The sequence below is a fragment of the Rhineura floridana genome, chromosome 16, assembly GCF_030035675.1.
Source record: "Rhineura floridana isolate rRhiFlo1 chromosome 16, rRhiFlo1.hap2, whole genome shotgun sequence".
NCBI lineage: Eukaryota > Metazoa > Chordata > Lepidosauria > Squamata > Rhineuridae > Rhineura > Rhineura floridana.
Window position 1 is genome coordinate 15,127,471 of NC_084495.1, and position 288,358 is coordinate 15,415,828.

The 288,358-nt window shown below is 42.3% G+C and overlaps 6 protein-coding genes across 26 annotated transcripts in view; 4 read left to right on the top strand and 2 right to left on the bottom strand.

The window, feature by feature from the left end:
- TENM1 (teneurin transmembrane protein 1) overlaps positions 1-5,484 on the top strand; it is an 897,331-nt gene extending 891,847 nt beyond the window's left edge. For 6 of the 7 annotated variants that reach the window (XM_061598133.1, XM_061598132.1, XM_061598131.1 and 3 more), the window contains 2 exons: positions 620-762; positions 940-2,481. In XM_061598133.1, the coding sequence (XP_061454117.1) occupies positions 620-762; positions 940-1,698 (902 nt within the window). In that variant the 3' untranslated portion in view covers positions 1,699-2,481. Of the gene's footprint in view, positions 1-619; positions 763-939; positions 2,482-5,408 lie in introns of those variants that run through there. The other variant, XM_061598137.1, reaches the window with a different exon arrangement.
- A 35,190-nt stretch (positions 5,485-40,674) lies between these two features.
- On the top strand, positions 40,675-65,579 carry LOC133371272 (ras-related protein Rab-6B-like). Of its 3 annotated transcripts, none has more exons than XM_061598498.1 (8): positions 40,675-40,947; positions 44,506-44,564; positions 46,571-46,624; positions 49,007-49,112; positions 56,198-56,309; positions 58,805-58,898; positions 59,256-59,322; positions 61,257-65,579. In XM_061598498.1, exons 1-8 carry the CDS (start codon positions 40,866-40,868, stop codon positions 61,319-61,321), a joined length of 639 nt encoding a protein of 212 aa, XP_061454482.1. In that variant the 5' UTR covers positions 40,675-40,865; the 3' UTR covers positions 61,322-65,579. The 3 variants fall into 3 exon arrangements, with proteins under 3 accessions (XP_061454482.1, XP_061454479.1, XP_061454481.1); XM_061598495.1 differs by lacking the exon at positions 49,007-49,112 and adding an exon at positions 55,874-55,982 and having other exon boundaries at positions 40,677-40,947; XM_061598497.1 differs by lacking the exon at positions 49,007-49,112 and adding an exon at positions 55,877-55,982 and having other exon boundaries at positions 40,679-40,947.
- Positions 65,580-71,241: 5,662 nt separating this feature from the next.
- Positions 71,242-86,518, top strand: LOC133371434 (START domain-containing protein 10-like). Of its 2 annotated transcripts, none has more exons than XM_061598872.1 (6): positions 71,242-71,701; positions 76,807-76,954; positions 80,063-80,166; positions 80,721-80,838; positions 85,460-85,512; positions 86,201-86,518. In XM_061598872.1, the coding sequence occupies exons 1-6, from the start codon at positions 71,546-71,548 to the stop codon at positions 86,420-86,422; spliced, it is 801 nt and encodes a 266-aa protein (XP_061454856.1). In that variant the 5' UTR covers positions 71,242-71,545; the 3' UTR covers positions 86,423-86,518. The 2 variants fall into 2 exon arrangements, with proteins under 2 accessions (XP_061454856.1, XP_061454857.1); XM_061598873.1 differs by lacking the exon at positions 71,242-71,701 and adding an exon at positions 71,734-71,818.
- A 93-nt stretch (positions 86,519-86,611) lies between these two features.
- Positions 86,612-109,056, top strand: LOC133371433 (growth hormone secretagogue receptor type 1-like). 10 transcript variants are annotated; one of them, XM_061598865.1, is made up of 6 exons: positions 86,612-90,680; positions 96,895-96,986; positions 97,525-97,796; positions 98,492-99,496; positions 103,819-104,139; positions 107,390-109,056. In XM_061598865.1, exons 4-5 carry the CDS (start codon positions 98,740-98,742, stop codon positions 104,109-104,111), a joined length of 1,050 nt encoding a protein of 349 aa, XP_061454849.1. In that variant the 5' UTR covers positions 86,612-90,680; positions 96,895-96,986; positions 97,525-97,796; positions 98,492-98,739; the 3' UTR covers positions 104,112-104,139; positions 107,390-109,056. The 10 variants fall into 10 exon arrangements, with proteins under 10 accessions (XP_061454849.1, XP_061454854.1, XP_061454845.1 ...); XM_061598870.1 differs by lacking the exon at positions 97,525-97,796 and having other exon boundaries at positions 86,612-86,773; positions 87,289-90,680; positions 96,895-97,257; XM_061598861.1 differs by lacking the exon at positions 97,525-97,796 and having other exon boundaries at positions 96,895-97,257.
- FNDC3A (fibronectin type III domain containing 3A) lies at positions 106,306-196,602 on the bottom strand. The gene is made up of 26 exons (XM_061598860.1): positions 196,432-196,602; positions 167,961-168,098; positions 154,664-154,739; positions 150,793-150,869; positions 148,100-148,334; positions 146,442-146,720; positions 142,198-142,253; positions 139,705-139,856; positions 139,105-139,164; positions 137,523-137,661; positions 135,532-135,585; positions 132,838-132,959; positions 132,575-132,749; positions 131,700-131,786; positions 130,476-130,614; positions 129,428-129,496; positions 127,420-127,538; positions 126,640-126,745; positions 125,348-125,523; positions 120,876-120,989; positions 118,997-119,146; positions 116,164-116,444; positions 114,085-114,297; positions 113,000-113,166; positions 110,636-110,757; positions 106,306-109,050 (listed from the first exon to the last, which is right to left on the bottom strand). Exons 2-26 carry the CDS (start codon positions 168,069-168,071, stop codon positions 108,733-108,735), a joined length of 3,597 nt encoding a protein of 1,198 aa, XP_061454844.1. The 5' UTR covers positions 168,072-168,098; positions 196,432-196,602; the 3' UTR covers positions 106,306-108,732.
- Positions 196,603-230,951: 34,349 nt separating this feature from the next.
- CYSLTR1 (cysteinyl leukotriene receptor 1) lies at positions 230,952-250,863 on the bottom strand. 3 transcript variants are annotated; one of them, XM_061598877.1, is made up of 3 exons: positions 250,562-250,863; positions 237,885-237,997; positions 230,952-236,647 (listed from the first exon to the last, which is right to left on the bottom strand). In XM_061598877.1, exon 3 carries the CDS (start codon positions 236,610-236,612, stop codon positions 235,542-235,544), a length of 1,071 nt encoding a protein of 356 aa, XP_061454861.1. In that variant the 5' UTR covers positions 236,613-236,647; positions 237,885-237,997; positions 250,562-250,863; the 3' UTR covers positions 230,952-235,541. The 3 variants fall into 3 exon arrangements, 2 of the variants coding, with proteins under 2 accessions (XP_061454861.1, XP_061454860.1); XM_061598876.1 differs by lacking the exon at positions 237,885-237,997; XR_009759318.1 differs by lacking the exons at positions 230,952-236,647; positions 237,885-237,997 and adding an exon at positions 249,643-250,041.
- Positions 250,864-288,358: the final 37,495 nt, after the last annotated feature.

Sequence of the window (288,358 nt, forward strand, 5' to 3'; positions counted from 1 at the left end):
CTGCTACTATGGCCCTTCCCCTAAAAATAACCAAATGGGAAAGGATTAAGTACACTGTCTCTCCACAGCTGTTTTTCCATTCAAAATTACTACTTTTTTTTTTTTTTACAAAAAAGTGGCCACTGGATTACTTCATATATGGCCATATATTTGTATATGACCTCAACCTGAAGGATCATTCCTGACATTCCTCAGTTGTAGCAACTGCAACAAGTCTGAATATCCCATCCTTCCTCCTGTGCTACAGAACCTTTTGATTCTCATTAGACCAGCTGAGGAAGGCAGAAGCTGAAACATTTTGCTTTAAATCTCTGTTTTGTTAGTCCATGCCATCCAGTATATATTGTTATAAAAATAGCAGCAAACAAAAGAAAAGATTGCACACTGCAAGTAGATATATCACATGTAGTACATTTTGTTGCACAGGTGTGTGCAATGCATAGCTTCCTCCACAAAATGTATTATTTGTCCAAATCCTGTTAACTCAGAAGTTATTTGGGTGAGGTTTCTTAATCAAAAGGATTCTGGATATATTTCATGTTTTGAGGATCTCTAATTGTTATGCAGCGCTTCTGGCATTTAGCACGTTAACTGTATCCTCCTTTGAATTTATTTGTAGACATCGGAAGTTGGCTTGAGCTGTTTGGGTTTCAGCTTCACAATGTCCTTCCAGGATTCCCAAAGCCAGAGATGGATGCTTTGGAGACAACATATGAACTTGTACATCTTCAAACAAAGACCCAAGAGTGGGACCCTGGGAAGGTTAGCAAAAGAACTCTATGTTTTGTGTCCTCTAAAAAAGAATAGGATGCATATTTATATTTAACTTATTTAGAGTGATGCATGTACCAGGCTACAGTGTGCATTTCGTAGAAATGTATTGGGTGTTTCTATAAAAAACTATAAAAACCATCCCCTTATCCACTATTTCTGTTCCAGACTATACTTGGCATTCAGTGTGAACTACAAAAGCAACTCAGAAACTTCATTTCCTTGGATCAGCTTCCCATGACCCCCAAATACAGTGATGGGAGATGTGTAGAGAAAGAGAAGAAGCCCAAATTTGCTGCCGTTCCCTCAATTTTTGGGAAGGGCATCAAATTTGCCATCAAGAATGGCTTGGTAACAGCCGACGTGATTGGAGTGGCGAATGAAGACAGCCGGCGCATTGCCGCCATCCTCAACAACGCTCACTATTTGGAAGACCTGCATTTTACAATAGACGGGCGGGACACTCACTACTTCATCAAGCTTGGGTCTTTGGAAGAAGACCTTGCACTGATAGGCAACACTGGGGGACGGCGGATTTTGGAGAATGGTGTCAATGTCACGGTATCCCAAATGACTTCTGTCATCAACGGGAGGACTAGACGGTTTGCTGATATCCAGCTCCAGCATGGCTCCTTGTGCTTTAACATTCGGTACGGGACTACCGTGGAAGAAGAGAAAAATCATGTCTTGGAGATAGCCAGGCAGAGAGCAGTAGCTCAAGCCTGGACTAAAGAACAACGGCGACTCCAAGATGGCGAAGAAGGTATTCGGGCTTGGACAGAGGGGGAAAAGCAGCAGCTTTTAAGCACGGGGAAAGTACAGGGCTATGATGGATATTTCGTTTTATCTGTAGAGCAGTATCTAGAACTTTCTGACAGTGCCAACAATATTCACTTTATGAGACAGAGTGAAATAGGCAGGAGGTAACAAACAAACAGAAACTGATCTCTGCCTTTGCATCACCAAAGACTGCCTGTTTTTAAAAACATTAAAGTAAAGGTTTATTGTAGTGGTTTTTCTAGATCAGAACTCTGTGTATATACAAATAGAGGGGGGGGAAACATATCCAACTGCCTTTAAATGTGACAGAAGATGGTATTTTAATATAGTTTGTTTAAAACTCTTTGGGAGATGGCAATGATTTTTAGTTCTAGGGTGTCTGCCTTCAACATTTGGAAGCGGCATTCTCGGTGTTGAACTTCATTGGGAAATGGTTCACATGGGCAAAATATTGAGTGTGTTCTCTCTTTCCTTCTTCAGGACACAGTTTTATTGATTTTAATAACTTGCATACAATGTGTTTGTGGTCCTGCTGACACCCTTTGTTCCTTGATCTGACTCTCACAACCTATCCAATTTAAAGGGGCCTTTAGACATAACTCCAGGGGACAAGATACACATAAATACTTTGTGCCAGGAAGAAAGCAAACTAGCCCTCTAATCTTCACATATGATAGTTAAGGTGTTGTTCTACAATAACCTTGTTAATGAATTGCAAATGAATTACTTCTAGTCATTGCCTTATGGGACTAATAGTGCACTGTGTGGACAATTAAAAAGTGGCAAGTCAAGATTTTGGGAATCAAAGCAATGATAAAAAATGCATTCACACAAACACATTTCATTTTGCTTGCCAGCAGAGTATATTCAGTGGGAAAGCACAGAACTAACCAATGCTGAAGGGTGCTTCCATACTGTCACTATTTTGTGGGAGGGATTAAAGTGCATACTGGAACTCTAGGCTTGCGTAATTAATGTGGATTAAAAGGCTCTGTCACAACAAATCCACTTTAAAACAATTGTTTTTGATGGTTTGTAAAGTGATGGGGAAATGCATTGAAAAGTGTCAGAGCCAGGCCAGGGAGCACACATGCCATCAGCTCCTGACATAACCATCAATGGCCTGAGAGAACTGATGAGGCAGCCTCTTCATGCCCTTCCCTGGATCTCTGTGTGACCTGATGGAAGGGAGAAGTGAAGGAGCCCAGGCTTGTGCCATCAACGCCCAGTTTGCCTGACTACATTCTATACCGTTTATTTTAGGATTTTAAAATGGTAAACCACCTTGGGTGCCTTGGCAAAAAAGGTGTTATATAAAATCCAATAAATAATCTATGAATTAATTAATGAATGGTGGGAAGATCTATAAATACTCTGCAAGTAAATTAGGATGAAAGCTCATTGTTATACAACCTCCCTGCAAACGAATCAGAATGAATTATCAAGAAAGGCTGGATATAAGCTGTAAACACATTAGTCACCAGAACAAAGCATTTCCATTAACCACATCTGGAGGGAGAATGGGTTGATCTGCTGATCAGCTGCAAGATCTCTTTGAAGCAGAATTTTTTTTTAAAAAACACTTAAGCTGCTCCCACTAAGTTTTACAGTAAAAAGGGGCAAGATTTGACTAGCATTGTGTGCCCGTTTTCAGAAGACAAAGGTGGAGATGAGTTGCAAGCTCAAACCACCTCACCCCTTACATTGTCAACATTTCAGCTTGGTCATATGAATGGACTCAGATGGATGGATGTATTTTTGCAGCAAGGAAAAGAGGGTGCCTAACAGATGCTATTGGAGGTTGCTGATTCACAGGGTCACCATAAGTCATAATAGACCTGAAGGCATATAACAACAAAACCAAATGCAATGCTCATTCTTTAGAATTAATATTCTAATATTCATTGCTCATCTTTCCTGGAGCTGAAGGTAGCTTATATTAGCCATATGGGGCATATGGTAGGCATGGGCCTGATGGTGAACATCAAATAACAATGGCATTTTAGTTTTTCGTACTAGTTGCCAGTCAGTGGTATAGACTCTGGATATTCTCCATCTTTAGCCACTGGAGATGGAATCTGAAAGAAAGACAGGAGTGCCCCAGAGGAAAATTCACACTCTAAACCTTTTTATGGTCTAAAATACTACACACCATTGGATCCAATTAATGTGATCAGACTAAATAATCAGTACTGGACTTTTTCTTGAGCTCTGACTCAATGGTCACTTCCCATGAAATTGTGAAGAATTTGAATACCTCCACACACCAGACTAAAATGGACTTTCATATCCATAAACACGCACTTTTTGAGTCACAGAAATTATTTCTGGGCTTTATTTATATAGGGAGTGCATTCATGGGGATATATTTTAGCACTGATCTAAGATGTCAACACTTGTAATGTTGCTTATAGGTTTAAGCAACTCTAATTCAAAGGTTGTGAATTAATGTATCCTTTTTAAAAAATGCTTTAGAATACCCAGAAGGGGGGGAAATGTTTTGAATCTCTTCCTATAGTGAATTAGCTTCAAGTGTGCATTTCTAGTATGTAATAATTATGTTAGCTTGTGCCTTGAGTTCTTCACAGTTATATTTGTATTCTATTCAGGAAATGCACTTTATATTATTAACCATGGAGATGTTTTAAAGCTGCCTTGAATGTTATAGTTTTTATTATGCCAAAACCTCATAAAGTGAAATTGATTACAGTTTTTTTCCGTTTGGCATTTACCAATGAACAAACAATTGCCCAGGTGTGTTTTACAGGCATTTTTGATATAAAATATGGATTAAAAATACTAATTGTGCCAACAGATTCATGTCTGCTTCTGAAATTCAGAAAGAAAATATGTGAGATTAATCCTTGGTTACTACCAAGTCAAGGGTGTGATCCAACAAGCTCTGCTCCGGTGCACATCCTGTGCGTGGAAACGTGCGGAGTGATTGTGCAGAGCATCTAACTGGATTTCACCTTAAAGCAACATTTTTTAGGTGTATCCACACTGTAGCTTTTTTTGGAATCTTGAGAAGGACGTGGACATGTAGAGTCTAGACCAGGAGTGTGGAACCTCAGGCCCAGGGGCAAAATGTGGCCCTTCAGACCCCTCCCTATGGCCCTTGGTACTCTCTCTAAGCCACACCCCTTATTTCACCGCCTTTGAGAGTTTTTGCCTGGCTGAAATGTGTCCTTGAATTCTGATAATGCTTCTTCCTTCCCTGGATGGAGAATAGAGAGGGGTGTGGGAGGGTGTGTAAAAGCTAGCCTGCTGTACAACAATAAAAATGAGCAGAAAAATAAATATGTATTTGTGTCCCTGTCTCCACTCACCACATGTGGCCCCTGGAAGGTTGCCCTGAAGGGAATAAGGCCCTTGGGCTGAAAAAAGTTCCTCACACCCTGGTCTAGAGAATGCACAGTCTACAGAATCATTCTGGTTTATTGGCATTTTGCCATTCTTACAGCAGTGAGACTATGTAAAGAAAATGCCATTGCCAGAATAGATGTTCATTCCATTTTAAACAATGTTTAGCATTGACCGTCACCACTTAAAACCCTCGTGTGCTGGTTATGAGCAGACCTGCCAAAGAGAATCTCTAGTAAGCATGCAGGTGCTGGGCAGGTTCTCCTTTTGTGTTCATTTGACACATAAAGACAATTAGGGAATATACCGGGTGCAGCTGGGGCAATTCATAAAATGGTTCTAATTAACAAACCAGAAGGCCAGCAACGGGGCGGGGGAGAGGCAGCCATGATCAACAGAACAGCTATTAAATTATTCCAGGAGAAGTGGGTTGAAGATATATGTGCAATGAAAGGTTCAGAATGTGTCTTAATAACAGCTTTTGTTGCTTCAAGGGTGATCCTGATCTACATTCAACTATAAACCACATTCTGCAGTTATGGCATCCAACAAAACTTCAGTGAAGGCAGAACTACTGATCTTTTTAGGTATGCTTCGGTGCAGGCAGGGGGAATATCAGACTTTGTTCTCTTTCAAGCATTCAGTCTCTTGGCCAACGTCCCAACTCACCACCACTGCACAAAAGAGGGGAAAAATGATCACAAGGTACTTTTTTAATAAGCAGTTAAGTAAACAGTCTAGACTGGGTTGCACCAAGAGATTTTGTGTGGGTGCAGTGGTGGCAAAGCCTCTGACTACTGTTGGCTGAACTGATGTGATGCTGAAGAGAGTTCACAGGTTGAAATCTTCATATCACCCCAGTTTTGTCTCACACCATCTTTAGGAGTGAAGGAACTTTGGGAGGAAGGCAAAGGAGAGCAAGAAGAGACCTCAGTGGGAAAAGATCTTAGAAGTAAGGGAAAACAAAAGGCAGAGTGGCTGGAGAGACGAGGAGAAAATGTACTGAAAGAAGGAATGAGGCACAAAGCAGAAGCCTGGCGAAACAAAAACAGGGAGTTGGGGAAAGGGGCAGCAACTGTGGAAAAACTTCACAGGGCCTAATGGCAGGTTGCATGGGGAGGACAGGAAGGGGGGCAGAGAGTCAGGGGTGCTGAGCAGCAGGGAGCTGTCTGATGTCATAACGAAAGGAAGTGAGATAATAGTAGGCAGAGGCAACCTATATTGCAAAGCAGGAAGACCTGGAGAGACAGGCTGATTCCAAGCTGTTGCTCTTTTGTGGGTGGGATTCCGTTTCATGCCGGCAAATGCAGGTCGCACGGTTAAAGTAGATTTAGCACTCTAGAGCAACAAACCAGCTCCCCCCAAAATAATGTGACTTTTTGGTGGTAAGGAAAGTGATGGGAAAACGCATTGGAAACGTGGTGTGACGATTGCTTGATGGGACATCGTATAACATCCTTGCAAACCAATTGGCATAAATGCTCAACAGTGAACACTGTGTAACTTCCCTGCAAACTTTGGGCACACAAATCAGGATAGATTCTCAATAAACAGTTCATCCCAAAGCAACCTTTTGCATGCAAAGCAGAGGCTTGTAGTTGGAGACAAGGTCCACTCTCTTAACATATCTACCCAGAGGAAAATCCATCTGAGTTCCGTGGGACTTAATTGCAGGTTAGTGGACTGCAATCCGAGGCATGCTTATCTGGGTGTAAGCTCCAGGGAATACAGTGGGACTGCCTTCTGAGTAAATCAGGCTGTAAACATGCAAGTTGCCAGATCAAAGTGTTAGCCATACCCAGAGAGGGAATGGGTTGATCCGCTGATCAGTTGTGAAATCTCTTTGAAGCTGAGGGTTCTTTTAAAAAAAATGCACTCAAGCAGCTCTCACCAAATTTTGTAGGAAAAGGGTGTCAGTTTGACCAGGGTCGTGTGCTCCGGTTTTCATAAGAGAGGGGTGGAGGGGCACTGGCAGAACAGTGTGTGTGTTTCTACCCTTAATCTTGAGCTGGTGGCAGAAAGGAAGTTGAAAGTGAAGAGGATCTGGAGTTTTGGGATTCTGCAACAGAAAGGCTACTTCAGAACCAATTTAACCTGAGGGGGGGGGAATCTCATTTCCTAGAGGCTTTTTTATCCCTTGTGGCTTCTCTCTGCTGTTTTAAAATGCAGTTGTAATTGATACGTACCTCCTGTTTTAAGGGAAAGTGTCCTGCCTGAAGTTGAGGGATTCAGACTCTGCTGTGACTTTTTCTCTTTTTATTAAATTAATAGATAGAGCCAAAGCAGTTCACCTCATTAACCTAACTACCCTTTCTAGGAACTCAGCTCTGTTCTACCTCTAACCAAACATGACTTTGCAACTCGGTTCGCCTCCCCCCCCCGTCCACTTAAGTAGACTTGGATTGCACGTGCAAATGAAGACTTCGCCTCAGCTTAGTTTGCTGAACTTCCCACCTCAAGTGCCTCCAAGTGCAGGGCAAAGGTGGTTTGATCTCAGCTTCCCCCACTGACAGAGGGGGACAGCCAACTGTCCGTTCGGACATGGGAAGCTGGACAGCGCTCAGCTGGGAAATGTCTGATGTGCAAGATTGAATTTCTGCTGGCGGTGGTGGCGTGTCTGGTTGGAGAGTGTCAGTCACACCAGGTGGCACTTCCACAGGGGAGTCAGGAACTGAGGGGTCTGAGCTGTCAGAGATGGGTGCTGGGGTACCCTCTGAGTCCACCACGCTCTCTGCCCCCTCCCAGGGTTCCCAGTCCAAGTCCTCACCCTCTGTTTCACCCTTGTCTATCTGCCCCCTCCCTGCATGGCTCATGACATCATCCCCCCATGCCGATTCCCCACCCCATCCCGGGGGCTTGGACTTGTCTGGCTAATTTTCATGGAACTGTCTCACCAGCTCTGGTGCTTGGACATCTGTTGCCACCTCCCAGGATCTTTTCTCCAGACCGAGCCCCCTCCAGTTAATCAGATAGTGCAGCTCAACACTGGCGGGAGTTGAGGGTCTGCTCCACTTCATATCTTGACCATCAGCCACAACTGGTGGGGCAGAGCCTGAAGTGCTCAGCGGGGGTCTGTCAGCTTCTCTGGGGTGAGCAGCGATCAGGGAAATACTGGATGGATCATTAAGAATGCAGGGAAGTGGAAGTGGAAGGTGACCAGGTTGATTTGTGGTTCTACTTCAAAGGGTCCCAGCCCCAGCGCCTCTCACTTGTGGCAGGGCACCTGCATCAGCAAGTAGCAAGTGGAGAGCCACACTTTGTTGCCCACTTGTATTTCAGAGCCCAGCTGGCGATTCTGATCTGCGACTCTTTTGTAGTCGGCTTTAGCTCCAACGAATTGTTCTTGTAGCAACTGCTGCATGGCTTGCAGCTCTTGCACAAACTCCGCTCCCACTGGGACCACCAGATTAGAGCTGAGGGGTGATGAAGGTGCACGGGTGGTAGCCAAAATTGGCCAAGAATGGTGTCTGCTGAGTGGATGTGTGTACCGAATTGTTGTAAGTGAATTGAGCTAGGGGCAGCAAGGACACCCAGTTATCTTGCTGGTAGTTCACATAGCAGTGGAGGTACTGCTCCAAAGCTGCGTTCACTTTCTCCATTTGCCCATCTGTCTGGGGTTGGCGCGTGGATGACATCCTCAGCTCACTCTTTCACAGCTGCCACAGGGCGCGCCAGAACTGCACCGTGATCTGGGTCCCCAAATCCGAGACCAAACTGGTGGGGAGTCTGTGTAGCTGGAAAACGTGTTGAACAAACAACTGGGCCATCTCCCTCGTAGTTGGCAGTCTGGCACAGGGGATGAAATGAGCCATTTTACTGAAGGCATCCACAACTGCCAAAACCAACGGTTTCCCCTGAGAAGCAGGCAGGTCCATGATAAAGTCCACAGTCACCATTCACCATGGTCCTTTGGGCATGGGGAGTGGCTCAAGCAATCCAGCTGGCGCCCCAAGGCATCTTTAGCTCTCATACATCTGGGACAGGACTGTACATATCTTTCCATGTCATGCTTGACCCGTGGTCACCAGAAGTCCCGCGTGACCACCTGTAAAGTTTTAAACACCCCAAAATGCCCTGTGGTTGGGGAGTCATGGCATTAACCCGAATGAAGAAAATAAAAAGGAACACAAACTCTGGCAAAAGGAATGCAAGAAGACAATAAGGGATGCTAAAAAAGAATTTGAGGAGCACATTGCTAAGAACATAAAAACCAACAACAAAAAATTCTATAAATACATTCAAAGCAGGAGACCATCTAGGGAGGCGATTGGACCCTTGGATGATAAGGGAGTCAAAGGTGTACTAAAGAACGATAAGGAGATTGCAGAGAAGCTAAATGAATTCTTTGCATCTGTCTTCACAGTGGAAGATATAGGGCAGATCCCTGAACCTGAACTAACATTTGCAGGAAGGGATTTTGAGGAACTGAGACAAATAGTGGTAACGAGAGAGGAAGTTCTAGGCTTAATGGACAATATAAAAACTGACAAATCACCGGGCCTGGATGGCATCCACCCAAGAGTTCTCAAAGAACTCAAATGTGAAATTGCTGATCTGCTAACTAAAATATGTAACTTGTCCCTCGGGTCCTCCTCTGTGCCTGAGGACTGGAAAGTGGCAAATGTAACGCCAATATTCAAAAAGGGATCCAGAGGGGATCCCGCAAATTACAGGCCAGTTAGCTTAACTTCTGTCCCTGGAAAACTGGTAGAAAGTATTATTAAAGCTAGATTAACTAAGCATGTAGAAGAACAAGCCTTGCTGAAGCAGAGCCAGCATGGCTTCTGCAAGGGAAAGTCCAGTCTCAGTAACCTATTAGAATTCTTTGAGAGTGTCAACAAGCATATAGATAGAGGTGATCCAGTGGACATAGTGTACTTAGACTTTCAAAAAGCTTTTGACAAGGTACCTCACCAAAGACTTCTGAGGAAGCTTAGCAGTCATGGAATAAGAGGAGAGGTCCTCTTGTGGATAAGGAATTGGTTGAGAAGCAGAAAGCAGAGAGTAGGAATAAACGGACAGTTCTCCCAATGGAGGGCTGTAGAAAGTGGAGTCCCTCAAGGATCGGTATTGGGACCTGTAATTTTCAACTTGTTCATTAATGACCTAGAATTAGGAGTGAGCAGTGAAGTGGCCAAGTTTGCTGACGACACTAAATTGTTCAGGGTTGTTAAAACAAAAAGGGATTGCAAAGAGCTCCAAAAAGACCTCTCCAAACTGAGTGAATGGGCGGAAAAATGGCAAATGCAATTCAATATAAACAAGTGTAAAATTATGCATATTGGAGCAAAAAAACTGAATTTCACATATACGCTCATGGGGTCTGAACTGGTGGTGACTGACCAGGAGAGAGACCTCGGGGTTGTAGTGGACAGCACGATGAAAATGTCGACCCAGTGTGCGGCAGCTGTGAAAAAGGCAAATTCCGTGCTAGGGATAATTAGGAAAGGTATTGAAAATAAAACAGCCGATATCATAATGCCATTGTATAAATCTATGGTGCGGCCGCATTTGGAATACTGTGTACAGTTCTGGTCGCCTCATCTCAAAAAGGATATTATAGAGTTGGAAAAGGTTCAGAAGAGGGCAACCAGAATGATCAAGGGGATGGAGCGACTCCCTTACGAGGAAAGGTTGCAGCATTTGGGGCTTTTTAGTTTAGAGAAAAGGCGGGTCAGAGGAGACATGATAGAAGTGTATAAAATTATGCATGGCATTGAGAAAGTGGATACAGAAAAGTTCTCTCTCATAATACTAGAACTCGTGGACATTCAAAGAAGCTGAATGTTGGAAAATTCAGGACAGACAAAAGGAAGTACTTCTTTACTCAGCGCATAGTTAAACTATGGAATTTGCTCCCACAAGATGCAGTAATGGCCACCAGCTTGGATGGCTTTAAAAGAAGATTAGACAAATTCATGGAGGACAGGGCTATCAATGGCTACTAGCCATGATGGCTGTGCTCTGCCACCCTAGTCAGAGGCAGCATGCTTCTGAAAACCAGTTGCCGGAAGCCTCAGGAGGGGAGAGTGTTCTTGCACTCGGGTCCTGCTTGTGGGCTTCCCCCAGGCACCTGGTTGGCCACTGTGAGAACAGGATGCTGGACTAGATGGGCCACTGGCCTGATCCAGCAGGCTCTTCTTATGTTCTTATGTTCTTATTGATGGAGGACCTTGGCTCGAGCCTCTCCTGGAGGCACATAAAGGGCTTCATACTTTTAGAGCATCCCCCACCTCTGAGAGAAGCCTGGCACACAGTCTTGGGAGGGCTGCTCCAGTTCTTGCTCTTGAGCACGACGCAATTCCTCAAACCATGGATCTGGACAGGCAGCAGCCACCATTTTCTCCAGTGGTATAATGAAACAAACTGAGGATGGAAGATGGTCTTCTTTATACTCTGGCTTGTGGGATAAGGAGTCAGCCCAGCGTTTCTGCACCTGTGGAATGTAGTTGATACGGAAGTGGAACCTAGCAAAGAACTGGGCCCACTGCACTTGCCACTGGTTCAACTTGCGGGCAGTCTGGAGACTATCTACGTTCTGATGGTCGGTGCAGATCTCCACTTCATCCCAAGCTCCCTCCAGGAGGTGCCACCAGGTCTCAGACGCATCGCGGATGGCGAGTAACTCCTTCTCCCAGACCATGCCGTCTCTTTCTGCACTAGTCAGCTTTCAAGAGAAGTAAGCACAGGGTTGCAATGCCCCCCCTTTTGGTCTGGTTGTAATAACACTGCTCTGATGGCTATGTCTGATGCATAAGTCTCCACTACAAAAGGGCATTGGGGGTCTGCATGCTGGAGTATTGGCTCTGAAGAAAGCAGCACCTTTAGAGCCCCAAATGCCTGTTGAGCCACTTCGGTCCATCAGAAGGGGCCTAGGTCCTTTAGACAATCAACGAGCAGGGCTGTCAAGTTGGAGAAGGCTGAGATGATACGTCAACAATAGATGGTAAACCCCAAAAACCACTGCATGTCTTTCTTGGGGTTTTTTTTTGGGGGGGGGGTGCCAGGAGAACAAGCAGCACACCTTCCCTGGATCCGTTTCAACTCCTATGGGGGTGATACGGTAACCCAAAGTCCAAGGTGGTCAAACCAAAACCACACTTCTCTAGCTTGATGTACAGGCGATGCTCTCTCAGTCTCTGCAGTACCGCCCAGAAATGCAACTCATGCTGCTCTGGGGAGGCAGAGTAAATAAGGATATAATCTAAATAAATGCTCATAAAGCGGTCCAGGTAGTCTGGACAGATGTCATTCATGAAATTTTGGAAGACAGCTGGGGCATTCGATAGCCTGAACAGCATGGCCAGGTACGCAAAGCGGCCATACAGAGTCTTGAAGGCAGTTTCCCATTCATCCCGCTCTTTGATTCTGACAAGGTTGTCAGCTCTGCATAGGTCTAGCTTGGTATTGATCTTTGGCTGTACACAGATGATAAGAGGCAAGGGGTAGCTGTTGGGGATGGTGATTTTGTTAAGCTTCCTGTAGTCATGGCAAGGGTGCAGGTCCCTGCTTTTCTTCCTGAGCGAGGCCCCAGGAGGTGACTTGGACCCTCTCTGCAAGCTGGTGTCCAGGAACTCCCTCAGCACCTCCAGCTCTGGCTCTGACAAGAAATAAATGCTCCCCGAGGGGGTGCTATTGCAGTCATAAGGATTATGGAGGGCGGCAACTTGTCGGCTTCCTTTTTATCAAAAAGGATCCTGAAAGTCCACTTAAGTAGTTTTGGATGGTGCGCACAAACAAAGACTCTGCCTCAACTTAGTCTGTTGAACTTCCCACCTCAAGTGCCTCTGAGTGCAGGGTGAAGGTGGTTTGATCTCAGCTTCCCCCTCCGACAGATGGGGCTGCTAACTGTCAGTTCGGGCATGGGAAGCTGGGCAAAACTCGGCTGGGAAATGACTGACGTAAAACGTTGAATCTCTGGCGGCAGTGGTGGCGGTGTGCCAGTTGGAGAGTGTCAGACACTCTAGGTGGTGCTTCCACAGGGGTGTCAGGAACTGAGGGGGCTGAGCTGTCAAAGACGGGGGCTGGGGGCCCCTGTGAGTCCACCCTGCTGTCTGCCCCCTCCCTGGGTTCCCAGTCCAAGTCCTCATCCTCTGTTTCACCCTCCTCTTTCCGCCCCCTTCCTGCATGGCTCATGACAGAAAGGGCCTAGCTCAGTGGTAGGGCACCTGCTTTGCACAAAGAAGGTCCCAGGTTCGATCTAAAACCCTGGAGAGCCACTGCCAATCAGTGTGGATAATACTGAGCTAGATGGACCTATGGTCTGACGTGGTATGAGATACTTTATTATCTCTGTGTAAGCTGCTTTATGAGATTCGCCTGAAAAATGGTATATAAACTTAAAGAAAAGAAGTGAGGCACACACACACACACAGAGAAAAAGACAGAGGCAAGACCCCAAAGCAAGTGCCAGGGGAAAACTGGAAGACTGAGTCTTGGAGAAACTCCACAGAATGTTTAGAGGCATTTTCCTCAGAGGGAAGAGAGCGAGCAGTTAGGCTGGCACTGAAACTAAACATTAACTCTCAGGCAGTAGCAGAAGCCCTGTTAGCGAGAGAGGCTAACTGAATGAGGAAAGAGGCCCTTGAGCAGAGAAGCTCCTGGGACACGGAGCCCAGTGTGGAAAGTGTGGCAAAGCAGCAGTGGAATGAGGTCTAAACTAGACAAGATGGAGACAGCCATATGTATTTCACATGCAGGAGGTTAATATGAAGGGAAAATGTGGGAGAGGAGAGCTATGTCCTGTTCTTTGCCCCACCTTACCTCACCACAATCCATTTTTTCTTTGCAAAATCCCAATGCTCCTTAAACACAAATAGTTTAACAATACAATGCCATATATTAATATTAAGAGAAATGCATCAATAAATGTTTGATATTTACAGTTTAGTACATGTACATGTATTTCTACTTTTTATTAACTGTTTAAGAACTGCTAAGATTATGTAGGAGCATAGATATTAACTAATACAGATTTATAAAAAGGATTACGGAATAATCCTTACCGATTTCACTCTTCTCAACTTCACTCACTTCTACTTTATTAGCTGAGCTGAGAGAAAAATCTTTTTGAAGCAACAGAGAAGAGCAAGAGGGGTGTTCACATGTACATTCAACGCGTGCACAATCTTGTACACACAGAGTTGAGCTGTACACTCATGCAGTTTTTCACAGGTGCAATATTCAACAAGTGCACAGTCTGTGTACACAATAATCTGAACTATATAAATCAATAAGTCTACACTCTTTCACACAAACATTTCCACATGCATAAAAGCAGCTTGCACCTGTGGTCAGGGTAACACATGAACAAGCCTAAAACAGGGGACAGAGGGGTTGACGCCTCTCACCAGTATACTCCTTTTTTATATGTTTAGATAAAAAGATGGCCACTCCTTGCTTTATACTGGACTTTATAGTTGCTGTCCACTGGACAGGCACAAGAATAAGCTCTACTTTCAGTTGGAACTTGAAGGAATAGTAACAGCTGAGGAAAGAAGCAACCAATAATGGGATGGGGAATCACCCTATATCCATCCTGAGCCAGTTTCTTTTCCCCCTAAATCAGCTCTGTTTCATCCTGTTTGTGGGTGGATTTTTTTAGGGATAATAAAAAAAATCTACTGATTTTTTGAATCAAACAAAAACAAAGTACTTACAAGGTGGTCTGGGGCTGCCTCTTCCTTTTAACTTTTTAAACATTTTAAGCTGCTTAGAACAGATTTTAAAAGTTAAAAACTTTTTTAAATGCTTCCAGGAAGTGACTGCATGTCATAATGTGCAGTCCCTAACTGGGGAATTATATGGAGAAAACCATGGAAGCCCCATGTATCTATGGGGGCAGCCATCTTTTTTTTCCTTGCAGCATATGCTTAATCCACAGGTCAATGTTCTGAGCTGCATATGGGGATGAAATGGGAAAGTTCGCTCCAAAATGTAAAGCAAACAGGAATCCTCCCCGGACCTAGGGGTAGACCATAATGCTCATGCTGGGCCAGATCATTGGCTGGAAGCAGGGGATGGCAGAGAAATAAGAGTGCCGGAGAGTGAAGGATGGCAACAAGGAATCTGGGTAGATGAAGGAAGTGGGACTGTAGACGGGGGGGTTAGAGCTTTGAGGAAAACAGCTGTCAGTGGAGATCCGGAATTGGAAGTGGCAAGGACTGGAACAAGGAATCAGGTTCACAAATAATCATGGTTGCCACTTTTTTTTTCCTACCAGGACATCTATGCCCTTAAAAGCTTCATGAAGAAAAATACGCCTCTGTGATACAGTGGTTGGGGAGTGGGGGAGGAGGGAGAATGTGCTATTACATTCCAGTTTGTCATCTTCCGGATCTGGTCTATGCCTGCCTAAAGCAGAATAAAGATGGAATGAGGCAGTAGAGTCCTGAGGAGATAGAACAGATCAGTGTTCTTTAACCTGGCATCCGCACGTTTTTGGAGACTACAGCTCTTAGCATCCTTGACCACTGGCTAAACTAATCCAGTGAACTGGATTTAATACAACTGACGTGCTATCTTTAGTATATCAATGAGTGATTGAGAACCTGTAGCTCTCCAGATGTTGGATTCCAACTCCCACAAGTCACAGCCAGCAGGATGATGGAGTTGTGTAATTCAATCATTCTTCAGCCAATTAGAACACTGTGGGTGATCTACAAAGTTGTAAGCCTATGGAGAACTTTGGTAACACAGGCTGAAAATCATGCAGACTTGTATTCACCTCCTGTTGAAGTTTTTGCTAGAATGCATAGAATTCTCCCTATCATCTCATATTCAGACATGATTGAAACCTAGGATTGTTGCGCGTGTGAGGTTTTTGTTTTGTTTTTAAAGAAGCAGGATCTTACCACGCCTGCACTAAAAGTTAGTCACTATACTAAGGAATATTATAACGGAGTCCAAGAAATAACCAGAAGAGGAACGAAAGAGCGCGAGCCGACTTTTAGCCTAACGTGTTAGATTCTATGAGTTCTGTAGTCTCAAGCCTTACCCATTGCTCCTCCACGAATGCACATGCTAGCTTATAAAGACCTTAAAAGAAACTGGTTGTCCTCAAGTTCAATTTTGTTGTGGAATTTTCTTGGCCTTTGCCACTTTACATTATCTGTCCCAGAGAATGTGTTTGCCAGTTACAATCTTTTCTTAGATTTAGTGGTGAACTTTAGCCTCTTAATAAACATTAGTATATTCGTATGTCCTTGACAATATTTCACATGTACGATGATGAACCATAACAGAATGTTGAAACTTTCATAAACAAGATGTCTATAAACAAAAAGAGAAACCTAGCATACAGTGTTATGTCAATTACTAGTCTCTTATTTTAAAATTTTGATCGCTTTCTCATGAAATGTACTGATGTTTACAATGTATGCCAAGATTTTCCATTCCTATCTAACAACATTTTTAATCTTACTGAAATTGTAGTATAACGGACTGAACCTTGTGGCTAGGAAACAATAGATTTCTCTCTTTTTTATTTTATTTTATTTTGTATTTCTGCTCTGAACACTGGCTGGATTAACTGTACAGGTTTTATGTTCAATGGCTGCAGTGAAATGGTTTGTTGCATTTTGCTTCGGTTTTCAGACCGGAAGCATGTATTTTCTACAAGGCCACTACAACAACCCTGCTGTAAATAGTATAATGTGTTGACATTTGAAAGATAAAGTACTTTGAATATTTCATTTTTAAAAAATAAAAGTTGCAAGCAATTAACAAGAGTGGTTTTTGTTGTTCTTGGCTGGTGAATTTACAGCGCAAGCCTAGGCATATCTACTTAGAACATGGGTGGGGAACTTCTTTGGCTCCATGAGCCAGATCCTTATTGGGATTGCATTCACGGACCAAATTTGACAAGTGGGTGGAACTAATATATAAGGTCCTATATAGCTCAAGATGAGGTTACTTGAGAAACTGCCTTATCCCTTATATACCCAGTAGATCACTGCATTTGGTCTGCAAGAGAGGTTCTCTGCAAGTCCCAAAGTCTGCTCCATAGCAATTCAGAGCTGGGCTTTCAGCATGGCTGCCCTTTTTCAATGGAACACCATTCCTGTTGAGATACAGGCACCAACCATCTGCACTTTCTGAAAACAATTGAAGACATTTTTGTTCTGACAAGCCTTTCCAGCTGGATGAATAGGTCTATGCCATGGGTGTCTAATTTGTATTATTTAAAAAAATTATTTGCTGCTGTTTTTCGAGCTGTTTTATTGTATTCTGTACTTTGCCTTGAGACTTGTGCATGGAAGGCGATTAATAAATCATCACCATCAGCTAGTTGTGCAGGTTACATTGCAGGGGTGGGGGACCTTTTTCAGCCTGAGGGCTGCCTTCATTCTTGATTTAAAAACATTCCTGTTTCCCAGCCATTTGATGGCGCTGGTCATGGCACCGTGAAATTAATCTGTGAGGGAATGTGATTGCTTTTAAATGTTTTTAGATGTTCTAGATGTTTTAAATGGTTTTGATTTTTTTAAGTGTTAAATATGTTTTATTTTAACTTGTACTATTTTAACATGTTGATGTTTGCCACCCTGGCCTTTGAGACGAAGGGTAGGATAACAATTATACCCTGGGCATCCTTCTGGAGACTGTCACACACTCCCATGTACCTGCCTCTGTCCTCCATCCAGGCAAGCAAGCAAGCAACACTCTCAGAGTTTGACACATTTCAGCTAGGCAAAAACAGGGCAATGAAGGGTGTGGCCAGCAAGGGCTGTGGCCTGGGAAGAGTCCCAAGGGCCAGATGTGGAGGCCTGCCATTCCTCACCCCTGCCTTACAACAACCCTATAAGTTCGTATCCCCAATATTGCAGATAGAAGGGACTGCAGGTAAGCGTGCTGCCTCCACAGGGTTTAGAATTGTATATAGGGAGACTTCTTCTATTGTGCTAAACAAGGCATTTATTAGGTTAGAGTTATGGAACTCTAGGGGTTTGTCTCTATGCTCCCCTAGTCTTACAGTAACTTCCTGTCAGGTGACATCACCCCTCTCTTTAATTGGTTAGTTAGTTTTCCCTCCAAAACCTGCCTCAGTTTGTTTCAGTCATCAGTAGGGTTGCCAGGTCAGAAGCATCCCAAAACCTGAGATTTTAGGGGCTGGCCCGAGTGATGTCATGGGGGTGGGCCCGAGTGATATCACAGGGCGGGCCCAAGTGATGTCATTAAGCATGATACATTAAGCATCAACCACAGTTGCTTGGAGCATACAATTAAAAGAAATCTGATTGGAAATTAAGCTAGAAATCTTAGCTAAAAGATAGAGCCTGGGTAGGGAACATTTAATCTAGCCTACTTGCTTTTGGCAAGAAGGGTTTAAATGCCTTCAGGCCAGACCAGTCACCAGAAGGTCACTGTAGGAAGAAAGGAGCCCAGTGTTGTGGAGATGTTAGATGGGAGCATTTGGGAGTAAAGATGGATATCCCTGAAGGCTTCAATTCTAAACACACCTACTAAGGGACTAAGCCCCATAGAACTCAACAGGACTTGCTTCTGAGTAGATATAGTTTGGATTGTGCTGTTGGTAAAGCTTGAGTAGGGATCCTCTGCAAAAATATCCATATCCAAGCAGGGTTGGCAATCCCCTGCCTGGAATGCCCTGCCCTTATCTTTTAACGTGGCTGCTCCAAACTTCTTTACAGATTTGACCCTTCACTTCAGAAAGAGGTCTGAGAGATGAGTAAGAGTAAGAAGATTCTCTACCCTTTCTGTCTAGCCTGTGGGCTGCTATAAACTCACTTTGACATACAACCCAATTCCAGTGAGGAACAATTGACAGAGAGAAAACACACATTGTTTGGTCTACCTTTACAGGCAGCAGCTTGGGAACAACAACAATTGCAGCCACACTTTCAAATATGTGAATTCTCTTTTACCACTATTGGGCAAGAAACAAACTGCCATGCAACCAACAAGGTGCATCATCAATGGGTTTTAGGGGGTTGAGCTGAGCACATGCATCCATTGCTGTTGCATCTATGGATGCAAGGGAGCGAGGTTAAAGATAAATGAAAAGCAAACAGAAAAACAAAAGACAGTGATGCTTTCCTAATACCAACCACAACAAGATTCCTATGAGTAAGGCAGACAACTTAGCATCCCACAACCAGTCAGGATTCATAACCGAAAACGAAAACTAAAAAAATACTGGCATCCAGTCAGTTAATGCAGAATGCTGAGGCATGATTGCTGGCATGAGTGAGATCCTATCAGCACATAGTACCTCTGCTCTGAAATTTGCATTGGTTGCTGATTTGCTACCAGGCCAAGTTCAAGCTGTGCTTTCCATGTTATGAGTGCCACATAGTACTTGTCCTGCTTGTAAGAAATCAGTCCTGTAAAGTGGGAGCATTTTGGATACTCTATTCAAAGGGTTTTGTGGTAAGAGGTATTTAGAGGTGGTTTACCACTGCCTTCCTCTGACTTTGGACACATATCATACTTTGGACACATAATGAGAAGACATGATTCACTAGAAAAGACAATACAGAAAAACAGAAGGGAGTAGAAAAAGAGGAAGACCAAACAAGAGATGGATTGATTCCATAAAGGAAGCCACAGACCTGAACTTACAAATCTGAGCAGGGTGGTTCATGACTGATGCTATTGGAGGTCACCGATTCATAGGGTCGCCATAAGTCGAAATCAACTTGAAGGCACATAACAACAACAACAAAGTGGCAGCACCTACACATTGGAACGCCTTGCCTACTGACATTAGGCAGATGCTACTTTTCAGCACCTGCTAAAATCATTTTTGTTTAGGCAAGCCTATCCAGGCATGTAGAAGCTATTGTGTTTTTAAATCTGTTTTTAACTCATTCTTGGTTTTATTATTTTGAATGTTTTTAAATACATGTCTTTAACTGTTTTTGCCAAGAATCTTATTGCTTTAATTCGTTCTGTAAACTGCTTTGAGATTTTTTTACAATAAAGCAGTATGTAACTGTTGTAAATAAAATACATAAATTTTGGAGTCACTATGGCCCTTGAGTCTCTTCCCACTTTTAGGAACAAAGGAATCTGCCTTATACTGACTTAGGCCATTTGGTACCGCATAGCTCAGTACTGATGACATGGACTAGCATCAAGTATGTTTATTATTTACACAACCTGTAAAGATATTTATAGTGCAATCCTATGTTTGTTTACTCAGAAGCAAGTCCCAGTGTATTCAATGGGGCTTATTCAACCAGGGAAAACTGCAGCCTCAAGTGATAAGGAACTTGTTCTTTTAACAAGCCTTTTAAGTTGAGACTTTATCCCAGTCTGTGTCTGGGTTGGAATTGCTTTTTAATATGTTTTTAAACATTTTCTTTTTTTAAACAAAATGTTTTTAAAGCTTTTAAAAATGTTTTTAAAGATGTTTTGTTTTAATATATTTTAAAGTCTGTTTTTATGATATTTAAAGTGTTTTTAGTGCTTTTGTTTGCCGCCCTGGGTTCCTACTGAGAGGAAGGGTGGGATATAAATCAAATAATAAATAAATAAATAAACTTCATTCACCCAACCCAAAATTCAGAATCATTCCACTTTAAGCTGTTTTGCAACTGTTTATACTTGTTTTATGGTTATTGGTTTTTAAAGTGATTTATTTCTTATTGTGAGCTGCCTTGGTTTCCAATCACCAACCCTACCTCACAGGGTTGCTGGAAAGACTCCACACACACACACACACACACACACACACACACACACACACACACACACACACACACACACACATGTAAAAATGCACCCCATATAATAGTTTATTGTCAAACCAGTTGGTCATTGCAGAACATTTTTTTTAAAAATCAACATTAGTTTCCTACATAATAAAAATGTGATACCTAGGTGAACCCTGCCTAATTGCTTTAAAAATAGGATTGGAGGGGGAGGGAAAGATTTACAACACAAACACAATGTACTTATGTTTACTCAAAAGTCCCATTAATTTACAGCACAATCCTAACCATGTTTACTCAAAAGTAAGTCCTAATGAATTCAATGGGGTTTACTCCAGGTACATGGGATTAGCATTGCTTTACTCCCAGAAAAGAAATTATTGGATTAAATACTTTCATACTGCCAAGGTTTTCAAAGCACTGCCCTCTCTAACAGCCTAGGGTCTGACCCTTGCACACAAAAGAAAAAAAAACTTTAAGCCTAAAGATCTCAAAGCCACCATTTCCTGATGTTGCAGTTAAGTGTAGGCACTGCCTGGGTCAACAAATCACAACCCTGGCTTCACTTATTGGCTACAATCCTGAAAGGGTGGGGTTAGAGCCGGAGCTTGGAAAAGTTTTTTTTTGAACTACAACTCCCATCAGCCCAATCCAGTCGCCATGCTGGCTGGGGCTGATGGGAGTTGTAGTTTAAAAAAAGTAACTTTTCCAAGCTCTGGTGGAGCTAGGAGCTGCTATAACAGATCCGTTAAACAGATTTAACAGTCACAGGGGGGGGCAGCTGACGTTTTGGTGTATATCTTGGGGACCAGACCACCTAGAAACTTAATCCTCAAAAAGGCCATCAACAAACCACTTATATGGGGGCAATACATTGATGACATCTTTATGGTCTGGACAAATGGTAAAGAGAGTTTAGAACAATTCAAAAATTACATCAACTCTATCCATCCATCTATTAAGTTTACATTTAATAGTACAAATGACGATCCGCACATCCCTTTTCTTGATGTCCTTCTCACCATTGAAAACAACAAAATAGCCACTGATCTCTACAGCAAACCCACTGGTGCCCACTGTGACGCCCTTCCCTGGCTCTCCCTGTCAGGTTCCTACCTGCTCGTGGCTACTGCCTTTCACTAGGCACCACCAGGGACTCCACCAGTCCGGACTGTCCTTTTTTATGGTTTCTCTCTCCACTCTAGCACAGATCTCAATAGATCCCCCTGCTAGGCAGCACCACCAGTCACGTTCTACAACCAATGTTCCCAGAGACCTTGCCTGAGTCTCTCTATCCGGTTATATTTGTGACTGCGTGCCTATGCTGTTCCCAACCCCCTTGTATCACTGCAGATAACTCATAACTCAGGGCTGCTCTAGATACTTACGAATGTTATAATCTCCTCTTCACTGCTGCCACCATTTGTTACTGTTTCCCTTGGTCATTACCTTACCCTCCCTTCTGGTCCATGAAACCCCAGCCAAGGATCAGGCCTTCGGTAAACCAAATATAGCATTTATTAAATAACATTAATAACAAGATAAGTTTGATAATGATCTACAAGCTTATGGTTTCATCTATTACTGTGATATTTGACTTATTACTAATCCAAACTCCACCTCCCTCTTTCTCCACACTCTCCTGACATACACCAACTCACACCCACCTCCAAACTCCACCAAAACAACCCACTCACGTCCACCCAGATTCAACTGTCATCCTTCCATTTATACTCTCAGCCATCCTAACACTCAGCCAATCATCCAGCATTCTACTGCTCATTTACTCCCCCCTCCTCTTTCATTCCACTTACCATGTATCTTCGATACAAACAGCACTTACCATATATATATTAATACAGGAACATCACACCCACACCTATTTAAACTGGAAATCCTGCCATCCTAAGCATATAAAGAAAAACATTGTGTATAGCTTAGCTCTGAGAATCAAACTTATGGCAATCCCCTATCATCAAACAAAAAATGGAAACTTTAGTACTTTATACCTTGCCTTTCATTGACTGCAGCTCCTCAGTACACCAAGGAGCAAAGTGGGCTCCATGGCACTGGAGAGGGTCCTCAGGAGTTCCATCCAAGGCCCAAAGCACCTAACGTGGCCTAGCAACCTGCTCCGTCATCATGTCAGGCCAGAAAGAGGCACAGGGGAGGTGCAGCAGGGCTTAAATAGCAACCCCACTCCATGCCCTATGTGACAGGCATGCATGGCCATGCCACGCCCCAAAGGGGAGTGTGAGGATCCCAACCTGCTGACCACCACCTGTCAGGTCCCTCCAGTCAGGATCCTCATTTTTATTTGTTCTCTCACCTGCTCTAGCACAGATCTCACAAGATCCCACTGCCAGGCAGCACCACCAGCCACTCTGTTTCACAATATTGCCTTAGGACTTTGCCTTAGTCCACTTCTGGCTAATTGTTACTTTGTGTCTAGGTGCACTTGCAGGCCACAACCCCCCTGTATCTTTGTGCCTATAAAGCATACAGCCCTGGATTGCTCTGGATACCTGATGATGTTACGCTATCTCTTCACTGCTGCCACCATTGATACTGTTTCCCAACCTTGGTATATGCCCTGCCCACCCTTCTGGTCTGTGCAAGCCCCAGCCAAGGATCAGACTTTTGGTAAACCAAGAATAATATTTATTTATAAACACCAGGAAATAACAAGATTACTTATGGGATATTTAACAAGCGTATGGTTTCATATATTGTGTTCCTCTTTATGTTTCTAGTCATATATAATCTGCTTCAATACCAGCCAAATATAATCCAACCCACAACCAACTCCAAAACCCAAAGTCCACAACCAACCGACCACACCAACAGAACTGTCATCCTCTCATTTATACCTTCCGCCACTCAATCACTCAGCCAATCATTATACAGCATTCTCCAGCATTCTAACCCATGTACTCCCCCCAACTCAATCCACTTACCATATATACCTTAATACACCTGCACTTACCATATCTACAGCAATATCTATATACAGGGACATCACAGGGAGGGGCTTTGAAGCCATGCTAGGTCTTCCCCGGCATGACTGCAAAGGCCTACCATCGCCAGAGGCCTTGGGTCTGACGATGGCAGGAAATACATACCAAAGTCTCAAAACAGTGCAATTACACGATCTTGGAAAAGTTACTTTTTTGAACTACAGCTCCCATCAGCCTAATCCAGTGACCATGCTGTCTGGGGCTGATGGGAGCTGTAGTTTTAAAAAAGTAACTTTTCCAAGCTCTGTAAAAATTTCTTAAATTAATTAAGAACTGTTCCGAACTGTGGAACAGTTTTCCCGATGAGGTGCGCCTGGCGCCGACGCTACTATCTTTTCGGCGCCAGGTGAAAACCTTTTTATACTCCCAGGCATTTTAAAGTGTATTTTAACAGCATTTCTGTATTTTGGACGTTGTTTGGTTCTTTTGTTGTTTGTTTGTTTTGTTTCTTGATTTATTGTATTTATTGTATTTATATATTGTGCTGGTTTTTATCTTTTTGTACACCGCCCAGAGAGCCTCCGGGCTTAGGGCGGTATATAAATTAAATAAAATAAATAAATAAATAAATAAACATTAGCCAGGCATTTTTTTAACTTTTAAACTGCAGAAGATGAAGGTCAGAGTATGGGGCAAGGTCAGTACAGGAATACCCTGCATTAACGTACGTAATGGGTCCAGAAGAGCGAGTAAGTAAACCGAAAATGTACTTAAAGTGAAGCACTACCTTTTTTTACTTATTGATGCATATACTGCACTTCAATCATCATATACGGGCATAACTGATGTAAATAACACATTTATACCTAAAATAAACACAGTAGGCCTTATTTTAAGAAAAAGTTTGTAGTTGGAAACTGATCGGGTGGTGGCGTCATGCCGTTAAGTGTCCGTTCTTGCGAAGCGAGCGTACGTAAACGGAGGAATGGCGCTACTGTAAATATGTCCGTATTCGCGAGTGTCCGTACAGTGAAGGTCCGTATAGCGGGGTATTCCTGTAATATGATTACAGGTACTCTGTGAACATAATTTCAACAAATTATGAGATCACTAACAGAAAAAAGTCCAACAGGAGTCTGGATTCTTTTTCTTGTTTTACACTTTCAACTCTCAATTCTCTGTGATTCTAAGCCTCCATCTGCACTGTGCATTTAAAATCCTGTGATACTACTTTAAATAGTCATAGATCCCCCTACAGAATCCTGAGAACTGTAGTTTGTTCATGGAACCAATGACCTAGAGAGATAGTGGGCTCTCCGACACTGGAGGCATTCAAGAGGCAGCTGGACAGCCATCTGTTGGGAATGCTTTGATTTGGATTCCTGCATTGCGCAGGGGGTTGGACTTGATGGCCTTATAGGCCCCTTCCAACTCTACTATTCTATAAGGTTGCTGAGAATTGTTAGATCTCTATTCCTCTGACAGAGCTAAAATGTCAGAATTTTCTGGAATGAGGGATTGATAGTTATAGCACTCTGGAAATTGTAGTTCTGTGAGGGGCAAATTGCTTTTAATATGTCTTTTAATAATACGTTTTTAACCCTTTTTTTAAAAAAAAGATGTTTTTAACATTTTTTTAAAAAATGTTTTTAACGTTGTTTTGTTTCAATGTATTTTAAGGTCTTTTTTATGATGTTTTAAAGTGTTTTTAGTGTTTCTGTTTGCCGCCCTGGGCTCCTGCTGGAAGGAAGGGCAGGGTATAAATAAAATATTAAATAAATAAATAAATAAATAAATAAAAGGGTCTCCTAACAATTCTCAGCATTATTTCTTTACAGAGGTGTCTGTGTGTGCCCTGCCTCAGATGTCACATATGATGCCAGGTGTGGGGCAGTTGGGCATGGTCTGTGGGGAACTGCCTTACAGGCCAAATTGGAATTTGTGCCAGGTTTAATTGACCCTCCAAAAAGATCAAAGGTTGGTTCAATATGAGTTAGAGGATAGCTCAATAGAACATTCAGCAAGACAGGATTGGCTTGATCACTCCTTGTTTTATTTAGTTAGATTTTTACCCTGCTTTTAAAATTCAATATATTAAAAGCCATTTACACGATAGCAATAAACTACCTCCACTGTCAGATGCAGTATTCCTCTGATTGTCAGTTGGTAGGAACCACAAGTGAGGGCGAGAGTGCTGTTGCACTTAGGTCCTGGTCTGGGCTTCCCATATGCATCTAGTTGGCCACTGGTAGAACAGCATGCTGGACTGGATGTGCAGCTGACCTGATCCAGCAGGGATCTTCTTATGTTCTTATCTCCAATAAAATAAAGGACATATCACAACAAGCAGAAGAGAAGCAACATACATTTATTTATTTATTATTAGATTTATATCCCACCCTTCCTCTCAGACATAAAAACCTCCCCAAAACATCAGAAACATTAAGAGGATGCATTTGAGACAGCAGCAAAATGACAGATGAAATAAAAGTGGCCTAGAATACAAATAACAGCTAAACATTAACAAATGTATCTGAAAAATGCATAGCATTACCCTAACCTCAGTTTTAAGTCACATTGTTCCCCAAGGGAAAAGCTTTTGTTTGACAGCCAGATGTTCTCATAAAATGGGGAATCTGTGGCCCTTCAAATGTTCTTGGACTCCAACTCTGACTCCCAACAGCTCCAGCCAGCATGGCCAATGGTCAGGGATTATGATAACTGTAGTCCTGCAACATATGGAGAGCCACAGGTTCCTCATCCCTGTCATGGGATTTTTGGGATTATATCATCAACTACATGTTCCAAAGTTCAGTTTCTTGCAGTTAAATCACTGACCTATTGATTAGCTCTACTTATTGCTATTCGTAAAGGTGTATGTTCACTGAATGAGTGACCAATATACTATACTAAAAATGCATGAATTTAAGTGTGCTCAACCAATGCCGATAGTACAGCAAATGGATATATTTGAAAATGTATTATATCATTTCATCCACTAGATGTCATCCTCATGTAACAGTAGCAATGTTCTTTTAAGTGGCTACCTGAGTTTCATGGGTAATAATAAGAGTAGACCTACATAATGACAACATCAGAAGTGGTAAGAGGGAAGGGAAGGGGATAATTTACTTTCCCTTGATTCTACCTTCTCTTGCGCACACACACCCAAACTTTTCCCATTATGGAGATTCAGATACATTTAACTCCTGTAAATTTTGTGTCGTATGAATGCTATTAATGTAGGGAAAATTCAGAAGAAAAATCAGTATACATCTCAGGCAATGTTGTGTTGTGAGCCAATTGAAATAAAGCTGGGGTCATCATAGTATATGGAAAACCTGTAAAAATTAAAAAAGGTGACATCTGATTAAGTTTTTATCAGTATGATTTGGGGAAAGGTCTTGCGCTCAGTCACAATGCAGCAGATTGCCATGTCTGAAATTAGAATGTCCTCTGTGAATGTGGCTTATTTTTAATTTCAACAAATTATGAGACCACTGACAAAAAAGTCTAACAGGGGTCTGGATTTTTTACTCGTGTTTCAGACTTTGAACTCTGAATTCTCTCTGCGTGTTTTGTGTATCACCATGAAAACTTAGAGGGTTGTTAAGCAGGGGGTTCTGAGTTCAGGACTATATGTTTTGTAAGATTTTGTTTTGAAATGAAGCAGAAAAATGGCATGGAGGATATTTTCAATTTAACCTTAACCACTACACTACACTGGCTCTCTCAGGCAGGCAACATGGTGGCATGTGAAAAATCCATGCTAGCTATAGTATACAGCCACTCTTGCAGCTGTATAATTAAAGGGTCTGCAATGAACTGAGATATCGAATGTACATTATAAAGGGAGACAAATGTTAAGTTCCTCAATATGGAGTCCTGAATACTTTTGGGTCACGGAGGTGAAGACATTACACTGGAATCAGACTAAGTTCGTTGAACTTAAGCCTCACTGCTACCAATAGAACAAGTTAGTTATGTTGATGCTCATTACTTTGGACGGTAACTAAGTGCAACTAATTCCAGCCCACAGTATTTGTAGTAGTCACAGTAGTAAATATGTCACAGGAGTAATTATACTGTGCGTTACAAAACCTATGTACAAATGCCAAAACAATCCTTTATTCCATTTTGCAAGATGCAGGTAGTAGATGCAAGCATCAAAGCCAACCAGCATCATATTTTTCAGTGCTGATATACTTTGGGGGAGCTGCAGCCATGAAGGCAATTTGCATTTCATAATCAGTAAGATGTGATCATCAAACAAGGGGGGGAGGGGAAAGGAGAAACCCAGTCGTTAAGGTGAGCAATATTCAGAAAAAGCCTGTACTGAAATATATATACTGCACTGTCCATGGCTCCCTGAGATTTACCCTTTGAAATTGGCTACGACTTTTAATCCAAGGGTTGGCTGCTCATCCAGTGCCAAAGAGTTCCTCCCCCCTGAAAATATAGTGTGCGTTGGAAGCGAAGGCGCAGCAACGGTGAGGATTATAACTGCATACACTTTATGTGCTATTTGCATATGACTTTCACATATGTGACAGAAGTCAAATAGCTACTAATGGGTGCCCGTCTCTCTTTGGCTATGTGCTCAGCGTCAGGGGCGTAACTACCGGGGTGCGGAGGGTGCGGCCCGCACCCGGGTGTCACCATGAGGGGGGTGACACCCAGAGCCGCCCTGCCCCACGCTGTTGCCCGGCAAGGCTGCTCCAACTCCTTCTTGGAGGTGGGCGAGACCGTGAGCAGTGTCGGCGGGGCGAGGGAGGCGCGCCGGCGTTCCCAGGCCTTCTCCAGCTGGGTGCTCCTCTGGTGCGCGCCCTCCCAGGGGCATGGACAGGGTGGCTGGCCTTGAGTGCATGCGCAAGGGCGCGTGCCGGAGGTCCGCACCCCCCCCGCACTCCCGCTAGTGACGCCACTGCTCAGCGTGTGCAACTGAGAAGTTCAAAAGCCTGACTCTGTCATATATAATAAAATCTGTATCAGGGGTAGGAAACCTTTTTCAGCTCAAGGGCCGCATTCCCTTCCGGGCAACCTTCCGAGGGCCACATGCCGAGGGCCACATTCCAGTGACAGGTGAGGCTGACATAAGAGCAGATGAAGCAATGGATGTCAACGTGGACTTTGTAAGCTAGGTGAGTTTCTAGACATAGATTCACACACCCCTTCTCCATCCTCTATCCAGGCAAGCAAGAGGCACTATCAGAGTTCAAGGGCATATCCCAGCCAGGCAAAACCACTCAAGGAGGGGATGAGATAGGGTGAGTGAGGGGCATTGCTTTGAAAACTTGCTTTTTTTAAACTACAACTCCCATCAGCCCCAGCCAGCATGGCCACTGGATTGGGCTGATGGGAGTTGTGGTTCAAAAAAGTAACTTTTCCAAGCTCTGATTTTGCCTTTGGGCCTGAGGCTTCCCACGCTGATCTCTCTCTCTCTCTCTAGTGCAATCATTTGGTTCCTGAGGGCGCCTCAAGGGCCATAGGGTACTGCAGACTTCCCTCTTTGCTGATGGAGGAAGAGTCCATGAACGGAGGAGGAGACTCACTCCCGGAGACCTCACTCCCAGAGGACTGTACATCGTCAGTCAGGGGTGGAGTGGGATCCCAATTTGATTGGACCTTTGCATTTAGAAAAGGAAGCAACACCTGCCTGTCTGCAGGGAGCTTTTTATGGAAAGTGATATTTGGAGGTGATTTTGCCATGCACCATTTTGTCACTTAACATAGGCTAAAATTACAATTAGTGGAGGGGGGGTGTCACAAAAGTTTTTGAGCTTACAAAGGGGGTCCTGTACTCATGAAGGTTGGAAACACTGTTTTAAACCACAAGCCTGAGGGCAGGGCCTGTCTTATTCTTGATAATTAATTGAGATCTGCTTTGGGAACCATTTTTGGCTGAAAAGCAGAGTGAAAATACTTCAAAATAAACAGATAGGAAATAAAACAAAAATAACAGAAGATAAAACATAAGCATACTTTAAACCTTCAGCAAGCACAGAATGAAAACCTATTAAGAAGGGAGCAAACAAAAAATGTTTACTGTTTCCAGTTCACACTTAAAAATTGATGAGGCCTTTTTCTTTTTATGATCAAGAATTAGGTGCAGTTATAATCTAGATAAATGTTATTTGATTATTAATAATCCAATAACAACTGATTCATAATAAAAGTCTCATTTTTTTTGCTACTGAATGCAAAAATAAAAGAAATCCTTCTGTGTGCACACATTTTATTATCATTTTTGTTTACCATATCTAATTCATCTGAAATGGATAACAGGGAAACCAGAATGAAAATCTGTTATGATTTTTTCATTTTATTGTATTGGATTTAATTTGGGATGTTATTTGTTTTAGTTTGTACTATTTAATCTGTCAGCCGCTATGAGATTTCTTTGAAAATAATGTGGCATAAAAGTTTTTAAAAATCAAAAAATATAATTAAAATGTATAACTAAACAAGGAATTGTATTCTATAATTAAGTAGATTATTGTTGCATTCAATCATTAGTCTAAATATTGTTTAATTAAACATGATGATAAAGGAAACATATTAAAATACTGTCTCATTAACTGTATAGTAGTAAATTTGGCAAGTGTTACAACCTGAAAGCAGTGCTGAGAACTGAGTACTGCTCATCATTGAGACTATTGTTGAGTCACGATTGTTGTCACTGCCATTGTGACCTCTTGTACCATGTCCCCCATTATTGTCTTGAAGCTGAGCCTTATCTATCCTTATAAATCAAATGTTAAAAGTAGTTTCTTGCTCATTACTTCATAGTTATCCACTGAAAGCAACTCAGTTTTATTTGTGAACATAGGGTTGTGCCCCATTTACAAATCTGTCCATTTTGGTTAGGCATATCGGAAGCTGTCTTATACCGAATCAGACTGTTGGTTCACCTAGCTCAGTATTGTCCAAGCTGACAGGCAGTGACTTTCTAAGATTTTAGGCAGGAGTCTCTCACAGACCTACCTACCTGAGCTACCTGAGCTATGGCCCTTTCCCAAATTTCTCATTTTTTGCTCAGTTTCCACATTAATTTGCATTTTTGTAAAAGAAAGCCTCATGAAAATTTGTCAGCATTTTAGTGTGAATTTCTCCTAATAAACACATTTTTGTTTTATTAAATGTCTATCCAACCCTTCCTCCCATAACTTTGTTGCAAGCAATTATAATCACTAATATAGGCATTTTTATGCACACTTCCCCATAATATAATGCATTTCTTTACATATTTTTGGATTGGGGAACTGCATCACAAAGTTCAGAGAAGTGCACATTTTGAAGGCTAGCTGTGTTTCAGTTCACATATTAGTTCAAGCACTGTGAATTAGGTAGTTTCTCATTCAAATGCAAGCATAATCAAATTTCTCCCCCATCCCTCTAAGGCAGCCTTTCCCAACCGGTGTGCCTCCAGATGTTGTTGGACCACAACTCCCATCAGCCTAGTGGCTGAGGCTGATGGGAGTTGTGGTCCAACAACATCTGGAGGCACACCGGTTGGGAAAGGCTGGTCTAAGGGGAGACCTATTGAAATTAACCTAAATAAGTCATGTCCAATCATTTCAGTTGTTGTACTCTGAGAAGAACCAACATTGGACACATCCCATTGTGTAAAGATTCCTTCTAACACTCTGTTCAAGTGAGACATATAATTACATTATATGACATATAATTTATTCTGCAGCTGTTCCATACATTTCAATGGGCTTTGATTTGGATTAAGTCTAGAATCCTATGCACAGAGACCAAAGAAGTAAGACAAGACAGCCAAGAAAGACAAGACAAGCAATATGTGTGTAAACTCTGAGAACTGAATAACTTTATTGTTTGGGGCTGTTCTGAAGTGTACTGTGTATGGCTCCCACTCATTAACTGCTCCTGAGCTACAAGCTAAGAAGCTCAATAGCTGAGGAGGAAGGCAGTGCAGAGAAGGCAAAAAACCTGTTCAGGTCAACAGGGAAAAATTCCTTCTCGGCTCCAATTCAGGCAACCAGCAACGCCTGCACGGCCAGGTTAAGTGGTGAGTGGGGCATTTCTTCAGGTAGCCCTGGAAAAGACCAAACAGAAAAGGATCTCACCTTTCTCAGGTCTACGTGAGGCCTCATTGAAATAGCCAATCTGTGTCTGGGTTCAGACACAACTTGAGCTAAATACTTCACATCAATGGGCCTATTGTCGCATCCCAGCACTTGTCACAACAGAGGATGACAGCAGTGAAAAGGAGGTAGAGTGCTGATGAATGTCCATTGTTGGGGTCCTTTGTCTCCATTCTATCCTTTGCCAGGCCATTTTCTAGCACACAGACCTAAAGAGAGAGAGAGATCCATTATATTGAATGAGTAAACAAGAGAGATGGATACTTGATCTCGGCTAACTATGACACAATAGCTTACCTTGTCAGTTAGTCCTTTCTTATTCTTGGCTGCATCTTGTGACATATATTCAAACCATTTATCACATATAACCCTCCTTCCTCTTCCTCTGCTTCCATGTGTTCTCTTCTACACATCATGGGCCTGAAAAGAACAGGGGATCGACTTCCCAGTAGGATCCCTACGCCTGTGCAGCCTCTGAGACGAGCTTCGTCTTGGATGAAACTTATCCAGTTTAAATTCAGTCAGAAGGCTCTTTTCTGACTGGGAATAATTTCTTCCAGTTAAAGAAGAAACGTGAGATTTCCCACATAGCTTTGTTTTGATTGTTGGAGTCTGGAATTCGTCAGAATTGTCTGTCTTCCAGCAGCTCAGACAGAGCGAGGATTTTTATGCTAGCTCAGCTGGATAAGTGACCCGTTTTTTTTATACGGATTAACAGGCAAACATCCTCCTGTCTACATTCATCATTTTCTTATCTATACAGCTAAAGAGATTTGTCAAAGTAACAGCAATTGAGATAACCTAGGTGAGGTAAGACTTTCCTTTTTTTATTCACGGAACTAAGGGGGAAGAAAATATAAATAGCCTATCTTTTTTTTTTATTGCAAAAAGCTGACATGGAAAATAGCATTTAAAGATTACAACGGGCGAGAGATTTCTGATTGGAAGAGATAAGAAATCTTTTTGATGTATGGCTGGGACTACTTTTCCTGATCTACTTTTTTTTTTGACGAATCTGCTCATTCTCTTTGCTACTAGCTATTTCGATGCTGTGAACTAAAGCCGTTCTTACACTTCCGGGCAGATAAGAGATAAGGGCTGTCTGGCGTGTGACGTTAGTTTGTTGGAAAGATTAACTCCTTTGTAACTGGTTAAAGAAATAAGCTGCTCTTTGTTTGGGACATTGAAAATTGAAAGAGTTTTGTTCCTTTGGCTTTAAGAATGACAATTAAGAAGATCATGGATGTACAAGAAGGGACTTTATCTCTAGACATGTTTCAGAAAATAATGAATGGGATTAACTCAATAAAACAAGAACTGAGAAATAATAGACAAGCGTGGAGAATTGAATTTAACGAAATGAGACAGGAGCTGAAAGAAACTCAGGATTCTATGAGAAAGGAGAATAAAGATAGATCTGGAAAACAAAAAAAGGATGAAAGAGAAATTAAAGGCAAGGTTCAAACTATGGAGATTGGCTTAATTATGGACATGAAAAAAGATTTGGATTTCCTGGCTGTGATGGATCCTGGAGACAAATATTACAGTTTGGAATTCAGCGCTGTCCCTGAAGGAATTGAAGAGATTGGAGATAAAGATATTATCGGTTCAAAAAAATTCTTGGACTGGAAGGATTTGATGGAACTTGAAATGGAGAAAGTTAACAGAATTAATCCCTGTTTTGTGTCAATGGAAAAACCTTCAAGAGATGTACTAGTGTATCATGTGGAAAAGAGGAACAGAGATGCGGCTTTGCAACAATACTTCAGTGATACGTTTGGATTTGATGGCAAGAAAATATCTGCGACGGAGGAAATTCCTATCAGACTTTTATTATATGACTATGACAGCAAGTTTTTTGGGTGCGTAAAGATGGAAGATGGAAGATGGACCCAATATGGATAATGACAGAAGAGCGATTTAAAATTACTGGACTTAGTAGATTTGATGAGTTGGATTAATTGGCATGTTTATTTAGAAAAAAAAATTGATTGACATATATCTCAAGGATTGGAAACTTCTCTTTGACTTTTTGTGGAAGATTAAAATGATATGATGTTAATGAGATTTGAAACCAACTAAGATAACCGTTGGAGGAAGGTGATTTTATAATCTATTAAGAGATAGGTTTGTTATATATTATAGATTTATAGCTGAACTATGACAAATCGGAAGTCAATATTCTTTCTTTTTTATACATATATATATATATTTCTTTTTGTATTGTACTAGTTATTGATTTGTGTTGTTTTCTTTTTGTATTGTTTTGGTTTTGAAAATTGGAATAAAAATTAATTGAAAAAAAAGAAAAGAAAAGAATAGGGGATCATGGGCCTGAAAAGAACAGGAATCTTCAGATGGGTAGGCAAAAGGAACTATGGGAATATAACACTAGGTGCCACTCACCAGCTGTTCCTCTATTGGCTGCTTGGATCCCTTCTGTCTTGTCAGTCTAAGGTCCTCTTCAACATATGTCTGTTCAATGGACCTGCAAAGAGCAGAGTTGTCAGATAAGTAGCCAAAAGCGTCTGTGAAACGATGACATCTCCAACTGTTCCAACAACAGGGAAAATGTCTTACCTCATCAGTTTCCTGCCTTGTGTGTGGATCTTCTGCACCTTGGGACATATTTAGGGTCCACACTGAGGTCTAAGGCCAAATAGGACATTCATTATCACACTGGGGTCCAAGAGCCAGGGTCCTCTTTCTCTGTTATCATTCTAGGGTCTTCTTCAACATGGGCCTGGCCTTCCAATGGGAAGAGATCACAGCTGCCAAATAGGTAGACAAGAGGGACAGTGAATCTATGGCATCCTATAATGTCTCACCTCTTCAGTGAGATTCCTGTGGTTCTTGTGCACCTTGTGACATATTTTGAATGATGATATGTGTCACAAGGTGCAGAACATAATCTGATATGATCAAGATTGCAGCCCTAAAAGCCAAGATCCTTCTTCCCCATTCCTCTTCTCAACCTAAGATCTTCACTGGTCTTTCAGCAGGGAATGGACCTACAAAAGACAGAGAATCTAGCTGTCAAGATCATCAGTCCACTGTCCCTCTTGTCTACCTATTTGACAGCTCCAGTTCTGCACCTTGTGACATGTCTTCAGTCATCAAGATCATCAATCCACTGTCCCTCTTGTCTACGTGGTCATACTCGGCCTCATCTACACAACACAGAGTGTGGACCTGAAAAGAGCAGAAATCCCCTATGTCAAATGGGCAGGCACTGTCCCAAAGGCAACAAACAAAGGAGACTGGGATACCAAATCAAGTGCTACTCACCAAGTGGCTTCTTGTCTTCTGTGGCAGCAGTCCTCAGAATGAAAGCATCCAAGAGATACTTATCTGGGAGTCAGGGCTGGCTCCAGGCATGACGGGGCCCTTGGGCACCGATGTGCCCTGGCCCAGGGCTGGCTCCAGACATGACGGGGCCCTTGGGCACCGATGTGCCCTGGCCCAGGGCCGGCTTCAGGCATGACGGGGCCCTTGGGCACCGATGTGCCGTGACCCATGGCCGGCTCCAGGCATGACGGGGCCCTTGGGCACCGATGTGCCCTGGCCCAAGGCCGGCTCCAGGCATGACGGGGCCCTTGGGCACCAATGTGCCCTGGGCCCCTCCGCTCCCCTTCCGTGATCTGTGGAAACAGCCACGGGAGGAATCGCAGGACAGGAGCTTCTGAGCTCAGGGGGATGGGAGTTTGCTCTCAGAGAAAGTGGTTATTCTCTGAGTGCCCACTGGAAACCCAACTGGGTTGAGAAACTGTCTGCCTTTTTATAAGCAGTTGCATTGAGACCTGAGAGGACATGTACCATTATGACGGTGGGGAGGTAGATGAGGTCATGCTTACTTTCATTATGTTGGAAGAAGGGGGTTGCAAGACCCCCTGGGAAATATCTGGATATGCACGACTGAAACTTTTTTGTGACCATATTTGGTTTTGAAAAAGGAGAGCTAGAGGGAAAACCCGCTTGGGAAGAGTAAGGAGACACAAAGACTTGTTGCACGCGTGCATGTGTGCTTGAAATCAGCAATTCCTGCTGATTTCCCGAGGAAGCTTGCATAGGACGGCACCTATGTCAAATGGGTAGAAAAGACAAGTTGTGGGTACATAGGAATGTGGGTGAGCTTGTTTGCAGAATTAAATTATTGTAGAAGAAGTAGATCTGCAAGGTGCTGTGGTAAATATCTGGATATGCAGGACAGAAGCCTTTCTGTGGTTGGAAGAATGAGAGATGGAAAACCTGGACCAGGATCAAGAGGAGCAGGGAAAACATAAGAGGAGCCCTACTGGAAGAGGCCAAAAACCTGCCTGGTCTACTATTCTAGGGATGGGGGGGAAACTTGATTCCATTCACATTTATAGCTGCATCTATCAAGTTGATCAAATTCACACTTTCTGAAACAAAGCCAGCCTTCAAAATACACACTTTATCTAAATTTTGTAATGCTGTCCTCCAACCAATGTCTGTTAGAGGAAAATGTGTATAAAAATGCATATATTAGTGAAAATAAGGTACAAAAATGCACTGTATTAGGAGAAGTTGCTTGAAAAAGTGTACATTTGTCAAAACTGCAGACAAAAATATTTGTTAGGAAAAATTCACACTAAAATGTTGAAGAATCTTCATGAGGATTTTAAAAAAAATCACAAATTGCTGCAGAAACATGGAGAACCGTGTGCAAGATTGAAAAAATGAGAAACGGAGAGAACCAAAACTTGGCACATCCTTCCATCCCTAGTTCTCACAGCAGTGAACCAATAAATATGGAAAGCCGTCAAGCAGTGCATGAGCACAAAGTCAGCAGCTCTGTCCCACATATTCACAAACAATTGCCACTGTTTTCAACGAGATTTACTCCCAGGTAAGCATGAATCGGTTGGAAAGAAAGATGTTGGAAACAGAAAGTGGAAGGCTTCAGACCAATAAGATGTTTTAGAAATTATATTTATGGAACACACATACAGTTAATACTATATAAAAAGAATCTAGGAGAAACCACAGTGGAACTCTCTGCCCTGGGACATCTGCCTGGCCCCATCTCTAATGGAGTTCCAGTGCCAAGGCCTAGCTGGTGTTTTAATCTCCCTTAGCTAGGGATGGGGGAGAAAAGTGGTTCAGTTCACCTTTAAAGGCTATTCTGTCCAATTTGCACTTTCCAAAATAATATGAGAATGGAAACACAGCTATCCTTCAAAATGTGTACTTGTCCAAATTTTGTGATGCCGTTCTCCATCCAATGTCTACAAATCTCCATATATTAGAGGAAAATGTTTATAAAAATGAATAAATTCATGAAAATAAGATACAAAATATATTCTATTAGTAGAAGTTGCTTGAAAAACTGTGTACATTAGTCAAAACTCAGGACAAAAATGTAGGAGAATTTCTTCCTCTAAAATGCTCAAGAATTTTCATGAGGATTTTTAAAATATTAGCTGCGGAACTGAATTTAAGAGTGGAAAAATGAGTAATGGAGAGAAATGAAACTGACAGATCTTCCCATCCCTGCTACCTCCCATTAGAAATCAGGCAAGAGCCGTCCCTGCTAAATTCCAGATGCCAGGCGTTTGCCACCCATGGCTCCTTTGGGAGGAAAGGCAGGTTATCATTTTAATAAATGCTGCTGGGAGGAAGGGCGGGATATAAATCAAATAATAAATAAATAAATTTATAAATAAAACATGATTTATTTCACACCATGAATCCTGTTCTGATGTATTCTTTTTATTTTAAATTCTGTGTTTTGTATTTTTCTTCTTCTGTGAAGCCGTTTTGACACGCGGTAAAAAGCAGGACATATGTTTCTTAAATAAATAAATAAATAAGCCCGGCACAGAGTTGGAGTCAGATGAGCCAGGCATTTCATCATCCCAAGGAGCCTGGCCAATATCAACTGAGGGCATGATGTTCTGCTTATCAAGTGTCTGCCTCATCTGAAGAGATCGTTATGCTTCTAACATGTATACCAGAGGGAGACAAGGTTCTTTGGAAGTGCTTGAACCTTGTCACAAAGATCTGCCCTCTGAGATAACTGTTGGCTTGAAGGACATCCGATCATCAGAGGCATTTCTCAACTGACAACCTTCAAATAAGATCTCATTACCAGGATGAGACATGGTCCTTCGAAAGGAGAAACGTTTTTCAGATGTATGTTCCCCTGTCAACGTAATCTAGCAATGGAATTGCCTCCCATCAGGGTTAACATAACAATGGCCCATCTAGCTCAGCATCCTGTTCTCACAGAAGCCAACCAGATACCTGTGGGAAGCCCACAAGCAAGAGCTGAGCACAAGAGCACTCTCCCCTCCTGCGGTTTCCAGCAGCCGCTATTCAGAAGCATACTGACTCTGATTGTAGGCAGAGCATGGCCATCATAGCTAGTTGCCCATTGATAGCCTTATCTTCCATTTGTCTAATCATCTTTTAAAGCCATCCAGGTTGGTGGCTATCACTGCCTCTCATGGGAGTAAATTCCGTAGTTTAACTATGCTCTGTATGAAGAAGTACTTTCATCTGTCCTGAATCTTCCAACATTCAGCTTCATTGGATGTCCACGTGCTAGTGTGATGAGAGAAGTAGAAAAACTTTTCTCTACCCACTTTCTCCATGCCATGAATAATTTTGTACACCTCTATCATGACACCTCTTACTCGCCTTTTCTCTAAACTAAAAAGCACCAAATGCTGCAACTTTTCCTCATAGGGGAGTAGCTCCAGCCCCTTGATAATTTTGGTTGCCCTTTTCTGAACCCTTTCCAGCTGTACAGTATCTTTTTTGAGATGAGGCAACCATATGCCAAATATTCCAAATGCGGTTGCACCAGAGATGTGTATAATGGCACTATATCAGCACTTTTATTTTTAATACCTTTCCTAATGACCCCTTTGACCAAATAACATATTCATTTATTTAGAATTAACATTTATAACAGATGTTATTTATAAGGAAGGGGGGGGACCCAGAAAGATAGGCAGTTTTCAAGCATAGGAAAAAGGAAGCTACCTTATACCGAGTCAATCCATCTGTCCACCTAGCTCAGTATTACACTGACTGGCAGCCACTTTCCAGGGTTTCAGGCAAAGGACATTCTCAGCCCTACCTGGAGATGCTGCTGGGGACTGAACCTGGGACCTTCTGCATGCAAAGCAGATGTTCCGTCACAGCCCCAACTGAACACTCAAATGAGCATTCTGGCCAGTGTCTCTTTTACATTGCAAATCCCATTAAAGCGCAATTACAGCAAGAGCTTCTTTGTTCCTGAAGTGTGAAAACACCCTTTGACTTTCTGGAAACCCAGAGACCTTTGGGAACCACACCATGCTCAGCTAGATGTCTCTTTGTACACATGTTGCTATATTATTGGAGAGCTTCAGCAGGTCAGTCAGCCTTGGCAAGGTCAGGGGCAAGTGATATGTGCTGATGCAGATTGAAGTTTCCCTCGAGTAGGCAGGATGGGCAGCGTGAGGGACAGGGAAGTGCTGAATGCCGGATGAAGGTCTAGGCAAGATACCTCCAGCTTTTCACCCCCTTGAAAATAGGGGACCTTGCCTGGTTTGGAATAGCTCTGTTTTTCTTCCGAGGATCCCTGCTGCCACCCTATCCCCTCTGTGGTGCCAGCTGCCGTTTTGTAGGCTGCTCCTGTGTGGTATGCCCTGTACTCATTCAAAAGCATAGGGCAATTCAATGGCAGTCCTACTTGTAGTACACCCATTTGAAGTTAATAGACACAATTAACTTAGGTTTATTAATTTCAATAGGTCTGCTCTGAGTAGGATTTAGTTGCCTACAACCCATAGTGGTTCTCAAAGATTTAACATCCAGAGATGTAGTGGAGCTGACTAAAACATCTGAGCCAGGCATTTCTCAGTAGGAATGCCAGCAGGATTTTCTGGGCCCTGGACACTGTAGGTGGATCAGGCACTTGCCTCACTCAAAAAATAGGATGCAAATTTGCCTGCTCTTGTGCTGGTGAGGTGGGAGGGGCTGCACACAAGTAATAAGGTGACTGACACAATGTCAACAGGTGAAGCTTTTCCCACATTGTATTTCATTGTTGTAGTTATGTGCCTTCAAGTCTATTTCGACTTACGGTGACCCTATGAATCAGTGACCTCCAATAGCATCTGTTATAAACCACCCTCTTCAGATGTGGATGTCTTTTCAGAGGATTGCTAGCCAAGCTTTACCAACAGCACAATCCAAACTATAACTACTCAGAAGTAAGTCCTGTTGAGTTCTACGGGGCTTAGTTCCTTAGTATGTGTGTTTAGAATTGCAGCCTTCAGGGGCATCCATCTTTACTCCTGAGTGCTCCCATCTAACATCTCCACAACACTAGGCTCCTTTCTTCCTACAATGGCCTTCTGGTGACTGGCCTGGCCTGAGGGCACTTAAACCTTCTTTGCAGAATGCAAGTAGGCTAGATTAAATGTTCCCTACCCAGGCTCCATCTTTTGGCTAAGATTTCTATCTTAATTTCTAATCAGAGAAATGGGTTTTTTTAATTGTATGCTCCAAGCAACTGTGGTTGATGCTTAATGTATCATGCTTAATAACATCACTCGGGCCGACCCTGTAACTTAATTTGCGCCCTCCCCTGTGACATCACTAGGGCCCGCTCCTAAACTCTCAGGTTTTTGGATGCTTCTGACCTGGCAACCCTACTTTCCAGAGAGACACACTCTGCACTTTAGTCCATGGTTAACATTGCTGGTGAGAGAAACAGGAAGGGGGAATGACATAGATTTGATTTTTCCAGGCAAAAATGTCAAGCGGAACCAGAAACCAGTATTAAATGTATGCCCATATCCGCTTTCAGTTTTTTAACTGAAACCGCAAATAAGGGTAAGCCATGGGTGGTGTGTCGGCTCTACCTTTTTTCTATCTCCATGGTGACCGCCAGGCTGTCAACGCCGTATCTCCCCCCATGACGTTGACGATGATCACGTGACGCTTCCACTGTTTCCCCCCCCTCCTGCAGCATAGGATGAGCTCATCCTCCCCGCCTCAATTCACGAAGGGGGCGCGTGCGCCTGCAGAGCGGAAGTGACATAATCAGCTGTGAGGTGACTGGAAATCCGCTGTTGCTGTGTCCTCTTTCTGGTCGGCCCAGCCCGGCTATTTGGCCACCTTTCCCTCCCTTATCCCCGACTGGCTCCTCTTCTTTCCTTCCTTCCTTTCCTCCCTGCTTGCCTGCCATGTCGGCCCCTGGAGGAGCTGGTGGCGAGTTCGGCAACCCGCTGCGCAAGTTCAAGTTGGTTTTCCTCGGAGAGCAGAGCGGTGAGCGCAGGGCCGAGTTCGAGGCTGAGGCTGGGGCGGGCTGCAGGTGAGGGTATGGAGGGTGGGAGGTCGTTGGAACAACAGGAAGCGACATGGGAGCAGGATTACTCCCCTCCCTTCAGATGAGGAAGTATGGGTGGGGTGGTAGTTTTATGCTGTCAAATGTATATGGTGCCTCACAGAATTATAGAAGCAAAATCAGGTAAGGTATCTCCCCCACGCAAGTCAACAACTGTGTAAAATCTCATGCCCACAAATGGGTTTTCAAGTACCCTGCCTTTACTAGGTGGGCAGCAGATGAGGCTCTGTATGTGTGATGTCATTATGGGGAGTTTTGTGATTTTGTGAGAAACCCTTTAAACAAGACCTCCATGCTTTTCTCTCATCCCACCTTGAAATACAAAAGCTCAGATGAGGAAAAGAGCTATAAAAGAGTGGTATTATTATTCTGTCATCAAATGTTTTGCAGAGTTACATAAGCAAAAACTGCTAGGATCCCTTCCTATATAAACTGCTGCATAAGATTGCAAATGCACACATATCCCTTGAAATAGCAAATCTTTGGGTGGAGGAAATGGAGACGGCTGGAAGTGTTAACAGTATTAATTAATTACATGGACATCTGTATACCTCTCGTTTGGACTACTGTAATGCGCTCTACGTGGGGTTACCCTTGAAAACGGTCCGGAAATTACAACTGATACAAAATGCGGCGGCTCGACTACTTACGAATAGTCGCTGCCGAGATCACATCACACCAGTGTTGTTCGACCTACACTGGCTTCCAGTTGTTTTCCGAGCCCAATTCAAGGTGTTGGTATTGACCTTTAAATCCCTATACGGTTTCGGCCCAGTTTATCTCACGGAGCGCCTTCAACGCCACCAATTATGCCGCCCGACAAGATCGGCCACACAGGGCCTTCTCTCAATCCTGCCAACAAAAACAGCCAGATTGGCGGGTACAAGAGAGAGGGCATTCTCAGTGGTGGCCCCCACTCTTTGGAACTCCCTCCCACAAGATCTCCGGCATGCCTCTTCCCTAAATGTATTTCGGAAAGCCTTAAAGACCTGACTTTTTGAGCAGGCCTTCGGGGTATCCGGGGAGGGTTAATCGATATAATTGTAATGCCTCCTACCCAGTTTTAATATTGTTGTTGTAGATCTATTGTTTTTATTGTATTACTGTATTTTATTAATTGTATTTTAATAATTTTGTAAGTCGCCTAGAGTGGCCATTGGCCAGATAGGCGACGAAGAAATTAAATTTATTATTATTATTATTATACACAGTGCCGTTAGAGTTACATAAACAGATTGGGGCAAGGGATATTTTCTTGTTATAAACTCCCCTGCTATGGGCTCTTCACCCACCCAAGATTTTGATGAGGTATTGGAAGGATGAGAAAAGTGGTCCCACAAATCTAAGGGGATGATCACTCCCCACCCCTTGCCCAGATGAAAGTATCATGAGATGGTGTGCATAAATCTGATTCCACTCAAACTCCCACTGCACTGAATATATTCTTATGAAAGTGCTATGGCGCAAGAGGGTCAGGGAATCACTGTTTCAGAAATCATGAATAGCTTCTCCAACTCTTGACTAATTATACAGGGTATTATTCACTCATCCCCCAAACGTACAGGCAGGGCTGGAAACTGACCAAGCTGCTCTTTTCCATGGGTTCCTAGGAATTTTAATGGTTGCACTTGGGGAAGTTTTAACGTTTGTTAAACCTTGACCACAGTGAAAGATTGATGTGAAAGGTTGATGCCAGATGTAGGAGTATGGTGCTATTGTCTTCTGAGTGAATAAGAATAGAACAAAGCAAAAGAAACCCAAATGAAGTTGTTTCAAGGAATTGCAGTTATTCTTCCACACCCTGTAGATGCCAGTCTTACATCTTTTTACCTGATATTTTTCATCCTGGGATTGCTGTCTATGTTTTCATCTGCTTGGTAGAATTCTTTAATTCCCAATCCTTTTATATGTTAGTAGCTTGCTTCTTGTGGCTGATCTTTTAAAAACTATTATTATTATTAAATAGATGTATCATGGTTTGGCTTTGTGTCAACGTACTTCTCTCTGATAACATTTATTGTGTGAAATGGCTGTGGCAGGTCAGTTGCCTTGTATAGTGCTTTGTTGGCACATGAACGCACCGACAACTTATGGAGTAGAACTTACCAAGTGGTGAGCTCATTACCTCCTGCCATCTCAACTGATCACAGATTCCAGAGGAGAGCTTTTAGGAAGCTTAATGCCAAATGTAGGAATTATAAAGTCAAGTTCAAAGCATTTTTTATAAGAGCACGATTGGAATTGTTTCACATAAATTTCTCTCCAGTATTGAAACATGATAAGGGAGCTAATAGACAAAGTCAAATGTGAAATAAATATAGAACTGCCTAGAAACTGAGCAACACTGTCTTATGATTTGCCTGGGCATGCTAAAATTATGAGAGTATAGGCCAGTTCTGTACACTAATGGAATTAGTAATGATTCTGAAACGTGGTCAGTGGCATATACTTTCACTTTTTATATTTGCTAAATTGTTAGCGTTTGTGGCTGTTTTTATTTTATTTTGTAAGTGGTAGAAAAATGAAAATTTTAGAAAGATGTTGCTTTTATCACAACAAGCATAGTTTTCTGCTTGCCCTGGTTAAAAGTAAGTTCAGATATTGTATAGTCTCTTTATAAGGTTTTTGGGGACAAATGACATTTAAGCCCATTTACATGGAATTGAGTTTGGTGTGTAGGTTTCATATTACGTGTGTGTGTGAGAGAGAGAGTGGGGGGCTACAGGTGTATGCTAAGACTTGTAGTGCTATTAAATGAATGCTTTGGATGGGACATATGGACCTTGTTTTTGCACTATAACAAAATAATGTCACCCTAAGATTTCAGCAGTTTAGGATGAGATGGGCATTGACATTCTAGAATTATTTATTTATTTACAGCATTTCTATTTTGCCTTTTAGCAAAGGGTTTCTCGGAGTGGCTTAAAAATCAGTTTTAAAGTGGCCCTGTGGCACACAAGGAAAAAGGGATGTTTGAGAAGGAGGAGGGAAAAGAAAGCACAACTCCTTAAAGTTACAGCCACCCTTGGTAAAAAGCAGTCCTTCCCTGGAAGCATGCTTTCCCACCCTGATCAGATCCAGCAGCTGAGCAGGTGATGATGTCCAGGGCAGGAGGACAGGGCAGCTCCTGCCATGCAGGAGCAGCTGTCAGACACTCACATGTATTTGATTCCCATTGTGTTGGATAAGCATGGAACACATGCTTATTGTGTGTTGATTTCTGTATTTATACCACAGTGTCCAGTCTACACAAGGGCTCTTTATGTAAATAAAATAAAACATTCTACATAACAGCTTCTAAAAGCAGCAGCAGATCCAAAATCTCATGGTGCTTTTTCTAGATTAGCTGGACTTCTAAAAGGAAGAAATCATAAGATGGTAAGCAGTTCTGGAGAACTTGAGAGAGTGTGCAGATATTTTGGGTACCTTTTCCATCATTCCATGTACAAAGTGTGTTTTTTCTTCTCCCTCTTCTGTAGTTGGAAAGACATCTCTGATCACCAGATTTATGTATGACAGTTTTGACAACACTTATCAGGTAAGTGGGAGCAGAGTGAATCCTCTTAGATAAGAACATTTAAAATTCAATCTTTTGATGGGGAAATTAAACTAGAAACAAAGTAGAGAAATTCTAGTGATCTAGGATCTGTATATCAGTTGGACACATCCATACTCCAGTAGAGAAAATGAAATTTTATTTTTTAGGCCCCAGTAACATTTGCAGTTTGTGCAGTTTTATTAAATTGTATTTGCAGCTAACATTGCAGTTAAAACAAATAAAAAGCATATTTAAACAATCCAGGACAATAGTTTCTACAATCAGTGATATTTTGGTGCACATAACTTTCACTTGCTGTCTGAAGTGCAAATTCAGGGACAGCTGTTGTTGATATATGTCTAGGTATCTTGTAATAAGAAGCTTACCAAAAGATTTTATAGGTCTCCTGTAAACTTCATTTAACTTACAGGACAGCATTTAGTGACACCAGTCCTGAATCAGTTACATTTGGTTGCCTCTTTGTTTCCAGGTTCAATGTAAAGTGCTGTTGTGACCTTTAGAACCCTAAATGGTTTGTTTGCGACCAGGTTATCTGAAGGTCCACCCGCACCCGTGTGAACCTGCATAGCCCACCTACTAGATTACTTTCCCAGATTCATTTTTATTTTTATTAGCAAATTTAGCAAACAAAATAAATAAAAGAAAATAAATAAAACTAAAATAAAAAGATTATTAAAATAATAAAATAAAGAAAAAGAAACATTAATAATATAATAACCAGCATCAGTTCGCTTTACAGATACAATAACCATCAGTGCATCCATCTTAAGTTAAACATATACTGTGCATACTATAAGTCTTCCAGATGTTCAAATAGGTATCCACACAAAATTGATATCTTTATAAAATGCATTTCAATGTAGACAGGGCAGTGACCTTCTCAGACCATTGTGTGGTAGATGGGAGTGTTTAATTCTTCAAGGCTCGAAATCTCTTAGCGACCATAAGGGCTTGCAGAATCCACTTTTGTGGTCCTGCCATTAATTCCCATACTACAGGAATAAAATTTAAAAGTATATGAGCATCTGCAAATGTCAAGGATTTTGCCAATACAAAATTGATATGGACAACAACTTCAGTCCAAAAAGAATGTGTCTCAGGCCCACATCATATGCCTCAACAAGGCATTTTCAGCATTGTACCTCCAGCATCTATCTGTATGGGACGATGCCTTCCTATATAAATGTTGTGGAGTCTAATATACCTGAAATAGGTTAGGTTTTTCTGGAACAATCTCACTTTCAAATCTAAGGACATTCCATATAGAAATGCTATTTTCCATATTTAAGCTATATTACACATTTTAATCTGTATTCCAGATTAAATATCCTATTCCACATTCCTCTAAATTCCTGAACTTCTGCTTAACAAAGATCTTTTAATCATTTATAAGCAACAATTATGGGTTTAGCTTTCTATAAAGATTCAGCAATTCCCTCCAACAATATAGGAGATGCCGAAGCACTCAATGCAATGGTCCATAAATAGAGACCAACAAATGTTGTAATTGAGGAAATTGCCATTCAGCACTTGCTGGTAATTCATATTTAAATTGTAAGATAGTAAATGACAGAAGTTATCCATCTGACCAATCTACTGTTCTAATGTCTACATCCCACAGTCAGCCCATTTCTTTCACAAAAAGGCTGCCTCTTCATCTTCAACTCTGGATTAGTTATCATTTAAATCAATGGGTGTTGACCTAACTAACTTGTTCTATGGATTTCAGTAGGACTTAAGTTCAACTAATTTAGTCTGATTCCAATGCAGAGTTTTACCTGTGGCCCAAACAGTCTGCAGGCCTCCACATTGGAGAACCTGACATTGGCTTACCTTTACAGTGTTCATTAGATTTAATCCCTCAGGCCTGTCTTTGCAGACCCTTTATTATGATTAAAAAACTTGAAAATATTTGGACTTTCAATAACTTTTAATTAGATGTCTGTTGCAGTTCAACGTTACCAAGACTTTTCTTATTTTTCCAGGCAACTATTGGAATTGATTTTCTCTCGAAGACAATGTATTTAGAAGACCGCACGGTGAGTGGGGTCATCTGTGTGGGTAATCTAGGAAACGAGTATGATCACTGCACAGGCCCATGTTATGTTTGACTGATTTCGCCTTTCAAGAGTGGCCTTAAATCTTACGGCAGCCCCTTCCAATCATAGTCTGTGGCAAAGAGGAGTGAGCAGGCTCTGGATTTGCAACAGATTGGGCCATGAAGGAGAAGGATTGATCTGCCCTGAGTAAGGCCATTTTGTAGGCCCAACTTGCATTCTCCCCCCAAAAAACTCTGTCTCTGAATCACAAAGTTAGAATCACGCTTTTGGAAAAGAAAAAGGAGTGGTGGATCAAAGAGGAGGTCCTTTGGCATCCACATTATAGGATGGATTATTCACAAAATTGCAAAGCAGGATGAGCCTTGCCAGAGCAGCATGTGGTGCTTTTGCCCTTCAGTCTCATGGAAATGACTTTCATTGTGTCTGTGGAATTTTAATTGTTGGCTGCAGCATCCTTGGTTCTGATGGTTGGAGGGAAGCCAGTCTGGCAGCTAGAAGCTCTTCTGGCATAATTATTTCTCTAGCAATGTAAAAATGTAGAGACTCCCTTGTAGTCCTTATCTCATTCTCGCAACAGCCCTATGGAGGAAAGTTAGGCTTTGGGAGAGAGTGACTGTGCCCACGGCTGCACAAGGCCCAAACAAGGATTTGAACCTGGATTTCTTACATCTTAGCCTTAATATCCATGGCACCATATTGCCCTTCATTTTATGAATTAAACTCAAACAATTGAGTTATCTGATCTCAGTCTAAACTGGCTGTGCCTGTATTACTACTCCGCATCTGGAGATTTAATTAACTAACTAACTAAATCTATATACCGTTTGATTGTAACAAAACGTCTCATTGGTTTACAAAAAATGTTAACATTATCAAAAAAACCAGTTAAAAACAAGTAATTAAAAATATTTGAAAGGCAATTAAAATCAGCAGTAAACTAAAGAAAGATTAAAACACATCAACATCTATTTGTCTGGATCGGCTTGCCGAAACAGCAATGTTTTAGGCAGGCGTTGAAAAGAGTACAGTGAAGGTTCCTGATGACAAAAAGTATGGGGACTGTCTGGCACACTAAATGAACACTAAAAAGAATAATTTTTTACCAGTCTGGAACAAGAATTATGTGGCACCTGTAACAGTTCCACAGATCGAAGCAATTGCAATGAGCCAGGAATCATCTTAGGTCATTTTCAGACTTAGTGATAGAATGGTTATTTATTTATTTATTTTATTTGTATCCCGCCCTTCCTTCCAGCAGGAGCCCAGGGTGGCAAACAAGGCACTAAAAACACTTTAAAACATCATAAAAACAAATCTTAAAATACATTAAGACAAAACAGCGTTAAAAATTTTTTTAAAAAAAAGGTTAAAAACATTATTAAAAACATTTTAAGCAAATCTGACAGAGACAGACTGGGATAGCTCTCAACTTAAAAGGCTTGTTGAAAAAGAAAAGTCTTCAAAAGGTGCCGAAAAGATAGCAGAGATGGCACCTGCCTAATATTCAAAGGGAGGGAGTTCCACAGGGTAGGTGCCGCCACACTAAAGGTCCGTTTGATGGTGGTATTTATCTATTAGGGTATGGCTATATGTAGGAATGTACCCTATAGTACATGATAATTCTTTGTCTCAGACTGGAATCTTGACCAGCCAGGCTGTGCCCCTTGCTCACAATTCCATTTAACACTTATTGCCGTTTTGAATTGATCAGCAACATTAATTTTAACCTGCTGCTTTCTGTGAGACTCAACCTTGGGTAAAAGGCTCTTTAACCCCTTTCTTCCTAGTGTGAGCAGCAGCAGAGGCTTTGGCAGAGCACCTCCCCCATATTAGGCAACTTACTTGATGCACAGGCAAACGATACCTATGGAGTAGTTGGGTGGGCATGTGGAGAACTCTGTTGAAGCTTCTACTGCAGTGTGTGTGTGTGTGAGTGTGTGAATAAGCCTTTGTATTTTGGCTGAAGTGCTTCATAAGAGGACACACAATTAGCTGAGCGCCAATCAAAATTCCATTGGGGCTGGATTGGGCCTACAGTTCTTGTACTTGCTTATATGCTTTTGCTTCCACTGAGGGTAGAAACTGGTTTAAAAGCTGGCTGATTTAACACATTCAGAGGGATCCATTCAGAGGTGGAGATCACAAGGTACCTTTTGGCAAGCTCTTCTTTTTATTTTGCACTGAATTTTTGTTTCATTTTACTGTTTCCCCCTTTCCACTTTGTTACTTGCATTTTTTTTTTGCCTTGAGAGTTTGCATTCTTTTTAATTTCACCTAAGTTTTTGTTTGCATTTTGTTTTCTACATTCCTGCTCTTTCTTCCCTCCGCCCCACCCTTCCTCCATATTTTCTGTTTTCCCAGATCAGGCTGCAGCTGTGGGACACAGCCGGCCAGGAGAGATTCCGCAGCCTCATTCCCAGCTACATCCGGGACTCTGCTGCGGCTGTCATTGTCTTTGATCTTACAAGTAGGTACTGTGGCTTAGGCTTTGCAAAGGTCTTACTCTCAATGAAGAAGACAACTTTATTTCTGCCCTTCTCTGTAAGGAAACAGTTAGGATTAAACCCATCCCAAAGCCTGCAAGGGCTGTCTGGTAGAATGTGTTGCTACCAGCCATGGGGCATCACTTATTTAAATAGTTGATTGTTTTTACATACATAATTTTTTATTTAAAAAAATTATTGCTAAACACACATGATACCTTAACAAGAGAACAAAGCAAATTTGAAATAAAATTGCTTATGACAGGAGAAAGCAGTTACCCATAATCAATTAACCCACAAAGGAATGAGAAGGCAGTGAAGGAAACAAAATCAAATATTTAATCGACCCCATCCATGAGAAACTTACTGTATAATTTCAGTTCCCCAAAAACACAGTTTTGAAGAACAATTTTCAAAGTGGGTGGAGCAGATATGTCTACTGTGATACTTATTACCAAGTCATTCATTAATACATTGTAAACCCATAGTTCATATTTAGTATTAAACCATATCTTTTACTACAATAAATAAATTTCTGCCACTTTACCAAAAAGTTATAGTATCTCTTGCCTTCTTCTCAATCCCTTAAAAAATTGTCACCTTAACCATAGCTGCGAGATCCCATAGTTTATCCATCCATTCTTTAACTTTAAGTGTTGTATGTAAATAATCTTCAGTATTTAGCATACAGGATTCTAGCCACAAGAAGCATATTAGCAACAAGTTCCTTATGTTGCAGCCTGACCGACTGTTGCATATAATGTAATAAAAAGAATACTGGGTGAAATGGGACTTCTGGACCCTAAAATATTTGCAACTTGATTTTTTTATTTTCCTCCAAAACATTTTGGACACTTCACATTTCCACCACATGTGGAAGAAGTCACCTCTCTCTTTCTAGCATTTCCAACATATAGATTGATAATTTTTACCAATTTTGCATATCATTGCTGAGGTACCACACTGTCTACTTGAATAGTATATACAGAGGCTGCAAAATGTGATGCCCGCTGCAAATTCCTGTTACAAAAAACAATAAAACTGTACCAGTTTTAACAAAACAGATCAAGTGTTCATCTACTTAACAAGGCAAAAATCCCATAATTAATTGTCATTTAATACGTTTCTGATATCTAGCCCATACAGTTTTTGTTGCCATTATCACATATGCCAAAACCCAGTCTTCTCCAATCTGGTGCTCTTCAAATGATGTTGGACTCAATCAGCCCCAGACAGCATGGCCAGTGGTCAAAAATGATGAGAGCTGTAGTCCAACAATATTGGGAGGGCTTCAAGGTGGGGAAGGTTGCCATAACATTCTTTATAATGAATTCCTATGTTAAATTTCATGTCCCACGATGCCCGGATGAAATACCAGCATCCTGTTCTCACAAAGCCCACAAGCAGGACTTGAGCGCAACATCACTGTTCTCCTTTCCAGTTTCCAGCAAGTGGGATTTGGAACACTTGGAAAGGGCTATTACCTTCATATTACAACTGGAATATGAAGGCAACACATCTTCCCAGCTGTTCATACCACTCTCCCCCAGAAGTTGGCATTCAGAGGTATACTGCTTCTGAACTTGGAACTTTCATTTAATGGCTAATAACCATTGAGAGACACGTCCTCCATCCTCTGATCCCATTTTAAAATTGTCATTGACCTTGGCCAGCAGTGAATTGCTGTGTACTTCTATCTATTTGACACGGTTGCATGAAAGCAACCACTCATTACCTTTTGACTGGCCCAATCTGTACGAGAGAGAGAATCGCTTGTACTTGTGGTCTCTTAATCCTTGCTGCTGACAATCCCTGCAGGAGTTTTTGAGTGGTTTTTTTTTTGCATTTTCCCTGCTTGGTTTTTGTTATCATTTTAATTTAACATCTGTACACTGCATTCATCAGACAATGATTCCAGAGCGTTTCACAATAGTAGAACAATTAAAAATACAACTAATGCTATACAACAGAGAGATGAAAAATAGCAGACAAAAGATTTACATTGATTGTGGGGTGTGTGTTTTTTAGAAACATTGGCTTTACCTTAAATAGCTAGACAGCTAGTGCATATGAGGTGGGCGTGTGTAAGTAAGTAAGTAAAAATTTATTTTTGAGTCGCCTATCTGGCTGAATTAACAGCCACTCTAGGTGACGTACAACATACAGTAAAATACAATAAAATCAATAAAAATCACCATTCATCTAAAACTCCACTCTTCTGATTAATGACCACCTTAAAAACTAACCCATCCCAGAGACCCCATAGGCCTGCCTGAACAGCCAGGTCTTCAAGGCCCAGCGGAAACCTATCAGGGAGGGGGCATGGCGAAAGTTGAAAGGAAGGGAATTCCAGAGGGTGGGGGCCACAATCGGAAATGCCCTCTCTCTGGTCCGCACCAGTCTCGCTGTTTTAACTGGTGGGACCGAGAGAAGGTCTTGTGTGGCTGATCTCGTCAGGCAGCATAATTGGGTGATGCTGGAGGCGCTCCTTCAGATCAACTGGGCCGAAACCATATAGGGCTTTAAAGGTCAACACCAACACCTTGAATTGGGCCCGGTAAACAACTGGTAGCCAGTGTAGGTCTATTAACACTGGCGTAACATGATCACGGCGACGGCTGTTCTTAATCAACCGTGCCGCCGCGTTCTGTATCAATTGTAATTTCCGGACCATTTTCAAGGGTAACCCCACGTAGAGCGCATTACAATAGTCTAAGCGAGAGGAGACCAGAGCATGTATTACCCGTGGGAGCAGATGGGCAGGAAGGTAGGGCCGCAGCTTCCGTATCAGATGTAATTGATACCAAGCTGCCCGCTCACTGCTGAAACCTGAGCCTCCATGGACAGCTGGGAGACAAGAATGACCCCGAGGCTGCGGACCTGGTCTTTCAGGGGCAATCTTACCCCATTGAACACCAGGTCTATATCTCCCAATCTTCCCTTGTCTCCCACGAGCAACACCTCGGTCTTGTCGGGGTTTAGCTTCAGCCTATTCCTTCCCATCCATTCACTCACGGATTCCAGGCACTTGGACATGGTATCCACAGCCAACTCTGGTGGGGACTTAAAGGAGAGATAGAGCTGAGTGTCATCCGCATATTGGTGGCACTGCAGCCCAAATCTCCTGATGATGGCCCCCAGCGGCTTTACATAGATGTTGAATAGCATGGGGGAGAGGATAGAACCCTGTGGTACTCCACAAGTGAGAGGCCAAGGGTCTGAAACCTCGTCCCCCAATGCCACCCGTTGGTGCCTATCGGAGAGATAGGAATGGAGCCATCGCAAAACAGTGCCCCCTATTCCTAATCCCTCCAGGCGATCTAAAAGGATACCGCGGTCAACGGTATCAAAAGCCTCTGAGAGATCCAGGAGGACGAGGAGGGTGTATTCACCCCTATCCAATGCACTCCTCATATCATCCACCAGGGCGACCAAGGCTGTTTCGGTTCCATGTCCAGTCCTGAAGCCCGATTGGAATGGATCTAGATAATCTGCTTCATCCAAGTGTGTCTGTAACTGTTTGGCCACCACTGTAAATAGGTCTTGATTTTTAAGAGAGATTATTATATCAACAAAAGTCCTTTGGAGGAAAACCTTGAGATTCAGGAGGGCAAGCATTGGAACAGCGCTCCCCTTTGAGACCGTACCCCCAATGCAGGGTGGAGAGGAAGGGGGAGTACCTTTGCATGGAGGTTTGTATGGAAAGGATTTAGCAATGCAAAACATTTCAATGTTCCTCCAAATCTCTCTGCACATGTGCATAGAGGTGGTAGTGCCCAGCCAATTGCCCCTATGGGCCTGGTGGCCTATCATTGAAGAGGAAGTCAGCTTCATATTGCCATTCCCTGTGTGGTCTGTCAAAATGGGGCAGGAGAGAAATGTGTGACACTTTTGCATTTTCAGTTCAACCCTAACCTGTGACAGCATACAGAGCTACAATTTCTGCCTGCCTCTGGTTCCTGTAGTGTCTTGCATGGGCAATGATGGGGAAGGCAAATAAAAGTGGGTATCCTTTATAATAATTGCTAATGGATGGAGGAGGTCAGGAAGATGAACCTTCACTGGATGAAAGCCTTTTTTTTCTTTAATGTTCATATCAGTTTCCAAAAAGGAAGATCTTGGAGGATTCTCTTTCATTGCAGAAGAGAACGCAATAATAGGGATGTCTCCCTATTTTTTTCTCCTTAGCACTGACTTTAAATTGAAGCTATAGAACCTGAAATCTGGTTCACTTAAAAACATGGGTGTGTTGAAAATGTCGTTTTTCTTCATCTAGGGCTCGTCAGGCAATGGTGCCACACCAACAAGGGTGGCTGGTGCCCATTAGGACAGGTAGGGTGGAAGAGTCGGAGGTCAGCAGTATGAGGTGACAGTGCCAATAATAGACAGAGACAGAGCCAACTGTAGTTTTGTCCGCATCCTCTTCTCTGCTGAGTTTTAGAAGGGCAACACAGACTATGGAGGAAGACCCTGACAGGACTAGATTTAAGTAAGAAGGTAGCAGGTGAGAGTTGGCTGACAGCAGACAGAGGTTGGCAGGGCAGTTCCCCATGCACCGTAGTAGACCGGTCTCCATTGCACAGCAAGAGTTGAGATTCTTGGTTTGGCTCGTGATGCTTCCATGATATAGACATTGATCATGCCAGCAGAATATCTTCTAGTGCAGGTGGTTATCAACAGCTATGACAGTATATGTTGGGGCCACAGGTGTGGCTCTCTGATTCAGTGGCCCTGTGGATTGCGGACGCTTTCCCTCTCCAATACAGCTGCATTGTGATGTATATGAATGAAGGAGAAGAGGAGATATGGAAAGCTGTGGAAGGTGACTCGCCCTGCCACAACCTGTGGGTTGTATTCAGTTAAGCTCTACTCAGAATAGACCCATTGAAATTAATGGACCTAAGTTGGTCATGCCTCTTCAGTGGGTCTACTCTGAATAGGACTAGCACTGAATACCATCCTTTGTCCCTCAATCCAGGATAGAAGGCAAAGGAGGCCCGTTAATATTTCACCTATATCCTTTCTTTCTTTCTTTCTTTCTTTCTTTCTTTCTTTCTTTCTTTCTTTCTTTCTTTCTTTCTTTCTTTCTTTCTTTCTTTCTTTCTTTCTTTCTTTCTTTCTTTCTTTCTTTCTTTCTTTCTTTCTTTCTTTCTTTCTTTCTTTCTTTCTTTCTTTCTTTCTTTCTTTCTTTCTTTCTTTCTTTCTTTCTTTCTTTCTTTCTTTCTTTCTTTCTTTCTTTCTTTCTTTCTTTCTTTCTTTCTTTCTTTCTTTCTTTCTTTCTTTCTTTCTTTCTTTCTTTCTTTCTTTCTTTCTTTCTTTCTTTCTTTCTTTCTTTCTTTCTTTCTTTCTTTCTTTCTTTCTTTCTTTCTTTCTTTCTTTCTTTCTTTCTTTCTTTCTTTCTTTCTTTCTTTCTTTCTTTCTTTCTTTCTTTCTTTCTTTCTTGTTCGTCCCTGCTCTTGTTTCATCTATCCTGTATTGCTGTGGCCACTTTAGTCTGGTGTAAACATTGCAGTGATTTGATTCATGAAGTTATTGTGCATGTTTGGGAAGTCACTTTATTCAGTGGTTGTATACTTAACGTGTTGAAATGCCTCAGTTAGTTTGGGGAAAGTGGGATCATCAATAAAAATGTAGATATACATCTAATGGCTCTTCCTTGTCCCAGTAACAACCTTTCTCCTTTAATCCTTTTCATGTAATCCATCTGAATGTAGTGGCAGTACCAGAACTTTCATTTGTACACTCATCTGGCTGCTTTTTCTTTCCTTGGCCTTCCTGTAGACAAGGCTACAGCTTTCTAACCAGCGAAGAACAATGCTAAAGATAGTGGTGGAAGGGGTAATCTTATTTGTGGTATCTCTTTGAATAAAATGAGCCTCTTGGGGCCAAGTGGAAACTCTCCTTGCCATAATAAACTAATTCAAGTTCCTGTTCTCCTTAGCTCCAAAGGGAGGGGGCTGGTATATGTTGTTTTAATAAAGGGTTTTTTTTAATTAAATGTGTGTCCTGACCTTCCTCTAGGAAACTTAAAAACTTGCCTGTCTTGAAAATACAACTGTTTTCCATCTAGGGCTCCTTCGGCAACAGTGCTACACCAATAGTTGTGAGATTCTTGCTTGCCTGGTGATGCTTCCATGCCCATTGACCTCTTGTAGGAAGCCCCTTCCTTTCCTTCCTGGTGCTGTTTGCACCTTACCCCATTCATGTGCTAAAAATAAGAGTTTTGGCTTCACACTTAATGGAAAGTTGAAACCTGAATGTAGAATCTGTCCATCTGTAGATGGAGCTGTTCTGTAGAGGTAGTAATTCTCAACACCATTACTTTTCATAGCACAACTTGCCCAGATGTGTTGGCTTTTGTAGAGGAAGATGTCCTTCACATAGGAAGCCCCCCTCGCATACCCCAGAGTATTTCATGTTGTCTTACAGTATTCAGAGGCTGAAGGAATCTATTGATTTGGAAAAAACTAGTCCAGTTTGTACCACTGATATAATTTGCCAGTTGGCCTGGTTAATAGCTTCCCTTTGGAGAGGAATTGTCCTATTGCAGAAGCAGCAGTTAAGTCTGGGGTTGTCCACCTTGATTTTCTTTCACCCTAACCACTGCATTTCCTACTGCACTGTCTGTTTGGAGGCTTATTGCCATTCTATAAAACCCCTTCAGATAAATTGCCTTTTCTCTAAAGGACAGTTTCTTCTTCTCCTGTCTTTTGTCTCTCTGTTCCCTCCTCCGGGCTGGTACCAGCAGGTCCGACTTCAGCTTTGGGACACAGCAGGCCAAGAGCGGTTCCGTAGTCTCATTCCCAGCTACATCCGTGACTCAACTATTGCAGTGGTAGTCTATGACATTACAAGTGAGTGAGAGATTGGTTCCGTTGCATATTGAAACACTCCCTCTCAAATGAAGGGGTCAGAGCACAGAAGCCCTTAGAAGATTATGTAGTTGGGCTTGGTCTATATTGTGCTGACCCGTAGGGTACTCAAGTATCATGTTTTTGCAAAATAGCCTTTAAAGCTTTTGTCCTTTTTTTTTAGTTTTTAATGTATTAAGCCTTTCTCTCCCTCACAGATCTGAATTCCTTTCAACAAACCTCCAAATGGATTGATGATGTGAGAACAGAAAGAGGAAGTGATGTCATCATCATGCTGGTGGGGAATAAAACTGACCTTGCAGACAAGAGGTAATTTGGGAAGCTAGGAATTAGGCTGCTTTGCCTGTTGTATTCTTGAGTGTTTCCTAGCTGGCTTTTGGAAGGAACAAGAAGAGAGAACCCTGACTCCTCTCCTTTTTGTCAAGGAAATGGGATTAAATACAGCATAAAGCACACAAGGATGGTAGACTTGGCATTTTAATGCAGATGGATCTGATGTTTCCCTCCTTTAAATATAATGCTAGATAATAACAGTTCTCTGGAAGCATCACATCTTTTAACCGATCCTCCTTGAGAGATATTTATTTGAGGTATCCTATCCTTGACCAAAACAAAGGCATTCTGCTTGGGCTTGAGAAGCTGCTTCCCTCACCCCCACACCTTCATGACTTTTATATTAGAAATTTGGGGCTCACCTTGACCAGCTAGGGACCTAGTACAAATAAAGCAAACAAATATATAAGTAAAATCTGATTTGCCTGAAAGAATGACTGACTTCTTTTGGAGGAAAAATCTGAATGGCTTCAGCACATCACAGGAAATGCAGCCCTAAATGGAAACAATTCTTCAAAACAAAGGCACAACCCACAATAGAAGTACTTGGTAATGTACTAATAAATACAGTACAACTCACAGTTCAGTCAATGAACAATGTACTTAACATAAGGCATCTCTCTTGCTGATACTTTCCATACAGTACCTAATTAAGCCTATAAATTTGAGGTTTTCAAGTTTGGGGCTTTCACCTGTGCATTTTGACTGGCATCAGCAGGTCCCCAGCTATGGACAGCTAGCAAAGCTTGTACATCCAGAGATAGGCATAACCATCATGGAGTCCTTAGGCCAACATCATGGTGTCAGGAATGGCTCCTCTTCAGTTTAATTTCTGCTGTTACTTATGTGTCTGCATACTCAAGAAGTATATATTCAACTCCATACCCTATTTAAGAAAGCACTGTCCATGTCCTCTTGAATAAACATTTATAGGATGCTGCTTATTTGAAAGGGATTGTAAACCACTCGTCAATCACTGTACAGATATTTAAACAGCTGTTACTGTAGCATTTAGCATGCAAAATGCTATATAGTTTTTTATTAATATGGAGGGACACCTATTTGTACGTCCTAATGTGAGTTATAAATAAACACTTTGAAAAGAGACGTTGATGTCTGAGACTTCTCTGTTCAGTTCTTCCCTGAATCTGTAAGTATTTTCTTTATTAAATGTAAGGGATACATTTGGCAGATTGAAAGCAAGCTGCAGTCTTGTGTGTTCCCTCCTCCTGTCTTGTACACAATTTCACTTTCAATTTCCCTTTTAATGCAAAATGTGGATTCTACCAAGTATCTAAAAGCCAAACCATGGTTGGTCCTTGTTTTCCAAACCAAAATTGGAAACCCACTTCAAACCATAATTTTCTATTCAGAGATATTTTCTATTCAAACATAGTTTCCCCATTTGGACATCTTGACAAACCATGGTGTGTGTTAAACGAGAAACTGAAATTGAAGCACCATGGGCAGGGACATCATTGGCTAGGTCCTGATTTTCCCCATTCAGAAAAACTACCTCACTGGTTTGGATTGTCTGAAATGAGCCTAAGAGACTATAATAATAAAAGAAAATATTAGGAAATAATGAAGACAACTCACATAAAACCATGCAGGCATACAACCTGAGTTTTACTGCTTCATTTTGTGTGGGCTCTGTGCTTCTTGTTGACATTTTGTTCCTGGCCAATCTTTTGCAATTTCATGTGTTTTTATTTGTTTGTTGCTGCTGATTCCCTTTTTAGTTTTTGCTTCCTTTTGGATTTCTTTTCCCTTTCCTGTGACTTTTTTTCCATTTCTATAGAAGAGGGCGTGCAAGAGACCTAAGAACTGAGTAGGATGTATATTGAAACCAGGGATAAAGCAGGATTTTATATAAAGCCAGGTATGTACAGGGTGTCAGAGATGGTTAATTCCCATGCAGCAGTGACGTAGCTTTCTGCGCAACAGTTGACCCACCTAACCAAACTAAGCCCACTGACAATGTTTTGTGGCCTTCTTTGACTACATCTTTTTTTGTTTTTCTTTTGTAATCCCATGCAGGGAGCCAAACTGGATGTAGCCAGCCCACCCTGTATAGCTGTGGGGCTGTTTTGGTTTGCTGAGATGTAGAAATGCCCTCAATAAGTGTCCTATACTTTAGAAAGCTACTACCTTTCTTTTGGTTTTACTTCTAGAGCTGCAGGAATCTCCTTTCTCAACTAAGGTTCTATAAATGCAATGGGCGTAAACGCTTGCTTATTCTAGCAGTATTTGTGTTGCGGCTTTGCTTATTGTGATTCATGAGCCCCCACAGTTTCTAGTTTGCAGTGGTCAGTCTAAAGCCTGAGTTTATGAAGGTGGCAGTTCAGAAATTCAGGAGTCCTCACATAGTGTTGATCGGAAAGGGAAGAGATCCTTAAGGACTGAATCTCATCTCAAAGGACAAATGCCTTTTCTTTCTTTCTGTTTTGTTTCTCCATCGTTCTCTCCAGGCAAATCACTACAGAAGAAGGCGAACAGAGAGCCAAAGAACTGAGTGTGATGTTCATTGAGACTAGCGCAAAGACTGGCTATAATGTGAAACAGGTAACTGGGTGTTGTTCCCAAGAAGGAACACTGCAATTTTTAGCACTAAAATTCACCAAAAGCACTTGGATTTGGGGCTTCTCTTATTTGAGGAATTTTAGATCTCTTCTTACCAGTTCTAGGCATGGCCTGCTTAGTGGTGATGTCTTTGAATGGACTAATTTCTCTTTCGCTTTGATCCTGTCATTTCAAAGGTCTTTTTAGAAGGCCAGATGCTGCATCCCTCCTGCGTTTCATCCTAATTACTGCAATATTCACATTTCCTTATCACTTAAGCTTGTTCCAATGCTCCCACACTGTTAGCCACATATTCCTTTGCGGGCTCTAAATTCACCTTCGTTTTGTGTTGCCTTTCAGCTTTTCCGTCGTGTGGCTGCCGCCTTACCTGGGATGGACAGCACTCCGGAGAAAAGCAAAGACGACAGTATCCTTGCTGTGCTTCTCAGTAGCTTCCTTCCATATTGCATTGGTTCAATATAAGCCTTTTTACATCTTGCCATTGCAGTTCTTTCTCTCCGTTTTGGACTGCTGTCTGTAAAGTATTGGCTGTAACTTATTTTAACGTGTGCCACTGGTACAGGGGTGGCGAACCTCAGGCCCAGGGGCCAAATGCAACCCTCTAGGCCTCTCTGTCTGCTCCTCAGAACTCTCCCTAGGCCACACCTCTCACAGGCCCCGCTTTGCCCACCAAACAATCTGATAATGCCTCTTGCTTGTCTGAATGGAGAATAGACAGAGGGGGGTGTGGGTCTGTAGAATCTAGTTACTCTACAGAGGTAAAAATTACAATGGTTCGAACATATAAAACCAATTCTGGCCCACTTGCATTGGCTGCCTGTATGTTTCCGAGCTCGATTCAAGGTGCTGGTTTTAACCTATAAAGCCTTACACGGCTTGGGACCACAATACCTGATGGGACGCCTCTCCCGATACGAACCCACCCATACACTACACTCAACATCTAAGGCCCTCCTCCGGGTGCCTACTCCGAGGGAAGCTCGGAGGGTGGCAACAAGGGAGAGGGCCTTGTCAGTGGTGGCCCCCAAATAATGGTATGATCTTCCTGACGAGGTGTGCCTGGCGCCATCACTGCTATCTTTTCGACACCAGCTCAAGACTTTCCTCTTCTCCCAGGCATTGTAGCATGTGTTTTTAAATTGTTTTAAATTTTTTAAATTGTTTTTAAAAGATGTGTTTTAAATTTGTATATTTGTTTTTAGCTACTGTAAACCGCCCAGAGAGCTTCGGCTATGGGGCTGTATACAAATAAAATAAATAAATAAAATTAACATTTGTTGCTCCACCCATTTTTGCTTCTGGCTTTGCCCGCCACTGGCATATGGCCCTTGGAAGGTGCCCAGAAGGGATTGCAGTTCTTGGAGTGAGTGTATTTATATATTTATTACATTTATATACCGCCCCATAGCCGAAGCTCTCTAGGCGGTTCACAGCAATTAAAAACAATAAAAACAGATATACACATTTAAAAACACAATTAAAAATTTAGAAACAATTTAAAAACACATGCTAAAATGCCTGGGAGAAGAGGACAGTCTTAACCTGGAGAGGGGGAGTTCCCCACCAGCACCACCAAGATTCAGGGTACTTTGGCAAGCCCATCTCCTGGCGGTGGCAGAAGATTAAGAAGAAGACAAGGAGCGTGAACTAAAAGGCAGCAGCAGAGTCAGAGAACCAGGAGTTCAGTGTGGGGAGCTTCTGCTGGAATGTGGCCCCTAACAGCTTTCTACTGAGGTAATGTGGCCCTTGGGTGAAACAGGTTCCCCCGCCCCTGCTTTATTGGCAGTGGGGAGGAGGAGGAAGAGCAAATTCTCTGAAATATTATTTCAGAATATTATTATGGAATAGCAGAAAAGGAAGGAAAGGCAAGGGTAGTTCCTCTTAACTTTCTCTAATCTCCTTTGCTAGATGCAAGCAGTGCATGGTTGTGCTTTGTGTGATCTTGTGTGTGTTCTTTATGGCAGGGTGGGGACTTTTCCAGCCTGAGGGCCCCCTTACCCCATGAGCAACCTACCGGGGGCCACATGCCAGTGGTGCATGAGGTAACAGATGCAACTCTTACCTTTGTACATTAGGCTACAATCCAGCTATGCAAAAACCAGTGGTTCTTACATGTGCAGCTTTCCATCCAGACAAGCTGGGATCATTATCACAGTCCGAGAACATGTTCTAGCCAGGCAAAAAAGAAACGCCAACCCTGCAGCAAGGCCAGTGAGGGGTGTGGCCTGGGAGAGAGTCCTGAGGGCCAGATAGCAAGGGCTGCATTTGGCGCTTGGGTATGAAGTTCTCCACCCTTCTTTATAGTCTATTGGTGTTTTTTCTTTAACCTGCCACCTCCAGTGATCGACATCAAACTAGAGAAACCTCCCGAACAGCCGGTAACGGAGAGCGGCTGCTCCTGCTAAAGGATCCATTGCGCGGCAGCTCCTTCCCGGTCGCCCAGTCCCTTCTCACTAAAGAACATCACTTTTCATTGACTAGAAAAACTTCAACTTTCCGAGGGCTAAACCCCCCCCCAGTCTGATAATGTGATCGAGCCCCCTGTACTGTGGACGGCCCTGGCTGCTCCTTCCTACTGCATGGTGTGAACCCTCAGCTGTGTCCTGTCCCTTTGTTGGTTGTTGCACTTTGGGTGCCCTGGCACCCTTTTACTAGGTTTCCTATCTCGGGTGTGTGCACTTAACTGTGTTGTCATATGAATGCAAAGGGAGAGGGGTTTTTCCTAATTCAGGAAAACGCGGATCAACCTGCAGCAAAGGAGCTAGCGGAGCTGGGTCATCTCCTACTTCCTTCCTGCTGCGTTGTATCCATTCCTTTTCCAGAGGCTGCTCCTTCAGTTCGGTTTGGCCATGCCTGCTGTTGCAGCGTGCATCGGTGTGATGTATGCGCTCCAGTGCTGACGTCCTGCAGCATAGCCTTAGCGACCCACTTACTTCCCCATTTGAACTCTCTTCCTCCTTCCCTGAGCATAGCAGAGGGAAGGGAAGAAGGTAGCTCAGAATATGTGATTGATGCTAGATAGTTCTGCTGCAAGTCACCTTTATCTCTACAGAGTGGCTAGTTATTTTTAATTGGAGATAGCCCTACCCTTTTCCCTGAAGGATGTGGTGCTCAGTTAAGTATGGATAAGGAGGATTGGCAAAACTGGAATGAGGGTGTAGGGCCTTATGTCGGAAGCCTGGTTCCTGCAGAGTGATGAACTGGGGGGGGGGCATATTCAGAGCTCATCATGATCTGTTTTTAGGTGAGGCATGAACTCAACAACTGCTAGCTGGATTCAAACAGGGACATAAACTAGACTCAGCCCAATGCCAGGAGCTGCTATTTTTGTATAATTTATGTTTCATTTTAAATATGCAAAGTGCTTTACAGTTACTTTTTATTCTTCATGGCTGTGTTGCCATTTTTTTAAAATAGATGGCTATGGACAGCACACTCATCCACTGTTGGGTGAGTCCATAACTAGCTATAAGAACGACCTTTATCTGAATTCTGTGTTTTTATTCTAATGGACCAGTCTGGGCTTTAAAAACTAAAGAAAATAGCATATCAACTCCCCTTGAATTGGTCCAGCCACTATATAAGAAGTAAGATTGTAGGACTTTTGTGTTTTGGTCTAATACTTATTTTTTCAAAACTTGCTGTTGACCAGTTCTTAAATTCTACATATATAAGGGTTGTTCAGTTTTATATAGTGCACAGTGGAAAAGACTTTAAATCTTGTTTGGTGTCTGCTTCTTCTGCATAAGAGCGACCTGTGCATTTAACCTTTGTAGAGGATAAAAACTGCTATAGATCTATTGAACTTCAGATTTAGCGCAGAATGGGTTTTCAAATACCTCCCCCTGCAGTTGGGTATAAGTCAAACTAACATGCAAACCTACTTGGGAGACAGGCAGAAGATGGCATTAATTGAGTAATTGTTTCTTTGGACAAATTACCCACCTTGGTGTAAGGTTGTTTTCTCCATTTTAAAAGCCCCTAAATTGTAATCCCTAGACCAGGAGTAGCTAACATGGTGCCTGCAAGATATGGGGTCTAAAACTCATCATTCTTAACCATTGGCTGATAGTTGGGAATCCAAAAAAATCTGGAGGACACCATGTTGACTGCCTTTGCCCTAGACTGAGTGTGAAGAACCTTTGGCTGTACAGATGTTGCTGAACCACAACTCCCGTCATCCCTGCCTGCTGTCCATGTTTGCTGAGGCTGATGAGAGTTGTAGGTCAACATCATCTGAAGGGCCAAAGATTCCCTGCCCCTGGTACCTGCTACTTCAGTAGTTTTGAGACTGCCTCTGGAGAACCAGTAAGGGATAATAGCAGGATATATTCCATACCTATTTTTGTTTGCCTCCAGTTTGGAGTAAAGAGTAGTTATTATTTTGCAATCAGACTGAAGAAAATACTCATTTCCTTTGTGAATCATTTCCACATCTGTTGTTTCATGCTTGGGGCAAGAAATGCTGTTAACCTGTGCCAGAGGAGTGTTTGGGATGAAGCTGAAAGGAATGGACTGAGGAGATGCCTGCCCATCAACACAGCATAGGAAAACGTTTCTCCTTCCACATTGGCAGACTTTCTTGGTACAAGCCCAGAGGAATTCTAAGGGTGGCAATAGCTGTACAACTTTCCTGCTTGAAATGTTGAAATCCCATCCCCCAACTTCCTCAGCTACTAAGTGATAAGATGCATGTCAATCTCTCCACTGGGGCCAATCTGCAGAGGGTTTGTTTCCTTGCCTTTAAAGTGCCCCCCCTCCTTATTCCTAGATTAATAGAGTTGCCAGCTCTATTTTCAACAGAAGATCCCATCCACTTAACAGCTACACAGTAGAATGAAATTCAACAAGTACCACTTTGTATCTTCAAAGCAACTGCATAATGGAAAATACTTGTTGAATGTCTATGGTTTTTATTATTAATATTACATTGCAACACCAAAAATATCTGCCAAGCCCAAAATAAAATAAGGGAGAATACCTTAATTCCTTGCAATAAGAGTCTATAACTTTTGGGATTTTGTATGTGTTCAGTAATTTCCCCAAAACATGACTCCTCAGGCAGGGAGTCCCACTTATTCTCAGGTAACAAAGGAAAGCCCAGGTTTTCCACAACGATGCAGTCTCGTTGATTCCCCAAGGTCCCAGTTTTTACTGAGCCGTGCTGCTAAGGTGAAGTTGGTTATCTTTTCTGAGTGTTCATAGCATTTAAGTCTGCCAGACTGGCGAATGTGAGAACCAATCTTATGCATGTGGTGGGATGCAAGTTTGCACGTACAACTTAATGGCCCAGTTTGCACATAATGCTAAGAAAATGTGCAGGTTCCCAAAGAGAAGATTCTGGCCTCTTTGCTTCTTCTCTGGCCCTTCTGCTGCCACATTGCTATAAGCTGTGATTTGGCTTAGCATTGCATCCAGACCCAGGCTTGGGCTTATTTGTCTCAGACAAACCATGAGGAGTAAGCCACTGTCTGGACGAAATAAACCACAAGCCTGGATTTGGATTTAATGCTAAGCTATAAACAATGGCGTAGTTCACAACAGCAGGACTGGAGGAGGAGCAAAGCAGCCACAATCTTCTCTCCATATTTGCTTGTTTCATGTTATCCTGGGCTTGGCTTACCATTGTGTGTGAAACGGGTCAATGTCTGCATCAGTCATTTGCATATACTGCCGTTGCTCTATTCATTTTCTACTTTTTAACACGAAATGATTGTGAGTAGTGGGCCTTTGTATGCATCATAATAAGTGCACAATGGTTCTCTGCCCCATGTTTGATATGGAAGTTGTAGCCTGATGAACTTTTGACCCACCCCTTGGCCTTGAAGCCAAGGGCTCACATTGCTTAATGTTCTGATTTGTTACTGTTTTGTTTTTACTAGTCTGCTGCATCTTGAAAGCTTGGGATACCTAAGCGTGTTTAAATTATCTGTCAGGTTTTTTGATGCTCAACAATTGTCATCTCACCCTGATTCTTGAAACAATCCCCAATCTATGACTGGCCACTGAAAGCCACTCTTCTGTGAGAATCTGCCACTTCTGTGATGCTTTGGGTTTCTCCCATATTTGTTTAACGTGCAGGAACCCCATGTGCAAAATATTTTATTTCTTCTCTTCAGTAGCCTCTCCAGCAGAATTGGCAAGTCTACAGGTTTGGCCCCATCAGTTCTGAAAGCAAAGGCCACTGCAAAGGCCTGTACTCATCCTGTATATATGTGTGTGTGTATATATATATATATATTTATATATATACAACCTGTTGTGTGGGAATTGCTGATGTCCTGTCAGTGTATCCTTGTTTCTTTCTCCCGGCAGTTAAACTGGCACCATTCTCCCTTTCTCACTGGCAGTCCAGTCCTGCCGCTGCTATTGTGGTGTTCTCTCGACATGCTGGAAACATGTTTTTCCAGAGAATAGAGATTTTAAACAGAATACATAAATGTTATGTGGGGAGGGATTGGGAGTGGCTGGGCAGGCAGGGGGAGAAACGTAGTGAACAGCATAGTTCACTTTCCCCACTGCCTTCTCTGTGGATGTGTATGATATTTGAGTGTGTGTCTCTGGCTCTGCTGTCTCCTAGCTGTTAGCCAAGTAATTGATTCTTAATATATGAATATTGACTTTCAGACTTACAGCTGTGTATCACACTAAATAAAGTTAATTTCACCACAGTCATGTCATTGTGATGGGTTGTTTTAAGGGGGAAAGGGGTGGCTCCTCGAACCTGCCTCTTTATCCACAAATGTTCTGCATATAAGAGAGAGTAATATTTGATATTATGACCTTAGTGCACAGGCTAACTTCAACAATGTGCCATAAAAGCTCTGTTCTGTGCCATATATAACTTGGATATTATTGTGGTCTGATTTCAATTTATTATTTCACTTTATAACCTCTGAAAGGAGCCCAAGGCAACAAACATAACAATATCATTTAAAACATTCTAAAAACAGAAACAATCACATTCTCTGCGCCAATGATTTCAGGGTTATCGGGAACAGTACCTTTCAGCCATCAAATGCCTAGGTAAACAGGAATGTTTTTAAATTCTTCCTGAACGTCAACAATGTGGGAGACACATGCAACCCACCATCTACAAATTGGGAACTGCCACTGAGCTTTGTTATATAAAACTGCTGATGCTACTAATGGGATGGGGTATGAAATTGCAATTAGGGCTTAAGTAATCGGGTATGTTGTTCAGCTCCCCTTCACCACCCCCAATCTACTGAGGTTCACCAGAAACTGCCCTTTTACTTTGAAGCCTCTATTTGCAGCCATATGGACTACAAACCTAGCTTGGGGGGTGGGTTGTGTTTGTGTGTGAGAAAAATGGGCTTTTAGGGATATGGAATTCTGCACCCATCACCAAATTCCACACTTTGTGCAATAAACTTCCCTCTGGTGTTGTGCACACCCACAAGATCCTCATGCCAATAGTGAGGGTGTGGGCAAAAGCGGGGGAGAGCAAGAGATCTAATAAAATCACCTTTCAGGTGAGAACCAACAGCTCATTTCACCTTTGGTACAGTAGGCTAGTTTCTACACACACTCAGACATCCCTCTTTGTCCTCTAGCCAGGCAAGCAAGAGGCAAGATTAGAGTTCAAGGACACCTTCCAGCCAGGGGTGTGAAGGCCAGTGAAAGTTGTGGCTTGACAAGAGTTGCGGGCCAGGTGAAAGTCTGGAGGCATGCATTCAGCCCCTGGGCATGACGTTCCCACTCTGCACTGTCCCATTAGGCTTTTGACACTTATAGACTGCATAGACATCCTACCTTCAAAACACATCCTCCCCCCCCCAAAAAACTCAACAGTTCCCAGGATTCTTGGGCAGGTGTTTTAAAGGTGTGGTATATGCACAGCCTTAGTCCAGACAAAAGAAATTTCGAGGCCAATATACCTCAAACAGCCTAAAGAATCAGTGCTTGAAGGCACTTTCCAGAAATCAGGCCCCTCTGGCTCCTTCATGCCCACCACAAATAGGTGCTTCTTGGTTCTCCATCTAAGCAGGGTCTGTAACCCCACCTGTTCCTAAAGATGACTTTGTGGTTTTTCTTTCTTTTTAATCTTGGCTGCTGCTCAAGAAGGTGGGGCTCTTTGAATACAGAGTTTAATGTGTGGGTTTGCACTTTGTCAGAGGACAATTCATCACTCTGCAAGAGTGACTGGTTTAACCTGCCCCTCTTCTGCTTTGCACTTAAGCAGGGCTGTAAGCTAGAGAGTATAGATGAAGACAGTAAAAAAATGGCATTCCACTGTTTACATCCTATTAATCAGGAAGATTGCTTTGGGCAGCTGGGGAAACCAGCGTGTAGCTTTCCAATCATTCTTATCAACCACGCTTTGTCTTGAAGTTTTTTTCCCTTCTTCTGAAAGAGCCTGTCGGGTATGTGTAATTAAAACATAAAAATAGAGCTGTTTCATCTGTGCTATCTTTTCGCTTCATACTTTGTTCAAACAGGCATTTATGCTCATGTTGCCTGCATACACAACTGACTGGATTGTATAACTTTTATGGTTTTATACTCATTTTATTGTCTTTGTTCTGTTTTATAATGTGTTATATGCTGCTTTAGATGTTAGATTTTTAATATTATAAGGGTATATATATTCTTAAATGAAAAATAAACAGGGCGGGTAATATTAAAAGGGTATATATAAATATTCTTAAATGAAAAATAAACAGGGCAGGTAAGTGTGGAGTACAGCTACCATAATACCTTGCAATGGACTGGGTTCCACCAATATAAACGGAGCCACTGATCTTTTGGGCTAGTTCGTATGCACAGTGATAACATATGTGTGTGAGTCATTGGGGAGCAGAGACCACAGCTTTTATGTTGCTTCACAGTAGCCTGGTTCACATGACATGGTAAAGCAACTATGGCTTACTTCGGACTATGCAAATGTGTGAAATCTCAGACAGGAGCCCACGGCCACTTTTCTCCTCCCTGGTCTTTTTTGCTCCCACACAGAGCTAAGCCAAGGTTTGGCTTAGTGTGCCATCTGAACCTGGGCTTGTGGTTATGTACCCTCCTTGCTATCCTTGAGCCGCAGCCCAAGGACTGGGGAGGAGCAAAGCGGCTGTGAGCTCCTTCCCAGAAGCCTGAAGGTTCCATATGGTCCTGGCAAGGTAGGATTGGGGGAAATATTGGGATCTCCCCAATTTGAGTAACTCAGAAGGGTTTGGCCCACCAGGGTGTTTTCCCCAAACCAGGCCACCGGGCCCACACCTGACATGTGCCATCAGGTGTGGGACAGGTAGAGCCTCAACTGTTTTCCCTGCAGAAAGCACAACTGAACTTCCTGTTCATTAGTTGATGCTCAGATGCCTCCTTGATGAGTATCTGACCCCCACCTCATCAGACCAACTCTGACAGGTGGGTGGGACCACCTACCTTTCAATCACTTGACATAAGATGAGTGACAGATGGGTAGTCCTGCCCATCCGTCAAAGTTGTTCTGCATGGTTGGGGCGGCGGCAGAGAGAGCTGGCCCACTGGGTGAAAACGTGCCCCAACCCCTGTAGTAAGCCGTAGTTTGGGCTTACCATGTTGTGTGAACCAGGCCAGTCTGTTTTTGTTTTTCCTCAAGGGAGATCACACATTGAGGAGAAATCAAGTGATATGGGGCCAAGCCCTTTTGAGTTACTCAAATTGGGAAGATCCCGTTTTTGTTATTTAGAAAAATTTTATTCCAACCTTTATCAAATGACCTTGGAGTGCTTTGCAAGCAAAATCTATAACTGCAAAAATAAATACTGTACTTTTAAAAAGAGTAAAAACAGTTGAGAGAAATGTTAAAAATATTTTTAAACTGTATAGACCTATAAGGCCCACAAAAACATTTTCACCAGGTACCTGAAAGCAAGGAAGGAGCCAGGGGAATTTTCTTGGGGAAGGAGGCCCACAAAGTAATGTTAATCAATAGACCCAGTCCAGGGCTCATGTACATCATGTCACATTCTGGTCTACTCATTAATCTTTATTGGAACCCTCAATCCTGGTTCAATTTGCTCAGCAGCAACCCACTGGAACAAAGAGCAAAACATGTCCAATAAAAACCACAAACTCAAGTTGTATCTGAAACAAATACACCACTTAATTGATGTATAAAGCATTTGTAACATTCCTGCTTCACCTCAACCAGCAGTTCTGAAAGATCCCACTCTGTATTTATTGTATGCTTTGTAGTTTGTTACCGCTTGCCAACTAGAACAGTTACTTCAGATACGTGATGGATGACGAAACTCTTGTGCAATTCTACCGAATGTGGATGGGAATCTGCAGACAAATGTGTTTCATTTTTGTTGTTCTTAAAAAGCAAAGCAGAACTGCTATCTTGTAACAGGCAGAATGTTTGCATTTAAAACCTTTGTTATAAGCCACTCTTTTCTACAACAGGGTTTATCAGTTTGGAGCACAGCTCATTTAAACATTGTTTTTAAAAAGTTTGATACCTAGCCTTGAATCTCCCTGTCCTTGCCTCATTTGAATTTTGGGGCAGGAACAGGACCTTCTTTGTAAGTTGTCCCACTGGGGTGGAACTGACTTTCCAAAGAAGTATATGCACCCTCCACTGCCTGCTTTTTGAAAGCCCATTAAAATGTATCAGCTGACCTTTCGAAACTGATTTCCTTCTTTCTTTGCCCCATCATATATAGTATGTTTTGCTTGCTTTGCTTATTAAATTTTCCATTTTATTTGGAGTTCTGAGTTTGCTTTTTATGGTGTGATTTTTAATCCTGTAAACAGCTGGTTGTTTTTTTTAAGTTTAAAACGTGTTTTAAAATGCAGTAAAAAAGGTTTATTTTATCTGTCTCCATTCTTTCAGAAACATTGTATTGCCAGGTTGATTTCTTAAAAATTACATAGCTGAATACAACCCTAAGTAAGGCTGTAAGGACAGACTTGTCTTGTTTTAATTACTTGTATATAAGCTATTCTGGAAGTCATTTTGGCTGAAGAGTAGGGTACAAATGCTCTAAATAAATAGAGTGGATCCACTGAGGTTAAAGGACCTAAGTTAGGTTCACAAATATTAATGGGTCTACCCTGAGTAAGACAAACATTGGGCATAATCCATAGGATTGTATCAAATGTTAGTCCTATTCAGAGTAGATTCATTGAAATCAATGCTAGCTTAGGTCCTTTAATTTCAATGGGTCTCCTCTGAGTAAAACTTAGTTGACTACAACCTCTAAAATGTATCTCTCTTGAACTTTCGGCATAGATTTGTTCTCAGGGAAGCGAAATAGCGTGAAGAAATAAGTACATTTTAAACATGTACTGCAAATTGAAACACACCAACCACAAATAGCAATAGGCAATTTAAATAAATGGTAAAATCTGTCTAAGTTTTAAAAATGCTTATATTAGCAGTTCTTAAGAGCCCGGGCAAACAGTGTTTTTTTTTGCCAGATACCTAAATGATAGTAAGATCTGTCTTCTTCAGGATGACATTCCAAAGAAGAATTTTATCATCTATGACTTTGTATTTATGGTGCATCCATTCTAGATCTGATTGAACTGTCACTATCTGTAGCACTTGCATTTCATTTCCCTGACCCCACTGCTGCTGTTACAATTGCCTGCAACTAAGAATTACCTCTCAGACATCTGATGGACTCTTGTCTGGTAAAGGTATACCTTAATAAAAGTTTAGTCATTAAGGTGCTACTAGTTTGTGGTGGTGGAAAACTTTCTATTTTTTTTTACCACCCCCAATTTTACAAAACAAACAAGCTTCTATATTTTATTGTAGTTACAGGACGGGCAGGGAGTAGAAATAAATTATGGCAAATTAAAATATGAAAATATTTACTTCTGCTTAAATTTGGGGGTGTAGATTTTATTATCGGTGATTTTTTTTTGGTTAGTGATTATACTCTTCATACACAGTACCTTCTCTTTTTATTTTGCTTCCTATGGCAATCATTTTGTACTAAAGCCCATGGCAGTTTAGTCAAGGTGTGCGTACTGACACCTCATTTTTTACAAAAAAAACCCCACGCCGATTATTTATTAATTTGTGAGTCGCTTTTTACCAGAAAGTCCCCAATGACTTACAACACTGTAAAAAACACAAGTCAACATATTATACTATAAAACCAAACAGGATCCTACTGCTACGAAGAAAGGGGGCTCTGATGCCCCCCATCCCGCTTTCGCTATTATGCAGCACACGTGTCTGAACAGTTTGCCCTGTTAAAGTTGCCTAACTTTCTTTCCGCCCTTTTTAAAACCTCACCAATCGTGGGCGAGGGAGCCTTCCAATCAGAGTGGGAGGGATGGCGACTGCCGTTGCCCAATGAGGAGCAGAAGTCTCTGAGGGCATCGTCCAATCAGCGGCCAAGAAGAAGAAGAGCGTCTTACCTGAGCTGGCGCGGATCGCTCTTTCAAGGCGTTTTTCTGCAGGGATGAGGCGGACGCTTCGCCTCCTAGCGGACTAGTGGGATTCTCGGACGGAGTGTACAGTGGAGGTGCTGCAGCCGGGATTAGCTACTACGTAAACTGGGGGGGGGGGGAAACAGGGAAGAAACGGGAGCTGGCCTTTCCACCTGCCGGCGCGGAACACCTGCTGGGCCCGGCTGTACGGTCTTGTGTGCCGCTTTGCCTCTTCGCCCGCTATGGAGCCCGTGCGTCTTCCGGATGAGGACGCCTTCCGGGCTTTCCAAGCGGAGTGCGAGGCGGAGGAGGGCTGGCTGAGCCGATACAACCGGGAAGGCATCGCCGTCTGGGGGCAGCTGCCTGCCCAGGGAGACTTCATGGTGCACCGCGTCAAGGTGAGGCAAGGCGGACCCCGGCTGGGTCCGAGATGAACTCAGAGCAGTTTTCGTGTGGAGGATGGGAGCGAGTCTCCTGGACCGGGAGTTTTCTGCGAGGTGTGCCACGTGTGAATGGTGAGGCATGTGTCCACGGGCCACGATGCTCAGAGAAGTAATACGTGTCCCCTTGTGGGGATGATCGTATGCGAAAGACGACGGGGCTTTTTAAGAGTTTGGCAGAAGAGGGAATTTCAGGGTTTTTTCCATACAAGGTACGGCCAGTGGTCTTACTTTTTTGGGAGCATAGTCCCAGCAGGGTCCCTATGTCTCCAGCATCCTGTGAGCCAATCAGGATCAAAGAGGAGTGTGTTAGCCATTGAGAAGAGCCCTCTAACATGCTTCCTTGTCCTTTCCTGCTGATTGGAGCCAATCAGAGTGAAAGCAGGTGAGTCAGCCACCTAGAAGACTCTTTTCAGTAGCTAGCACTCTTCTCTTTTGTGCTTATTGGCTCCTAGGGACATCTGTTGTTGTGGGAGAAGGCATTAACAAGAATCTCATTCTCAACTCAGCAGCAAAAAAAAAAAAAATAGGGAGGGGCATGGCTGTGACTGTCATGAAGGGATCCTTCACTTCTGAATTTGCCACTACACTACTGGGTACTGGGATTTCTTGGGATTGTGAGCGGTGTAGTGTTAAGCAGATTTTTGCTTGTGCAATGAGTTTCCCCCCTCTCTCCCCCCCACGAGCCCCCTACATCTGTTCTGGGGTTCTCCAACCCTCCAGTGCAGATTTGGGAATGGCATGATGGGGGAGGGGAAATCCCGCTGTGCTAGCGCAACTGTTTAGTTGAATACCGCCCATAATTCAGAGGTAGTACAGTCAAAATATATTAACTGAAGAACGAAACCAAGGCCAGTCTCTGGGATAGACAGAAATCGAGGCTTGGAATGCTGTTTCATATGGTAGAAAGCTAGCGTGGAACTATGGTTTATTTATTGTATTTATTTCTTTATTGCTAAATTTATATCCCAGCCTTCCAAAAGGAGCCCGGGGTGGCAAACAACAAGTGATAAAACACCAAAAACATCTTAAAAACAATTCTAATACAGATGCAGACTGGGATAATGATATCTACTTGAAAGGGTTGTTGAACTGTTTCTAACCTGGATGTATAGTCTGCCTGTAGAGATGATATCTAAATTGCAGGGTACCAGGAAATGCAGAAAAGAAACATAAGCATAGCCTGGAAAAGCAGCCTTCTCCTACAGGCGTAATAGCTATCAGAGTGCTTGTTTTGGCTGGATTTCAAAGGATCTGCAGCACTATTTGGGGCAAGACAGCTCAGTTGCTGTTGTACCATTCTTTGCCCCTCTGGAAGAGCCACCATTTTCACAAGTGCTTATTTGGGTTTTTGCATCTTCTGGATCTGTAATAATCCCAGTGCAAATGTGTCCAAAGGAAGGCAGGAGAGATGGAGCAGGGCCTGGAGACAGAGTCCTTTGAGGAAAGCTTGAAGGAGTTGGGGGGGATTGTTTATCCTGGAGAGGAGGTGATGAAGAGGGAATATAATCGTCAGTTTCAGATATTTGAAAGGTTGTCACAAAGAAGATGAAGCAAATTTGTTTTCTGTTGCCCTTGAAAGGAAGGACCCAAACCAGTGGGTTCAAATTAAAGGAAGAAGGATTTTCACTAAATATTAGTAGCAGTGGAGCAGACTGCTTCAGAAGGTGACGGGCTCTCTTATTTTGAGTAGAATCTGGATGGCTGCCTAGCAGTACTGGATGACCTCTGAGGTACCTTCCAATTCTGTGATTCTAAGAATGCACATTCTGATTTTGGGGAAATTCAGTTTTCTTTTATTTTTACTGCGTGTCACCAAAACTCATAATGTGCCTAGACAGTACAGTGAGTTGTGAGAATGTCCCTAGGATAAGGGTTTCCAAACTGTGGTCTGTGGACCACCAGTGGTCCATGAGCTTCATTCAGGTGGTCCATGGTGCGTCTGTGAAGAACAATGGTAACAACAGCTGTGAACAACAGGTGCCGTGCATTAAACATTCATGTTGATTTTAATTGTATTTTTATTGCTTCTTTTTAGTTCATATATTATATTTTATCATTATTAAATTTTGTATTGTATTCTATGGAATTAAAATTGTCATGCAATAAAATCCAGTAATACAAATATAATGATTAATCAATGCAGCATTACAATTGCTGCAACTGGCAGAAAAATTGAGCCAAGACCCTCAGTTTTTGAGTGGCCCATGGAGAAAAAAGATTGGGAACCACTGTCCTAGGATATGCACAGAAGAATAAAAGATAAAATATACCTTTTATCTAGGACTTACTTTGAGTTGGGGGATCAGCTCTGGACCCGTGAAGCAGCAGTAAAATAAGTTGATTTCAGCATGTGCTGCCTTGCAATATGTATTCAGCCCCATGGAAATGTAAGGTGGAATTTTTGGTTGTTGCAAATGTATCCTGCCCTTCCTTTAAAGCAGGGATGGAGAGCCTATGACTTTCCAGAAGTGGTTGGACTCCCCCCATTCAGCATGGCCAGCGGACAGGGTTTATGGGAATTGTAGTCTAGCAATATCTGGAGGGCCACAGATTCCCCATCCCTGCCTTAAAGAGACCAAGCGTATACATGGTCCCTCATTTTTTTTAAAAAAATCTTCACAACAACCCTGTGAGGTAGGTTAGGCTGAGAAATGCATATAGCTGGTTCCTTCCTCAGTTAGAGAATACTTAGATGCAAGTTCACCGTTGTTCTTCTGAGTTTCAGAAGACCAGCAGGGAAAGTGTGTTATAGATTTATCAGCTGAACTTCCCCCATGCACATCAAATGCCCTGGGCTGTTTGCTATTGCCTGATTTTCTTGAGTGTTAATGCCAGATTCCTGTGTCCTTACTTACAGGTCATGATGAGATTGTATATTTTGCAAAATTGAAAGTGCTCTCTTTCAAGTTCTGTTGTTGTGTGGCTACAGTGACCCTAGGACAGTTTTCCCATCCACGGCAAACACTGTGGTGCATTTGATGTGTGCAAAAGGCATTGTGGAAGGTGCGCTAAGACTGAGCAATAAAGGTCAGAAAACAGGAAATGCCAGGATAATTCTGGAGCCAAACAAGCCACCCACCTCCATGACGTTATGCTTATATCTCTTTCCAGCTTTTAATTAGGTGACAGCAACATGGAAGCTTCCTTTACGTGGGATGTCAGCCAAAGATCTTCTCAAATAATTAATGGAGAATATAGCAATTATTCCCACTGTTGACCTCAAGTTATTGTTTACTAGCCAACCAGGAAGCTGGCCAATGAATCAATGATTTACAAGCCACTCATGTCAAGCTCACACTAGGCTCCTGTTTATTCAGTGATGGATGTGAAGGATGAGAAATTTGTGAAAGTAGCTGTTTTCGTTAGATTATTTTTTCTGGGGGACAAAATAAGAGCCAAAATCAGACTGACTGGCCTCTTAAAAAAGAGTTGGCTTCCCAAGCTAAACCCCCTATCTCCACACTGCATACTTCAAATGGCCCTCCTTGAGTGCTGTTTCTTGGGTGGAATCTGTCCTTGAACTGTAATAATGACGCTTGCTTGCTTGGTTAGAGAGATGTGTGGGTGTATTTAGAAACTCCAGACTCTTGCTGTACAAAGGTAAAAGTCAAACCTGTTGCACCACCCACTTTGGCTTCTGGTCCTACACACCACTGGTGAACGGGCTCCAGAGGTTGACCAGAAGATAATGCAGCCCTTGGTCTGAAAAAGGTTCTTCCCTTCCCCTGAATTAGTATACCAGGCTAAAACAATACAGGCCACATTCACACCCTCACAGAGCTACAATTGATAGAGTTCCCTGGGAAATCTGACTGTTGAATTGACTCTGTTTAACAGAGTGTTGAGAGCCAGTGTAGCATAGTGGTTAAGGTGTTAGACTATGACCTGGGAGACCAGGGTTCAAATCCCCACATAGCCATGAAATGTTTCAAGCCCTAAACCTTATGTCCCAAATACCTGAAAGACTTCCCCCCTCTCTACAGATGCTCTCAGATGTTGAGATTGTCAGAGAGCAGCCTTTTAGTAGTTCCACCACCCTCAGAAGCTCAGGGAGAGGGCATTCTCTGTGGCGGCCCCTAAACTGTGGAACTCCCTCCCCACCAAGGTGTGTCTGGCTACCTAACTGTATAGCTTTAAGCGAATCCTGAAGACACACCTCTTTACCCTGACCTTTGACACCTGAGGCATATATGTTTAGGACCCACCCTATTTTGTGATTCTTGTAATTGTTTTTAACACTGTATTTTAAGGTTGTTGCAACCCAACCTGGGACCTCTGGGTGAAGGGCAGACAATAAATGCTGCCGCTGCTGTTGCTGCCGCTGCCGCTACTGCTACTATTACTAGTACTACTAATAAAATTAAGAATATATTAGATCTGACTAGCCTGAAGCAAGGGTTGCTGTTTTTCCAGCTTCAGGCCTCTGTGCAAGTTGTATATCTGAACAGGATAGGCAGATGCATCTTTGACCTGCGTGTGCTTGAATGTAACCTAAGGCAAAGACTGCTGCTTATGAGGTTCATTTGACCTGTTAACAGCACATTATAAGACAACTACATTTTAGGGGGAAGGGCTGTAGTTCAGTGGTGTAGAAGTCTTGTGTTGAAGCAATCTTGCTGAATCTAGCTCGGTGGTAGAGCATCTGTTTTCCATGCAGAAGATGCTAATTCAACCCCAACATCTCCAGGTAGGGATGAGAGAGTCTTCTGGTCTGAAATACTGGAGAGCTGGACAGCTAGATGGATCACTGGACCAATTCAGTAGAAGGCGGTTCCTATATTTTTTCCCCCAAGCACCCACTTTGCTCCACTGTTGGTGGCACTATGTCTCTGAATACCAACTGCTGGGAATCACAAGTGGGGAGAGCGCCTGTCTCAGGGCTTCAGAAGGGAGGTGTTCTCCAGGTGCTGGGGATTGAACCTGGGATCCTTTGGACACAGAGCGGATGCTCTACCACAGAGTTAAGTTTTGCAAAATTGATGTATCATGGGTCTTTACGCCATGTCCTGTGGCTGTTCACCACATTGGTGTTTTGACAATGCCCCTCCTTCTGTCTGCAGGGCTGCTTAGAGATGCCGAAGGTCCTGGCTGAGACGGTGTATGATGTCCTGCATGATACCGAATATCGCAAGAAATGGGACTTGAGTGTTATTGAGACACATGAGATCGCTCGCCTCTCTGACAATGCTGATGTTGGCTACTATTCATGTGAGTGAGGATGGCCTAGAATGTCTAGGGATCTAGAGATGGGAGAGAAATTTGATTCAGTATGCATTTGAAGCCGAATCTCAAATTCGCACTTTCTGAAATCATAAATGTAAATGGATGGCCTTCAAGTTGATTATGACTTATGGTGACTCTATGAATAGGGTTTTCATGGTAAGTGGTATTCCGAGGTGGTTTACCATTGCCTTCCTCTGAGGCTGAGAGGCAGTGACTGACCCAAGGTCACCTAGTGAGCTTCATGGCTGTGTGGGGATTCGAACCCTGGTCTCCCAGATCCTAGTCCAACACTCTAACCGCTATGGAGAACTGAAACACAGCCTTTGAAATTTGCATTTATCTTAATGGTGTGAAACAGTTCTCCAAGTAAACAATGTTTACAAAAATTTACATAGAATATGTTGGTGCATTATATTCAATGCATACATTAATATATTACTGCATTAAATTAGGAACAATTGCTTGCAAAAATTGGTTCCTCAGTCAAAATTGCATACAGACATGGTTTTTTAGGAGAAATTTGCACTAAAGTGCTGAAGAATTTTCATCAGGATTTTTTTAACACTCACAAATAACTGCAGAAATGTGGAGAACTGAATTTAAGATTGGAAAAATGAGAAACTGAAATGGACAGACCTTTCCATTCGTGTCCCCGTCATATGACCGAGAGCAGGGTTGGAGAACCTTCTTGGGACCAACAACTACATTCCTATCTGGGCAATCTTCCAGGGGCCACATGCCAGAAGTGGGTGGGGCCAGAAGCAAAAGTAGGCAGAGCAATGAATGTCTGTTGCACCTCTGAATGTACTCACTTTCTACACACACCTGCACACCCGTCTCTATCCAGGGAAACGAGGCATTATCAGAGTTCAAGAGCACACTCCAGCCAGGCAAAAACACTCAAGGAGGGTGAGGTGTGGCCTGGGTAGAGTGTTGAGGGTCAGATAGAGACGCCTGGAATTTGTGGCGCCTGACAGATAGTGAGATCTAGTATCCAAAATCAGAATCAAACACACTTGAGGTCCAAAGCTTTAAGGTTTCTGGCTCAGGAACAACAAACACTCCCACCTCCATCTTTGATCACTGCCCACATGCTGTCTGGGGCTGATGGGAGCTGTGGAGTCTCACAACATCTGGAGGATGCAGGTCCTCCTCATCCCTGTTCTACCTCTTTAACAACCAAAATGTTGTGGCATCTTCGAGACTAGATAAAACATTTATCATGGCATAAGCTTTTGTGGACCAGACATTGTGGAATCTGAACCTGAGAAATGTTAGTAGCAGGGTCAGAGGAAGATTAAAGGAAGAAATGCAGACAGTGATAATTACACTGAAGCTTAGATGTATGTGTAATGATGACATTGGCCGTTGGTAAAGTACTGTTTATAAAAGTATCTGGGCGTTGGATCAGCCGTGCTTTGTGAACAATCACTATGATTAACGTCCACAAGTCTCTCTTTGATGTTCTTGCTGCACCAGATTAACACAATTTAACCCTCTAGGTCTTCAGGTTGCAACGGTTATCTTGCATTCATGTAGGCAATGTCTTACGAAGTTTCAGACCAGTAGTAGGAAGAGTAATTGGGGGAGGGCAAGGGGGCTTCACGTCTCCTGTTCTGTGCCTTGCAGAGTGAATTATGCAGATCATATTCCAAATGTATCAATTTGTATAATGCAATTTGCAGAAGATGGGGAGTTGTATTCCAACAACATCTGGAGGGCACTACATTGGCCGCCCCTGTGATGGGCAAAGACCAGAGAGACCCAATTTCAAATCCTCACTCAGTCATGAAGCTCACTGGGTGACCTTGGGCCAGTCACTATCTGGCAGCCTAACCTACTCCATAGTGTTGTTGAAGATAAAATTGGAAGGGGGGGGGTAGGATATAAATGGAGCAAGCCAGTAAATTAAAAATAGAATAATTCATGCAAAGTAACAGTTGTGAGCAAAGTTTCATAATTTATTTTACAGATTTCAGCTTTGCTTTGTAATTATTCATTTATTTTCTCAGTAGCAGGCACACACAGACCTGGTGGCCATAGCTTTGGATTTGTGTCTTTGAGCAGCAGTATAAAGCAGATAGAGCTATCCATATATACCCACCAGTGCCTGCCAGTTGCATCTGATTCTGGCTAGTGAATTATTCAGTGGAGGCTGGTCCTTTAGGTCTCGGGTTCCCAAACTGTGGTCCACAGACCAGCATGAGCTTCATTCAGGTGATCTGTGGTGTGCCTGCGGATTTGGGGTTGATGATGGGAGACAGCACATCCATCACATTCAGTATTCACCTTAACTTTTAAGTATATATTTATTCTTGTATGCCTTATACTGTACTTTATTGTATTACAATTGAAATTGTAGCTGTGGAACTATGGAATTCAGATTTGGAATTCCAGTTGTAATGTAATGAAATATAATACATAAGAAACAAAAGAAGCCATAAAATACAATTACGAATCAAAAGGCATCTAGCAGAGGGCATGACAACAGGCAGAACTATCATTAAGTGCTCTGCCAAGACCTTCTGTAATTTTCGAGTGGGCTTGGAGGGGAGGAGTTTGGGAGCCACTGCTTTAGGGCAAACAGGGCAATGCCTCGCCAGTCTCTGTCTGCCTTCAGCAAGGCACCGCCTGCCTGCTTCCTTATCGACAGCCAGTCTAGAGTGTGGGGCTGCTGCTTGTCAGCTTCCTCCTGGTTAGTCTCGGTCTTACTTTTGTAGAACTCGGGGAGGAGGAGGAGGAAGAAGATAGGGACAAAACTGGAATTAGTTGGCTCTGCCTGTCATTGCCTCTGACTCTGCCTCCTTCTGCCCTCCCAGTCCCAATGGGCACCAGCCACTGGTCAGGGTTCCCAAAAATGTGAAAAAAAATTTAAAGTGGCCCAAACAGTCCCGAGCAAACATTGCCTGCTGCTGCTATTTCCCTCTTGTGCATGGATGGTGCCGTTTTGGCTGCAGAGGGCTTCATACTTGGAGAACAAGTTTGCTGTTGTGAATGTGATGTAGGGTTTGTGCATAAGGGCCCCCTGCCTATGATGATTCCCATCTCTAGATGTGATGCTGAGGTGCCTTTTTTCTTTCCTCCTTGGCTTAGGGAAGTGTCCAAAGCCCTTAAAGAACAGAGATGTGGTGACCCTGAGGTCTTGGCGAATCCTGGATAAGTCTTATATTATCCTCAACTTCTCAGTAAAGCATCCGGTGGGTGAGGAAGGGAAAGTAATGGGGACCAAGATGGTCCTTGGTTGGCGGGTGGGTGGCTTCGGGACATTGACTAAACCCTCTCAAAGACCCACTAAACAATTTCGTCACAGGCGTCTCCTATAGACAGAGTATAGCTTCCTCCCCCTACTTGATAAGTAGGTCTCAACACCCACAGTGCTTCCAGCTGCCTTCTACTGAGTCAGACCATTGGTCCACCGGGCTCAGTATTGCCTTCATTGAGTGACAGCAGCTCTCTGGGATTTGAGATAGAGAATATTCCCAGCTGTACCTGGAGATGCTGGGGACTGAACCCAGAGCTTTCTGTGTGCAAAGCAGACACAGACGCTTTGCCACTAAGCTAGTCCTCTGTATGATAGAGCTGAGAACCTTCCCATGGCTGGCCCATTGATGATAAAAGTTGGCAGCCAGTTGGACCTCTGGGTCCAAGCATTTGAGGCCAGCTCAGGTGCCCGATGGAGACTCACTCTTGAGGGGAAACCTCCATGCCAGAATTGGTCCAACAGCTGACTGCTTGGCTCCCTCCTATGCAGAAATACCCTCCACGCAAGGACCTGGTGCGGGCTGTGTCACTCCTAGCCGGATACTTGGTGCAACCAACTGGACCCAACAGCTGCCGTCTGACTTGCCTGGCCCAGCTTGACCCTAAAGGTAAGTAAGCAGGGCTGTGGAGTTGGTACGCCAGACCTTCGACTCCGACTCCCTCTATTTTTCTACTGTCCGACTCCGACTCCTTCATAAATGGTAAATGTATATTAACCAGTAATAACAAATTTACTGTAGTAAAATGGTAGCACAAGGCATTTCATCACTACCACGTGAATCCAGAGCTTGGAAAAGTTACTTTTTTGAACTACAACTCCCACGAGCCCAATCCCTGGGGCTGATGGGAGTTGTAGTTTAAAAAAGTAACTTTTCCAAGCTCTGGATTCACGTGGTGGTGAAATGCCTTGTGCTACCATTTTACTACAGTAAATTTGTTATTACTAGTTAATATACATTTGCCATTTATGAAGGAGTCGGAGTCGGTACATTTCTTCCGACTCCACCCAAAATTGCTCACGACTCTGACTCAGACTCCACAGCCCTGGGTAAGTTGGCATCTGATGCACAAGTACAGACTGTGAAAAGAGTTCAGCGGGGTCATTTGGTCCTAACCTGCATTGGAGGCATGGCACTACTCTGTCTGGTCATCTTGCTGAATTCCTCAAGTCTTTCAATGTCATTGCGATGTCCTCCGCTCCCAAATGTGGTTTTCCCATCTTCCTCTCCAAAGTCTTTTATTAGTGGGGGAAAGGAAGAGAAAGCAGGCAAGGTTTTTCCCTCCCCAAAATTGCTGCCTCTAGGTGTTCACAGGAAGCTGCTGCCTCTCACAATGGCCTGCCCTTTTTTCTTGCTTCCTGAGCAAAATTGCCCTATATGCATGACCCTTTAGGCCCTCTTGCTTCAACTGTTGACCTGCTTTATTTGCTAGTGAGACACTTTTTTTCACACTTGAGAGAGTAGGCAGACAAGCGTCCCAAGAGTTCTCAAAATGTAATTATTCTTCTTTTAAAAAACTGGCTGTGTATGTTGAGCGCTCCAGATTCTGAGTTCTGTTTTCCCACAAATTGGCTGGCCCGCAAGGCAGGGTTGTTGTCCTTGTAATAACATCCTGTTATCTTCCTTTGGAGCTCACAAGGTGAGGTGTTCTGCTCTGGTCTGTAGCTAGTAATTACTGTATTTCAGTAGTTTGGATTCTTAGTGTTGAATTTAGGAGGTTCATGGGACGGCTCATTGCTCGGTGATAGAATTCATTTTACAAGCAGAAGATCCCAGGTCCCATCTCCAGCTGAGAAAGATTAGGTAGCAGGTGATGGGGAAAGTCCTCTGCCTGAGGTCCTGGAGAGCCACTGCTAGTCAGAGTAGACAATACTGTGCTAGATGGACCAATAGTCTGACCTTGGGGAAGCCAGCTTCCTACATGTTATATCCCACAATGGATTTGCAGGCTAATTTGCGATGGTCCCTAAACAGGTTGTACATCTGCTTTTTGAACATAAGAAGAGCCCTGCTGGATCAGACAAAAGGCCCATCTAGTCCAGCATTTTGTTTTTGCAGTGCCCAGTCAGATGCCTATGGGAGGCCTCCAAGCAGGGCCTAACAACACTCTACCCACTTGTGATTCCCAGCAACTGGCATTCATAGGCATTCTGTCTCCAACAGTGGAGGCAGAATACAGCCATTGTGGCTGGTAGCTATTGATAGCCTTATCCTCCATGAATTCCTCTAATCCTCTTTCCAAGCCATCCAAGTTAGTGGCCCTCACAGCATCTTGTGGCAGCAAATTCCACTGTTTAATTATGCAGTGTGTGAAAGAAGTACTTTGTTTTGTCTGTCCTGACTCTTCCAACATTCAGCTTCATGGGATGTTCCCAAGTTCTAATGTTATGGGAGAAGGAGCAAAAATTAGCTCTATGAAAGCAGGTTGCTGGGGTCTCTTGGTGGTATCTTTCAGTTAAATTATTATCAGAGACTGCATCTTCTCTTGATGGAGCAAGACTTCTACTCTTTCGTGACTTTCAGGCCCTGAATATTGTCATGTGCTCTTATGCACAGCTGCCTTTGAAGCCTGCTGCTAATGGCAAAATTCTATTAAGTGTCCGTAGACTGGAGCACGAGCAGCCTTTGCTTTGTCAATTGCACTGGCTGCTGGGGTGAGTCCAGGCTCAATTCAAGGTGCTGGATTTGACCTGTTAAGCCAGACAGCCTGGGAGCCTCTCTTCTGCCTCCATTCCTCAAATCAAGCCCAGTTCACTTAGCATTTATTCATAGAACACAAATGCCTGCCTCTAGATGCAGAGGGTTGTAGTCAACTAAATCCTACTCAGCATAGAGCCACTGAAATTAAGAGACCCGTTATTCATGCCCATTAACTTCAGTGGGTCTACTGTGAGTAGGACAAGCACTGAATTCCATCCTCTGGGTCTTTACAGCTGTGGCAGAGCCTTTTTGTTGGTACTGAGCCTATTGTTCCTCTTTGCTTGCATTTCAGAAGAGCTCTTAATCCTTTCTATTGCATCTATTTTCTATCTGTGTTGGAATTGCTTTTTAATATGTTTTTAAAGCTTTTCTTTTTTTAAAAAAAATATTTTTAAAGATGTTTTGTTGCAATATATTTTAAAGTCTGTATTTATGATGTTTTAGAGTGTTTTCAGTGCTTTTGTTTGCCACCCTTGGCTCCTACTGGGAGGAAGGGCAGTATATAAACCTAAGAAATAAATAAAATATTTCATCTACTGTCCTTTGGGATTTCCACATAGAGGGATCGGCTGCATTAGTACATCATGGAAAACCATGGTTTGTTGTGATGAGAACAAGCCTAGCTTTTCCTTGAGCTTCTCCTTTCCCTCTTCGCCACCTCCTTCCAATGCAGCTATGGAAGCATTTGCTTCCGATTTTAATGGACCACTGTCAAGTGTTGTTGTCCAGATCCTATACTGCAGCCGTTGTTTATTGAAACAAGCTAGCTTCATGCTCTGAAGCTGGCTTGTTCCAAACAAACCATAATTAAGATTAACCACGGTTTGTTGGGTTCTGCCTACACAAAAATCACATTCCTTCAAAAATGGAAGTGAAAACATGGAGCCCAGGAGGGTGGATTGCTCATTCATGTCATGATAAACCATAGTTTATTGTGCCATGAACACAGCCAGTGTCTTTGTCTGATACATTTTATTGTTGTTAATTTAACTCTTCTGTAGGGGTTTTTTAAAATCTTTTTTTATTGGGTTCATATGACTGCAGTTTTATTGTTTTCTCAGTTGCTGCTTTGAACACATTCTGGGAAAGAGACACATGAATCTTTAAAACTGACTTCAAATAAATAAAAAATAAGGAATTTGCTCTAGTTCCATGGAGCAACCAGATTTACCCTTGGTGGCCAAAATGTTCAGTGGGGAAAAACAAATGGATTTAAAAGAATAAAAGTTCTCTGCAATGTCAGAGATGTACCATTTAAAAAAACACCATTATCCTATTTGGTGGGTTTGCCTTAGAATAAAATTATTTTGGTTAGCTGTAGGAACAGATCATACACAAAATATTGAGGATGCAAATTTAAAGCCTCTGTTAAAATAGTGTGTTTTAAGTGAAGCAAGAGAAGTGATTGAATGAAAAAAATAGTAAACTGGCACCTAATATGATCTTAGTAGTTAGGATGCTTCTTGGAAAAGAATTAAGAAGCCTGCTTTTGCAAGTATGGAGTGGTAAAACATTATTATTAATTTTATTGCCTGCTGCAAACCCGCCCTTCCCAGGGATTATCCTTCATGACACCCCACACTTGCTTCAGGAAATCCCCACCCATCGGGACGCTTGCCTCAGCCTGGGTCAGATATGCTCTCTGCACCACAAGTTTCATCCCTTCCACCTTTTGTCCCACCCAAAAGGTGACCACTGGTGTGCCCTCTTTGCACAATAGGATGTAGGTACAGGAACTGAATAGGACCCTGATATAGTAGCACACGCGACCAGGCAGACACACAGGAATTTAAATGAACAGAATAACTTTATTAAAATACAAAATACAAGGGGTTAAATAGTGTATTGTTGTATAGTCCCTCTCTTCCCTACCTGTCCTAGCCCCCTCTAACTAAAATGTAATGCACTCCTTTCCACCCAGCTCAATCCCACAACTCAGCCTCCCTCCTTCCACTCCAAATCCCAACAGCAAAAAACTACTAACTGTCAAAACCAACTCTTTTATTCAAACCTCTCTTAGAACTCTCACTTACACCCCCCTCTCACCTGGCAGTCTTACATCATTCATACTCCCAGGCATTCCATTAACTCCTTCAAACCTGCAACACATTTAATAACAGTTCCCAACAAATGGTTTTGTTAACATCTGACCTTGACCCCAATGTGGGTTACAACAGTTTAAAATACATCCTGAAAAACAATTTAAGGAATGGAATGTTCTCTTTGGAAGAGAATTGCAACGACTGTGCAGATCACAGCTGGAGGTATAAAAACAATTAACAGATTCATCATCCATTGGAATTTTTTTCTATTATATTCAAATAATTCATTTAAGCACACATTTTGACTCTACCATCAAATTACTTTAAAACCTCATATTTTCATTATTTTCTTCTTAGTATAATATTTTAAAATTTCCAGAACACCAGAAGTTACCTTGTTAAAGCTGTCTGATGTTGTTCTATCTAGAATGGCAACTTTTTTTTTTTAAGTACGTTAATCCACCCCGTCTCTCTTTCTCCTAAACTAGGTTCATTGCCCAAATGGGTTGTGAATAAAGCTTCTCAGTACCTAGCACCGAAGGTGAGTAATACCACACTCACTCAAGTGAGCTGCTGCCTCTTATGCTCACAGCATCAGGTCCCTTGGGAAAGATGCCTGCCTAAAACCCTGAAGAGCTACTGCCAGTCAGTGGCTACAGTACTGAGCTAGATCTACCAATGGTCTGATTCAGTAAAAGGTAGCTTCTTACATTCCTATTTAAATCACCCCTTAATTCAGAAACATGAGGACTGGAATCTTGCTTTATTTTTAGGGGAAGGGCCATAGCTCAGTAGTAGAGTGCATGCTTTGGATGGAGAAGGTCCCAGGTTCAATCCCTGGCATCTCCGAGGAGAACTGGAGAGTTCCCTCTCTGTAGTCCTGGAGAGCTGCTGCCAATCAGTGTCGACAGTACTAAGCTAGGTGGTCCAATGGTTTGACTTAGTATAAGGCAGCTTTCTATATTCCTGTGTTGTGACGTGGGTGGATGTCTTTTTACGTCCTCCTGAGTAGGGATCTGAGCAAGATGGGCTCATGGTACCTTCCAGCCACATGACTTAGGTTCATAATTCTTCCTGTCCAAAGCACCTTGGGTGGTGTGGTGGCAGGTACAGTTCCAGGTTTGGCAGGGTGGGGGACTTCCCTCGTCATTGTGCTCATCACATACGGAAGTCGAATGTGGGTGGGTTTTGACCATCTTTCTTTCCTCACCCCACCCCCTTGCGGTCAGGCGTTGAAGAAGGTGCACAAAGCTTGCTTGAAATACCCCGTCTGGAAGCAGGAGCATAGCCTGGACAGAAAGCCTTGGCTCTACCCCGATCAAAATCAGCTCCCCACCATGGCACTGTCTGAATTGTCTCTCCAGCATGCATCATCTCTGGAGAACATAGATGAGAGTGGCTTAATGGAAACCAAGGATGAGAAAGGAGACACCAGTGGATCAGAGAACTGACACCGTTTATTTTTTGCTTCCTCTCTGTTGAGGCCATTGCACTAGTCTGCCACTGTGCCTTTCCTAGTCAGTTTTACAATAAAGGGTGGAAAATTACGTTTATTTCTTTAATGGCCAGCTTAGCATCCATTATTGCAAACTTGTGGTCAGAGGGACAAGTTTCGTTGAGACCATTTGGCCACGTTCTGAGGTGTCACGGGGGGAGCTCATAATGGTAATATGTACAGCTGCAATGTTTAATCGATTACTTTATATTTTAGATATTTTTATTTTTTCAAAAAACTTTTGATCAAGTGAAATGCTGTGTGTCTATATCGGATTCATTTTGGATTGAGAGAAGAAAAATAATTGGTAGGTGGATGTGTACATCCTTACATGAGTTTGGGGGGAAGTAGTACAGTTAGATTTTTTTTTTTGGTGGAGATCTCTGTTATCGTTGGGTGGTTTCAATAGTAGTCCTAGTCAGAGTAGACCCATTGAAGTTAATAGACATGACTTCCTTAGGTTCATTAATTTCAGTAGGTCTTCTCTGAGTAGGACTTAGTTGAATACAACCCTATTATTGTATTATTCTTCAACTTTGGGTCTCCAGATTTCTTGGACTATAACTCCCATCCTCCCCAGCCAGCTTAGCCACTGGTCAAGGGTTCATGGGAGTTGTAATCCAACAACATCTGGGGAACCAAAGTTGAAGAACGCTGTTATTGTTGGAAGTGGATTAGAATTGGAATATGCACCCACATGTGGATCTCTGCTTAACATCATATTCGCTCTCAATGAGGTGCACATTCGAAAGGGAAATTAGTCAGTATGCATATGGCAGCTCACTGCATCAATGCACACTGATTTGAATATCTACTTTTCAGAGGAAAGAGAGAGAAGAAGCCTGACTGAGCAGTAATTTAGAAAAGCAAAGATAGCCAAGGCCCTTGGCAGACTTTCCACATCTAGCCAAGAGCATGGGGATTCAAAACAAGAAACTGTATTTATTTATTTATTTTTAATTGGTTTTGTGTTTTATTCTGTAAGTCACCCTAAGAACATCTTGTGTTGGGGTGGCCTCAAGATGCCATTAAAATAAGTAAATTTAAGAATCCGCTAGACCTGACCTTCCTTACCACCTCTAGCAGGCTGTGTACCTTTCCATGCCCCCTGCTTCCTCCCTCCACCCACCCTCCCTGGTTCCAGTTAGATAACCTTAGACACTGAACAGTCTTTTGGGGGCACCTTTGCTCACTTCAAAATGTGATGCATCCACTCTGCTGCATTTGGGGAGCCTGTTTTCATTCTGCTGGGGGGTGGAGAATGGACTTCTGTCCCTTCCTTTGAGGGCATCACTGCCTTCTGCATGAGCAGGACTGTGTTTTATTTATTTATTTAATGCAGCAGGGGGGAGCTTTTTTCAGTCCAAGGGCCACATTTCCACATGGGCAACCTTCCAGAGTCCACATACATCACTCTCCATCTGGGCAAGTGAGAGGTGTTGCCATGACAGTTCAAGAACATAACCCAGCCAGGTAAAACCACTGGAGAAAGGTGCAGAGCATAGGCAGGGAGGTGGAATCCCAATGGCTGGATAGGGAGGCCTGCATTCAGCCCCTTGACCCGAGGTTCCTTACCCCTAATTTGATACATGATGCCCACCTTCTTCAAATGCAGAGAGATTTACAGAGCAGCTTACAATACAAAGTTTACAAGCTAGTAATAACAGGCCAAAACTAGACATACTGCTGTTTTTGGGTGCAGTCTTATTTCACAGGCTAGAAACAGTTTTAATATTCAATAATAAAAGACAAGACTTCAAAACCATACAAGATTCTAAACACCTGAAGCAAAACACATTGAATAAAAGGCTGTGACCCAGTCACCTAAAAAGCAGAGATTTCATTTTATTTTTTTAAAAAAGAAAAGAAATAAAAGGGCCTAGAAAAATAATGCATTTTTCACCAGCTGCCAAAAGCCAATAAGCTTTGTACCAGTTGAAGCTCCCTGGTGGAAAAAAACAAATGAGAGATGGGGTGCCACCACAGAGGAGGCCTCTCTTTCTGGTTACCACCTGCCTAACCTCTGACAGGGATGGGACTCTGAGATTACTCCTAAGGTACAAATCAAGCTCACTTAAAGTGGGAAGCAGGTCCCAAGCTGTTTAAGGGTTTAACTGCATTCCTATATAACAACATACCTATTTACTCAGAAGTAAATCTCACTGTTCAATGGGGTTTATTTCTTACTAAGTGTGCTTTAGGACTGTGGCCCTAATAGTCTACGCTAACAGACTCTCATTCATTCTTCAGCATGGTGCTAATTCATACACAGAAGTTGAGAATTTTGTCCGAATTTTATTTGTGGCCCACTCAATCTGCCCATTCATGGCCCTTGCATAGCTAAAACTATCAGACTCATGCATAATCATAGTATTTAACAACAGGAACAAGAACTTACCCAAGAATTATGTTCCCGAAGAACATAAAAGAGCCCTGTTGGATCAGCCCAAGGGTCCATCTACTCCAGCATCCTGATTCCACAGTACTAACCAGATGCCCACAAGCAGGACCTGAGTTATAACAGTGCTCACCCCACTAGTGGTTCCCAGCAACTGGTATTTAGAGACTTAGGCAGAGCATAGCCATTGTGGCTAATAGCCACTGATAGCTTATCCTCTATAAATTTGTCTAATCTCCATTCTATTTATTTACTTATTTATCACCATTTAAAATCATCCAAGTTGGTGGCCATCGCTACATCTTGTGGGAGAACTCTGCTTGAGTTCTCTCTTGTCGGTTGGGTAGTGACTGCTGATTACTAAATGGGTCTTTCAGAGAGCCAGTGTGGTGTAGTGGTTAAGGTGTTGGACTATGACCTGGGAGACCAGGGTTTGAATCCCCACATAGCCATGAAGCTCGCTGGGTGACCTTGGGCCAGTCACTGCCTCTCAGCCTCATGAAAACCCTCTTCATAGGGTCGCCATAAGTCAGAATCGACTTGAAGGCAGTACATTTACATGTAGAGATCCTTCACCTCTAGGGGGCATCAGTGCTATTCTTGCAGCAATCAACACTATCCTCAGCAGTTTCCTGGGCTCCCTTGTGGTGCACCTTGAGTAGAGTTCCTCAAGCAACTTTGCACTGCATTTTTTATAGACTGGCCTTCCTTATGTGTCATGTGTGAACAGTTTTACCTACCCCTTTCACAACCCAATGATAATGCACCTCTGGAAACGGTCAGGGGTCAAGAATATAACTGCCCCTGGTGCATGTAGCTGAGCACACTGATTCTGATGCTAGACAGCTAGATGTTTCTGGAAAGCTCACAAATGGCGTGTTCATCAGGAATCACCAACCATTTTAAGCCCATGGAGACATTTGGATTTTTGAGTGAGTGCCATGGATGCCACCCCTCTGGTCACTTTTCTTCCTCCTCCCCCAATCAGCTCCCCTAAGACAGAGGAGGAGAAAAAGCATGCACTGATTTTCAAGGGGAGCTAGTAAAATTTGCATTGAGTAGAGTTAATCTGAGCCTTGAAAAACACAGAGAGCTATAAGAGCATCACTCTTCTTCTGCTCTGTACTTTTCAAGGGTGAAAAAGGAAACCTCCCTCATCACCAAAGGAGCAGGGGAGGGGGAAGTTAGAGGTGTTGTGAGCACCAGGGGAAGACCTCAAGGGCACCATTGCGCCCATGGGTGCTGTCAGCTCTTCACTGAGACAGCAGTGTCGGTGGGGGTGCAGGCAGGGCTGGAGATTCCTTGGTAATTGCCAGGCCGTAAGTCCTCAGCCAGCAGCTTGGCTATAAATCTGCCAGGCTAGCAAGGAGGAAGCAAGATAAGGGCAGAGGCCGTTCAAAGCTTACGTGCCAAGGGGTCAGTCCAAGATAAGATTCAGGGAAACTAGAAACACACAAAGCCACACCTGACATTGTAGTCAGCAACAAGCTGAAGCCAAGGTTTGACTTTTAAGGAGCAGGTTTGTCAGCAGGTGTGAGTCCTCAGCGTTTTGGCCTTAAGTGGACAGGCCTGCCCCTCTTCTGCCTGACCTTCTGCTGACTACGTCCTGCAGGTGAGGGGGGAGTATCCTGTTCACTGGCTGCGTCTGGCTGAAGGGCTTCAGTTGTGTCTGGGGTGCTCTGCAGCTGAGGGGGAGAAGGAGCTGGGTTCTCAGGAGTTTCCTCCATTTCTCCTTCTGGGTCTGCTGCTTCTGGGTCTGCTGGTGTTACTCCTGAGTCATCCTCGTCTGATGAGTCCTCTGACGGGGCCATGACAGGTGCCGTGCATTATTCCAGCTATATTTAGTCATTATTTTTATGAGTTTTACATGCTTTTCACAAAATGTATGAAAGAGATGTGCAACAGTTTCAACCACTAAAACTACATAGGAAATATTCACATCATTCAGTAGACCAGCCTCCCCCAAACTGGTGCACTGCAGATGTTGTTGGACTCCAACTCCCATCAACCGCAGCCAGCATGGCTATGTTCAGGGTTGGTGGAAGTTCACAATGTCTGGAGGGCACCAGGTTGCAGAAGGCTACAACAGACTAAATAACCCAAAGTAAGTTAGCTGGTAATCTGCTGCTGTTTGGGTGAACAAGAATGTCTTCGATTGCTGGCGGAAACACTGAAGGTGCCTGCTGGATCTTTGATATATCAAAGATATATCCAGTTGAACAGTGTCTTGAAAGTTTGGTCTAAAACCCGGAGCAGATTCACCACCCCACTCACATCGGAGCAACCAGCCTTCACTGGAACAAAGAGACAAGGGGGAAGGGTATTCTGACCACTTTTAAGCCTCCTGTATTGTCCAGCAAACAAGTGGAAGTGGTCATGAAAGACATTGGCTTTTTCTTTTGGCAAAAGCAAACATACTGACTTTTTAACAAAACATGAAAATGGGATTATATTTGTAAGTGTTTGTACAGTTCTTCAGAGAGTCCAAGGTGCTCCACGTTGTCTTGTAATCTGTAATACAACCCTGTAAACTAGATGGCAGAGGTGAGATCTGAGCAAATGGAAGCCCACTGTAATAAGGAAAAAATAAGGTCATCAGAATCCTGCTGGATGAGACCACTGGCTGATCTTGTCCAGCATCCTGTTCTCAAAATTGCCAACCAAATGCCTATGGGAGCCCACAAGCAGGACAGGAAGATGATAGTATTTCCCCCCTCATGATTCTTATACTGCCTGCGATACTGGAATAAAAAAAAAAGATTTGTGTGATTATCTTGTATCATATTAATGAGTTATGCTTGTAATTGAAAAGATAGAATGTTTACGCTTGGATGAGAAGTTCACAATACTATTGTTTAAAATTAGTTCTATATTTAAATGTTGCAATGCATTTTGCTTCCTTGTAGATATTCCATCTATATTTATATGTGAGTGTGTTTATTTATTAGCATTTCTACCGGTGCAAGATAGCCTTGTAATAGATTAATATTTCTGAGGTTTTTTTAAATAAATAAAATCACAAAATATTTCTGCAGTTGGATTTTCTTTATTGAGGTGGGTTTTGTACCTTTTTGTGGCTTTCCCTTCACCCAGATGGGATTTGCTTGTGGGTAAACAGCATATTGTAACAGAAACGCTATTCTTTGGACTCAGATGAAAAACTGACCCTTTTTTGTGCACAATGCCTTGCTAGTGGGAAAGGCTGGTTAGTTGATTGGAACATAGGAAGCTGCCTTATACCGACTCAGACTGTCAGTCCATGTAGCTCAGTATTGTCTACTCTGATTGGCAGTGGCACTCCAGGTTTTCAGACGAGAGATTTCCAGGAATTGATCTTGGCACCTTCTGCATACAAAGCAGATGCTGTACCACTGAGCTGTGGCTCTTCCTCCCTCTAGGGCTAATTCACAGTTTGATGGGGGTTGGTCAAGTACCTTCTTGTGGGGCAACTCTAGTGGCAGCATGCTATGCTGGGGGTGCCAGCTGCCCACCATTTTAACCACACACAGTCCCCTGTTGTACTGTTACTCTATTCTGGGATATTGTGGATAATTTAAAATGGTCTTCTCCAGTGGGTGCCGCCTGCCACTGAAATTTTCCCCAGTGCCTTGGAATAAGGCTGCATTGGGGACTTCCGGGAAGGGTGACTTCGCTTGTGTCTGCTTTTGAGACGGGCTCCCGCCTCAGAAGAAGCTTATTCAGATATAAATCAGTCAGAACATTTTTTTTTTGACTGATGAAATTTCTCCCGGGCAGGGAGAAACGTAGAGATCAACCTCAAAAGCCTGTTTTTGTTGGGAGGACTGGATTTCATTAATTTATGAGAAAAGGTCCAGCCAGCAATGCCGGACGGACTTCCGAACAAGCTCTATCTGATTAATGCGATACGTTTATCTTTTCTTCAAAGAGAAAATGGACTAACAGGCAAGCACCCTTTCTATTCTTTTTTTTACTTGGTTTAAATTGTTGCAGCAAAAAGAGATTTGTCAAATGAATCAGCTTTAAAGAACTTCTGGGTGAGCTATAACTCTTCTCTGTTATTCACGAAATTAACAGCTTATCTCTGTTTCTATTGCAAAAAGCTGTCCTGGAAGTGCATTCTAAAGATATAAACAGAAGAGGGATTTCTATTCCGAGGAACATTATATTGTCTGGGACTATTCTCTTTTTGGTCTATTTTATTTTGACGAATCTGCTTCTTCACGACGCCACTAACTGTTTTGATGCTGGGAACTACATTTGTTTTGTATTCTTGAACATAGCGAGATAAGGCAGGCTGCTCTGTTTATACTGTGATGTCATCAAGCCTGGAATATTAACCCAATTGTTGCTGATATAAGAAGTGGTTCTTCTTTATTTTTGTTTTGTTTTGTTTTCGTGGTTTTAAAAATGGCAATCAAGAAAGTGGCTGAGAATCTGGAAGTAATTATGTTTCCGAAAATAATGGATGAGATTGAGATAACGAAACAAACCCTGCGACAGGGCAGTAAGGAGCTGAAAATTGAACTGAGCAAAATGACGCAGGAACTTAAAGAAATAGGGGATCCTGTGAGAGAGGAGAATGAGATCAGAGATGAGAAAAGAAAAAATAAAGGGAAGATACAAGCCCTGGAGATTGGAACAAATGTGGAATTGGAAAAAGATCTGGAGTTCATGGATATTAGAAATAAAATCTACTGTTTGGAATTTAACGTTATCTCTGAAGAAATTAATGAAGATATTAGAGATAAAGTTATCAATGGCTTGGATAATCTTCTGGACTGGAATGACGTGATGGAGCTTGATATAGAGAAAATCTATGGAATTAACTGCAGCCATGTGACAATGGAAAAACTCTCAAGAGATGAGCCAGTGCATTTTGTAAAAAAGAAGAACAGAGATATGACTTTACAACAATATTTCAGCAACTTATTCAGAATTGATGGCAAGAAAATATTTGGGAGAGAGGAAATTCCCATCAGACTCTTATTATATGACTATGGCTATGACAGCAAGATTATTATGGAATACTGATAATGGAAGATTGGACACTGAAATTACTGGACTTAACAGGACTATTGAAGATGGAAGATGGAATTAATATGGATAATGGAATAATGGCTATTGAAATTATTGGACCTAACAGATTTTGATGAGATGGATTAATCAATACGTTTATTTGGACTATGGTTATGACAATAAGATTATTATTATTATTAACGAGATGGATTAATCGACATGTTTATTTGGAGAAAAATTGATAGATATATTTCTTAAAGAATTGAAACCTCTCTTTGACTTTTTGTGGAAAGAATAAAGTAATGTTTATGAGATTTGATGATTAATTAAGATAACTACTGGAGGAAAGTGATTTTATAATATAATTTAAGAGACAGGATTGTTATATATTGTAGACCTATAACTGATTTGATCTGCGACAAATGGGAAGTCAACATTTTATTTTTTTGTTTAATCATTTTTGGTTTTTTTTTGTCTTTGAATGTTTTATGATTTTGTTTTGTATGTTTTATGAAAATTTGAATAAAAATTATTGTAAAAAAAAAAGGAATAAGGCTGCATTGGGGGGGATGTGGTTAATTAAAAAGGGTGTCTCACAGACTCACCAACCTCATGTGACAGGTTCAGGGCCTGCATCGGTGGTGGCCCCTGCTATGGCACTTAGACCCCAGCAGCTGTGCAAGGATCCAAGGTGCTGACATTGGCCCTGAGTCAATGTTTCTAGAGCTTGCTGGATATTTCTGTGTAATGTCTCTCAATAAACAGGAGAACTTTCTTTGACTCATCGATTTTTGGAGGCTACTGAGCTAGAAAAGCAAACCTAGAGAATACATTATCTGACCAGTCAATAGTTACAAAAGAAAAAATAAAGTCCAAGTACTAAATTAACATGTAACATGAAAAGATTTACAAACGCTTTACAAAGAGTAAGTCAATGGCCTGTAGAATCTTCAGTAAGAACAAAACAATCATGTGTGGCCTCACAACCCTGAAATGCAGGCACTGTGTATAATATTAATCAGTGTGTTCTGAAATATCTAGCTGTGCTGATGAGATATATCTCTCAAGTGCTGACTGCACTATAGCAATGAGATACAAAGATATGGTCACCCAAAGCCAGGTGTGGGGAACCGTTGGCCCTCCAGATGTTGCTGAACTACAACTCCCATTAGCCCCAGGTATAGCCAATGGCCAGGGATGATGGGGAATCATAGCAACATCTGGAGGGCCACAGGTTCCCACACCTGCCCCAAACCTCAATATTCTGAAGAGGGACTGTTTAGATGTGTTTCAGAAAACATGGCAGATGTTTTTTGATATATAAAGTTGCCTTAAGTGCCACAGGGTTGAAAAAGGACATTACCTTGTGTGTGGGCTCAGAGGGCAAATGCATAGAATATGCTGCTGTGCACTTTTGTACTTAAAAAAAATAGTCTAAGGCTATTCTGGAGTATAGTAATGTCCAAGCCCCAAAGACTATCTTCACTTTTGTCACAAAGATACACTCTGGATCTGGGTGCTTGCCTGCTCCCTCATGCTAAACATTTTTGCAAATGAGCAGACGGGAAAAGATGCCATAACCCTCCAGAATGCCCACTTCTCAGAAAACCCAACCCTGCAGAGGCTGTCTTGGGAGTTTCCTATCACTTGGGGAACGAAGCAGCAGTGCTATATGCTCCTGAGGTCTGTCTTGCGTGCATTAAGGCTGGGGCCTTTAGTGTGGTAGCACTTGCCACTTCGAATGCACTCCCAATTAACCTCAGTCAGCCACCTACAGTATTGATTTTTAGGTGCCTGCTTAGGACCCATGTCTTCACCCAGGCTTTCCCTGAAGGCTGATCCAGCTAGAACTGGGAAAGGTTCAGATTCAGAGAAGGGTAGCCCAAATGATCGAGAGGTTGGAGCAATTCTCCTATCAGGAAAGGTTACAATATTTGGGGCTTTATATTTTTTTGGGGGGGGTGGAAACAAATGAGTAAGGGGAGAATATAGGATAGTAGAGTTTGAAGGGGCCTATAAGGCCATCAAGCCCAACCCCCTGCTCAGTGCCAGAACCCAACTTAAAACATACCTGACAGGTGGCTGTCCAGCTGCCTCTTGAATGCCTCCAGTGCTGGAGAGCCCACCACCTCCCTAAGTCATTACTTCCATTGTCATACCACTCTTAACTGTTAGGATGTTTTTCCTGATGTTCAATTGATATCTGGCTTCCTGCAACTTGAGCTCATTATCCTGTGTCCTGCACTCTGAGGTGATCAAGAAGAGATCCTGGCCCTCCTCTGTGTGATAATCTCACATACTTGAAGAGTGCTATCATATCTCCCCTCAGTCTTCCCTTCTCCAGGCTCAACATGCCCAGTTCTTTCAGTCTCTCCTCATAAGGCTTTGTTTCCAGTCCCCTGATCATCCTCGTTGCCCTCCTCAGAACCTGTTCCAGTTTGTCTGCATCCTTCTTAAAGTGTGATGTGCGGAACTGGCAGAGGTGTATAAAACTATGCATGGTGTGGAGAATGTTGATGGGGGAGAGTTTTTCTCTCATTGTACTAGGAGCTATCCGATGAAGCTAAATGTCGGAAGATTCGGGACGGACCAAAGCAAGGCCTTCTTCACTCAGTGCATGGCGGAATTTGTTCCCACAGCATGTAGTGATGGCCATAAACTTGGATTGCTTTAAAAGAGTATCAGACATATTCCAGTCTTATCAATAGCTACTAGCCATGATGGCTATGTTCTGCCTCCTCCGTAGGAGGCAGCATTTGGCTGTGAATACCAGTTGTTAGGGAATGAAGGTGGGGAGAGTGCTCTTGCACTCAGGTCCTGCCGGTGGGCTTCCCATAGGCAACTGGTTGGCCGCTGTGAGAACAGGATGCTGGACTAGATGGGCCTTTGGCCTGATTCATCAGGGCTCTTCTGTTGATGTATCAATCTGATCTACTGATTTGTGGTGTGTTTTGTACTTTTTAAATAAATGTACTTTATTGCTGATTGTATGCTGTTCATCGCCATTATTTTTTCCCCGTTAACGTTGGCAGTATAGACATTTTTTACTATGACTCTAACGCCGAGAGAGATGGTCCAGTTTCCTGCTTTCTTGTGGAATTTGGATGTTCTGACTGCATGAAAGGTGAACGAAACATCTTTGGGAAGTGCATGTGTGTAATGTCAAGCTAACCTTTCAGTTGTAACAAATGAGGCTTTGCAGAAAGAGCCGGTGTCCATTAAAGGTGTTTGGATAGGCTTGGTTAATGATCAAGTAAATGAAAGGCTAAGATAAAGAGGCTTCCCATCTATTGAACTGATGATCATGCAGCCTCTTGACTAACATATTAAAAATGCACTTGGTCAAAATCTTTCCACGCCTTGGCATCTGTTGCAAAGAAGCTCTTGGCCTGCAGGTAAGAGGAACCTCTCTCCTAATTTGCTGTTCTTGCTTGCTAAAGACAAACCTGGAAAAAATTGATTGATTGGGGCTGTCTAATTGGATTTGCGGTATCAGATCACTGCGTGGCCCTCCCAGGTAACGGTGGATGCTTTCCACTTTAGTTGATAGATTAAGGAGAAACGAAGAGGTAGGGCCAGCTGTTTAGTGTCGCCCCCCTTTAAATGGCAGAGGATGTTGATAGATGGCTATAAAATGTTGCCTTATTTATCATGCTCCACAGGAAGAAGGGGAAAAAAGCACTCAGAAGATGAAATTTTGCCAACCAATTTCCCCAAGAGAGGCAGCACTTAATCAGGCTTTTATGCACAGCTGCTGCCCAAGCCAGGCAAAGGGATGTGACTGGTGGCTTTTCACTGTCACTGGTGACTTTTATAGTGCCAAAGCTACAGATGAAGTAAATGTTAACAGTAGCTTGGTGAGATGGTGTGGGAAACATTGGAGGCTTGTGAATTCAGGAAAGAGCCTGGCAAACATTTTTTGGGAGGAAAAAAGGTAAGCTTCTCAACCTGTCAATTTCAGCTACCTTTCCAGTGATATTGTTCAAGCTGTGAAGAGCTTGTTAATAGTTTTGTCATTTATTCTCTTGCTATTCATTACACTTTTACACTTTTATCTTGTCCCCTCCCTGCAGGAAACTATCCGGTAGGGATGCGGAACCTCCAGATGCTTCCAGACTACAACTCCTATCAGCCCTGTCCATTGACTGTGCTGCTTGGGTCTGACGGGAGTTGGAGTCCAGGGAAATAAAGGAGGAGGTGGTTGCATGGAGGCATTCTGAGAAGCGGTTCCAGGCATAAGGGACAGCAAGAGAAAATGGTCAGAGCCATTTCAGGGAGCGGAAGACCCTTAGATGGCTTAGGGTCACGGAGGTGGATGAGCAAAGGTCACAGGAAGGGACATACCAGGAATCAAGCTCACGGAGATAAGGAAAGGAAAGTTCCATGGAGGGCTTAGAAGGGGAGGACAAGAAGCTTATGCAAGATCTGGGAAGTGGATGGGAAGACAGTGAAGGGATTTATGTAGAGGGAGTCATATGGTCAGAGAGATGTCAATAATTTTGGCAGAGGGTGCTGAACAGAGGTGAGTGGATGGTGATTTTCATCCAACTGACCTTAATGGACCCACCAAATCCCACCACATTTAAACGACATAAGCTGAATTTCTTGCTCTTCTCTCACTTCTGACAGGAACAGAGATCTTTTCACTCCACCAGTGCTTCTAGCTTCAAAGGCTGAGTAGCGTTGGATGTCTATAACTTCAAGTTCTATACGCAGTCGATGTGTATAAGCAGACCACAATCTTGGGGGGAAATTAGATTGAACTCTTTGATGGGAAGTTCTCGAAGCATTTGGAAACTGTACACTGAAGCATAGATCGTTGACAAGAGGCAAGCAAGTCACATTATCCATAGGTAAGGACTTGGCGTCGATCACAAATGGCTTCTTTTTCATTGAACAGTTCCATTGGAAATGATACAGAGAATGATGAAGAACCTTCTTTTTCCTTATTTGACATTTCAGTCTTGGTGCCAGTGACGATCATTTGCATCCTCTTGTTCTTCTTGGGCATCGCTGGGAATGTGACCATTATATTAATTTTTAAGAGATACAAGGAAATGCAGACAACAGTTAATATGTATTTATCCAGCATGGCTTTGTCCGACAGTCTGATCTTCCTTGGCCTGCCTTCTGATTTGTACAGAATTTGGAAATACAAGCCCTATATCTTTGGCAATTTTCTCTGCAAATTTATCTTCTACCTCAACGAAAGCTGCACTTACTGCAGCATCCTCCACATAACCACATTGAGCATTGAGAGATATTTTGCCATCTGCTTCCCTTTGAAAGCCAAAGCAACCATCACGAAAAGCCGGGTCAGAGGCATTATCCTTCTAATATGGTTCTGCTCATTGGTGACCGCCATCCCAATCCTGTTTCTCTTTGGCGTAGAACACCGCAATGGGAGCCTCCCGGAGGAAACCAATGAATGCAAATGCATCGAAGAAGCTGCCCGTTCGGGACTGCTGAAAGCGATGGCGTGGCTTTCCACCCTGTACTTTTTCCTACCTGTATCTTGCTTAGTCTTCCTCTACGGGCTGATATGTCGAAAGCTCTGGGGAACTGCACAGAAACTGGAAGGGCAGCATGCCACAACGAGGGAGAGGTACCACCGACACACTGTCAAAATGCTCGGTAAGTGGCATCCTGCTGTGAACAACAGAGAGGAAGGGAAGGAGGGAAATACAGAAAGCAAAGTTAAAACAAGACTAGGAACTGCCTTAAGAGTAATACACTCAGCAATGCAGGAAGATAAGAGTGCTCCCAATATGTGGTCACATCCACATCATATGTCTAAAACACATCTTTTCCCCCTAGACCCCTGGGAACTATAGTTTGTTAAGGGTGCTGGGAATTATAGTTCTGTGAAGGGTAAACTACAGTTCCCAGGTTTCTTTGGGGGAAGCCATGCCTTTTAAAGAGCTGTAAATGTTCTTTAAATGTATGCCAGGTGTGGAGAAACTTTGGCCCTCCAAATGTTGCTGAACTACAACTCCCATCAACCCCAGCGAGCATGGCTAATGGCTAGTGATTATTTATTTATAAAAATATTTGTATACTGCTATTTTGTTAAAAACATCACAGCGGTTTACAACATGTTTAAAAGAACCATAGATTTTTTTTTAAAAAAAAATAGAAATATATTAAAAACAACGGTCAATTGTTGCAAAAAAAGGCAAGTTCTTAATTGCATGTTCAAGCCTGGCGAAACAGAAGGGTTTTCAGCAGGTGTTTAAAAGTTAAAGCAGGAGGTGCCTGCTGAATCGTTGTTGGCAGAGCATTCCAGAGAACTGGGCCAATAATACCGAAGGCTGAGTTTCATGTTGATGTTAAATGAGCCTCACCAACTCGGGGAACAACCAGAGTCGCTGTTGCAGAAGATCTCGGTGACTGAGCTGGGATATAAGGGTTCAGGTGGTCCCTAAGATACCCTGGACCTCAGTTTAGAGCTTTGTAAATTAATACAAGGACCTTGAAACCTGGCTCAGTAGCAGACGGGCAGCCAGTGCAGATGTTTTATTGAAGTTATAGTTCAGCAACATCTGGAGGGGCAAAGGTTCCCCACACCTGATGTGTGTGACTTGTGTGGATATCTGTACTTGCCATATACTGGGTATCTAGTTTGTCTGAAATGGGAGTGAGCACCTGTGGCCCCCCAGATGTTGTTGGACTCCAATTCCCGTTAGGCTCAGGCCAGCATGACCAATAGAGAGGGATGATGGGAATTGTAGCTTAACAACATCTGGATGACAGGTTCCCAATCTCTGGTCTAAAGGGATTGAACCAAGGACAGGGCACCTGTGCCCGTTCAGATGATGTTGGACTACAACTCCCATAATTCCTGACTAAAGCTTATGGAAGTTGGAGTGCACCAGATCTGGAGGGCTACAAGTTTTCCATCCCTGGATGAATCTCTAAGTGGACAACTTGCAACAATCTGGTTTATCCATACACGTTCATCACTCGACATCAAGTTGTGACTGGCATGTGTGGCTGACCTGTTGCATTGCCATGTAATGCTCTTCATCACTGTCCAGTTCATACATGCATACACATCACTTCATTTCTAGGAGGTGAATGTGAGAACTGATTCTGTTGACCCTCATTCGCATAGGAGGTGATGTGAGCATTTTCTGAGGTAGGCTGAAGGGGATTTGAGTATTTTTCAGCAATCTCCCCTCCCATGAGGCCAGGTGGCAGGTCTCTTGAAGGAAAGACTCATCGTCTCCACAGTAGATATGAATGCCTTCCCAGAGTATACAGGAATTTGCAGTAAGAAAAATAAAATCCTGTAGTATTACATCAATATGTAATAATTCATTTACATATTCAAAAAGCACTTGATACTGCATGAATGTGTGAGAATTGTCTCCAAAGGTCACATCCATTTAAAGGACATTTAAAACTTACAGCTTCTACCAAAGAATCCTGGGAAGGGTAGTTTGTGCAGAGTGCTGGAACTGTAACTCTGTGAGGGGAAAACGACAGTTCTTTGGATGCCATGGGTTTGTAATCCAGTGCTAGCCCTACTCAGATAAACCCATTGAAGTGCATGGACATGACTGCCTTAGGTTCATTCATTTCAGTGGATCTTCCCTGAGTGGCACTAGCTTGGGCTAGACAACCCCATGACTGCTCTAGTGGTACAGATGTGCTTTAAATGTATGGTGTGGACCTGACCTATGCTTGGCATTAGACTCTTTCGAAGGAGCGAAGTGTTCTTCCGCTGCCCTGCATTTACAACAGTTAATTGTGCAGCATGGAAGTGCTGTTGTTAAGGATGCCAGCCACCCAACCATGCCGTCTGCCAGGAGACTTCATTCCATCCCTCTGCGCCCCACCCCGCCCCCAGTCCTTTATCATTCCACTCCCACTGACCATGCTCAGTCATTTTTTGTTGGACTGTTCCCTGTTCCTACACCATTTAGGGTTTTTCCCTCTCTGCTTTTATACTTCTGCACATATTGGGGTTCCCCTGACTAAGGTATCTCCCTCTTGTGCAGGGGTGAGTATGTATTCTTATGAGCCTTTCACCAATAGATATTAGGGTGGATCCCAACAATATAAAATACATTGTTATCATTATAATTTATGTATTTATTTTACCAACTAAAATGTATTTATTCAATCTCAAAACGGAGACACACCATAAAAATGTATCAACTAAAGTTCTGTCATTTCTACGTATTGTCTGGCTCATTATCCAGTGGGTATTGATACTATTTTATTGTGTGACTTCATTTACTCATTACCAACATTATTTTATTGTATTGCAGCAGGTAAATAATTAGAAGGAAAAAAGCATGTTGATGTCAGATGAGCAAAAAAAAAAAAGACATAAAATACATCAATAAAAACAGTTTAAAACAAAGTAGGAATGCTTCTTAGGAAATGAGCTCCCTATTAGTATTGTGCATTTAATGGGTGATATTCCCAATAAGTTGTTCAGTCAGCGCAAGGATTTCTGCTCACGTAATGGAACTTTCCACCCTCCTCCCCACCCCCAAATCTGTTCTGGGGGTCCCTCCCCCCACCAGAGCCGATTTAGGACATGTGAATTGATTGGGTACCACCCAATGTATATTTTTATATTGGGGTGAGTGACTGTGATCTACTTATACACAGCCAATTCTGTTGAGGAAGTATGGCAAAAAAAATAGACCTCCCCTCCCCCACCTTGCCATGAATTTTGAACCTTTGCCACATCTAGATCCAGGGCTTCAAATGTGCCCTCCTTTCCTGACATGTTCCATTGAGACCTGTCAGTCTAGGGTGGTTGAGGGAAAACCTTTGACCCTCGAGAAGTTTCTGAACTGCAACTCCCATCAGCCCCAGCAAGCATGGCTAAGTATGATGAGAATTACAGTTTGGCAACATCTGGAGGGCCAAAGGTTCCTCAAGGGCATAGAATCATAGAGTAGCAGAGCTGAGTCCAACCCCCTGCTTAGTGCAAGAATCCAAATTAAAGCATGCACAACAGTGGCAGTCCAGCTGCCTCTTGAATGCCTCCAGGGTCGGAAAAACTCCCTTGGTGATTGGTTCCATTGTTGTTCCTCTCTAACAGGTAGAAAGATCTTCCTGATGTTCAACTGAAATCTGGCTTTCTGTAACTTGAGTCCATGATTCTGTGTCCTGCACTTTGGGATGATAGAGAAGGGGAAAGCATAGGGGAAGATGCATTCATTCCAGCTGGCCCCTGCATAAACGTCAATTTCAACACTCCTAATGTTTTAATTTGCTGCTTTCAGAATGAATTTTTCGCATTTTGCCTCCCTAGGTGAAAAGCAGCCTATATACAATTTAAGTGCATTTTAAGGCCCTCTTGCTCGACCTGCGTTCAAAGATGGTAAATGTAACCAGTGGCTCCATGTCAGTAGGGCAGTGGAATCTGCTCCGGTTTTTAGTCTAAACTTTCAAGGAGCTGTCCAAGATGCTAAACCTATTTTGGGAATAGGTTTCAGAAACTTAGGTAGCTTCTTGAAAGTTCAGATGAAATCCTGGAGTGGATTCCACTGTCCCACTGACATGGAGCCACCAGCCACCGCTGAATGTAACTTTTAAAGTAGGAGTGGGAAACTTTAGTCCCAGGGGCTGAACGTGAACCTCGAGTTCTCTCTGTCTGCCTCTCGGTACTCTCCAAGGCTACACCCGGAGTGTTTTTGCCTGGCTGGAGTGTGTCCTTGAAATTTCATTGTGCCTCCTGCTTGCCTGGATGAAGGAGAGGGGTATGTATGTGTGTAGAAAGTAGCCAATAGTACAAAGATGAGATTTACATTCATTGCTCCACCCACTTATTATGGCCAATCCCGCCACTGAACTATGGCCCTTGGATGGTTTCTCAGAAAGGAATGTGGCCCTTAGGCTGGAAAAAAAAAGATTCCCCACCCGTTTTAAAGAGAGGGAAGAACTTAGCGCGTGGGGTTGACATGTTGAAATATATTCTCTTCCTCCTGTAGCAGTGGTAGTCCTGGCCTTTGTGCTGTGCTGGCTTCCCTTACACGTCGGCCGGATCCTCTTTGTCCAAGGAAGCACCGACCTCTATGACATCAGCCAATACTTCAACCTCGTCTCGATGCTGCTCTTTTACTTCGGAGCCTTTGTAAACCCAATCCTTTACAACGTCATGTCACAAAAGTACAGGAAAGCCATGTGCAAGTTTCTGAACTATAGCCAGGCTTGGCAGCCGAGGCACTTCAGCAGGAGCAACAAGACTTCTGTCGAAGGCGTGGAAATCAGTTCTTTCCTGTGAAATACTTTTGAAACATTCAAGCAAAAATGTAAGTGGTTCAGCCTGCAAGATCTCTTCCTCTCCCCCCTGCCACCCTCCCCCAATGAATACCAATTCAGGATGTCAGCTGCAATTAGGGATAGACAAATCTGTCAATTTCTCCTTGTTTCTCATTTTTCCAGTCTTCAGTTCTGCACATTTCCACAACAATATGAGATTTTTTTAAAAAAAATCCTCATTAAATTTCATCAGCATTTTAGTGCAACTTTTACCTAATGAACACATTTGTTTCATTTTTGACTAGTATGCGTTTTTACAAGCAGTTATTCCTAAGATAATGCATTTTTGTATGTTGTTTTCACCAAAATTCACATTTTCCCCTAATACATGCATTTCCTTACCATTATTTGGTCTGAGAACTGCGTTGCAAAACCCAGAGCAGGACGAATGTCAAAGATTTACGTATTTGTTCAAGAAATGCAAATAAGGTACCTGCTCATTAAAATGCAATCAAAATTGAATTAATCCATCATCCCTAGGTGTGAGGGAGACTACAGTGACGTTACTGTTAATCTGCTGTACTGGGAAGAATGTGCAGAGAGGGAAGATTATGTTTGTTTTGCCTTTCCTTTTTTCAGTATTAAAGTTACAGTCCTGCTTTTCAGTTGTTAGCGTTGCATTAGTTCCCTCCCCCCCCCAATGATTTCAGTGGGTGACTCAGCCCATATTCTATTGCCCCGCTATTTTCCATCCAAATGGCATAAAATTTACAGGCTTTGCACAGCATCCTCAGGGCATTAGGCCTGCTAGATTTCAAATTGGGCAAAAAGGCCTTGCTCTATAAGCAATTTAAAAAGACACACAGATAGAGCCAGACTATCTGAAGTGGATGGAGCTGTCAGTTTTGCTGCTTGCTCTCTCACTCTTTCCCCCTTCTCGTGAAGATCCTGTGTGCCTGCTCCATTTCCAAACTCTCATGCTAACAGGTGCCTCCAATGGCAAGCCATTAAAAACAAATGAAAAAACATGAAACTGGAATTTCATTTTTTTTATTTTTCCATTCCTTTTAAAAAAAATAGAGTGCATTCATTTTGTATTTTATTTTCAAAATGAATGTAGACGTCTAATCTAATCTGCAGGCTTTTTCAAATACCAAACTGCAGAAAGTTGAAGCAGATATATCACACGTGATTCATGCCTTCAAAGGAAGTGATATTTTTTCTTTTTTAAATCAAATCTTAATCTGACACCAGTAAAGCCAGTGGCAAGCAAATATAATCGGAGTCGGAGGGGGCAGGGAGTAAGGGGCATTAATTTCTGCTGTGCCAACATCCCAGATATGTGGCTTGTCTCTTGAGAAAACGTATTAGGAACCAATCTTTATTTCACTTGAGACAGTCATGGCTTCGCCCAAAGAATCCTGGGAAGGTGTAGTTTGTGAGGGGTGCTGACAGGAGACTCTTATTTCCCTGACAGAGCTCCAGTGGCCAGAGTGGTTTAACAGTCAGCTGCTCTGACTGAACCTCTGAGAGGAACAGGGCAACTCCTAGCACCCTTCACTAACTACACTTCCAAGGATTCTTTGGGAGAAGCCATGACTGTCTAAAATGAAAAAAGGTCTGCTGTGGATGTAGCCAGGGACACCTTTGGTTTAAATCTGGGTGGGAGGCTGCATGTGCCTGCTGTAGAAAAAGGTGGGGGAAACCCTGAAAAAGAATGATACTGTTCACAATGTTTTCATTTTGCAAAGGAATGGGGCTTCCTCTCTGCCCAGTGCTCACCCATCCAATCTCCTCCCCTCCCCTTCCTCCTTCCCCCTCTACTGCCCCACCCCCAGGTCAATTTCACCTATGCTAAGCATGATTGCACAGGAGTAAATCCCACTGAACTCAAAAAGCATGCAGATGATCAATCCATTCTCAGCAAACTTTCACAGGATCCCATTTCTTACCCCCTGGAATAAAAAGCAGGGAAATTCACTAATAGGCAAAAAATCTTGCGGTTTAAGAATGTACCTATAGCCAACAGATATTTCTATCTAAAAAGCAGGGAATTTGGGCAGCTATAGTGAATGCACCAGGGAACAGTCCTCTCTTGAAGTTTGACACTTCCAGCTCCAGTACATATAAAGAGGAAATGGAGGTTCCGTCCTTTATCCCTTGCTATCGGCTCACAGTGATTCCACAAACCCAGTGTGAACAATTTTGTATTTTTATTGGCCATATTAAATATATTATCTATTTGATAGTTACAATTTAGTAATACGATGCCTGGCAGGTTTAACATAAGTATGAAATACAGCAAAAATTACAATACAAGAGAAAAAGGAGATCTAATACATTAATGCCACTAGAGTACATCAATCTGGAATGTATAGTTGTAAATATAAAATTCTACATTATGATTTCCAGTAAACCTTCTGGAAATATTAAACATTTTGTGGCAATTACAAATACAAATTAAACTTTTAACTTTCTAGGAAGTCATAATTTTGATTAGTATTTATTCAGAAAAACCTAATTTAAAAATGTATCTGGCATACTATTGCCAATTAAATGATTTTTTTAACCCCCCTCCCACCCAATCATTTTTGTCAGAGAGTTCAACAAAAACACGCCCTTTGGCAACAGGTATCTGCTGACAACAATCTATTGTTTTATAAAAAAGTGAAGTATGAAAGGAAATCATGTTGTAAACGTTCCTGCAAACTAAAGACACTAACATTTGTATAAAACTCTTTCCAACACCGAAGAGAGGCTTCCATTACAATAAATGATTAACTTAAAGTTCTGCTACAAGTAGAACAATACATTCAAACATACATTTTCCAGAATTTTTTAAAATCAAAATAAATAGATCACAAAAAAGGAGAATACGTTTTTGAAAAAGGTTAATTTCAGATTGCACCATAAATCTACTTTTAAGATAGTTAAGTGATAATGTTTGTGTGTGTGTGTGTTTCCCCTCAGGTGTAAAATGCAAACACAATGCCACAAATCTTAAGCTACCATTATGAACTAACAGCCAATTGAGAAACACTTTATGATGTTCTATTGTCTGAAACTGAGGCATCTCAAGCTAAAATGAGTTACATGTTACATCCACTGTCCCACATACAAGTGCAAGTGTTCTGAAGTTTCATAAAGTATAGCTGTTCAGTCCTTACCAGTATGCAAAACCTAACAAAATGTATGGCCTTTGAACTTGGAGTAGTTTTTTCTTCCAAACTAAATGGGTGGTTTCCAGCTTTCAAAGGAGCGCAAATGTAAAGACAACATTTAATTACTTTTACTTCACAGGTACCTGCTGCAGAGGCTTGACAAAGAACAGTCCTATGTAGTGCATGATATTCACCTACCCCCTCAAAAAAACAAAATAAAAATACTATTTCCACCCAAAGCCAGACCTGTCACTAAAGATTTCATCACAAAACCGAGAAGACTTGAAACAACAAACAAAATAATGGAATATAAAACTGCTACCGAGGAGACAGCAATTCCTTTATAATTTTAACTTTTAATTCTTTTAAAAGAAAGGTTCATTTTCACATGTGACTTGATCAGTTGGATTACAGCAGGGCATCCCAAGAATGGGAAAAAAAAGAGAAAAGAACCAACCAGTTTGAATTTTTTTAAAATGTTATGTTAAGAATAGTACAAAAACATTTGCTCAGTTTGAGCCAAATAGTGAAACATTTATCATAAATGCACTTTTTGTTCTCATTAAAGACAAAAAATTGCTGTGCTTTTCTTCTGAAAAAAAACGCGGCGGCGTTTTTCAAATCAGAAGCACAGGGCGTTACTGTTCTCTCAGGCACTGAGAGTGAACTCTGGTTGGGCCAACAGTTGCTTACCAACGACAGAAAGCATTTCATTCAGAAATGTATAGTATAGAAGGGGGAGCATTTTGCCACGTTATATACCAATGCAAATCCCTCTGCAGGTAGACTAATTTTGGTGCCTTGAGTGCTTTTGATAAAAACCCTAAGAATGCAGACACCTCCTACTACCCTTGGCTCTTGAAGTGATATTTAACTATTGGAATCCCAACGATTAAAACAAGTGGAAAAATAAAAGTAGCACTATCACTAAAGTAGAAGCTGATAAGATTTTGGTTTCATTTTTGTCTACAGTATAATATCCGGTATGCTCTAGCAATGTTCTGCAATACAGTACACTGTCCTAAGCTTAAGCATCTTTGCTGCTGTCTCTCACCTGTGCTGAGACTTGGGCTGAAGAGGCTGATCTTCCCCCAGCCCTTTCCCTGCTTTGCTGTACTTGAGAATAAAGATCTTACTCTGAGAATTGTCTAGCTTTCTGAGAATCACAAGTGCGTGTTAAGGCAGCTCTTTTTTTTTTTGGCTGTTTTGAACAGCTAACCCTGGTTAGAAGTTGCACAACAATGCTATAATAGGGATTTTCTTCTGTTCACTTCTCCCTCCAGGAAAGGAGGGTTGTGGGGGGAAGGGGAGAGGTTCTACCTACCCAGCCTCGCTAAGTCAGCAGCAAAAATGGAAATGGGAGTCTTATACAATCATTCCCAGCTAGCATTTTAATTGGAATTTACATAAATACCCAAGGCATAAACTTCCATATGAAAAATAATAAGCTGAGTAATGAAGTCAATCCTCACAGTCACTCGCCTACTTGATCACAAAGTACTGAATGATAACGGCAAACAAAATGGCAACTATTGCAAAGACGACGAGAAGCAGAAACGCAAACTGTTCATCGCTGAGCGCCTTTCTCCTGCTTTTTGTGAGGTCAGGGCTGGTATCTGAGGACAATGAAACTAACTCCTGCTTCTGAGATGAGAACACTGTGCTAGGACTATATGGTCCACACAGTTCTTGCAATCCAGTGGAGTCCTGATACTGGCGCCCAGCACACACCCTGAATCGATATTCACAGTTTGTCTGCATGTTGGTGAAATGGAATGAAGTCTCTGGTCCCTTGTATACCTAAAGGAAGGAGAAAAAGGGCGTGCATCAAGTTAAAAATGCAAACGGATTCAAGCCACAACTGAAAAAGAATGCAGAAAGCTGTCCAATACAGAGTCAGACTACTGGTCTATCTAGCTCAGCGCTGTCAACACCGATTGGCAGCATCTCTCCAGCATTTCAGATCGTGGCCTCTCCCAGCCCTACCTAGAGATGCTGGAGACTGAACGTGGGATAAAGCAAGCGCTCTAGACTGCTTGGCATACCAACTACAAAATACCTAGAGTATTTCTCAACTGTATTCATTCACAATGAGATTAAAATCATCAAAACATGGCAAAATTAGAATTTTCAGTCACATTACTAGAAATACAGCCTTTTGAAATGCCTTCTACATGACCAAACTGTACCAAAGGCTCCTACTCATGTTCTCTATTTAAAATAAAATAAAAAGTTGGCGAGTGCCAGAACAGGATGCAATTTTGTAGTTGCAAAGGAAATGGGCCTGGGGAGTGAGGTTAATATATTGTTACCAGTGATGCTACCAGCGCCTGAGCTGTACCACTTGAGACAGCGACCCAGGCACAGATTTACCACCTCAACGAGCGCTAGTGCCACAGTTGTAAAGCAGGGGCAGGGAAACTGCACCTCTTCCAAGAGAACTGGACTCCAACTCCCATCACCCCCAGCCACTATGGCCAATTATCAGGGTCACGGGAGTTGTAGTCCACAACATCAAGAGGGCCACATAGTCCCCACCCCTGCTTGGCAGTTTCATGATTCTGCTACCACAAACACCCACAAGAATGAAAGTCCTTGTTGGTGGTGCCACTTCCAGCTGTTGCCTGGTTGGCATTGATCTGTGACAGGGGCTTCTCGATGGTGGTTCCCTGACTGTGGAATGCCTTCCCTGGTGCGGTGTGCCTGTCTCCCTGATTATTGAGTTGTAGGAGAAATTTTAAAACATTCCTTTTTACCTAGGCATAGGCATTTGATAGCTAAGTGATACTGGCTGTGAGTGCTTTTAAATGTTTTCAGATGTTCTAAATGCTTTTAAATTGCTTTAAATAGGTGTTTGTATTCTAAATAGTACTGTTTTAAAATAGTGCTGTTTGCTGCCCTGTTTGCTTCCTCTGGGAGGAAGGATGGGATACAAGTTTAAGTAAACAAATAAATGCAATCAATTATCTTCCATGAGTTGGGTTTCCTACTCAAGAGAATTAGGGAGACGCCTGTGAATAACATGCCGGGCCATAGGGTTGTATTCAGCAAAGTCCTACTTAGAGAAGACCCATTGGAATGAATGACTCTAAGTTAGTTATGTCCTACTCTGAGTAGGACTAGTGTTCAAACCCACCCAACACCTTCAGTTTTCAAAATGAGAGGGGGGGGGGAAGCAACACCCTCCAAAGGGATATATAACTAAGACAACATGCTTCTCTGCTCCAGGAAATACCTGACACATCATCAGTCTACTGTACACACAATATTTTGGTCTGGCAGTTCAAAGAAATCCTTGTTGATTATGGTGACCTTTTACAACAATATATAAAAATGACTTATGAATCAACACTTCCCTTACAAAAAGAGAGATAACTGAGATTACCTGATCAACTTCCCTCCCAATGGCAAGTTGTAAAATGTAAACAATGGCATCGCCTTTCATTGACTGTAAAGGCTCCCATGTGACCTCACAGATGTTATCTCCCAGCTGATGCACTTTGGGTGCTGAAAAGAGGAGATTCAGAACTCAGAAATGCATTTTAAATATTGTACATCTCCTGCGACATAACAGAGCACGATGCATTCCTGTGTTCCTCCCCGGCCCAGCTGTGTGTATTTAATTAGATGTTTAGCCCCAACATAAACAAGCACAGGGGTGGTTAATATCACTGCGACTGGCAGGGTCCACACTAGCTTGCAAAATATCACCCAGTCTGAGGCCAATCTGGAACCTGGCCAGTATCTCCTGGCTTTATACCTTAAACTATCAGGTGCATTGTGCTTGCTTTCATTAACGACAGTGTTTTGATTTCTGTTAATGCTTATCCTGTTTTGAAGTTCCAAACATTTGGTAATAACCAAAGCTTATACACCATGGCTTAACCAGTGCCTTTGTCTCATCACACAATCCTTCCCGCATGTGGGATCACATGCAGAAAAAAAGGGCCCATGTCTCCTCAAGTATAGTTTCCCATGAAGCTGAATGTGTTTAATTTTTTTTAGTGACTGTGTCAAATTTGTAGGACTCCGTTCTTTACATGAAAGTGGCCAGGTGCTGAACAAATCTGCCACTGAAAGACAAGCCACCCTTTGTGAAATATTTCACCCTTTGTGAAATATTGCTTTCTATGCTGAAGATTATATAGCATGATGCCATCTACATGTACAGAAAGTTCTTTACTGGCTGCAGTGGGGCGGAAGAGAAAGGATTACACTCTACATCACATGGTGCATCACTTCCTATCAAGTAGTCATTGCCATTTAAGCCCTGTTCTTACCCCTACCCCCAAGATTGGCAAAACTCTTACTCCAGTATCAATTACTGTGAGCAAAAGACCTTGTGCGTACCATAAATCTCTCTCTCTCTGCATTATATATATTAATATGTAATGTTCTTCCTTAAAAAAGCTGGCACCCGTGCTGCAGGGTAGGATAGTGACTGAAGTCAGATATTGGAAGCACTATATTACACTGCTGAAACAAGGGCAGTGGTTAAATATCTGTTTACAGGCCCAAATCAAAATGTTGGTTTCTAACTTGAAAGCTCTATGTGGACTGGAACCATGGAATCTGAAGGATCAGCTTGCCCATACATTAAGATAATCCAGAGAGGGATGATCTGTTGACGCACCCAGAATTTTGGAACTCTTAGGGAGATCTCGTTTGCCACTTTCTTCCTGGGCTCCTGTTGTGGTGTCAAAGCCTTTAAAAGCCTGGCTTTAACCATGTTACTTTGGGGGGGGGGGCTCTGGGGCTTTAAATGAAAATTTATTCCTACTGTTCTTAATCTCTTGGTCTGTTACTGCTGTTTGGTTATTGTGTTTTATTTATTTTAACGCACTGTATAAATTATTTGCCAATATCGGTATACCACCCAATAACTTTCTCTGGGCAGTGAACAACATAATTTAAAACCCATAATTTAAAAAAACAAAAACAAACGATTATAATAAAAAATACAACCAACAGCAGAAAACCATATAAAAACAGCATTAAAAAGCACTAGAAGATCTAAAGAACTTAAGCCTTCTGGAAAAATAAGTCCTCATCTGGTGGCAAAATGGCCAAATTTGGATGCCAGATATGCCTCCCTGGGGAGAGAGGTTCTGCCACTGGGGCACCACCAGCTAAACAGGCCCTGCCTTGAGGAGTCATCTGTTATCGCACCTCAGTTGGTGGTATTTTTGTTTTTATGTTTCTTGTTTGTGAGCTGTGTTGGCTTTTGTTATAAGGAACGGTGGGGTATAAACATTTTAAATAAACAACTGAACTGCTTTGGAAACTCCCTTGGTTATCAAAACTTTGTCAAAACTATTTATTTATGTGTGCGTGTCTGGAGCTTCAGTCCAAATCTCCACAAAACCATAAGAACATAGTTAATCTAACACATTAAGGCAGACCAAGCCAAGGTCCACCTTGTTAAGCTGTTTCCCACAGTGATCAACAAGGTGCTTCCAGAAATTTCTGCTTTTGCCCATAAACAACAATGGGTATTATTCAGAGGTATACTACCTCCGTACATGAAGGTTCCTTTGCATCCTAAGCCAGCAATGTATTATTACTCTTTGAACAAATCATCCCCCCTTTTTTGCTTCCAAACGTCATTAGAAACCTACCCACCAAAAAAAAAAACCCCTCACGTATAAAACAGCCTCTCCTTTATAACTAACTGATCAACAGTCCTTTTGAGTTTCACTTGCTTAAATCATGGGTGCCCTCAGTGGAAATTGTGAGAAAATGCCCTCACCTTTCATAGTAGGTGGTGGAGATTTGGTTGTGGTGAATACGTAAACTTCAGAAAATTCTCCCTCACCAGCATCGTTGCATGCTTGGATTTTAAAGTAATATGTAGTGGATTCACTAAGCCGCTGTACTTTGTATGTGTGACAAGGTCCACTATAGACAGTGATGAATCTGGTGGGGCAAGAACAGAGACATGTGTAAAACACACCTAGTCATGCCTGTTTGCTTCTTTGAAAGATGCACATTCTGAAAAGTCTGTCTGTTGGACACAAAATCTTAAAATAATTATTTTCTTAATCTGTTTCTAAATGTACTTAATAGCAACGTCTGCTGGTACAACTAAAAACCAGTCACTTGCTGCATTTCACTAGCATTTGTAAAAATCTTCTAGGCTCAAATCGATACATGTCGGAAAGCTAATTGCTGAGTTTTGCAACTGAATATTACTCTTTAGTTGCTTGACTTGTGTAGTGATGTTCCTCTCCAGAATAAGAAAAATACTGCCAAGTGGTAACCTCCGAGAAACATTTGAGGATGAAATGTTAAGCTTCTCTGAGCTTAAGTGCTCCAGGTGGCATTCAAGACACTGCATCATCCACCACCAAGTACTGGCCTAATTATTTAAAGTCAAAGTCAGGAAGGGCTCGTCCTTTTCAGTCACATAGAATGATATGCTTACCCAGATCAGTTCCCTTTATGTGGTGGAGAGCGAGTACATATCTTCCCTCTCCATCCACTTGGAATGCTTGTCCTGTGGCAGATACCACTGGATACCCATGTGCAGCTATAAGAAGCTACTATTATTATTAATTTATATATTGCTAAATGCCAGGATAGGCTTACAAGTACAAAAACCAATCTAAAAAGTGCATGTATGTATCCCCAGACGGTGAGGTCGACTCTTAGGGTTGACCTAGAATACTGATGGTTTGATGGGAGGCCTCCACACATAGGACTTTTGAATGTTACGCCCATGTGTGGCGATCCAATGTCAGAGGCCATCAAAAAGGATACGGAGGTGTATATATATAGTGTCACTTGTTAATGCGAACCAAGATGTAGAGAGACCAAAATTAAGACAGCTCTGACCTGCCAAACCTATCTTCCATCTGTAGGTTGAACTGTGTGGGATTGGTGATTAAAGCTCTGCTAGGGCCTTCACCCCATTTCAGCTTAAGGCTCTGGTAACTAAAGACAACACATTCCAGGTGTGGGGGATCCGGAGGTAAAGGTTTTGTTTTCGCTTTAATGGAAGGGCTGAAGGGACCGGTTCCGAGACTGTTAAAGGCCTGGATTCGGATTCTAAGAGAGTGCGATGGGATAAAAAGTTGCCATTAATATTAAGATAAAATTATTGCTTGGATTTTTTTTCAGTTTTAACGTTTCAAAGCCACAAGATTAAAATGATAAACAGAAAATGGTTTACTGCCAAAATCCACTTTATAGCATCCACCTAGTAGAGGTGCCAGGGACAGAAGGCTCCTGTATCTTAAGAACTGCACAAAAGAGAGACATTTTACCAGGTACATTTCTTCCCCATCACAGTCCTGCACTGTGGCATCTTCTCTTCTTTATGCCATGCTCATTGACCTGGTCAAGATGTCACATTAAATCACAGTTGCGGACTATGGTTTAATGCAGGAATGAGAAACCTCCGGTCTGCAAACCTCATTAGGCCCAGCAGGCCTCCCTACTTGGCCAAGCCACATGCATCTGCCGTACACCTGACATCACAAATAAGGTCAGGTGTGAGGAAAGTCAAAGCCTGGCTCAGCCAAAAGGGGAACTGCAAACCTCTAAGCAAAGTGCAGTGCAAAACAGCAGTGTTCTAAGACCCCTGAGCAAAAAAGAACGGTCACCTGATGTCATTGTGACCGACAGGTGATCAACCCACCTCTCAAACTTGGCCCACAAGGGGTGGGAGAGATTCTGCTCTGCCTTGCCGGCCACATCCACTTCCCCACCCTGGTTTAACAAGAATGAGCAGCGTTCTGGTTTCCACTCGTCAGTAGTGGCTGTTTCACTCCTCCTCTGCACCTGTCTTTATTGAGTCAGGAGGGAAACGAAGCAGATTCTGGCTCAGTGTTGTGTGCAAATCAACATTTGTGGGTTGTTACTCTAAGGAAATGAGTGGTAAACTGCGAACAAACCTTGGCTTCTGCTCATAGTTTGTCTGAAGAGAAATAAGCCATGAATGCTGGTTTTCATGAAATGTGAAGCCAACCTCTGGTTTATTTCCCTCTTGGTGCAGCAAAGACAGCAGCAGAGAAGGAGAGAAGCAGACAACACTGAGCAGTGGGCACCTGCACGCTGTTCATTACCCTTAAATCACAGCTTATCTTTAGTTATAGTTTAACAAGACATCCAAACCAAGGCCAACGCATTACCCAGTTTCATATCCTCTAGCTTGCCAGTGTTTGTCCTCTCCAAAAGACAGACATTGTCAAATGACTGTAGGATGTTTATTCCTTTGCCTCTTCTGTGTCCCTGTAGATACTTCCTCCTCTTAGACATGCTTATTTTACCTCTTATGCTTTTTCCCTTTCCAGCCTGGGATTGTTTTTTTCAGTATTTCATATTCTACCCAACTCTGTCCAATGTTCCTCAATACAAAAACATTTCCTCCACACAAAAAACTAAAATCTTGGGGAGAAGGATTCTAGCTTCAAACATGGTGTTGCCTTTTTCAGCAGATTCCAGTCACCTTGTCTAGTTTCTGCCTGAATGAAATTGCTACAGGGCGCCATCTATTGTTCATTCACTGTAGCTGAAACTGATAAACACATCTTAAATTTTGAATATTAAGAGGGCTTGAAACTTCCTTTTGAAGGAGAAAGCTTAGAAGTCTTCTGACACACACACACACACACACACACACACACACACAGCTACAAGGGCGGCAAATACGATCTGAACAGTGGGGCAGATGCATAACCTCTTCTGTCCCCTCTTCCAACTAAAATCTTCCTTCTGCCCCAGCAGCTTTACCACCTGCAGGAGAGCAAGGAAGTGGAGAGAAACGCATCTGGGGAACAGTTTTAATCAGAAAGATGGTCTGTTGAAGAAGACCTAAGTGGTGTGCACATGCACACATATCTTGAGACAAATCTTGAGACAAATGCTAGCCTGATCAAAATATCTTAATGTGAAATGAAAGCATCTAATTACCTATATAAAGTGTCGGGCTGTAAGTTCTCCAAAACATGGCTTGTAACTCTGTTGACAGTTACGAGCTGTTTCTCCCCATAGTCTATGTGGTAGCCAATGACCTCTGCCCCATGGCAACAGGGCTCCTCCCAGTGAAGAGCAAGGCATGTCGAGAGAGGAGGAGGGGCTTCCATCTGGTCTTCTTCAAGCACGTGCAATATTGCCACAGCAGCTGGCACAGAAGCTGGGGTTGTGACCACGCCGATCTCCCCGAACAACCCAGCACCAGCTATATTCACAGCCTGGAGGGAGAGAGGGGGAAAGGCAGTTAAAGAGGAGGAACAGATACATCATGGTTTCCCAAACTCCTGCAGCTGACATGGGATGTTGTTCTGAACTGAAGTTGGAAATGCATTTCACTGTTACTGTATGAGAGAATAAGAGGAACTTGACCACCTGGGTTTGAACAGGCTTCCTGATGTGGAAGGACTCTAGCTCAGGCAGAAAATGGGAACCAAAGTGATCAGGGGCCTGCATCAACTTCCCTATGAGGAAAGGTTACAAAGGTTCAAGTTCTTTTGGCTTGGAAAAATGGTGTGGATGGGGTGGGGAAAACACGTGTGTAAAATTACACTTGATATAGACAAAGTGAAAATACAGAAGTTTTCTCCTCTTATTATTATTATTATTTATTTATTTATTTATTTAATTTGCATCCCGCCCTTCGTCCCAGGGCGGCAAACAAAGCACTAAAACACTTCAAAACATCATAAAAACAGATCTTAAAACAGCATTAAAAACATTTTTTTAAAAAAAAAACTTTAAAAAAGGGTTTAAAACATTATTAAAAAACATATTAAACAATTCTGACACAGATGCAGACTGGGATAGGTCTCAACTTAAAAGGCTTGTTGAAAGAGGAAAGTAGTAGTGCATAGTAGAAAAATGGGATTCATGACCACAAGAGGCAGTGATGTCCATTAACTTGGATGGCTTTAAAATTAGACAAATTCATGGAGGATAAGCCTACCAACGGCTACTAGTCCTGATGGTTGTGTTCACCCTCCACTGTGGGAGACAGTATGCCTCGGAATGCCAGTGGCTAGAAATTGCGAGAAGGGAGAGGGCTGTTGCCTCTCGGAAGCCCACAAGCGTCAGAATAGAGGAAGTGGCCTTACCCTGAGCCAGACCACTGGTCCCTCTAGCTCAGTATTGTCTACAGGGACTGGCAGTGGCTCTCCAGGATTCCAGACTGGGCTCTCCCCCAGCCCTGCCTGGAGGTGCTGGAGATTCTGAGGCCTTCTGCATGCAAAGCAGAATGGTGAGAACTAAATGGACCTTTGGCCTAACCCCGCATTAATCTGTGGTTTATTGTACGCTTGGTTTAGACATCCTCTCATTCTTTAATTTTAATAATTTCTGTAAATAGTCTCAATGTTTACCTGACCTTTAGGTTGTTTCCAATTATCCAAAGATGCAACAAGCAGCCTGCTTTGAGGGAGGTTAATTCCGCTGCATCCAGGCTGGTGAAAGCATCCAGTTGTGTCTGATGCTGCAATATGACAGCATCAAATGCTTCCAGCCAGAGCACTGAACCATTTGAGGGTGCTCTGGGCTCAGAAAAGCCTTCAATAGTTCTTCATTTATTTTTCACAGAACATAGCTTTGGAATTAGTGAACTCACTTCATGTTTGAGTCACTAACCTGCCCACCACTGCAAGCCCCAGGAAGAAGCCACAGACTCCGAGCTTTCGTTTTTTAAAAAAAGTAAGTCTATAGTTCTCCTAGAAAGAAACCTATGAAGGAAATTGTGCAGGTACCCTTCTAAGCCATTTCTGTGAAATGAGCCAGCGTGGCGGCTCCCTCCTGTCAACATTTTTAACGAATGTGTGAAGTCAGAGCTGGGATTGATAACGGAGCTGTTTGGACCCCAGGCAATAGGAATCCATGTGGCCCAAAGAGTGTTTCCCCCTCACCTTTAGTGCACTTTTCCTGCTTCAGTCTTTTTTTCTAGTAATGCTTGGAATCTCTGTAGTTTGCCCTGCTTTTTACCTAGCAACCAGGATCCATCTTTCTTGCAATGTTTTTGCCTGAGATCAGGTACGCCTTATAAGTTATTTTCTGCACATACTACTACACAGCAAGTGTAGGTAGATGTTCAAGAATCCCCTCCTCATATAGCAAATACAAACTCTGAAAACTTTGCAAGGAGGCTTAGGTATGTCTTATGCTGGGCTGGAGTTGGTGTCCAGGCATTCATTAAGAATTCACAGTATAGTTAACTTACGGCACAACTGTATACAGGTCTACTTCAGAAGTAAGTCTCTGTGCTTAATGGGGCTTACTCACAGGTAAGTGGGTACAGGATGGTAGCCTAAGCTTTGGTTTAGGATTGGCACTGGACAGAACAAGGCTCTTGGACCTTTAACAGCTGGATCTCCACAGTCAGAACTAGAATGACACAGCTGACTTTCCGTGGGGAACATAAGGTTGTCTGGGGGGGGGGGGGAAGCAATGACTGTAGTCTCTTTTGTTTTGCATTACACCACGCTCCCATGGCAGTCATGTTGCATTCTGCCATGCTCCTATGGCAGCCATTTTGTGATTGGTGCCTTTAGCACTTTCTCAAAATTTTGAAATGTGCCCCCTGGTCTGAAAAATGCTCACAACTTCTGGTTTAAGATCTCCTTAGAGCACAGAACCCTTAAGGAAAAGGAAGCTGCTTGCGGGCTTCCCCCAGGCCTCTGGTTGGCCACTGTGAGAACAGGATGCTGGACTAGATGGGCCACTGGCCTGATCCAGCAGGCTCTTTTTATGTTCTTATGTTAAGCTAGATACATCTATATTTACTTACCTGTACTCTGCAATAATATGTGGTTGCAGGTGTAAGTCCTTTTACTTCATAGCTCAGAAGAGGGCCATTGTATATGATGTGCATGGATCCTTCCACTTGGCCCCACTCTAGCCTGTATTCACTAACTTCTGCACCATTACATGCTGGACTCTGGAGGAATTAGAACAAAACAAAAGATAAAACCACAAGCGGAAAGTGAAAATTCAGCATTTAAAATTCTCATCGTTTGCAGATGAGTATTTCACCAATAGTAAAGGACAAAGATTTATTGACAGTAAGATTGATGGTCTCTAACCTAATCTTTATACCAGGATATTTCTTTATTTAAATATTTATATGCCATCTCTCCACCTGATGACTGGACCCCATGGTGGCAGGCAATGAGAGAGGGAAAATTAGGGCACATACATAAGCATCAAGATGAGACACCAACTGATGAAGGCACTGAATGGTCCATGATGTAAGACAGGTGTAGAGAACCGCTGCCTTCCAGATGTTTCTGAACTACAACTCCCATCATCCCTGGCCATTGGTCACGCTTGCTGGGGCTGATGGGAGTTGTAGTTCAGCAACATCTGGATGCCCACCCCTGATGTCCTCTCAAGTCTTTAGAAGTTGCTGATGCTGCTCTTAATCTCTGCCTTATAATCAAAGCCATAGCCCATGTAAGCTCTTGCCATAGAAGACTTCAAAATCTGCAGTTGTATGGCGCTTCCCCTCAGCTTTTAGGGCTGCATTTAGAATGGGAAGCAAATCCTAGGACTATCTGTGCTTTTACTCAGCCCCTGCCACAACAGTAGGAAACCAAAAACTGAGGAGTCAGTTCAGCCAACTGAGGTGGACTTGACGAATGTCCCTCTGAAGGCGAATACCCCTGCTTCTCTAGACTAGGAAGTATGAACAACTACAAAGAAAAGAAGCTGTGAAATAGCTATGTTATGAAATAGCCCAGATACAAAGCTGGAAAAGATCTGGTCAGTGCTGGATTAAAAAAAAAAAAAGATCATAGCACTTTATGCCAGCAACTATTCCACTATTCTAGGATTCAAGCACAGCCACAATATTACTACTTTAAATATTTTCAGAAGTTTTAAGTTGATTTTTTCCCTTTTTTATTATTTTGCTATTTTGTTTGGCTTTTTAAAATTGTACTGTCCCTGGGCTCCTTGGGGAGGAAGAGCAGGATGGAAATTCAATAAATAAAAACATTAAATGGTTTTCATTTTGTCCTCACCACAATCCTGTGGTTTGGGCCAGGGGTGGGGCGGAGAGGGAGACTAAAATTGCATGGAAAACTGTATGGCTAACATGGGGCATGAAACGACATTTCTCAGGGCCAGATTTGGCAGGCATTGCTAGGGCTAACTGCAGTTCTGTTTCATGCAAGAAGCTGCCTTATACTAGATCAGGCTATCTTTAAGTATCTTTGTGTCCATTTAACCTCTTATGCAGAGACTGATCTATTTGGCAAGCCTTGTTGAACACTACTTATAAGGCTCCTTCAAGAAATTAACAAAAGAATTTAATAGTTCCTACACTCTCCCATTGTAAACCCTGTTCAGCTATCTGGGATGGAAAAGCAAGCATGCAACAAGCCAACACTGAGCCATAAACAGGGGCCGATTCAGTTACTCAGTGAAAAGGAAACTGGCTGCTCAACAGTTAGTCACAAAATCCTGCCTTTCGGTGAAATGTACAAGAATCTGAGGTGTCACATTAAAATACCTAATTCCTTATGATAGTCACTGATAATGCACAAAAAGCTCTTTATTATTAAAGATGATAAATGGAAGCATTGCTCTAAAGTTTCTTCATGCAATTCCCATTTATTTCAGTGGGGCTTGCATAACAACTATAGAATTATATGTAAACAGCGTACCTCCCACGAGGCTATGATGCAAGTAGCTGTCTTACAAGTTAGCAGGGGGATGCAGCACGGGTCTGGAGGTCCTGGAGCTGTAGAAATTTCTGACTTTTCTGAGTACGGACCAAGCTGTAGGGAAACAGGACCTCAAGATTAGGAAATGACAAAGAGATGAACCAATTCAATATTCATTTACAGACTGGAAATAATGCAAAAATGTCATTGAGAGTATAGTTTCTTTGGCTACACAACTTGTGTGTCTGCTTTAGTGAGAGCACTTACAATATTGGCTTTCTGACCATGAGCCCTTCCCAACTTTGGATTCAAACTACCAGAACCCTAAATAGTTTACAGTTCATACCCTGACTTAGGTCTGACCAACATGTTAATGATGTAGCATACCTGCATCTCATACTGATCTAATGAAGTTTGGGTGAAGAAATCACATGGGACACATACATATCTTCTCATGTGTTTCCATCAACCATGTAATCTGAAAACAGGGAAGAAGCAGCCATGCCAGACCGGTAATAAACAAAACAGCAATTAACGTGATGCCTGAGAAACTGCTAGTTTCTTTATGTCCTGCTCATCAGGTTCGTTCAAGGAAAGGGATACAGCAGGTGTGGGGAACCTCTAACCCTCCAGATGTTGCTGAACTAAAACTCCAGTCACTGTTGCGCATTGGCCATGCTTGCTGAGGCTGATGGGAGTTATAGTTCAGCAACATCTGGAGGTCAAAGGGCTTCCCATACCTGTGATACAGTAGTAACTGCCTGAGAGACTAGAGCTTCTCACAGGCCCAATTTGGCTCTCAGGAATCCCATCATGTGTTGTAAGTCGGTTGGAGACCTTTGGGTAATACGTGACAAATTAATCTAATAAATAATGATGATGTCTCCTCTCTCTTCTGTTAAACTGCCAGCGCGGGGAAAATAAGGCTGCAAATTGGGAAGGCTGCATGAAGCCCTGGGGAGGCAAGTTCCTAGAATCTTTCCCTCTTTGAAAGCTCCTTGTCCTCCCATTTTCCCTTTCTTTCTTCCACCAAAATCTGGCATTCCCTTTGCTTTAGCAGAGGAAATCCAAAAGCGAATAAAGCTCTTAAGTGCACTCAAGAATCACCAAAGATGTTTCAGGCCCAAATTATTTTAAAACCAGAGAATATCTAATATTTTAATAACTCACAAAGATTGTCCTCCTACGTTCAAATATCTCTCTGCAGAAAAAAAACTGAGATGGGCATAAGAACATAAGAAGAGCCTGCTGGATCAGGCCAGTGGCCCATCTAGTCCAGCATCCTGTTCTCACAGTGGCCAACCAGGTGCCTGGGGGAAGCCCGCAAGCAGGACCCGAGTGCAAGAACACTCTCCCCTCCTGAGGCTTCCGGCAACTGGTTTTCAGAAGCATGCTGCCTCTGACTAGGGTGGCAGAGCACAGCCATCATGGCTAGTAGCCATTGATAGCCCTGTCCTCTATGAATTTGTCTAATCTTCTTTTAAAGCCGTCCAAGCTGGTGGCCATTACTGCATCTTGTGGGAGCAAATTCCATAGTTTAACTATGCGCTGAGTAAAGAAATACTTCCTTTTGTCTGTCCTGAATCTTCCAACATTCAGCTTCTTTGAATGTCCACGAGTTCTAGTATTATGAGAGAGGGAGAAGAACTTTTCTCTATCCACTTTCTCAATGCCATGCCTAATTTTATACACTTCTATCATGTCTCCTCTGACCCGCCTTTTCTCTAAACTAAAAAACCCCAAATGCCGCAACCTTTCCTTGTAAGGGAGTCGCTCCATCCCCTTGATCATTCTGGTTGCCCTCTTCTGAACCTTTTCCAACTCTATAATATCCTTTTTGAGATGAGGCGACAAGAACTGTACACAGTATTCCAAATGCGGCCGCACCATAGATTTATACAACGGCATTATGATATCGGCTGTTTTATTTTCAATACCTTTCCTAATTATCGCTAGCATGGAATTTGCCTTTTTCACAGCTGCCGCACACTGGGTCGACATTTTCATCGTGCTGTCCACTACAACCCCGAGGTCTCTCTCCTGGTCGGTCACCGCCAGTCCAGACCCCATGAGCGTATATGTGAAATTCAGTTTTTTTGCTCCAATATGCATAATTTTACACTTGTTTATATTGCCATTTTTCCGCCCATTCACTCAGTTTGGAGAGGTCTTTTTGGAGCTCTTCGCAATCCCTTTTTGTTTTAACAACCCTGAACAATTTAGTGTCGTCAGCAAACTTGGCCACTTCACTGCTTACTCCTAATTCTAGGTCATTAATGAACAAGTTGAAAAGTACAGGTCCCAATACCGATCCTTGACTCCACTTTCTACAGCCCTCCATTGGGAGAACTGTCCGTTTATTCCTACTCTCTGCTTTCTGCTTCTCAACCAATTCCTTATCCACAAGAGGACCTCTCCTCTTATTCCATGACTGCTAAGCTTCCTCAGAAGTCTTTGGTGAGGTACCTTGTCAAAAGCTTTTTGAAAGTCTAAGTACACTATGTCCACTGGATCACCTCTATCTATATGCTTGTTGACACTCTCAAAGAATTCTAATAGGTTACTGAGACAGGACTTTCCCTTGCAGAAGCCATGCTGGCTCTGCTTCAGCAAGGCTTGTTCTTCTACATGCTTAGTTAATCTAGCTTTAATAATACTTTCTACCAGTTTTCCAGGGACAGAAGTTAAGCTAACTGGCCTGTAATTTCCGGGATCCCCTCTGGATCCCTTTTTGAAGATTGGCATTACATTTGCCACTTTCCAGTCCTCAGGCACAGAGGAGGACCCGAGGGACAAGTTACATATTTTAGTTAGCAGATCAGCAATTTCACATTTGAGTTCTTTGAGAACTCTTGGGTGGATGCCATCCAGGTCCGGTGATTTGTCAGTTTTTATATTGTCCATTAAGCCTAGAACTTCCTCTCTCGTTACCACTATTTGTCTCAGTTCCTCAAAATCCCTTCCTGCAAATGTTAGTTCAGGTTCAGGGATCTGCCCTATATCTTCCACTGTGAAGACAGATGCAAAGAATTCATTTAGCTTCTCTGCAATTTCCTTATCGTTCTTTAGTACACCTTTGACTCCCTTATCATCCAAGGGTCCAATTGGGTCCAATTGTCTCCCTAGATGGTCTTCTGCTTTGAATGTATTTATAAAATTTTTTGTTGTTGGTTTTTATGTTCTTAGCAATGTGCTCCTCAAATTCTTTTTTAGCATCCCTTATTGTCTTCTTGCATTTCTTTTGCCAGAGTTTGTGTTCTTTTTTATTTTCTTCATTCGGACAAGACTTCCATTTTTTGAAGGAAGACTTTTTGCCTCTTAGAGCTTCCTTGACTTTGCTCGTTAACCATGCTGGCATCTTCTTGGCCCTGGCGGTACCTTTTCTGATCTGCGGTATGCACTCCAGTTGAGCTTCTAATACAGTGTTTTTAAACAACTTCCAAGCATTTTCGAGTGATGTGACCCTCTGGACTTTGTTTTTCAGCTTTCTTTTTACCAATCCCCTCATTTTTGTGAAGTTTTCTCTTTTGAAGTCAAATGTGACCGTGTTGGATTTTCTTGGCAATTGGCCAGTTACATGTATGTTTAATTTAATAGCACTGTGGTCACTGCTCCCAATCGGTTCAACAACACTTACATCTTGCACCAGGTCCCAGTCCCCACTCTGCCTCTTTTGGGGTTTCGAGCTTGCTGGATTCAATGCCTTCTTTCACGTATAGAGCGACTCCGCCACCAATACGTCCTTCCCTGTCCTTCCGATATAGTTTATATCCAGGGATAACCATATCCCACTGGTTTTCTCCATTCCACCAGGTCTCCGTTATGCTCACTATATCAATGCTCTCCTCTAAGACCAAGCACTCCAGTTCCTTGAGATCAGAGTTGCACACGTCATGCCTGGAGTTAAGAATGACCTCCAGAAGACCAGGCAGGTAAGCACATTTACAAACTCCATTCCCCAAGGTCATTTTAGGCAAATGTAGATGTATGAGACGGCAGGATTAGTGATGCCTGCAGACTTATTTGCAAGGCTGTTTGGGATCTCTCTGATTCCAGTCAATCAGAGTTCAAATAACCCAAATAAGTGGCAGCAGCTTAAGTGAATTGGAAATGGAGATCGGAAGCAGACACACTGCCAAGGTACACCAAATAAAACAACTAGCTAAAATCTTTATTAAACCTGGAATACGTGTAGGAGGATGACAGCAACATGTGCTGTCTAAAGTGTGGCCATGTCATCATGTTTGTATGGGGAAAAGAAGATGGAAACACTTGGCACAGCTCTCCTATCCTGACAAGTTTTCAAAATTATCCGAAATCCTGGTTCATGCAAAAAAGGGTTTATTTGCGCAATCTATTCCGAGTTGGATGTTCTGGTTCCACCGCCCACATGCACCTTGCAGCAATCCTGCTGGTATTGCACCAGAAGTTAAATTTATTAAGCAAGTTCAAATAAAAATTCAGTGAGGTACCCCAGCTTTGTTGGCTGCTCGTATCCAGAAGCAGTATGTCCTCCCAGGAAGGAGACCATTCACGGTGCATTCTAGCGCTGGGCCCCGATAAGCTTGTTTGCGCTCGTCTTGGTCACAGTTTACTAGTTCCACTATGTACTCTGTTACCTCTGAGCCCCCATCTACAGAAGGGGGATCTGCAAAATATGAAGTGATGCACACATACGTTACATTTTCAAAGAGAAGTTCGCCTCAAGAATGGTGGGTTGCTACTTGGTTTAATATCTTAACGTTGCCAGAGATACCATCGCTACATTTTCCAATGACTGTCAGTGACAGCTGGTGAGGCTGCTGGAGAGGAGGAGCCTTTCAGGGCCTGGGAGTGAAGATGCATTTACCTCTTGGACACAGCTCCAGAGACATCACCACTACCACATGGGACGGAGCTCTGCTCCACAATCAGCCCACCCCACTTTGCAGCATGCTTTTAGCACACACACAGCATTCTCCTTTGGGTGGTTTTGTGGATGTGTTATTTAATGTGTGGCATTGTTTTTGTAAAAAAAAAAGATTTTATGCTTATAATGCTATTTTTTATGTTGGTTGGCCTCTTTTATTCCACAAACAATTTGATTTGTTTAGATTGTGATCCCCTTGGGGAAGGGGCAGGACCAGATTTCAGAGGCCCCACCACAAACATAGCTACAACCAGACAGTATTTTTCTTCGTTGCAACTGTAAAGGCAGCAGTAGCAGCACTTCCACTCACCGCCCTCTCTGACACTGCCTTCCCCAGACATCATTGGGGGAGGGAGCAACTTTTAAATGGGACCCAAGTTGCCCTCCATCTTCATTTACATGCAATGCAATGTCTAGGCCTACAAATTCAAATCTACAGAGTTCATACAGCTATAGGCTGGGGCACTACATTTTGGGCAAGCTGAGGTGGCAGGTGGTCACTGCAGCTGGGAGAAGAGCTTCATTCCCACTGACAAGCAGGACTGCTGCCTACCTGCTGCTAAACTGGCTGATGAGGGCCCCAGAAGAAGGATGGTGTGATGAGCCCTTGGCCATTGGTTGAGCTGGCTGGCTGCTGGCCTGGCACTGGAGGACTCAACTATTACCGTGCAGAAAAGCTGCTATAAGCCACTCTTGAGTCCCTGGGATTGAGCAAATTATCAAGTAAATCAGTAAGATCTAGTTTTTTTGTGTTTTTTTGTCATTGCTCATCCAACTTGCACATTCATGCAAAATACGTGAAATTTCATTTTCTTATCCCTCTCCCTTCCATTTCCTCAAGATGACAGATCTTACCCCACTGAAGAGCTATTTCCTTAGGTTTGGTTTTGCCAACCAGCCACGGAGCATGACACGGTCCAGGAGGAACAGCTGGTGTCTGAACAGTGAGTATGTCAGATGCCTAGAAAAGAATACACGTATTTAGCTTACAGGTGTCAAAATCTGTAAAACATCTGTTTCATGTGTACTTTCAACAGCATGCTTTCTAAAGCAGGCCTGTGTACTCTAGAACACGAACAGACTGTATCAAAGTAAACCAAAGACCTGTGCCAAGAAAAAGCTGATCTTCAATAGGCAATCTACATATGATTACACATACTAAACAAAATCTGCATATATGTCTTTAGATATCATGATTCAGTCTCATGTGGAAGGGCAATGACGTACAGAGGTCCTACCCTCCAACGGCTAGAAATCCCTCTTGACTATGCAGATTTCAACCACGGACCCAGGACATTGTTGGAAGGCAAATGATGCAACAAACTTGTTGACATCCAGCAGGTCAGAGTTTTTGTGAACCTTCTGAATGTCACCTCGAGTTCCTTTGTGTACAATTAATAAGACAAGACATTGCTTGCCTACTTTTAAAACCCATATTTTGCAGGCAGATGAGGCCAGAAACTTGCTTTGATATTTATTTATTTAAAAGTAAACAAATGGAAACGGATATTCTCAGGATAATGAATCTTGGGCTAGTAACAAATCTTGTTTCTTTTTCATGCTTGCCATGGAATGGTGAGGCACACATAGCCTCCCCCCATGTCTGCTTTTTTAAAAAGGGACTTCTTTGCTCACCTGACTTTGGCCACCTCTACCAATGCAGGAGACTCTTAGTCTGTAGGACGTACCAGGGCTGAGATGAGCACATACGTGTTCTCTGATGGAACCATTATAGACTACTTCCCATTTACTCCCTAAGAGAAAAATAAAACCAGCGGGGGAGGGGGAGAGAAAGACATCTGTGGCTTTTTGCAACATTACAAATGTATTATTTAACAAAATTCATCCACTGCTTGAATAAAGGTTCTTGAATAAAACCTTTAAGCAGTTTACCAAAAAAACCCATTGAATTTATCAATCAAAGACAGCTAAAAACAGAAAAGACAATTAAAAACAACAATAAACTAAAGAGATTAAAACACGTATCAACATTCTATGTGTCTGGATAGGTTTGTATAGAAAAAAAATGTTTTAAGCAGGCACTGAAAAGAGTACAGTGAAGGGGCCTGCTTGATGTCAATAGGCAGGGAGTTCCAAAGTGTAGGTGCTGCCACAGTAAGAGCAATTTCTTACATGTGCAGAGTGAGTATTATGAGGCACCTGCAATCATGCCGACTGAAGCAGTCAATTGGGCACACAGGGGAAAGGTGATCCTGCAACGGCAACAGGAACACCAGGAGGACTGAGGCAAATTTATGAACACGGCTGCTCCCTTTCTTTCCTCCACTGAAAAGCTGGGAGCACATTCTCAACCCAGGTGAGGGAAGGCCCTTCCCATGGGTGACAAGATTTGCTGCTATTGGGCTTATGCTTGGCAGCGCACAATGGCTTTTAAATTATTACAAAGCCACTTGAAGAGCCAATCTTGGGTGACAAAATGGAAATGGACTGCCTTCAAAGTCAATCCCGACTTATGGTTACCCTATGAATAGGGTTTTCATGGTAAGTGGTATTCAGAGGGGGTTTACCATTGCCTCCCTCTGAGGCTAGTCCTCTCCAGCTGGCTAGGGCCTGCTGGGGGGCAACTGGGCTCCTTGAGACTATGCAGCTTGCCCATGGCTGCACAGGTGGCAGGGCACGTAACCCCTGAGCCACTCACTGTAGGGGTGATCTTTAGCTGGCCCTTGACACCCAGGAGACACAAGTGGGGATCTGAACTCACAGACTCTGGACTCCCAGCCAGGCTCTCCTCCCAACTGTGCTAGACCAGCTGTCTTGGCTGACAAGTGAGTGCAAATCTAACAAAACAAATGAATGTTATCTGTTTTAAGGTTTAATTTAGTCGAATCCTGGAGTGACTTCTGCCACATGCCTTAGTTACATCCAGATTAGACTACTGTAATGCGCTCTACGTAGGGCTGCCCTTGAAGACTACTCGGAAACTTAAACTGGTACAAAGAGCGGCAGCCAGAATGTTAACTGGAGCTGGGTTCAAAGAACATACTACTCCTTTGCTATACCAGCTCCACTGGCTGCCAATCTGTTTCCGGGCACAATTCAAAGTGCTGGTTTTGACCTATAAAGCCTTATACGGCTTAGGTCCAGGCTATCTGTTAGACCATGTCTCCCTCTATGAACCTGTCCGGATTTTAAGATCATCCGGTGAGGCCCTCCTTACTATTCCATCTTTCTCGCAAGTTCTTCTTGCTGAGACACAGAATAGGGCCTTTTCGATGGCTGCCCCTAGATTGTGGAATTCCCTCCCTAGCGAGGTTCGGTTGGCTTCCTCGTTATCATCCTTTCGCGCCCAGGTGAAGACTGTTTTATTTAGGCGGGCTTTTAACTGAAAGTGTTATAGTTTTAATCTATTTTGATTTAATCTATTTTTAATTGTTTTTAACATGTATATTGGTTGTTCTGATTGTTTATTGTTTTGATTGTGAGCCGCCCTGGGTTCCTCGGAAGAGGGGCGGGGTATAAGTATTTTAAATAAATAAATAAAATAATAAATAAGTCAAGTGCCACAATGAAGGGGAGGGAGAAGAAAAGCAGCAGCATTCCTGCATATTGCACCACAGCCCAATTTGTCTTGCACAGACATGATCAGAACCAAGCAAGCCATTCAAAAGGTTCAGTCTCTTACCAGCTGAGGCTTCTGCAATCTCCAGAATATACATAGAGATGTCTGACCCTCCACTGTCCTTTGGTGGATCTAAAACACAAAGGCAGAACTTAAGAAACAAAAATAAGTCAATGTTTTAAAATCAACACAACTAGTTTCATGGCAAGAGATGAGAAGCAGGTCTCATCCCATCATTTCTGCTGACAGGCCAGCTCCTCTCCCTCAATAGTCACCTGGCAGTAGCCATTTTATCAACCTGCCTCTGTGGGGAAGATGAGAAGCAGAATTCATTCCATCAGCTTTGCCGGAAGACCAGCTCCATCAGGTACCTCCTCAACTGTTTCTATGCCAGCTGGTCATTATAAACTACTATTTAAGAAGTGGTATCTGAGGTTGTTTTTTTACTCTTCCCTTCCTGTCCCTTTATCCTTGTGTTTTTTAGGTTATTAAGACTGCAGGCAGGAACTGCCTTGTTTCAAAACTATTGTATGTAAGTCACTCTGGGAGCCTTTTTGGCTGAAGAACTGGGTACAAATATTCTAATGCCAACAGCTGGTGTACTCCTTGGTTTAAAAATGGAATCTTTAGGGTGCTAATGTTAAAAGAAAGATCCACATGCAGAAGGAATGATCAGAGCTGAACAGCACTCTATTTGGTCATAAGTCCTAAGCCCAGGTAACTAAAATCTCTGTACTGTTTGAAAATGCTGCATTGACTGACACATGGTTGCAGATCAGAGATGCCAGTGTGCACAGAACCTAGTTTACACCCTTGTGGGGAGGGAAGGGGGACAAAAGGAGTTATGAACAGTACTCAACACGCCACACAAGTATAGATGCATGCTACATGCATACTAAATAGGCAGAGATCCAGGCATTTGCAAAACCCATCAGTCCAGACCAATGTACCCCTTGCTCATTACTTCTCTGAAGTTAATTATGTGTTCAACTGGAAACAGCAAGTGCAGAGTGTTGAAGTGTAGACAGTGTCTTACTTTTATGCAACAAGGCTGAGTGGAGAGGGAGAGGGAGAGAGGGAGAGAGAGATGGGCTATATAAAATTAACTTACCCCAGGTAACTTTCACATTATGTGAATGGATCTTTCCCTTTACAGCTGGTTTACTTGGAGGACCAGGTTTGTCAGGACTTGTGGTGAATTCTATTATCTCACTGGGGCTACTTTTCCCTTCAGTGTTGTGAGCAAACACCTGCCACATCACAAAAGGAACAAACATCAGCTTAAAAAAACCTAATGTCAGTATAAAAAAAAAATGAAGAGGCCTGATCAATCAGAACCGACAACCCATCTAGTCCTGCATCCTGCTTGCCAGAACAGCCTGCCAGGTGCCTGCCACGTCCAAGCAGAACATGAGGGCAATGGTCCTCTCCTGCTATTGCTACCCGGACTTTTTTAGGCCTTTGGAGGCCTACTCCCTCTGATTATATAACTATTTCTTTTAGGGCAATTTGCCTGAGGTGGAGACCCAGACCCTGTTTGAGAAACGGTTTTGTGAATGGTGAAGGCAGTAGAACTTTAAAACAAAGGATGGAGTGAGAATGGTGACTTGAAGAAATGGAAGTGTTTAAAAGGGAGCTTGGCAAAAAGGCCTGGGAGTCCCTGCTATTTTCTGGCTCCTCCAAGCTGAAGCACCTGCCTGCACAGAGGAAGGTATTTAAAGTGTCAGAACAGTCTTTCCCAACCTCTGGGTCCTTCCTCTTTCAATAAGCCTTTTACGCAGAGACCTTATCCTGGTCTGTGTCTGTGAATGAATTGCTTTGTAAGATGTTTTTAAAGTTGTTTTTTAAAGGTATTTTAAAAGATGTTTTATTTTAATATGTTTTAAGTCTTTTGTTTTCAAGATGTTATAAAGTGCTTTTAGTGTTTTTGTTTACCACCTGGGCTTCTTCTGGGAGGAAGGGCAGGATATACATCTAACAAATAATAACAATAACAATAATGTTACCTTGACACAATTCCCATCATTCCTGACCCTTGGCCATGCTGGCTGGGGCTGATGGGAGTTGTAGTCCAACAACATCTGGGCAAACAAAGGTTGGGAAAGGCTGTGTTAGAATATAGGGACTTTAGGGGTTTCCACGGATATGTTAGTATTTCAAGTTAGCTTGGTATTTTCCCTTGTATCTCAAGGATGTAGTTATCTGGACTTCTTTTCCTAATCAAGAGATAATGAATTTTTCATAGCAGAACTTTGGCTTTCCTTAGTACCTGCATATACAGAAATGCCACCAGCAAGCATAATACTATTTAATAATGTTTGAATTTGGGACGTACCCTAAACTTATAGGAAGTACTCCTCCTAAGGTCTTTTAAAGTGCAAGAAAGTTCATCTCCGTTGTACCCTGCTTGAAAACCATAATCCTGTAGAAAGGGGGGAGAGAGAAAAGGGACATTTTCTTGAGTTGGGTATGTATGTGCAACAGTAACATTTTTCTTACACTAAAATGATTAAAATTCCTCAGGGCAATAACCGTGTTATTGTTAGGTAATATATATTTTACATGCATAAATCCAACTATAACTGTTGTGGTTTTTAATGCTAGCAGGTCCAATCCCCATACCCAGAGTCATATACAACTGTAACAGAACCCCAGTTAAGTTACACCCAAGGAACTGTCTCAAATCCTGAAGCAAATCAGGTTAGTTCCTGTTCATATCAATCTCCTACATGCCCCACAGAGCTTTGGGTGGGGACCACAGCATGGTAACAGAACATCTCCAATTAAAAAGAAGCAGGTGATGGAAAAGTCCTTGCTCTGCCCAAGGTGCTGGAGAGCAGCACAGTGTAGACGGCACTGGGCGAGATGGATAGAGTCTGACCTGGTAGAAGGCAGCTTCCTGCGCAAGATCACAGCAACATAGACAAAGTCTAAGTCAGCCATCAGGTGCATTTCAATACTAGCTGTTTACGACCCATTGGTTCTGCCCCAACTTCTCTATGAGCAACAACAACATGGCACTAAATTAGTCCTAGAAGATTCAGGGATTGTTTACTACCAACTCCACCGGGATATTTCATCGAGACAGTGCATAATTATTCACTAGGCAACATTCTAATCTGCATCAGAGGGCAGCTGCTGCTTTCTAAAGATCCCCCCCCCCCAGCTCTCACCTGAAGGTTTCAAAACTCTTAAATGTTAGATACTTACAGAACCGTCCTCTTCCATTTCTAATATGTAGGTCAGAGAGTCGTCTGAAGATATTCCAGTTGGGGGACTCCATTCAAGCGATAACCAAGTGACCCCTGCTTCAGTTAGCCGAGGAGGTGGAGGTGGTGGTGGGACAATTCCTATTGTGTAACATACCAATGTTTCGCTGAACCCACTGGGGGAGGGGAAGTCAAAAGATTAGCAAGAACTCAAGCCATTAAAAAACGTGTAGAAGCCATGCAATGAACACAGTCCATTCTCACCTCATCCCAATGTCATTTTTGGCTGCCAACCTAAATGTGTATTTTGTAGAGGGGGTGAGCTTGGTAACTTTGTGTTGCTTTAGGTGACCGTAGTAGCATTCCTTGAATGCCCCGTTCTTCCCCTTCATAAAGAAACAGAAATGAAGTCAGATAGTCCACTGAGACAATGATTGGAATGGCTGCCTGCAATATACTGAAATGAATCAAATGGTTGAGACAGATTTGGATTTTTTTAAAAAAACACCACCTGTTGCTATTATGATTATATTGTTCTATATATATGTATGATTTTAAATAATATAAGCTGCTGTGGGAAGATACTGTATTTTGAACAGTGGCCAATACACTTAATCAATAAAAATGAAAGCTTTCTTCTGCAACTGGTGTTTAGTAGTAACGATGCCCTCAAAGCAAAATTGTGAAATGGTTTACCAAGCCTCGGTTGTTTTCATAATTTTGCTCGGTAGGCATACCAAAATTCTGATTCTAATCTTCAGGTACTGAATGTATTATTATTATTGTTATTACTAGTATTATTGGTAGAGTTCAGAAAACTTGTGGCCCGGGGCTGATTCACACACATGTTGAAGTATCATGGGACTTGCCTCCCGGTAGCATTAACCATATGGCTGGTACCGAAAGTATGTGGGTAAATCATAGGACATCATGAGGGTAGTCAATCAAGTGGATCTTTTTCTAATTGAGCAGGATGCCTGCTGGCCTTTGCCAGACATCTGCAGCTTTACAACTAATACAGAGCCTTTTATTATGCTATAGAGCTTTTACATGCACTTTCAACACACCACAGCCTAAGCGATCCTTAACGTGTTCATAAAATAAAATCTGAAGCAGTCAATATCAGACCTGGGTGCTAATCCTCAACCAACACTGCTGAGAAGCTGTGTTCTATTCTTTAGTTGTCTTGGTTCAACATTTTATAGAAGTGGTTCAAAAAACCACTTCCTAGACAAAGAGACAACATTGAATGAGTTCAAATCAGCAGGGCCCGATAAACTACATCCCAGAGTATTGAAGGAACTGGCTGAAGAACTCTCAGAACCGCTGTTTATTATCTTTGTGAAATCATGGAGGACTGGTGAAGTGCCGCATGACTGGAGCAGAGCTAATGTTGTCTCTATCTTCAAAAAGGACAAAAAGGAGGAACCAGGGAACTACAGACCAGTCAGCCTAACATCAATCCCTGGAAAAACTCTGGAGCAGATTATAAAGCAGTCAATCTGTAAGCACCTTGAAAACAATGCAGTGATTACTAGGAGCCAACATGGATTTATGAAGAACAAATCCTGCCAAACTAATCTTATCTCATTTTTTTTTATTGGGTAACCTCCCTTGTAGACTGTGGGAATGCTGTGGACACAATATATCTCCACTTCAACAAAGCTTTTAACAAAGTGCCCCATGATATTCTGATTAGCAAGCTAGCTAAATGTGAGCTGGATGGAACAACTATCAGGTGGATCCACAGTTGGCTCCAGAATCGTACTCAAAGAGTGCTTATCAATGGTTCCTTCTCAAACTGGGTGGAAGTAACGAGTGGGGTACCACAGGGCTCGGTCCTGGGCCCAGTGCTCTTCAACATTTTTATTAACAACTTGGATGAGGAGGTAGAGAGCATGCTTATCAAATTTGCAGATGATACAAAATTGGGGGGCACAGCTAGTACCTTGGAAGACAGAAACAAAATTCAAAGGGACCTTGATAGGCTGGAGCATTGGGCTGAAAACAACAGAATGAAATTCAACAGGGATAAATGCAAAGTTCTACACTTAGGAAAAAGAAACCAAATGTACAGTTATAAGATGGGGGATACTTGGCTCAGCAATACAACATGTGAGAAGGATCTTGGAATTGTCGTTGATCACAAGCTGAATATGAGCCAACAGTGCGATGTGGCTGCTATATTAGGCTGCATTAAGAGAAGTATAGTTTCCGAATCGCGTGAAGTATTAGCTCCCCTCTATTCAGCACTGGTTAGGCCTCATCTTGAATACTGCATCCAGTTCTGGTCTCCGCACTTCAAGAAGGATGCAGACAAACTGGAACAGGTTCAGAGGAGGGCAACAAGGATGATCTGGGATTGGAAACAAAGCCCTATGAGGAGAGGCTGAAAGAACTGAGCATGTTTAGCCTGGAGAAGACTGAAGGGAGATATGATAGGACTCTACAAGTACATGAAAGGTTGTCACACAGAGGAGGGCCAGGATCTCTTCTCGATCGTCCCAGAGTGCAGGACACATAATAAGGGGCTCAAGTTGCAGGAAGCCAGATTTCAAGTGAACATCAGGAAAAACTTCCTAACTGTTAGAGCCATACGACAATGGAACCAATTACCTAGAGAGGTAGTGGGCTCTTCAACACTGGAGGCATTCAAGAGGCAGCTGGACAGCCATCTGTCGGGAATGCTTTGATTTGGATTCCTGCACTGAGCAGGGAGTTGGACTTGATGGCCTTGTAAGCTCCTTCCAACTCTACTTTTCTGTGATTCTATGATTTTCACTGTCATTTGCAAAACACGTAATGAAAGAGGATATCTCAGTGCTATATTGAAGATTATTATTATTAATCTTGCACAAACACAGAGCAATCCTATTGACCAGTACAAAACAGGACTTAAGCATCATGCAATTTCAGTTTGACAAGGTAATGATGATGATTCCGAAATAAGGAACTCACCTCATCCCATTCTAAAAGGTAGTTAGTTATTTTGGAGCCGTTGTCATTGGAGGACTAAAAAAGAAAAAAAAGCAAAGCTTTACTTTGCCTACCTATTTAACGAGGCAAATTTCTAGCTTTCAATTCTAATCATTAATAGCTCAGTCAATCCCAAATATTGCATACCACAAACCTATTCCACACATGTATATGAACATTTCTAACTAGTAAAATTTTGCTCGCACTCTGCAAGCAGAAATATATGCTCCTAACTGCTACAGGAATCCTCCCCCACATCCTCAAACTAAGTCTCAAGACTTCTGTAGCACAATATTCTACCCAATGTTTAATCTATGGCTTGCTCTGTGATGGAATGCTGGCCTCCGTTAGGAGATAATTTTAGTGCTGCCAGTTTCGACTCCTAGATTCACTAGTAATTAGCATGTCTTGACCTACAAGGGCACCCAGTTTCAGATTTCTGGATGTCACGGAACCATTTTGGGATGTACTTTCTGAACTGGCAAAAAAAAAAAAAGGCTCAAGTGCGCTCTCAGAAGATAAACATTCAGGAACGAGAAGCAGCTACTTCCTCTGAAGATGATGATGTACTCTGAATGTGGTAAGCAAAGAAACGGAGGGATTCGGAAAACACATTTTTTTTCTTAGCAAATTTTATTTAAGATTAAAGTATACATTAAAAAAACCAGCAATACATCTTTTATTTTATTTAAAACATTTGCATGCTACCTTATAAAAAGATTTCAAGATGGTTCACAAGTGATACTTTGAGACCTGTTTTGAGTGAGAAGTCTACCATCACACATTTTTTTCCTAACAATCAGGATGTCTTGGTCTACTTGTGCACGAGGTTTCAGGGCTTTAGTCATTAGGAAGTATTAAAAAATTCCGTACAGTCAGCCAACCAGCAAGACCCCATGCATGCATGAGCACATTGATGCTTAAGTAGCTGAAGCCCCACTACATTGGCTCAGAGGCAGTCCTTCTCAGACTCCGTGCCATTCATCATGGAGGTTTAGTGCCTCAAGTAGAGCAATGCTTTGTCCCACTGAACTTAACATGCAGCTTTTTTTTTTTTTAAGAGATTCAATTTAAGTGGGACATGCAATGTTGCTAGGTATCCTCCCCCCGCCCTCCCTTATGGAAGTTTTCTTGTTCAGGGTACCAACTAGCCAACCTCCTCCTAGATACCATAAGCAAAGGATAAGGAACCTCAAGCCTGGGAATCGAATGCTGTTGTCTAGGCCCTTGGGATTCTTCCCAGGCCATGCCGCTCTCTAGTCCTGTTCCATGCCCTCCTCAAGGGACTTTTCCTGGCTGGGATTATTGCCTGGCTGAGATATGTCCTTGAACAATGATGATGATTGTTGCTGGCCTGGACAGAGGTTGTGTGTGTGTGTGTGTGTTTGTCTGTGCGTGCGTGTGTGTAGAAACCTCTGGTTTTTGCATGACTGGAATGCAGCCTAATGTACAAAGGAAAGAGGTCCATCTGTTGCTCCACCCAGTTTTGTCTCTGGCTCTGTCCATCACTGGCATGCTGCCCCTGGAAGGTTGCCCATGAGAGAATGTGACCCTCGGGTACAAAAATGTTCTCCACTCCTACTAGAAGGTCTAAGGGCCTTAAAAGAGGACACTTCATCGCAACCCCCAGGATTATCTTTTCCAGTTGGCACTCAGCATTCTATGGTCCTGAGCATGCCCAATCATCACTGGGCACAGTTCTGTTGGTGTGTTGTTGTTGTTTTTAAAAACCACTTTTGGTATTACTGCATTCCTCAGGGCTCCCCTGAGCATGCCAATACTTCCCTCTTGTTTCTCAGTTGCCCTGTTTTGGCTCCATTCCTATTGGCACTATACTACCTGGGTTCATAAGAGGAACAACTGAATTTGCTTAAGACATGCCTCTTGCTATAAAAACATAACCTGGCTTAAAAAAGGGGATCTGAATTTAACACAGATACACATGCTATAATCCACTCTGGCTTTGCAGTTACCTTCCACTGTAAATTCAGGCTGTTTTTGGTTTTGTTGACTACTTTCGGTGCAGCTGGAGGGTCTGGCTCACAACTCTCTGTAGTAAAACTTGCCAGCTCTGAAATAGTTTCCTTTGTGGAACTACTTGAGGCTGAAACTCTGTATGATAAAAAAAAAAACCTTAAGAAAGCATTCCAAGTACACTATGAAATTGATATCTGAAAGTTCGTATTGTGGTTGGTCATACTGCTTTGAGTCAGAGTTACTTATGGGACTGCATCTGACATACATAACATTCCTTCTGTGTTACAAACCAATTTGCTTTTTGGCCTGAAATGTATTTCCTCCAAAATATATTCCTAATCAAGGCAACCAAGAGGTGGCCTGCAGACAGTTTCAAAACCACACTGATTTTTTCCCCTGCACCTTTCAGCAACAACCCATTGACTGTGCCTCATCAAGCTTGATATGTAGGGGGAAGAAAACATGACATTTTGTACAATTTATTTTGTTCCCAATAAGGTAAGTGCCTTGGTTTCAAGTCCTCTGAGTATGCATTAAAAGTAGCAAGACTTGGATCAGGAGGAGGGATAACAAAGGTGCACTTCCACCCCTACTGAAACTGGTTGAAAGACTTAACAATACTCTTGCTGCAATTTTGGCTTTTCTAGCACTCAGAGCCTGTCATAGCAAGGAACAATCCAGCCACCAAACAGCAGTATCATTTTGACATTATTATTTACAAAAAAAACCCTGCCCACCGCCCACCACCTACAAAATATCAGTTACACAAGGACCCTAACACAAGATTAAGGTAGCGCTGAGACCCAGGGCACACCGTGTTGGGGGAAAGTAGCATTTGATTCTTATTTTAACATTTCTAAGGTATCGTTCATTCACCCAGAGGGGTGGAGAGATGTACATTAATACATTAAAAAGGTAACGGTGTCCCCGCACTTATAGTGCAAGTCGTTTCCGACTCTTAGGATGACGTCTTGTGACGTTTACTAGGCAGACCATATATATGGGGTGGGATTGCCAGTTCCTTCCCCGGCCTTTCTTCATCCCCCAGCATAGGCCGGGTACTCATTTTACTGACCACGGATGGATGGAAGGCTGAGTGGACCTCGACCCATTTTACCGGAGATTCGACTTCCTCCTTCCATAGGAATCGAACTCCGGCCGTGAGCAGAGCTTCGGCTGCATTACTGCTGCTTACCACTCTGCGCCACGGAGGATCTTCAATAATACATTGCCCTGTAATAAAAATCAACATCCTTTGAACAACAGAGCTGAGAGGGATAAATCATAAAACTAAAAAGCAATCAAGAGTTTAAAATGCCTGACCATATAAAAATGTCTTCTCCTGGTGCTGGTATTTTTATGCAACACCAGAAGCATTATTAAAGACAGTAAAAAAGAGTATCAACTGCACTGTGTATATGCCCCATCTTTCAGTTTTAACGTCTGCCTTCCCAACCTTCCTGCAAATGTGTGTTCTCTTGTAAGCAACTTCAAACTAGGTTGGTATCTGAAAAGAAATTCTGCAATTTTCAACACCCACTGTTGCATTCTCTAGAGACATTTGTTCTCCATGCCCACCTGACATGGTAATCAGTTGCTGGTCTGAGATCAGGAAGAGTAAAAGTCGTCTCTTCATCACTGCAAAGAGAATAACCCATTATGTCACAACAACTAGCTATTTCCAACACCAACACCCAATGCCAAGTACAGAGACATTTTTCTTGGAACTGTATCCTAAATATTTTCCCACAATGATAGATTGCTATCCCTTAATGGATCTATGGAGCTAGACATCTATGGTGCATGTCAGGACAGCCCATCTTAAAACTGATATCTACTGAGACATCCTCTCTTAGGTCTTGTCTGCATGCAGTTCCTTATGGCCCATGGCTACCAGGGATTCCATGCAGGCAAGTGAGCTTGCTGGCAGAGGAGGAATTAGGTGCTCCATCTGCACCCAGCATAGAAACTGTGTGTCTGTGTGTGTACGCTGGCAACATTTGTGAGCTTATTTACAGTACAAAGATCTCTTAGGATCTGGGCTCTAGGTTGGGCTTAGAAGTCCAACACTGGAAATAATCCATCAACAAACATCCACCTAAAACAACTTTTATGGAAAGTGAGCAAAGTGTCACAGGTGAGATAAGTAGGGTGGAAAAATACAGAAACTGGACTTACATGTAAACTGATTTAAATTTTCCGTTTTTACCGCTGTTTGAGACTGCCACTTCAAATGTGAACGCTGCAAGGGCGAGGTGGGTTTCACCATTTTGAGACGCAACCGGAGGATTCCAGGACAGAACTGCTGACCTTGCCTGTATTTCAGAGACCTTTGAAAACAAGAAGGAATAAGATCACTTTCTAGTATATTCAATAGCTACCAGAAAAATGCAGGCAATGTATACTTCAGTTCCTCCCCGTACACAAATTCAAATGCTGGGTCTGGTTGCATTTTTACCCCCACTTTTTATAGTTCTTTAAATCACTGCATGGTGTTGTTTAACTTGCATTTGTACTGAAGTACTCAATCTGAAGTCTGGCTCATCTATTAACAGTATTTTGACCCAGTATTGTCCTTTATACAGAAGTCCCTTTAACTGTTACACAACTGTATAGTTAGAAAAGGAAAGTCACTTGATTTGCATGGCAAACTTTTTTTTTTTTAGTAGTATTGAAATTGTTATATTTTCAAATCTCATCCACCTTCAACCATGAAAGAATAACTAGGCATCTTTTTTGCTAGTGATGGATATTCTAAGCCATGGTGGCTCAACTTTTTAGGCCACCTGAGGGCCAAATGCACCTTTGGCCAACCCTCTTGGGATGGGGTACATGCCAACAGTGGGCGTGGCCAGCCCATACTCACCCACCCACTCTCTCTCTCGCACACACACACAGCAGAGGGTTTATCGCTCCCCACTCCATGCATCAAATGATCCATTTGATGATTGACAAGGGAAAGATTTGCATTCCTATCAGGGTGCTCAGCTCTGCCTATCCTAGCGTTGTGTCAACTTATTGGCTCTGGAGCTGGATCAGACAGTCAAACCCCTCAAGCTTCCCAGCATATGCACTGGAAGCAAAACGGATGCTCATATGTTCTTCATATATGATGGTGTATACATTTTTTCCTGTAAGGACATTATCCTTATGTGTTTCATGTTACAATTTTAAATCTCTTTGTTTCAGTTTATTTATTGTGATATTTTGTATTTCTGTATTTTTAATCTTTTGTACACCGCCCAGAGAGCTATTCGCTATGGGCGGTTTAAAAATGAAATAAAATAAATAAATAATAAATAAATATCCATGGATAGAACAACTATCATGTATAGAACAGGGTTGCAGAACCTGTGGGCCTCCAACTTCCACCAGCCCCAGTCAGCAAGGCCAATGGTAGATAGGAGTGGCATTCCATCAATATCTGGAGCCCCACAGGTCTTATGCTGTCTTATGCTATCTAAGATTTCCTCAGCAATCAGGTTTTGAGTAGCCTCACTGGCATTATACTTAGGAATATTTACATCTCATATTTCCATCACCAGAGCAGTGCTCAATATGGCTTGCAGCATGTTAAAGACAACAAAATTCAATGAAACTATTTAAAATAATAAATAGATCGGTCATTAGAATCTGAATAGGCAAACAGAAATCCTATCTATTTTTTTCAAAAGAAATTTTAACTAGGTGGTGAATGACAGGAAGACCAAATGAGACTCCCAAGGAAAAGAGTCCCACAATTTAGGTGCAGTCACCAAGAAGGCGCTCTCACACATTCCAATCAGCTTCACCTTAGCTTCAGTCAGGAAGGAGAGCCAATCATCCCCATCAAATCTTAGGGAACAGATAGGGTGCTGAGGAAGCAGATTATCCTTCAGGTAACCCAGGCCCAAGGTTTAAAGGTAATCACCACCACCTTACGCCTATATACTTATCAGATTGACATGCCACAACTATAATGAACAAAGCCAAAAATGCAGCCCATTTTTCCTTGTTGACCAACTTTGGGAGGAAGGGCAGGATATAAATGTAATAATAAATAAATGTAGTTGATGTGGTGATAGCGTTGAAGGTTGAGAGAAGACACACCACAGATATTTCTGCCTTAGTAGCATACAAGTTCAAAAGTATTGTAGTTGTTTAAATGCCATGGATTGGGGGGAAAAGACCAAGGCAAGCAAGGCAACTCGGTGTGTGTCCTAGTTATGTAACTATTCTTCTTTTCTCCAATTGCGAAGCTGGTTCAAAGCTTGCAAAAAAGCTAAGCAGGCTTTGTGTCAAACCTCATAATTGTCAGGCCAAGGATTTCAAAGTATTTGCAAACATGAATGTCACCCAGCTTTAAACCCCTTGAACTGGGTATCCTACATTCTGCGAACACCTATGAATGACTTTCCCCTTGATGTCTCACTTCAGTATCCAAGATCAGAGAGTACCCATTTGATTCTTTTACTTATTCACCAGGATTTGCATAGAGTGGCATTTTGCATAGCTACTTCTCAACTATGAAAACTTCATCTCCCCACAAGGATCCTGCCACATCCTCAAGTGCTATAATTTCTGTTTGAAAATTGTTACAAACAATTTTCTGAGCTTTGTAAACAGAAATATGTCTTTTATGAAAAGATGCATATATGGCATATTATGATATCTAAATGTATTACTACTTACTGTAGGCTTACTGATCCTCAAGAGTTCTTGGGATTTTTTAGATTCTGTGTCAGATTCTAAAAAAACAACACCACACACACACACCATGTTGTGAGATAAGAGGGAAAATGAAAATCTTCAGCAAAACATTTCTTATCTACAGTAGCTGCAAACCAAATGGAGACACTTATTAGAACAACAGTACATGTTTTGCAAAGTTCATTGCCCTTATTGAGTCTGCTAAGTATGCAAACTGCGCAGAAGACATAGAGCTGCACAGACTTCCTTTCAGTTTGCCCAACAGCATCAAGAATCTGTGCTTATCTTGCTTTTCCTTTGGCTGATGGAATCTGAAAATTCGACTGTGCTACGGTAACAGTAACCTTGTTCATCAGCTACGTTATTGCAGGGAGACTTTGCATGAGAGATGTTTGCATAATCAGATTTTAAGCATTTGATAATTAAGACTACCGTTTCAGCAAAGAACATTTAAACAACTGAATATACATGCTCATGTTTTCAGATAAATTTCATGTTAGCTTTACTATTTACCCTGCCAAGGCTCAAAGTTCAGGATACTAATTCATGCAGAGAGTTGAATAAGTCAACAGAAGCAGAACAGTCTGATAAGTATTGAAGTTCAGGTCTGAATGTGGATGAAATATCTTTTTCTTTCACCTTGCCAATGAAGTCTATCCATTCTTATTGTAAGTACAAAGAGTGTTCAAGTGACCCCTGCCTGCACTTTATTTCTTCAGTCCATTTATAGGCCAAACTAAACCACATATACAATTTTGGCAATGGGACTTACACTACCAGCATTATGGTGCATTTGGTCCTATGCTCTCAAACAGTAGTAGTAGTTTACTTCTGCAGTAAAGAATTGCATCTTTGGAAATGTCCACATTGAAAGTTCTGTGTGAAATCAACCAAGTCTGCAGCGAAGACAGCACAGAAGTAAAGCCCTGTACTTAACTGCAGAAGAAAAGTAATTGTGCAAGAGTGTAGGTGCAAATGCATGCTTTAATTGGTCTGTGACAATATCCAGAAATGCACACGTGCTTTTATCACTCAGATAACAGATGTATGTATGAATACATTCTGGCTTGGATCCAAAGAGCCCCTAATGTGAAAAGAAGACACTTTTCTTTCCACAAGGACCACCCCACTCTCATGCTACATTGCATGCTGTTTCTGGGTTCCCTGACTCCCAGGGGCAGCTTTTTAGCAGGCACAACTGCAGAAGGAAGGGGATGTGGGAAAGCCTGATTGCACAGGGAATATGGCTCCTGAAGCTTTGGATGCAAGCCTCTGCTCTTAATAGTACACAATACAGGAATACCCTGCTATACGGACCTTCACTTTAAGGACACTCGCAAGTACGGACATACTTACCGTAGCCCCATTCCCGTTTACGTATGCTCGCTTCGCAAGAACGGACACTTAACCTTTGGTTGTGGCCTGTTCTTTCGGTGCATGGGGGGGTGGAAAGAGAGGCGAATCAGCTGGGAGGCGCGATCGTGATCAGCTGGGAGGCGTGGCGGCACAGCAGCAGAGGCGCCGCAGTGCAGCAGCAGAGGCTTTAGCGCAGGGCTTTGAGGCTCCGCGTGAAGGAGAGGTGGCACAGTGGCGGTGCAAGTGGGAAAAGGTAGTGCTTCACTTTAAGTACATTTTCGGTTTAGGTACTCGCTCTGGACCCATTGCGTACGTTAATGCGGGGTATTCCTGTACAGTACCGTTAAACAAGACCCTTTTTGTGAACGCCATTAAAATCCAGAAAACAGAATTGAATTTTCACATGGTGATGGATTGCATGTGCAAACTCACCAAGCACACAGGTCCAACTGAGCACACCTTGTCACTGGCTGTGTGTGAATACATGCAAAAGCCGCGCTTCAGTCACAGCTAGTCCAGCACTCTTAATGCTAAATCCAAACCTCCCTTCCAATGATTAAGTTCCTTATGCAAGAAACACTTCTTGACAGGCTTTCTCCACTGTCCCTTGGGGGGGGGAATCACTCATTGTTGGCAAGAGCCAAGACCAAAGGGAAAGTAAGGGTGGGCTTGAGATGCCAAAACGAATGCAAACTGGGCCTGAGGAAACCTTCTAAACCTGACTTTAATCTTTTGAAGAAGGCTTTCCTGAAAAGAGACTCAGCCATTTTATATTGTATATTATACAGAATTTTGTAATTTAATGGCTTTAAGATCTGTTCTTAGATTGCTATACACTGTTTATTTTTATTATATTTGTTGTCTTTGTCAAGAATAGCTAAGTTTGGTCAAGCTAAAATGGCTCAACCAGAGGGAATTCTGAGGGGCTTTTTGACCTCCGGGATACTCTGTGCTCGGGAAACCCAAGTGTTTTAGTACCAGACAGCTACAAATTGCTAATGTCAAGAAGATGCAGCTGAGTCCTATCTGTTATCTCTTATCTGCTTCCTAAGATCAAAGTCAGATCAGAGACCGCTTGGTGTGATTGTCTAGCCCTCCTTATCTTCAAAGGTGATCATGGAAGGGGTGCCTAGGATGGCTAATTGGCCCCCTCCCTGTTAACACCCCAAACCCCATAAAATGAAGGATGATCCTTCAGTTACTTGTTCCCTATTCCCTCTACCTTGAATCGCCTGAGGATGCTTGTAAGCTATTGGGAACCAGGCTTTCAACCTGAAGTGAGTATTAGCAAGGATAGGCAAGTCTCTCTTACTAGCCCCGTTGAGGGTAAAGGAAAGTAATGCTGCTCTCGTTATTATATGTACCTTTCTTTTCTTTTAAATAAACTATCTTTTCTTCATGGTGTGAATTGCCTGGAGTTAATGTTTCTAAATCCAGTCCTTGACCACACGCTACTGACTACTGTTGATTAATTTAGGTTAATGCTCCACAGCAAGGAGTTTAACAATAGGTCTGCTCTAGGATTTAAATTAGTGCTCTGAGTTCCCCTTCCTCAGAGTGTGGGATAGTAAAGGGGTGGTGGCAGTATGCCTTCTAGGGTTGGCGTTAGGTATAAACCAACCCTGGGAAAGTGAGTGTTTGCCCGGGAAGCAGTGGCCCAGGGAAATGGGACTGTTCTCGGAAGCAAGGACACCCCCTTGGGGTTGCTGAGGTCAAAGGACCCCAGAGAGCAATCTTTGACAGTCTTGGTATATGTAATCTGTACACGATTTCAGAAACATTTGTTTGTTTAAATAAATGAAGAGATAAGCACCTACTCTCTTGAAATTTTCCCTACCTACAACTGATGTTAAATATTTTCTGCGAAACGAAGGTATTTAGGACAATGTGTTGGAAATCTGATTATGCTTCGTTTCGGATCACTTTATGTTCTGGTCACCCACTGCAATAATATCTATTACATCTGGGTTTGGGGGTATCAATCCCTTTTTCTGACTTGTATTCTCACTTTACATCAGGGATTGTGAACCTGTGACCCTTCAGATGCTGTTGCACTACAACTGCCATTAACCCATACCATTTGAAGGATTTTGCCAAAGGAAGACTGCTATAGGAAGATATGCAAAGCCCTGAATAACTTTGGTCCAGGATACCTTAAGGGCAGCCTGAGCCCTTATATTCCAGCCGTATCACTGAAATTAACTGGAGGAGGAGTGCCATTAGTTGCCCCCGATGTTACAGAAGACAAACTGACCTCAATCAGATCAGCCATTCAGTGCTGCCAGTCCCATGCTGAGGTCCAACAGAAACTTGACAGGCATCCTCGCTTATGACTGCCAGGCATTTGTTGAAGCCTTTTTTTATGCCAACAGGCCAATGCAGTTGCATAAAATTTTCTTGAGCAGCTAATCATTTTAATTAATTATTGTTCTAACCTGCTTTTAATTTTTTTTATGTTGCTGTACACCACCCTGATGTCTTGTGAGATGGCAGTATATAAGTACTTTTGTAAATAAAGATGCCACAAACAGTAGAAGAAAACATTCTTCAATAGTATTTTTTTCATCGCACTGTAAATATTAGGATCCAGCTCCTCTCTGTTGCAAGTCGGTCACCAACATCCACAATGAACGCGGTGCCACAGATTTTACAATTATGCTGCATCAGATCTGACATTCTCTACTCTCAAGTTCACCTGTAATGCTTTTTAAAAAGATATTTTGTGTATACATTTAAATCCTAAAGGAAGAAAGGAAGATAGCTCCCTCCTTTGTTCTGTAAGAATGGTTTGTCATTTGATTTTATTCCCACTGGAGAACAACATGTATAACACAAAGTGCACACCAGTTTCCTAAACAGTTCCGACATACCTCCCATTCCTGAATCGCCTGATGTGCTTCCCCTGGCTTTTCCTGCTTGCTTCTGCTTTATTTGCCCTCCTGTCCCTTGCTGTCCCTTTCCACATCCATTCTGAACACTGGTGCTGAAGGAATTGTTCACTTTATGAGGGGAGGAAGGAGGGCTGTTCATTTTATTATTTGTGTGTCCACTAGCTTGTCGGTCTTTTAGCCTTTTCTTCAAATGCTCCTGCATTTTGAGAGTCCTTTCATCTCGCTGGACAAAATTTGTTCTGCCATGGGAACGGGACTCTAGAGGGGAACCAACACAGACAGCACGTTAAATGGGCACAAAAAGTGCAAGATCTTCTTTTTTAACCTTCCAATTTCCTCCCCCTGGCCTGGCCCAAATATAAAAGCCTTCAAGGTTTAGCCATATTAGAAATATAAACTATAAATAAGAAATGAATACAGGGTGGAATCCAACACTTCTGCTCTGCTAGTACAAGAGACGTCCCCTTTCTCTCCCCTGCAGGCCCCCGTGCACCCTCAAAATCAGCTCCGGAGGTTTGGGGGACCCTCTGGAGAAAATGTTGGGGGTGTGCAGGGGAGGAGAGGAAATGGAACTGCCATTGTGCCAGCAGAACTTCGCTGATGCTGCTTTGGCTATAAGCCACAGTTCTTATAGTTACTAATTAGTTTTGGAAGTTAATTTTATAATTGCAGCAATGGTGTGTGTACATGTGCTCATTTGTATAAGAGACAGAATGGCAGCAGTTTTCTAACATACTATTATACACCGCACAGAGGCAAGTGAAATGTTATTTATTTTGAGGTGGGGAGAGAGAAATACTGCCAGTTTGCATCTGTAACACCCACTAGCCCACTTGCTTGTAATTTGCAAATAACCACTCCATCTGCCTGTGAGGAGGGCAAGGACACAGCTAGCGATGGCAATTAAGGCTGAAATCCTAACTCCACTTCCCTGGGAGTAAGCCCCATTAAATTCTATAGGACTAACTTCTGAGTAGGCATGTTTAGGATTGTGCTGTAAACTAAGAAGAAAAAACTCCCACCAACATCAATGGGAGTTTTTTCTCTAAGCCCAATTGTCAGGGGGAGGAGGCAATTTTCATCAGCGCCCTTCCCTCACCCGCTCCCATGCAGAATAATTAGGCTTAGGGGAGAAAAGCTAACCCTTTGACACCAGTAGGAGCATTTTTCTAAGCCTTATTCCTGTGCGAGGTGGGAAGGACCAAAAAAGAAAGGCTGTAGGCTGGTTCCAAAAGTGCAGCAGACCAGCAATTCTCCATCCTTGCTCTACAGAAAGGGAGTTCAACAGTAACAGGAAAATCACTAAATAATCCTTCTCTGCATGTACCCACTGCTTGGCCTGTGCACATGGACAAGGGGCAGTCAAGACACTTGTGATTGTTCTTAAAGATTGCAAAGTACTGTAAAAATTAGGAAGCCACGTCTATGCGTATGTAGGACCCAAATCATTTGGAGTTTTGTCCCTATTTGTTGTTGTTGTTGATGCGTCCCAGTGAGAAACATACTTGCTTCATTCCGCATCAGCTACAAAACTGGCCTGGCGCCACAAAGATGCATGACCAATTCAACAGCAAGCCTCGGGCCTTCTAAATGCAGGGGAGCCAACGCAAGATTGCACTGCCTTTTATCAGTCTTACCTTGTTCTTGATAAAGATGTGGCGATGGTGGTGGTGGATGTTGATGAATGAACTGTGGTGGTATTTCTCCTGTTCCCGGAACTGGAGGATACACTGGATGAGGTGGGTGGGGAAGTAAAGCAGGATGAGGGTGCATATAATGGGGCACATGGGGAGGAGGTAGATGTATGGAAGGGTGGAATTCAGTAGAATGTGGCATAACTATAACTTTCCGAACTCCATTTTCTTCCACCACCTGTAATGCAAAACCAATCTGTTAGGATTATGATTTTTTTAAAAAAATATTAAAATCTAACACATGCAAAACTGGCAGATTCATCTTGAATAACACTGTCAATCAGCTCCTCAAATTGCTTTCCAGATCCAGCAGAGAAAACGTGGTGCAAACAAGATGCATATGCCTCTCTCACAATAGCTTTTATTCCAGTGATGTTAAGATTTAAGGAAATGCCAGCTCTTCAGCCTAATTATTGAAATGTCAGATAAACTAATGACAAGCTAAAATCCAGCAGCTAACATACTGCATGGATACCAAATGTATATACTTCAGGAAACACAGGTCAAACAAAAGTCTGCTTCTTATGCAAAGTCCTGGTAACAACCCCGTAAGAGTTGTCATATGTTTAGCATAGATTGTAAGCATAATGTGCTAGCAATTCCTAACCAGAAGTAATGGATGAGTTACACTCTCACAGTTAACCCTGTTGTGTGCAGCAGACTGAGTATAGCATGAATGCTCCCTGTACAAACACTTTTATAATTTTAACCATAAACTGAAAGCATGCTATCAGCCACCTGCAAAAATCAAACTGCCGCTTGTGTTGGATCAAAGAATTTTACAAATGACAAACCAAATATTCTGTTCTGCAATCTCCTTTAACAAATTATTCTGCTTGAGAATGTTTAGTTTAGATGGCTAATTCTCACATAGTTTCCTAGCTGGCTGAACAGGAATTACAGAAGTTTTGGCATGACTGGTGATGCCAAGCACACACACGCATGCACACACACACACCCCACTGAAGTTTCTCAACCCAAGGTAAGTCAGACTTGATGGGAAACAGTTGCCCTCAAAGGAGAAAGAATGTGTCAAGCCATGGATTATTACAAGAAAGGTCGCCTGTAATGTGACCACCAAGTCAAGTGCAATTAACTTGTGGTTATGTTAATACAGTAGCATTTAAAAAATAACCGAAAAGATTGCCTTCCTTGTTTATAAGCACAGGTGTGCTTGATCCAAGATATTTCTATAGTAAGCAGGAGTACATTAAAATACTTCATGTTTCAGTAGAAATGCTTAAAAGCTACACGCACTACATTAACATCCCAGTTGTATGGACTAGCCCACAAGTGGGCAATCTACGACTGCACACCAGTCCTTGGTGGCCTTCCGCATGGCTTAGGCAGGTGCCCAAGCTGCCTCCTGCTGCCAAATTCTAACTCACCTTGAGCTACCATATTCATGACAATTATGCTCCTCTTAGTCTGCCAAACAGCCATTTGGTGGGTTGGTGGGGAGTGTGATTTAATAGCTGTTTGACAGGGTGGGTAGAGTGAGAAAATGTGCCCAGGCCTTGCTAGCACCTAGCCCTCCCCCCCGGCATGTGGCCCCTAACTGCTTCATGAGGCCATTAGGGTAAAATGAATGCTCACCCTAGCAATTCAGTTGCTGTTTACAGCAATGTGGCTCAGTACAGATGGAAGGATTTGGTTTCCTTGTTAATTCTCCTTCATTGTTTGCTGAACATGGGTTTATATACTTGTATCATGTCCACTCTTATACTCATTTTCTAAGCTAAAAAGCCCCAAAGATTGTAACTAGTCCTTCAGTCATTTCAGTTGTCCTTTTCTGCCTCCTTTCCAACTCTACAATATTCTTTTTGAGGTATGATGACCAGAATGGTACACAGTATTCCAAGTGTGGCCGCACCATAGATCTGTATAATTGCATTTATGATACTGGTAGCTTTATTTTCAGTTCCTTTCCTAATGATTCCTAGCTGGAATTCACCTTTTTTTTTTCAGCTGCTGCTCACTGGGTTGACATTTTCTCTGAGCTGTCCCACCATGTCTTCAAGAGCTCTTTCCTGTTCAGTCACTGCCAGTTCAGACCCCATTAGCATATATGTAAAGTTAGGGTGCACTTTACTTTACACTTGCTTACATTAATTGCATTTGCAATTTTAATGCCCATTCACTTGGTTTGGAGAGGTTCTTTTGGTGCTCTTTGGAATCCCTTTTTATTTTTACTGCCCTGAACAATTTAGTGTCACCATCTCAACCATGAAAGCACCATGCACTCAGGCAACTTCCTTTTTTTAGCATCGCAGCATTTTATCTACATTAAGGGAAATGTCATCAGTGGTTTCAAAACCTGATTGGAAATTCTGCTTTAGAGTTAATCAGAATTAACGTGAACTACAGTGTAAATACAACTCTGCTGTTTAAAGAGAGAAGAGAATTTACATGGAGGAAAGGGGATAGATAGCTTGCAGGGTGCACCTGACCTCCTAACCATGGTAAAAAGATTGGGAAATGATACACTAGGTATATATCAATAGCAGGAGCCTAAACAGGACAAGAGAGTGAGGGGGAAACAGAAGATCAAAGCACTGTTTAAGTAGGAAATTGTCTTCTTTTTTCCCCCTGAGAAATGTCTCCTGCAAAAGCACCCAACAGATCTTAGCAATTACCTGAGATACATAGCCAGGAGGCACAAATATTGGAGGCACAGAACCATTTGGTGACATCATAGGAACATGTGCTGGACCTAAAAGGAAACCAAGCAACAGAGTGTTCATGTCTGCATACTGTACTGAAGCGTGTGCAATCACGGCTCATTGGACAATCTCATAACCTAAATGGCAATTGACTATATGCATATACATTTCATTTTTATGTATAAGGTTTTTGCAGCAATTTTCCAGCCTCTTCAGTAGCTTCAAAATGCTACAGCGAACAGTTCCCCGAACTAGGTTAAGTTTTAAAAAAACTGTGTAGCAAGTATGGCTAATGGGCCTGTAAAGCAAAAGAATAACATAAAATACCAATTATAGGCTTTATAGAAATGACAAACCTAAGAGCATATCCCAATCTGCTGGAAATCATGATGGAAGTCATGAATCTATATAGCCGTTTTTGAAAACCTTGACCAGTGGAGTCATGTCTCAGAAAATTAAGGCATACAATTACTGATGAGAAGAGCTGAAGCAGATTTTCCAGAGCACTAATGACACAGCAACACTGTCAGTGGATTAATGTACTATGGTTTCATTACTCATTTTGATTTATAGGTTTTATAATTACTTTTACTGTTAGTAACCCCCCCAAAAAATGTGTACACCAACTTAATGAATTATTTTTGTTAAAAAAAACCTTAGGAAGTACCTGCCACTTAAATAGCTTTAATCAGTATGCTTAATCTTGGACTTTCACCTCACATATGCCAGGTTCTTTCCAACATATTTACATAAAATACAAGTGGCATTCTTCTTGTGTAAATTACCACTCACCATATGCTCACAGGCACGTTACCAAATTCTTCCAAGCTACACAGGAAGTTGATTGGACTGTGAAAGACCAACCCAAATTGTGTTTGCATTTTTACTAATTTGTAGGGAAATAGAAGAGGACAACAAAAAGGGTAGAACACCTATTCAAAAAGATTAGAGAAATTAAAGGGAAATTTCAACCAAGGGTAGGGATATTGAATAATCAACAGGAGAACACACTTCCTGACCGAAATAAAAGGAAGATGGAAGCAATACACTGAAGAACTCTATAAAAAAGATGCAAGGATGACAGATTCATTCATGGAGGAACCATAAGATGAAGAACCAGAAATTTTAGAATGTGAGGTGAAAGCTGCTCTTAAAATATTTGGAAGAAACAAAGCACCAGGAACAGATGGCATACCAATAGAATTGCTACAAGCCACTGAGACTGAATCTGTCCAAATTTTGAAGAGGAAAAATTGTCAAGAAATATGGAAAACTAAACAATGGCCCACAGACTGGAAGTGTTCAATATATATCCCAATTCCAAAGAAATGGGATCCCAGGGAACACAGTAATTATCAAACTATTGCTTTAATATCCCATGCAAGTAAAGTAATGCTCAAGATTCTACAACAAAGGCTCTTACCATATATGGAGCGAGACATGCCAGACATCCAAGCTGGATTTAGAAAGGGAAGAGGCACCAGAGATCATATTGCAAGCATACATTGGATAATGGAAAGGACCAAGGATTTTCAGAAGGAAATCCCCTGTGCTTTATAGATTACAGCAAAGCCTTTGATTGTGTAGATCATGAAAAACTATGGAGTGTTTTAAAAGAAATGGGCATGCCACAGCATCTGATTGTCCTGATGCGCAACCTATACTCTGGACAAGAAGCTACTGTAAGGACAGAATATGGAGAAACTGATTGGTTCCCCATCAGAAAGGGTGTGAGACAGGGGTGTATTTTATCACCATAGTTGTTTAATCTATATGCTGAACATATCATACAGAAAGCAGGACTGGACCAAGATGAAGGAGGTGTGAAAACTGGAGGGAGAAATATCAATAATTTAAGATATGCAGACGATACCATACTACTAGCAGAAACCAGTAATGATTTGAAACAAATGCTGATGAAAGTTCAAGAGGAAAGCACAAAAGCAGGACTACAGCTGAATGTCAAGAAGACTAAAGTAATGACAACAAGCTTTATGTAACTTTAAAGTTGACAACGAGGACACTGAACTTGTCAAGGATTATCAATACCTTGGCATAGTCATTAACCAAAATGGAGACAATAGTCAAGAAATCGGAAGAAGGCTAGGACTGGGGAGGGCAGCTATGAGAGAACTAGAAAAGGTTCTCAAATGCAAACATGTATCACTGAACACTAAAGTCAGGATCATTCAGGCCATGGTATTCCCAATCTCTACGTATGGATGTGAAAGTTGGACAGTGAAAAAAGAGGATAAGAGAAAAATCTACTCATTTGAAATGTGGTGTTGGAGGAGAGCTTTGCACATACCATGGGCTGTGAAAAAGACAAATAATTGGGTGTTAGAACAAATTAAACCAGAACTATCACTAGAAGCTAAAATGACGAAACTGAGGTTATCCAACAAGAGATGGATTGATTCCATAAAGGAAGCCACAGACCTGAACTCACAAAATATGAATAGAGTGGTTTGATGTTGTGAACCGCCCAGAGAGCTTCGACTATGGGGCGGTATAAAAATTTAATAAATAAATAAATTCATGACAGATGCTGTTGGAGGTCACTGATTCATAGGGTTGCCATAAGTCGTAATTGACTTGAAGGCACGTAACAACAAGAAACAACATCTCACAGAGGAAGTCAGGTCTCCTGCTCCCCTGGTGCATTCACTATAGCTGCCCAATTTCCCTGCTTTTTAAAGTTTGATAGAAATATCTATTGGTTACAGGTATGTTCTTAAACTGCAAGGGTTTTCTTTTTTAATTTTGTTTTTAAATATGTTTTATACTGTATGCTTTAATCCACACTTGTTCGTTTTTTAAATGTGGTTTTATTTTGCTGTACACTGCCCTGAGAGCTCGTTGCTATAGGGCGATTTAAAAGCGTAATTAAATAAATAAAATTAAATTAAAATTTCGCTGATTAGTGAAGCTGAACTTGAATAGCTGGAAGTAGCTCAGCAAAGCTCTGGCATGGATAAATGAGTGCTATGGCTCCTGCTCAGCATGCATGCTCTAGCACAAAACTCTGGGTCCTACGCCGATAAGGGAGAAAGAAAGATTTATGGACAATATAACAAACGGTCTGTTTTGCCTCCCACATGGTGAAAACTGATGAATTTTCAGAAACAGAGCAATGCTGCTTGCTGCATTAGTATAGCTTCCTACGACTGAAGACAACCAACTACAATAGCTAACAGTGCAAAGATAGCCAATGGTTTTGGCCTACATAAATGAACTCTTTTGGATGCTTGTTGCAGCTCATTATAGTTTGGGAAGGTCTCTTATGCCACACCCCCACCGTTCTACTTACTCCAAGGCACCAGAAACTGACACAGAGACAGATTGTCTCTGTCCATGGAAACATGGCCAATAAAAATCCCCTTATGAAGTCAGACTGGATTTGCCCACACTCTGGGTCTGACTGTTCATCATGCTTAAGGAAGGTTTCCACCAGATCAGACTGGCAGCACGACCTTGGGTTACCTCCCTCTGTTGCTTAATACTTAGGTTCTTTGCATTAACCACTTCAAGTTATTTGATCTAGTAGCACCTTTGCATGCTCTCTGCTTATAGAGTGGATGATTTAACCATTGACAGATTATGTGGGCATGCAGGAGGTATGCTGGTAAATGGGGGAACCCTGACTTATGGCAGATAGTTGGCCTAGATGACCTTTCGGTCCTTAATAAAACTCTATATAGTCACAAGATTGTAAACATTGGAGAACTCATCCCAACCACATGGATTTAATGTACGGAAAGCATACAATACTAGAAAAAGCCGTTTCTGGAGACAGATACACACACACACATATACATAGCATGAACCTATATGAATTCTTTACCTTGGATACACTGAATGTGTCCATCTTCAGTTCTAATTGTAAAAGTCTCTCCAGGGTTTACTTGCACAAGAATAACCTAAGAACATACAAAGAGAACAAATCATACTTTCAATCCCATCGGAAAGCAACACCATCTACCAGAAGAAAAACACACATATTTGAAAATATTGGTAATGCAGAATGAGTTCTAGCGTGCTTCTACATCTAACCTTGTTCAATGACTATACATACTAGTCAACTACTTGCAACCAGGGATGAAAGTGTTAGTTATATTAGCCTTGTAAATAATTCCACAAAATCACAGAAGGATTTCACTTACCCTGCTTACCTCAGCAAACTAGTAGCCATTTGTTGCACAAGAAAAAAGCAATGCTTTTGAACAGCTTCCCTGGCCACATGGAAGCAATTCTTTCCTGTCGTGCACAACTGGAAAGATACTGTTCACAAATTTTCAGTTTTCTATTACTTTGTGTCTAAGTGACTTAAGTTCATTTACACAGAAAACAGACATTTCTAATCTAATTTTAGCTGCTTTTGTCAATTTATGATAGATTATTTTTATTACAATTCTGCTGCTCTTTTTTATTCCCATTTATATATACACCACTTCTATTTAGGCACCGTCATCCTTGTGCTGATAACCACCCTACAGATTACCGTAATGTACCCCACATGACGCTACGTCTGAAGATAGTCGAGACGCTGCAGTTTAGGGCAAAATGTAGCAACCGGTTCAATGACAAAGTGTCTGGAAGCAGGGAACATATCAAACCTGTGTTGGTCTGACTGCACTGGCTCCCTGATTGCTACCCAGATGGCTCAAGGTCTTTAAAGCCCTAAATGGCCCTGTGCCCAGAGTATCTGTGGGAGTATTTCCTCTCACATGTTTAAGGAGATGTATTGCAACTTGTTAAGTCATACATATCTACAATCTTTTTCTGGTATGCTGAACAATTAAATCACTTTGGGACATTCGGTTGTGGAAAGCAATTTATAAATTCAATAAACTAAACTAAATGTTTCAACCCTATTTTAATCTTAATTTTTATTGTGTTCTGTTGCTTTTTGTTATTATTGTGAACTGCCTTGAGACCATATGTGGATGGAAGGTGGGCATAGTTTCGAATCTTGAAGCAGTAAATGCTCCCTTAATTATATGAGTTTCTCACATATGCTTTATGCAGAGCACAGTGATTAAAAAAAGACCAGTGTATATGCATAAAGGTGCAAGGATCTATCAAACTTATGATTCCCACAGAAAACTGATACAATGAATTACACGTGAAGAATTCAGGCTCCCAAGAGGGTGAAGAGATTTTGCTACACAGTAAGTTTTGCACAGAATAATTTTGTGAGGAGGGAAGAGAAGTTTAATACAAACTGAAGAGCCAGTATGGTACAATGCAGACCAGGAAGGACTCCAGGTACAAATCCCCACTCAGCCATGAAGCTCAAAAGGTGACCTTAGGCTAGTCACTCTCAGCCTAACCTTCATCACATGGTTTCTGAGGATTAAATAGTTAGGGAAGAACCACGCATGCCACTCTGAGCTCCTTGAACAAAGGATAGGATAAACACAAGTAAAAGCTAGTGATATTCTCTCAGTTTTTTAATATACCACAGTGGTCATTTATGTGGTACGGTGTCTTAATACAGCAATAACCATATGATGAATGCACAGAATTGTATGATTTATTAAAAATACCTGCTTCTCAAAAATAGCCTTCAGGCAGGCAAGTACATCAACAACTCAAGTTCAAATGTGTGTCTTTGCAACTAAAATGTGTTTTGTTTTGTTTTTTTAAAAAATAGAAGTCATTTAAACAGACATAACATTGGCTGTAATACCATGGAAGCATAACATAAAGACCAGACTGCAAAATTAACACCAATGATCCTAACATATTTATATGGAAACAGGTTGTAGTGGTCTCCGTGAAACTTCCTTCCAAATAAGCAAGTCTTGGAAAAAGGAAGTTAGCAAAAGGCCTTGTGGTGCTGGTCCAGGGGAACAAGTATCAACTGGAAGTTGGAAGGGCGCAGGTATTCCTAACATAGCGGTGATAATCCCAGCACATGATCTGACATAGAAGGTCTCGGGTTCAATTGTCATTTCCAATTAAAAATGATCAGGTAGTACAGAAGTGGGAACTGGATCTGGCTGAAAGGTCAGATCCTGACCTCCTCTACCACTTGTGGTCCAACTCTTGACCGGTGGTGAAGGACACCTGATATTAAAATGATGTCAGATGGCCCATGTTCCTTTACCTGTACAAACCACACAGGCAAAGACAGCACTTTGCAAACGCCGCTGATCAGCTAATCACAGCAGCACTTGCAAAGGCACAGGGCTTTACAGGCACCACTGATCAGCTGTACCTGCAAACCTCGCTTTCGATAGGGAGCCATGTCTTCACCTGCCATATATGATGTCAGGTGTAGGGCAGGTGGGCATGGCTGGCAGGCCAAATGGGGAGGCCTGATGGTTCTAATTAGGTCCATTGGCTGGAGGTACCCCACCAGTGAAACGGCAGGTGACAGGAAATGGATCAGGCAGCAGATGAGGTCTTGAAGAGCTTCTCCCAATCAAGTAAACACTGGGCTAAATAGACAAACAGTCTTATCTGGCATAAGGTACCTTCCTACATTGAAGTTACACAATAAAAACTTTAAGAGATACCAAGAAGTTGCAGTATCCATTTGGCAAAACCATGTGGATCAATTGTTTCTTTAACTCAGTGGATTGTAAACTAAGGATCACCTCTAGACACTCTTACATTGTGCCCAGAGATGTGTAGCAGCACATTACGTAACATTTCCCAAGAACTACTGTTGCCTCTAGCCAGAAATGACAGCTGAATGTCTAGTTACTAAGAGGGATGCCCTGTACTTGTTATCTCCCTACTAATGGTGTGCCCAGTAAATCCCAGATGAGAACACACACTGGAATTATCCAAGGACAAAACTGTAGAAGATGATTTATTGCATCTTTCAGAAGTGGGAAAAGCCATAGCTCAGTGGTAAAGCAATGCTTTGCATACAAAAGATCCCAGGATTAATCCTTGGCATCTTCAGGTAGGACTGGGGGAAAAAAATCTGCATGCAACTCTGGAGAGCTGTCAAGTCAGTGCAAATAATTCTGAACTAGATAGATCAATGTTCTGAGATGATAAGGCCACTTCCTATGTGCCTATGATTTCAAATCATCAACCACAGTTGCCTTCCCTTTCTACAAGTATTTGAAGCCTGCAGCTTTCTGAACAGCTAATTAAATACATTTCATTCACACTCTGAATCAAACATTTTGCCGTTACTATGGGCCAACTGTATTTTCAGCACACAACATTCTTGGGTTTTGTGTTCTGCCCTTAGCAATTCTGTAAAGTATGCTTTGTACCACTTTAAAAGTCAAAACGAACAGCTTGTTACAGAACAAACAACTAAGAATGAATTTTGCTAGCTTGGGCTTTGATTGTACGTTTAATTCCTCTAAACCTTGAAAGGCTAACCAAGGACAGCAAATTGTACACTCAAAGAAGGGTCAAGTGTACGCATGTGTTGAACAGATAAAATGTACGGGAAAGGTCGACAATGACCTAATACCATCACAAGAAGCCACCACCAAACCATTTTCTCCTTACTGAAAAAAGCCTGTTTCTACAAGAACTAATATACCAGAAACCTTTGGGTTATATCCAAGTAAGTTATACTCAGAATAGACTTAAGTTAACAGACCTACAAATCTAGGCATGTCCATTATTCCCAATGGGTCTACTCCAAATAGGACTAACTTTGGATGCAACCCAGTATGCCTCATTTTCCTATGTTCTGATCTAGTTCTTAAGTGTTGACTGGCCAAAAATTGTACATATGTGCTAAGAAGGCTTTGTACAGTTACGGCAACACGTTCACCAAGAATCAGGCAAAAGTTTTCATTCAGTTAAAAATAAAATAGGAACCAAACGTCTCCAATGTACTGCTAAGTAAGTCCTTCCATCAGTGCAAGGATGTAAGCTTCCACAATGGAACTCCTCCTGGCTCCCTTTGCATGCTCTGCATCCTCCCAAAATCTGGGAAACCCCCAGAACAGATTTAGAGGAAGCACAGGGGAGGGGGAGTCCATTGCACAAGCATAAATCCTTGCACTGATGGAAGGAGTTAGTTGGAAACTACTGCTCATAATTTTTATCTGCTTCTGATCCATCTTGCTTTCGATGATAGCCCAAGGATGTATATAATGATAATGAGTGCCTGCACTGTTGTAAGGACCACAGAGAGGCCATTTCTAAATTAAAATCTGCAAGAGCTGTGTGAAGACTGCCATTCTTCTACTTAGCATTTTAGTCTTCACAGTCCACTGCAAAAGAGATTACAGGAGAACAAAAAAAAATCCCAACTGGATCTTCAGACTGATGGCTAATGTCTCTAGACACTTAAGGTTGACTGCCAACTAAAATGCTATATTCCCCATGAAGACTGGTATCACTGTAATGAGCACACATCTACCCCTCGTTATGCCATTTAGAACATAGGTAGGGCTGTAATGCATATTGTGAGTTTCCCCACATTTCAGAGATATGGATCACAGACACTTGGTCCTGCAATAGCCCCAATTCATGTGATTCGTTCCAAAGCAATACAGTTGGGACATGGTGTGTCACCCACTGGGAAATGCCAATCTCCATGGCAAGTGGAATATTTAGTTAGGTTCTGTGGAAGTCACGTACTTCTTCATTTCCATGTGAGCAGGCATATGCCTGAGGCCACCACCAAACCCCATACAAATGCCACCCAAGTTTGTAAAAAAAAAAAAAAAAGGAACTTAAGAACTAACATAGGCAATATTTATATTATTTAAAATATTTTTACCTTGGTCTTCAAACAAAAAGGCTCCCAATGTGCCCTGGGTAATATTAGTAACAAACACAGTTCCTACTTGTAGACTAACAATATGAACATCACCACACAAGAGAAAGAGAGATGAGGAGGGGAGAGGGAAACAAGCAAACTCAGGCACCAGTTCTTACAAGTTATAAAGTTGTTATAATGACCAAGTTGAATGAGCCAGTGGGGAGTGGAGCTCATTACAGTGATACCAATTTTCATGGGGAATATAACATTTAAGATGGCAGTCACACTGAATGGACACAGTTCATCTCACCTTTTTTCCACTACTTCACTTTAATTAATACTTTTAAGTTGGTTTTGTGTTTAGCTGCTGACATTTTAGTTGTTTAATGTACTGTGTTGTTTTTGAAGCTTTCGTTGTTTGTATACCGTATTTATTAATAGTTGTAAACAGCCTTGTGAGGCTTATAGTCTAGAAGGGCAGACTATCAAATATATTAATTTAACAAATATATCTAAACAGTAGGGGATTTCTGCCTTGCTTGTGGCCTTCCCAGAAGCATCTGGCTGACCACTGATGGACTCAGGATCTTAGTTTAGATCCAGCAGGGCTCTTCTTCTGTAAAAAATATTTATTTCAAAAATGTTCCAGATATCCAACTAAGGGTAGAATCAGGGTAGACTCATTGAAATTAATGGACCCAAGTTAATCATGTCCATTAATTTCAATGGGTCTATTCTGAGTAGGACAAAATTAAATACAACCCACTTATTTTACAAGGTTATTGTGATTATTACTGTACATTATTCTGGCTTTATATCCACATTTTGAGTTTGCCCTGCTCCACATTAGGTAGCTCAGTGACAGAGCATCTGCTTTGCATGCAGAAGGTCCCAGGTTCAATCCCCAGCATCTCCAGGTAGGGCTGGGAGAGACTTATGGTCTGAAACTCTGGACAGCCACTGCCAGTCAGTGTGGGCAGTATTGAGCTAGATGGACAAATGGTCTAACTAGGAATAAGACAGCTTCCTATCTGCATGCCTAGGCTGGGTAGTAATAAGTTAAATACACACACACACACAATCCACTTAACTGATAAAATATATCTACGACTATAGCCAAAATGTCAGCGGCACCTTAACTTTTGTGCTTATCAAGCATACACAAAATAAGATCTTTTAACAGTCACAGGGGAGGCATATAAAGAAGTAAGAACAGTAGAAGTAAAAGAACCTGCACTGAAGCTTTAGGGCAGGCAGGGGCAGAATCTGATCATTATTAAATCGAATTCATGGCACGTCATAGCTTTGGGTCAGAACTAAAGATTTTCAGGGCTACTGTAAGATAACACGGTTTATTTAAAAGAAAACAATAGAGTTCAAGGGCTGAAATCCAGAGATGCACAGGGGAAGTTTAAAAAGCCAGTTGGCAATGTAGCGCCAGCACTGATGAAGTTGGGGGTCTATGTTTGCACTGCTGCTGAAGTTTAGGTATGTCAGGAAAATGCCTTGCTGTGCACTTTCTGAACGGGAAATTAATCTCTGTTTTATTTTAGAAGCTTTGCAATTCAGATGCTTTTTTAAATTTGGCAATATCCATAACTGTAGCAGTCAGAGTATTAATATAGCATCATCACCAGTGCTTTATATAAGCAAAGGGAGAAAAGGTCCTGCCCGAAAGAGCTTACAGTCAACAGTGGGGAAGGCATCACAGGTAGGCAAAAGAAAGGAGGAAAGTTAGTGGCATCTGTAAGAAGTATGAATGCCTATATTCTCTGTGGATCTCAACCTGTATTTAACATAGTGGTTAGAGTGTTGGACTATGACCTGGGAGACTAGGGTTCGAATCCCCACACAGCCATAAAGTTGACCGGGTGACCTTGGGCCAGTCACTGCCTCTCAGCCTCAGAGGAAGGCTTGGTAAACCACCTCTGAATACCGCTTACCATGAAAACCGTATTCATATGGTCACCGTAAGTCATGATCAACTTGAAGGCAGTCCGTTGCCATTGCCATTTTTCATGCTTTGCTTAGAACTCAGAACTGTTATCTCACATATTCCAATATTTATTTTTAACAAATTAAGCTGTGCAGCAGCTTTGGATAGATTCCAAACAGAGCTGTGTGAAATTAGGTACACAATTCATGGGGAACCTTTTCCTACACAACCTCAATTGAAAAGAACACACAGAAGTTCCAAGGAGACTGGCCTTTAAGACTATACAACCAGCATAATAAATAAAATATTTAATCTCTTGGAATATTTTATTTCAGAGTCTTCCCTGTGTTTCAAAAGCTGCTCATTGTGTGACACAGGTGGATGCTTTTTAAGAAATCTAAGTCCAGCCTCCATCACGCTGCCCCCAGCCCTGGATGCATGGAAATAGTTGCGCAAGAAGGGAAGGAATCTTTAATGTACTAATGACAGTGTGGCAGAAACCAATGTTTACGGATTTCTGTGCCATAATCCCAATAGCTGGCATGCAATTTCTGTGTGCCACCATTTCACAAATGAACTTAGATAGATAGAGAACAGTGACAGAGCCAGATTTTAAATAAGTACATGCAGTTAATCAAGTCCTGAAGCACAGATGCAGGATAATTAAATTCTTAAGACTGGCCACAATGCAGTCTGCTCGCCTCTTACAATGCAGACACAGATTTACACCCCCATGTACAAGAGAAACTAGGCTGAAGCCAAGCCAAGAGGATGCTTTATGCGGCACTTGCTGAATGTATCTATTCACTAATAGGCAGAAAACCTTGCAGTTTAAGAATGTACGTATAGTCCAGAGTCCTTTCGGACTTTTTTTCTGTCAGAGTTCTCATAATCTGTTGAAATTCATTAAAAATCAGCCATGTTCAGAGTACATGGAATCCTATTACTGACCTTGTCCCATACTATGACCTTCATCTTCTGCAGTTTAAAAGTTAAATAAATACCTGGCTGATTTTTAATTAATTCACTAATAGGCAAAAAAACTTGTGGTTTAAGAACGTACCTATAGCCCACAGATATTTCTATCAAACTTTAAAAAGCAGGGAAACTGGGCAGCTATAGTGAATGCACCAGGGGAGCAGGAGACCCGACCTCCTATCTGAGATATTGTATTGCCCTACAAATTTATCAAAATGCAAACACAACTTGGGTTGGTCTTTCACAGTCCAATCCACTTCCTGTGTAGCTTGGAAGAATTTGGTCACATGTGCCTCTGAGCGTATGGTGAGTGGAGGCAACACCTGCCATCTCCAAAGATGGAGAATTACATTTCTGTATGTTTGTTGGTGTTCTTCTTACTTTGCTTCTTTTATGTGTTACTACTGTTTCTACAGAGAATCTAACCTAGAAAATTATATATATATATTCATCCTAGAAATCTGTGTCAAATTTATTTTTATTAATTTCAAAACTTTTTTATTGGTCGATGTCATATGATGGCGAAGAGAGCATTTTTTGTTTCAAACTGGATATAACAGATTACAATATGTTGCTACTTAAGCAATGATTGTAGCTTTTGGAAAAAACAAACTTGGCCTGCCCAAGATGAATGTTTTCAGCCTGCTATGCTTAAACTACTCCACTTACGGAAAGGTGCGCACAGTCAATTAAAAAAACATAGAGCACACCTAGAATTTTCCTAGAATATATTTCACGTCCTACTGTTTTATCTTGTGCAAACTGAGACACTCCTCATGTCCACTGGAAACTCTTCTGCAGAACAGTCAGTGCCATTATTCCGCAATTGTTTTTGGAGCCTTTTTTTAGTGTTGCAAACTGTTGCTGTAGTTCACATATTCACAGGAACAGAAGCAATAGAGAATGATTTACCATAGGACACTTCACTAAAATTGCAAAATAAATCAAACATATTTAAAGTGTTTATCTGAACAATATCAACTGTTTTAATGTAGTTGCTTCCTCCCTGCTAAACAAGATCAGCACAGCACGTTTTGTTTCTGTTATTTGGGCTGACTACAGGAGTTGCCACCACTCACCATATGCTCAGAGGCATATGTGACCAAATTCTTCCAAGCTACTGTGAAAGACCAACCCAAATTGTGTTTGCATTTTTTTGTAGGGCAGTACAATATCTCAGAGAGGAGGTCAGGTCTACAGCTCCCCTGCTGCATTTACTATAGCTGCCCAATTTCCCTGCTTTTAAAGACTGGATAGAAATATTTGTAGGCTATAGGTACATTCTTAAACCGCAAGGTTTTTTACCTATTAGTGAAATTCCCTGCTTTTTAATCCAGGAGGTAAAAAATGGGATCCTGTGCAAGTTTACTGAGATTGGATTGATCATTTGCATGCTTATTGAGTTCAGTGGGATTTACTCCCCTGCAATCATGCTTAAGATAGGTGACACTCACCACAAGGGATGGGGGAGGATGAGGATGGGAGCAGGCAGGAAGGGGAGGAGGAGGGTAGGGTTGATCATTTGCATGTTTATTCAGTGAGATTTACTTCTGTCCAATCATACTTAGGATAGGTAAAACTGACCATGGGAAGGGAAGCCTGGAGTGGGCAGGGGAGGAGGAAGAAGGAAGAAGGGAGGAGAGGAAGAAGGGAGGAGGAAGGGAGAGGAGAGGGAAGGAGGGGAAAGACAGGTCTGATCATTTGCATGCTTATTGAATTCAATGAGATTTACTCCTGTGCAATCATGGCTAGGATAGGTAAAACTGACCATGGGGGTGGAGGGGGAGGGGAGAGTAGAGGGAAGAAGAGGGAGAGGGGAGCAGAAGAAGTGGGAGGGGGAAGGAGGGGATTGGAAGGGGAAGGGGGAGGGAAGGGGCAAAAGGGATGCGATGGGAGAGAGGAGGGTAGGGTAGGTTTGATCATTTGCATACTTATTGAGTTCTATGGGATTTACTCCTGTGCAATCATGCTTGAAAATGAAATGGACTACCTTCATGTCGATTCCAACATATGGCGACCCTATGAATAGGGTTTTCATGATCAGCGATATTCAGAGGTGGTTTACCATTGCCTTCCTCTACTGGCCCAAGGTCCCCCAGTGAACTTCATGGCTGTGTGGGGATTTGAACGTTAGTCTCCCAGGTCACAGTCCTAGGACAGGTAAAACTGACCATGGGAGAGGAGGAGGAGGAGGGCGGAGGGGAAGGGAGGGAGAGAAAGGAGGAGGGGGAGGAAAAAGTAGGGGATTGGAAGGGGATGGGGAGGGGAAGGGAGGGGTGAAGGAAGGGAGAGGGAAGGGGCAAGAGGGAGGGGACAGCAGGGAGGAGGAGGGGAGGGCAGGTTTGAGCATTTGCATGCTTTTTAAGTTCAGTGGGATTTACTCCTGGGCAATCATGCTTAGGATAGGTGAAACTGACCTGGGGGAGGGGCAGTGGAGGAAGAGGGCAGGAAGGGGAGGGGGAGGGGACAAAAGGAGATTGGGTGGGTGGGCACTGGGCAGAGGGGATGCCCCTTTCCTTTCCAAAAGGAAAACATGGTGAACAGTATCATTCTTTTTCAGGGTTTCCCCCACCTTTTTATTCTACAGCAGGCACATGCAGCCTCCCACCCAAATTTAAAACAAAGCTGTCCCTGGCCACATCCACACCAGACTGCTATTTCAGTTTAGGCAGTCATGGCTTCTCTCAAAGAATCTTGGGAAGTGTAGTTAGTGAAGGGTGCTGAGAGTTGCTAGGAGATGCCCTGTTCCACTCACACAGCTTCAATCAGAACAGCTGGCTGTTAAACCACTCTGGCCACTGGAGCTCTGTCAGGGGAATAGAAGTCCCTGTCAGTACCCTTCACAAACTACACTTCCCAGGATTCTCTGGGGGAAGCCATGACTGTCTCACATGAAATCAAAGTCTAAGCCCAGCAGCTCTGAGTCTGGCTTTTAGAACATTGACAGTTGGTTCTTGCTGAGCATGCCCGACATTATCATTGAGTTCAAGCCAAAATTTCTTAAATTAATTAAAAATCAGCCAGGCATTTTTTAAACTTTTAAACAGCAGAAGATGAAGGTCAGAGTATGGGGCAAGGTCAGTTATAGGATGACAGGTACTCTGTGAACATGGCTGATTTTTAATGAATTTCAACAGATTATGAGAACTCTGATAGAAAGAAGTCCAAAAGGGGTCTGTTTTTCTCTATCTTTTTACACTTTGAACTCTCAATTCTCTCTGACTGTTTTGTGTATCACCATGAAAATTTAGAGGGTTCTTAAGCAAGCATTTCTGAGTTCAGGACTATAAGTTTTGTAAGGTTTTGTTTTGAAATGAGCATATGGGAAGGATCAGAATGGCATGGGGTATTTTCAGTTTAACATTGCGGAATGCGAAAAATCCATGCTGACTATACTATACAGCCACTCTTGTGGCTGTATAATACATGCCATATACTTTCTTGAAGGTTAGCAGGGATTTTTTTTTTTTTTGGCCATTTCTGTTACATGGATACACAGGGCCATTTCAAAATACATTTTACCAGAACACTCACTAACCACTTTGCTGAGAAAAATCTCCTGGGCAAACTGGGTTGTTGTTTTTCCCTACCACTAGCTGTTTCTTTTTTGAGGGAATTTATTTAGTCCGTTGGGAACTTTATCCAATGGGCAAGTTCTCTATTTCACAAGAGAATTTAACGATCCACCAGTTTCCTTCAACATTTTAAAAGCAGGTCGCTGGACAGAAGCCAAGCATGCAAACATCAGTTACTTTAGTGCCTGGTTCCATCATCTTCTAGAACTGTTAAGCAACTAAATTCTACAGTTGATGTGAAATTACACAGCTGATTTACAACAATTAATGCACTTTTGCACTAATGGAGAGGAATGTCATTTTTACAGGGCAGAGATATGTATTTGAAATCTGTTTATAGTTGAGAGCTAGTAACTTCAGAATAACTGTGTGTGAGAATTTTTCAAAAAAGCACTAAGTTGCTCCAATAGGAAACGGGATCACTTTGTACATTTTGCAGTCACTACACAGGGGCAATTTAGTTATTGCTATTTCTCTTAAGTATGATGAAATACAAATTCCTTGTCATTAAATGAGAAATATTAAGAGATGGAAAGTGACTTTCAGTCTACCTATTTCTGTCCTAAATAGTAGTTATACTAATCCCACAGGGCAGACAGCAGCCAAGTCAGTTAATGCTGGATCCTCCAACAGTTGTTGAACACCAAATCTAGGTACATCAGTTGATGGAGAATACATCTAAGATGATTACTCCCCCAAAAGATGGCACAGTTTAGATCCAAGCAAATGCACAATTAGTTCCACACCACAATAATTTGGGCGTATGTATCTCCAACTCCAGCTGTTCACGCCACACAACAAGTCTTTTTATTCACAGTGCAACAGAACCCAATCAGGACCCAAAGGAATTTAACAGAGACTGCGTGTAGCAGCAAGAATTCTCGGTAGATGACTTCCCTGACTGTTAATCAATTGGCAGCCTGAATCTTCTCAAATGCAAAATTTTAAATGAAACCATTTGGCAGCCTTTTAATTTATATGAAGCCATCATAAAATGCATTAGTGAAAGGCTCCCTTTAAAACAGGACTGGGGAACCTCCAGTCCATTGACCTAATTAGGCCCACCAGGCCATTTTGGTCAAGCAAAGCCCACCTGTCTTGCACCTGACATCATATATATGACATCAGGTGTGCAGCAGGTAAAGTCACAGCAGGGCCAAAAAGGGGTTTGAAGGCAATGCTAATCAGCTGATTGACAGCACCTACAAAGCCTTTTAAAGCCTCGACTATCAGCTGACTGTCAGTGCATGAAGAGAACTCAGGAAGCTAGAGCTCCAACAATCGGTTGTGATCAGCTACACTAAGGCATTCACCTTCAGGAACTCCCTAGCGCAGCTGAGAGGGCTCAAGGAAGCGGCTTGGATTCAAAGCATTTTGAATACAAACTGCTTCCTCTTGAAAGGAAAAAATGCTCCATTTTTAAACGCAGCATTTCTCCCTCTACAGGAATTTCAAAGTAATTCCCTGTAACTGACAATCAGCTGACTAGCAGTTACAGGGAGCCTTTTTGAAAGCCGGGGGGGGGGGAGGAATGGACTATCATAAAGGACAGCATGGCCAAATGCTTGGAACAGTGAACAGGAGTATTGCACACTGCACTATTTTGTTGCAGCCCCACTTACTTTATTTTAATGTTGGGTCATTTTCTTCTATTAAATAGCAACCTCAACTGTATAAACAATTATCTATTGCTTCTAAATAATGGTTACACTTGATTTGCATTTGCCATCCAGTTAGGTTTTCAAAGATAACCAGCCATGCAAAAGAGGAAAACTGACACAATTAAGGCCTCCATATGAATTGACATTGCTACAGGAACCTTGTTTATGTTATTCCCTTGATGTTGCTGCAATTACAGAAGGCATGCTCAAAAGACAATGAATCTAAGTGTTTACAGAGTAGGATATCACCTCTGCCGAACAATTTGGAAATCTTCATACTATGCAAGTCCACTTGCCTGTTGTGTGGTGTCCCCATTGACCATATGAGGTAGAAGTGGCACTTCATTCAAAATAGGTGTGGCTTCTAATGGAGGTGGCTGGTCTGCCATCACAGCTGAAATGACCATTCATTAATAGTTTGTCACATCAATCACCTGATGAAACAAAAGACAGTTCCAACATCAGCAAGCTTTTATCAAGATACAGAAGGAATTCACCTGATCAGAGAAACACATTCACCTGATCAGAGAAGCTCAAGCACAAAAGGTCAAAACGTCTGCACAAGAGGAGATAAGGGGACACATCTCACCAAGAATGTCCAACTTAGGACTATAATCAGCAGTTTTAAAAAGATGCATGTGAGTGAACTTGAGGAAACTTTAGCATTTGAATTACATTACATTTAGATTTATTTATACATTCGCACCCATTCCATATGCTTCTGCATTTAGTAAGATAGATGATGTACTCGAATTCTATGCTGCTTCTGCTCAGAGGGAAAGGAACAAGTCAGACTGAATCCCACAAATGCTTACAACTTTACTATTATTTACAAATAAGCTTAATTGCCCAACATCTAATAGCTGTTGTTAGAAATTCCTTCAATGGTCATCTGTCAGGGGAGACATGCGGGCAGTGGGTGGGAGCCAGGGCCAAAACTGGGTGGGATGCTGCCTTTTCCCTTTCTTTTCTCTCGCTCTGGCAGCTCTTTCCCTAGTTTCCCCCTTTTTGCTACCTGCATAAAATTAACCTCTTGGACCGCAGGTTGTTTACCCCTAGTTCTAGGTGCAATTCCTGACAGACCTAACCAGCAAGTCCACAAGAGATCAGATACAACATTTAGCCTCCCAGATTCCACCACCCAGACACATGAGGGTACTATAACCCACATTGATCTGCTGAAATAGGCAAGAGGGTTAGGTACAGGACCAAACTGGCTGTGCTGTGCAATCTGTAGGATTTGTCTTCTGGCTATGACCACACAAACTTTTCCAAGAGAAAGGTATCTACCTTCTCCCAGGCCACATCCTACATTTCTGGTTATGCTTTACAGGGAACTAACTGCTGGATCTGTGCAACTCATAGAATGCTGCCTTAATTCTATTTGTCTATGCAGTCCGGCATCGTCTCTTCTGGCATTGGCACTCAAGGGTTTCTGTCAAAGGTCTTTCCCATCATCATGATACCTGGTCCTTTTAATTAGAGATGCCACAGTATGAACCTGGGACCTTCTGCATACTCTGCCACTGAGCTACAGACCCTCAAACTCCAACAGCACTGGGAAAGTATTTCTTGGCGATCCCTCGTGACCGAGTAAGATTGTTTTCCAAAATGTAGTCTTTCACAATGGATCCATCTGAATCTGTATCCACCGCCGATGTACCAGACCATGACTAGGGGCTTCTGAATTTCACAGTCCTGCCCCCGTCACCATTTGCCAATCACCATGGGACTTTTGTTATGGAAGACGCCAGTGCGTGAATTTGTTTTATGTGGGGAGATCGGTGCACCACAATCAACACACAGTCTTGACAGAAAAAGGCTTTGATCCAATGGCATGGGTACCATGTCGATTGGAAGTCCTTTATATGCTGCAGCCTTCATCCACCTTCACAGCCGTTGTAACATACACATTGTTATCCTCCGCCCGTTCTGCCATTGAGGACTTTCTTGGATCGTTCTTTGTCTGGTTCTTCTCCCTTGACCTTACCGCCATGGGTGACCCTGCTGGGAGTACATGACTCCCAACAGCATCACTCACAGGGTTCACTGGAACACGCAAGCCCACTCACCAGTACAAGGTGACGATCCAGCGAGGGGTGGAAAAGTATTAATCCTCTGGTGGCAAGGATACTTCCAAGGATATGAATGGCAACCTCTGGAGCTTCTCACAGTTATTTTCAAATTTATTCTAAAGGCAGATGTCAGCTTGATCTGACCTTATCCAAGTGAGCCTTGGGTTCATGCGTGCACCTCTTCCCCAATAGTAGGAAACTTATAGTTTACTGTTGCATCCAAATCAACGATTTGGAGAAGAAATGCAGACCAAAGTCTATGAGTTCAAATGCAATAGCAGATTATGGTCTGGCATTACATATAAACTGAACCACCGTCATGTCAGTTGATCTGCATATTGCTCAAGTTCATTTTTAAGATAAGCAATTTGTGATGCATGTTCTGCAATGATCGAGTAATGAAAGTGGCCACAGAATTTCGCATTTTGAGATTCTTATCTCCACCTCTCTGTTTAAAGATGTGAGCCTTCAGCACTGTGGAGATAAGCCTGAAGGCCTTATTAGAAAACAGGACTTGGCTATGCAGCTAGAAATTGCCATAGACATCCATGGCTCCCACTGAGTTCAATAGGAAAATGCAAAAAGGCTACAATTAGGGAGTGGTGGAATACTAAAGTTACAAGTATCTGAGGCAGTTCCACCCCCCCTCAATTATATCTCCTGTGGCAGTTTATTTACTTTCCCCCAAAGAGGATAAAGTAAGCAAACTGCACATGGAACAATCGTTGGGCAAAAAGAGGCAAGTTTAGCTCTCAACACAAGACCTCAACCACACCTTTTTTTCCCCATTCCTGCAAGTGAACAGTTGCCGTTTACTTCAAGGGTTAAGTTCACTGCAGTTGGAGATGCTATGGCAGTGAAGACAGCTCATCTTGCCCTGGACATAAGATCGTCACTGATGGGGCAAGTGTATCGCACCCTTCCAGGGAGTCCTGCAGTATACTATCCTTCCTCACCTTCATCCACATCCGTTCGTAGACAACAATTTTGCTAGTGCTGAAATAGAGTCAGCCACTTCCTATCCACAGTAAGCTAATATTAGTATGATGGCCAGTTTGTCAAAAGAATGTTGCATGCAAGAACACTTCAGGAGACTTGTTTTAATGATGCCTCTTATCTGTTCTCCATCAACACATCTCCACACACAGAAAAACATCACAAGAAAGAAGAGCCCTCTGGGACACAGCAGCATTGCTAAACAAGCATTCAAATTATTAGTTTAAAAATATAACCAGCTGTGAAAAACATGCTTCAAACATTTGAGTTGCAGGTGGCACCTTGGGGGAAGAAAACAGAACGCACAGGTGGCATCTTAGGTCTCTTCCCTAAATTCAGATTTCTAGTATCATATAAGGTTATATTGTATTCCTGTATTAAGAATAATTTAAAAAGCTTATACAAGTGAGACAGAGAAATAAATCTCTTAGCCCATCTCAAAGGCTCCGGGCAGGAAGCAATGTACAAGCAGCACTTTCCCATTAAAACAATATAAATTCAATCAAATTAAAATATCATTAAAAGTTCCCAATAGCCTGCCAGTTTAACCCTACCCTATGACTGATAGATTAGGTAGATACAGTCTTCCAATGCTTGTACAAGATTATCATATTTGGACTTTTGAGCTTAAGTGAATAGTGTCCCATTTATGCTAACTTTCTGAGTGCAGAGAGTTTCTTGTACATGGGAGGCATGGAAATATATGATCCCCTACTTGTAATCACTAGAAGCTAACGTGATGAAATTAGGTTATCATACTTTGGACACATAATGAGAAGACCTGATTCACTAGAAAAGATAATAATGCCAGGGAAAACAGAAGGGAGTAGAAAAAGAGGAAAGCCAAACAAGAGATGGATTGATTCCATAAAGGAAGCCACAGACCTGAACTTACAAGATCTGAACAGGGTGGTTTATAACAGATGCTATTGGAGGTTGCTGATTCACAGGGTCGCCATAAGTCAAAATTGACTTGAAGGCACATAACAACAACAACTTGTAATCTAAAGTGCCACAGTCTTGGGAATGTATGATGTGCTTTTCTGTCACATTTCAACCAACCTCAAGTTGGAGAACTGCCTTTAACAAGTGGAACTGAATAAGAAATGGCAAAAAGTCCATTTGGATGCAGGAAATTTTGAATGGGTCTGCAAGTAACAAAATAAAACTCTGGGGTAAACTTAAATATTTGGAAAGATGATGACCTAAAATAACTTTTAACACCACAGGGCAAAGTCTGCTCCATGAAAGCAGAGCTCCCTCCCATCCCAGTCTGTACCCACTAAATCCACTATGAAAGCTAGTATAACATAATGGCTAAGAGCATGAGCAGTGAACCAGAAACATAGGAAGCTGCTTTTATACTGAGTCAGACCATTGCTCTACCCAGCTCTGCATTGTCCACACAGACTGGCAGCAGCTCTCCAGGGTTTCAGACTCTATTTGGAGATCCGGTGATAAAGAGTTATGGTCTCTGGTTCAAATCTCACCCCCAGCCACAAATCCACTACGCGACCCGAAGTAAGCCATAGCCCCCAATATGGGGCCAACTACTACCAGCTTACATTACAGGGTTGTCGTAAAGGTAATCATGACTGCATGTGTGAAACACTCTGAACACTTGCAACAAGCGATGTAAATGCAAGCTATGGAATTGCCCTTCACTCCCAGAATACTACCTTGCCCACAAAGACTGGCCTGGTTCAGACAAAACAACCTCAGTCCATTCCATGGTTTGTTGGACTGGGAGTGAGCGTTGTGTCCGCGTGCTCCTTCTCCCCCTTTTCTCCTCCATTACCCTGCATACCATAACACAAAATTTCCAGGGTTTGTTAAATCATAGCTTCCTACTACACCCAAACCAGGAAACTGTAGTCTAATCTCTAACTACAAAGCAAGATGTGAAACCAAGGTCATATACAGGGAGAAAGAGAAAACCAGAGGCAGCTAGAGAGGGCAGGAAAAAGGGGAAAGAGATCAAGCGGGGAAAACGATTTCTATGCGTAAAAGTCACGCTACCTGTTTCACACATGCCACAGCCAGTTCTGGAAAACTCCAGGCCCTTAAGAATGCCAGAGAGATGGGGACTTCCGGGAAGGGTTGCTTTGCCTGTGCTGCCTCTGAGTCGTCTCTCGTCTCAGAAGAAGCTTTTTCAGCTCTAAAATCAGTGAAAACGTTCTTTTTGACTGGTAAAGATTTTCTCCCGGACAGGGAGAAACGTAGAGATTAACCATAAAGCCTGTTTTTGTGGGGAGGACTGGATTTCATTTATTTATGAGAGAAGGTTCAAACTGCAATGCCGGACGGACTTTCATCAAGCTCTAGCTGATTATAGTGACACGTTTATCTTTTCTTCAAAGAAAAACGAACTATAACAGGCAGATAAGCATCCTTCTTTCTATTTTCTTTTTTCACTTGGTTTAAATTGTTGCAGCAAAAAAGAGATTTGTCAATGAATCAGCTGTGAAGAACTTCTGGTGAGTTAAGGCTTTTCTCTTTCACTCACGAAATTAAGGAGGAAAGAAATCGAAAAAGCTTATATTTGTTTTTATTGCAAAAAGCTGTCCTGGAGGTGCATTCTAAAGATACCAACGGAAGAGGGATTTCTATTTCGAGGAGGGGGGGAAAAAATTATTATTATTTTCTTTTGAGTCTATTTCATTTTGACAAATCTGCTTGTTCATGACGCCACTAATTGTTTTGATGTTGGGAACTAAGTTTGTTTTGTATTCCTGAACACATAAAAGATAAGGCAGGCTGTATTGTCTACACTGATGTCAGCAAGCCTGTAATATTAACCCAATTGTGGCTGAAATAATTTTTGTTTCTGTGGTTTTAAGAATGACAACCAGGAAAGTGATTGAGACCATGGAAGAAATTATGTTTCAGAAAATAATGGGTGAGATTGAGATAACGAAACAAACCCTGAGACAGGGTAGACAGGAGATGAAAATTGAATTTAACAAAATGACGCAGGAGCTTAAAGAAATAGGAGATTCTGTGAGAGAGATATTTGATGAGATTAGAGATGAGAAAAGAAAAATTAAAGGGAAGCTACAAGCCCTGGAGATTGGAACAAATGTGAAATTGGAAAAAGATTTGGCGTTTATGGATGTTAGAAATAAAGTTTACTGTTTGGAATTCAACGTTGTATCTGAAGAAATTAATGAAGATTTTGGTGGTAAAGTTATCAATGTCTTGGATAATTTTCTGGATTGGAATGATGTGATGGAGCTTGACATAGAAAAAATCTATGGAGTTGGCTACAGATATGTGACAGTGGAGAAACTCTTAAGAGATGAGCCAGTGCATCTTGTAAAAAAGAAGAACAGAGATATGACTTTGCAGCAATATTTTAGCAACATATTCAGAATTCTTGACTGGAATGATGAGATGGGGCTTCACATAGAAAAAATTTATGGAATTAACTACAAATATGTGACAATGGAAAAACTTTTAAGAGATGAGCCAGTGCATTTTGTAAAAAAGAAGAGCAGAGATGTGACTTTACAACAATATTTCAGCAACATATTCAGAATTGATGGCAAGGACATATTTGTGATGGGGGAAATTCCCATCAGACTCTTGTTATATGACTATGGCTATGACAGCAAGATCATCATGGGATACTGATAATGGATGAATGGATACTGAAACCACTGGATTTAACAGGACTATTGAAGATGGAAGATGGAATTGATATTGATAATGGAAGAATGGTTACGGAAATTATTGGACCTAACAGATTTGACGAGATGGATTAATCACTATGTTTATTTGGACTATGGCTATGACAACAAGATTATTATGGGATACTGATAATGGAAGAATGGCTACTGAAATTACTGGACTTAACAGGATTATTGAAGATGGAATTAATACAGATAATGGAAGAATGGCTATTGTAATTATTGGGCCTAACAGATTTGAATCAGATGGATTAAGCGATATGTTTACTTGGAGAAAAATTGAAAGATATATCTCTCAAGGAATTGAAACCTCTCTTTGACTTTTTGTGGAAAGAATAAAGTAATGTTTATGAGATTTGATGATTAATTACGATAACTACTGGAGGAAAGTGATTTTATAATATAATTTTAGAGACAGGATTGTTATATATTGTAGACCTATAACTGATCTGCGACAAGTCAACATTTTATTTTATTGTTTAATTGTTTTTGTTTTGTTTTGTTTTTTGTCTTTGAAAATTTGAATAAAAATTAATGATAAAAAAAAAAGAATGCCAGAGAGATGGAGGAATAGCTAGTTTTTCTTTCTTGAATCTACTAAAAAGAGGCAGGTCTGCTTCCTCCTTCTTTCTCCATGTCACTTATTATGTATTGCTAAGCTTAAATAGAACCAGCAACTATCTTAGAATATTTAAGGCACAAATATAATAAAATGGTATGATGTCATTTATGGGACTACTATTTTCTTGTGTTTACTATGCCTGTTAATGAATATCAGATCTGACATGATTTGACACACATTTTTTGCATTGAAAGATGCATGTATCAGTGATCTTGATACCTGAGTAGTGCAAGACTGAATTTTTAAGAAGTACCTCTTAAAATACAACAGGTAACCATTACAGTTCGCATACAACTAAACACCTGCCAGCTGGTGGCCCACTGAAGGATACTTTACTCATTGGATAAGTGTCCAATAGCTGAGTCAGATGTTCGTTTGCACCTAATCTGAACAGTTTCCATTGATGAAAATCAATGATGAGATCTATGAAGTCATAAAGGGATTTTAACTGCCAACTAAAATAGTCTTTCTAAAAGCCGTAACATATTTTTTGGGTTTTCATATCAGAAAGTGGAGACTTAAAGCATGTTTGGCCACTCTGAGAACAGGATGCTGAACTAGATGGGCCACTGGCCTGATCCAGTAGTGCTGCTCTTGTGTTCTTAAAGCCTTTCACAATGAAACCAAGGTTCTTAACTATAGTTGGATTGTTCCTTAAGTGCTTTAGAAAACCATGCATGTTAGAAGCCAACAATTCAGAACTAGTTATTGTCCCTGTAGGTATGCCAACCTTCAGATATACAGCACAAATGTGGGGGAGATCTTGACTCCCAGGCTGTTTGATTGCAGGGTAGCAGAGGTGTTCACAGCACATATCCACTCCACACTAAACAAGCCCCTGCTTCCTTCCCCCCAGCTCAAATTTAGAAGGCGAGTACTGGGATGGGATGGGGTTATCCTCCTCCCTAAATCTCAACTCTGAAGTTGGACGAATGGGACAGTGTGGGGTCAGGGATAAGGGGAGTGGCAGGACTCTGGTGAAGAAATGTTTTGGCTTGACTACCAGTGCTGGCCAAAATCGGTGAACTTCAATGGATGCTATTTATTATTTTCTGGAAGGAGGGGTATAACTTAAGTATAACAGTCTTAATAGTTTCTTATATCTTGTAACCCATTGTTATCAAAGTTGTATAACGCATTCTCTCACTTCTGTCTTGTAATTTAATACAAAATACCTAACAACGAGTCCAGGATACCTCAAGGATTGCCTGATCCCTTATATCCCTGTCCGATCACTGAGATCTCCAAGTAGTCACAATTAGTGGTTCCCCATGATTCATATGCACGGCTCATATCCACCAGGAGCTGAGCTGTGCATTCAGTATTGTTAAGTCAATTTTCTTTGAAAACATTTGTGTACAATATTTTCTCATGTGCAGCTGTTGAGTTTTAACATATAGTTATTAAAACATACACATTTGAAGTTGTCTTATGTAAGCTCAGACCACTGCTGCACACTCTGCCTGAGATCTTGAAAAGTTAGGGCCAGGTTTCAAGCCTGCCATCTAAAACCCTTTGGCTAAGATTTCAACAAAAAATGTGGGACCCTATGAAACCAAAACATGTACCCTACCAATGAGCCATGGCCTCTCCTCTTCTTCCTATTAGAAGTGATTTACATTTTTATTTATTACTATATTTATACCCTACTTTTCCTGCAATGAGCTCAACATGCTCCCCTCTCTATTTTATCCTCTCTATAACCCTGCAAGGAAGGTTAAGACTGGGAGATGGTGACTAGCCTAACATTACTCAGTGTGCTTCATGACTGAACTCAGGTCATAGTCCAACATGCTAACCAGTTCAAAAGGAATGCCTATTTGTGTGTGTGTGTGTGTGTGTGTGTGTGTGTACACAGAGAGAAACTTAAAAAGACACTTAAATAGTACAGCATATTCTGAAGTACTGATATCCAGCTTTAATACAAAAATTAGTAATAGTCTCTTGATTGGATCCAGATTTAGTCATGCTTAGAGTAGTCTCATTGATTTCAGTGGGTCTTCTCTAAGCATGACTAAGTCTGGATCTGACTCTGCCAATGTTTGTGAGGTATCAAGGAGCCCACAGTTACAAACCACAACTCATGGTACAGCCTGAAAACTGCTGCCAGTTCCAGTTTAGTTGTTTAAAGACATATTGTAAGCTCTCAAACCACATACATTTTAGTCATGCACAGATGTTCAGAGCAAATGCAAAATAAAATGAGATTTCACTAATACCACATTCAGATCTAACTACTGTGAGAACAAAGGAGGTTTATAAGCAACTACATTAAATGGACTATAGTCCAGACTGGCATGCTCAGAGAAGGAACACTTTAGGAAGCAGATTAAGAAGTTCCTGAAACATTATTCCCCCATGTTTCAACATAATTATGCCTTAAAACCTGGATTTTGTACACACTACACTTCTTTTAAGAAGAGATTTTCAGGTTGCTGGATGATGCAGCCAATACTAACTTCTGCATTTGTAACTACAACCAAGTCCTGCCTAAACTTTACTAGAAAAGACACTGTTCAAAAGGTACCACACAAGACTTTAAAAAAGGTTTCTATAATATGGTTGAAGTTGGATCATACCTGCAAGAAATGTGGGGGGTGGGGGGGTGGCTTCCGACTGATCAATGTATCTCTCCAACTACTATATTCAGTTTAGTATTTAAACTTTGAGAAGCATGAAACTTACAGTATAACTCATGTTTGTTTGGCCTGGAGGTTAAAAACAAATGCAAAAACAAAAATCCCCATAGGCAGACATTTTGGAAAAAGCTTTAAATTTAAACGCAGTCACATAAATAAGTCCCCATGACTGAAGACAAAGCCCTCTAGAGACTTGAAACTTCTAGAATGACTCTCCTTTGTTATCCCCCCCCAGATAAACACATCTGTAACACCTGCTTACATTACTTTTGAAAGAGCTTCTCTCCACTCCAGCAGGACCACGCATGAACATTTCAGGCAAATTGGTTTCCATATTGCAAAATTCAAGGGAGGTTGAAAAATAAGGTTTTTGACAGAAAACCTAGTTATAACTTAATTCTGGGAAGGAAGGGGTGGCATGGACCACCATCTCTTCATAATAGCAATCTGTTCATAAACTAAAGGTATGTTTATTAAATCCTTAGAAATCATTTTAAATGTTTCCCGAGAGAGCTTATATGCACCCCTCTTTCACGTATAGTATTTTGGCTCCTATCCAGACAAGAACCACAGGTTATGTTGAGACACAGGACATGTTTCTTAGGCCTTCCCCAACCAGCACACTCAGTCAAACATGTTCTGTATTCAGAGATGGAAAATATCCACATAATTAATATGTGAAACAGCTTTTGCTGTGGCAGGGATAAACCACTGCAAGTTAAAAAAAAACCTTTAAACTCCTGAAATGCAAATACAATACTTTATAGAAGTGGCTTCATATATAAGATTTTCTCATGAACTACGCTCACTCTTCTTCTCAACCCCCAAATAAGCACATAATCATTTACAAAGTTGTCACTCTACAAAAGTGTATGTGGCATAATAATTAGATGATGATGATGATGATGATTACATTTAGATTTATTGCCTGCCCTTCACCCAAAGATTCCAAAATGGGTCACAACAGTTTTAAAACACATCATTAACACCAGATAAAAACAACCTAAAACTACAACATCACATTAGTATTAGGAGATTCATTACCACAACTCCTACCTTTATTATGAGGATTTGTATAGGTTAAATATGCCTCAAGGAAGTTTAATTTTCCACTGCAATCACCTACCATGAGTCCACCTTGTAGTTTGGAATCTTGGACAGCGTTTCTTCTATTTCCAACAGCTATGAGGAACAGAGTATAATGCTTAAGAGATGAGGCAGGTAGCTCCCTATTTCAAATCTTAGCACAAATAGGAACACCATGGATGACCCAAGACAAGTCAGTAATCTTAGGAATATGTCAGGAAGGTATAATGAAGTTTATGGCACAGCAGCTGCAAAGCTATACTGCACCAAACAAAAGTGTTGTTCTCCCACATTTGTAACAGGAATATGCCACAGAATAACTGAGCCATGGGTGATGAAGACTGGCTAAGATGTTCACCCAAATTCCACCAAGAGTTCTTCTTTGTGTACACCAGAATCACATGGAAGGGTAGAGGAGAAGCGGACCATCTGCCATGCAGGAAGCACAACAGATTTACCAGGATGGATGATGCATCATGTGATCTGTGTGGCCCAAGGTATTGCTTGCATGCTGAATAAGACAGCCTACAGCCGTATATGCAAGGAGTAAGAGCAAAATAAATAGACAGCTAATTTTACTCAAAAGCAAAAGCCAAGAATTGTTCAGGGAAGGCCTTCTACAATGGGTTTACCATTCTGGGCCTCATCTCATAGCATAATAAGCCAATATTCCCACAAACTGTCTGGTAGGATTTCAATTGTGCATATACAAGAATCACATTCGGTGTCTGTTAGTGACTAGTTACATCTTGTTTGGTATCTATTTAGGGCTGTGGTTGATGAACCAAGGCAAGAAAAAGCTCCAGTTCAAAGGCACAAATTTCCCCCTCTTTTTTACATTGAATGCAGAATTCTGCATCCTCAGCATCTCTCAAGTTTAGAATACTGGAGGATGTAAAATAAAGGCTTGAAAACACACGGACGGTACCTGATAACCTCAAAAGCTGAAGGGAAGAGGAAGACCACACAGAATTTTCAGTGGTCAGGGCCCTATAAGCAGGACATCTCGCATCCAATCCCAAGCATCTGCAATTAAGAAGGATCTTATTAAGCAGGCTGGGAAAGATATCTGCCTGAGATCTTGGAGAGCTGCTGCCAGTCAGAATTGACAACACTGGGCCAGAAAGACCTATGATCTGGCAGTACTAGACATAAGATTGTGTCCAATGTTAGTTCTACTCAGAGCAGACCCATTGAAATCAATGGACATAACTAACTTAGATCCATTAATTCCAACTGACCTACTATAAGTATAACTTAGCTGAAGATACCTAACAGCTCTTTGCTACTCCTTATAACTAGCAAAATCAGAATTATTTGAAATAAAATGCATCAATTTACATAGTTCAGCTTCTCTTGGGTGAAGAATTTGTATCCTGCCCTTCATTCCAGAAGGAGTCCAGGGAGTTTTAAATATCTGGACTGAAATTCAGTTTCAAAGGAGGATTTTAAGATAAAAAAGTCTTATGTTTATCTTTTTTTACTTTTACCAAGCTGGAAACCCATGCCACAGCCGACCTGACTAAAGCTTGAGAGTGTGGGATACTTCTTCACCCTTTATAAATCAAAGTATTGTACAGTTAAGTCTTTATTTTTGGGTGTCCTCACAGGTTTTTTCTCTCTCCCCATCTTCTGTCCCAAACCTGTTGGTGACTTTTTCCCACATCCTGAAGAGCCTAACAAATAATCTCCTCTGTGAATTCTCCAAGAACCCGGGGCTTAGGAGAGCCTACATCCTGACCACTAACAGTTCCAAGGTTAGAAAATAATGGGACTGAAATATTAATTTCCCCATCTGTAATGTCCAGATATAGTCCAAGGAGAACTTCCTCACCCTGAAATGCTTACTCGGCTTGCAATTGACATTTATATTATGTTAGTCTAGGCACTCAAAGATGGCAACTTCTACAGCTACATGCTCAGATTATAATTATTCTGAATAAAGCTGTACAGGCGGGCCCCGCTTATACGGCAGGTTCTGTTCCGGACTGCTGCCGGAAAGCGGAAACCGCCGGAAAGCTGAACCCATTGAAGATAATGGTGCGCATCGCGCGAAAATGACACGAAAATGGCGCGCGATGAGCAAAAACCGCCGTAAAAACGGAACAAGCGCCTTAAAGTGGGGACTTTCCCTAATTGAAGGCCGCCGCATTAGCGGAATGCCGAAAGGTGAAGCGCTGTAAAGCAGGGCCCGCCTGTAGTTGATTAATTAGTCCATTTTAAAATGAAACTCTAATTATAGGACAATACACAGGCCCCAGCTCAATCAGTTGGCTTGGGGATTTCCAAGGTCATTACAGGTAGATAGGCACAAGAGTGTGTATTGCCCAATATGCAGCCCAATTCTGGTGGCGTGCAGTCAGCTGGGTTCATGGGACAGCCAACTGGATCCTGCTCTAATTAACCAAGAACCCAGCAAATGGACAGGATTGGACTGCATCATTTGAGGGGAGTGGAGAAAGATGAACTCTGGGGGAATGATTCTTGGACATTTGTTTCACAGTTGCTTACCTACTTCCTTTGCCAGGGAGAGGGAAACCTTCACTGCTTGGTGCTTTGGTGCTGAATGAATTATCCTTACCAACTGTTAAGACAACACATTGCCTTCCTTTCCCTGTACACTACATTTCCCAAGCAACATTACAGGAAAGTGCATGCATCCCAGAAAGGAACAGATGCACAAAGAACTGCAAGTCAAGAAAGGACTCTCAAAATCAAGCAAATTTTCCTCCAAGTGTTCACCAATTCTCACTTGTAATTGCCAATTCACTTCCAAAAGGAGAGGTTGCCCACCACTAATTCTGACTGGCATTCATGAGTGTCTATCCTCAAAGAAGCTTTGGATGCTATCTAAAGTGCCTCCAGAAGGAGTAACTTCTAATACCATCCACATTCATCTAGCAGGGCTTCTCATAATATTTCAACAGAACAAACAGAACATACAAGTTACCTTCCAACATTGCAACCGTTATTACCACTGACTGAACATGGACATGGAAGAAAACTAGAGTTGTGGCACCTCTTTAGTAACATGCAAAGCTCTCAGACAGCTGATACTGGCCGGGCTATAGCTTGCCCTTTCCAAAGGAGCTGAACAATCTATATTGCCTAAATGCTTGTTGAAAATGGAAGATCTTCTACCTCTTCCAGGAAAATGTAGCAATAAGCCTCCCTCCATACTCGGCAATTTTAGCAATGGTTAAACAGTTACCCCCACCCACCCCAGCTCGATTCAAATTAAGGCTGACAATTATAACTAATCAGAAAAAAAAGCCCACAACTACCTGCCCCAAACTCTTTTGCCAGTGAGCACCACTGGTACGGAGGGTTGCCTCTCTTACACACCTGGAATGTTATTACAGTTATGTTACAGTTGTCAGGGACACTGGGAAATGTTGCTTTTCCCAGGACACCTCTACCGTAGTCTCCCCCTGAAGTATAATTTTCACAAGGCACAAGGGAGGGAGGGAGAACTAGACACACAGACCTTCCTGCATCCAACTGTAAAAGCCAGATAAGGAGGAGGGCAGAGCAACCGATTTGCCCCACAAAACTTCTTCTTGGAATGTAAACTGGAGAAGGAATGGAGGAAGGGGAGAGCAAGAAAATAATGCACATAGTTAGGAATGCAGGCAGACATTACAAGAATACCAAATGCATACTTCTAAGCAGGTATTTAACTAGACTTGTAAATCACATGTCTCTGTATGATACAGATAGATCCTAGTACTAGCACCAACTGAAAACAGCAGTGGAAAGGTACTACCAACTCTTGAGAGCCTAGACCAAATCCTTTGGCACCATCCTTGCACATGATATAAAAGTGGGTGGAAAAAGAGGCCCCATATCTGGTCACCAAGTTATCCTTGGGGACCAAACTTGCTACAGACACCAGGTAGAGACCCATCCCTTACTTTTCCATGAACTGTAGCAAAATCAGAGGAGGTGGGAAGGTATTTCCATGGCACAAAAATCAGGGCCCTTTCTATCACTGCAGGAGGCTTTAGAGAAGGAAGGAAGCAGTGTGACACTCTTTTACTGATTTTCAGCTTCCCCAATGCCTGGTGCAAGCAGAAGGAGAGTCAGGGTGAGTCAGTTCCTACTTGGAGGGGGGGGGGCTGCTAGATTATTTTTGCCAATGTAAGCTGATTTGGGGGGGGGGAGATCTGCTAAATAACAAACTGGAAGAATCACTGTCTGAAGACGACCAAAAGGTTACAGAAAATTGAGAGGGGGAAAATGCCTACTAGAAAACATCCTTTGGTCATGAGAAACAGCTTGCCTTAAATATTCAGCTGGTTGTCTGAAGAGACAGGATCCTAGTAACAAGCAGAAACTGAACAAAGTGATAGAAAACCTTGTAATGTTTCCTGTGCCAAAGTGTCCCTTAATCATTTGTTGCTTTAGGGGAAAGACTATAACGTTAACCTTATTTTTAAAAAGCAAAGCCCAGCATTGATTATTTGTACTTATGTATACACATTATCCACTGCTATAATTATGATAATTGGGACTGAATGATGTTTTGTGCCATCATATTTTTTCATGATTTTTCCCATTTCAAAAATGCACTGTTACATATTCAATGACATGAGTGGATAAAATACAAATTAAACTGTACAATTTGGAATACTTGGATATAACCTGGCTTTGAGAATCCTCTTAGCTCAGTGGGTGAACTGAGCAACAAGTATGTGAAGCATTATGTTAAAGGTATAATTTTGCATGATACAAAGCTATGTACTGTATTTAGGGAAACAAGTGGGTTATTTTCTTAAATACAAAGCTGGAAAAATTCTGAGCTCCTAAAACATGACTCTGGTACCCAGGATTTTGAAATATTCTTTCCCTTTCCTTGTTTATTCTGCCATCTGGAAAGAAAGTACTTTTTCTCTACATATAACCAAATGCCAAAGAGAAGCGTTGATAAAAACTCATGTTGCAGTCAAATAAGAAACTCCTCCTAAGCTGAAATTCTCATTACTAGAGCAAATGCCTTCAGACCATTTCCAAACAACTAGATTGCCAATTTTAAGCTAGACTTCTCCTCAACTTCCCAGGCAAAGTAAACTTTGCTTACAGCTTTTTTTAAAAGTATATTAAAGCCAAATGTATGTTTCTTTTGAATGAGTTCGTTTATTAGCACACTTTCTTTTTTGACATTAATATACCTCCATTCATGCAACATGTACTAAAGTAAAATAGAGGGCCAAATGATGCTACAACCCCACTCTGATACACATTTTTTATGCCATTTGTAAGACTTTAAGGTACAGACAGCTACCCTTCTAGAAATCAACATTCAGTATTCTAACATGCAAACAGTAGCTGTAGCATTCATAGGAGTGTAATAAAACTAAGCTTAATTAGAATTTCATTAGAAAACATAGCTCACATTATTAAGGATGAGGGATGTCTATTTTGGCATAAAATAATTATATATTTAATGTTCTTTATTAATAGTAAATAAAGTATATGAATTGCTTTTCAAACTCAGCAAGAGCACCCAAAGTGATGTATAACATCAAAAGGAAACAGTCATGTTAGAACTATAATTAAAACAGATCAGGCACTAAATGTGTAAAGCGCCAGCAGAGCAGTCAGACAGTATAGCTAAATACCAGCAAATATATTTCTTTTTTTAAAAATTAAATAATGGTAGACATTATATAGAGGAGCCAACCAAATCTTCCACAGAAGCAGGTCTACCAAGCAGGTGCCAAATCAAAGGAAGCTGGTGAGGTCACCAATCCCAAAGTTAAGTTTTAAAACAAATTAAACCAGTGATTCCTAAAACGTGTGTCACAGAAAAGGCTCAATTAAGAATGCACTGAAAAATTGCAGGCTGTATCCAACAAAGTCCTACACAGAGTAGACCCGCTGAAATTAACGGGCCCATGTTACCTGTGTGCATTAATTTCAATGGGTCTACTCTGAATATGGCTAACACAGGATACAACTAATCTCTGTCTCATGGAGACGACTTATACAGCACTGATACCACTTCTCTGTTAATGTATGAGCGGTAACACAATCCAAGGAAAGAAGGATTTGGCAGGAAGATACACCAGGATCACATGACATAACCCACATTGCAGCTAATAAAGGAATATCTCAAGCATCACTGCTGGTTCCAAAAGTAAGATCCCAAACCTGAGCCCTGGCCAAGGGGAGAAAGGGGATGGCAGAAAGCTGGGAGTCAATATTAACTAGACCAGGAACCTTTGGCCCTCTTGATGTTGCTCAACTACAACTCCCATCATCCCTGGTCAGTGGCCATGCTTACCTGGGGTGATGAGAATTGTAGTTCAGCAACATCTGGAGGGGAAAAAGATCCCCACACCTGAACTAGCCTCTCCTGCAGTTGCAAGGACTGGTCACTGTCCTAGTACCTAACCCTATGAACTTAACTAGAAGCTGATCAAGAAAAGGGATATATATCTTTTTTGCATATAGAACAGTGAACCTATAGCTTTAATCCAGAAAAACAATTTGTCAATGAAACCTGGGAAACATTTGGGGGGGGTGTTTGACCAGTTACGCTTATTGCCCATCCATGCTTATTGCACATCAGGCATCACCAAGTGATTCGTCCAAAGAAAACAGACATTGAGATATACCCTAGCTGGTTTATTAAACATTATATCTGATACATTTTTCAATATGGTCGAATATTCATTGTTCTGTGAATGCAACACATAGATCAGACCCTGTTGTTAAAAAAACTCTCCCTCACCTCCTATCTTTTTTGACCTATGAATACATCAGAATAGATGGGACAGGAAACCTCGACAATCGTGTAATATGATGCATGCTGGGTATATAACACGGCATAGAAAAATGCCTTTATACAGTACTGAGTCAGACCACTGGTCCATCTAGTTCAGTACTGTCTATGATGACTGGCATCAGTTCTCCAGGGTTTCAAACTACAGACAAGAGACATTCCCAGCACCACATTGAGACGCCAGGGTTTGAACCTGGGACATGCTGCATACAAAGCAGATGTTCTACCAATAAGGCATAGCCCTTCCCTTCAGTTGCATGGGAAATTGAGTCAGCCCATGTTCCACACTGGGGCTGTTAATCTTAATGATCAGCATTTATATTTTGTGGCTGCAACACCTTGTAGCACATGGAGTTGTGTGGTCATCACAGATAGGATTATAGCAAGAAGATTATAGCTTCCACCTCACATAGCATAGTGCTCAACACAGCTTTGGGTGTTTTGCTTGTCCTATTCTTGATCCAGATCAAGGGTCTCCAACCTTGTGGTGCAGATGGCATATCCATAAACCAGAAAAACTGTTATGGGCACCACACACACACAGACACAACAACCAAGCACACACTGCAACCTATTATATTAACTACAATAGAAAGATGCTTTCAAGCCCAGTTTGAGTGGGGGAGAGGGATGGGAGGAGGAAGGCCTGTAGGTGCCAGGGAAGGCCTCTGCAGGAGCATGTGCACCATGTCAGCAACTCCAGCTGAAGGCTCTTTTCCAGCTCTGTCTGCGGTTTTTACCTGCAGCAGACAACAGAACTACCTTGTGCACTTTCATCCAGAAATTCAAAATACTATTTCAAATGAATATAAGAAGTATGACTCCGAAGTTTCTAATAGTTATTTCTAAATTGTTACTGGAATAACAAGGCTTACAAATTCTTAAGATATAAATGACAGATTTCTAGGCAACAGGCAACCAAGTGTTTATCCTCAGGTTTGACTGGAAGACCAAGGGAAGTAGACAAAGACAACAACAGGGCCAGTCACCATCTCTTCACCACCACAGGGCCAAAGGACACCATCTGCCTGTGGTAAGGAACGACGTTTTTCTGTGGGGCAGGTTTTGTTTTGTTTTCTAAACATGTGGTTCTTGGTATATCTGTTGCGTTTTATAAACCTTGTTAGCCACTTGGAGTACTCTAGTCAAAAAGTAGAATATAAATCTACTAAATAAATAAATACATTTGCAATGGGAAACGTTTTAAAATAATAGGAAATGCACTGGAAAAAATGTGAATTTAAATATTTAAACATATCATAAATAAGCCAGCCTCCTGTACACAGATGTTCTTCAGCTCAAAATGAGACCAGAGATTAATTGAGCTCACAGACAATGGAAAGTTTGATTGGTAATGGGAACATTCAAGTCAGGTTAAACTGTTAACTTGACTCAATTATTATTTCCGCAAAATAAAGAAAACAATCAATCTGGCACCAAATTTCAGAGCTCAACCCATTTACGTTGCAATATTCAGCATAAGCCTGCCAAACTAGATCTTCCTTTCCAGTATCAACTTCAAAGTACATCAATTAGAGTCCAATATGGTTTGGGAAAAGATTGACAGAGTGCTTAAATACCAAGCAAACTAAGGCAAGCCCCATATTGCAGATGGCAATAACCCATCAGTTAGGCTGCAGTTATGAGCTACGATAGCTAAATGGAACCTTAGAATCAGAGGTGGCATTCCCCCAAATAGCTGGAGAGAGGGGCATGGAAAACTGCAGGGAAGGCTGTTGCATTCACACCCTGCTCTGGGCTTCCCATGTAGAAACAGGGACACTAGACAGTAATACTATTATTGATAACTCTATTATAAATAATAATTGATGATTTTCAAAGGACAGGTCCCTGCCCAAGGAGCTTACAATCTAAAATTCAACACAGGGAATACAACCGGGGTGGGGATGAAGGTTGCAGTTAACAGGGAAAGAATATCCAGTTGTTTTAGGCCCATGCTTTACAGGCTTAGTTGCAGGAGGGCATATGAGTTGGCGTGTGTGCCAAAGTCTTCATAGTAATGAAGATGGACCCTTGGTTTGACCTGGCAAAGCTAATTTTCTATTCTGTCTGTTCAAGCTGCTTATAGTAGGACGATTCACCCACATGACCCTTTCCCTGGGTACTGAGGGAGTACCACAGAATGCTACATCTTCTGGTCGTTTCAAGGGGCCCAATGGAAAGAGAGGCAACACTTCCTAAGTCTCTGCCATCCCTCAAGCAATTGTGCTTACTAAGCAGCTCCTCCTTTACTATTTCGTCTACCCACCTCTCAGTTCAACCTTCCAGCCCTGCCAACCCTTTGCCAAAGTAAATGTTTGTGCTCAGGAAAGACCCTGATCTGTGAGATCATTTGTGTGTAACATCTGTGCAAACCTGAGGATCCTGGGAGCTCCCATGGCACAGCCTTTTTGAGTGATCAAGTTGCAGAATCACTGAGAAATTGTGTGTCTACACTGATCAATACACACAGAAAGGCTTGTGTTAGCACTAGTGAAAGAATAAATTATGGCTGCCTCTACAATAAGCTCTTCAAGAATGTAATTAAGAGTTCAGTATGTGTTCCTCAGGAAGGAATCCCAAACTTTTCATTTAAAGTCTGGTTTGCAGAAGAGATAACAGCTGAAAACTAACCATCTTGACCTTGGCAAACTTAATCACAACATGCCTTTTGCAGCATTCTAGGAAGTAGGTGAAGAGGAGGGAGGAAAAAGCTTGTTTCAGCGGCAAGTTTATGTGCAAAAGAAGGTACAGAATACATACTTCCACCCTGGGATATAAATTTAATAAATAAATAAAACAAATAAATACTAGCTTTTATCTAAGTCTTGTAAGATCACTTAGATCATCTGTGGAAATTTTCCCCTCATGGCACCGTATCAGAGGGTGGCGACCTGAAAACAGGTATTTCCTACCATTGGCCCTGTACTGTGGAATGTCCTTCCTGTGCCATATGTGAAATATCATCCATCAGTTGCTGCAGACATCTTGTTAAGACGTATCTTTTTGCCCAGGCTTTTCCTGACCCATAAGCTTGGACCCTGTTATATCTGGGTTTCTGTTTTTATTTGTTTCTATAATATTGTTTTACTGGGTTTTAGGTTGTAGTATTGTATAGCACTTAAATATGTTTAACTATTTAGCAGTTTACAAATGCTTTAAAATAAATAAATAAATTTGCAGTGCTGTCCGGTACACGTCTCCTAAGATGTAAGTTCCAATGGAATTTACTCCCAAATAAGTCTGTATAGGATTGCAGCCTGATTTAGTTTCAGTCTCTCACTTTGCAAGGCCATAACTTTGCATGCTGCCACCTCCTGGAACTGCAACTCTGAAATTTTGACTTGATTTATTAATTTATACAGTATGCCATTCCTCCAAAAACTTAAAGTAACACACTAAATGTTATCATGATAATGTTAATACGCAAGTGACAAAATAAACAAAAAATTAATTTGTACAACAACAATCCACATACTTTTTGATAACTTTGATTCAGATTTCAGGAAAAGGAGAATCCTTAGACAGGATTGTGAGGTACCCTGGTTTAGCTTCTGCTACATAATGAGGAGACTGATAAGATTTTTAGGAGAACAGAAGCCTGATTTCAATGAAGCTCTGTTAAAGATTAAGCTGGCCAGAAAGGAGAATCTAATGCTGCCTAAACCAATCTTAATGAATTGTAATGTCAAAATAATAAAATAAAAGAAATTTTGAAATCTCAAAAAAAGAAAAAAAGAAAAGCTAGTAGTTCTTTTATGAAGCTAAAAGAACTAGAGGCCGGAACGTAAACATTTTGTTAGATTTGTATTCTGCCTTTTCACCAAATAGTGAAATGATCCTGGGATGTAATGAAGACCGCACCTCTTCCTCATATTAATATCTATACCATGGCAGGGTTGTTGTTGTTGTTTAAAAAAACCTGCCTGAATACATACTAACACTATATTCATGAGTGCATTACATGGAAGCATTATTAAAAATCAATGCAACTAACTTCAGAACGTTGCGGAGAAAGCAAAAGGCTTTACATGCTAAAGGCCCATACCTAGTACACAAGTTTGTTCACAAGCTTCAACAAAAGATTCTCTATTAAGTGACATGTGGGCTTATGTGCACATGCATGGTGTTACTGACAGAGCACAGGACACAGGCTTGATTCCCTGCTCAGCTTAAAACTCAATAGACCAGGGGTCAACCAACCTTTTGGGCCCACTGGCCCATTTGAAATTTTGAGAGAGTCATGAGCATCAACTCTTTGGGTTGCTTGTCTTCCCCACATCACCAAACACACATGTCTGCACACATACAGACTTTTCAGTGCACTTTTTCTAAGGGGTCTAGAAAAAAATCAATTCCAATAGAATTAAAAGATACTCTTGAATTTGCATGATTTTACATCTCCCTCCAAAACACCACAAAATTAAAGCTGACAGTGGTAGTAAAAATAACAGATTTGGTACTTGCCAGTACCACAAAAATATTGACCCAAGGTCCAGATGCTCATGGATTTTCATGATTTGGGGAGGTAAGATGACAAAGCCACCAACAAATCACAGAACACAAATCTGTGGACACAGGGGCGTCCTATTATTTGGTGGTGATTTTGAGGAGATCCCTTGTAAAAATTGTGAGGATCAATAAGGATTCATACTTCGTATCCATGTTTTCACACTATAGCAGCATTGGAAGGTTCAAGATCCATATTTTTATAATCTAGTCAATTGAAATAGATGTGATCTGTGATGGTTTTGGACCCATTACATTACCTAAACCTAATCTTATAGGGATGCATGTACAGACCACCACATATTAAACAAGATAGTGTTACTAGATTTTATTTCCTTTGTGTATTTTATCCTGCTTTCTTCCACTGTGGACCTCAAAGTGACATACATGGGGTTCCAAAATGGTCTCATATGCTGGCACTGACCAGATCCTTGACTTCACTTAGATTCAGTATCATGCACTGTCATGGCATCTTCTGCTACCACGTAACAGGCTTGCACCAGTTGTTACGCACAAGGTAGAGGCAATTCACATGCATAAGCTTGTTTCTGCACATGGATCACCTTCTCTGGATTCAGAATGAAAGTGAAAGTTTAAAAAAAAAAAACAGGATAAACAGCGACAGATTCCACACTTCAGAATGAATCAATACAGGTCTATACAGCCCTGAAAGATTCTCAGTGTTTTCTGAGCTGATAGACACCCAAACACTGGATATTTCACCACTGGCTCATAATATGATGCCATGTTATAGCAACCTGCCATAAAACTTGCCAGCAATTAGGAAAGACAAAGAAGATGAGAGGAAGGAGGAGGAAAGTATAGTATTGGAAGAGCCCTCAGACAACCAATTCTGAGGATGACAGTGACATTTCTCTTGGGGTTATGAAGCAAAGGAGAGATGCTGGTTAAGATATCTAACTTTACCAAAAAGCAAATGCAGATCACAGATAATTAAAAACAGGTGCCATCAACTCCCTGTAATTTTAGAATGCAATCCTAAAATGGGCTGTTGATTATCAGTGCACACACACAAAAAGGTAGATCTACCACCACTTCCAAAACCCTGTTGGCATGTGCCAACCAAGGTGGGAAATGGGACTTATCTGTCTTTTTTTTTTTTTGCTGCATAGTCTCTTTTCTTTTTTAATCCCCACCAAAGCTCCGGGGGGAGGGGGGGAGCAAATCAGTTGCTTGTTTCAGGCTGGCATGAAGCAACAGCCCGATCCTAGGGCCTCTCTGTTCAAGGGGCCTTCAATTCAATGGAACACAAGCTGCCTCCATTCCCCCACTGCTTTAAAATATCTTGTTTGGGGGCTTAACACTGGCTACTGTTGCTGAAGGAATCACCAGCAGTAGCTATGCCCATAGAAATAGTCACAGCAGGGGTCTCTATGTCAGACATGCCCCTCTGAAAGCCAAGCTCATCTCTACCGGCAAACAAACATTTCCCACTCTTTCCTAACCCTCACTAGTCAGTGGATCGGGAGAGGGGGGGTCAGAGTGCACTGCTTATGATACAAATGTTCTTTGGGAAGGAACAGAGGTGCAGCAGTTGACTACAGGGGAAAAGACTTACTTATGGATGGTAACACTGTGTTTGTGGAATGCTTTTCCCAGGGAGGCTCACCTGGAGTCTTGATGTCATTTCAACACCACAAAAAAGACCTATTTTCCCCAGGCTTTTAAACCTTCAGTACATTGCTTTTATACACCCTTGGCATTAAGCTTTTAATTCCACTGATTGATTCTTACTACTTTTTATGTATTCTTGTTTTAATTTTAATGGGTGATACCTAAGGGGATTGCCTCTTGGGGATCCCCTTAGGGAGTCGCGAGGGCACTATCCTCTTCTATTTCTTTCTTTGTTTTTCTAACCAATCTAGAGAAAATTGGGTAGTGGGGAGGGTGTGTGGCTCATGTGTAGTTCCTCATGTGTAGGGTGAGAGCCTGTGTAGTGAACTGAATGATAGGAGAAAGTCACCAGATGCCTTCAGAGTGAGAGTCTGGAACTGGCAGAAGGCTGCCCTCCCTGGGTGTGAGACAAAGGGGGAGTACATGTGCCCTGTGTGAAAAACATTGAGTGGGTCTTAACTGTTCCTAATTCTCTCAGAGGCCTACTGGGATAATTGGCTCAGGTAGGTTTTGTTGGTGAGCTCTTGCTGGGTCCATATCAGGTGTTTAGGAGAAGTCTTAGTAAGGAGGAACATGGGTGATGCCACCCCAATTTTGGTGATCACAGGTAGAGGGAAGTATAGCCATGGGGAGGTGGTGAATTACCATAGAAGACAAGGGCAAGACTATCTACGCCTTGTTCCTTGCTGCCACTCTTCTCATGGATGGGTTCCTCATCATGCATCTGCTGTGCCCACTGGCCTCTGTGTGTTGTTGTTTAATGCCAGATCGGTACACAATAAGACCACACTCATCCATGATTTGATCGTGGATGAAGGTGTCGATTTGGTGTGCATTACTGAGACCTGGGTGGGTGAGCTGGGAGGAGTTGATCTGACCCAGCTTTGCCCACCTGGATACTCGGTGCAACACCAGCACAGGCTGCAGGTATGGGGGGAAAGAGTTGCTGTGGTCTACAGAACTTCCATTTCTGTCACCAGGAAACCACTCTGTCTTGGAGCTGACTATGAGGGCCTGCACCTGGTGTTGGGCCAAGTAGACAGGAAACTACAGCTGCTGGTGGTGTACCGTCCACCCTGCTGCCCAGCAGCTTCTCTTACTGAGCTGGCAGAGGCCATCTGGGCTGTGGTGTTGGAGAAGCCCAGAAAATAGTCCTGGGTGATTTCAATGTCCACGCTGAGGCTGTCTCTGGTGTTCCGGCTCGGGACTTCATGGCCTCCATGACAACCATGGGGCTGTCTCAAGTTGTCAGCAGCCCGACGCATAGGGCACGGCACACCCTTGGTTTCTGCTCCAGATGGAGGAAGGGGTGGTTTGGAGATGGGGGGGGTGGATGTCACCCCATTGTCATGGTCAGACCACTTCCTAGTGAAGTTTAGACTTATGGCTCCAATCCTTCCCTGCAGGGGTGGTGGACAGATTAAGATGGTCCGCATCCGGAGACTAATGGAATCCACTGGATTCCTGAATGTGCTGGGTGAGTTCCCAGTAGAAAGAGCAGGTGACCCTGTTGAAGCCCTTGTCACACTGTGGAAAAGCGAGGCGTGTCAGGCTCTTGACACAGTTGCCCCTGAGCGCCTTCTCCGGCATTGTGGAACCCAGTTTGCACCTTGGTACACCAGTGAGTTAAGGGCAATGAAACAGGCTGGATGATGGCTAGAGCGCAAGCAGCAAAAGACTTGCTGTGAGACTGATCGGGCACGAGTAAAATGTCATAACCGTGCCTACTGTGTGGCAGTGAGGGCAGCGAAGGTGGCGAAGAAGGCCCACTTCTCTGCCTCCATCACATCCTCAAGTAACCATCCAGTGGAGCTTTTCCGTATTATCAGGAGCCTGTTGACATCAACTCCAGGAAATGGAGTTTTAGACCCTTGGAGGCCCACTGTGAATTGTTTGCAAGGCACTTTGAGGGTAAAGTTGCTTGCCTCCGTAGCAGTCTTGATGCTCCATCCACATCTACTGTAGTCCCCAATGAGGTGTCCAGTGTCACCAGTGAGACTGGTTAGGCAAAATACGAGAAACGTGTCCAGTGTCACCAGCGAGACTGGTTAGGCAAAATACAAGAAACTATTATAACTGTGCTGTTCTTCAGCAAGTACATGTCTGGCATTAATAATTTTGGCTAAAAATAAGGCAACTGTATGATTACCTGAACACTTGTGCTTTCAATCTGTCCACATAATCACAAGCGGTGAACCCACTGAAAATCACTTAGGCCCCAAGCCATTGTTGTGGCACGTTATAGGAAGGTGTTGCTTTTTTTAGTTTTAAATTACAGCTTGCCATCCTAAGCATGTATTTGTTTAAATGTCTGAACGCTGAGCAAAGTTACATTATCAAAAAATTAAAAATGCTTTTCACTAATTAATTGGAAACAAATACTAGCAGTGACTTATTTCACTGAGTATAAAATATAAATATCTCTTCATTTACATTTGACTAGTGACAAAGCTGGAAAGGCACACAGGAAACACACATACACACAAAAACACAGAGCTAAGAACACCTGCCACTTTTGCATTATCCATAGCCTGTTGGCAAGATTATAGAACAACACACCACTTGCCATATGTTGAGGAAGGGGTCTTTGGAAGAGTGTGTGCCTTGGTCCAGAAATGAGGGGTTTCCATTAACTGAATCACCAGCCCTCCAAACTGCTGAATAACAGAGAACAGACAGGGCTGACGATTGCAGTTTTGTATAGGTACCTGCTGAACAGTCACAATAGTCTCTCTGCCTTGGCTACTGATTCCCCACAACCCCAAAACCAAGGAACCAGGATGTGGTAAAAATACTCCTCTATCCAAAGCAGTAGGTTACAGCACCTACCTTTTGCCCACAAGAGAGAAGTCCGGGAAGGTGCTGAATTTCTAGTAGCTGTTCACTCACTCTAGTCAAAGAGGAATAGCTAGAAGGCTACGTGGCATTCAGACACAGCAGCACTGGGGGAGGGGGTGGGGAAGAGGGAGCAGCAGAGGAGAAGGGAAAGGCATCACCTCTTCCTGCCCCCTAACTAATAATTTGCAGCAGCAATAATCAAAGGGGAAAGATTGGATAGTAGTCCTCCGAGAATGAATCCTTCCAAAAAGAAGCAACCATCATTAGGAGGGTCAGTTGCCTTCTAAAGAGGAACACAGCACTAGTTTTTTTTTAGGGGGGGGAGGAAGAGAAGAGCACACTGGAGGGGTCTTCCTGCAACATGGCAGAGATCCAGGTTGGCATGGCAGGTGTGCACAAAGCTGAGATCTGACTGTTGAACACTAGTCATAAGAATATGCACTCTTTTATAGCCACTTCTCAGGCACTTCATTACACCCACAGGCATGCACACACACACACATACACACTCACACTCACAAGACTGGCTCCTTTCAACCACGTGCAGTTTCAAGCACAAACAGCCCTGACATCTTGCATATAGCTCCATGCATGAATCCTATGACTCTGCCTGCAGTACTTCAATTTTGATACAAACGTCTGAATTACAATTTCTTGTTTGAACCCTGTTCTCATCAAAACCACCCTGCTCCTTCTGCAGGCACATTTTCCTCACCAGTTCCAAGGTACCCCTTCAGTCTTCTTTTACCTCACCACCTAAAGCTCCATCATATTGCCCACTCTGAATCACACATATCATTACCCCAGACTCGTACGCGGCCTTTTAAACATCCAGCAGCCCAAAGCCCTCCAACATCAGTCAGCAACTTCACCTCATCTATTTCCCCAAAATTCTTTCTTCTCCCATAAATCCCTTCCCAATAAGCTCCTTTAGTCAATTCCTCTCGACGCTATCACATTCCCCACACAAACTTCCACCAGGCCTCCTCCCACTCCCCGATTCTCAATTTCTACCGGTGACCCTCATGTCACCCAACTCCCCCCCAGAAAAGAAAGGGGGGCTGTGAGGGATAAGAGGATTATCTATAGGGGCTGGAACAGGGGTGGGAGGTGGAAATAAAAGATCAGCTATGTAGTGGCTGAGAATTAGGGGTACTAAAGGGGAGAGATGGGAAGGAGAGGGTGGATTTGGGGGTTGTTGGCAGGAGGATAAAGGGACAAACGTTTGGAAGGGGTATGAATGCCTGGGGCGAGAAGGCTGGATTTTTAGGTAGTGGGTTGGTTAGATTTGGGGCTTGCAGATCAGTGGAAGGACTAGGGATGTGGGGTTGGGGTAAAGGATGAGCTGTAGGGGCTGAGGGGAGGCTGGGAATGTAATGATGCTTTTTAGGCTTGTTGAATGAATACTGGGAGGGGAGTGCGAGTGGAGAGGACCTTAGCATAAGGGGGTGGGGAGAAGAAGAATGCATTCTCCCCCCTGCAGAACTGAGGCTGGTTGTCTTAAATGACCAAGAATGTGGAGCCAGAACGACAAGAAATCAGCTGTAGGGAGCTGGCACGGATTGAGGAAGAGCTAGGAACGGAGTGGGGGGGTTGCGGGGATGGTGGTGATGTTCCGGCAAGGAGGATGGGATCAAGGAACAAGTGGTTTGGGGGCTACGAGAATCTTTTTGTGTTTAGTGGGGGAGACAGGAGAGGTCGGTCCCGCCCCTTCACCCAAACCCCTCCCCACAGCGCCCCGTCATTTCCATCCCCCCAGTCCCTGATTCTCCCCCCAACCCCACAGATTTAATCCTTCACTTTCCCCCCTCCCCCCAAACAGCCCCGCCCTGACGGCCTGGCAGACCCCGGCCGGCTCTCCGTGGGGGGCAAAGGAAACTCGGGGACTCACCGCGCGAAGAGGAGCCGAGGGGACGAGGGCGACGAGCGCCAGGGGAAGCCTCAGCCGCCGCCTCAGGCTCGGGGTTGAGAAGCGTCGCAGCGGCGGCAGCAGCAACAGACCCAGTCAGATGGCTGCGCCATGATGGAATGCAGGCTCTCGCGCATGCGCCTTGCCGCCGACGAGCTCGATGGGGGAGAGAAGGGGGGAGCGGGAGCGCTCTCGGGACGGAAGAGTGCGGCCGGGCTCGGGAACCACAATGCGGTCTCTGTCCCCTACGAGCGCTGCGCAAAGAGCTTGTGTCTAAGGTTAAAGGGAAGCCGTAAGAATAGACTCGGAAGGGAGGTTTCTTTTGTGGATTCAGGTGCTGGAATACTTTATTCTGTATGCACGGTTTGCATAGTTAGTTCGTATGTTTTGGAAAAATGGAAATGGACTGGCTTCAAGTCGATCCCGACTTATGGCGACACTATGAATAGGGTTTTCCTAGTTAGCTGTATTCAGAGGTGGTTTACCATTGCCTTCCTTCATATGTTTTATCATTATATTTTCTGTTTTGTTTTGCTTCTTACTACTCTTAGCTACCTCGTGAACATACATTGATGAAGGCGTAGGTCGGATTTAAATTATGTAAGCAAGTCAGAGATGACAAAAACCCATTTGAGCCCGAGGGCCACATTTCCTTCTGGGCAATCTTCTGAGGGCCACATGCTACTGATAGGCAAGGCCAGAGGCAAAAGTGGGTGGAGCAACAAATGTACATTGAACCTTTATTCACATATAGATTATGTAAGTAAATCAGGGGTAAGGAGCCTCTCTCAGCTCAAGGGCTATATTCTGGGCAACCTTCTGAGGACTACATGTCTTAAGTACCTCAGAACATAGACAAGAACCTGCTTCTTGGTTTCCGGGGCTATCATGCAAAGTTTGGTTATGATATCTTAAGAGGTATGTGAATGCATAATGAACAACTTTCCAAAATATATAGTGGATTCATAGAATCATACAGTAGTAGAGTTCAAAGGGGCCTATAAGGCCATCAGATAACTCCCCCCTCTCAATGCAGGAATCCAAGTTAAAGCATACCCGACAGATGGCTATCCAGCTGCCTCTTGACAGCCTCAAGTGTTGGACAGCCCACCACCTAGGCTATTGGTTCTATTGTCGTATGGCTCTAACAGTTAGGAAGCTTTTCCTGATGTTCAACCAAAATCTGGCTTCCTCTAACTTGAGGCTATTATTCCATGTCCTGCACTCTGGGATGATTGAGAAGAAACACTGGCCCTCCTCTGTGTGACAACCTTTCAAATACTAGAAGCATGCTATCAGATCTCCCCTCAGTCTTTTCTTCTCAAAGGTCTTTGTTTCCAGTCCTCTCATTATCCTGTTCCAGTTTGTCTGTATCCTTAAGGTGTGGTGTCCACAACTGGACACAGCACTCAAGATGAGGCCTAATCAGTGCCGAATAAAGGAGAACTGGTACTTCACATGATTTAGAAACTATACTTCTGTTAATACAGCCTATAATAGCATTTGCCTTTTTAGCAGCCATGATTTGCTTGCACAAAGCTTATGCAGAGGTTAGACTATCTCCCATCCTTTATTGAGCATTCATTCTGATTTATTTGCAGGGAGAGTACACAAAAATGAGCAGTCATCCTGCAATCACCCTGATTTGCTCGTGCTGAGGTTATACATCTTCCTGTTAATCATTTGTTCATCCCACGCTTTCCCTGTTACTTTCCAAACTGCAAAAAGTCTCCTTCTTTTAAAATGGATTTGTTGCACTAGGGTGACAGAGTGCTTTAATCCATGTTGATTGCTCAAAACAAAATTTCCACTATGAGCTTGAATGCTGCAAAATTCTGCAAAATACTCACAATCCGGAGGCAACTCAAGATTGGAGCCCCCCACCCCTCTTTAGTGTAAAAAATAAAAGTTATGATGCGAGATCTAATCATGCATGTTGCATACCTCTTAGCACAAAGTGTTTGAACTTGTATCTATGCCCTCTTTAAGTGATTTTTGATTTATTTCCACACAGATTTTGACTAGCTTCTACAAAATAGTTACTTTATTACTTTGTTTATTTGTGACTGGATACTTTTAGGATCTGTGAATGCAATGGACTTGCAACTGTTACTTTGTAAATCTCCCTAAATCTGGACCGTGCAATTGTTTTCTTACTAGGTGGAATTATCTGAATTATAAATTTTTAAAAAGGACATTAAATTGTTTTCAGGTCAGCAGAACACATGGATGAAGGCCATGTGTACTGTTTCTGACTCTTTTTGCTGCAGCAAATTCCTTACCACCATGTAGAATTTAATTTATACAATTTTTATCTCACCCTTCTTCCAAGGTTCAACGATGCTTTGAGAACATACATTGTTTGAATATTTCATAGAATCATAGAATAGTAGAGTTGGAAGGGGCCTATAAGGCCATCAAGTACAACCCCCTGCTCAATGCAGGAATCCAAATTAAAGTATACCCGACAGGTGGCTTTTGCTAGGTTCTTAGAGAATTTGGGGGTAGAGGCCCCATGACTTAAATTTGCATATGCTAATACACCCATATAGAGATGTCAATTTAGGCCTCTGAATAAATTAAGATACCATCTTATCAGGAGGTCCATTCCGCAAAACACACGAAGCGGACCTTTAGTGCAGTGGCATCTACCCTTTGGAATTCCCTCCCTTTAAATATTAGACAGGCACCAGTTCTGTTATGTTTTTGGTGCCTCTTTCAACAAGCCTTTTAAGTAGAGACCTTATCCCAGTCTGTGTCTGTGTTGGAATTGCTTTTTAAGACGGTTTTCAAGCTTTTTTTAAAAAAGATGTTTTTAAAAGATGTTTTGTTTTAACGTGTTTTTAAGATGTTTTGTTTTAATATATTTTAAAATCTGTTTTTATGATGTGTTAGAGTGTTTTTAGTGTCTTTGCTTGCCACCCTGGGCTCCTACTGGGAGGAAGGGTGGGATATAAATTTAATAAATAAATAAGATAGTGGATGTCTGGGATATCTTCAGCACCAACCACCCGATACTAAAGGCACTACATTGCTTTAGGGCTGATCCACATCATACATTTAAAGGACATTTAGGGTGCAATCCTCTTGGCAGTTATGCTGCTGAGGGGCTCCAGGATGAGGCGCAGCTGCAGAAGAGGGGGAAGGGTATTGGCTGTCCCCAAGTGCAGCCGCAGCACAGCTAGGGAACTCTATTGCCACCCAAGCACAGCTGGGCCCTGGCTGGTTCAGCCAAAACCAGTACAAGTGGAGCTGGCAGAGGGCCCCAAAAGGGGGTGTTTCAGAGGTGTGTTCAGCTGGTATAGCACAGTGGGGAGGAGAGCCTGGCTGGGAGTCCAGAGTCTGTGAATTCAAATCCCCGCTCATGTCTCCTGGGCGTCGAGGGCCAGCTAAAGATCACTCCCTCAGTGAGTGGCTCAGGGGTTACATGCCCTGCCACCTGTGCAGCCGTGGGCAAGCTGCATAGTCCCAAGGAGCCCAGTTGCCCCCCAGCTGGCAGTTGCGGACAAGGAAGGGGCTGGCTTGTGGAGCTGTGGCAAGCTGAGCAGGCCCTAGCCAGCTGGGGAGGACTAGCCTCAGAGGGAGGCAATGGTAAACCCCCTCTGAATACCGCTTACCATGAAATCTATATTCATAGGGTCGCCATAAGTTGGGATCGACTTGGAGGCAGTCCATTTCCATTTTGTCAGAGGTGTGTTGGGGGCAGAACCGAGGGGAGGGGGACTTACACCATATCCTGAGCCTGTTTGTCTCAGTCCTGCAGGCCTCATTCCTGGCAGCCAGCATCCTCCCCTGCCAGTGGCTCCTGAATGGAGGTTGGATGTGGCAGCCCCTTCTGCTGGCTCCTCTTCTATGAGCTCCACTTCTGCCGGCTCTGCCAACTTGGATTGCTCCCTTAATGCACATTTAAAACACATGGCTTTACCCAAAGAATTCTGGGAACTGTCATTTGATAAGGGTGCTGGAAACTGTAGGTCTGTCATGGGTAAACTATAGTTCCCTGGATCCTTAGGAGGCAGTCATGTGCTTTAAATGTATGGTGTGGCTGTGACCTACAGATGCCTACTGAAAACAATTTTATTTCAGCAAACCTACCCAGACATATAATTTAGTTACCTATATTTATTTAAAAGGTTTTACTGACTGTGTTTTAATGATAATTATTTTATGTATATCTGTTTTTTAGTCATGTTGTGGATTTTAGCTGTTTTTCCTACAATTTGATATGCTCTTTAATTAAGCAGTTTATAAATATTTCTAAATAAATAAAGAATAAGTTTAAAATAAAGTTTTTTTAAAAAAAAAGCGGTGGGGGAAAGAAGCAGGAAATCTGATACCTGGCTTTTGGGGGCCCTGAACATATCTGCTCATTCCACCTGTTTATACTTTTTCTTTACAACTGCAATGTTGTATTAACTGCCAGTGTCTTAAATATTTTCAAGAGAGACCCAAGAGAGACCCAAAAGGAGAAAGTTCACATCACCTAATGAAAACACACTTAGCATACAGGATGTGTTTGTTGACCAGGAACAAAAGGCTGGTTAATCATTTCACCTCTGAGAGAATTCCTGGAATCTTCAGTGTTCTGTATCAGGAATCTCATAACTCTAGAGGCTCCTAATCTGTGGGAATGTGGATCTGCCTCAAAAAACAAAACCTCCCCCAATAAGCATGCAAATTATCAACCCATTGTCAGCAAACTTGCACAGGTTCGCATTTCTTATCTCCCAGATTAAAAAGTAGAGAAATTCACTAATAGGCAAAACCGTTGTGGTTTAAAAATGTACCTATAGTCAACAGATATTTCTAAAACATTTTTAAAGCAGGGAAATTGGGCAGCTAAACTGAATGCACCAGGGGAGCAAGGAGACCTGATCTCCTCTCTGAGATATTGTACTGCCCTACAAATTTATCAAAATGCAAACACAATTTGGGTTGCTCTTTCACAGTCCAATCTACTTCCTGTGTATCTTGGAAGAATTTGGTCACATGTGCCTCTGAGCATATGATGAGTGGTGGCAACACCTGCCATCTCCAAAGATGGAGAAATACATTTTTGTATGTTTGTTGATGTCCTTCTTACTCTGCTTCTTTCCTGTGTTACTACCATTTCTACAGAGAATCTAGCCTAGAATATTATGTTTCTCTCATTATTCATTGTAGAAATCTGTGTCAAATTTATTTTTATTAATTTCAAAGCCTTTTATTGGTCAATGTCATATGATGGTGAAGAGAGCATTTTGTGTTTCAAACTGCAGGTTATATTCTATTTCTATTTTGGTTGCATTACAATTGAATCTGAAACTGCAGTTGAGCAATGAATCTAGCTGTTGGAAAAACCAAACTTGGCCTGCCCAAGATCATGTTTTCAGCCTGCTATGCTTAAACCACTCTACTTAAGGAAAGATGGGCATGGTCAATTAAAAATATAGAGCACACCTAGCGTAGAAATTTTCTGCAATACATTTCACCTCCCACTGTTTTATCTTGTGCAAACTCAGACACACCTCCACTGGAGATTATTCTGCAGAATAGTCAGTGCCATTATTCCACAATTGTTTTTGCCATTTTTTAAAATTATGCATAATGTTGCTGTACTTCACATATTCACAAACACAGAAGCAAAAGAAAATAATTTGCTATAGAAAACTTCACTAAAATTGCAAAGTAAATCAAACAAATGCAAAAGTGACTGAACTTTATCAATTGTCTTAATATTGTTGCTTCCTCCCTGCTAAAACAAGATCAGCACTGCACATGTCTTGTTTCTGTTATCTGGGCTGATGGCAGGTGTTGCCACCACTCACCATATGCTCAAAGGCACATCTCACACAGGAAGTGGATTGGACTGTGAAAGACCAATCCAAATTGTGTTTGCATTTTGACAAATTTGTAGGGCAGTACAATATCTCAGAAAGGAGATCAGGTCTCCTGCTCCCCTAGTGCATTCACTATAGCTGCCCAATTCCCCTGCTTTTTAGAGTTGGATAGAAATATCTGTTGGCTATAGGTACGTTCTTAAACTGCAACATTTTTCCTGGCCTATTAGTGGATATGTATATATGTATTTGATTTTTGTCATCACCACTAAATCTAGCAGTGATCTGGAGTTGGAGGTTGTAGGGGAGCCAGATGATGAGCTGGGCCAGGTTCAGAGATCAGATCTGACCGCTGAAGATAAGGACACCATTGTATGTGAGGCCCAAATATCATACCCCTGTTCCCGTCACAGAGCTACAATTCCCAGAGTGGTTTAACAGTCAATCCTTCTTCCCAGGGAACTCTGGGAATTGCAGCTGTGTGGTGAGAATCTGGGTCTCCTATCAACACTCAGCACTCTTAACAAGCTACAATTCCAAAGATTCTTTGGGGGAAACCATGACTGTTTCAAGGGCAGATGGGGCCTGAGTGAGGCTAGCTGAAGTTTACCTAATACCACAATACTTTCTCCCTTGGATACCCCTTTCCTTTCATACTCCCTCTCATGACCACCTGGACTTTTTGGTGTAGGGGTCCATAATTTACAGTCCCTATCCTTTTTAGCCCAAGGGTGGGGAACCTTTTTCAGCCTGAGAGCCACATTCCTTCTGGCCAACCTTCTTGAGACCACATGCCAGAGGTGGGCTTGGACAGAGGAAAAAGCAGATGGAGCAATTAATGTGAATTTTACCATTGTTCAGTAGGTAAGTTTGTACACACACTCACACCTCTCTCTTTCTCTCCTCCATTCAGGCAAGCAAGAGGCATTATCAGAGTTCAAGGACACATGCCAGTCAGGCAGAAACACTCCAAGAGAGTGTGAAGCAGAACCAGTGAGAGGTCTGGCTGGAGAGGGGATGTGGCCTGGGGGAGTCTCAAGGACCATATAGAGAGGCCCCCAGGCCTGAGGTTCCCCACCCTTGCTTTAGCCCATCATCACTTTGCATTTGCTGACTGAGGGTTCACTTTCTCGGCACTGCTGGGGTTATCTGTCAACTCTCAAAGAACTCACCTCACAATGTGCTCTTTTGTGGCGCTTATGTAATCTGCCATGGCTGTACGAGATCCACATGTGAAGCACAGTGAAGCTTTCAAGGAAACACAACGGAATCATTAAAGCCAAGCACCTTATAAATGACACCCATTCATAAATTTATGGCTATTATAATTGAAGGGGGAAATGCAACATCTGGAAGATGGGGAAATTCTAAACAGCATCTGTTTTATTGCTCTTGAATGTATTTATAATATAGAACACTTTTAAAGGCACAAGTTGCAAATTGTTCTTTAGACAGAATTACAAAACAAGAACTGTTTATCTGAGAACCTTGAGTTCAAAAGGCTTTTACTTCGGAGAGGCTGTGAGCTTCAGATTGCCATTGCAGCCAGTGCAATTGCTTCAGCATGAAAGGGATTTGAGGGCTAAAGTTCCATACCTATATTAAGGGCTGAGCCCAGGTGTCTGGCATTTCTGATCTCCTCCCTCTTTACTCCTTTTTTTTAAAGATTAGACTTTGATAACAAGGAACATGAGGTGAATTTGCACAAATATAATATGCAAATTTCATGCAAATTTGTGTCATGGGCCTGCATCCCTAGTCCTTGCTGCAGCTCCAGAAAACCAGAGGCCCAAAGTCTTGGGGGTTCTTTTTCAAAAGTCCAATCCACAAAAATCTCACAAAGCCTAAGCAAAGACATATCTTTCTATCATATGATAAGAATCATAGAATAGTAGAGTTGGAAGGTGCTTATAAGGTCATCAAGTTCAACCCTCTGCTCAATGCAGGAATCCAAATCAAAGCATTTCCGACACATGGCTGTCCACCTGCCTCTTGAATGCCTCCAGTGTCAGAGAGCCCACTTCCTCTCTAGATAATTGGTTCCATTGTTGTATGGCTCTAACAGTTAGGAAGTTTTTCCCCATGTTCAGTCGAAATCTGGCTTCCTGCAACTTGAGCCCATTATTCCGTGTCCTGCACTCTGGGACGATCAAGAAGAGATCCTGGCCCTCCTCTGTGTGACAACATTTCATGTACTTGAAGAGTGCTATCATATCCCCCCTCAGTCTTCTCTTCTCCAGGCTAAACATGTCCAGTTCTTTCAGTCTCTCCTCATAGTGCTTTGTTTCCAATCCCCTGATCATCCTTGTTGCCCTCCTCTGAACCTGTTCCAGTTTGTCTGCATCCTTCTTGAAGTGCAGAGACCAGAACTAGATGCAGTATTCAAGATGAGGCCTAACCAGTGCTGAATAGAGGGGAACTAATACTTCACGCAATTTGGAAACTATACTTCTGTTAATGCAGCCTAAAATAGCATTTGCCTTTTTTGCAGCCACATGGGACTGTTGGCTCATATTCAGCTTGTGATCAACGACAATTCCAAGATCCTTCTCACATGTCGTATTGTTGAGCCACGTATTCCCCCCATCTTCTAACTGTATTTGGTTTCTTTTTCCTAATTGTAGAACTTTGCATTTATCCCTGTTGAATTTCATTCTGTTGTTTTCAGCCCAATGCTTCAGCCTATCAAGATTAATTTGAATTTTGTTTCTGTCTTCCATGGTATTAGCTGTGCCCCCCAATTTTGTACCATCTGCAAATTTGATAAGCATGCTCTGTACCTCCTCACATTAATAAAAATGTTGAAGAGCACTGGGTCCAGGACCGAGCCCTGTGGTACCCCACTCGTTACTTCCGCCCAGTTTGAGAAGGAACCATTGATATGCTTTGAGTACGATTCTGGAGCCAACTGTGGATCCATCTGATAGTTGTTTCATCCAGCCCACATTTAGCTAGCTTGGTAATCAGAATATAATGGGGCACTTTGTCAAAAGCTTTGCTGAAGTTAAGATATATTATGTCCACAGCATTCCCACAGTCTACAAGGGAGGTTACCTGATCAAAAATGAGATAAGATTAGTTTGGCAGGATTTGTTCTTCATAAATCTATGTTGGCACCTAGTAATCACTGCATTGTTTTCAAGGTGGTTACAGATTGACTGCTTTATAATCTGCTCCAGAGTTTTTCCAGGGATTGATGTTATGCTGACTGGTCTGTAGTACCCAGGTTCTTCCTTTTTGCCCTTTTTGAAGATAGGGACAACATTAGCTCTGCTCCAGTCATCCAGCACTTCACCAGTCCTCCATGATTTCGCAAAGATAATAGACAGCGGTTCTGAGAGTTCTTCAGCCAGTTTCTTCAATACTCTGGGATGCAGTTTATCGGGCCCTGCCGATTTGAACTCATTCAAAGTGATTAGGTATTCCTTGACCGTTTGTCTATCAATCTCAACCTCCAATCCTGCCCCTTCTACTTCATGTTTTCCGGGAGGGTCATAGACCTTTTTTTGAGAGAAGACCGAGCCAAAGTAGGAATTGAGCACTTCTGCCTTTTCTTTGTCATCTGTTATCATTTTGCCATCCTCACTGAGTAGCTGTGCCATTTTTCTCTGTCTTTTACTATGGATGTACCTGAAGAAAGCTATTTTGTTGCTTTTAACATCTCTCACTAACCTCAGCTCATTCTCAGCTTTGGCCTTCCTGACACCATCCCTGCAATTCTGTGATACCTGCCTGTACTCTTCCTTTGTGGCCTAACCTACTTTCCACTTCCTCTATGTGTCCTTTTTTGTTTTCAGGTCATCTCTAAGCTTTTTGTGAAGACACATTGGCTTCTTTTGCTGTTTTCCCCATTTTCCTTGTTGGAATTGTTTGCCACTGTACTTTTAGAATTTCCTTTTTTAGAAACTCCCACCCATCTTGGACTCCTTTTCTCATTAGGGTCGCTTGCCATGGAACCGTACTTACAATTGTTCTGAGTTTACTGAAATTAGCTTTCCTGAAGTCCAGGGTACACATATGGCTACTCTCAGCTTTTGCTTCTGTTAAAATCAAGAACTCAAGTGTGGTGTGGTCACTTTCCCCCAGAGTTCCCATAACTGCCACTTCATCCATCAAATCATCTCTGTTGGTTAGAATCAAGTCCAGGATAGCTGATCCTCTGATTGCTTCCTCCACTTTCTGTAGGAGAAAGTTATCTCCAACACATGTCAGAAATTTCTTGGAGGGGCCGTGTTTGGCAGAATTTGTCTCCCAGCAGATATCGGGATAATTGAAGTCCCCCATTACTACTACATCGTGCCTCCTCAAAACATTGGCAAATTGCTTTTCAAAAGTTTCATTCTCATCTTCTCCTTTGTTGGGTGGTCAGTAGTAGACTCCAAGCACCACATTCCTTTTATTACTTGCCCCATTAATTTTAATCCAGATACTCTTGGTGGAGCTGCCAAGCTCATCTTCTTGTATTTCTGTGCAGATATATATATATTTAACATATAGTGCAACTCTACCTCCCTTTTTATTTCTTCTGTTCTTTTTGAACAAGTTATATCCTTCGATTGCTGTATTCCACTCATGGGAGTCATCCCACCAAGTTTCAGTTATACCTATCAAGTCGTAATTACCCTCCTGTATTAAGAGTTCAAGTTCATCCTGCTTGTTTCCCATGCTCTGAGCATTAGTATCCAGACATGGAAGACAATGTGATTTATGGCTTGGCTTCCTTACTACATTTTTCTGAGAACTGTTACTGGGCCCTATTAGAGCCGATCTCTCTGTTTGTTTATTTTATTTATTTAGCATATTTGTATGCCGCGTTTCATCACCAGGTGAATTCAAAGCGGCTTCCATAGGAAAAATAAAACAATATAATAAAAACAATTCAGAACATAATAATAATAAAAAACTTGGAACAGTATAAATAAATAACACCACAAAATATCAAAAAAGCTCAAATCTGAAATCATTCTAGTCTGCAAAAGCTAGAGAAAACAGAGAGAGAGAGAGAGAGAGAGCAAATATACAGTAGAGTCCCATCATTGTATGACTGTCCATGTCTCCAAGATGAGAAAGTTACACCACTGGAGCACCATTATAGAGAAGACCCTTCTCCAAAGAGAGTGATGTAGCCACCTGTCTGGTGTTGGAGGAGTTCTTTCAGGCATTCTAATGAGCACATAACAGCAGCCATCTCGCTTCATAGTGGCTACCCTGAGAAACCTACTTATAAGCTTAAGTCTTACTGACACCGAATGGGCAGTGCCCAAGGCCACTGCCTTGGACTTCTACAGCTAAAGATCTTGCTGGGCCACACCTTTGAGAGCTGCAGGTGGATACAATTCTGCTGGCTGGCTAGGAAACAACAGGTAGGTGCTCACAGGGTGCAGCAGATAGTTCCCAGAGCCCCTCAAAATTCAGAGGTACTCTGCCTTTGCAGTTGCTTCTGTGTGGCCTGCTACCCCAGCAGCAGCAGTAGCAGCCAAATTCTGTTCCCAAAATTTTAAACAGTGTTTTTTTAAAAGGTACCTTTTCTACTAATGAACATTGTGTTCCAAAAAAAGGTTGTCTTGTATCCATGTTCTTCATACTGAAAATGAATAATGAAAGCTGCTGTACATGGTGCACAAAGTTTATTTTGGAGCTCCCGTTACTGTGCACAAGCCATCAGTCGTTACCACCAAGTTTACATCTCCCTCGCCCTTAGGATTCAGTTTAAAGCCCTCCTGATGAACTCCATGCTGTGGCCAAGCACATTCTTCCCAGTCCTTATGAGATGCAACCCATCACTAGCCAGCAGTCCATCTTCCAGAAACCATAGCCCGTGGTCCCAGAATCCAAATCTCTCACATCGGCACCACCTTCGCAGCCATTCATTCACACAGAGTATTTTTCTTTCCCTTTCTACTCCTCTTCTAAGTACTAGAAGGATGGATGAAAACACAATCTGGACCCCAAAGTCCTTGAGCTTCCTTCCTAGAGCTTCAAAGTCTGATGTGATTTCTTCATAGCTCCATTTGGCAGTATCATTTGCTCCCACATGGATGAGGAGAAAGGGATACCTGTCGGAGGGCTTGATGAGTGATGACAACCCTTCCGTCACATCTCTGATCCATCCTCCTGGTGGACAGCATACCTGGCGAGTCCACTGATCTCAGCATACTTGGTTTCGATCCCACACAGTAGGGAGTCTCCCACTACTAGTACTCTTCTCTTCTTGTTGTGGGGTGTGGTTTCATTGTCCCTGCTTGAGCTTCAGCCTCTTGCTCGTTGTTGAACCGGGTCTCCTGTAATCTTCCACCACAGACTGTCCTCCAGTCTCACCCTCGAGTAGTTGAAAGGGGTTCTATAGTTCCACTGGTGAAGGGTGTCTATGTCTAAGATGTTATGGAAATGTAGGCTCTTCCTTCCTGTAAGCAAGAAAAGGCTTCACCTGTTTGCACCTTGTTGAATAGCCCATAGAAGGTGAACAATCTTAGTAATTAGGAAATATACCTTTCAAACTTAAGGTTTCTAAATAATTCATTCGACACTTTTCAATGCATTTCCCTGTTACTTTCCTGACCGCAAAAAGTCTGTTTAGATTTGTTGTGCTAGGTCAGCCTTTCCCAACCAGTGTGCCTCCAGATGTTGTTGGACCACAACTCCCATCTTTCCTGGCCATTGACAATGCTGGCTGAGGCTGATGCGAGTTGTGGTCCAACAACATCTGGAGGCACACTGGTTGGGAAAGGCTGTGCTAGGTGATAGACTAATCCATCTTAATGGTTCAAACCTAAACATCCATGTATGCTCTTGAATCCCTGCTGCAAAATACTGGCAATCTGGAAGCACCTTGTATGTTTTCCTGCCATCTCTGAGGGCCACATCTACAAAAGTGAGAAAATCCAACAGCCTCTGTTGGCTCTAGCCTCCCCTTCTGGACAGGGACTACCACCAGAAAGGCCCATTCTCATGTAGCCATCCTCCACACCACCCTCAATTGGGGCACACAGAGAAGGGCCTCCGATGAAGATAGCAGGTTCATATAGTTCATATGGTGGTTCTTAAGGGAGATGAGTCTGGTGTTTAGCACTTACTTTATCATCATAAGACGGCCAAGGATGGTGTCAGTAGCAGCTAGCAGGGTAGAAAGGAGTGGAGTGGCATTGCCAGCCTGGCTTCCCAACATGGAGGTCACTGCTGGTATTTATTTATTTAGTTATTGCATTTGTATACCACCCCATAGTCGAAGCTCTCTGGGTGGTTTACAACAATTAAAAGCATTAAAAACAAATATACAAATTTAAAAACACATTTTTAAAAAGCAATTTAAAAACACATGCTAAAATGCCTGGGAGAAGAGGAAAGTCTTGACCTGGCGCTGAAAAGATAACAGTGTTGGCCCCAGGCGCACCTCGTCAGGTAGATCATTCCATAATTTGGTACCCAAGAGGGGGAGACTACTGGATGGTGCATATGTGTGCATTTCTTTCCAGTAAGCATTTCTCCAGCACCCCACAGGCTCCCTGTCTTGCCCATGCTTTCTGATCTGAAAAAAGCCCCAGGGGAGGAGTTAGCTGATGATGGCTTCCTAGGGATGGAGGAGAAATTTGATTCAGTTCGCATTGAAAGGCAAACCTACTTCATTCAGACTTCCCAAAAGAATACATGAACTGAACCACAGCCATCCTTCAAAATTCATACTTTTCTGAATTTTGCAGTGTGTACGAAAAATGCATACACTAGAGTACAGTGTGCATATAAATGTGTGTATTAGTGAAAATAACATAAAAAAGCATTATATTAGGGAAAACCACGTTGTAAAAATGGGTATATTAGGCAAAACTGCATTCAAAAATGTGTACGTTAAGAGAAATGTGCACTAAAATGGTGATGAATTTTCATAAAGTCTTTATTATTGTTGTTGTTATTATTATTGCACTGATGTGGAAATGTGGAGAACTGAACTTAAGAGTGGAAAAAATGAGAAATGGAGAGACTGAAATGGAGAGATTTGTTCATCCCTCTCTGGGCTTTGATTGAAGTGTTGAGCACCCAAGATGGCTGCAGAGTGCAAACCACTGGTGAGATCATTTTCAGAATGAAAAGATGCTCCCAAACATCCCTTGTTCACCTTGAAGATAAGGTGACCACAACAAAAATCTTCTACCCCAGCCATGAGTATTTCACTGAAATGTTCTCCTCCCTTTGATTATTTTGAAATGTAATTTCTCAGTAATTGATGTAGAACGGTTGGGGGGAAATTGTGGGAGAAATGTTCAGCACTGCACTAACTGTAATGTCTTGTTGCCTGCATTTGGATATGGGTAGAAGTGTCCTGCAGAACGCTGGCTGTTCTTTACTTTTTCCTTTTGGATTCCAAATATTGGAGACAGAAAACAGAAAACCAGGTTTTACTTATCAGCTTCCAGAGCAGGCTCACATAAACTTAGTCTGTCTGCTCCCAAGGTCAGCCCAAGGCATTTTGCTGACTAAGGCAAAGCAGCAATACTGGCCACCCACCCCAATTCATGATGCATAGTATCCAAGACAAGAGGACTCGGGTGACATCTGTATCCCAGGAGCTTGGGATGTGACTATACCAGGCAAAGACTCCACTTGTCTGCTGGCTGTATAGAGTAAGCATGGGCCAGCCCAAGGCATTTTGGTGCCTGAGGTGAATACCCACCCCCTAAAGTCAAAGGGCGTAGTACTCAAGGCTCGCCAAGTTACTTTAGCACCTGAGGCAGAAAATCCCACAGGCAACTCATCCTCACCTGGCAATGAAAATGCAACAGTAGCAATAGTTGTAGTAGTAAATTAACTAGCAATTTGCTGCCCTTTTGTCGTCATCATCATCATCATCAATTAACAATTTGCTGCCCTTTCATGGGGAACCTCAGGCCCAGGGGCCAAATGGAGCCCTCCAAACCTCTCTCTCTGGCCCTCAGCACTCTCCCCATGTCACATGTTCTCCGCAGAGTCGCACCCTCTCTGGCTCTGCTTTGCTCCTCCCTTCAGTGCTTGTTCCAGTATCCGTTGGAACCTGGATTTAGCTCCCAACGATATCTCTGTGTGATGACTGAGATAGCAGAACTGAAGCGCTATGCATGATGAGGACACAATTCTACATTTCAGGGTTTGAACGCCAGCTCAAAACCTGTATTCATTGGGGGAGGGCAGTTAAGTTGCAAACTACATGGCAAAGCAAAGTCTGAAGCATTGTGTTTTACTAGTTGTGTTCAGGGCTATATTTGTTTGAAATACAGTAGGGCCCCGCTTTTCGGCGGCCCGCTTTTCAACATCACACTAATATGGCGGCTAAGATTAGAGTAAGGATCCACTCATATGCTGCTTGTTCCACTTTTACAGCATTTTTTTGGGAATTGGGAGCCATTTTATTGAAGGAGCTCTGCTTTTCGGCGGGTTTTGCTTTTAGGTGGGGGTCTGGAACTCAACCTGCCGTATGATTGGGCCCTACTGTACACAAGAAAAAGAACACATTATTTGGCCCTACCATTAGGCCAGGGGTGGGGAATACTTTCTAGCCTGAGCTCCATATTTTCTTCTGGGCAACATTTTAGGAGCCCTGTGTCAGTGGTAGGGGAGGCCAGAAGCAAAACTAGACAGAGCAATGAATGTAAAATGTTACCTTTGTACACAATCACACACACACCCTCTCTGTCCTCTATCCAGGGAAGCAAGAGTTTTAAGGACACATTCCAGCCATGCAAAAACATTCCAGAGGGTGTGAAGCAAGGCTAGTTGAGGGGTGCAGCTGAGGAAGAGGTGTAGCTTGAGAGAGGTAGTGATGGGCAAGAAATTTGATTAAGTTTGCCTTTCAAGCTGAATCGATCAAATTCACACTTCCCGAAGCAACATGAGACCCGAAACACAGCCATCCTTCGAAACTTGCACTTATCTGTACTTTGTGATGAGGTTCACCAACCAACCAATATTTGCAAAAATGCTTATGACATACTGGGAGAAAGCCCATACTTGTCCTTCAGTGGGTTATCAACTGTTTAAAATGTGTGAGAAACGCCAGGCTGTGCTCTAAATGGTGCCTTACAGTTGGGGATGGGCGAGAGTTTTCATTCAGTTCACACCGCAAGCCGAATCAATCAAATCCACACTTTCTGAAACATTATGAGAACCGAAACACAGCCATCCTTTGAAACTCCTGCTTATTCGAGTTTTGTAAAGCAGTTTGCCAACCAATCAATGTTTACAAAAATGCAGAAGTTAGGGTAAAGTGTGCATAAAAATGAATGTATGAGTTAAAAATAACATACAAAAATGCATTCTGTGATGAGAAATTGCTTGCAAAAATGTGTATATTTGTCATTGCCTACAAAAATGTGTTTATTAGGAGAAATGTGCACTAAAGTGCTTGAGAATTTTCATGAGGATCTTTTTTTAAAAAAATGCAAATTGCTGCAGAAATGTGGAAAATGGATCTCAAGGCTGGAAAAATGAGAAACTGACTGTTCTTTCCATCCCTGCTTATAGTGCAATCCTATTCATGTGTGCACAGAAGGGGATCCCACGAGTATCAATGGGACTTATTAGAAAAAAAAGGTTGGTAAGGGGGGAAATGATAGTCTTGTAACAAATAGTGCATTGTGTGGAGACAGATAGAGAGAACTTGCTGGAACCTGGGACAAGCAAAAGGAAGAACTTTTTCACACAGCACATAGTTAAACCATGGCATTTGCTCTCACAAGATGTAGTGATGGCCACCAACTTGGATGGCTTTGAAAGAAGCTTAGAGGAATTCATGGAGGATAAGGCTGTTAATTGCTACTAGCCGCGGTGGCTCTCAGATGCCTCTGAGTGGCAGCTGCTGGGCATGAAAAGAGAAGAGAGTTGTCATTGGACTCAGATCCTGTTTTCAGGCTTCCCATAGGCATCTGATTGGACACTGTGAGAACAGGATGCTCCCTGGACTGATTGTAACTAAGAAGACAGGCAGATGAGGGTAAGTTGAAGTGGTGGGGAAGTGCCCCATTCACCCTAATGAATCAACCTCTGCTGGTAGAAAGAGAAACGGAAAACTGCATGGCTAGGAAGTGGGGATTCCCCACAGTTTTTCCAAACCAGTGATTTGGGCTGCAGTCCTAAATGAACCAGAGCAGTGTTCTTCAGCCTTGGGTCCCCAGATGTTGTCGGTCTACAACCCCAATAAACCCCAGCCAATTTAGCCAATGGCCAAGGATGGTGGGAGTTGTAGTCCAGCAACATCTGGGGACCCAAGGCTGATGAACAGTAAACTAGCGAGTAAGCCCCATTGAAAGCAGTGGGACCAGTGGAGGCTGGTCCATTACAGTGAGTGGGGCATTGCCCACCCATCTCAGTCTGCCCTCAGTCAGACCCCACCTGCCTGCCGGCCGTACTTAGAACTAACCATGGGGATGGCCCTGGTTGACAGTTTCCTTCTCTTTTGTCTCAGTGTTGCCCTTGTAGAACTCAGCAGAGAGGAGGATGGGGGTCAAACTAGAACAAGTTGGCTCTGCCTGTCATTGGCTTTGGCTCCACTTACCGTGGGGATCCCAAATTTCTGCGGTAGCAGCCCCAATGCACACCAGCTGCCACTACTCTCTACAAAGCCTACATAGTACTAACCATTAAAAAACATCCCCAGCAACACTTGACTGTCAGTGCCTCTATCTCACATCAGAGATAGAAAGGATAGATCAAGTGTTATTAAATCTCAATAAGATATTATGCTTGAGATTTTCTTTCTCTGCCACAAAGAGTTCCTTATTCATTTCCATAACATGACAATCAAGGTGCAGAATCAGGGAGCAATTACTAACTGAGAACAAAGACAGGAAGAGAATGGAGGAAGGGGAGGAACAAAGCCACTTTAGAGGAGTAATCAGCAGAGGAAAGAATAGATTGCCTTTCTGTCTATCCTCCCCGCCCTCCCAGTTCAGGTCACTTGTAACGTGTTTGTGCTTTACTTCTAACTTAAGCCACATTCACATTTATTCCACTATTATTTCACTTAAAAAATCACGGCTTCCCCCAAATAATCCTGGGAAGTATAGTTTGATAAGGGTGCTGAGAATTATTAAGAGACACCTGTGCCCCTTACAGACCTGCACTTCCCAGAGTTCCCTGGGAAGAGGGATTTATTATTAAACCACTCTGAGAATTGTAGCTCTGTGAGGAGAATAGGTGTCTCCTCTCAGCACTCTTCACAAGCCACACTTCCCAGGATCCTTTGGGGGAAGCAATTACTGAAATAATAATGGAATAAATGTATGGTGTGAATGTGGCCAGATTCAGTCTGGATTCATTCCCACGCAAAACACATGCTTTACCCTGAGATATCCCTGATGCTATGTGACCAGATGGGATGCTACCTTAACACAGAGTCAGATAGTCCAGCATTATCTATTCCAGGGTCAGGGGATGTCAGCCTGGGGACCAAATGCCCTCCGGACTCTTCCCAGCACACTCTTCCTCCCCTCACTGGTCCTGCTCCACACCCCTGGCTGGAACGTCTCCTTGTGCCGTGACAATGCCTCTTGCTTGCCTGGACGGAGAGATGCCCGTGTAGAAGCCTTTGACTTTCGTATGGCTGTACACAAAGGCAAGAGTCACATAGGAACATAGGAAGCTGCTTTGTACTGAGTCGGACCCACTGGTCCATCTAGTTCAGTATTGTCTGCACTGACTGGCAGCAGCTATCCAGGGTTTCAGGCAGGCATCTCTCTGAGTCCTACCTGGAGATGCTGGGATTGAACTTGGAACCTTCTGCATGCAAGGCAAGTGATCTACCACTGAGCCATGACTCTTCCCCACCATCTGTAGACCTGTTTTGCCTCTAGCACCACCCTCGACTGACATGCGAGACCCAGAAGGTTGCCTAACAGGGATTGCAGCCCTGGGACTGACAAAAAGGTTTCCCCTCCCTGGTCTCTGTTCTGACTCAGCAGCAGCTTTCCAGGGTGTCAGGCAGAGAAAAATCTTTCTTGCTACCTGACCCTTTCAAAGTGGAGATTTCAGGAATCAAATTGTCCTGGGAGGGACCATATATCCAGGACAATTTGATTCCTGAAATCTCTACTTTGAAAGGGTCAGGTATATAGAAATAGATAGATAGATAGATAGATAGATAGATAGATAGATAGATAGATAGATAGATAGATAGATAGATAGATAGATAGATAGATATTATTATTATTATTATTATTATTATTATTACATTTATATGCCACCTTTTCTCCAAGGAGCTCAAAGTGGTACACATGGCTCTCCCCTGTTTCCATTTTATCCTCACAACAACCCTGTGAGGTAGGTTAGCCAGAGAGGCATTGACTGGCCCAAGGTCACCCAGGGAGCTTCATGGCTGAGTGGGGATTCAAACCCTAGTCTCCCAGGTCCTAATCCGACGCTCTAAGAATTATCCAAGACAGAATAAGAGCCCCCTCCAGACTGCTGTATTATTATGGGTTTATCTTAACACAACAGTAGTGCATTAGTGCACTTGTAAAAAAATGTTCTTTTACTGCGATGGCATCACCTAACGCTAATGCTAATGTTTTTTGTAAACTGCTTAGAGGTTTCTCACAATCAAACATTATATAAATCTTGTTAAATACATAAAAAAATCAGTGGTAGATTTATTCTGCCTTTGTTTTTTCTGCGATGCTTCTCCAATGCTGCCACATTATTGCTGTCCAGAAGGGCTATAGCGCAACAAAAGTGGGGCAAAAATAAACTAGAACATTTGTGGTATAAAAAATTTCGGGATTTCATGAGAAAGTTACAGGGTATGCACTGACTGAGCATGAAGCAGTGTGACCTCCCCAGAGCTTCTGCAGCTGCAAACAGCATTGAAACAGTGTTGATCGAATGGGACTGCCACAATAGCATCATGAGCACAAATCATCATGAGGGTACACTAAAAGGAACATCTCAAGTTGGCCCTAAGGGAGATGAGAATGCCTTCATTTCAAAATACCTTTGTGTACTTTCATTTGCAGTTTCTTCAACTATCCCACCCGAATATCACCTGCCTTTTGACATCCCCAAGATAGGGTCACTCATCAAGGTGAGATGAACTGCCATCTTGCAAAACGAGGGGAGGGGGAGAAAAATGCAAAGTCTGGCTCTTTGTCACAACATCATTCAACAGGATTTGTTAATCCCTGGCTTTTAATAAAAGGTTACACTGTAGATATTTTTAAGCCTTTTCCTGGTAGAAAAAAAATTGCTCATAATTCCTGTGCTGTACTGGAGAACCTGTTATAAAAACGAACACTGGCCTTTTGTGTACTTGGGGGCGGGCGGGAAACAACGCTCTTATCTTTTCAACATTGGCTTCTATTGTTCAAATACAACGTAGCTGGCCTGTCATCACTGTCTTTTAAGAAACAACTATGCAGTGGAGGCTGGTGGCTCTGACGTCAGTGGGGCAGTGAATCGGCTCTGGGTTTTAGCCCGAACTTTCAAGGAGCTGTCCAAGGTGCTGAATGCTCATAATGCTCATTAAATAGTCAACATCATCTAATCTTTGTGCAAAGAAATCAAGATGAATGCTGAGTCATCAGGTCATCTGGAAGAGCCCTTGGTCCAGATGTAATTTTGTTATAACCAGACCAGGGACTTGGAGGCTCTGTCTTCTGCTCCTCATGTAGTAATATAAGCAGTGGCAGTTGTTGGTTCTGATGTCAGTGAGGCAGTGAATGCACTCCGGGTTTTAGCCTGAACTGAAATAACTTTAGACTGCTCCTTGAAAGTTCAGACTAAAACCCGGAGCAGATTCGCTGCCCCACTGATGTCAGATCCACCAGCCTCCACTGTAACTACACACAGACCAAAATAAGCTCATCATGGCTTATCATATATAAATAGCTGTTTCTTAAATAGGTGGTGATCAATGGTGAAAATGCTACAGTCAGGCACTGGCATTAAGGTGGAGTTTATTTCTTTATTTAGAGCATTTGCACCTCACTCTTCAGCTAAAAAGGCTCCCAGAGTGGCTTACTTACAATCAGTTTAAAACAATCAGTTTAAAACAAGGCAGTCCCTGCCCGCAGTCTTACAATCTAAAAAACACGACACACAAGGGAAAAGGGACAGGAAGGGAAGAGGAAAAAGAGTAAACTCAGGACCTGTTCATACGACTGTATAATCTGCAATGTTACAGCTTTTTGTCCTCATTAATTCCCCGTCGTCCATACAACGTTGCAAGATAGTATGGATTTTTGCATTCACAAATCTGCATTAGAAATACCACCAAAACCCCAATATGCTTTCCTAAACTGATAATCAATTGCATAAATGTCCGTGGGCTTGGATGCAATGCTGTGGACTTTCCTGCAATAGGTGGTCCATGGGCATTCCTCCATCATATTCCAAGCCCCTTGTCTCCTTCTTGCCCAATAGCACATTTACAAACATGCACATGCGTTTCAATTAAAAAAAATGTTTCTGTGCTCTTCTGAAAAAGGGCACAAAAAGCTAATTACCATTATGGGCCAATAACTGAAAAGGGGTGGACTTAGGGGAGCAGCCAATGCTACATCAGTTTAGACACACACAAAAAGCCCACGTGTATGGATGCTTGATAATTGGGTTTTCACAATAATCTGACCACACACAGGACATGCATGAATCTCGAGGCCACCAACCAAATATGGAAAATGCGGATTTTGTGGTTAGGTATGGATGGGCCCTCAGGCACCTCTTCTTAAATAGTAGATATTACCATGACCAACTGGCACAGAAACAGTTCAGAGGTATCTATACTATAGATTCAGGTACCTTGGGAAAACTACATTTCCTAGGGATCGCTGGGACACTGGTAAAGCAACATGCAAGGCAAAGATAGGGTGATACACCAGCTCAGATTGCAATCTGAGCAGGAGAATATTTTTTTGGGGGGGTGAGCATTATGAGGTGAGCAAATTAATTCTGAGAGAAGGTGCACTGATTATTATTACACTTCACCAAGGAGCTCAAGGTGTCATGCATGGTTACCCCATGATATCTTCCTGACAACAACCGTGTAGGTTAGACTGATAAAGAGTGACTAGCTCAAACTCATCCAGTGAGCTTCATGGAGATTTTAACCAGGATTTTCCAGCTTTAAGTCTAACATTCCAACTAAGCAGCACAGGAACCAATCTGCAGAGTTGGATTTAGTGTGAGTTTTAAAGACTAGATTCTTTTAGAATAGGAGTGGGGAACCACTGGCCCACTGGCCAGTCTTGGCCCACCAGGAAGTCCATGTTAGCCTGCAAGGCCATTTTCTTCAAACAGTTATGGGACAGGCCTATCTAGATGAAGATAGGAAAGCCCCGGATGAAACATTTATTCTGATTAGCAATGCACTTTGATGTTATGATGCTTTGATGATTAACATATGTGACGCGCAACAGCCTATAAATGTAATGGTTATCTGTTTAATAGGGAGAGAACCTCCTTTATGGTGATCTCTCCCTTTGCAAAGGAATAAAGGCAAGCTCTTGCAATTTAACAGGTCTCGTCTCTAATTCCTGATCGGCAAACCTGGGAATTGGGGGCCATAATAGGCAGGCCAACACCTAAGGTCTTGCCCTTTTGTAACAAAACCATGCCCATCCACCCAACAGCTTACATTACTTGTGATATCATCTGATGGGTGGGAGGGCGGAGTTAAATCCTGTACTGGTTGCACGTGGGCACCCAACCGAACTGAGAAGGATTTAACCCCCCCCACTCGATGAGCAGGGGTTTAAATCCTGCTCAGTTTGGCTGTGCGTGCCTCTTGAGGCCATCTATCCTTCCTACCCCCTTTAGCAGCACCTTGCACCTGACATCCCTGTGACATCAGATGATTGACAGGTGGGCAGCTCTATCCACTTGTCAAATTTGGCCCATGAGGCTGATCCTGATAAGAATCTGGCCTGTGGAGCCAAAAGGTTTCCCCATCCTGTTTTAGAATCAGGCCTCAGGTTGGAAGAACTTTGGCATCCATATTGTTATAGGAGTGGGGGTTGGGCTGGATAGCCTCCCGGAGTCTGTTCCAAACCTGTGATTCTGTAACTGCCCAAATGGTCAAACCAGTTGGACAAGTTTAGCCTGGCAGACCTTGTTTTGTTATGGAGATTAATGGCTGTCTTTATCAATGACCCTCAGAGATCTGAATGGGATGCTTCGTTCCCTCCCCTCTCCCTGCAGGGAAAGATGTCAGCAAGTGTTTTTTGTGAAGAAACAGCAGTTTGAAGCAGACAGAGTGAGTAAAGGACAGAGCTGTGATTTTGGAGCTCTGGAGGTGCTGGATATCCCCCAAGAAGCCTTGACAAGATAAAGTGAACAATGGGACATCTGTTGGAGTAGTTAGAAAGCCAGTTTGGTGTAGTAGTTTGAGTGTTGGTTTAAGTGTAGGACCTGGAAGACCAGGGTTCAAATCGCCTCTCAATCTGAAGCTCAGCTAGGTGATTTGGGGCCAGTCTCTCAGCCTAACCTACCTCACAGGGTTGTTGAGCTCCTTGGAGGAACGGTGGTATAGAAATGTAATACATTGAATACATAAATACTGTTTTAACAAGGTGCCTCCACTTAAGCTCAACCTGTACATGTGCAAATAAGCACAAGTATTACCAAATGTCAATAAGCTGCCATTGATCTCCTTGCAAAGGAAACCAAGCCTGGTAGCACTTGAACCCCTGAACGATTATGCCACTTGGAGAAGTGAAACAAGCATAGCAATATTATTTTCCCGGTTGCTGCTGTCACTAAGATGCTCTCGGTCTGCTCAGTGCTTGGATGGATGACCACCTGGGAATCACATGTATATGACTTTGTGTTCCCAGAGTGGCTAACAAATATCAGTGATAACACAGTCCCTGAGCTCAGGCTTGTAATCTAAAAGACACAACACAAAAGGAATAGAGACTGGGAGGGAGGAGAGGGGGAAAGGCAAGCCTTGGCACTATTTCTTAGTTCTTTTAAAGACCAGCTGGAATTGAAATATTTCAAGGAGAGAGAGAGAGAGAGAGAGAGAGAGAGAGAGAGAGAGAGAGAGAGAGAGAGAGAGAGAGAGAGTCATATTTGTAAAGCTTTGCCCTCTTCCCTAAATGCCTCCTTGGCAATGAGGTGGTGAGGCTGGTTATCTTTTTCTCCCTTGAAAAGTACATAGAGCAGAAGTGTTGGGGGGGTGTCATCTGATCCAGAGAAAGGGGAGAGAAGTGGCCAGAAGGGGTGCTGCCCATGGCACACATAGGTCAAAATGTGCCCATGGGCGTTAAAAGGCTGGCAGGTCCTGGGTTAAACAACCCTTGATATGAAGAAAGGGTATATATGAACCTACCCGTACACTCCGCTCAACATCGAAGGCCCTTCTCCGGGTGCCTACGCAGAGGGAAGCCCGGAGGATGGTAACAAGAAAAAGGGCCTTCTCAGTGGTGGCCCCCGAATTATGGAACAATCTCCCTGATGAGGTAGTATTTTTAGTATTTTAGTATTTTAGTTTAGTATAGGTTTATTTGGAAATTTAATGAGTTATGTTTTAAATTGATTAATGTGTGGTTTTAAATTGTATGTTGATATTTTGATGTTGTGAACCGCCCAGAGAGCTTCGGCTATGGGGCGGTATAAAAATTTAATAAATAAATAAATAATCAGGGGAATGCCGGTGACTAGGCTGTGCTGGCTTGCCTCAAACCCTTTTTAACATTTTGCTAAGCCGAAATTTCACAATCAAGTCTTGTGCAGAGTAGGACTATCCAAAGAGACATCTAACACCTGCAAGAAACAGTTGGTGAGACACAAATGGAAACTGGCTATTTATATCCCTTGGAACGTTGAGTTTAAATGATAAGCAACATTTTCGTGGGGGAAGCAGAGTTGCTATTTTCATTCCAACCAAGGTCATCTTGGGAAACAACTAGAAAGCTACTTTTGGGGGGTGGGTGGGAAGGAAGTGCTTTCAAACTGGAGAGTGCATTACTGTTGTGGAAAGGGGAGAATATCCACACATACTCCCAAGTAAAAAACAGGCAATAATCAAACTCCTGCACAATCCTATGCAAGTCTACTCAGAAATATGCCCTGTTAGGTTCAATGAGACTTGTTCCCAGGTAACATATGTGTACTATGGGATGGCAGCCTTGATGTATTTTTTACATGCAAAAACACACAAAAGCATCTATGGCAGGGCTGGGGAACCTGAGGCTCAGAGGCAAATGTGGCCCTCTAAGCCTCTGTAATTGGACCACAGGACTCTTCTTGTGCCACATCCCCACCTCCTCAGCCACACCCCTCTCCTCACTGGTTCTGTTTCAAATCCTCCTTGAGAGTTTTTGCCTTCCTAGAAAGTATCCCTGAACTCTAATAATTCCTCTTGCTTGCCTAAGAGAGTTGAGAAGGGTGTGTGAGCATAGAAACTAGACTACTGTGCAAAGGCAACATTTATATCGGTTGCTCCACCCACTTTTGCCTCTAGCCCCACCCACCACCAGCATGTGGCCCTCAGAAGGTCGACCAGAAGGCATTATGGCCCTCAGTCTGAAAAAAACCCTTCCCTATCTCTCATCTATGCCCTGACAGATAGATTTATAATTCTAGAAAGGATCTCGCCTTTAACATGCCAATGTGTAGTAGATAATAATTGTAATGAATGCACAGAGAGGCCTACAGAGAGGCCTGAGAGTCAGACAGTCCTGGAGATGAAACACAGCCCTGAGATTCCCTGCCCTTAACAACCTAAGAACATAAGAAGAGCATGCTGGATCAGGCCAGTGGTCCTTCTAGTCCATGGAAAACCTATAAGCGGGACCAGAGTGCAATAGCACTCTTCCCTCCTGGATCTTCTGGCAACTAGTTTTCAGAAGCTGGTGTCAGAGCACAGCCATCATGGCCAGTAGCCATGGATAGCCTTATCTTCCATGAATGTGTCTAATCTTCTTTTAAAGCCATCCAAGTTGGTGGCCATCACTGCCTCTTGTGAGAGTGAATTCCATAGTTTCACTATGCGCTGAGTGAAGAAGTACTTCCTTTTGTCTGTTGTGAATCTTCCAGCATTCAGCTTCATTGAATAACCAGTGGCCAACCAGATATCTATGGGAAGCCTGCAAGCAAGCCGTGAGCACAAGAGCACTCTCCCCTCCTGCAGTTTCCAGCAACTGATATTCGGAAGCATGCTGCCCCTGATTCTTCTTCTCCTTATAGTATTTTGCATTACGTAATATTATTAGTATTATGTAAAAAATAATTTGGGTGCTCCTGGATCCAACTCTGTCACTGGAGGACCAAGTGTCCTCGATAAATAGGAGTGCCTTTTACCAGCTTCAATTGGTAAGACAGCTACGGCCATTCCTGGACTGGGATAGCTGGACCATGGTTGTGCCATGCATGGATAATCTCAAGGCTGGATTGCTGCAATGCTCTCTATGTGGAGCTATCTGGAGGCTGCAACTTGTGCAGAACATGGCAGCTGCAGTAGGTTGCTTCTGGGTGCAAACTACCACTAGTATATAGCACCTTGCTTGTGGGATTTGCACTGGCTGCCATTCTGCTACTGAGCCCATTGCACTGGATGAGCCATTGCCATCTCGAGCTCCTTAGAGGAAACATGAGCTATAAATTGGGGTGATTTGGATGTACAAGGACAAACCCAAGCTTCTACAGACCAAGGATTCTAACACAGAACTCTAAAGCTGGGTGGCAGAGCTGCCCAAGATCCTGGGTCATAGCCTCACCATATATGTAAAGGATTTTATACCATTTTAAAGAGTTGTGGCTATCCCCCAAAGAATCCTGGGAACTGTAGTTTGCTGAGGGTGCTGAGAGTTGTTAGGAGACCCTTAACAAACTACAATTCCCAGGATTCTTTGGGGGAAGCCATGACTCTTAGAGGCATAAGAGTGTTTTAAATGTACGGTGTGGATGTGACTCTGGTTGGTCTGTTCCGTCTTTATGGGGAGAGAATGTTTCCTGCTGCAGGCCTCACCCTCAGACGCATGGAGGGCTCTAAACATGAAACTGGTGACATGCTGGAGGGTTGAAATTAAAAGGCAAGGTAGAAATGGCATAATTTATACTTTTAAATTATATTTATCAGCTTACAAATATAAAACCACAGAGCATTACCTAAATACATACATTATAACAGAGCTTGGAAAAGTTACTTTTTTGAACTACCACTCCCATCAGCCCCAGCCAGCATGGCCACTGGACTGGGCTGATGGGAGTTGTAGTTCAAAAAAGTAACTTTTCCAAGCTCTGCATTATAAACATATTGTGTGTTTTAACAGTGTGTGTATGTGTGAACAATGCTTAGTACAAGAGGACAGGTCTCTGCCCCAAGAAGCTTATAATCTGAAATTTAGCATGGGGAAACAACAGAGGAAGGGGAGGAGACAGAAGCAGAGGAAGCAATATACATTTATTTCAGTTACATATCCTTAGGCTTTGTTACAATATGAGTTACAGTAGTTATGCCATGCCCTCCCCAGTCATTTTGTGTTTTGCCACAGCCCCATGACAGACATTTTATGATTGGTGCTGACAGCACCTTCTCAAAATTCAAAATGTGCCTGCTGGCCCATAAAGGTTGGCTACCCCTGTGGCAGGGCGTGGGAAGTAGAGCCTTGAGCCAACAGCGTTAAGAAGAACCTTGCTGCTAGATCAAGCCAAAGGCCCATCTACTCCAGGGTTCTGTCCTCACGGTAGCAAATCAGATACCCCAAAGAGAAGCCTGCAAGCAGGACAGAGTGTTGCAACACTCCCCCTGCTTGTGATTCCCAGCAACTGGTATTCCAAGGCACACTGCCCCCGTCAGTGGAGGTGGAGCGTTAGGCACTGAGGCTAGTAGCCATTGACAACTTTATCCTCCACAAATTTGTCTAATCTTTGGAAGTCATCTAATTTCATTTCATGGAAAAGGTGAGTTTTGAGGAGGGATTTGAGGGAAGACAAAGAGGTGGCGCCACACACCAAGCCAACAAGCAACATTGTGTTATGACATTATGGTCAGCTCTAATTGAGGTTTAACCTGACTGTGAATTCTGACATTTTCCTAATGGACAAAAATGGCTTTCTGTGCTTTTTGTGTATCCATCTGTAACAGCTGTCCCATTTGTAACAGAGAATGTTAACAATCCAGTACTGAAACTTAGGTGGGTGTTCCAAGTAACATTACCTCTCATTGTCAAGTATGTCATGCAATCCTGAATGGCCATTGGTCAGAAATATATCCTGCCTTCACCAATGCAGCCTCTCTGAATATAGCGTGACAACCAATAGAGTTACTATTCAAGGAAAGAATGCCACGTAGTAAATTACAGCTAATTCTACTTACGATGCAGTGACATCTAGCTTTATGACACAGTACTGCACAGCTTCTTTTGAAGCTAAGAGGCTTTTCCTGGTAGTACTCTTAGCACAGTGGGGAGGAGAGCCTGGCTGGGAGTCCAGAGTCTGTGAGTTCAAATCCCCACTCGTGTCTCCTGGGCGTCAAGGGCCAGCTAAAGATCACCCCCACAGTGAGTGGCTCAGGGGTTATGTGCCCTGCCACTTGTACAGCCGTGGGCAAGCTGCAGAGTCCCAAGGAGCCCAGTTGCCCCCCAGCTGGCAGTTGCGGACAAGGAAGGGGCTGGCTTGTGCAGCTGTGGCAAGCTGAACAGGCCCTAGCCAGCTGGGGAGGACTAGCCTCAGAGGGAGGCAATGGGAAACCCCCTCTGAGTACCACTTACCATGAAAACCCTATTCATAGGGTAGCCATAAGTCGGGATTGACTTGAAGGCAGTCCATTTCCATTTCACTCAATCTTCAGTATTGTTTCCCAGAATCCTCTGGTCCACAGATTACAATGCAAACTGAATTAAACAGAAGAGCAACAGCTACTGAATCCTGCACATTGAGATCCTCTTCAGATATGGCAATGAAATCTGTGGCATTCTTAAATTCCTTTTTTTTAAAAAAAATTAAGCAAGGAGGGAGACCCACTAAAAGCCTGTAGGCCTTGGCCTAAATTTATGTGAATTGGGTGACTGGATGGGGGGAGACCCAAGGGAGAGAAGGAGGGAGAGGAAAAATAGGAAGGCTGCCATAACGTCTCTGGAAACCAGTGGTGGCTGGTGGTTCCATGTCACTTGGGCAGTGGAATGCACTCTGGAACTTTCAAGGAGCTGAACTTTCAAGGAGCTGTCCAAGGTACTCTTTCACTGCTGGAAGCTCAGCCTCAACCCACCAATCAGGGACTGTGTCAGACACAATGCCTGCATGTACTGTGGACATGGGGGGGAGTCACACTACACAGGGTGAGCTGGGGGGGCATATTTGTCATGTTCCTAAGATACAGGTTAAGCAGTGAAAGAAGTATCATCCAGGCACAGGCACACTCAAGCAGGCCCGGTAGTGCTGTCTCTTGAAGTAGTGGCAAATACTTTCAGGAGACAGCTGGTTTGAATCCCTATCCCCCAGTCAAAACATTTAACCTCCTTCCACCCACCCCAATGGGGACTCCCACACATATTGGCCAGCAGCCAGGGAATCCTTTAGTGCAGCTTGGGGATTAGGTATGGGGAAGGGCCATAGCTCAGTGGTAGAGCATCTGCCTTGCACACCAGGGGTCCCAGGTTCAATCCTCGACATCTCCAGGTAGCGTACATTAGGAGAAATTTGCACTAGAATGCTGACAAATGTTCGTGTCGATTCAAAAACAAAACAAAATTATCTGCAAAGTGATTTAGAAATGTGGAAAAATGAGATATCAAGAGAAATAAAAATGGAGACATCCATCCATCATCCCTAGCTGTCATTAGGTGCTGCTAAGTTATACTGCATTCTATGCTCTGTCATGGTGACATGAGCTGGCCAGGCCAGGGTGGTCATTGATGCAGGGCTGGCTATCTTAAACAGTTTCCCCTCCTGCCATTGAAGTCAATGGAAGGGCAATTGTTGTGCTGTTGATGGGGGTGTGGCCATGGATTGAAGGGTTATGATAGGATACAATGTATGTGTGCCCCTCCTCCAGGCTACCTCCCTCTCAACTCCACCCTGTTTACAGATCTTCTGGCTCCCCACCTGTGACAGCAGCAGTAGGCTGGCATCTGGGCTCTGCACTGCTGGGCAGTTGCCAATGGCCCTCGACCTCAGGAAGATCTACTGCTGATCCTACTGCCGATCCAAAACGCTGGCTATAACCATTTGGGCCCTGGTGTTCCTCTCAGCATTGAGAAGTTGCTGGTTTTCCTTTGCTCACCTCTGGAGTCTGGAGATGTCCCTCCAGGATTGAAAGCTGTATGTCTCTGAATACCAGTGGGGGAAGAGTTCTGTTTCACTCATGTCCTGCTTGCAGACTTCCCAGAGACATCTGATTGGTCAGAAGGGGAAAGGCCATCGCTCAGTGGGAGAGCACATGCTCTGTATGCAGAAGGCCTGAAGGTCAATGCCTGGCATCTCCAGGTAGGGTGGGACAGACCCTCGTCTGAAAACCTGGAAAGCTTCTGCCAGTCAGTGTAGATAATACTGAGCTTACTTGGCTCAGTGTAAGGCAGTTTCCTATGCCACTGTGAGAACAGTATGCTGGACCAGCAGGGCTCTTCTTATGTTTGTGTGGCTGGCCCTCACCATCTTTATTTCCCACACACACACACACCTCCAGGGCCCCAGTGCAGCTGAGCTTTAGAACAGAGCTACTTTGTTGGGGTGCCACCAGCTATGCTTGCAGATTTTTTTTAAAAAAATGCTGCTGTACTCCCAATCAACCTAGACCAGAAGTGGGGCACCTCTGGCCTGTGGGCCTAATCAGGGCCTGCCAGGTCTCCCCAATTGGCCTGCAAAGTCATTTTGCTCAGGTGTTAGGCAGATAAAGGGGATTAGATGAAAGGGGCTTTACACCTAATTGGTACTTCCTAAGTACTGACAATCAGCTGATAGCTGGCACTTGAGTAGCACTGCACAACTTTTTTTTGCCACTGTAGTTTGATTTCAACTGCATGTGCGAAAGTGGATGCCATTGTGACATCAGGTGATTAACAGGTGGGAGGCTCCACCCACCTGTAAATCTTGGCCTGTGGGGCTGTATGGAGATAAGGATCTGGCCCACTGGCCAAATTAAGTTCCGCACCCTGATCCAGACTTTGGGGAGACTTTATCTGAGGAAGAGGCATAGAATGCCACAGACAACCTTAGGAGAGTGAAGGACCTGCAATGGTCCCAAGGCAGCTGGAAGCACCTCATGGATGTCTCGCCTGACATCACACTCCAATAACCCACCTCACCACAGCCTGAATGCTACTCCATCCCCATTTCTCCCCCTTTGTCAGCTGAGCCTCAAGAGTGAGGGCAGCAGTGGAACTTTGAGAAGTCCACATTTGACCTGTCACCTACGGTCTTCTCTTAGGAGGGAGACAATCCAGCTGCAGACAATGACCAGCAGATGACTAGGAAGAAGATGACCAGGAGCACCAGCCTTGCATGCAAAAGGTCCCAGCATCTCAAGTTAGGGCTGAGAAATACTCCTGCCTGAAAGCCTGGCGATCAGCTGCCAGTCTGTGCAGGCAACAGTGAGCTAGACTGACCACTGGTCTGACTCAGAAAAAGCAGCTTCATATGTTCCATTTGGAAAGGCACAGAGCTTAGTAGGAGAGCATATGTTTTGCATGCAGAAGGTCCAAGATTCAATCCCCAGCTTCTCCAAGTAGGAAAGGGAAAGTCTCCTTGCCAGAAACCCTGGAGAGTCACTGCCAGCCAGTGTAGACAATACTGAGGTAGATGAATCAGTGGTCTGACTTGGTATGAGGCAGCTCCCTATGAAAGAGGAGGACCTGGAATAAGTCCTTCAGTCTCATCCGGACCCTCGGTTGGATTAATAGCTCTTTACTGAGCAGCTGTGGACAATGTGATGGGGCGGCACTGCTCAGCTGACCTCCTGACAGCCGAGTCACTGCTGCTTGCTGGGAGAGGCGAGGGGTGAAATGGTAGGGAGGTTGATGTGGTACAAATGCACCAACAGAGCAAATCTGGCATTCCTGCCAGTGCATGCACCAACCTCCCCATCACCTTGTCATTCCTCCTCTCCTTCCAGGTAATCAGCAGTGATTCAGCTGCCTGAAGGCCAGGTGAGTGCTCAACTCCATCACCCTGCCTGGTACTGCTATTGAGCTTCTTAGTGCTTACATTCCACTCCAGAACTACCTGGCTTAGTTTTTGCTCCAGCTCCCATGCTAGGTGGTAGTCATGGGCAGGGGTCCTGCCAAACCCAGTGCTGAACCCAGAGCAGCAGTACCATGCAGATCAGGGATGGGGAAACTTCTTCAGCTGAAGGGCAGCATTCACTTTGAGGTCAATCTTCTGGGGACTACATGTCAGTGGTGGGCAAGGATAGTGGCAGACATATGAGACTAGAGGCACAACTGCAATGGATGGGACTCTCAGCTCCGTATCATTAGCTACATACTGGCCACACAAAAAGTCAAAGGTTTCTGCACACACAGACACACACACATACCACACACATCTCTCCATCCATTATTCAAGCAAGCCAGAGGCATTATCACAATTCAAGGATCCAGCCTGCCAAAAGCACTCAAGGAGGATGTGGAACAGGGCCAGTGGTGAGGGTTGTTGCCTGAGGGGAGTCCAGAGGGCCCGGTATAGAGGCCTGGAGGGCCACATTTAGTTTCCAGGCCCGAGGTTCCAAATCCCAGATGCAGATCCATTGGCTCTTCTAGTCCCAGCAGCTCCTGAATTCCCTACTACCTTTCTGGGAGTAAACTGGTCTGTCAATTTTTGCACTCTCTCTCCTTTTTTCCTTTTCTTCACTCAGCTATTGCAGACCTCATGCAGCATTGCTAAATGAGAATCTCACCAAGCAGCAGTACGGCAAATTCCATTTCTGATTCGTCTCATTTTGATTGTGCCCAGTTTTGCTGGATAAGTACAAAGAGCTACAAACAACAGAGCTTTCCTTGCTGATCTTATCATTTATGCTCATTTTACAAGCCCCCCTCCCAAGTGGGGGTAGGTGGGATGGAAAAAAGGCTACATACAGATATTTCTATTCAACACAAAGACAAAATGGACATGACACATTTTTACATTCATGTTACTTTGACAAAACGCTGTAGCTTACAACAATAATACTGGCAATTAGAAACTCACTTTTTAAATTAATACTTTGTATAATTGCAATTACTGAGGCTGGCTAGCTTATTTCTGGGGGAGATGTCCAGCTCCTTGTCTGTTCTCCTTACTCGGGCTAAACAAGACAGTGTCCTGGATCACACATCACTTTAAACCATAGTTAAACTAAATTAGGGTTTAAAGGTGAATTTACAGCATGCCGATGCAAACTACTAAAATCATGGTCTCTTTGCTCTGCCTTCGCTCCTGCCGTGCTGCTGAGAACGAAGCCATGGTCTGACTTAGCATTCCATCTAACCCTGGGTTTGTGGTCTGTTTCTCTTCAAATGAAGCATGAACTGTCCTTGGTTTCCCGCTCATGGTTTGTTTGGGGAAAAACAAACCATAAGCCTGGGTTCTTCAGACACAACATTAAGACAGACTATGACTTAGCTTCAGCAACAGCACGGGAGGAGTGAAGCACCCACGATTTCACATTGCAAGCTCACCTTTAGACCATAGTTAAGTTTAACAGTGGTTGAAAGTTAACCACACTTAATTCTGTGCCCTGAAGTGCAGGTTTTTTTTTTTTTTATTAAACCAACACTGATTGTCGGGGTCAATTTGATTGAGAACTCTAGAATGGGGGGGTAGGGGAATTTAACCCTTTGCTCCTCACTATGGTTACAATTTTGATTGAGCCCTCTCCCCTCCACTGGCAATTTGCGTATGGAACAAAATTCCCATTCACTCAAATGGAAGTTTTTCTCCTGCAAATTCCTGGCATATGAAATGATGGGATGGTTAACGCCTTAACCCTCAGGCGAGAAGTCTAATCCAGGCTGGGGGCCCCACACTAACAAATGTATGCTTAAAATCCTCCTACATTAGATACGTAGCTAAAGCATTGTCTAGTTCGGGCATCAAAACCCAGATTGCTCCTCAGTTACCCAGTTGGGTGGGCACTGGCTCTCGAAGAGATGAGCCTCTTTACTGAAAATAATGCTTAGCCACATTTAATAGCACTATTCAAGTAGATGGCATAAGGAAAAGGGATGTCACTGGCTCCTGTACAACTTTGAAATCCCTGCTTCTTTGGGGATTCAGAACACACACTCCTCTCTTTCCCACCTCCCTGTTTTGTCAAGCTGCATTAATTCCCACCATGGCAAATGTTTACATTTCCCACTGGCACTGCAATTAATAACGTCTTGAAAATTTGCCCAAAGGCCTCGCTGGGTGATCCCACGTCTGTTTACTTTAGTCCGCCAGCAGCTGCAAGGCTGCATTTTCCGCTTGCTTCTCCACTGTAACCTCCCAAGCGCTGAAAGAATGTATGCATTTTCCCACTGGCTGTTTCTCTCTCTCTCCCCCACCCCCAGTTTGCTCAGATTAGTGTCAGCCTCTGACATCTCCCTCTTTGGCAGTCCCATGGGGGTTTACAAGGATGCCAACAATGCTGCTGTGCCTGATCAGCTCAACTTGGGGTGCGGGAAGCAGGTACGAGCCTAGGAAGTTGCCTTTTACTGAGTCAGACCATTGGTCCATTTAGCAGAGTATTGTCTGCCCCTTGACTGACAGTGGCTCTCCAGGGTTTCAGACAGGGGACATTTCCAGCCCTACCTGGAGATGCTGGGGATTGAGCCTGTGACCTTCTGCGTTAAAGCAAATGCTGTACCATTGAGCTACAAGGATTGCTGCTTTTTAGTGTTTTGTCTAGCAGACAGAATTGGAGTCTGGCAGCAAGAAGGGTCTAGCTCCGCTCTCAATCCCGCTTCTTGGCTGCCCCCTTTAAAATGTACTGACCGGCGGTGAGAACAATGCTGTAGCTAGGATAACCTGAAGTTCTGTTCATTAGGAACTTTGCTTATTTTTACATTTTGTATTGGTGGGGTCCACAATCCCTGCGGAAGCAGAAGCGGGCCCTTCATGGAAAAGGGCGCTAGAGCAGCTGCTTTGCAGATTTAATCCTCGGCATCTCCAGGTAGGGCTGGGAGTGTCCCCTGCCTGAAACCCTGGAGAGCCACTGCCAGTCAGAGTAGACAGTACTGAGCTAGATGGACCATTAGTCTGACTCAGAACAAAGCAGCTCCATATGTGGGAAAGGGCTGTAGCTCAGTGGTAGAGTATCTGCCTTGCATATAGAAGGTCCCAAGGTCAATCCCTGGCATTGCCAGGTAGATCTGGCAGAGACCCCTGCCTGAAATCCTGGCAAGCCACTGCCAGTCAGAGTAGACAACACTGATCTAGATGGACCAATGGTCTGACTCAGTATAAGGCAGCTTCCTATGTTTATTTATTTATTATTCATTTATTATTTGATTTATATCCTGCCCTTCCCCCCAGCAAGAGCCCAGGGCAGCAAACAAAAGCACTAAAAACACTTTAAAATATCATAAAAACAAGACTTTAAAATATATTAAAACAAAACATCTTTAAAAACATTTTTTTAAAAATCTTTAAAAAAAGGTTTTAAAACACACACACACACATATTTTTTAAAAAAAGGTTTAAAAACATATTAAAAAGCAATTCCAACACAGATGCAGACTGGGATAAAGTCACTACTTAAAAGGCTTGTTGAAAGAGGAAGGTCTTCAGTAGGTGCCGAAAAGATAACAGAGATGGTGACTGTCTAATATCTAAGGGGAGGGAATTCCAAAGGGAAGGTGCCACAAGACTAAAGATCCGCTTCCTGTGCAGAACAGACCTCGTGATAAGATGGAGACCCTCCCCTGCAGAGTGCAGTGATCAACTGGGTATATAAGGGATGGTCTTTCAGGTATTCTGGTCCCAAGTTGTATAGGGCTTTGTACATCAAAACTAGAACCTTGAACTTAACTTGGTAGATAATAGGTAGCCAATGCAATTCTTTCAGCAGTGGGGTGACATGTTGACGATACTCTGCCCCAGTGAGCAGTCTTGCAGGTGCATTTTGCACCAGCTGCAGCGACCTTGGAGATAGGATCAGAACCACTGTAAAACAGTGCCTGCAATACCCATCTCACCAAGTTGGCCCAGAAGGATACCATGGTCAATGGTATAAAAAGCCGCAGAGAGCCCAAGTAAGAGTAACAGGGTTGCACTCCCCCTGTCTTTCTCCTGATAAAGGTCATCCATCAGGGTGGCCAAGGCCGATTCAGTCCCATAACCAGGCCTGAACCCAGACTGGAATGGGTCAAGATAATCTGTTCCTCATCTCGGCCTCCCTGATCTTAGTTCAAGGCTCTAACCACACCAGGTCTTAATTCTCCACTGGTTTCAGGAGTTGTTATGGCTGTGCAGTACCTGCCTGGAGATACTGTGTGCATTTCAGCCAATGCAAAGAGAGTGCAAGAGGTGTTTAAATGTGGCACCTGCCATGTGGAGCACTGCTAGCGAGAAGGGTCATAACTCAGTGGCGGAAGACATGGTTAGCATGCAGAAGACCCCAGGATCAATCCTCAGCATCTCTTGGTAAGGCTGGGAGAGGCCCCAGTCTGAAAACCTGGAGTGTTGCTGCCCGTCAGTGTAAAGAACACTGAGCTAACCCAATCAGCTGATAATACGAAAAGGAGAGGAAAAAAAGTCTCCACTCCATTTCTCTAGTGGTGGAAGACGCTTTGCTCCGATTTTTTTTAGTGGGAGGGTGAATCGTCACTCTCTGCTACTCCCCTTTCCCCGCCCACTGTCCCTCCCGTGAATTCCATTCCATTTCCTATGGTTTACCCAACAGCTGTGCTCAGAAGAGCCACACCATCATTTTTATTTGCGCACATCTGTAACATTGTACACACAAAGCAACAGAATTATATGCTCTGTTCATCCTGGGGTAGTTTCCACATTTGCCATCTACTGCAAACTGAACTTTATACTGTGAGTTTCCATGGCTGTTCCCCAACATTGGGATTTGTTTTTTTAAAAAGCTGCTGCAAATATTTTGAACTGATGTCTTTGCTGTCTGTTTGCTGTACTAATGTGACTGAGAAACTGACTAGAACTGTCTTTGCTGGGGGGAGGGGTAAAATGCTAGCTAACAGGGGAGGGACGGAGGGAGGGGAGACTACCAACCAAAGCCAGTGCCCTCAGCATCAGCAGACAAGAGGTGCCTGATGGTTCACTTTGCTAGTATGTAACTGACCAGGCGGGCAGGCAATCTCCGCCTTCTTTGTCTTTTGCAATTGAATGCAAGTCTGCAGAGCCATCAAATTTGCAACAGGGCACACTCTCTGCAGCCTAAACAAACCAAAGATACTGTGTGGTTGATGGCTCTGAATCATAAATACAAAGAAGCAGCAATAATTGAGGAGAGCCCTATTGCACTATTGCACTTCAGTGTTAACTGTACTTTCTTTCCCAGGTTGTATTGTGGCTTTTAGAGGAGGGGTCAAGTGCATGCCCAGTTCCCTAGTAACCAGAGGGAGTGTAACTGCAAGATCAGAGGCAGGGGCCACTAGGAAACAGAGTGTTTGGTCCTTAATAAAGGAACATATATTGTGTAAATGCAAATAATAATGATTTGCAGCTGCCATTAAGCACCAACTGTGGATGGTGCAACTGTGAGGAAGGTAAAAGCAGAGTATTTGCTATGAAGAAATGCTCCCATGTAGATGAGCCCTAAGTATCCTGGATGGTAGGATTAAAGCTGGGGTGGGTGAGGAATACACACTCGTGGTTAAAACAACTTCCTTCCCTGCAATATAAGTTTCTGGAGGAAGAAAAGGAAAAAAGACCTCACTGCCCTCCAGCCATAGATGTAAACTATTCAGGGTAGGGATTGGCAGTCATCCCCTAAACTAGAGCTCTCTAACACTACAGAGAGAGGCCATGGGAGAGATTTGTCCTTTCCCTCACTCTCCCTATGAAATCTGATCTGCACGGTAAGGCTCTTGTTCCAGGTTGTCTGGAGAGACCCAGATAGGGGCACTCTCTTTAGGGCAGAAGGGGGAGCTTGTCTCCTTCCCAGTGGTGGACTGCTAGCCCCTCATTCCTGATCACTGGCCATGCTGGCTGAGGCTGATGCGAGTGGGAGTTGGATACCAGCATCCTCTGGAGGGCTACAGATTCGCCTTCCCTGTGTTAGGAGCTGGGGACACACAGCACTATTTTCTTGCAGATCTCACTTGCTTCTTATAGAACAGCCAGTTGCTAATGTTTTCCCTTTTTGTAAATACTCTAAACTCCGTACTCTGTAGCACAGCATTTCCCAGACTTCAGGCAGATGATTCCTCCCCACCTGCTTTTGTTGGTCAGTTGCACACGCAACAACTTTTTCATGAAAGTGGGAGGCACACTTAACTCTTACAACTTGGGGGAAAAAGTTTCCTTTTGGCATGTGAAAGGTTAACGTTACCCATTCTCAGAGGAGGTCATTTACCAGCCACTTCCTGATGACTAGGCCATGATGATGATTGTTGCACAAGGATGAATTGCACTGTCTTAATTTAACTTGCAACAAACCGTTGTCTTAGCCCTAGTTTGCCCTTCAGCATTGACTCCACACAAACATTTCTTGGCAAGTTCCTTGTGTGAGACACTAAGAGTGGCTAGCGAGATGGGGCGGGGCCACATTGCCAGCCTCCCGCCAATGGCATTGCTGCTGCTTACCAGGATGGTGCAGGGATTGGGCAAGGTGTTGCTGAGGTTGGGGAGAAGTGGAAGCCCCAGTAGCACAAATCCACAATGTTGATGTTCTACCTGCCAGAGGCTGTATGCTTCTGAATGCCAGTTGCTGGGAATCACAATGGAGGAGAGCCCTATTGCACTCAGGTCCTGCTTGGGGAGCTTCCCAAGGGCATCGGGTTGGTCCCTGTGAGAACAGGATGTTGGACCAGATGGGCCACTGGCCTGATCCAGCAGGGCTCTTATGAATAGGTGAGCCTCTGGCATAATCCAGCAGGCTCTTATGTTCTTATGTCCCACCCATGTGCCGTCACAGCCCTGACCTCTATATGCCTACCTCACAGGGTTACTGTGTGGACAAACTAGAGGGAGGAGAGAACCATATACACTTCACTGAGATTTTGGAGGAAAGGTGGGATATAAATGTGGCAAATATATAAGAGAAATCCTCTCACACATCAGTTAAACCATCATTGCATACAGGATACGCAACTGAGGCATAGGATTTGCACCTCGAATTGGTATGACTGCTGAAAAGGTATTGGCATGAGTCCAGGGGCCATGCCTGTACCGGGTTGCCTTGCATTACCACACTCATAATTTAAGAAATACAGCCTGTCAGTTCTTCTAGCTTCCTGCTATATCAGGGCTGCGGCAGCTTCTGCAAAGGCAATTTCTGCAAAGAAATTCCATCTCTTTTTTTGCCTTCTCTTTAGCTGGCTTGTCATCTAAGTTCTTTAAGGACATCCTGTTCCTGTGCGCCTGTAACACACTGGAGGCTGATCCCTTTCGAAAGGTAGAAAGCCTTTTACGGAAGTTGCCACCAGAGAAGAAATAGAGAAGTGGATCGAAGCAACAATTGAAAGCTGCCAAGGAAAGCGTTATCACCACCCATTTCTGCATATAGAGGGTATCCTCACAGCTGGCATTCTTCCTCATCATGACATGAATGTGGACTGTGCGTTGGACATGATAGGGAGTAAAGCTCAGCAGGAAGGTCATGGTGACAATGATGATCATCCAGACAGCTTTTCGACGGGCGGCTTCTTTCTTATGCATAGAATTTTTCCGTAAGGTCCTTATGATCAGGGTGTAGCAGATGGTGATGGTGATAAAGGGAAAGATGAAGCCAACAAATAATGCAATGTAATGCAAGACCACCACCTTGGTCATTTCATCAAATGATGGGGGCTCGAAGCATTTGGTCTTGTTGCTCTTCTTGTCTGTGTATTCTCCTCTCATCAAAAATGGTGAGCCTGTCAGAGTCACAAAGATCCAAATGGCTCCGCAGACCAGCATGGCTTTTTTCTTTGTTACAAACCGGAGGTTCTGGATGGGGGAAACAATGGCAATGCAGCGGAAGAAGCTCATGGCCGTCATGAACAGGATGCTGCAGTACAAGTTGACGTATATGGTATACGAGCTGATCCGGCATAAGATGTCGCCAAAAAACCAGTTGCCCTTGTGAACATAGTATACCACCCGTAGAGGCAGTGTACATACAAACAGCAGGTCAGAAGTAGCAAGATTGAGCAAGTATATCTGGAATGCTGTTTTCTCCTGGTACACCCTTATAAGGATGCACAACACAAAGCCATTTCCTAAAAAACCTAATACAGAGATTATAGAGTACATTGTAGTGTATACTTGATTCCGGAACTCATCAATGGTGGCATTGCAATTCACGTTTCTCATCATGTTTTCACCAGGAGTCACAAAATCCAATTCAGATCCTACAGAGCAAACATGGGAGAAGGGGTGGGGGAGGAAACAGAATTAGTTGTTCAAAGCGTTCCATTTTTAATGCAACTTTTACAAGTGCTGACTCTGAAGGGGATGGAGTTATTTATTATTTATTTTTATTTATTGAATTTCTTAGTCACCTATCTGGCTGGCTATCCAGCCACTCTGGGCGACGTACAAAATAAACATACAAATACAATAAGCATTAAAAATCTGGAAACAAGAATAATAAAATGTAGCCCACCCCAAAAGCCTGACTGAAGAGCCAGGTCTTCACGGCTCGGCGGAAACTCATTAAGGAGGGGGCCTGGCGGAGATCATTTGGGAGGGAGTTCCACAGGGTGGGGGCCACAATTGAAAAAGCCCTCTCTCTAGTCCTCACCAGTCTGGCTGTTTTGACTGATGGGATAGAGAGAAGGTCTTTTGAGGCTGATCTTGTTGTACGGCATGGCTGATGATGCTGGAGTCGCTCCTTCAGATAGACTGGGCCGAAACCGAATAGGGATTTAAAGGTCAAAACCAACACCTTGAATTGGGCCTGGCAAGCAACTGGTAACCAGTGCAACTCTTTTATAAGATTCCAATTCAACTAGTAGGCCCCATATTAAAAATCAGATCTTAGACACTGATGATCTGAGCAAGCTAGTAGAGATCTCGTTCCAGGTGTCCCTGGATGTGAAGAAGAAATCGGGGAGGGGGATTTAGAAACATATTTTGTCTTTGCCACACCCAGTCACATAATCAGATCATTCAGTTAAAGACATGTTGGTTTCAAAAGGTTTCCCTCCCATTTCATTGTTGCGGTTTTAAAAAAATTGCAACAATTGCAACTGATTAAAAAATCATTTTTGAAATGCATATCCTTATCAAACGTCCACCTTACAGAAAGCATTTAAACCACATTTAAAGGCCACCCTGTGACGCCCTTCCCTGGCTCTCCCTGTCAGGTTCCTACCTGCTCGTGGCTACTGCCTTTCACTAGGCACCACCAGGGACTCCACCAGTCCGGACTGTCCTTTTTTATGGTTTCTCTCTCCACTCTAGCACAGATCTCAATAGATCCCCCTGCTAGGCAGCACCACCAGTCACGTTCTACAACCAATGTTCCCAGAGACCTTGCCTGAGTCTCTCTATCCGGTTATATTTGTGACTGTGTGCCTATGCTGTTCCCAACCCCCTTGTATCACTGCAGATAACTCATAACTCAGGGTTGCTCTAGATACTTACGAATGTTATAATCTCCTCTTCACTGCTGCCACCATTTGTTACTGTTTCCCTTCAGCCTTGGTCATTACCTTACCCTCCCTTCTGGTCCATGAAACCCCAGCCAAGGATCAGGCCTTCGGTAAACCAAATATAGCATTTATTAAATAACATTAATAACAAGATAACTTTGATAATGATCTACAAGCTTATGGTTTCATCTATTACTGTGATATTTGACTTATTACTAATCCGAACTCCACCTCCCTCTTTCTCCACACTCTCCTGACATACACCAACTCACACCAACCTCCAAACTCCACCAAAACAACCCACTAACGTCCACACAACACCTCTCAAACAACCCACCCAGATTCAACTGTCATCCTTCCATTTATACTCTCAGCCATCCTAACACTCAGCCAATCATCCAGCATTCTACTGCTCATTTACTCCCCCCTCCTCTTTCATTCCACTTACCATGTATCTTCTATACAAACAGCACTTACCATATTTACATTAATACAGGAACATCACACCCCCCCCCAAAGAATTCTGGCAACAGTAGTTTGTTAAAGCTGCTGGGAATTGTAGCTCTTTGAGGGATAAAAAACAGATCCCATATTTGTTGGGGGGTGTACTTTAAATGTGCTATAAATTTAATGGTGTGTATGCAGCTGGACTTTTGAAACAAAGAAAAAACACTTCCCCCTCCCCTTTTGGAACAATTGTTTCTCTGATATGCAGAGGTATGCAGATTTAAATGATGGATTAACCAATTAATTGATTAAAGCTCATACAGTTGATCAACTTTCAGGCGATAACCTGAGCAATGATGAACTAGAATAATAGAATCATAGAATAGTAGAGTTCGAAGGGGCCTATAAGGCCATCAAGCCCAACCCCCTGCACAATGCAGGAATCCAACTTAAAGCACACCCGGCAGGTGACTGTCCAGCTGCCTTTTGAATGCCTCGTGTTGGACAGCCCACCAACTCCCTAGGTAGCTGATTCCATTGTCGTACCAGATTTTCCTGATGTTCAGCTGAAATCTGGCTTCCTGCAACTTGAACCCATTATTCTGTGTCCTGCACTCTGGGATGATCGAGAAGAGATCCTGGCCCTCCTCTGTGTGACAATCTTTCAAGTATTTGATGAGTGCTATGTTTTCTAGGCTAACATGCCCAGTTCTTTCAGTCTCAAAGGGCTTTGTTTCCGGTACCCAGACCATTCTTGTCAGGTGGGATTACTCTCTGAAAGCAGTTTTGGGCTAATGAGCTGTACCAATCCTGACCCTGTTCTGAGCTGAAAATCTCCTGAGTGAGTTAGCACAATAGTCCGCCAAGCAGAGCCCGGGAGGAAAAAAAACTTCAGTTCACATTTGAATGCAAAACTGTGTAATTCACTATTCCTGAACATAGCACAGCTGAGCAAAGCACAGCTCCTTCAAAACTGGCTCTTCTCTGAATTTTGTAATGGAGTTCTTCAAGCAACAAGTGTACAAAAATGTATATATTATGGGAAATGTGTGCATATATTAGGAGAAAATGCATATACTGTTTGGCTTTCAAAAAAGCCTTGTATTAGGGGGAAATGGCTTGCAAAATTGTGTATTTTAGGAGGAATACACACCCAATTGCTGATCACTTTTCATGCTGACCATTTAAAAAAAATAAAATTCCACACTGGTGTGGGAATGTGGCAAACTGAACTTGAGATTGGAAAAATTAGAAATTGAGAAAAATTAAATTGGACAGAAACCCAAATTGACTGATTCATCCATCCTTTCTTAAAATAAGATTTCCTGGACAGAAGCTCATGCATTCTGCCTTGTATTCTGCCCAGCTGACCACTTATATATAATTTCTGTTGGCACGGCAGATTGCTTGACAACCAGAAGGGGGCAATCCTGCTTAAAAAGAAGACTCTGCTTTGCAAATGAGAAGAACTGATCGTTTCCTTTTTGTGTGTGTGGCTCCATCTGGAGAGCAGCATGCTTCATTTCCAAACTGGGAACTTGGGGAGAGTCTTATCTGATCAAAGGTGTCTAGTTTTGCTTTGTGCACAGGATGATTATTGACCTTTTGACGGTCCTCTGTTAATTCATGGCCACAGAGTTTATTTTTGGGACCAAGCTGCAATGAAAATAAACTTCTGTGTAAAGGTGTTTAAGACTGGGAAGCCTGTCAGCCAGTTGGGACTGCAGCACTAAAAAGCAGCATGCAATGTCCTGTGCCATCATTCTGGGCACCAAGGGCCACTGGGAAGTTGAACCCCCTGAATCACAGCAAGGGCCATTGGCCAAGAAAGCAGCAGCAGCCCCTCACCCTTTGCCAGAAAGAAGTTTCATAAGAATTTAGCAATTCGAAAAAAAACCCTAGTGCCTGAGTTTGATTTTTGCCTCCTCCCTTTCAATTGTTTTTTCTTTTGTGTCGAGACTTTTAGACTGTAAACCTGATGGCATGCACCATCTTGTGACTGATGGTTGTAAGCTGACCTGGCACCTTTGCTTGCTGCAGGGCATGGTAAAAACACTTTAAATAAATAAATATAAGGGAATATGCACCCTAAACATCTGGATTGGCTGGAAGTGCTAAAACTGTAAACCTGGGGAAGGGCCATAAGAGTACATGCTTTGCAAACTGACAAGGTTAATAATATTATTACTATTTAATAATAATAATAATAATAATAATAATAATAATAATAATAATGGCTTATTAGTTGTTTGTTTCCCAAAGGTCTCTAAGTGACTCACAGCACATTAAAAACATAAATATAAATACCTAACACCATAAAACAGAACAAACAACTACCATAATAGCCACAGGAAGCTTAGCAAGTTCAATTTCTGGCATCTCCAGGTACAGCAAAGAAGGACTAGCATGGACAGTACCAACCCAGGTGGACCAGTGTTCAGCTCTCTCTGTTCCTAAACATGATCATCAGTATTTAGAGGTATCTGGATGTAGCCTGAAGGTTTTATATGTTACATCCTGATTTGATGCACCATTTCAAAGAAATCAGATAAAGACTTGCACAGGCAGAAACCAAACCCAAACCACAAACTGTCATTAGAAGTATGGGTGTAGCTGCTTGGACAAGCCCCAAAGTATTTATTTCTAATTGTTATATCACTTAGGGAAATGATGAATTTGGACAGTGATCTTGTTTTGGCTTAATCAGGAGTAAGTGCTGTCGAGTTCAGTGGGGCTCCTCCCCAGGTGAGTGTGAGCAGAATTGCAGGCTTTTGCACGTGAAAGGAGTTGGGCATTCTCGCTATCTAAGTTCTCAGCTGAAGCTGACTACCTACCTGTAGTTGTGGGACTCTGAACCCCACAAGCCTGGTTTTGATAGTGGGAAAGAGATAGCACCAATCTTAGAATGGTCATTTGTAGATTGTGACATCTTAGATTTGGAATGGGGGAGAAGTTTGATTCAATATGAAAACCAAAACACTGCCCTTCAAAATTACCTGATTTTTGCAACGCAGTTCACCAACCAAATAATGTTTATAAAAATGCATATATTAGGGGAAATGTGTATACAAATGAATATACTAATGAAATTAAAATACAAAAATGCATTATATGATGAGAAATTGATTTGCAAAAATATGTATATTATGCAAAATCTCATAGAAAATGTGTTTCTTAGGAGAAATTCGCACTAAAATCTGAAGAATTTTCATGAGGGTTTAAAAAAAATCACAAATTGCTGCAGAATCCTGAAGAACTAAATTTAAGATTGGAAAAATGAGAAATGGAGAGAGCAGAAACTGACAGATCCATCCCTATCTTAGAGGCACCATCACTCTGCACAACCATGTTAGCAAAATTTCACTAAATTTTTCACTAAAAGAAAGTAATCTGTCTGATACAGAGAATTTTGACAGAAACAGAAACCAGAGTGGCACTTGCTGATGTTCACTTGTTTGTCCCGTGTTTGGAACTGAAATCAACCCAGCGAATGGAGTTAGTATTCACTGTTATCACTTTCAGTCTGCAAACAATGTGTAATTGATAATACCCCTCTTTGCACTATGTTTCCATTGAAATGAATGGGGTGTAATAATGTAACGACAATGCAACTTACATAATTTACATAATTAATTATGTAATTAAGTTGTAGAATTTTGCAGCAGCAGACTGTGTGACAAATGACATCGGCTTTTGACAGAAGGCAACCTGCAAGTGGAACAGCAATACAACTGCTTGCAACGAATATAGGGCAGAATGGAAAGTGACACCTCCTTGCAGCCCTACCTGCAAATGTTTTGCTGTTTCCATTGGAGCAAGTCTCATGTTCTGAAAGAGAGCAAACAATTGCTCCAACCACATTGCAGCCAGGGATTTCTTTACCGGAATTACTGCTTCTGATTGTGGTTAGGTACTTCTTGGAACAGACTCGGAGCACAATTTCAAAAAGGAGTAGTCGTGGAACCTAAGCCGCATTGGCACTACACATTTAAAGCAGAATTATACTAATTAAAACAGTCATGGCTTCCCCTAAAGCATCCTGGGAACTGCAGTTAGGGGCGCTGAGAATTGTTAGGAGACTGCTTTTCCTTCAGAGAGCTACAATGTCCAGAGTTGCCAGGGAAGAGGGACTGGTTGTTAAACCACTCTGAGAATTGTCACTCTATGAGGGGAAATAGGGGTCTCCTAATAACTCTCAGCAACCTAAACAAACTACAGTTCCCAAGTTCCTTTGGGGGAAAGCATGAGCATTAAAAGTGGCATAATTCTGCTTTAAATGTATGGTGCAGATGTGGCCCTAGTAATTTCTTCCTAGAAGTGATATCATTTGGTTTGAAAGGATAGCCACCAAATCCTAGATGTCCTGCGTGATGGTTGGTGGTCACACAGAGAATGCAGTGGCTGGACAGGATTGTGTTCTTTGCCATCATTTTTCACACTGCAGAACTGAGTGGCCACACTTACATATTGCCCAAAAAGAGGAAATGCGTCACCCCCCCCGCAAAAAAGTGGTCAAAAGAGGACACAAATTTGCACAAAAGAGGAAATGAATAATCAAAAATGAGATAAAAGACACAGTTCTGCAAAACTTATGCTACTATATGCATTGATGCAAATTTCGGGAAAATGCCTATAATTTAAATAGAAATACACCTGACCATAGTGGGGGCTGGGGAAGGCTGTGTCCAGGTGAGCTGTGTCTCACCTCAGTCTGTCCTTCAGGTGCTAACTGATGATGGGCAACTTTAGGGCTCTGGTTGTCACTAGTTTGGACCTGGACAAGGCAGCCATTCAAACAGAGGGTTGTTCTCTCTAAATAGGACACAGCCAACCTGAGTCATTTAAAAATGATCTAAGATTAACCTGAGACAAGCTCTGACTCAAAACAAACACTAGATGCAGTAGATTTGGGTAAGCAAAGATAGTTTTTATCAGGAACATCTCTTAAAAATGGCAAAACATTTCCTGGTAGTTTTTAAAACCTTCCTGACTCTACTGACTATTTTAAAAGCATTTTATTGTATGGCTGTTTATTTCTGCTTGTTAATTTCCACTTCTCAGATCATGTCATATTGTTATTGTTATATCTCTAGTCTGATGTTATTGTTGTAAATTGATCTCAATCTAGGTTATCTGTTCTGGTTTTCCATTCGAAGCAGAGTGAGAAATGTTTTTACAATGAACCAAACACAATGTTTGTATCAGCAATTAATAATAAAAAAATGTTTTCTGATCAAATGAAGAAGCATTAGACAAGTAACAGAAATGAAAGAGGAAAATTATAGCTAAAATCAGAACAAAATAATTTCTTTTAAAAAAAAGGAATTATGCCATTTCTACGGTTATAAAAGACACTCCTAATAATTAAATGTTGTTATTATTATTATTATAAAACACTATTATTATCATTATAAAAACACTAAAACTCTAAAACATCATAAAAACCATATTTAAGAACACATTAAAACAAAACATTTCTTTTAAAAGCTTTAAAAACATCTTAAAAAGCGATTCCAACACAGATGCAAACTGGGATAAGGTCTCTGCTTTAAAGACTTGTTGAAAGTGGAAGATCTGCAGTAGGTGCCAAAATGATCAGAGATGGAGCCTGTCTAATATTTAAGGGGAGGGAATTCCAAAGAGGAGGTGCCACAGTGCTACAAGTCCACTTTCTTTGTTGTTCAGAATGGACCTCCTGATAAGATGGTATCTGCAGGAGGCGTTCACCTGCAGAGCACAGTGATCAACTGGGTATATAAGGGGTAAGACAATCTCTCAGGTATCCTGGTCCCTAGCTATATAATGCTTTGTACATCAAAACCAGAAGCTTGAACTGTACTTGATGCTACAGTCTTGGGTGTCTACAGAATGACTGAAAGTCGAGGCTTCTTCTTCTTTTTAATTGAATTGGTCAAGAAGATCAGGAACAAGAGGGAAGGGAAAAGGGAAACAATAGGTGGAGGGAATGGTGTAAGTAAAATATTTTTGTGTGTCATCTGGGCAAAGAGATGGGAGCCATCTGGCCAAATTAGACACAGCATTATTCACAAGACTGACCCTTGTATGGTTGCTTTTTTCTTTATTAAATAGCTGCGCTGCATAGGGTGGTGGCAATGAACATGGTGGAGACCAAAAGTTACAGCGTCTCCTCCTGTGTCATGTCGTGTGTCTGTGGAGAAATTTTGGCAGGACTGGTCTGAGGAGGAGGAAGTGTGGGATCTAGGGCAGAGGCCCAGTGGTCTTAGTGTGGTGGCTGAGGATGTTTATTTAGGCTCCAAAGAAAGGGATCCCAGGGAATGCAGTAATTATCGAACTATTGCCTTAATATCCCATGCAAGTAAAGTAATGTTCAAGATTCTACAGCAAAGGCTCTTACCATATATGGAGCGAGAAATGCCAGATGTCCAAGCTGGATTTAGAAAGGGAAGAGGCACCAGAGATTATATGGCAAACGTACATTGAATAATGGAACGGACCAAGGAATTTCAGAAGAAAATCACCCTGTGCTTTATAGACTACAGCAAAGCCTTTTACTGTGTAGATCATGAAAAACTATTGAATGCTTTAAAAGAAATGGGGGTGCCACAGCATCTGATTGTCCTGATGCGCAACCTATAGAATATGGAGAAATCAGTTGGTTCCCCATCGGAAAGGGTGTGAGACAGGGGTGTATTATATCACCCTATTTATTTAATCTATACACAGAACATATCATATGGAAAGAGGGATTGGACCAAGATGAAGGTGTGAAAATTGGAGGAAGAAATATCAATAATTTAAGATATGCAGACGATACCATACTACTAGCAGAAACCAGTAATGATTTAAAATGAATGCTGATGAAAGTTCAAGAGGAAAGCACAAAAGCAGGACTACAGCTGAATGTCAAAAAGACTAAAGTAATGTCAACAGAAAATTTATGTAACTTTACAGTGACAATGAGGACATTGAAGTCAAGGATTATCAATACCTTGGCACAGTCATTAACCAAAATGGGGACAATAGTTAAGAAAGAAGAAGGCTAGGACTGGGGAGGGCAGCTTTGGGAGAACTAGAAAAGGTCCTCAAATGCAAAGATATATCACAGAACACTAAACTCAGGATCATTCAAACCATGGTATTTCCAATCTCTATATATGGATGTGAAAGTTGGACAGTGAAAAAAGTGGATAAGAGAAAAATCAACTCATTTGAAATGTGGTGTTGGAAAGAGGCAAAAGGATTAAGCATTGGGAAGTGGTATTGCATAGTATGGGAAATAGCGCTGTCAGAGAAACTTACTCAACGTTTGAGAGTAGCAAGAGGACAAAAGAAAAAAGATAGTTTTGCTACAGAATGGTCGTGTTTTATTACACATACAAACAAAACATCAGCACCAATACAGGTTCCAATTGCCTTTAATAGCTTATGGTTACAATAGTTTCTCTGGAGATCTGGGATCTGTCCTCTTGTTAATTAATTATTATCTAAAACTGCCTAATAACCAATGTTAAGTAATTTGTACTGTATGTGGATAGTAATAGACTGAGTAGTACTTTTATATGTAATGTACTATTCTTTGCGTATATGGTTTCTGTATTATGTGAATATTTAATATTAAAAAAAAGATTATAAAAAAAAAGAAGTGTGGTGTTGGAGGAGAGCTTTGTGCATACCATGGACTGCGAAAAAGACAAATAATTGGGTGTTAGAACAAATTAAACCAGGACTGTCACTAGAAGCTAAAATGATGAAACTGAGGTTATCATACTATGGACATGATGAGAAGACATGATTCACTACAAAAGACAATAATGCTGGGAAAAACAGAAGGGAGTAGAAAAAGAGGAAGGCCAAACAAGAGATGGATTGATTCCATAAAGGAAGCCACAGACCTGAACTTACAAGATCTGAACAGGGTGGTTCATGACAGATGCTGTTGGAGGTCGCTGATTCATAGGGTCGCCATAAGTCGTAGCTGACTTGAAGGCACATAACAACAACACAATTTAGGCTCCAGCTTAGGGTTCCTGAGGTCAGTTGCTGGAGGCTGAGAAGCAGCAGGGAGAAGGGATTGCATTGCTGACAAGGTTAGGGAAAGCAGCCAGGCTTCTCACATTTATTCCAGGTGTGGCCAATACAGAGACGTTATATTGCCCACCAGTCATGGCTTCCCCCAAAGAATCCTGGGAAGTATAATATGTGAAGGATGCTGACAGTTGTTAGGAGACCCTTATTCACCTCATAGAACTACTGTTCCAGAGTTCCCTGGGAAGAGGGATTGATTATTAAACCACTCTGAGAACTATAACTCTGTGAGGGGAATAGGAGACTCCTAACAACTTTGAGAACCATTCACAAACTACACTTCCCAGGATTCTTTGGGGAAAGCCATGACTGTTTAAAGTGGAGTAGCAGTGGAATAAATGTATGGTGTGAAAATGGTCCTAGGCAGGGCCGACTCCAGACATGCTGGGGCCCTTGGGCACAAGCCAACCCTGGGCCCCAGCACTCCCCTTCCGCCATTCATGGCAGGATTGTTGCCACGGATCACATGGTGAGAGCTTCAGAGCCCCTGCCATTCCCTTGCTCAACCTACCTTTCTCGGCTGTGTTGTGTTGTTGAGAGTGCAACACTGCCCTTAACCAAGATGGCAGCTGAGGTTTCCCAAAGGGGCTGAAGCCTCTGCTGCCATCTTGGCTCATGGCAGGGATGTGGACGCATAGATAGATAAGGTAGATAAGACCAAGCAACAACTGCCACCTATTAACTGATAATTCTATTTTCATCCAATTTATTTTGCTGTACACCGCCCTGAGAGCTTGTTGCTATAGGGCGGTTTAAAAGCGTAATTAAATAAATAAATAAATAAATCCCATTCTAACCTCATTTTCCTTTCAGATGTTCCAGGCAGCACCAACTCTACCATTCTGTGATTCTATGACTGAGAGGAAACACAGCTCTGGTTTTCATTGAGACAATTTACAAGTTCGTCATGGCCCAGAACACTATTTAGCCAATTTATTCAGTTATGAGTTGAGAAAACCTCTCACACTGAGGAGATTTCAGCAAATGCATTCCACAGTCTTAGAAGGATGCTATCTAAATGTTCCTTTTAATTTAAGACACTGTATCTGTGGTGAGGAAGTGGCGAAATATATTCTGTATTATCTGTTCTAAGATTCCACAAATGAGTGATCTGTGCTCTCTTAAAAGGAATATTGAGAGTAAAAAAAGAAAGAGTGGAATATCTACTTTCTGATAACAACAAAGATCATTTGAATGGTGGTTTACTTTCCTTTGGCTGCTGTGAGATGGCAACAAAAGTATTTTAATGTGAAGGTGAAGACCCTCTAATCTCAGAAGGCTTTTCAGTAAAGATACTGTGGCCCTATAGGCTTGCAAGGCTTTAGTTTAGGTGGGGAATATCTGTGTCCTTTCTGCAGTTCTTGGACTCCAACTCCTACCAACCCTAGCTAGCCAGCCAGTCAGGGATGATGGGAGCTGGAGTCCAAAGATCCCTGGAGAGCTCCAATGTGCCAGTGAGGGCTTAAAGGCAATAGTTCTTTTCACTGTATTATCTGCCAACAACTGGTGTTCATAGAATCATAGAATAGTAGAGTTGGAAGGGGCCTATAAGTCCATCAAGTCCAACCCCCTGCACAATGCAGGAATTCAAATCAAAGCATTCCCGACAGATGGCTCTCCAGCTGCCTCTTGTATGCCTCCAGTGTCGGAGAGCCCAGTACCTGTCATTCAGTGGTATTGTGCCATAGTGGCCTACTGTGAACATGGAAGTTCTATATAGCTCTCATAATTAGTCATTGATAGAGGCTAGGGTCTATCTCAGTGGTGGGGAACCTGAGTCCCTACACATATTGTTACTCCACGCCATCTCCCATCAGCCTCAGGCAATATGGCCAAGGGTATAAGATTTTTTTTGAAGGAGAATCTTTTAAAATTAATTTCAAAATTATACCATACATACATATAACATCAACATTTTCAGTTCCTCCCTTCTCTCCCTCCCCATGGGATTAACAGTACACTGAAAAACAAATCCAATTTTGATCTCACCCTAACCCTTTCTCTTTACAGTATATCAAAAATCAGCTCAGGTAGATAAGACCAAGCAATAACTGCCACCTATTAACTGATAATTCTATTTTCATCCCATTCTAACCTCATTTTCCTTTCAGATGTTCCAGGCAGCACCAGGATAAGGCAAAATCTCTCCTGAAGCATACCACAGATGTACATAGGCACTTGAGGGTGAAAGCTGATTTTCATCGTCATTAACGGAACTGATAAAGAGTGTGAAGTGATGGAAACTCTAGTCTGGCAACATCTGGAGGGCTACAGGTACCCAACCCTGCTTTAGCTAATTTTGAATTGGTTTTATTTTGCTGGGTTCATTAGGTTCGCTGTTATGGCTGGTTGCATGACTGTAATGATGGCAATGTTTTTTTACAAATCTTTAGTATATGATTCCATTGCTTTTGGTCCTTCTAATCTTTTCCCAAAGTTGGACTACTAATAGTTTTGCTACCACCAATCATGTAATACAATAATCCAGCTTTGCATCAATGTACTCCTATACATTTCTAAGGGCACTTCTATCCCTGCTATTTCTTGAACTTCCTCAATATCTAGAGCCAAAACGTTTGAATAACTTATTTTTACCAAATATAATTTCTGCCTTATGATGTTTATGTCACCAGAGTTCTGATTTCCCTACTGGATAAATCTGTTTCAACCTCCATAGAGTCATGTACCATCTAGCTATTATTTTGCAAAAGTTTTCCAAAATATTTATATTCAATTTCACATATGTACTCTTTCCTCAATCTATATTACCATACCATCTCTGGAATTTCATTATTTGTATCAGCAGGCCAACTGTTACAATGCAGTTCCTCATTTCATTTACATTGATCAGTCTGTTGTATCTTTAGAGATAATTTTCTCATGTTAGCAGCTCTTCAAACTTAGTTTCAGCCTGTATTCTACTTTGGGTGCTTCCAGATGAGGGCTTAATATTGCAGATTAATCTTTCAGATATCGCAAATGGGTCATCAGTAACAGCATTTTATAACTTACTGGATTTTCCATGGAAAGGGTGAATCTGGATGAAATGGGGGAGGGGAGGAAATACGGACTAGCATTTTGGTGCCAATGACATCACATCTGTGGACTCTTTTTTTTTTTTACAATAATTTTTATTCAAATTTTCATAAAACATACAAAACAAAATCATAAAACATTCAAAGACAAAAAACAAAACAAAACAAAAATGATTAAACAAAAAAATAAAATGTTGACTTCCCATTTGTCGCAGATCAAATCAGTTATAGGTCTACAATATATAACAATCCTGTCTCTTAAATTATATTATAAAATCACTTTCCTCCAGTAGTTACCTTAATTAATCATCAAATCTCATAAACATTACTTTATTCTTTCTCAGGATTCTTTTGGGGAAGCCATATCCATTAAAGTGGGATAAGAGTGCTTAAACTGTATGGGGTAGATGTGACCATGATGTATTGTGAAGGATTCAAAATTATGGACAGTGGGCAACTGGTGCTCTGTGAGCTTCATTCAGGTGGTCAGCAGAGTGTCTGTATAATGCAATCAAACTCATACAGCATCTAGCATAGTGCATCACAAGATCTACAAGTAGAAAAATTTTCCATCAAGACCCTTAACAATTTCCAAGTGATCTGTGGGAGAAAAAGTTTGAGAACCATTGGAACTGGTATCTTTGCAGACTAAATTTCAGGCATTCAGCTATCTAGAAGTGAATGTCCTAGAGATGCCCACATCATTCTGCCCAGGGCCAGGATGAAGAGCCAAACAGAATATCTAAACATGCAAATTTCAATTGTCTTATCTTGACCCAATTAGAAATAGCGGTTAACACTTGATTTGGTAATGTGCTTCTGTTCTCAGAGAAATAACCAACAGAGAAAGCCGTGAACATGTCTTTTAGCTGAGATTGAAAAGATTTCTACCTGACCAGTACTTTGCTCATTGCATCACTTTGAGCTGTACATTTCAGTTGTCATACGACAGGAAAAATTTATGGCTCAGGTCCAATTATGTCTGTTGCAAGAACAAGCTGCAGAGAGGAGACCACCATCCCAACTGCCAAATTAATCCCAACTACAAAGCCTTTGAAAGGCTACGCTAGATTTGCTCGCACAAACATACTTTGTTTCAGTTTTAAATAGAACAACTTACGTGAGAAGCCTCAGGGTGGTTCCTTACATGTTTCTCGGCATCTTCAGGCAAAGTGGATAATCTCTGTGAAGGAGTCTTGCGCTAAATATATAACGTCAAGTTGTAAATATACCGCTGTTCTGAAATTGCTTTTAATCCCAGGCAAGTAACTTCCCTCTTTTAGAAAGAGAGAAATGTGGCTCCTGTTGAAGAAAAATGCCAGTGAGACGTAAACTAAATCTCTGAGGTTGTACAGGAAAGTATAAGTAGTTGGAATGCAAGAGCTCCTGCTTGCATCCCTGCTGGCTTCCAAATCTGTCACTGCTCAGTTAGCTCAGCTGCCCGCAGCTGTAAACTCCGTTTAAAATAAAACCTTCAAAGGTCCCACCCTAGATTCTTTAGTAAGGGAGGGGCTAAATCCTCGCAAGTTGGTAAAAACACAGATAACTCACTGTGTACTGCATGCTTAACCAAGTCTTGTTTTCAAAAAAGATTATATTGCAATCTGGCCTTAGGAACCAGAGTGCATTTGGGCTTCTCTGCCGAATATACCCATTCCTTCCTCTCAGTTGCTGTTCCCTTTATTATTGTTACTACTAGTAGTACTACTACTGTCTGGCAGTCACAAAAATGGTCACAGTTATGCTATCTTTCAAGATAGAGAGAAGTGATTATTTGAGGATACAAACCATGGGCTCAGACCGAAAAACCTGGTACTTCAGTAGAATCTGGGCTGAGGCAGACACACTGTTAAGCCAGAACACAAAGGAACATGCCAATTCCCAGCATTCTTATTGTGTCTTTCTGTAAATTTCATCCTTAGGTATCAGACCAGGGCTGGGGAACCTGTGGAACTCTTCATGTTAAGGCAGCACATCATCATCATCATCATCATCATCATCATCATTATTATTAATCCCATATTTCCCCCAAGAAGCTCAAGGTGCCTTACACAGCTTTCCCCTCCTCATTTCATCCTCACAACAATCCTATGAGGAAGGTTAAACTAAGAAACAGTGACTGGTGCTGCTCCTGAACTGTTACAGATGCAGTTCAAGGCCCAGGGTTTTAATGTGTTTGAGAAGTATACCAAATTCACTAACACAAGCATGAACATTTAGAACTGCCACTTTGGGAAACATGAATTATTACAAAATAAGATACAGCAAGAGAAACAACCAGTATTTTGCACAGAAATGACCATGTAAACCATCCAGAGAACCTGGTTGGATGTCATAAATACATAATTAATAAACAACAAAATGAATACTGTTGAAAGCCCTAAGCCGCTTGGGTTCTTTAGGGTTAAGTCAGACAGACACTCAAACATGCCGTGGAAATGAATGATACAGACACTTCCTGAATTCCAAGGCATTTCTTTTCAGGGCAGAGGCAGGCTGAAGCTTGACTGAGAGCTGTTGTTTCAGCAAAGCAGCAGCCTGGACTGGGAACCGATATACTCAGTGGTGGCTGGTGCCCATTGTTACTGGTGGGGCAGAAAACAGGGAGACCAACTGTACATAAAGCTGGGTCAATGACAGGTGGAGCTAAAGCCAATGACAGACAGTGCTGATTGGTTGGAAGTAAGAAGGCAGAATGAAGTTGGAGGGGCAGAGCCCCATTCACTCTTATGGACCAGCTTCTACTGGATATAGGAGCTGAAGTTTCTGCCCTTTCCTGGCTCTTAGTCAGGCTTTGATTCATGAAAGCATTTCCACGTGCTTCCCCCCTGCTCCTGTCCTGCACTCTGCAGTTCCTGCTTTGCTTGCTGTCTCCTCTGCGTCTGTGGCCCTGGGGAGATGAGAAGGAAGAGAGTAAATATGGCTTCCCCCAAAGAATCCTGCGGACTGTAGTTTGTGAAGATTGCTGACAACTGTTAGGAGACCCCTATTCCCCTGACAGAGTTACAATTCTGGAGTGGTTTAAGAATCAATGTCTCATCTCAACTGTAGCTTTGTGAGTGGAATAGGGGTGTCCAAACAACTTTCAGACCTTAACAAACTGCAATTCCTAGGATTCTTTGGGGAAAACCATGAGTGTTTAAAGTAGTATGATAATGTTTTAAACGTATAGTGCAGATGGGGCCAATCTTCTTTGAGGAATGCATCCAAATAATTCCTGCTATGCACCAGTGGGTGATAAGGAGTGGCTGATTGGATTCTTTTTAAAACAACAATTGGCCATTCACCAATTTTTAACCACACCAAGTATAAATTCCCAATCATCTGCTCCCATCGGTGGTACATGACCTGGTCTCCTCTCACCTAGACTACTGTAATGCGCTCTATGTGGGGCTACCCTTGAAAATGGTCCAGAAGCTGCAACTGGTACAGAACGGGGCAGCACACTTGATTAAAGGCAGTCGCCGGCAAGATCACATCACTCCAGTGCTAAAAGAGTTGCACTGGTTACCAGTTGCTTGCTGGGCCCAATTCAAGGTGTTGGTTTTGACCTTTAAATCCCAACACGGTTTCAGCCCAGTCTATCTGAAGGAGTGCCTCCAGCATCATCAGCTATGCTGCCCAACAAGATCAGGCTCAAAAGACCTCTCCATCCCATCAGTCAAAACAGCCAGACTGGTGAAGACTAGGGAGAGGGCTTTTTCAATTGTGGCCCCCACCCTGTGGAACTCCCTCCCAAATGATCTCCGCCATGCCCCTTCTATGATGAGCTTCTGCCTGGCCTTGAAGACCTGGATCTTCAGGCAGGCTTTTGGGGTGGGCTAGATTTTATTATCATTGTTTTCAGATTTTTAATGTCTAATGTATTAGTATGTCTATTTTGTACATCGTCCAGAGTGGCTGGACAACCAGCCAGATGGGCGACTAATAAATTCAATCAATCAATCAATCAATAAAATAAATTAGGATTTATGGAAGCTGTGTTCATGTGTGGAATTCTCTTGGGAAGAAGAAAGGGTGAACATTTTTGTAAAAAAGAAATCCAGCCTGCTTCTTGGGTAAGTTTATAGCATTCATATCAATATCAACATAGGGTTGTATTCAGCTAAATCCTATGCAGAGTAGACCGATTGAAATTAATATACCTAAGTTAGACATAACAGTAGCATAGCAGCAAATTCAGAAGTGTAGGGTCCCTTCATTATAGTCATACCACACCTCTCACAGCCGCACCTCCTAGTCCACTCTCCCTCGTCTCCCTCCACAATCCACTACAACAGACATCCTAAGAGCCAATCATCATGAAAGGGGAGGTTGCTGCTGCGAAGACTCTTCTCAGTGGCTGACTCACCACCTTTCATTCTGATTGGCTCCAATCAGCACAAAAGGACAAGGTCGCTTCCTAGTGGCTAACACCCTTTTCATGCTGATTGGTTCATATATAGTAACCTGGTTGGGACATTGCTTCCAAAAAAGTAACAGGTCTACAAAACCACCACCCCCGCGACCCCGGATGATTACACCCCTGGTCATGTCTAATAACTTCAATGGGTCTACTGTGAGTAGGGCCCAGCAATGAATACCACCCACTGTATGTTTCTTGCAAACACATTTTTTGAGCAACCGAAAAGATGACTGTACACGTGGACATCACCAAATGGCCAATATAAGAATCACATTGATTATATAATTGGTAGTAGAAGATGGAGAAGTTCCATACTTTCTGCGAAAACAAGACCAGGAGCAGATTGCGGTAGAGATCATGAACTGGTAATATCGAAAATCAGAGAACAACTAAGCAATCTTAATGCCAAAATACAATTTAAATAACATCCCAAAAGAATATAAAGATCAAATAAGGAACAGATTTGAGGCTTTAAACTTAGTTGACAGAAAACCAGAACAACTATGGACTGAAGTCAGAGAAATTATCAGGGAAGAATGCAAAAAGACAATACCACTAGTTACAAAGAGAGAAAGACCTCAAAGGATGACTGAAGAAACTCTTAAAATGGTTAAAGAGAGAAGGAAAGCAAAAGCAAAAGGAGTCAGAAACACAGTAATAACCCTAAATGCAATAATAAAGCGACTGGTACGTAGAGACAAAGAAAACTATCACAATAGTTATTGTATAGAAATTGAGGAGCACAACAAAAAGATTCTAAAAGATTAGAGAAATGAAAGGGAAATTTAAACAAGAGTAGGGATGTTGAATAATCAACAGGGGAACACACTGACTGACTGAGATAAAATAAAAGGAAGATGGAAGCAATACACTGAAGGAAGAGATACAAGGATGACAGATTCATTCACTGAAGAATCGTATGATGAAGAACCACAAATTTTAGAATGTGAGGTGAAAGCTGTTCTTAAAATACTTGTAGGAAACAAATCACCAACAGATGGCATACCAAAAGAGTTGCTACAAGTTACTGAGACTGAATCTGTGCAAATTTTGACAAAGATTTGTCAACAAATATGGAAAACTAAACAATGGCCCACAGACTGGAAGCATTCAATATACAGTATATCCCAATTCCAAAGAAAGGGGATCTCAGGGAATGCAGTAATTCAAACTACTGCCTTAATATCCCATGCAAGTAAAGTAATGCTCAAAATTCTACAACAAACGCTATTATCATATATGGAGTGAGAAATGCCAGATGTCCAAGCTGGATTTCGAAAAGGAAGAGGTACCAGAAATCATATCACAAACATAGATTAGATAATGAAATGGACCAAGGAATTTCAGAAGAAAATCACCTTGTGCTTTATAGATTACAGCAAAGCCTTTGATTGTGTAGATCATGAAAAACGATGGAATTGTCCTGATGCGCAATCTATACTCTGGACAAGAGGCTACTGTAAGGACAGAATATGGGGAAACCAATTGGTTCCCCATCGGAAAGGGTGTGAGACAGGGGTGTATTTTATCACCCTATTTGTTTAATCTATTTGTAGAACATATCATCTGGAAAGTGTGATTGGACCAAGATGAAGGTGTGAAAATTGGAGGGAAAACTATCAATAATTTAAGATGTGCAGATGCTACCATACTACTAGCAAAACCCAGTCATGACTGATGAAAGTTAAAGAGGAAAGCACAAAAGCAGGACTATAGCTGAATGTCAAGAACATTAAAGTAATGAAAACAGAAGATTTATGTAACTTTAAAGTTGACAATGAGGACATTGAACTTCTCAAGGATTATCAATACCTTGGCACAGTCATTAACCAAAATGGAGATAATCGTCAAGAAATTAAAAGGCTAAGACTGGGGAGGGCAGCAATGAGAGAACTAGAAAAGGTCCTCAGATGCAAAGATGTATCACTGAACATTAAGTTCAGGATGATTCAGACCATGGTATTCCCAATGTCTATATATGGATGTGAAAGCTGGACAGTGAGAAAAGTGGGCAAGAGAAAAAATCAACTCATTTGAAATGTGGTGTTGGAGGAGAGCTTTGCAGATACCATGGGCTGTGAAAAAGACAAATAATTGGGTGTTAGAACAAATTAAACCAGAACTATCATTAGAAAACTGAGGTTATCATACTTTGGACACATCACAAGAACAAATGTTTCACTAGAAAATACAATAATGCTGGGAAAAACAGAAGGGAGTAGAAAAAGAGGAAGAGCAAACAAGAGATGGATTGATTCCACAAAGAAAGCCACAGACCTGAACTTACAAGATCTGAACAGGGTGGAACGGATGCTATTTGAGGTCACTGATTCACAGGGTCTCCATAAGTCATAATCGACTTGAAGGCACGAAAAGTTTGTAGAGAACAGCCTAGGAAACTACGCAGCTAAGACACTACATATGAGCCATTGATGCGTAAGAGGAATTGTTTGGACACGTTCCCCCAAGGAGATTGTTTAGGAAACTTTCCCCCAAGGATTTAGGATTAATTGGGACATATTGGAAATGATTTAGGCTGCTTTTACACTGCATTTTATTCCATTATTCTGACGATTTCTTACCTGGTAATTTGGGCATTTCATTTGACCTTCACATGACGTAAAAACTAGTTCCAGAAATCTAGTGGAATGTATTAGTAGTAATTTCCATGATAAATGATTCCAGAAACAATCCGTTTGCTTATTTGGTAACCCAGAAGATCGTGGGAGTTTTGTGCTAGCTGCAGACATTCACATAACAGGCATCCTGCATGCAATGAGTTCCTGCCCTTTAGGCACGCGTCAACTTTCTTTGCCTAATGAAAACTATACTGGTATTCTGGTGTAGGTACGGGTAGTAGCATTCCCTTCCTCCTTTTTCCACACCCACCCCTGTGTCCAGACACTAATTCATGCAGTGAATTATGGGGGACTACAGTGTGCACATTTACCTAGTCAGGGTGATGTAGCGGTTACAGTGTTGGAGTATGACTTAGGAGACCAGAGTTTGAATCCCCACTCAGCCATAAAACTCATTGGGTGACCTAGTGCCAGTCATTGCCTCTCAGCCTAACCCACCTCCCAGGGTTCTTGTGGAGATTAAATGAGGAGGAGGGAACCATGTTTGCATACTACCTCAATCTCCTTGGAGAAAAGGTGGGATATAAATTAATATAATATAATATAATGGATGGGACAAAAACAAGACATTGTTCATTGCAGCAGTGTGAAAACCATTTGTATAGCTGCTGAAAAAGCCACATTTCATTAACGCAACAGGTTAAGGAATTTTAGAAATTGGGACACAAGTGCTACAAATGCACTAACCTCCCTCCTCTATCTATCCACCCTTTTCTCCTCACAGCATAGCATCCCCACCACTACCACATATTATTATTATTATTATTATTATTATTATTATTATTATTATTATTATTAAAAGCTCAGCAGGTTGGCTGAGGCTGGGGTCCACATACTGCAGCTGAAATGTAGTTATTTATTTAATTATTGCATTTAATCCCACCTTCCCTCCAAGTTGGTCAAGGTGATGCACACAGTCCCACTACTTTCCATTTTATCCTTACACCAACCCTGTGTCAGGCTGAGAGACTATGTCTGGCCCAAGGGCACCCAGTGGGCTTCATGGCTGGCTGGGGATTTGAACCTGGATCTTAATTCAACACTGTCACCCACTGGTGTTGGGAGACAGGACTGTACATCTTCAGACTATGTGTGTGTGTGGGAGGGGGATACCAATTTGATGAACCTTTGCATTAAGAAAAGAAAGCAACACCTCCCTGTCTCCAGGGAGCTTTTTATGGAAATGGACATTTGGAGACGTGATTTTGCCATGCACCATTTTTTCAATTAACAGAGGCTAAAATTACAATTAGTGGGGGGGCTGTCACATTTTTTTTTGAGCTTATAAAGGGGGTCCTGTACTCATAAAGGTTGGGAACCATGCAATAGGTGATATTTTTAAATGGCATAGATATCTGGTGATGGGAAAACCTTCACTTTTTTATTTTTTGCCAGAAACAAAGCTTTTAAAGACATGGGGTCTTGCCAGGAAGAGAGAGAGAGAGAAAAATGGAAAATATTTGGAGGCAGTTGAAGACTTTGGGAAAGTGATTCAGATTGTATAGCTGGTCACATCAGTCTGTTAGGTGACAAAGATTTAAGTTTGGCAGCATCACTGAGAGACTTGGTTAATGTATCAGTAGTCATCGTGAGGAACAGATGTTTTATGTGCAAAAGAATGTTTAGATGTGTATTTTGAACTTCTTGTTTCATCTAGTTTACTTTTATTATACACAAGATGCTGGTCAGAGTTTATAAGATGCACAAAAGCAGCTTATTTTTGGTCAATGTGCTTACATTTTCACTTTTGCTAATAGCATCTATTGTTTAAAAAATCCAAAGATGGGCTGGGCTGGGATTAGTCGACACAAGAACATATTTGGATATGGGGAAAAGCATTTCAAATGAATGCTTGGAAGATTTCTGTGCCACATTTCAAATGTCAGTTGAAACAAACATGTAGCAAACATTGCAACCATGTGGAATTTTTCCAGACAATTTTATCTGTGGCTGTGTACACATACCATACATTGAAAGCATACTGAAAACACATCAAAGTTGTGTGAAAACAAAGTATCCTGGGTACTGTAGTTGACCACTCATAATAGTCCTAGCACCCTTGACAAACTACATTTCTCAGGATTTGGTGCGGGGGGGGGGTAATGTGCTTTCAATGTGTTTTCAATATATGGTGTGTACACAGCCTGAGTTTGGGTGCAATCCCATAGTTCTTTGGCTGGTGTCCCAGAAACCATAGGATAGACAGCATAGCTAGTTAGATATTTCTTTGCATCAGCCACCAGCCATTGAAATTTGTATGCGAACTACAAATGCTTCTAAAGTAAATAGGAAAAATTGCCAAATTAAATTTAAAGTTATACAAATTAAAATTCAAAGAGCATTACTGTGGCCCTTATTTTAGCCTGTCAGGAGAAAAGTCACATAATAATCAGCTCAACAACCTGGATGTGGAAATAATAATATTTGTTTTATTCAAATTAGATTGTGCCCTTCTTTCCGAAGCAGCTCAGGGCAGCAAACACAACAACAACAATAAAAAAAGGTACAAAGCATTCTAAAAACAGTTAAACACCTAATTTAGAAATAATTTCAAATTTGTTGACCATAATAAAAATAGCTATCGCTAAAGTGTGGGGAAAAAACTCTGTTAATTTTGCATTGGTTTAATAAAGTTTGGGATACAATATTGATGTTAAAACTTACATCTCTTAGAAGAGAAAAAATGGACAAGTAAATCGATTTGTATAACAGCGGTCTTTATCATCTTTTGGAACAAGTTTCAAGATAATATATTTCCTTAATCTTTATATACAGTACTTTAAAATAACATACATTTTTATAGGTTCTGTTTTTTTTCTTGTTGCACTGACTTTAGTACCCTTGCTATTTACTAAGTTGTGAAAATTTGTTTATTACATTGTGAAAAACTATGCTTTGACAATTTAAAAATGAACAACAACAATGACAACAACAAACAGTTAAAGGAACAACATACAAACAATGAAAAGCATTCTCTCAACCTGCGATCTCAGAGTTGCCAAGAACAGTGTCTTTCGGTCACTAAATGCCTGGGTAAACAGGAATGTTTTTAAATTCCTCTTGAATGTTAATAATGAGGAAGACAGATGCACCTCACCAACGGCATTCTACAAATGGGGACCTGCCGTTGAAAAGGCCCTGTCATGGATCAGTGCCAACCAGGCAGCCACTTTGGGTCCGAGATGGTTGAAGTTGGGGAAGTTGTTCTTTTAGCTACTTGGGCCCACTCCATTTATGGCTTTATAGGCTAATACTAACACCTGGAATTGGGCCTGGTAGGTAGCTCACTGGCAACCAGTGCAGTGCTTTCAGGAGTGGTGAGACAGTCCCGTCTGTCTGCCCTGTTTAGCAGGCTAGCACAGCCTCTGGATCATCTTCAAGGACTGCCCCACATACAGCACATTACAGTAGTCAAGGCAAGGTTAACATTGAATGGATAACTGAGGCCAGGCTATCCCTATCTAGGAACACCAGCAGCCGATGAATCAGCCTAAGCTGGGCACAAGCAGTCCTGGTTACAGAAACCACTTATTATTTATTCATTTATTTAATTAATTTGTATCCCGCCCTTCCTCCCAGCAGGAGCCCAGGGCAGCAAACAAAGCACTAAAACACTTTAAAATATCATAAAAACAGATCTTAAAATACATTAAAAGAAAACAGCATTAAAAACATTTTTAAAAAAACAACCTTAAAAAAAGGTTAAAAACATTATTAAAAAAAACATATTAAACAATTCTGACACAGATGCAGACTTGACATTCTAATGAGAAGTTGGAATCCAGGAATACTCTCAGACTACAAATCTGTTCCTCCAGAGGAAGTGCAACCCTCCCAGAACAGGACATGGGTACAGGAACCACCTACCCACAGAGGGTCATCTTATCACAATGCAGCCCATCACTGCTTCAAGACACCCATCCAGCACCTTCACAGCCTCTCCTGATTCCAGTGGAAGAGAGAGAGCATACTGGATGACACTGTGCTCCAAATCTCTGGGTGATTAATGGGGTGATTGTATCCATATCTCTGCAAAAAAGCAATACGAGCTAATGTTTCATATAGGATATTTCATATGGATGTATAGGGTATACTAGAGAAAGAAAGGGAGACCTGATGTCAGAGCCTCCTCCATCATTTTGGGTTCCTCTGATACGCAAACCCAACTGGCATTGGTAGGGATGTTGGGAGGATTTAAGGAAGCAGCTTGGATCTTCCAGTCATAGGAACATAGGAAGCTGTTTTAAATCAAGTCAGACCATTGCTCTGTCTAGTTCAGTATTACTTGAAATGACTGGCAGTGACTCATCAGGTTGGATGATTCAGGACAGACAGAAGAAAGAACGTCTTCACACAGCACATAGTTAAACTATGGAATTTGCTCCCCCTGTAGGCAGTGATGGCCACCAACTTGGATGGCTTTAGAAAATTAGACAAATTCATAGAAATGGAAATGGACTGCCTTCAAGTCGATCCCGACTTATGGCTACCCTATGAATAGGGTTTTCATGGTAAGCAGTATTCAGAGGGGGTTTCCCATTGCCTCCCTCTGAGGCTAGTCCTCCCCAGCTGGCTAGGGCCTGCTCAGCTTGCCACAGCTGCACAAGCCAGCCCCTTCCTTGTCCACAACTGCCAGCTGGGGGGCAACTGGGCTCCTTGGGACTCTGCAACTTGCCCACGGCTGTACAGGTGTCACGGCACGTCACCCATGAGCCGCTCACTGTGGGGGTGATCTTTAGCTGGCCCTTGACGCCCAGGAAACATGAGCGGGCGTTTGAACTCACATACTCTGGACTGCCAGCCAGGTTCTCCTCCCCACTGTGCGAGGATAAGGATATCAGTCGCTAAGTACCAGCCATGGTGGCTGTGCTCTGCCTCAATACCAAAGGCAGTATGCTTCTGAATATCATTGCTGATGATGTGGAAGCCCAAAATAAAGATTTCACCAGAAATGATTTCAAAGCTTTATTCGAACAATGCGTTGGTGTAGTTCATATGGACACCAAAGAGCACACAGAACTCTGCCCAATTATGAAACGGAAATGGACTGCCTTCAGTTTGATCCTGACTTATGGCAACCCTATGAATAGGGTTTTCATGATAAGTGGTATTCAGAGGGGGTTTACCATTGCCTTCCTTTGAGGCTGAGAGGCAGTGACTGGCCCAAGGTCACCCAGTGAGCTTCAGGGCTGTGTGGGGATTCGAACCCTGGTCTCCCAGGTCATAGTTCAACACCTTAACCACTACACCACATTGGCTCTCTCTGCCCAATTATAATGGCTGCAAAATAGTGTGGCGGCACCTACCCTGTGAAATTCCCTACCCTTAAATATTAGACAGGCGCCATCTCTGTTATCTTTTCAGTGCCTACTGAAGACCTTCCTCTTTCAACAAGCTGTTTAAGTTGAGACCTTATCCCAGTCTGCATTTGTGTTGGAATTGCTTTTTAATATGTTTTTAAACCTTTTTTAAAGTGAGTGTGTGTGTGTGTATTTTAAAACCTTTTTAAAAAGATTTTAAAAGATTTTTTAAAAAATGTTTTTAAAGATGTTTTGTTTTAATATATTTTAAAGTCTTGTTTTTATGATATTTTAAAGTGTTTTTAGTGTTTTTGTTTGCTGCCCTGGGCTCTTGCTGGGGGGAAGGGGAGGATATAAATCAAATAATAAACGAATAATAAACAAACAAACATGTATTTAAATAAATTAAATTAAATAAATATGTATTTTAACCTCTTTTTTAAAAAAAAGATGGCTTCAAAGCTTTTTAAAAAAAATGTTTTTAAAGATGTTTTTATGATTTTAAAGTGTTTTTAGTGCTTTTGTTTGCCACTCAGGGCTCCTGCTGGGAGGAAGGGTGGGATATAAATCAATATATCAATCAGTCAATAAAATACTTATAGTCATAACTGAGTTCGTTTGTAACGCGTGACAAATAGCTGCTGTCTTTAGAACAATGAAGAAAATACAAACTGTGTACGTGCCACCGTCTCCCTCCTCCTTTTCTTTCTCTCCCACCTCCTGGAAAGTCCTGTACACACTGAGAACATACATACTGAGAAACAACTTGGCTAATGGAGTCTTCTGCAGAAAAACCCATTTAATCATATCAATTTCCTCCTTTGGAAATACCATTTCCACAACCATTTACAAAATTTGCATCATCTCATAGATCTCCTGATCCTTTTCCATTCCAACATCATTTGCCTTACTTCTTCTTTGCTTAAGTTCTCCATCACCTTTCCATTATACTTTAAACAGCTAATACAACACAATATAAGTTTAAAGCATAGATATAAAGTGACTATGCAGCATAAAATAATAAATGCATACTTTAGGATGTTTTTTAACAATTTGCATACCCAACCCCATACCTCTGGCAACCATCCTGTGAATCCCCACAGTAGGGTCCTGTGCCAACTGATAAAACTGCTGCACTCTTAATTCTATATTTGTCTCTACACATTTATTTTTGGTTAATATAGATGCAGCAAGAGTTATTTACTAAGGCATAGACTCCATCTTTCTGTATTGTCAGATAGACTAAAGCCGTTTGGTTCTGCACAACTATGTGTGAAAGTGTTCTTCTTGCAAGGCAAGAAGAGTATCCATTGTTCTATTTTCTATTCCATCTATTGTGGCTGACAAATTTTGAAAGCATTTTCAAATTTAGTTACTTCTTTCCCAGGAATAAGCATCCTTACCATTTTTCTCCACCAGATATCATCATCAGTACCCAAAGCAGTGTCAGAACTTTTTCCCCTTCTCAGGATCCCCACATTTCAAGTTTCATACTCTGTAAGATTTTACCTACAGCATAGGGAATCTATTTCCCACAGATCAAGTTTCTTGCCATCCTGCAGGCTGGCTCTCTTAGGTCTATTCCCATAAATATACAGTCCTGGGACTGTAAGGGAAGGCAGCCAAAAGGTGTGTTTTAAGTCAAAATGGGATGTTAAGCCATGTTGCTGGCGTGGAAGACCATGAAGAGGCCAAGAACGCAGTGGCACTGCAGCTACTCAAAATCCTAGGCTGCCCAGTGGTGTAAGAGGCATGTTGAAGGACAGCTCTCAAGTTCAGGAGAGGCCTGTGTGTGCTGCTCTTGCCCGCTAAAACCAGCTTGGAGCAAAGCCACAGGGAGGAATAGTGCCTGGCATCCTGTGTCTTTTTTTGGTCCCATTTGGTTCAGTTGGTCCCATTGGAGTCTTGAAAACATAGGCCAAAGGTAGTCTTTTTATGTAAATGGACTGGCCATCCCCAATCCACTTTAAATTTCCCCATATCTTTATGCCAATTTTGTCCACTAGCGAAGGTATAAGAGATTAATTTGCTAGCCATGGTGGTGGTATTTTCCAAGTACCAAGTTATGTTTAGGTCAGGAACTACCCACCAATCTAGTAATGACCCATGGTCATGCTGCTGCTGTTATATCCAACCGTTGGACAGATCTAACTGGGCAGCCAGGTTCTCATGGATCTTAATTAGGGGGTTATTGCCCCAATTGGGGGTCCAAGGAGGGCAAATATAGCAAATATCTTGCCTTACGGTAGGAAAAGCAAGAAAAATATACTTAGTCCCAATATTATTTGGCTTCCCTTTGCAGGCAACTCTTCAAGATTTCGTTGTCTTTCCTTCTCATACTCCAGCAAACAGTCAAGCCAAAACACAAAACCAGCAATAAGTCTAGCTGCTGCAAGCAAAATCGAACACCGCAGGCTAGTATAGCAGATGCATTCATCTCTTGGTGGGTCCAGCCACCTGAAGGGTAGCTAACTAAAACTTTTTTTTCTAAATAAATGTTACGTTAAAGAAATAGATTTCAAAACTGAGAATCATTTACAGGATGAAAGCCAACAAGACGCGGGCTTGTGAACTTACATATCCAAATCCAAAATGCATGGTTGTCAGTCTATTCGTACAAATTCATAATTTGTCAAATATTACCACAGAGGGGGAAAAAGAGACAGGAGAGAAGAGAAGAGAAGAGAACAAAAAACAGAAACAAAGAGATATAATACAATAAAGCTTTGGTTAACAACTATCAGCGACAACATCACATTCAACACATTCAACATAGGAAGCTGCTTGCTATTGAATCAGACAGGTGCTTTTTTTGGGGGGGCTAAAAATTGAAGTGGTGGTACTATACCTTGATAAAAAGTGCTGTGAATACCAGCACCCAAGGGTTGCCATGGTACTGGTACACTATACCACCATCACACAGAAAGCCCTGAGTCAGACCATTGGTCCGCCAAGCTCTGTACTGGCAGTGGCTTTCTGGGGTTTTAGAGAGGGGACATTCCCAGCCTTACCTAGAGATGCCCAAGATTGAACCTGGGAGCATCTACAGATGCTTCTACCGCTAAGCTATGGCTGCTCCCAAAAGAACCTCAGAACCTTTGGTAGTGCATTTTATTCTTAGGAACATAGTGAACTACCTTGAACTGACTCAGATCTTTGGTCTATCTAGCTGTTTATTGTCTACTCTGGTTGGTAGGGACTCTCCAGGGTTTCAGCAGGGAGTCTGTCCCAGCCCTACCTGGAGATGTTGAGGACTGAACCTAGGACCTTCTGTATGCAAAGCAGATGCTCTACCACTGAGCGATGGCCCTTGATAAACCAGCACATTGCTAGATACAGAGAAGAAGCATGCCACACCAATAGGATCATTCTATCCTATGCCTAAATGCAGCACATGAGAGTGAACTTTTGCTGTTATCATGGCATCGGGTAGGGCTAAACGTCCCTTTCCTGTACAGTTTGCAGTGTGAGTCACATGTAGTTGCTCTTTAAGGCCCCATTTGTACTATACATTTAAATCAGTATTATACTACTTTAAACCATCATGGATTCCACCAGAGAGTCCTGGGAACTATAGCTTGGTAAGGGTGCTGGGAGTTGTTAAGATCCCTTTATTCCCCCCACAGAGCTACAATTCTCAGTCAATCCCTCTTCCCTGGGAACTCTGGGAACTGTAACTTTGTGAGAGGAATGACAACTCCCAGCACTCTTACCAAGCTACAGTTCCCAGGATTCTCTGGGGGAAGCCATGACTGTTTAAAGTGGCATGATACTGCACACGATACACCATGCAGATGGGGCCTAAGATATGAAAACAGAGTGCTCACAACTGAGGATGTATCTCAATGTTTTTAAAGAAATAGAAAACCAGAATTCTTGAGCAGAAAGCTGCATTTCCAACACTATTGTTGGCCCAGAAATCACAAGCTAAGGTGCTTGGATTGTTCTTGTTTTAAATAAAATGTTACAGGAAGTTTATTGGCTAAACATTTGCCACACATAATGTCACAAGCAAATGGCAGGAAGCTTGGAGTTAAAAGAACATGTCACCTATGAAGATGTGAGCCTTGGAAAAATAAAAGCGTTTGTTGTTGCACTTTGGTGGGAAATGTCAGGAAGTCCAACAGAATGTTCCACTGTCTCAGGAGTCCTGTCAGTCTGACCTTACTTGCTCTTCAAACTTTTTCGCTCATCTGAGGCTTAAAGACGGTCTTTCTCATCAATTCATTGTTCTTTTGCAAGCACTGTTTGTTTTTCTTTTTCTTTTTGACTGGTGTTCTTAACAGTACGGGACATGCTTATCTCGGGCACTGTTGCTATTTTGGGGTAAAATTCAATCACATATCGGCAAATTCAGGCTGTGCAATTAAAGCTTTTGCTGTAACAAACCTGCTTCCTCCTCTCACCCCTACCTCCAAATCACACTTTTTCCGATAAGGAAAGTGAGGGGGAAATGCATTGGAAAGTGTGGGTTAACAATTGCTTGTATTAGCTCTCCCTGGACAAATCAGAATGAATGCTTAATAAATAGGAGAATCACCTAATCTCCCTTGGGGGAAGGGCCATAGCTCAGTGGCAGGACATCAGCTTTGCAAGCAAAGATATAGAAATGAAGCAGGAGAAAGTGAATTCTGTGAAGACAATAATTTGTTTCTTGCAAAGACATTTTCTGAGCAACCAAAAAGATGACTGTACATGTGGACATCACCAAATGCTCAATATAGCAATCAAACTGATTATATAATTGGTAGGAGAAGATGGAGAAGTTCCATACTTTCTGCAAAAACAAGATGAGGAGCAGACTGGGGTACAGATCATGAACTGGTAATACTGAAAATCAGAGTAAACTTAAGGAACAACAAAGCAATCATAATGCCAAAATACAATTTATATAACATTCCAAAAGAATATAAAGATCAAATAAGGAACAGATTTGAGGCTTTAAACTTAGTTGACAGAGAACCAGAACAACTATGGAGTAAAGTCAGAGACATTATCAGGGAACATTGCAAAAAGACAATACCTCTAGTTAAAAAAAGAAAGACCTCAATGGATGACTGAAGAAACTCTTAAAATGGTTAAAGAGAGAAGGAAAGCAAAAGCAAAAGTACATAGAAACACAGTTAGAACCCTAAATGCAACAATACAGTGACTAGTAAGTAAGGACAAAGAGACCTATTACAATAGTTATTGTATAGAAAAAGAAGAGGACAACAAATAGGGTACAACAAGAGCCCTAGTCCAAAAGATTAGAGAAATTAAAGGGAAATTTAAAGCAAGAGTAGGGATGTTGAATAATCAACAAGGGAACACACTGACTGACGAGATGAAATAAAAGGAAGATGGAAGCAATACACTGAAGAACTCTACAAAAGAGATACAAGGATGACAGATTCATTCATGGAGGAACCATATGATGAAGAACCAGAACTTTTAGAATGTGAGGTGAAAGCTGCTTTAAAAAAACTTGGAATAAACAAATCACCAGGAACAGATGGCATATCAAAAGAGTTGCTACAAGCTAGTGAGACTGAATCTGTCCTAATTTTGATAAAAAATTGTCAACAAATATGGAGAACTAAACAACGGCCCACAGACTGGAAGCGTTCAATATACATCCCAATTCAAAAGAAAGGGGATCCCAGGGAATGCAGTAATTATCGAACTATTGGGCTCATCCAGACGGAGCGGGATAATCCAGGTTTTCCATACCCGCTCTGTCAGCTGAGAGTCCTCACTTGCCCCTTTTCCCGCTCCTTTCCCGCTTTTTGCTGATATTAAAAACACTCTTTTTTACTGGCCGCACATGCAGCCCGAACATGCGGCATCTTCTCACTTTTTTCCTATCCATGCCCACGACACATCCGATTCGTTGGGAAAATATGACGTCTGCTCCCCTCTCCCCTTCCACTGCTATCAGTTCTGCGCATGCGTGCTTGAACGCAGAAGCGCGAAAGTCTGAATTTCCTGTGGGCGCAATGGAGTTAGCGGAGGTGAGGGGGCTCCCGTTTGCATAAGCTGGCGGTCATGGCCCAAACCGAATTTGGAGGAGGGGGCCACGAGTCCTCCCGTAGCCTGTGGGGCCCTGGGCAAAATCATAGGTGGCTGATGAAAGGGCGGCGGGCAGCACAAAGAACCCATTCAGGCAGGGGATTCACACCTCCCCCCTAAAAGCCGTGAGCACGCCTGCTTCACAGCTGATGAGCCGGAATCGGGCAGCACAAGGAATTCACTCAGGGGATTCAAACCTCCCGCCCAAGTAACTCACACAAACCCGATTCACAGCTGATGAGCAGAGAGGGGGGAAGCTGTCCAGCCACTCATCTGGGGATGGGGGATGCCCCACGAGCGGGAAGCAGCTTACGAGGCTGCATGGCTACAAAGGAGAATAACACGCCACAGCCCACCCAGCTTCTCATCGCACACAAACAACACCTATGGTTACGGTGTCCCCCACTTTACAACACCATGTCTGCTTGGCAAGTCTTGCAGAACTGCGCATTCGTGGTAAACCAGAATAGTTATTCCATTTGGCAAGCGAGTTCTTGGATATTTCCCGTTTCAGCTTGCCAAACACTCCCTCTGGTTACAGTTAGCCATAAGTCAGGATCGCAGCTAATTCCGTTGCTATAGGCGAAAGGCTATAGCTCTGTGACAGAGCACCTATAGCAGCATATCTGCTTGGCAAGTCTCGTAGAAATGCGCATTCATGGTAAAGCAGAAAAGTTACTCCATTTAGCAAGCGGCTTCTTGGATATTTCCCTTTTCGGCTTGCCAAACACTCCCTATTGCAGCCATTTATAGGCCCCAGCAAGTACATCATAAATTGGGGAGCAAAAGTGATTTGTGTTTCCCCTTCCAGTTTCCCCTTCCTTCTGCTGCTTTCACAAGTATGCTTTCTTGCATTTCTGCAATCATGTTAATCCAAAATGGTTAAACAGCCCTGTTACACTCCTTTTTATATACACGAACGTCTCAATTCCCATATACTTTGGAAAGCAATGCAGCAGCGGTTCCCTTCACACGTGACTTCCTGCTTCTGTGCAAACCTGCATTTCCGCACCTGTGCAGTATATCCAACAGCACTGATTGGCCACGTTTTCCCGGGCGACGTTTCCACACAAGCACAAACGTGCAAAGGATGGGATTGGCTGGAAAAGAGGAGGGGGACTGGGGAACCGCCCCAGGACCGCCCATGCAACAGCGTCATCTCTTAAATCCGCGGTATTGCGTCCGAGCGGCCAAAGGAACCGCGGATGATTCACGCTTTTAAAAAGTGTATCGCATTTTCCGTGGTTGTGCGAAAGCGGATTTAACCGTGCGAAAACGCGCTTTTGGACTCGGCATCATCAGGATGACCGAAAAATAATGAGAACACAAAGCGGTCATGTCACACATTTTGCAGTCGTCTGGATGAGCCCATTGTCTTAATATCCCATGCAAGTAAAGTAATGCTCAAGATTCTACAACAAAGGCTCTTACCATATATGGAGCGACAAATGCCAGACATCCAAGCTGGATTTAGAAAGGGAAGAGGCACCAGAGATCATATTGCAAACATACTTTGGATAATGGAATGGACCAAGGAATTTCAGAAGAAAATCACCCTGTGCTTTATAGATTACAGCAAAGCCTTTGATTGTGTAGATCATGAAAAACTATGGAATGCTTTAAAAGAAATGGGGGTGCCACAGCATCTGACTGTCCTGATGTGCGACCTATACTCTGGACAAGAAGCTACTGTAAGGATAGAATATGGAGAAACCGACTGGTTCCAAATGGGAAAGGGTATGAGACAGGGTGTATTTTATCACCCTATTTATTTAATCTATACGCAGATATATCGTGCAGATGATACCATACTCTTAGCAGAAACCAGTAATGATTTGAAATGAATGCTGATAAAAGTTAAAGAGGAAAGCAGAAAAGCAGGACTACAGCTGAACGTCAAGAAGACTAAAGTAATGACAACAGAAGATTTATGTAACTTTAAAGATGACAACGAGGACATTGAACTTGTCAAGGATTATCAATACCTTGGCACAGTCATTAACCAAAATGGAGACAATAGTCAAGAAATCAGAAGAAAGCTCTGATTGGGAAGGGCAGCTATGAGAGAACTAGAAAAGGTCCTCAAACGCAAAGATGTGTGACCGAACACTAAATTCAGGATCATTCAGACCATGGTATTCCCAACCTCTATGTATGAATGGACTGTAAAAAAGACAAATAATTGGGGGTTAGAACAAATTAAACCAGAACTATCACTAGAAGCTAAAATGATGAAACTGAGGTTATCATATTGTGGACACATAATGAGAAGACATGATTCACTAGAAAAGACAACAATGCTGGGAAAAACATTAAAAAAACAGGAAGGCCAAACGAGATGGATTGATTCTACAAGTGCCTGTTTGGAACTCTTTGCATTTGCCATCTGGAAGGGCATGTTTTAATTTGCACAAAAGAACTTCCAGGGAACACCTTCCTCTGATAAAAGGATGCATCCTGGTTGTTAGGAAAAAAGTGCAGGAAAGAAAACTGGAAGCAGCAGCTCTTTCGGGCCCTGGTTGCTTACTGCTGCAACTTCTGCCTGCCCCTTACTTACCCTGAAGCCGCAGCTGTGAGGAGGCTTTTGACTCTGCTCCTTCCCCTCTCAGCAGTTGTGCTACTTCTGGCTGGCTAGCTAGTGGTGATGGTCTCATCTCTCTGCTGGTAAGAAAAGTGAGGTGGGTAGAGGACACTGCTCAGAGCTTTGCATTTTAAGCCACATGCAACCCTCCCCTCAGCAATCAAGCATAGTCTGTCTCACTCAACTACCTCCCAGATCCTGCACTGCAAGAAAGCAAACATTTTCCCTTGGGCTGCAAAAAAGTTAAAAGACTGCAAATGCAGCAAAGTAGCCAGGGAGGGCTACTCCCTCACACCAAGTGCAAACACAGTATTCACACACAAACACTCTCATGTCATCGTCTCTCATCTCCATGTTCTTCATGTCCATTCTGCTGCCGCCTCCTTGCCCTCCAACTCCTTTCTCCCTCCACTCCATTCTTCTCCAGTACCATCCATTTATTTATTTATTACATTTGTATACCGCCCCATAGCCGAAGCTCTCTGGGCGGTTTACAACAATTTTTAACAATTTTTTCTCCTGTCTTGCTCTCCATTTCTTCCCTCGTCGCCTCCTAAACACCCATACAGCATGAGGGAAGAGCAAGGCTGTGCAGAAGCATGTGATTTTTATCCATGAATCAGAAGAGTGGAATGCTTACCCTGATCTACCCCCCAAGTAATGCCCAAAGGTAATGCTAGATACATTACAATTACAGCTCAAAAGTAATGAAATTACTCCTCAGCCTATTACAATCAGAACTACAGAACTACAGTTCTCTGAGAGTTCCTTGGGAAGACTGACTGTTAAATCTCTCTGAGAATTGTAACTCTGTGAGGGGAGTAAGGGGGATGCTTCTGACCTGGTAAGCCTAGCTGGCATATAGTGCAGATGGCAGGATAGGAGGGAGGGGGCTTGTGGGTTAGAGAGAAGAGGAGGGAATGGAGGAAGGTGTGTCAGAGGGAAAATCCCCACGATGTTAGAAGCTGGCTGCAAATTCACAGCCAGGGAGAAACAGGCAAAGAAGAGGGTGGATCCCACTCACTCAACACTACCTAGGACTAACTAGCTGGTAGCTAAGTTGGAGGGTGGAATCCCAATTGCTCAGAACCAAGGGGATGTCGGCAGAGCTTGGAAAAGTTACTTTTTTGAACTACATCTCCCATCAGCCCCAGCCAGCATGGCCACTGGATTGGGCTGATGGGAGATGTAGTTCAAAAAATTAACTTTTCCAAGCTCTGGATGTCGGAAAGTCGCAATGATGGGAACGGAGAGTTCTGAGCGAGCCTATGTGTGTGTTTGTATCTTTGCTAAAGATTATACCTTCCCTGCAAATTAGTCAGGCAGAGACTTTAAGCTTTAAAAAGAAGGAAGAGACAGCAGGAGATCAAAGGACAGGTATAGCCTAGCAACCAAGAGGTCTCCTCTCTAGCTACCCTTTTTAACCCCATGCAGCCTCAACCCACAAGTTGGAGTTGAACCACATATTCCAACAGGGGATGCTGATGGGGTCTGTTTGTTTGTTTTATAGCCCACCTGTCCTCCCAGAAGGTTAACTAGGAGGGCACTGCCCTTGCCATCCCATTGTCCAGGCAGGTTCATGGAAGGAGAGTTTGGGGACAGTAACACAGTGTTTGTAGAGTCTGTATTAGGCATGCATGATGGCAAGCTTATAAAGGGGAAGGGGGAGCAAGAAGCCAAGCATAGGAAGCTAAGAGAAGTCCATAGGAGGATCCTGGGATGAATCAGGTACTGGAATTCGAAGGACAAGGCTCCCAGCAGGTTTACTCTGGGGCAAGAGTGGCCTGGCCTTCTAAGGAACCTTCAAGGGAGATGGGTTGAGGGACCTCAAACCCTTGGATAGCATGAATGAATAAATTTATTGCGGTCATAGACCAACATAAATGTATACATCAGTAAAAAGTGACAATTTATGATAAGAACAACACAGAACAATTAAACAATTAAAATTTCATTATAACCAGAACTACATCTGTACATAACCCTCAACTTAGTATGGATCTTCTGCAATGGATAGCAGCAGAACAGAAGCTAGCAACCTTAGCTGTTATCTGTGGAGACTGGTCAGACAGAAAATAGTTTGCTTAGATAGAAAGCCTCATTTCTGCCTGGGATGTTTTGTAAGATTGGAATGATTAACTGGAGTCTAAGATCTCGATAGAATAGACAATGTAGTAGCACATGTTCCACCGTTTCTACCACCACACCACCACAAGGGCATAGTCTCCCATTATAGGGCTTTTTTAAAATATCTGCCCTCCAGAAGTGCTGAGGGCAAGGTGTTAAACCTGGCCAATGTAAAGGCTCTTCAGAATTTAGGTATAGTCAGAGTGTTTAAGTAAGGGGCAGGTAAGAATGGTCTTGCATTGTATCTAAATTTGGTGACTAACATCAGATGGCCTTGAAAATCAACATCCCGGATCCGTTGGAGAATGTTCTCTTTGGCTTTTGCATGTCCCAGATTAAGAATCATGGGCATGGAGAACCCTAGCCTTAGTAATTTGGCATTTATCATCTCTTCCCATTTGGACTGGAAAGCATCCGATAAAATACATTGGGCCAGGCCCACTGGGGCAAATATCATTTTTAGCCATGATTTAATTCTACAAATCCAAATACGAGATTCTATGGTAGGGAGCCCAACCTCTAGTTGGAGAATATAGCTGGGGACACAGCAAGAAACAGCCAGTATGGATCGAAGGAAACTATTTTGGACTGTTTCAAAGGAGGAATACTTCTCATAGGTACTAACTTGTGCACTGTACAGCAGCTGTGGAATGACTTTTGTCACAAAAACTTGTATGGCTGCGGGAAGATATTGACCTCCTCTATTAAAATTGAAGGAAAGAAGCACCTTCATAGTTCTTTGTGCATTGGCAATAGCAGCCTTTACTTGGATAGCATAACAATAGTTATGGAAAGTGGTGGCATAGGCACTCTCTGGGAGTCACCTTGTCTCTTTTTTGTCTCGTGCTTGCGTGCGTAAATGCAGTGGCAAAACAATCAAAAGTACACTGGGGGGTAAGGAGCAGGCCCATCAATCCTCCTCAGGCAGCACAATGTCACACACGAGCCCTCATGTCAGGAGACTCTGTAAACTCGGGCCATTGGGTTGGGAAATGTGGCTGTCAGGCCTCTTGGCCCTTCAGACATTCCCCAGGTCATGCCTCTTTCCCAGGCCATGCCCTTTCCCTTGGCCACACTCCTCAATGGTCCTGCTGAAGTGCCTTGAACTGTGAGAATGGCTCTTGCTTGCCTGAATGGTGGACAGAGAGAGAGGTGTGTGTTTGTGTGAGAACCTCTGGGTTTGGGCGGCTGGAATGTAGTCCATAGATAAGAGTAGCACCTGTTCCCTCCTTCTGGCCTTGCCCAGGACTAGCATGCAGTCCCCAGAAACCTGAGACATTATGGCTCTCAGGCTGAAGAAAAAGCTTCTTCATCCCTGCTGGAGGATATCACAAGGATTTCCCATTCCACTTCCTCCAGCAAGAGCTCTCTCCCTCTAATCTGGAGCGCCTAAGCCTTCCTCTGATGTCTTGAAGGAGGGCGTGTGTGTGCCTTCCTACTTATGGTGACCCTATGAATAGGGTTGTGCTCGCAATTAAAATGTAACCCCTTTTCTCTCCCGCAAACACATTCAACTTCGACCCCAACCCACATTCTCTTGTATTTTCCGTGGGAACACAATTTTCTTCCCAAGACTATTTATCTTTTGATTATAGAGGAGGCACGGCTCCAAAGAGTTACGTGCAGAATGACCAACTGCTGCACTGGAAACAGCCCGCTTTTTTGACCTCCCCCCCAAAACAAAATCCAGATGTTCCTAAGCACCTGCATTCTGTAGCAGCATATAGCACGCAGTGACATGCACTGCTATTTCTGGCCTCAGAGAGTCCAAGGTGCTATAGTGGGTAGAGTCAAGATTAGGCCAGGAGTGAGGAAACACTGTTGGCCTGAGGACCACATTCCTTTGTGGGTAACCTACTGGGGGTCACATGCCAGTGGTGGGCAGAGCCAAAGACAGGAGGTGGGCACAGCAATGGATGTGGCTGTCGTACAATACTCTGCATTCCAGCCATGCACAAGTCAGATGATTTTATGTGCTGCCGTATGGGTCTTTATTCAGACAAGCAGGTCTAGTGAGCGTTGTGGCCTGTGGAGAGGGGGTGTGGTCTTGGATGGAGCCATGGCCTATGCAGAGTCCTGAGGGCCAGATAGAGAGGCCTGGAGGAGCACATTTAGCCCCCAGTCCTGAGGTTCTTTACCTCTGGACTGGGATGTGGAAGACCCTGGTTCAGTTCTCCACTCACCATGAATATAATTCCCTCTGTCTTAGCCTAAGTACCACAGGGTTATTTTAGGTATAAAACTTGTGTGTGTGTTTGTGTGTGTGGAGATTGTTGACTGTCTGGCAAAGAGGGTTTCAGAACCACAGGCTCAGAATACAGGATATAAATGTAATAACTAAATAAATGCAATTACCTGCTGCCACTTCTAGATAGATATTTATTTGGACAACTTATATACCACTTAATTACAATAATCTCTAAGTGGTATACAGGTAACTCAGTACAATATAGTACAATTGGAAGGAACTGGAGATAGCAAGGTATTTGACCCCATTTGTAAAGTGTAAGGGGAAAACCACCCTGTACAGTAGGGCCCCGCTCATACAGCGGGTTCCATCCCGGACCCCCGCTGTAAAGTGAAAACCGCTGTAAAGCGGAACGCATTGAAGTTACTGGCACGCGTTGTGCGAAAATGACAGCAAAATGGCACGCAATGGGAAAAAAACGCCGTAAAAGCGGAACAAGCGCCTTAATGCGGGGACTTTCCCTAACTGAAAGCCGCCGCATTAGCGAAGTGTTATAAAGCGGGGCCCTACTGTACTTCTGCAGTGGCCTCTAGTGGTCTGTTCCAGTAATTCCATTTGTATTATTGATTTTTAAATTTTCTATCCCACCTGTTTCTTTAAGGAGATGCAAGACGGCTGAAAAACAGCAACAGAACAAAACAAAACAAGTCACAAATACCTAAAAAAGAAGTATACAGTCAAATGGATAAAACATCACTATTTAATCTGTTTAACAGACTCCAGCACTACAGAAGTAACAGCTGTGAGCCTGCAAAATCAGAGAATTAACCAAAGACCTTTGTAAAAAGCCGGATCTTCTCTAACAGCCTGAAGCAATATAGTCATGGGGCCCAGTGGACTTTGCTTGGTGAAGCATTCCATAGCATAGATGCCACAGCAGAAAAGGCCCTGCTGCTAGCTAGCACCAGCCTTGCCTTTCAAGACTGAATATTGGCAGCAGAGCCCTAGTTGGTGATTAGAGCATGAGGGAAGGAACATATGGAAGGAGGCAGTTCCTGAGGTACCCACATCCGGAGCTGTTAAATGTTAAACATGTTAAATGGCTTTAAATGTCAAAAGGACCACCTCTCCCCATAAGAACCTACCTGGAGCCTAAGTTCAACATCAGAGGCCCTTCTCTATGAACCTCCTCCAACTGAAGTCCAGAAGGTGGCAACAAGAGAACATTCCTTTTTAATGGTGGTCCCCCAAACCCAAGGCCACAGTGTCAGCTTTTAGGTGCCGGGCAAAAGCATTTATATTTCCTCAGGTTTCTGTTCTTCTGCTTAGGCTGTACTGTAGTAGCCTGTATGGCCTTTTTGTGGTGTGCAGTATTTTGAATGTAAGTTGTTTTGAGACTTTTTTGTAGAAATCAATAAATAAATGCAAGTATCGGCATCATCACTATTAACCCCACAACCAGGACTTTGACCTGAGCCCAGAAATTGATTGGCAGCCAGTGCAGTTCATACAGAACTGATGTGATCAAAGCACAAGGATTTCCATTTGTGCAACAGAACTCCCCCGCCCACGCACGCCCATGCCTTCCTCAGATCTGCTCCAGAGGGTTGGAGGAACCCCCAGAAGAGATTTGGGTGGGAGGGAACACACAGGGAGAGGAGAGAGAAGGGAAGCTCCGCTGCACAGCCCAAAATCTTTGCAGTAACGGAACTACTGTCCCAAATGCTGACCTCCGTCAGTATTAGATCTCTGCCTAGCTTGTCTCAAAGGGGTTCCTGTAACAGGGTGGACTCACGGCATTATGCTGCCCAAATCAAAGGACAACATGGTGTCCTCTCCCCATTCTTCATGCGGAAGCTGGTTTAGGGGGTCCAGTTTTGGAGGTCCAGTTGAGGCCAGTTTAAGGGGTCCAGAGAAGGGTATGTGACAACTAGGGATGGAAGGATCTCTCCATTTTGGTCCTCTGTTTCTCATTTTTCCAATCTTAAATTCTGTTCTCCACATTTCTGCAGCAATTTGATTTTTTTCCCTTAAAAAGTCCTCATGAAAATTCTTCAGCATTTTAGTGCAAATTTCTCCTGATAAACACATTTTGCATGCGATTTTGACTAATGTACATGTTATTGCAAGCCATTTCTCCTCACAGAAAGCATTTCTGTATGCTATTTTCACTAATATATTCATTTTTATGCACACTCCCCTAATATATGCATTTTTGTAAACTATCATTGGAGAACTGCATTACAAAATTTGGATAAGGGCAAATTTTGAAGCATGGCTCTGTTTCAGGTCTCTTTATTTATTGGAAGTGCAAATTTGATAGATTCGTCTTTAAATGTGAACTGAATCTAATTTTCCCCCCATTCCTAGTGGCAAAAGAGGGACATAGCTGGGGGGCTCAGGAGGATCAGCTGGGGGCTGCTGTTGACAGCCAGCATTTACCACCTGAGGCAGCTGCCTCTGTCTGATGGTAGGACCGGCTCTTCTACTTAATAAGGCACCTAGGAAACTTCAAACATTACGAAGAGGCTCTTTGGAAATAAGAAAAAAATGTTAAGTTTTTTAATGCTGACAAGTTCTTGCAGATGATTACTATTATTTTTAGCCAGTCACTTTAATGATTTACTGTATTGTTTTAATGGTGTCTTATGTTATAATGTTGTGGGACTGCCTTCAAGTCGATTCCAACTTATGGATGATCCTATGAATAGAGTTTTCATGGTAAGCGGTATTCAGAGGGGGTTTACCAAGCCTTCCTCTGAGGCTGAGAGGCAGTGGATGGCCCGAGGTCACCCAGTGAGCTTCATGGATGCGTGGGGATTCGAACCCTAGTCTCCCAGGTCATTGTCCAACACCTTAACCACTACACCACACTGGCTCTCTATAATGTTGTACACCGCCCTAATATTTTAGGATATGGCAGTATAGAAATGCTATCAATGTAACATTTCTTCTAACTCCAGGCAAATTATTTGGGAATGGGGGAACATCTGCTGGCACATTGCATGAGGAAAAAAAATCCCATTGGAGGGAATTCAAAAGGAAAAGGACTGAAGTTAGTTTGGAGGAATTGCCTGCTGTAAGAATGTCATCTTGTATATCTTGGCCCCAAATTAAAAAAAAAAAAAGGAAGGCTAAAACAGAAACTAAAATTAGCTCTTCACAGCTATTTATGGCTACAAAGAGTGATGATTCCAAGGAATCGCAAGCAGGGGTGTAGGCGTCCAGCATCTCAGGGGGCTTCGATACTTCACCTTTTTGGGAGCCAGGTCTCAGCAGGGTCCCTGTGTCTCCAGCATCCTACAAGCCAATCAGCAAGAAAGGAGAGTGTATTAGCCCCTGAGAAGAGTCTTCTGAAATGTTTCCTTTGGCCTTTCCTGCTGATTTGGAGCCAAGCAGAGAGAAAGGGGTGAGTCAGCCACTGAGAAGACTCTTATCAGTAGCTAACACTCTCCCCTTTGTCCCCTCTGTCCCTATTGCCTTCTAGGGACATCTGTTGTGTGGCAGAAGGCATTAACAAGGATCTTATTCTTAACCCAGCAGCAAAAAGGGGGGAGGGGTTGTGGCTGTGACTACCACGAAGGTGCCCTGTGCTTCTGAATTTACCACTACAGTACCTATTGCAAGGGGGAGTGAACACTCCCCTCACCCCCCCACTATTTCACACTACACCATTTCATCCACCAGCATTCAGTTTATTAAGATCCTATATAACAGGGGTGGAGACATCAGCCCAAGGGCAGCATTACCTTATGGGCAACCCTCGGGGAACCAAATGCCAGTGGCGGGCAGGGCAAGAGGCAAAAGCAGGTGGAACAACAGGAACATAGAAAGCTGGCTTACATCCAATCAGACAAATGGTCCCTCAAGATCAGAACTGTTCACACTGACTAGCAGTGCCTCTGCAGGGTTTCAGCCAGGGATCTCTCCTACCTCTATCTGGAGATTCCGGGGATGGAACCCAAGGCCTGAATGCAAAGCAGATGCTCTGCCGCTGAGCTATCTCCCTTCCTCTAAAATTAGCATAAATATAAGCAAATTTTATGGAACTATGCATCAGCCTTTGTCCTCTTTTTTGGGTGTGTATGTGATGCATTCCCTCTGTTTTTGTAATGCATAAGTGTAGTGGCAAATTCAGAAGTTTCGGTTCCCTTCATGATAGTCACAGCCTTGTCCCACGCCAGACGCCCCTAGGAGCCAATAAGCATGAAAGAGGAGAGTATTAGCTAATGAGAAGAGTCTTCACACTGGCTGACCTACTTCCTTTCACTCTGATTGGCTCCAATCAGCAGGAAAGGACAAGGAAGCAAGTTAGAAGGCTCTTTTCAGTGGCTAACACACTCCCCTTTCATCCTGATTGGCCTGTAGGATGCTGGAGACATAGGGACCCTGCTCCCAACCCCCCCTGAGACCCTAGACGACTAAACTCCTGCACATAAGTGACCATGCCAAGCAAGATGGACCAACTATCTGACTCATTATAGGGCATTTCCTCTGTATAGATGCAAATTTAGGAATAATTACCGTAATGTCAGAGAATTCTGATGAGAACAGAATTGACCCTTGAATGTGTAGGTTTGGGTTCAGGAAATTCTACCTTGTGAATCTGAGCAGCCTGAAAGAAGCTGGGCAATGGAAAATATTAATATTTGCATGTAACCAAGCAGGAGTGAAGGAGGACTCAAACACTACTGTTTGTCTTGCTAACACTGTTAATATTGACTAGGGCTAGTTTTTAGCCTGTGGAAGGAAAAAAATGCATTGATGATAGGAATATATGTTTAATGTGTAAATAGCAAACAATGAATGACTTCATTGCATATATTTACATTTTGCTAACCTGCCCTTTTACCATCTTTCTCAATAGCCGTCAGCTATTTACAGCCATTCTGGGGATTAGATGTTTCTTGAGATGGGGTGGCTGTTAAGACGAATAGGTCTGTAGTTTTGCCAATTTAGAGTCTGGTCAGTAATGAACAGTAATTATTTGAAACGAATGCTGATGAAAGTTAAAGAGGAAAGCACAAAAGCAGGACTACAGCTGAATGTCAAGAAGACTAAAGTAATGACAACAGAAGATTTATGTAATTTAAGGTTGACAACGAGGACATTGAACTTGCCAAGGATTATCAATATCTTGGCACAGTCATTAACCAAAACAGAGTCAAGAAATCGGAAGAAGGCTAGGACTGGGGAGGGCAGCTACGAGAGAACTAGAAAAGGTTCTCAAATGCAAACATGTATGACTGAACACTAAATTCTGGATCATTCAGACCATGGTATTCCCGATCTCTATGTATGGATGTGAAAATTGGACAGTGAAAAAAGCGGATAAGAGAAAATTCAACTCATTTCAAATGTGGTGTTGAAGGAGAGCTTTGCGGATACCATGGACTGTGAAAAAGACAAATAATTGGGTGTTAGAAGTTAAACCAGAACTATCATTAGAAGCTAAAATGATGAAACTGAGGTTATCATACTATGGACACATAATGAGAAGACGTGTTTCACTAGAAAAGACAATAATGCTGGGAAAAACAGAAGGGAGTAGAAAAAGAAGAAGGCCAAACAAGAGATGGATTGATTCCATAAAGGAAGCCACAGACCCGAATTTACAAGATCTGAACAAGGTGGTTTATAACAGATGCTGCTGGAGGTCTCTGATTCATAGGGTTGTGTTAGTTGTAATCTACATGAAGGCACATAGCAACAACAAGAGTCTCAGACATGACAAAGTAATAATAGTATTCCTTAATAGCTGCTCTAGATAGACCTCAAAATGGACAATTCACTTACAGGATGGGTAAAGAGAAGTGCCTTGGAGGGTTTGTAAACAGCTGTTGTTTCTATAAAGCAAAGGTAGGCAGCATGGTGCCTTCCAGATGTTGTTGAACACACAACTCCCATCAGCTTCAGCCAATGGTCAGGAGTTGCAGTCCAGCAGCAGCTGGAGAGTGTCAGGTTGGGGAAGGCTGATATTGCCGAACTGTTCATACTTCTGTTTAATTAAGGTGGTGGTGGTGGTGATCTGTCTGAATCTCTTTTACTGGAGTAAAAAAGACTGTGACGAAGTAGTCATCTGTTCCATGGCCCTCAGAGCAGTTGGAAATTTTGACTAGAAAACTGAAAGTTTCTCACTGGAGTTAGCCAGAGCTGAGGGCACAGTTATCAGAGGGAATTCAAAGAGTGATTCAAGTTCAGGGAAACTAACTAAAAGAAGATCAAAAGAACTGTCTTCCTGAGAATCTTGACCGACCCCAAACAAGAAAGAGAACTTAGTTTGACATACAGAGATATTCATGGCTGCAATCTTCAATGTAGTTAAGAAAATTACTTGCGCTGGGTGTGCTATCATTAGAACAGAGTGTCTGCATTTCTGACCACTGTATTTCTCCACTGTGATGGGGGGGGGCATTTCCCATGGGAGGATAATGGTGCCATACTACAGGCAAACAAGCAGAAGTACTAATTGGCATGGCTGCCCATGATGAAGTCCTGAGGCGCCGAGGCTGGGAAGAGATCATAAATCAGTACAATAATAAAATGATAGTAATAAGGCCCTATTCCCATCACAGAGCGAAATTCTCAGAGTTCCCTGGGAAGAGGGATTGACACACCACTTTGAGAATTGTAGCTCTGTGAGGGGAATGGGGGTCTCCTAACAGTTCTCAGCACCCTTCACAAATGATATTTCCCAGGAATCTTTGGAAGAAGCCACAAAGTGGCACAATACTGCTTTAAATGAATAGTACCTATGGAGCCGTGTAGTTACTACTGCCGTGGTCTGAAAACAAGACCGAAAAGGAAGGTCTTCCCAAAGGATGTGCATACACCATACATATAAAGCACACTATTTTCCTCAAAGAATCCTGGAAACTGCTGTTTGCTCCTTGTAGATTTCCCAGAACCATTAACAACGACAGTTCCCAGGACTCTTTGGGGAAAACCATGACTGTTTAAAGTGGTATGGTAATGCTTTACCTGTATAGTGGAGATGGGGCTTAATACTAATAATCTATCTGCCAGGCTGGATTTGTGAAAAAAAATTATATATTCTATTTGAGCCCTTAAAAAATAAAACACCAAATATCTCAGTTCTTCGAGATTGACATGCTCCATTCATCCACCCAAAATATCCATGCACCTGTGCAATAAAACACCTTTGCACATTAAGCAGCTATAGGACACCAAGAAAGACACCCATTAGGTGACATAGGTACACAGGAGACTGCTGTAGATCGAGTTAGACCACTGGGCCACCTAACTCAGTATTGCCTGCACTGACTGGCAGTCGTTCTCCCCGATTTTGGACAGGGTGCTCTCCCAGTCCCATCAGAAGATACTGGGAATTGAACCTTGGACCTTCTGCATGCAAGGCAGATGCTCTATCTCTGAGCTGTGGCCCTTCCCCTTATAGAATAATTTCCCATATAGAATAATAGACCCACACAGAGGTTTGTTGTATTCAGGCACAGTTAATTAAGTTGGGCTTATCCCCATAAGTCAGGTATGGGATACTTTTAGATCCCCAGATGTTGGATGATAACTCTCATCATCACTGACCATTGGCCATGCTTGTTGAGCCTAACAACATCAGGAGGACCATAGCTTGCCTTCCCTGCCTAAAGTAGACTTTAGCCTCCAGATTCTCCCCTCCCTGTGTCAGGCCTGGGTTAACACCCCTTCCAGCAGGTGCAATGGCAAATTAAGAAGTGAATGATAGTCACAGCCTTCTAAAATGATACAACCTTGTGAGATTATAGAATAATCTGGCCAGGTTTGAATATTGCTTTCTGCCTTTCTGTCACTGTCACGAGTCCACTGTCCTTTCTCACTGTCAGAGATATTGCTTAAATCACTGAGTTTAGTGTTTACACATTTATCTCCTGCTGCTACCAAACCACTTGATAATGTAGATGGGATGCTATCATTAGGATTCACTGTCTCTTCTTCTGCAGTTACAGAATTCTCACTCTCTACAACTTGCTTTTTGATTGAAGTAGGAACCAATAGGAATTCCTTTCACTCTGATTGGTTCCAATCATCAGGAAAGGACAAGGAAGCATGTTAGAAGACTTTTCCTAGCAGCTAACACACTCCTTTTTCATACCGATTCGTAGGATGCGAGAGATATTGAAGCCCTGCTGGGACCTGGCTCCCAAAAAAGTAAGGTGCCGAAGACCTCCCCGAGACCCTCAATGACTACTCCCCGCCTCCCAGGGAGCTGCATTTAACACCCTGTGAATGAAACTGAAAAGTTGTCAGCACCATGCAGATGCAGACTGAATTTACTAGGTCAGGTTCAGCACTGACAACTGTGAGAAATGTGTGCACCTGAACACCATACAAGGGTTGTCAGCCTTTGTGTGGTGATCCTAGGGCAAGAAACAGGCAGATGTAAGGCTGAACCTCAGGTCTGCTCCCAGCCAGAACCAAATGGAAAAGGCATACATTTAGAATTACATAACTGAGCACATTCTGAGCCTAGGACTTTATTTTCAGGATCAGAACTGAATTGAGTTCATAGGCCTTTCACAGAAGAAGAAGAAAAACACTCCTGGTTGGCTTTCTTCATTTCAGCAGCTAATTTGAGTTTATAAGGCACACAGGTGATTTGAACTCACAGCCCCCCCACTATAGTGAGATGTATTGCATTTCTATTTTAATTAAAATAATATAACAATTATTTCCAAATTTACATATAAATTTAGCACATGCAAATTTGTGCAAACCAGTACCCTCTTTTGCTCTCTTGATTGTCCTCTAACTGGCCACCCTACTGTCTTTTGAAATATGCACACTGTGGAATTAAACTGGTTTGCTAGTCGCTGTCTCTTAGGGCTGCCAATTTCTTTTCTTTATTTAAACCACTCTCTCTCCTGGCCCTTTAACAGCTGTTTGATGTGCAAACATTGGCAGACAATAACGCTTATCTCTATGGCTGTGCTGTTGACTCCTGCTTATTAAGCGGCTGTTAAAGATGCAGGAGGTTGGGTTCTCCCCACCACCACCACCCCTGAGAATTGACAACCATCTTCTTGGAGAACATTAGGAACAGTAGTCCTGTAAGGCAAGAAATCACCAGGAATCACCACAAAGGGAACCCCAAGCCTCCTCCTTAAAGTGCAATCTCCAGGATTCTTCAGGGAAAGCTGTGAGAGTTAAAAACTGAACCTAGAACCATTATTCCCCACTTTGAGACTGGTCGTCTTCCACATTCCTGAAAAGTGATGCATTAGAAACTAAGGCTGCAATCCAATACATGACAACTCAGACATAAGCTCCATTGGGTTCAATGGGACTTACTCCCAGGTAAGTGTATATTGGATTGCAGGCTACTCAGTTAATTAGTTGGGTAGGTAGGTAGCTAGTTAGCTAAAAGGAGCCATGGAAATGCATAAAATAAATAAGCAGAGGTTATTGAAGGCAAATATACACATTTACAGCAAGTAGCACAGCCACTAATCCTGCAATCATAACCCCAGTTTGTTACTTCTTCAGTAGGGCTTACTTCTGTGTAGGGAGGGTTATGACTGCACTTTACAAAGTACACTTAACCAATCCAGTCTGCCTATGAAGCAATATTATGAATGCCCCCCAGGGGTTTTAAATTGTGGCAGTTTATGCTTTATTATATTATCACAAATGTAAGCCATCTCAAATACTTAGTTTAGGAGACACAGTGCAATCTTTTTCTTTTCTTTTCAGCAGACAAACACATGAAACAGTCATTTCCAGCAGGAGATTCCAGAATTCTTCCTTCCTTCAGCACAAGATATTTTTTTCTTTCTCTTTTAAAAACATTTTTAACGAGCTAGCCTCCTTCTGTCTAAATTTTATCAACTAACTTAAATTACTATCGTAAAAGAGACTTGTTTACGAATCGGCAACTCAGAAACTTGGGTGAGTCACACTTTTTTCATATTATACAAAGCTAAGGAAGAAGGGAGCAATTCAAAGAACCTGCTTTATTTTTTATGACAAAAAGCTGGCTTAAAGCTGGAATTACAAAGATTAAACGGATAAGAGGCAACTTATTAGATAAGATGATTTGATTATTTGAAGGAAATATATCTGAGAATATTTTTTTTTTTTTTGGATTAAATTTTTTTTTTGGAACGAATCTGCTGTTCGTGTATCTTACTAACTGCTGGATGCTGAGAACTGGATTTGTTTTACATTCCTGAATGTGCTGGAGATAAGAACTGTGTTGGTTAAACAGGCCTGGAATATTAACTTTTTTGTTGCTGGGAGAAAAGAAACTGTTTGCCTCTACATTGGCTAATAATAGAAAAGGTTTTTTTTTTTTCAAGAATGACAACTAGGAAAACAGCCAAAGTTTTGGAGCGAAGAGTTTCAATTGATACACAGGAAGGGATGGACATGTTCCAGAAAATTATGGAGGGATTTAGTGATTTTAAACAAGAGTTGAAACAAGAGATGAAACAGGACAGACAACAACTTAAAGATGAATTTTGCAATATGAAAAAGGATTTTAAAGCTTTACAAGATCATATTAAAACAGAAGTGGGTGAGATTAAAAATAACATTGGGCAATTAACACAGGATGTAAAAAATGTTAAAGATAAGGTGCAAACCTTAGAGAATAGAATAGATATTACAAATATGGAATTGGAAAAAAAATTGGACTATATTGCTGTTATGGAACTTAGAGATAAAGAACATTGCTTGAGATTCCGTGCAATTCCTGAGGAAACAGGTGAAGATATCAGAGAGAAAATTGTTAATGTTTTGGCAAAATCCTTCGACAGGAATGAAGATCGGATGGAATTTGAAATAGACAAAGTTTATAGAATTAATTCCAGATATGCAACAATAAAAAAAATCCCAAGAGATGTGCTTGTTTATTTTTTAAAAAAGAGGACCAGAGATATGGTTTTGCAACATCATTTTAACAATGTCTTCAAAATTGACGGTAAAGAAATACAGGTGATGAAGGAAATTCCTGTTAGGCTTCTACGTAAGTGAAAAGATTACGCTTTCTTCACAGAAAAACTTAAACAATGTAAAATTCAATTTAGATGGGATGTTCCAGAGGGAGTGATTTTTACATTTAGACAACAGAAGTATCGATTAAATACTGTTCAAAAAGCAAGGGATTTCTTGAGAAAAGCTTCAAAAGACATGGAAGAAGATAAACTCAAAGATATGGATATAATTCCTGGGAAACAAAGTCAACAGAAACAGGTAGAGGAAGAAAAGGATGATGATGGATCAAAGGGAGCAACAGGCACAGACTTTTCTAAAATACATGCTTAAAAATGGATTACAAATATCTAACTTGGAATATAAATGGAGCTAATTCGTCGCAGAAGAGAAAGTATTTCATTATTTGAAAAAATTAAAATTGGATATAATTTGTTTACAAGAAACTCATATTAAGAAGATTCTAAATATTTAATTTGTAAAAATTTGGGTGAAGAATTTATTTCGGCAGGATTAAAAAAAAGTGGTTCTTTATATTAATTCACAATTGTTTCCTAAATTGATATTATTGGATGATAGTGGCAGATTTGTGGGAGTTGAAATCACCATTCAGGGTACAAAAATTTTGATAGTGGGCATTTATGCTCCTAATGAAGATAAAACAAGGTTTTATACTGGACTTATGGAAAAACTGTCAGAGTTTGCATATGATCATTGGTGTGTCATGGGTGATTGGAATGGGGTAATTTCACCAAAAATGGATAGACTTTCTGAGAAAAATATTAAAGAGACACAGGGCAAATTGCCGAAGATCTGTTTCGAATTGATGGAAAATTTAGAATTGGTGGATGCTTGGAGATATATAAATGACAATGCAAAGGAATTTACTTACTTTTCAGAAAGACATAAAACATTTTCGAGGATTGATATGATTTGGATGTCTAAAAATTTAGTGAAAGATATTTCCAAGATGGATGTGTTACCAAAAACCTTTTCGGATCATAATCCAGTGATATTGACTTAAAAAAAAAATCTTGGATTTAGATGGAGACTAAATGAATCTTTATTACAGAATGATAAAATAGTGCAGGAATGTAAGAAGAAATTAAAAGAGTTTTTTGAACACAATTTACATAAAGGAACAGATGAAAATATTGTTTGGGATACAAGTAAAGCATTTATGAGGAGATATTTTATTAAATGTAATTCTGAATTAAAAAAGAAGAAACAACAGAAAATGCAATTGATCTTGGAAGAAATAAAACAAAAAGAGGAAGAATTGAAAAAGAATCCAACTAAAGCTTCTACTGTAAATCAAATTAAAATGTTACAGAAACAAGTGTCAATGTTGACAGTTAGAGAAATTGAAAGGAAATTAAATTTTGCTAAACAAAGGACTTTTGAATTTGCAAATAAACCGGGGAAATTGCTAGCATATAAATTAAGAAAAGAACGACAAAAAAATCTTATTTTAAAGATACAAGAAGGAGATGAGATGTTGACAGACAATGTAAAAATCCAAAGGGTTTTCCATCAATATTATTCAACTTTGTACAAGTGTCAGGAAATTCCCTCAGAAAAAATAGAAGAGTATATATCCAAACAGAATTTGCCCAAAATTACAGATCTTCAGAGACAAGCTATTAATGGTTCTATTACGTCAAGAGAAATATCTGAGGCTATAAGTAAAATTAAATTAGGAAAGGCGCCAGGACCGGATGGACTATCAGCAATGTATTACAAATGCTTGGAGGAGGAACTTTTACTACCTTTACAGTATACAATGAATTCTATTTTACAAGAGGGGAAGATACCGGATAGTTGGAAAAATGCCAATATAACATTAATACCTAAAGAGGAGCAGGATTTAACTAAAACAAAAAATTATCGGCCAATATCTTTACTGAATAATGACTATAAAATTTTTACAATGATTTTGGCTGAAAGAATGAAAATAATATTGCAACAATTTATTCAGGAAGATCAAGCGGGGTTTTTACCTAAAAGACAATTACGTGATAACGTCAGGAATGTTTTGAATGTGTTGGAATATCTAGAACAACGAAATGACATACAAGCTGCTTTGATTTTCTTGGATGCTGAGAAAGCATTTGATAATTTGAATTGGAAATTTATGTTTAAGGTTCTAGAGCAAATGGACTTTGGAGATAATTTTATAAAATGGATCAGATCGATTTATACATCACAGAAGGCACAGATAATTGTCAATGGGGATTTAACGGACTCATGTGAAATACAAAAGGGTACAAGACAGGGATGTCCATTGTCCCCCCTTCTATTTATTCTGGTTTTAGAAGTGCTGCTTAGAGACATAAGGCAAGACAAAAGGATTTCGGGAATAAAGATAAAAAAAGAGGAATATAAATTGAGAGCATTTGCTGATGACTTGATAATTGTATTAGAAAATCCCTTGGAAGGAATCAAAGTATTGATGGATAAATTAGAAGAATTTGGACCATTAGCAGGATTTAAGATCAATAATCAAAAAACGAAGATGCTGGTGAAAAATTTATCTTTAAGAGATCAAAAAGAGTTAATGGAGAAGATAGATTTTAAAATAGAAGAAAAGGTGAAATATTTAGGTATCATTATGACAAATAAAAATTCAAAGTTGTTTCATAATAATTATGAAAAACTATGGACAGAGATTAAGAAAGA

Bases quoted from the DNA above. Each gene is read 5' to 3' on its own strand.
- LOC133371272 (XM_061598495.1), top strand. From the start codon at position 40,866: ATGTCGGCCCCTGGAGGAGCTGGTGGCGAGTTCGGCAACCCGCTGCGC. The intron at 40,948-44,505 runs GTGAGCGCAGGG...CCTCTTCTGTAG, and splicing joins TTTCCTCGGAGAGCAGAGCG to TTGGAAAGACATCTCTGATC. The intron at 56,310-58,804 runs GTAATTTGGGAA...CGTTCTCTCCAG, and splicing joins ACTGACCTTGCAGACAAGAG to GCAAATCACTACAGAAGAAG.
- LOC133371434 (XM_061598872.1), top strand. From the start codon at position 71,546: ATGGAGCCCGTGCGTCTTCCGGATGAGGACGCCTTCCGGGCTTTCCAA. The intron at 80,167-80,720 runs GTGGGTGAGGAA...CCTCCTATGCAG, and splicing joins ACTTCTCAGTAAAGCATCCG to AAATACCCTCCACGCAAGGA. The intron at 80,839-85,459 runs GTAAGTAAGCAG...CTCCTAAACTAG, and splicing joins GGCCCAGCTTGACCCTAAAG to GTTCATTGCCCAAATGGGTT.
- LOC133371433 (XM_061598861.1), top strand. From the start codon at position 98,740: ATGGCTTCTTTTTCATTGAACAGTTCCATTGGAAATGATACAGAGAAT. The intron at 99,497-103,818 runs GTAAGTGGCATC...TTCCTCCTGTAG, and splicing joins ACACACTGTCAAAATGCTCG to CAGTGGTAGTCCTGGCCTTT.
- FNDC3A (XM_061598860.1), bottom strand. From the start codon at position 168,071: ATGGTCATTTCAGCTGTGATGGCAGACCAGCCACCTCCATTAGAAGCC. The intron at 137,662-139,104 runs GTGGGCATGGAG...TTTATCATACAG, and splicing joins GCAACTGATTACCATGTCAG to AGTTTCAGCCTCAAGTAGTT. The intron at 109,051-110,635 runs GTAATCTCAGTT...TCCTTCCTTTAG, and splicing joins TTGGGAGGGAAGTTGATCAG to GTATACAAGGGACCAGAGAC.
- CYSLTR1 (XM_061598876.1), bottom strand. From the start codon at position 236,612: ATGATGAGAAACGTGAATTGCAATGCCACCATTGATGAGTTCCGGAAT.